The 231,025-nt window shown below is 41.7% G+C and overlaps 1 protein-coding gene across 11 annotated transcripts; it reads left to right on the top strand.

The window, feature by feature from the left end:
• Positions 1-17,374: 17,374 nt before the first annotated feature.
• ABLIM2 (actin binding LIM protein family member 2) lies at positions 17,375-229,346 on the top strand. Of its 11 annotated transcripts, none has more exons than XM_039540941.1 (21): positions 17,375-17,774; positions 77,094-77,237; positions 94,997-95,180; positions 103,364-103,479; positions 116,801-116,927; positions 120,745-120,838; positions 151,661-151,748; positions 158,672-158,730; positions 164,142-164,219; positions 167,913-168,059; positions 175,682-175,802; positions 178,203-178,301; positions 184,386-184,487; positions 185,122-185,175; positions 192,394-192,443; positions 193,260-193,407; positions 199,040-199,098; positions 207,193-207,247; positions 209,542-209,606; positions 209,764-209,844; positions 227,642-229,346. In XM_039540941.1, exons 1-21 carry the CDS (start codon positions 17,759-17,761, stop codon positions 227,753-227,755), a joined length of 2,001 nt encoding a protein of 666 aa, XP_039396875.1. In that variant the 5' UTR covers positions 17,375-17,758; the 3' UTR covers positions 227,756-229,346. The 11 variants fall into 11 exon arrangements, with proteins under 11 accessions (XP_039396875.1, XP_039396878.1, XP_039396877.1 ...); XM_039540944.1 differs by having other exon boundaries at positions 17,376-17,774; positions 209,542-209,549; XM_039540942.1 differs by lacking the exon at positions 17,375-17,774 and adding an exon at positions 68,028-68,177.
• Positions 229,347-231,025: the final 1,679 nt, after the last annotated feature.

Genomic DNA, 231,025 nt, shown 5'->3' with positions numbered 1-231,025 from the left:
TACGGCAATTGGCTTTTGTTGAGAAATCTCTGAGGCAAAATAAGTGATAGGATTGTGTGCATATGCATCATTGCAATCACCTCTGGGGAAGAGCAAAGTAGCTGTTTAACCGTGCATGGGAATGCTACCCAACCATTTTTCACAGAAAGCAGATAGTACTTTAGCCATTTAAAACTGAAGGCAGAGTTTCTGTGTAGGAAGAATGTAATTACCTACATTGAAACTTGGCCATAATACTATGGTTTACGCTCCTGTTCTTATGACTGGAAACTTCAATAACTAGAAATTGTCAATACTTCAGGTTTGCATCCTCTCCAGTAGCACAGTCCACCCAGTACTATGTTGGGGTATTGGTTCACATAGTAACACAGACAGAAGTGTGACACCAACTAAATCGCCAGCACTACTTCCTGCAGCACTTGAGTTTTAGCCATGGCTCAAGTCTATTTTCCATGAGATCTGATGAGATCACAGTTGATGGTATTGCAGCAGATGTACTGCAAGTATCCTTCATTCAGATGTTAATGAGTCCTGGGGGAATAATGAATAGCTATTGTCAGTATTTTCCACCATGCATGAGTGTCATTTTTTCCATGTTGGTCAGAGAGAACATTGCAGCAATCTATTTAGAGCATCTAACTTTAGTGTAGAACTTAAGTCAAGATATGGCGTATCCTGTTCTTGTATCCAAAGATTGTACCAACAACTGCTTTCTAATTTTAGAAAAACACTAGAAGTATAATGAGAGAGAAAATGCTACTATGGATTTAGATTTTTTGGGCTTTTTAATGAAGGTATTGCTAGCATAACACTAGAATTACCTTTCACAACATGAAGATTGCTCATTCTTGCTTTGTGGTCCAATCATACAGAGGAGTCTTAGTCTCCCTTTCTTAAAATACACTTTCAACGCTAAGCTTTGTGTCCATTTGATACTAGTGACCAAAAAAGTATCTTACCTTTGTGTTTCTTAGCTGTGTTCACTGGGAGGTTTTTCCACAATATGTATCATACGCTCTTATTCAGAATTGCCCCTTGTAATCGCAGTACACCATCTGATCCTCTTCTGATGTTGTAAAGCTGCTGGTGGAATTGCCCAGAATTTGGATGATTGTCAAGCCACATATAACATTTTAGATGATGACCGAACCCTGAATTGAGCAACAGACATAGAAACTGACCCTCTGCCCCATTACACCATTGTTTTCAATGAAGTTAAAATGGTCTAAGACTGGTGTAACAGGGTGGAGGATCGAGTCCACAATATTCTGTTTGAGTTGCACAGGGATATGAACTGATGTTCCAAAATACTGTCCAAGCCTTTACTCTCTTAATATTTATGTTCCTGATCCTGTCTCCTTCTGCACTGATGTGCAAGGTGCAGGTTGTGGGGAAAAAATGACTTAATGAGCCTTTAATTCCTTGGCCTGGGTAATCTCTAAGGAGTAGCAGCTATGCTCTGTTGGATAGATGCAGTAAAGTGTTTCTCACATGGCCAGTACAGGTCTCTCAGACGATGAACCGGGCAGTGTCTGCTCCCCTTCTTTGCTTGGACCAAGCCAGCATTTAGGCCCATGTTCTATCCAGACCACCATTGTCTCTGAATGTTTGAGATTTGTAAGATTTCTCCATAACTGGCTGCTGCAATTTAATTGGACGTATTTTCCTGAGTTTAGCTGTGTACTTTCTTCACTTAATGTAAGTAATAGATATGATTACTTCTTTCTTTGATAGCTTAGATCAGCCTGTCTTTTGTGCTTTTTGACATTGCACAATATATTTAGATTGAAAGTATACAAAGAGGAGGCTCTGGGTCTCATGTATTTCTGTACCGGATATGGACTGGTCACAGAGCTTCCTTATGCACACCAGATGTGTTCACCTTAAGACCCATTAATGCTCCACCCCAGCATGGCTATTGTGAACTTAAATAAGGAATGTTACACACTGTGCCACCTAGTGGCTGAGCCATATAATACAGTTTGGTATTTCATTACACTGGGCACCTGACAAAATAGTACAAAGAGACAAAGTGGGTAGGGTAATAGTTTTTATTGGACCAATTTGTGTTGGTGAGAGAGAAAAGCTTTCAAGCTACACAGAGCTCTTCTTCAGATCTGGGAAAGGTACTCAAGTGTCAGAGTTAAATACCCCTGTAGTCATAGTGGCTACACTACCCCTGCATTTTGTCCAATTACTTCACTATAGGGGTGTTAATGGGCCACTTCACCTTGAATGGTCCCTATGTGCTAACTACTATTTGATCTTGTATTTAGCTGTGCTGCTCTGAGATATTACCTCACCCACCTTGTCTCTCGAATATGCTGGGACCGACATAGCTACAACATTACTCATACTATTTTGTAAGCAGTAGAGTCTTGAAACAATAAAGATACAGCAACCGATCCCACCAACTCTTCCACAGAAAATAGAACAAAAATCCCCATACTTCTGTCCCTCCCTCCAAAAATACCCACCCCACCCTCCTCAGCCCTCTCCAAATCCCTGTTTTTAAAAATGTGCTATGCCAAGTACTTGAAGGGTCACCAGACAAAGACTCATGTGGACTGGGGGAGCAGTCATTGCCAAACTCTCTGGCACCTCATGGAGAACGCCCTGCCAGCAGCTCCCTCTCTTATAAACCAAAGAAGCTCAAACCCCTCAATGATTGTATAGACCGTGCCGCTCACTTTGTTATCCAGGGACCCCTTGAGGCCAAATGGCAGAAGGCACAAGAAGTGCCTAGGGTTTTACAGGGATTCCTTGTGTCAGATATCTGCACAATAGTTCTCCGAAGGATGGCATGTGAGTTCTCTGTCGAAATCCAGTAGCCACTGGTCAACATAATCATTATGAAATGTGTGTACAGAGAAGATTTGAGAAGTTATGCATCTATACTAAAAATTATGTTCTTAAAGTCTTGGAGTTAGGGCAGGTCTTGAGCAGGTGACATACTTTGACAATGTTCCTTTCAGGTAGCAGGTAACAGATACCTAACTCCCTGACTGGCCATTTGTGTACTGTGCCTTGAATAGCTATTTGCATGCTGAGTCAGGTGCAGACAGAGAGATTGAAAAAACTACAAAAGCGGAAATCTACCTACCTCCTAGGCCTGGGTGTTCCTGTGAAGCATCACTTATAGCTAAGGTTGCAAATGGTGTCTGTTATGTGCCTGTTCACATAAGCACATAACTTCCCTAAACATTCAACTTTTGGGCCAAAACTTTCCATGCCTCATAAGTGCCTGCAAAAAATGGCAATTTTGAAACTTTGCCTAAACAGAGTTCTTGGTACTATTGCTTCATTGTCTCCTTGTGCTCCTCCACTGATGTGTCTGTATCCACCCATCCATTGTCTCTTATCTTATACTTGGATTGTAGGCTCTTTGGGGAAGGGGCCAACTTTTTATTCTGAATTAGTACAGCACCTAGCACAGCAAGGACTGGTCCGTGACTGGGGCTCCTAGATACTACCACAATACTAATAAATACTAATCAGCATGTGACATAAGCCTGTTCCATGAATATTATTATAATCACATTAACCTCATTTTTTTTCAATTAATAATTTGTATTTGTTTGACAATTGTCCTGGTATTACCTAGAGACCTCATTACAATTGTTTAGTAAATGGGAATCTCTGGCCCAAAGTTGCTTAATCAGATTGAGACCATAGTATGGACTTTGTTTTTGCTCTTGTTTAGCTGTTTCTGCAAGTTTTCTTTGCTGCTGATTCACTTATGTTGAACTAGATGAGAACTGACTGCCTTGTTGCCACAGTATCTCTTTCTCTTTGTCAAAAAAATGCAGCTGCTCTTCGTCATCTTCACAATTACATTCATGAGCGTGTGCAGGTAAATGTTACTGAATGTAACTAATATTTACTGAGACTGAGAAAGAGACGAGCCGTGGATTCACACCAGTCTTCATGCTCCAAGGGGTTTTGCATTATCACATTCATTTGACATTTGTTCCATCTTTGCTGATTACCACAAAGGGTGCCATTGCTCTGTCATATCTCAGAGTTCTGCTGGCAGTTGCTGCTGACCTTGTCTGAAGCCTGTCAAGGCCCTTCTGAATGTTTATCCTTGTTCTTATCACTTCCATGGTAAATTCTCAAATGAATATTATTTGATGTTGAATCTCACTAATATCTGCCTTTAGTGCCTCTTAGACACTTTAACCTGATGTACAGGGATTTAGGCATGTAAATCCCCACACTTAGAGATGAGGGTATAACAGTCTGTCTTTTTGAGTCTGCAGATTTATCTTGATCTGAGCATTAAGGACAGTCCTCTGAGTCAGTTTCAACAATGTAACAAGTGTGAAAGTTCTTTGTAGAGTGTTGGCATTTTGACTTATTAGTACATGATCCATTTCAGTGCGGATACAGATTTCATACCCTAGAGTCACAAGGAGGGTTATTGTGGGAGCCTGTATGGAAAGGATAAAATTGACAAGAAGTGAAAAGCTTGTCCAGATTTGTGTCATGGTTGTTCACTTTCTTGGGTGTGTGAATGAGCTGCCAGTAACTCAAGGGTTAATCTGTCAGGGTTAATCTTTCATGTAAACCATGAAAAGTAAATTGCTGATGGCACAGCAGATGGCTTCAGTCCTCAAAGTCTGCAAAAAAAATGATTTTTGTCTTCATCAATATACGTCCTCAGAGATCAGGCTGCTAATGAAGTAGGGTTATCTCCAGAAGATGTTATGTAGAGTGATATATAACAGGTTGGTAAGTCTGACTTAAGTACTAGACAAACTGCTTGAAACTATAGTAAAGAACAAAATTGTCAGACACATAGATAAACATAATTTGTTGGGGAAGAGTTGCATGATTTCCCTTTACCAAAACCATGTTCTCACCAATCTACTAGAATTCTTTGAGGGGGTCAACAAGCATGTGGGCAAGGGGGGATCCAGTGAATATAGTTTACTTAGATTTTCAGGAAGCCTTTGACAAGGTCCCTCACCAAAGGCTCTTAAGCAAAGTAAGCTGTCATAGGATGAGGGAAGGTCCTCTCATGGATTGGTAACTGGTTAAAAGATAGGAAACAAAGAGTAAGAATTAATGATCAGTTTTCAGAATGGAGAGAGATAAATAGTGGTGTCCCCAGGGAGTTTGTACCAGTCCTATTCAACATACTCATAAATGATCTGGAAAAAGGGGTAAACAGTGAGGTGGCAAAATTTGAAGATGATACAAAGCTACTCAAGATAGTTCAGTCCCAAGCAGACTGCGAAGAGCTACAAAAGGATCCTGGGTGACTGGACAACAAAATGGCAGATGAAATTAAATGTTGATAAATGCACATTGAAAAACATAATCCCAACTATACATATAAAATGATGGGGTCTAAATTAGCTATTACCACTCAAAAAAAGATATCTTGGAGTCATTGTAGATAGTTCTCTGAAAAAATTCACTCAATGTGCAGCAGCAGTCAAAAAAGTGAACAGAATGTTGGGCATCATTAAGAAAGGAATAGATAATAAGACAGAAAATATCTTATTGCCTCAGTATAAGTCCATGGTATGCCCACATCATGAATATTGTGTGCCGATGTGGTCGCCCTATCTCAAAAAATATATATTTGGAATTGGAAAAGATTCAGAAAAGGGCAACAAAAATGATTAGGGGGTATGGAACGGCTGCCATATGAAGAGAGATTAATAAGACTGAGACTTTTCATCTTAGAAAAGGGATAACTAAGGGGGGATATGATAGAGGTCTATAAAATCATGACTGGTGTAGAGAAAGGAAATAAGGAAGTGTTATTTATTCCTTCTCATAACACAAGAACTAGGGGCCACCAAACGAAATTAATAGGCAGTAGGTTTAAAATGAACAAAAGGAAATATGTGAAAAAAATAACTCAACCTGTGGAACTCCCTGCTAGAGGATGTTGTGAAGGCCAAGACTATAACAGGGTTCAAAAAAGAACTAGATAAGTTAATTGAGGATAGGTCCATCAATGGCTATTAGCTAGGATGGGCAGGGATGGTGTCCTTAGCCTCTGTTTGCCAGAAGTTGGGAATGGGTGATGGGATGAATCACTTGATCATTACCTGTTCTATTCCTTCCCTCTGTGGCATCTGGCATTGGCCACTGTTGGAAGACCGGATACTGGGCTAGATGGACCATTGGTCTGACCCAGTATGGCCATTCTTATGTGATACTTTTTCAGTCAAGTGTTTCTCTGATAGACAACCTTTGAGAAAAATGCCCACACTTACTTTCCTTTCTTCTATAATTCTAGATAGGAGAAGAATGGGTTTATAGTTAAAGCACTGAACTGGGACAAAGGAGATCCAGGTTGAATTTCTGGCTCTGCTACAGACTTCCTCTGTAACTTTGAGCAAGCTTCTTAACTTCTCTGTGCATCAATTCTATAAAAGGAATATTTTTCCTCCCCCACTTGTAATCTAAATAGATAAGAAATACAAATTCTCCAGGGAAGAGATTTTGTCTTGTACAATTTAGAAATAGTTGGCCAGATTTTACTGCTGGCTTAACTGCATTGACATCAGTGGAGTTATACTTGTTCAGGCCAATATTGAATTTGACCCATATGTGCAAATAATGAATTCTTGCAAAGCTTCATAGGATATTTAGCTTGTCAATGGAAATGAAAGATCCCAGAAGCCTGCCTTCCCATTATCATACGATGATTTTTTTTCAACTCACTAAAAATGCCTACTTCTCTCATTCAGGAGATACTGTAATATTTAATGCAACATTTAATTTCCCTACATTTAGTGAAAGTTGAATAACTGTAAATTATGGTGGTGGAGGTGTCACGTAATCTTTCATGATGGCTCAGAATATGGTGCTCTTATTGTAAATCTGGTTTAACATCTCTATGGTCAACTAAATTTCCAATGGTATAGACACTGACTTCACGAAACACAGCAGACAACTGAGTCCTTTAAAACATTTCTCTGCAAGTCTGCACTTGATTGGAATAATTCCAGCCTATTACTGCCCTCTAGTTGTAACTGCAAGAAAATAAAAGTATTGCAATAAATGTAGCAGGTCTTATGCTTCAATACTCCATCCTGGGTCTTCCCAGAAGGTCTCAGAAAATATATCTGGGGTGGGGCGAGGGGAAGCTAAAAAAAAATGATGCCGTCTAAAGTTATGTGAAATTGAGCAGTGGTGGTGCAGAATAATTGCCTTGCCCGTTAATTCCCTCAAAGACATCAGTAGGATGAGTAAACATATCTTCCAAAAACATCAGAAAAAACTAGCTGGCCATGAGAGCTACACATCTTCTTTTCTTTCATAGACAATGCCACTTTGTGTAGTAGATTTGATGGGGGTTCTGTCTCGGGGCTTAAGCGGAAGGATTGTGGGGTGGGTGTAAGGCTGCAAGGTCTGGGAAGGGCATCCATAAGTTTGAATAGTTTAGAGAATCATGCAAACTTTTGGACAGATTTGAACTCCAGTTCTGGAGCTCTTTATCATTAGATTTATATGGATAATTTATTTATTTTTTTGCTAGAGTGGAAGCTGGTTTACTCTAGTAGGTAGCTTGTTATTGTGAGGCTGAGACTGCATAATTCTTATTTCCTTTAGTCCTATAAACAGGCCAAGAATAAGGTAAATGTATGTATGTCACTTGTGTATACATCAGATCTAGTACTGTAATGCATTACACATCTATGAACAGTGATAAGAAAGGATCCTGGTGGGGAGCCACTTATATTTTTTAATTTCATTCCTGAAACTGTCTAATCTTGGTGGTCTGGTGTCTGAGAATCAGTAATGGTTGGGATTCATTGTGGAGATCAGGACAGCTTATTTGCTGTTGATGCTCAAGATTGTTCCCTGTATGAAATTCCTTCCCTCCTTCACAACCATGTTTAGGATCTTTTCTCCTATTTTATAATCTTCAATTCTACAATCCCTTATGTCAGTCAATTGATATGATATTGTCCTAGACGTCTACTGAAGAACTCCTTGCAGCCATGATACATAGAATGGATCCAGTTCTGCACTTGGACAGAAGGGGAAAAGGGTGGCTGGTCTAATGGCTAAGACCCTGGTCTGTAGTGTAGGAGCTGTGGGTTCAGCTCTGCCTTTAGACTTTCTTAATCTCTCTCTGTGCCCTTCACTCCCACCCTCACCAATTTTAATGTGGTGTTATAGTGCAGCGAATGAGGTAATACTAGTAATGGTACAATTATGATACTTTTTCTGTTCTACAAGGGTTCTTATACTGCCTTCACCACTGTAGTGCCTGAACACCTTTCAGTAGTTCATTAAGTGAGGTAAGTAAAATTCATTGTCTCCTCTTCTCTGAAGGTGGAGGACTCAGTGTGTAGTGTAATGTTTAGGTTTGGGAACGGCTGTGTTTGGTTTTGGTATTTGATTTTTTTAAATGTGCATGTTGATAGGAGCAGGGCCGGCTCCAGACCCCAGTGTGCCAAGCGTGCGCTTGGGGCGGCGTGCCGCGAGAGGGCGGCAGGCGGCTCCGGTGGACCTCCCGCAGGTGTGCCTGCGAAGGGTCCGCTGGTCCCGCGGCTCTGGTGGATCATCCACAGGTGTGCCTGCGGGAGGTCCACCGGAGCAGCAGGACCAGCGGACCCTCCGCAGGCACGTCTGCAGGAGGTCCACCAGAGCCGCGGGACCGGCGGCCGCCAGAGCGCCCCCCGTGGCGTGCCGCCCTGCTTGGGGCGGCGCAATTCCTAGAGCTGCCCCTGGATAGGAGTATTTGTTAGTGAAGACAGGACAAAGAAGTTCACCACACACTTGAAGAGGAAGGTGGCAAGGTATGTGATGGTCTTTAGTTCCTGCGACAGTTCAGTCCACAGTCTGGGAGCAGCCCCTGAGGAACTCTGTCTCCCACGCAGGTGAGCTTTACCCTTGTGGTAGAAAGTTCCATTGTGCCTGAGGAGCAGAGCTGTTGCCCACAGTATTCACTCTGGAGTTTTAGGAGCTCTTTTAGGTACCCTTGTCCCAGGCCCATTGAGAATGTTGAAGATAAAGGACCAAGATCTTCCAGGTGACTCATTAACCTATGGGAAGTTAGTGTAAGGAGCAGAGGCAGCTTTAATGTGCTCACAGTAGCCCGTGTTGCTGAGGGGGTGCACTACAGCATTCTGTATTGGTTGGGTTGTCCAAAGAACTGATGGCCTCAGGCTCTGGCATACTGTAGTCTAGCCAGTGGCAGATTAGCCACTGGGCCAACAGGACCTGTGCCCAGGGGCCCAGGCCAATGGGGGAAGCCCCAGAAAAATGGATGCCCCTGAGCTTTGACACACTCCCATCACCCAGCGCTCAGACCCTGCTCCCTAGCTGGACTGCCAGGCGGGGCAGGGGAAACCCCTGCAGCTAGGGTGACCGGATAGCAACTGTGAAAAAATAGGATGGGTGGAGGGTAATAAGTGCCTATATAAGAAACAGTCCCAAAAAATGGGGCTGTCCCTATCAAAATGGGACATCTGGTCACCCTACCTGCACCCCAACCCTGCTTCCTGGCAGGAGCGCCGGGCAGGGAGGGGTAAGCCCCTGTGCCCTGACCCCATTTCCCTGGCAGGAGCGCTGGGAGAGGAGAGGCAGAAGGGGTGGGGAAAGCCCCCCACTTGCTCTTGCTGAGTGCCCCCCAAACCCCTAATCCACATCTGAGTCTAGCCAGGAGGCAATGAGAGCATGTATAACTGAGGGCAGGTCATCATCCGCTCAAATGAGGAAGTGTCTACTAGCTTTATGTTGGACAGTGCTATGTGAGAACCTAACATCAGCAAAGAATCTAGGATCTGCTAAATATGGTAACCAGAGTGATGCCAGATACAGTGTAGGCTAAACAAGAGGAAATTAGGACACCTATGCAGGGAAATGTACATTTAAACCTTCTGTTACAATGAAAGTCCAATAGACCATATTACTATCAATTGGCTGAAGAAAAATTATAGCTTCATATAAAGAGCAGTTTTCTAGTGAGTCATGTTTAGGAAAGATTGCAATATATTTACATAACACACACACAAAGGACAGCAATGCAATTATAGTGTGGTATTTTATTATAAAAAGCACAACATTTCAATACCGTAGTAAGTATGATAGTCATGAACATTTATTGACTGTATTAAGCATTTGCTAAAGTTTTGCACTATCTTGTCATTGCCCTGCCTTGTCTACCATTCCGTTTATTCAAATCTCATTTTCCCCATTATATGATGTTTGGTTGTGTTTCACGAACCAGCCATTTGTGGGGTTGCTCATGTTCTTACTGGTATTCCTCACAGGTGAGTCAGTGGTTTTATTTTTCTTTGCATTTCTATTGGTCTTTCTTGCTTGCTATTCTTTCTCGTGTATCATTTATACATAGCTATTGGTTAATACCTGTTGTTATGCTTCATGTCACATCAAGCAACTGCTTTTCAGCTATTAAAGTTTTTGTTTTGACCAGCTTTCTTAAAGCTGACTACTGACAAGATTGAATAATTCCTGATTGTTCCCTTCTAACAAAGATTCCTTTTATCCTCCTTAGTTGTTCCCTTTGATGTTGTTTTCATTCTTTCTGTTTTCAAAGTTTGCTTTGGAATTGTATTATGAGCTATAGGTCAAACATATTTAGATGCCTAAAAGGTAATTACGGCAGCTGGACTATGTCTCAAACTTGCTGCTGCTGCTGTAATATTTATATACCACCCACAGAAAGAATGGTGCTTAACATAAAAGTTTATCACACAGATACAGTCTCCTTAATATTACATTATGTTACTATTTCAGTGTTACTGTAATGTATCCCTAATGAAATAGTAACTCATTATTTATAGACAAATTGATAAATTGCTGGAAATTTGTTGCCATATCCAGAAGCTTGTTATTTGAGCATGTTGTTCTTTTGAGAGCAATCTTCACTTACTTTAGTCTTATAACTTTGTTGATTATATTAACATCCAAATGCTTCAAGAAGGATCAAAGCTCCATAATCCAAGATGTTAGACAGAAGGGCAGGTACTGCCTCTTCCCCAAAGAGCTTACAATTGACGGCATTGTGTCCATTGGGAATTTGCCCTGATTCCAGCAATTGACAGCCATTTCCCAATGTTGCTGCCTGGGATTTGTAATGGTGCAGCTACATTGGTTGCTGCTTATTGATTACTGGAATCAGAGTGAATTACCTCTATAGTCAAGGCCTATAAAGATAAGCAACACAAGACTTGGGGAGAGTAAGACAAATATATTTAACACGTTTTTTTCAGGGAGCTTTCTTCATGCAAATAGATGTGGAAAAAAAACAGATATTTGTGGAAGGTTCAGACAAATGAGTGTCCAATCACTGATGGGAAGGAAGAGCGGGAGCCTGATGGCTTCAGATTTTCAGACCCAATCACAGGGTCTTTATACAAATAAAACTCTCATTCCACTAAGCCACGAGCTTCTTTTACATAAACAGCATTGCAATAGTTCTAAAAAATACCTTTTGAGTTCACACTGCTGCAAGCACACCTTTCATTCTGTCTCAGAGGGCCTATTTGTTTAAGTCAAAAATGTCATTTGGATCTGAATTCTGTACTGGGGTTCTCTTGCTAAATCCATCCCCAATTTCTCTACATCAGTTTATGAGCATGAAGATTTCATTCTAAGATTCATAAAAAGGTTCAAATATTAGGGAAAAGCAGGTAGATACATTCCAGGCCCAATTCAAACTCTCCCCCCGCATATCCCCTTATATATGTTTAATAGTACTTTGCTGGACTAGTGCCTAAAGAACTAAAGCACATGCTTAACTCTAAGCATGTAAATTAAATCAGCGAGACTAATAGGCATATTTGTGAAGTAAAATATCACTCAGTTTGAGTAAGGCTGGTAGAATTAATAACAAATATAAAAATGGAACTTATTAGGTTTAAAGCAAAATAATTTTTAAATCTCATAATATTTACAACTCAGAGAATGTCAGACAAGCTGAAAATAAAGAAGCTTTTAATAGAGCTCTTTCAGTAACAGAAAAATTATATTGTTGCTGATCTGAACATAAAAGGAGTAGTATCTCATTCTAAGCTCTGAATAGTTGTGATAAAAGAATAATTGCCTTTCATGAAGAAATAAGAAAGTGATGATGCAGAAATTAAAAAAATTCAGTAAAGGAATGGAGACAGATGGAGAATGGGTTTCACATCTAAATTACATTTTTGTCACAAAAGGAAATGCTTACAAACTGCTGTATCAATAGTATCTTTATAAAAGATGTACTAGTTGGAAAGGGGAAACAACTGGAGAGAATGTGAGATGGGGATTTCAGGTACAATTTTCTAAAGCACCTAAGTCCCATTTTCAAAAGTCACTTTTGAAAATGGGATGTGAGCTTATAAATCACTTAAGCACTTTTCAAATTTTGACCTTTGATACATATTTGACAATGACCTAAAATGGAAACATTTTTTGAAACAAACATGCTAACTAGTAACAAGTAAAAGACAATACCAATTTTATTTTACCAATGGATTTATTTGTTGGGATTTTGATAGGAAAATCAACAATATTTATTTGTAATATAAAGAAATAATATCCCACTTATTAGTTGCAGCTAACTTTTCTATAGCAAAACAATGGAAGGAAAAACAACCATCCAACATCTTTCTAGTTTACTATAATTTAGAAGTTTTGGTGATGGAAAAGTTCATTAAACAAACAAAAGGGAAACCAATCAAAGTGTCTTGCAATTTGAATTAATGGGGGGAGAGGAAGGGGAAAAAAACTTTCCAGAAGCCTAACGCACAGAGTTATACCAGCTTCTCTGAAGTAGTTATGTTTGATCAATGCAGAAATCTACAACATGTTATAAATATGTGTACATATAGTGATGGTATCAAATTGAATTTTAATATCATAAAATGCAACTGGTTGTATTCTTCATCTTTATAGTCCATAAATTAAAGGCTCTATTTTTAAATATAAATGAAGCCACATAGAATTTCCAGTCTGCCACACAAGAGTGTCACCAAATTTAGGTTGAGCTTCCCCCAGAGTATCTGGGGCCTTGATTAAATGCACCTGTCTCTCACATGGTGTGAGAATGAATAGTTACCAATGCTTGGTACCCACCTATTGGAGAGCAGAGCTGGATAAGTAACCGATTTTCAGTTTTCTGGCAGTTCTGAAAAATTGACTAAAAGAAAATGGGTTTGGTGCAAACACACTGAAAATACTGAAAAAATTTGGTGAATCAAAAAAATCAACATTTCTTTTTGGGTTGAACAAAAATGTTTTGCTTAATTTTGGTCACTTTTCAAAATTAAAGCAAAGGAAAAGTCTACCTTCACAAATCAGGAGGAAGTGGCGGTAAGTCCCTTTTAACCTTTAGTCCAGCAGCTAAAACACTTACCCAAGATGTGTTAGACCTATGTGGGTTCAGTTCTCCCCTCTGCTTGATGAAGAGAAGGAATTTGAACTTGCATCATCCTACATGGTAGGGAAGGGTCCAATGATTAGGGGTCTGGGGCAGACGACTTATGAGGAGAGGCTCAGGGAACTGGTCTTATTTAGTCTGCAGAAGAGAAGAATAAGGGAGGATTTGATAGGGGGCTCCAAAGAGGATGGAGATAGGCAGGGCCATCCTTCGGCATATGCAGCATACGCAGCTGCGTAGGGCACCGTGAAATTTGGGGCACCAAATTGCCTCCAATTTAATGGTGCCCTACGCAGCTGCGTGCTGCATACTCAGCAGCACCAGCCCCGGTGACCAGCCCTATCCCTTGGCACCCCCGCCCGCCCCCCCGCCCCCCACAAGGGGCAGGGCCATCCCTAGGGAGGTGTGGGGCCCTGGACAACTCCCTCTGCCCTGCCTCTTACCCTTCCCTCCTGCTTCGCCCCTGGCATGCCCCCATTCCACCTCTTTCCCCCCCCCCCCAGCGACCCCGCACTCACTGGCAGTGGTGGGAAGCAGAGCAATCTGGCCCCAGCTCACTCTGGTCTGCTTCCCAACGCCAGTGAGTACGGAGAAAGGATCGCCCCCTGCACTCACTGGAAGCGGGAAGTGGAGAGACACGGCCCCCGCCTACTCAGCTTTCCTTGCCCCGGCCCCCAGCCATGTCGCTCAGGTTGGGGAAAGGACTGCCCCCGGCTCTCACACACGGCAAGAAATGGAGTGCCACAACTGGGAGCTGGTGGAGTAGATCAGGCTGGGGCCAGGCTGCTTCACTTCCCGCCACTGCTGGTGAGTGGGGGATCCCTTTCCCCAAACCCCCTCCCCCAAGCGACACGGCTGGGGCTGGGGCTGGGGCTGGGGCAGGGAAAGTGGAGCGGGCTGCTCCCAGCCCCCTGCTAATCCCCTGGGCCACTCTGGGCCCGTGGGGCCCCAAAAGTGGCCCCCACAGCTCCTGCCTCCCAGACCCTGGGGGGGAGGTCTGGGGCCCCACACAGCCCCCCCCCCATAGAGGGGGCTGCATAGGGCACCCAAATGGCTAGGGACAGCCCTGGAGCTAGGCTGTTCTCAGTGGTGACAGGTGACAAAAAAAGGAGCAATGGTCTCAAGTTGCAGTGTGGGAGGTCTAGGTTGGATATTAGGAAAAACTATTTCACTAGGAGGGTGGGTGAAGCACTGGATGGGTTATTAGGGAAGTAGTGGAATCTCCGTCCTTAGAGGTTTTTAAGGTCCAGCTTGACAAAGCCCTGGCTGGGATGATTTAGTTGGTGTTGGTCCTGCTTTGAGCAGGGAGTTTTTAGCTGGATTATTTTTCTAAATAATAGTCAAAGGATCCTGGAGTAATAGGCACTTCATTGAGAGAGAGAGAGTTTTTTGTATGCTCCAGCTTCTTTATGTCTCTCCTGTAATGCAGAGCCGGCCAAAACCAAAGTTAGTACAGCTTTGTGTCACCAGCGTGTAATGCTGAATCTGACCATTTGAATTTTTTTGTTATAAAATCTAAATCAAAATTATTACTTTAGTGTGATGTGGTCTTATATATTCAACACAATTAGTTGCAATGAGCTATTAACATTTCTTATAGTCACAAATATGAAAGATTAGTCAGCAGGGTTCATCTACTTGTGGGAGAGGTTCTGATCTCCTCTACCTAATACGGAAACTCACTGCCTGAAACCCAGCACTTGCTTTGAGTTAAAGAAGCCACACTACTATATTTGAGTTGGGAAATACTGTAAATTTGCTCATTTTCCTTTACTGTGTTTTTATCACAGAGATGTGAAAGTGATCCATTAAAACTGTAAGAACTCTTTATTTTCTTAGCAGCTTTCATGTGCATATTTCAGAGGTGCACATACATTAACTAACTGCATAGAAGGAAAGGGCTATAGAGAGAGACCACAGTATACATCACTGGAATGCAGCAGCAGCTGTTTAAACTCTAGAAAACATTTGAGGGGAAAAAATTGAAGAAGAAGCCATGTCCACCTAAAATAAGAGGGAGGATTGAGAGCCCACTTCTGCAATGTGCTGACGGCCTTCAACTGCCTGAAGAAGACTTTCAGGCTCGAAAGCTTGTCTGTGTGTGGCTCAAAAGCTTGTCTCTCACCTAGAGAAGCTGGTCCAATAAAAGATATTACCTCACCTACCTTGTCTTTTTAATCTCTGGGGACATACACAGCTGCAACTACAGTGCATATAATGAAGCCAGTGGGAGTTAAGGATACTTAGCACCTTGCACATTCAAACACTGGGAGAGGTAGAATCTTTTATCAGTTAGAAATTAGAGTGACCAGTGAGTTAATTTAGATAATGCTTTCCCAGCCAGAACTCAACGTGCCATGGATGTCTGAGGGCTTGCTCCTGTGAAGTGCTGAACACCCTTAACTTCCATTGATTTCGGGGTGAGGTAAGGGCACTTAGAACATCACACAATTTAAGGCCCCTGTTGATCACAAATAAGGGTCAGTACCTGGGTTGTATGAGCTATCCAAAAGACAATGGGATAAATTCTGCTCCCTGTTACACTGTGTCAATGAGGAGTAACTGTAAAAAAAATGGAGTTACTTTGGAATGATATTGGTGTAACAGGGAGCAGAATTTGGCATAGAAGGTTTTGCCTTCCTATTATTTTTTTTCCATGTGATGGTAATATTTTTTCATTGTTTACATTATAAATGAATCACAATGTAACAGTTTTCAGAGGGAGCAGCCGTGTTAGTCTGTATCCGCAAAAAGAACAGGCGTACTTGTGGCACCTTAGAGACTAACAAATTTATTTGAGCATAAGCTTTCGTGGGCTACAGCCCACTTCTTCGGATGCATAGAATGGAACATATATTGAGGAGATGTATATACACATACAGAGAGCATGAAAAGGTGGGACAGTATATTGCATCTTTCATACAATCCATGTTCCAAGAGATTTCTCAGGCTTGCTGTATACTACACCGTTAGAGTAACATAAGCTGCCTTGCATGCAAGTGTCTTCACTGAAATTTGGCTCTCACTGCTGTAAGTGCCTCTCTGTGCCAATTGAAAAACACCACCTCCCCAAGGGTTGATAGAGGGGTGGTTGATGTAATTAGGTTGGCACAATGTCAGTGGGGCTATTGCCTTCCACTGACTTTTCTGCCTTTTAGGAGCTGTCCCACACTAAGAACAAATTTGATACAAATGTTCCTGGTGAGGACGAGCACTGCCAACATCAAGATCCAAGCGTGCACACCCACAAGTGATTTAATAACTGCAGAAGCAGCAAAGAATCCTGTGGCACCTTATAGACTAACAGAAGTTTTGCAGCATGAGCTTTCGTGGGTGAATACCCACTTCTTCGGATGCAAGCAGTCTGCTTGCATCCGAAGAAGTGGGTATTCACCCACGAAAGCTCATGCTGCAAAACATCTGTTAGTCTATAAGGTGCCACAGGATTCTTTGCTGCTTCTACAGAACCAGACTAACACGGCTACCCCTCTGATACTTAATAACTGCAGTGGCTGTTTGGACATAATTTTGTAGTGTAGAGCTGGCTTCAGACATGCTATGCATAAATAAAGAGAACCAGCTTCCTAGCGCTTGGTGACTGCATCGTTTGCTGGGGTATCAGCCGCTGAAGCAGAGAGAGGGGTGCTCCCTGCATCCCTTCCACTCGCTCCCCCTGGAGTTTACAAGGCAGGTATTTTTATTTGCTAGGTGGGGTGCTGGAGCAAAGCCCGGGAGCTCTTAAGCGGTGCTGACCATCGCTGCTGCTGCTTCTCTGAGAGGGTGTGGTCTTGGCAGAGAAGCCCAGTTCCTAGGGTGTGCATCACACAAGTTGGCATCGCACGGGGCATCAGACCGCCAGCTGCCCCACCCGCTCCTTCGCGGGGCTTGTTGGCGCAAAGCATTGCGGGAGATGTAGTCCCTTGCCGCGCCTTAGGCAGCGGCAGTCTGGCAGAGCAGCCTACACTTCCCAGGGTCCCCCCGTCCTGCTCCGCTCCGGCCGCCCCTCTCCCTCTGCGCCAGAGCTGTCAGAGCCGCGGTTGTCACCTGGCCGGGGGGCAGGCGCGAGAGCCGCACGGCGGGGAAGGGCTGCGCGGCGCCGCTCTGCGCCAGACTTGCGCTCTAGCCTTGCGCAGCGCACGGGGCGCTTGCCTGACAGCTGTGGAGCCGGGATGCTGCCGCTCTAGAGAACTTGGGGATGCGCCGCCAGAGAGCGGGGCGGTGAATGAGGCTGCGCTGGGCGGGGAGGCGGCTGTGGGGCACTTTTGATGTGTACCAGGGGCAGGTGGCTCGGCCCGCCCCTGGCGCTCTGCGCACCATCATCCCGGGCCGGAGCGGGGAACTGCGCCAGTGCATGCGGCTCCAGGTGCGGCTGAGAGCAGCTCCCACCGCCAGACCATGAGCACCAGCACAGGTAGGCGTGCGCCGGGGGGCTGGCGTGCTCTGGAGCTCGCTGGGCAGGGTGGATCTTGCTGCAAGCCTTTGGCAGCGTTGTCTCATTTTTATGCAAGATGTAGACGAGCCCCGGGGTTCTGGGACTAGCTTGCAGGAGAAGGGGACATCATGCGGCTAATTCCTTCCCTCCTCCAGCCTAGAGGTTTAACGCCGGGAGGCTGGGGGGGGGACGGGGGCAGGGAATTAATTGCGGTTGCTTCCAGTCGTTTCACTAAGCTACTAAACAAGTGTCTGCATCATTTATGTTTTTTAAAGTGGATATTTCCCTCCCTTTGGGCAGATTCCCTGTGCGGCTCAGTCACGTTACAATGCAGCTTTTCTTCGGGGCGAGTGTGGGGGGGGTGGAAGCTGGCGCTACAAAATATTCCCAACCGAGTCCCCCCTCCAAAAATAAAATGCGAGCATCCGCTTGCAAGCAGCCGGGTGAGGCTGCTGCTTCCAGTGTTGGATGCAAGGCGGGTGGCAGAGCCCAGCCAGCGCGGCTCTTCTTACCCTGCTAGCAGCATAATCCATCCGCAGCCAGCCCTTGTGTGTGGGGGGGGGGCTCGTGAGGGCGGACTGAATCCTAGTGGTCTAGGTGCGAATCGAACTTTTTAAGGTGTGGTTTTGCGTTTTTTTTTGTGGTCATGATTAAAAGAAGGGTCTGCAAACTTTTGGCCAGCAGATACCGCAGTGTTGCAGGGATTGGGGAGCAGCACAGCCCCCTGGATAGGTGGGCAGTGCGCTCTCACACACACGCCCCTTGTCACAGGCCAGTAATCAGAAGGAGACAGCCGTACGTGTGTAAAGCCTGCTTGTTGTGAAGAGGAAAAAATCCGTATCAAAAGAGCGTCCCCGATCCTCCTACATGCAGCTGCTTTTTGCAGCAGAAATATGGGTCAGATCTATTGCTGCAAACTCGCTGCCTACTAGCCCACCCTGCAAGTTGCTACTGGAAAGTAAACACATATTTGCGAAAGGGAAATGTGTGGGTTTAAATTCTCAGCCTTTGCAGATCTGGCCCAGACTATGTGGTAGTGCACAAGATGAAAATGGGAATGGCTTCTTCGGATCCACAGACTTATATAGAAGTCTGGGTAGAATTCTATCTGATTCCATGCAATGAAGAAATAAATTGCAGTGGTTATATTCAGACAAGACACCTGTTTAAAATAATATGTGCAGCTTCAAATACATTCAGATATTTGTGTGGAAGAATTTAATTTGGGAGTCCACTTTAAATTTTATTTTTAAAAGATTAAGCATTCATCTGTTTTGCATGGCACTGAAGTACTGGTTAGTTTGGAACAGAGTTGATTGGAAAATGTTACACAGCTTAGCCAGAAAATGTAGGTTTGCAGGGGAGGAAATACCTTTAAGAGTTGATTGTGTGTTTCATATGCTGCTGCTGGCAGCAGCTCTGCCTTCAGAGCTGGGCTCCCAGGCAGCAGCCCCTGCTCTCCAGTGGCCCAGCTCTGAAGTCAGCACTGCATAAGTAAGGATAGCAGTATTTATAGGAGATATACCAATCTCCTAGAACTGGAAGGGACCTTGAAAGGTCATAAAGTCCAGCCCCCTGCCTTCACTAGCAGGACCAAGTACTGATTTTTGTCCCAGATCCCTAGGTGGCCACCTCAAGGATTGAACTCACAATCCTGGGTTTAGCAGGGCAATGCTCAAACCACTGAGCTATCCCTTGCCCCTACAATAAGTGTGTGATCCCCCACAACTCCTTTTTGGGTCAGGACCCCCACAATTACAACACCATGAAATTTCAGGTTTAAATAGCTGAAATCATGAAATTTACTATTTTTAAAATCCTATGACTGTGAAATTGACCAAAAAGGGCTGTGAATTTGGTAGGGTCCTACACATAGCTACCCTGTGGAACCTGCTTCCCCTCTTGTGCTGCTTGGTGTGATAAGAATTGCTGATACTGGGGTGTAAGGGACAGTCTTGTGTTCCTGCACCACCATTCTAGCCAGGCCAAGTTTGGGCTCTAAAGATTTTTAATTATATCATCCAAAAATGTTACTGCAGTTACTGGGAGATAATTGTTCTGTGCTGATATAAAAATATAGATATATTGGGTATTCAGAATACTGTCTGGAAAACATAGTCACATCACATAACTTGCTATCAAGGTATGGTATTTTTATATTATTAATGTCACAATTAGTTTATTGCACACAACTTCCATTGACTGAAATAGGAGTTCCATCCCCAGATCAATGGCAGGATATGTCCCTGAAGACTGTGCAGATGACTGGTAATGTTCACAGAAAGTCTTATTAAGTCTTCTGTTTTTTTTAGAAAGGTCTCATTCCATTTAAAGACCTCAGACCTGCCATTGGATCTATGGATGGGCACCTGCACCTATTGGACCGTCACCGTGTGTATGGGACTGTAGCATTCCAACCATACTTTACATACTTTTTTTTTTTTGCAGTAAGAAATATATATATTTTTTTTAGGAATTTGTGATATGGTTGTTGATACAAATCTCAGTCTTAAAAACTCTTTCCTGGTTCTAATATTTGCATTCTTTACTTTTTGGAATTCCAGCAAGAAGCACAAAGCTGGTCACAGACCAAGACAGGAAGAAAAACATTAGCTTCTCCCAAATTCACATGTGTAAGGGATCATAACATGTTAATTTCAGTGAAGTGCATGCAAAAAGTGAATCACAGTGTTGGTTACCCAGTGTTTAATAACATTTAAATTACATGGAATGTCACAAATCTACATGGGTGTTTAGGCTTGAAAATATTACACTGAAGAGGAAAATCAAATATGTTTCATAACACAGAGCAGAAAGCAACTGATCTATCTAGTATCATGGTGATCATAAGTTCTGAAATAGCTTACATGGAGGAAAATGGGGCAAAGTTGGTTAAACAGGGGTTAGGGTATAGTTACATAGTTGGCAGTGCGGGACCTGGAACCTGCAAGATGCTGAGTGCTTCCTGTGAGATGCTGCTGGTTGTCAGCTGATGTTGAAATATGAGTAAGTTTAAGATTTTGTTATGGGATTTTTTCATCAAAGTTACAGACAAGTCACGGGCAATAAACAAAAATTCGTGGATGCCCGTGACAGCATGGGGGGACTGACAGTTGAAGCCCTGCTACTGGGGGCATGGCTGACTGCCACTCCAGTGCCACCACTCCAGCTTTGGGGGGGCTGAGCTGTGATGGGGCTGAAGCTATGGAGTCTGTTAAAGTCATGGAAGCCTGACAAAATCATATCTTTAAAAATGAGATATTGATCACCCTCAGCATTCCTACAGGAGATGTAGAATTGAGCCTATTTGAAAAGAAAGTCAGTGTATCAATGGGAGCTCTCTTGAAAACAGTGTAGACTATAATTTCAATATAAAAGTGTAGTTTTACATGTCAGTATTGCTATAGCAAATTATTTTTCTTTTCAATCTCCCTCGTTTTTGGTCCATATAAAAGAGAACATTAGATTGCTTGTTAGATCCAGAAAGAGGTCATCTAGGCTTGGAAGTCTCATTGGACTAATTAAATATGCATGAGCGTGAAGATTAAAATATGCAATCCTCAACCAGTTTTGTAATTAAATAGAAAATTAAAACCACTTTCTTTGGCTGTACGTATAACCATGTTACAGCTTCTCCAAGAAATGAAGCAATGGCATATTTTGCACGATGGTAGTTATTTCTTTTAAGTTGAATAAGATGAAATTTATTTTCCTTTGGTGTTGCTGTTCAAAGTAGCAAGCCATATTCTGTATTCCATAGGTGTTTTTATGTTAGGGATTCTTTCTTACCAACTCATTTGGACAGGAGTTTAGTCCATTGTGGGACAGCTGCTGAGTGGCAACTTGGTCTAAGGGTTGCCAACACTGCAATTGTGAGCTAGCTGAGCTGCTCAAGCTAGCTTTGATCTACATAGTTATGGTCGTGGGTGGGTGGAGCTAGCCTGTACTACCTTGGCTTCACTGTTGTTCTTACTCAAGTTAGCCCTGGTATGTCTACATGTGGTGCAATCACACTGCCCAACTGGAGTATAGACATAGTGTTAGCGTCTTATTAGGCTGCGTCTACAGTTGGAGCTGAGGGTGTGATTCTGAACTGGAGTAGACATACTTGCAGTAGCAAGTGGCAGCAGCACGGCTAGCTATTCTGAGTATGCTCCCCGGGTAGTCTGAGCAGGGATGGCTAGCCTATGCCATTGCTCACTGTTGTCTGTGCTGCTGCAGCTACACTACTGTTTTTAATGTGCTAGCTCTCTTTGAGTATGTCTACTTGAGTTGGGAATCACACCCCCAGCTCCAGCTGCAGACGTAGCCATAGATTTTAATGCCAGAAGGGACTGCTATGATGATCTAGTCCAATCTCCTGTATAACACAGTCAATGAAACCTTACTTAGTAATTTCTGCATCGAGCCCATAACTTCTGTTTGAGGTAGTCATAGAGTTTAAGGCTAGAAGTGGCCACTAGATAATCTAGTCTGACCTTCTGTATATCAAAAGCTTTAAATTTCAGCGAGCTACCCCTTTATTGAGCCCAGTAACTATAGAATATCTTTTGGAAAGATATCTAGTGTTGATTTAAATAAATCAATCCTTTTTTTATTATTTATTTGTGTCATGTTTCTTTTTGCCCAATCATGTGTTTGTGGCACAGTGTTTGTAAAATGATGAACATGCAATGTATTTGGCAATCTGCACGTACCCGCTTCTTATTGAAATGTAGGATTATATTTGATCTTTGCTCTTACTTCTCAAGCCATTTGTGGTCCTCATGCCATATGTTCCCCTGCTGCATAAAAACACACAGAGGACTACAAATTAATTGTAAAGCCTGTGAACGTGGAACTGCAAGGCTACCTTACGTTGTATGCAGGGAACTTGTTGAGGTGCAGGAGAAGTGGAGAAAGAAGAAAAGCCAGGGATCAGTTGGAAATCCTAGCTCCAATGTTGTGAATCCTTGGCAGAAAGGGATCCTTTCTGCCCAATACTCAGACCCCCTAAATCCAGCCTCTACTATATACTCATACCATGCTTAGCTCTGTTGTATACGAGTACCGTAGAGTAGTGGATTAAATGACATGGCTAACATCTGTCACGTTGTCTCATCCTCTCCCCACAGGAGAAATGTGTGCAATGGATTGTCTTATTTTGAGAAGTTTTTAGGGTTGTTTGAGGTTTTTTAGACCACATGTTACTGTGTTAGAGAAGGCAAGGTCAAAGAAATGCATCTTTCACTTGGGTGGAAGGCGATGAGGTTTGTGATGACCCTCAATTCCCGGGGGAGTTCCAGCAGTGGAAATATGGCAGGCTTGTCTGCTCTGCTGCTGTTGATCCTTCTGACAGGAGACACATGGCATGGAGGATGTATTAATGCTGTTGGGTTTTTTTTTTACACGAGTATTAATAATAATCATAATCTGTTTTTATAGAAGGGGAAAAAGCTGCTTAAAACATCTGCCCCTAGCCACTACTCTGCTTCACAAAGGGACAGTGATGAGAGTGGAAACAACTTCCATTGCTATGTTTGTTCCCCTAGCTCATTTCTACAGCTTAAGGTGCTCAGCAAAGGGGAGCATATATGTCTTTATGTTGTTGGACAATGTGCGTGCTCACTGTATGCACCCCTAAACACATCCTTTTGGGTGGATACTACTGAATTTTGTTTGTTCTCTATGTCAAGATGTGTTAGCATTGTGTCAAGGCATTTAACTATTGTTCTTTGAAATACTGGAATAGTTTTGTCACAACCTGTCAGTTGATGTTCATGTTCTGAAATGTAGACAGAATATTTGTTTTGGATAAAGCACATTTATTTGTTGTTACATATTTTAGAAAAGGGAATGAGATGAAAATTCGTATTGAACAAGTGAAGGTTTTTATCGTGATTTTTAGAATCCTTTCCATCTTCTGAAGAGCAAGTGTTTCTTTCACTGGTATTAGAAACCACATTGGTGCATCCATTCTGGAGACTATCATAATTTCATATTTCAAGTCCTTTTATGTATAGAGAAGACTAAAAAATCTAAAATGCAACCATGTTCACTCCAAGGAAACATGAAAACTGCTGAATTAATTGAGAGGCTATGGTTCCTGATGTGTATCATTTTAAAAACACTTTATGGATTTTTTTGGTATGGATTTTTTCACTATTTAGAAGTTGTTAATTTTAGACTCAAGCACAATGGTGGCCATTAAACACTCAATAATTGGTAGCACATGTCTCATGAGAACTATTAAATATCTGAGATATCACTGTGTGATGCGTTTTGGCAAATGCTGCGGTTTCAGTGGTGACCCTCCTGCCCCCCAGGACCTAGTTACTTTTTGTTTGCTGAGATGAAGATGTGGTCAATCTTTATATGTTTTCAGTAGATGAACTAGAGCTGGTCAAGTAGTGAAAATCCTGATTTATGGTTTCAGTTTTGGGGGCTACAGTTTCATTTGATCTCATTATACACCAAAGGAAAAATTCACCCCTATGCAGAGCACCAGCTGAAGGCGTATGCATAATTTAACTCTTCAAAATACAAGGTAAGTAGTTCATGCACCAGGTCCTGGCCCATTGCACCAGGGTGAATTTTATCCTATTTGCATGAATTTGGATATCCATGGCGGTAGTCAAGAATTCCAAACGTTAGCAGGTATTATTTTGTTGTTCTCTTGTATTTTTAAAAGGTTTGGCTATCCAGTTTGAAAGGTGAAATACCATGTGATGTCGATGACAACACAAATAACAGGTATCAAGCAGGTAAAGTGAACAGCTCAGAAAACTCACAGACTGAAAATCATTTGGGGCATACTTCTGAATAATGAAAATAATTAGCAGAAATTGGGATTCATTTACAAACTATTAGCTAATGCCCAATGAGGCTAAATTAGCAATGAATATTATTTGTAATGATTGATTAATTGAAGCAGTTCTAATAGGGTCACAGAGTATTTGGGTCTTTACTTTGACCATTGTCTGAAAGGTTTGAGAGATTAGAGCTTTCTAAACTCCTGCAAGTATTGCACTTGCGCTAAGATGGTCTGGAAGTCATAAAAATGACTTTTAGGTTTAATCTTTATTTTCAGCTTACTTACGCTATTCATTTTGCTCAGTTTACAAGTTGAATAGATTTTTTTTTTCTCCCCCTCCTACTATGATCTGCAAACTCAGTCTGGGAGCTGAAAATGAAATTGAGGTTTTTTTTCCCTGCACCTTACATCATGCTTAGTAATAAGGTTTCTTGCCTGGGAGCTAAGCTGCTAACTTTGATGTTGTGTGAAGTCAGATTCTACACCGGGGTAGGCAACCTATGGCACGCATGCCGAAGGCAGCACACGAGCTGATTTTCAGTGGCACTCACATTGCCCAGGTCCTGGCCACCAGTCCAGGGGGCTCTGCATTTTAATTTAATTTTAAATGAAGCTTCTTAAACATTTTAAAAACCTTATTTACTTTACATACAATAGTTTAGTTATATATTATAGACTTATGGAAAGAGACCTTCTAAAAATGTTAAAATGTATTACTGGCATGCGAAACCTTAAATTAGAGTGAATAAATGAAGACTCGGCACACCACTTCTGAAAGGTTGCCGACCCCTGTTCTACACCGCTCATACTGCCGTGGCTCTGGTTTTGCAATACTAGCAGCTGTAAAAAACTCATTGGTAGAGTAATTAACTATAACTGTGCTTCAAAGGGTCAAATCCTGCAGACTATTTACAGAGCTGTATGAGGCACGTTGTTAGCCATCTTGGATCCTGGTCTCATTCTACCCTAAGGAGATTAGTGCACCCCTGGGGCTGCTAAAAACCCTGTAGACTTGCTGCAGAGGGATAGGGGAGTACCAGTCTGGAGTCCCTTGTGTGATGCTGTTTCCCATTCACTCTCCCTGGTTGTGATTCAGCAACACTTTCCCGTCTTAGGATGCTGGAGATGCACTGCTTCCTTTGCTCCATATGTGGACGTTACGAGCTTAGCCATGGCCTCAGCTCATGGGGAAGGGGCAGAGTTGGTCAGTCACAAAGTTGTTTCACAGTGGCCCCAATGGCAGTTACCTCTCTCCACTTGGGGTACAGGGTAGGGCTCTATAGTCACTGAGCCCATACATGATGTGTGACTCCCGTCCACTCTACACCGAGGGGCAGGTGTAGACACCTTCCTGAACTTAGACATTAATCTCTTGGTGACTTCCACCTTTATATTGTATCCATAATTACTTTCAGACGGGGAGATCCACAAGCTCCTAGGCCAAGATTGTTAAAAATGGGTGTCTAAAATCAGGCTCCCAAATAATTAGCCTGATTTTCAAAGGTGCTGAGCACCCACCATCTCCCACCAAAGTGACTGGGGGCTGCTCATTGTGCAGCACCATTGGAAATCAGGCTAATTATTTAGGTGCCTTTGTATGGATTTGGATGCCTAACTTTACGCACCCATTTCCTTAAAATCTTGGTCCTAGTATCTATAGCTTTTGTGGTATAATAACACAGTAAAATTAGTCTGGAAGACCCTCCTGGGTTTTTTTAGTGGGGCACATGTCTGTAACAACCACCACCACTCTCCCAAAGCCTTTTGTTAGGTTTTTATCTGCAGATGGCATTCAAAATATGCCACGTGAGCCTTCCTAAAGTGATCCCCAAAGAAAAGAAATATTGTGATTAGTGGCCCAGTGCTCCTATTCAAGTGAATATGCCTTTGAAATACAGTTTCAGTACCTTGGAACCCAGTCCTGCTTGTTTTGAAGTCAGTAGAAGTTTTGCCATTGACTTCAACAGGAGCAGAATTGGGCCCTTGTTCTCTTGGCAGAAGTTATATGTTGAATAGTTTTACTTAAGACAGCTGGAGTTTCCTTTTGAAGCAGAATGATTTCCATGTGAGATTTGCTCCATAAACAGGATTATAATAGACAGCATTCCATCCCAAACATGAGACATTTAGTAACAGGCATTAGCATTTTAGTTTCAGTTTGTCATGCTTATTTTCACTCTCTACTAAATAATTTTGCTTTTGTTTTAGCGGGCCAGGGTTCCATGTATAGTCCTGGGGAAATATACAGGTAAAGTACCCTGCACCAAGTTAGCATTATACCCACGAGTAAAACTCAATATGGTTTGGTGTGCTTCCCAATGTGCATGAAAATTAGGTCTACAGAACTATTCTGAAAAGCAATTACGTTGCTGTTCAGTGCCACATTTTATTTTCTTAATGATGGTCTTCAAGTTAAATGACCTAAGACATGACCCTGGGAAGTGAGGAGCTGCTCCAACTCCCACTGACTTCAAAGGCAGTAGGATCAAACCATGACTCCTTTTTACAATGAAATAATTGGCTAGTTATGTGCTTCATGGAAGAAAAAAATAGTACAGGTGATTCGTTCCAATTTCATGTTAATTAGCTGTAAATTTAAGTGAGTGGGAGCAGGTGCAGGATCATGCTCATGCTGCTAATCCAAAGGTATCTTAGATTACACAAACATTTTCCTTGGATATTTACTTGATCCCAGATATATCTGACGTATTTTAAAGTGAAAAATAAATTTCTCAAAGTCTATAAATACATACTATGTAGATTAGTGCAAGTTTCACCTACTGGTCAATGAGTGTTACAGCCCCGCACTGTGCCAATCCACGGAGGATATGGGGCTGGCATCTCCTATGTGACAGGCAGGGATACTTACCCCTTTCCTCTTCCCTAGGTGCCATCCCTAGCAGGAGCTGTAGTAGGCTCAAGTCCGCTGTGGTTTGGACATAGATGGGGCCTGAAACACACTCCCACCTTTGGATTACACAAGTGTTAATTTTGGAAACATAGTGTTCAAATGTTAAAGACTGCTTCAGGGCTGGTAATTTTGGTTTCGTATAAGTCTTTAATACAGACTGAAACAAAACATCATAACAGCACTAAAGATGGATTAAACATTCTAATAAATGTTTCCAAAATTGATACTTCCATTAAAATAGGCAGCTTCTTGATAACACATTGCAGTCTGCCAGGTAAATATAAGTACAGTAGAACTTCAGAGTCATGAACACCTCGGGAATGGAGGTTGTTCGTAACGCTGAACAAAACATTATGGCTGTTCTTTCAAAAGTTGAAACTGAACATTGACTTAATACTGCTTTGAAACTTTATTATGCAGAAGAAGAATGCTGCTTGTAACCATTTTAATTGAAATGAAACAAGCACAGAAACCGTTTCCTTACCTTGTCAAATCTTTTTTTTTAACTTTATCTTTATTTTTAGTAGTTTATATTTTACACAGTGTTTATTTGCTTTTGTCTCTGCTGCTGCCTGAGTACTTATTTCTTGTTCCAAATGAGGTGTGTGACTGCCAGGGCAGTTAACTCTGGTGTTCATAACTCTGAGGTTCTACTGTGATCCACAAAACTAAAGAGTCTTATCTTTCTGATTCCACGTTTACAGCCAATTTTTGGATGTGTATATCAAACCCTTCACAAATTTCAGTTCTGAGACTCAGAACTTTGTTGTGGAAAAACAGTTCCAGTCACTTGATTAAATAATGTTACCCCTTTTGACCTGAGCAGTTAGCCAAAGTTTCAGACTGTGCTAAGGTTAGGGGGAGAAATTGAAGATGGAGTCAGGCATCTTTGATACACTCTTGTTTGTTTACAAGGAATGTACAAAGTCCTGTTTCCCTGAACAGAGGAGCAGTCCAGCAGAAGGAGCTCACAGCTCCAGGCCCCTTTTAGCCAGCACTTAGCTCAAAAGCTCCCTCTCTAAGGATTTCTCACATTGCTTGTTCAGCCTGTGTTTGGTTTTCTGCTCCTTCTCTGTCTGTTTTTGTGCATTTCTCTTGCTGCTTCTCTCACTCTCACATGTGTGTACATCTCAGCTAAGAGCAATACCCAGCCAAGTCCCTCTCCCTCATCATTCAGATTCCGGAACAGCCTCACCTGTGCCTTTATTTTGGATGGTGACATGTGCCTGTGTTTTGGGGTGGAGGCTGTTATTGTTTCACAAAGGACCCATAAGTATTTCTTACTGGTATCTTAAATGAAGGGCAGTGATTATATTTCGCCCTCCCCCCACACCACCATTTCAATGTGGTTTAGTCCAACCTATAACAATAGCATGTACTGCTTCACTTTTGCTAATACATTTCCTTTTCCTTCCCAGAAATATCAGTAAATCAGGAAATAGAAGTAAAAATCTATTGACACAGTATTAAGCTATTGTGAGCCCAATACTGCACTGAATCTGAGAGTTACCCAGCCACAGCAGCTACAATCTCAAGGTCTAAAGTATTAAGGACGTTAATAGCCACTGACAAAAAAAAGAGGTCATTGCAAAAAAAAAGAGGTCCTTGGTGGCGCAGAAGATATATGACAACCCTATTACTCAGCATTTGTTGCAGGGTTAAGGTTTAGCATTCATTCACTGAATCTTCTGGCTTTTTTTAGAGTAATGCCTCACTGTTTTCCAGTAACGTGACAGCATTGATTTGTCAAATGTTAGACACAACTGTCAGGTTGAAATACCAAAGGGTTTGCTCCCTATAACAAATCTGCGACTGCTAATCCTGCGTATTTTAATAATGTCCAAGTCTCATGGCTTTTTGTGAATTCTAAAAGTCACACACATGGAAAAGAGGCATCAAGATAAGCCACAAAATTCTTTCATGCCCTCCACCCACTCCCTCCCCACAGTGTTGTCTCCAGCTCCTCCTCCTCTGTAAATCAGTGTCTGGAGTCTAGACCCAGTCTCTGATTTTGTTGTCCTAATTTCATTCTCCCCTCTACAAGTTTGTCCAGAAAAGACACTCGTTCCTAAAGGCCTGTAAAACCGAGTCATGTCCTTAAGGAATTATGAACAAAATACCCAGGCTTTTGACATCATCTGTCTGTGGTCCATTTAGTCTGTAAAGTTTTAGGGACATGGACATTGCCTTCATCTTTGTCCTTGAATCTGGTGCGCTATAAACAATAATACTGTTATGTTTATCCCCAAACAAAAAAACTCCTATGATAGAACTTTCTCTGTGGAAATCCCTGCTATATTTTGCAAAAGCCCTCTCCTTTGGCATGCACCCCCTCTTGTGTAAGCAGTTGTTTCCCTGTGATGGAGTTTCTGCTCATCACCTTCATGCGTCATACATTTTTCTAAATTGTTGAGATACTTTTGTGAGCAGAGGTGATCAGGGAAGACAGATTTAAGTACAATTTGCTACTCTTCTCCCACTAAAACTCTAAAAAGTATTGTCTGGCCCATAATATGACCAAAAAAATAATGGTGCGAACAAACCAGCAGTAGATGTGAAGAGTTTACTGCTGTAAAAGTCAATGGAGGAATCCTGGCAAATCTATATATTCCACTCAAGGAGTTTAGTTTCTTTTTTGGATCCTATCTATGTTATTTCATTCCAAATAGAAGTCAAGATTATATCTAATGTTACCAGTTAGATAAGGGGGTTATAGATTTGAAATATAAACAGAAGCCCCAGGAAAATGCTTATATTTTTATATGGTATAAAAAGGTACATGTACGAGTGCGCTAACTGCAACAATGCAGCCCCGCCAAGGAATCTCTGTTTAACATATATTAAAGCTCTCCCCATCAGACCTCAGCCAGCAGCTGTTACTGTCAATTGGGGAGTTGTTTAAAGTGGTATGTGACCTAATGATCCAAAAAGATAACAAGGGACTCAGCCACTCTAGAAGCAGTGACTGGGGCATGTTCTCCTAAATGCAAAAAGGCAATGTTTAAAATATATAAATAAGAATTGTTAGTACTAGATGAAGGTGTCATTACCCCACTCCCTGAGCACCACCCACATTTATAACTATGCGGGAAAGTGGGGATCAAGGCCAATAAACTGGTTGTGTAGCCACAGAAGCATTCCTCAGTCCCCATGTCATGGTGACTAAGGATTAGCAGTAAAAGGGCGGTGAAGCCATGGTGCTACATATCTTAAGGGCTTTATTGATCCAACTGAAATCAATGGCCAGATATCGAACCAGTTGCTGTGTATTTTACAACTCTGACATCTGCAATATCTAGCATGGAAAATATTTATGATAGATTCCAGGCCTGACTAAATAATGCTTCCACTTCTGCAGCCTTCAGTGTGCATCTGCAGTGTGAAAGCATGGCAATGCTTTATTGGTGCGAAAATCATCCCTGACCTGCGGGCCTGCACACAGGTTCAGTGCATATATTGTTTGTTAATTAATTTTGACTTGCTCCATTGTGCCCATTCCAGTGGTCTGGACACGCTGGTCGTCTTTGTTACAAACACATAGAAATAACTAGATCCAATCTCTGAAAGATAAAATCTCCATTTTTGTTTTTTTGGTCCCTTGCTCCCATCTCCCTCTTGAATAACCTCAGGTCAGCTTTACAGCTTGATATGAGGATCCTCACTGATTCAGCAATGGAAGAAGTGAATGTCATGCTTAAGAACCTTCTACTGAGAGCACCATGGCCTCATAATTAAATGAGGAGATTGCCAGAGTACCTCACTTGAGCTTTACTGCCATCCTTTCTCACACATTGTTATTCTATCTCAGTTGGAAGCCTCTATAAAGTTCTGGGTTATGAGCCTCTCCCTAATGGTTGACAGTCACGATTCCAGAGGAATATAGCTGTGGATGGAGATTGTGGCTCTGGAGGGAGACCTAGTCTCTGCGAGGAATGGGAGGTAGCTAAGCCCAGTTGAATGAAGGGCATGACATTTCAGATTTGTGCCAGGCTCTGTAGCCACAGGGGAGCCAGCACACAAAGCAGAGTACCCAGGTAATGTGTTCAGAGAGCTGTGTTGCTGAGCAGACATTCTTCTGTATTGTGTATGAGCTGAAGATTTTTCTGGTTATTAGAAGATAGGAGTTGCAACAATTGAGCGTGGAGGTCACAAATGTGTGTGGATTCCTGTGTCTGATACAAATGAGGTGATACAGTCATTTGGCCATTCGTAAACGAAGAGGGTGGTTTTTATAACTCTGGATATTTGGGCTTCCCAATGCATGGGAGAATCCAGAAGTCCTTTCCCCTCCCTAGTGCTCATTCAGCGCTCTCTCTCTCTCCCATGTTTATTTTCCCCATCACTGGAGTTCTCAAGCTTTTCATAGTGTGGCTCACATCTCCACCTATTTGTATTAGTGGAGACTATTTCACCTTCCGTGGGTAATGAAACATCATTCCTCTGGCAACTACAGAAGTTGGTTACACAGAAGAGTGATATTGGTAAAGTATTTAATTTAGGGATAGTTTCTTTTAATTGCAACTGAAAACAAGGAGGAGGAGACAGCAGTATAAGAGCAGCCAGCGATGCATTGCTCTCGGATAGTCTGTGGTTTGGGAGCCATTACTTATCATATCCACTCTCAGTCCATTTTCTCCCACTTAGCTTCCTTTGGTTCCCTCTCAGCCTCAATACCCCATCACAATACCTGCGGTGCACGGAGATGAGCAGAAAAACGGACATCAGTCTTCCCATCTGGGCCACTAGCCAACTGCATGCAGCTACAGCTGAGCTGGCCTTGATTCTGTGGGTTGGGTTGAGAGATCACGGGACACTTCACGGGAGGAGGGGCAGAGGAGCAACCACATTATATGACAGGCCTGGGAGTTGTATATAAGCTCACTCAGTCTGCTGTCCGTTTCATCAGCTCTGTTGCTTGACAGTTCCTTCAGCTGTCAGTCTACTGGGGTGTGCAAAACCCAGACAAAACTACTGTTTTCTGTTTTGTTTTGTTCTTGAGGGGGATGATGGGGACAATCCCTGAAAACAGCTTTCAGGAAATGACGGTTACTCTGTTCATTTATTATAGTGAGCTTGTGGTGTTTGTTCACATTGATGCACAGTGGGGTGTGTGCAAGTTAGTTATTTTTTTGTGGGGAGAGGTAGTAGAATAGGATGAAAACATTCATGGCAAAATATTTTACTGGCTTGGCAAAAAATCTTCTACTGCTGTGTCCCTCCTAATTTACACAGTTAATTTATTTCCATCTACGTTGGGAGTATTGATCAATTTGAAGATAGAAAGCTTGTTCTGATCTTTCTTATACTGGTGTCAGTCAGGAGTAACCCAGCTGAATTCATAAGTTAGACTGGTGCAAAATTGCTGTGATAGACAATGGAAGTCGGTGTCAGTGAAAATCAGGGCCCGTGTTTCTGTTTTAATAAACATATTTCAAATAAGCTGTTTGTAATTCTGTAGGCTTCATTAGGAACTTAATACCCCTCATACTAAATGATAGTTGAATTTTCAGTGAGAACATGTGTAATTTTTAAAATAGATGTCTTGTAGCATTTCTTGTCTCTAAAACACAATTTAAACTCCTTTATGTTAAGAAAGTCTTGAATGTTATTTCCAGAACTGTAGTAGTGAACTCACTGATGAAGCACTTAGCATCTAGTCTTAAATCCTGTGATCCCCATAGGGAATGCCTGTTATAATTCACTTTGGCAGAGCTTCAGAATTAAGCTTTGACAAGCTAAATTTATCTTGCGCATGTCCAGAGACCCTTGGGGAAACAGTCGTGCGAATGATATGGAGGCCAACTTATCCAAGAAATTCAGCTACACGCAAGAAGATTAATTTGACTAATACATGCTTATAGTCCTTCAACCTAATGAAGCTCCTCAAAAATTTGATGCAGAGTGACAGTTGAGTTTGATTTAATAGCTATTATGATATATGTTTACTTTTGAAATAAACATGTCCTGTTTAATGACATTGAAGCTGTTATTTGTGTTTGCCATTGGGCCTGCCTCGTTCAAGGAGGTCTGCCTAATATTACATGTGTGATTCTAAAACAACTTACAGGAACCAACCCTGTAAACCTTTAATATTTGATATAGTACTTTCCATCATGAATAATCCCACTGATGTTCATGGGACTACTCACCCATGATAAGCATGAAGTCCCAGCTACAGCAACAAGCTCTGCATGGGGCAGAGCCCCATTAAAGTCAATGGGGCTCAGTATGGGGCAAAGGTCCACCCATATAGAGCTCATTGCAGGATTGGGGCCTACTGTGATAGTAACTTTTTGCTGGATCAGGCCCAGAATGATTTTATCCCCAACAAAGGAATGAGATTTCAAGCACCTAAATTGCATTGTGGGTGATTATTTAAAATATATAAAAAATAAAATCTCTTAACCAATTTTTGATTGGTACTATACATAAACAAATAGGGCTTAGTGAAACCAGTTAAAGCCAATGCAGATAAATAAATAATAAAATAAATACTAAGATAAATGCAGATAAATCACAGGTAAATATGACCCATTACACCTCAGTATTTCCACCTAGAAATTTGTAAAAATAGAAAATATTTTTGTGAAACGTCATTAAAAAATTTTTGCAATTTCATTCCAAAACATATTTTAGGCTACACGTTTCATTTTTTTCTGTGAAAATTTTGCAAAATGGTAACTTCCAAAAATGCTTTTTGCATTGAAATATGCAGAAATGCAGGTGTTTCAGTGCAAAAATTTAGCTTTAGCTAAAATTTCAAAACGTTATATTTTTTTAAAAAGTTGAACATAGGATCCTTTTAAAGTGAAATGAGCCCATTATCATACAAAAGGTCCTGTTTTCAGTTTTAAAACCTGAACTTTTTGAAGTTTTTCACAAAATTTGACCAGTTTGGCTGAGCATGAATATCTCAGATTTCAAAGTTTATTGTATTTTTAATGTTACCCACAAACTTATCTCTGATATTACTTTGGACAAAATTGTCTTACAGAAATAAGCAAATATTACAATATTGTTCCTGTAAATTTCACTAAAAATAACTCATTGCTCAGCAGCAATGCAGCAAATTATTAAATAGTCTATTCTAAATATTTGCTGCTGTTTGTGTCATTTAATGTAAACTAAGCTAAAATATGCTGGAAAATTAAGTATTTTAAGTATTCATTTGAGATAGTTGTATTTACTCAGCATCAGGAGACTGAAGATAAGGATGGAGTATTTAAAATAAATGCTATGGATGAAAAGCAGGGAAGCAGAAGGCTTCGACTCCCATCTAGAGTAAACTCTATAAGCTAAATTGGAGTAGACTATAATTAAAAGGACTGCTTTAGTGCTCTCAAGTAGTAGAGTAACATACTTAACTGTTTTGAGTATACCACATTTTCCACATCAGAATAAAACAAATATCAGTTTAATGCACTAAGTCATTTGAGTAACTAAGTACTATAACAGTACATTGTATCAGTAGGTGATCGAATCCATGGCGTAATAATAGGTTGAACAGGCCAGGTTCTGGGTCATTAGAGGCTAGATTCATGGAACAGGTGACCTAATGTGCAACAGTTACTCTTCACATCTATTTTTTTTATGTCTTCTGTGTTGAGGTTACTACAGTGACTGGTGCTATATAAATACCTTAGTTAGGTACTGTAGCTCCTCTTTTCAATATCTCAAAAAAGACCATTGTTGTTTGTACAAAACAAAACGTGTCTGTAATTCTCAGCACGGGCACAAGGTGCTTTAATTGTATCTATAGAGAACTGACAGGAATTTTTTAAATAATTATGATTTATTTGTGCAATGCCATCCATGTACTAGTTGCTTTACAAAGAGGTCTGAAGGCATGCACCCTGTCCCAGAGACCAGGACAATGTGCAGTTGAAGAGGGGAATGGGAAACAGTGCCAGTGAGTTGGCAAAGTGTAGGGCAAGTCTTGGTAGTTGCACAGGTCTGACTATGGAAGAACCCCTATGGAAGTAACAGTTTCAAGTTGTCTAGTATGGTCCATGTCTCAAGCACCATTTCCTCAAAAGTCTGGGAGAACAGCGAGGCCTTTCAATGTGCCCTGGTCAAGAAGCTCAGGAAGCCCTGTCTGGCCAAGGGCACAAAAGTATTGCAGAGATGAAGGCCACTTGCTGAGAATGCCTAGCCAGCAGTCCACTTCATATAAACATGTTGACGTGCTGCAACTGATCTCAACTGCGGGGAGACTTGGTTTCTCAGGACTCAAACCATTTAGAGCTATTCATGCTCTTGGAGGACAGGAGTAAGGTAGAAAGGCCTTTTTAGAAGAAGCCTGTTTCAGTGGCAGTGAAAGAAAGGTTGAGTGTGAAGGCTTCACAGAGGAGGGCCAAGAAGGTCATCCATGTATAGGGGGTACACATGGAAAATTATCTGGAGCAAAAGTGCAGGAGAAAGACACAACATCGTAAGCTAGCCTTGAGCCTCAGGAGGAGCAATGGAAAAACATAGGCAACTGAGAGAGAGAGAGAGATCAGAGGGGAATATTGGAGGCAGGCCGTGTAGGGTCTTGACCAGTTGCAGCTATCAGCATCTTTATTCCCTTTTATTTAGAGTAGAAAATACCTAGGAAACTAGCAGAACTAATTCCAGGAGACAGCCCCCTGTAATAAATAACCACTTAAAAGTCTCTCTAAGGTATTCGGTGGGATGTTAGCTCAACACTGCTTCTGCACTAAAGACAATACACATAATAAAAGAGAGATCTGAGTTGCATATGCCCAAAACACTGGATACCAAGGGTAAAATCATGTGCCTATTGAACTCAATGGGAGTTTCACCATTGATTTCAAAGGTGCCAGGATCTCATCCCCAATATTTTAGGGTATTGAGAATATGAACATCCAATAAACATTACCATTCAACCTTAGATACTGGTTACATTACCTGGGACATCATCTTCCAGCTGTATACTGCATAAATCATATTGTCCTACTAGGTTCTATTTAGCGGCTGGAGGAAAGCATCAAAACAGTTTAAAACAAGAGCTGAAACATTTTAAAAGCTACACATGACAGACTGTTCTGGCTCAGTGAACTGCAAGCAATGTTCTGCCCATCATTTGCTCATGATGGGGAGAGACTGAATGTTTTTGCCAATATTTATTAGTTATCAAAACCTAGAAATATTCCAAATTATGCAACGCAGAAATTAGAGTAAAATGGCCAAATTACCAGTGGTTTAAAGAGGCCCAACTCTGTTTAAATCTGCTTATGCTAATAATGAATTTGCCCCTGTGATAGTAGCCCAAATAGGAGCACATTTGGCTTTGTTTTCTAGTCTACTTTCATGGGAGATGGAGAGACTGAATTTAAAATATTGTAGTGGAGAAGCACCAGGATTAGACTAAGTGGGGCTAGGAAGAAGACAGGATGGAATACAGTGCATAGGTCTATATAGCGCATTATGGAGTTCACCAACACTCAGTGCATATACGTAGGTCAATCACTGATTAGGGCACAACATTAGTAGCATATTTTATATCAGAAAAGTTAAAATATTCCAATTAATCACTTTATTGTTGGTACCTGTATTTTTACAGATTTGTACATTTTTCTTAAACATTTGTCACTCTCCTATGTAGTGAGAGGACATGTACCTTTGGAAATGGATAGTCTGCTCAACGAGAGTGTGAAAAAAGCTGTGACTGCAGTGTAAAAATAAAGGGCTAGATCCTCAGCTGGTATAAACCAATTCATGGAAATCAATGGTGCTATGCCACCTAACAATCTGTTCTTTGACAAACTTTGTATCACACCACCCATATGTGACAGCCTGCTAGCACCCTGGTCACTGAGATTACTGCCCCACAGAAAGGCTGCAGGCTCAACTGTGAGCCATTAAACGCTTTCTGTTGGGGGATTATGAACATCTGGGTGGTAGCTGCAGGGCTAAATGATACATTACCAATAGTTGGGAGGAACAGGAGCAGAGTGGGAGAGTTTAGAGGGTGAACTGGGCAGAAGTCTTCTCATGTAGTACACATGGGTCATGTCTGTTTGCAGGAGAAGCGAGGAATACAAGTGCATGTGATGAAAGGGAAACAGCCTGGGGGTGTTTATCACCATCAGGTGACAGAAACAGGTAAGGCTGCACAGCACAGGGGGTAGCTGAAGAAGCAAAGTTGACTGTGTCAAAATTGCCAATTTCAAATCTCCAAAAATCAGACCACCCCCAAAAATCATGAAAAATCCTGAGATTTTAAAAATGTAGGTTTGGGTTTTTTTTAAATTTACCCTCTGGTTTTTGAGCTTTTAAAGTGCAGTGGGGTCACATTTTCAAGCTTTTCTGTGCAATCATGAGAGCTGGAAACATAGCTTTCATTTAAAGAAGTGAAAGTTTCCTGTAATTCAGCTAATGAGAGACCAAGTGGACTTTAAATAAAACACCAAATATTGCAAGACTCACCATATAATTGAGAGAATTGAGAACACAACTGTATTTTACTCAAAAAGCCACAAACTCCTGTTTGTGGAAGAGTCAGACAAGTTTCAAAATTCACCCAGGCTAACAGTGTTAGTCGGATTCCTTGTTGTTTAAATTGCAAGGCATCTACACAGTCGGTAGAGACTGGAAACTGGATATCTATACAGTAATGTACGTGCCTGAGAATCTGACTCATAGGACATGTGGTTGAGTAGGATTGGCATTTACTTATGGCAGAGTGTCAGCATGCAACTTTACTAAGATTAGGCTCTGAATGTTGTTTATGCAGGATATGTATGTATGTTTACATAGGAGCCCTTCTTTCTGTGAAATTTTATAGAATATCAAGCTCATACCAATTTACTTCTGGTACTTTATTTGTGGAATTACAGTAAAATCTCTCTAGAAAAACAGAAATAGTCAAATTGAACTGACACTCTCCCTGCAGCAAGAGATTGAAAAAATTCAGGGGAAAAATGTTTAAGTAGAAATAGGCACATTTGGTATTTTGTCATGAGTGGCAGCACAGCAGGGGCACAAAATAGGTCTTGATCCCTGACAATATTTGCAGCAAAGAAACAAAACCTTAGTTTTATCTACTCAGGCCAACATCTTTAAACACGGTTTCCTAAAATTAGGTGCCTACATGGGGAATCTAAGAGTCTCTCTCTTCAGAAATGATAACCATCCAGCAGCTTCTGAAATTACTGTCACGCTTGCCAACTGCAGAATCCATCTCTTCAGCTTAGCTTTTCCACAATTTCAATCATGTCAGTATCCTCACCCCAGGCACATACTACCACTCGTGCTGCTGAGGCTACACTATATTTTTAGTGCAATAGTTTGATTAGAGCTAACATAGTTATTTCTCCTCAAGCAGGGACTCATACCCCCAGCTCCAAGTGTAGACATAAGGATTTCTAGGTTCAGTACCACATGGTGGCTTTGAAAGTCACAGCTAGATTGCTGGGTGTGGGGAGCAGAACTGCACTTTGGCAGTGGCAGACTTAATTCCATGTGTCATGAACTCAAACAGATTCAAGACTTTTACTTTTTATAACAGATAATTAAAAAATCTAATCTCTTGTACAGCTGGTCCGAAAATAAGGCCAGTGTATTTTTAGGATTCTTTAAATCTTTTGCAAACCAGAGTACACAGCATCTTAGTTTTTGTTTAATATGTCATCATTACAACTAAGCCAATTTTAACATAGTTTCTTTATTTAAAGTTTAAATGTGAAACTCTTATGAATTGAGGATAAAATGATATTTAGTTACCTAATAGATGTCTATATATAACAATTCAGGTAAAATCTCAGTATGACCTGTAGGAAAGTAATTGTCTGTAAAAAGATAATGCAGGAAAGGAGCTAATACATTGTTTCTTAAGATCCACTAATTTCTTCCAGGTTTATCTTTTGAAAATATTTTTATTACAGTATATGCAAATATAATTCAAACTCAGGATACCTTCCAAATAGCGGGAAATAGGATAAGCATAGAATAGTGACAGCTTTAAAACAGATCTGATAGAGCCTAGAATTTTTGTGGTGTATGTAACCTCGCTGATTTAAGTGGGATTGCACTTGTATGAATGAAAGAGGATTTTGGCTCAATTGATCTAATATCAAGTTAAAGTTAATTTCTTTACATCTTTTTGCCTGTTTCTAAATAGGTTTAGTAATTTTTAATGACCAGTTTTTTCCCTTTTCTTTTCCTTGCCACAACTCTTTGGTCCTTTTGAAATATTAGGCTTCTGGTTCTATTCCTTCTGTATGGCTCTAGCAGTGCAAAAGGGATGGAGAGCCACCATAGCAGAGCAGCTGTGGATGAAGTTGATGTAAGGGACATTTGAAGGTAGTGCAGCGATATCATAGTTGAATCTATGCCACACTCTCTGCTCCCACTTCAGGCTATAAGGGACAGGGCCGGCTCTAGCATTTTTGCTGCCCCAAGTGTGGGGGGGAAGCCGTGTTTTCGATCAGCAGCAGCTCTACCGCTGCTGCTTCTACGGCGGCAATTCGGCGGCAGGTCCTTCTCTTGGAGCGGGAGTGATGGCCCTGCCACCGCATGTGCTGCCCCTCTCTTCATTGGCCACCCCAGGCACCTGCTTGCTACACTGGTGCCTGGAGCCGGCCCTGATAAGGGGCATTCTTGGATAGGCCAGAGGTTTGGGGGAGGGAGCCAAACTATATTGCATTCTGGTGATCTTCAGCAGGTGGAGTGGTTCCTAGAGGACAGTTCTACCCAGAACAACTTAGAGCAGCTAGGGTATTGTTGGGAGAGCAGAAAGATGACTTGCAGCCACTTTCCTTCTCCCCCACCAGAAACCTCTATGAAGCAGAGCTCACCTGGACTGATGGAACTGGCCAATAACTATGTAAAACTTTGTTGCTGACAGCATTATAGGCCTAATCCTGCTAGTGTTCCATGAGTAGTCAGACTAATTGTGTGAGTGAGGTGAGCAGGGTTTGACCCTCTGTAGCGGGGTGGTCACCTGCTCCAACCTGGGAGAGCGCTGTGGCAGGGGAAAGGCTGAGCTGATTGGAAAGCAGCCACAGCTGCGGCTGGCTTAATGAGGGCCCAGCTGACCCTATAAGAACACTGTGAGACAGAGGTCCAAGAGGAGTCTCTCTTTCCCTCCCACACCTGGGAGAGAGCAGGGCCTGGCTGCCTGCAGAAAGGGTACTGGGAGTGAAGCAGGGCTGGGGAGAGCCAGAAGAGCAGGGGAGCTCCAGGCTGGCAACTTCCCAGGTTGCAGGGCCTGGTCCTAGGCCCATAGAGGTACTGGGAGGCAGAAGAAGGCAGCAGGTCTGAACCCCCTTGCCTGTGATGAGTAGACTGATACTGCAGTCTGCCCCAGTGAGCAGGGGCTAGCCCGTGACTGGCAGTAGCCCGTGACTGAAGCAAGGTTGGGATAGAGGGTTGGGGTTTCCCTGGGTGGGGAAGACCCTGAGACTGGGGGCATTGTCAGGCAGCAGCACCCCAAAGACAAGGGGCACTGGGTCCCGGGAGGGACCTGGGGGCCAGCGGCAGCGGGACACCAGCCTGCAGAGGGCGCTGCAGAGGCTGGACAAGAGCTAATTCCTAACTATCAGCAGGAGGCGCTGCAGCGGTGAGTCCCGCATGTTTACACCCTCCCTTTGGTAAGAGCTTGCAAGCTTGTGGGACTTACCCCTGCGGTGCCTCCTGCTGGTACCTTTTGGGAATTAGCTGTCCAGCCATAATAGCACCCTCTGCAGACCGGAGTCCTGCTTTTCCTGGCCCCCATGTCCTTCCCGGTGCCCCTTGCATGCCAGGGTGCTGTCCCCTGGCAGTACACCCCTCAGTCCCTGGGTCTCCTCTCCCCAGGGAACCCCACCCACTATCCCCACCTCGCCTCAGTTCATGGCCACTGCCAGCCATCACCTAGCCCCCATTCACTGGGGCAGACTGCAGTGCAAATGCCACTCATCACAGGCAAGGGGGCTTGGACCTGCTGCTCTGCCCACCCCTTTGGGCAGCGCCCTGCAACCCCAGTAGCAATTTGTCCCTCCACTAGGCCACAGCCTGGGGGTTTCCAGGCCAGAGCTCCCCAGCCCTGCTCCAACTCAGGTAGCTTGGTATGCTCCCAGCAGCCAGGTCCCTCCCTTTCAACAGGCTAGAGAGAGTATCTGTGCTCCCAGCCTACTGCCCTCTTATAAGGACTAGCTGAGCCCTGATTGGGGCATGGCCACAGCTGAGACTGCTTCCCCACTCAGTCTGGGAACTACTTACTTGCAGCCACTGCCCTCTCCAGGGCTGTTTTAAGCCTTCTAAGGCCGGAGCGGGTGGCCACCCCACTACAGAGCTCCATGTATGGAGCTGCACAGAAGCAGCTATTTGTATGTCACAAGAAGTTGCATTGGTCCTAGAAACCCAGGAACTATGCTACATATTCTTGAGCACCACCATCTACTGGCATATTACCTATTAACTAAGAATGTACATATGTAGACAACTGTTATTTATAGACCACTGCTTTGACACTATCTTACCATAAGAATTATTACCACAAGTACTTCTAGGTACAAGGAATAGATGGATGACAATACAGAATGACTCTTACAGTGTACCATTATCCTGTTTGGCCCGAGTGACTTCATTATTTGGAGACTTGAGTTATTTCCATTAGGTGAAGAAATCAGTGAGTCATTAATTTATTTGGTGCAACTTGTTTATTTACAAAAAATGTATACAAAGTCCTGTTTCCCTTAACACACCCTTGTTCAGATATTCAAGCCTGTTTCCAGCCATCACTGCACAAATGAAGCTTTCTTTCAGGGCTTAGTTTACTACCAGTACTTCTTTGATTTTTCTCCTGGCTTTTCTGTCTGCTTTCTCTTGTTTTTTGCTTCTCCTAACACAGACACACATGGCTGAAATCTAATCAGTGCCACAGCCCCTGCATTTGTAATCTGTTTTCAGGGAAATCCCTTTTATTCTCCCTGCTGTTAGTTCTTGCACTGGCCTTCCAGGTGGCCAGTGCTTTGTGTGGTGGCATCTGTTCCACCTATCTTCAGAAAGGATCTTAATTGTTTCTCCCATTTAGCCAGAATGGTGGGTTGCTAGCATGCTCATAAACTGCAACAAAGTCAGAGATTGCCTATAGATCAAGACATGCCTACTGACAACAACCATCAACCTCCAGCATACAAAAACACTATGCTGTGATTATTCAGATGTTTAGATGGGTGAAATGCTTTGGAGGTTCAGTTAATATGACATTTATAAAGTAATTTGCTGTACTACACCACTGATTATCGCTAAACAAAAGTGGGTCTTTCCATTTGTTCAGATCAAACACATTCTGCTCCACTTCACTGTTCATTTTAATAACTAAAGAAAGTGTTTGAAATGTAAATGGTCTCAGTTGTTTCATAAATGTTTTCTGTAACCTTATTCTCATTATAAAAGTAAACTCTTTAGGGTCATCTGATTTTATATTTCAATTACAGGCCTGTCACGGGGTGTGGCTTCTCCGCTGCCTTCTTCCCAGCACAGACACCAGTGGTTGTGCCTTCGCCAAACCCTTTAAGTTCCCTCCAACATATCCACAACAAACCCTATGTAACAGTCTATATACAGCACCACCATGGTTTTTGGCCTTCTCCCCAGGACTTGAGTGGAACGGAGGTTTCCTTCCCCGAGGCCTCCGTGTAACAGCTCAACTAGCCCTGGTCCCCCCTCCCTCTCCTCTCCTCTCCTCTCGCTACTTTCTTCCTGCTTCTTTATCAGCCTTGGGCAGATAAGGTAATTGGTTCCTTATTTTATCCAGGAGGCAGCCGGATTGTCTAATTACCCCGTCAGCTTTCTCAAGGGGAACTAATTAATATCTGAGAATCAGAGTGCAGGCTCACTGTTCACCCCCTGCACTTTGTCAGAAGGCCGTAAATGTTGTGTGAAGTAAACATTGAACACTGTCATATCCATCTATCTTAGGTCTTACATGGCCCCATCACCATAGTAGCTGGGCACCCCACAGTCTTTAGTTTATTTATCCTCACCACACTCCTGTGAGCTAGGACAATGCTACTGTTCCCATTTTACAGATGGGGAACTGAGGCATGGAGAGACAATAGGTAGGATTCACAAGGGGAGACTTAGGTGCCGCAATGCTGTTATATTAGGTGCTCTGCTACCTCATGGAATTCACAACCCTGAGTTAGGGGCCTGGGCTCTCTATACAATGTATGGGAAGAGTTAGGTGCCTAAGAATGGGATTCACAGAAGCCAGCACACTGAGCGGAGAGTTGCCTATGCTAGCCAGTAGGAAAAGCCATGGGGAGGAGTGTGCCTAAGCCCCACCCCTCAAAGGGACTTAATCACTTAACTCCAGACTGACGCCATGTCTACACTAAAGATTTATGTCAGCATACAGCCGCTGCAGTTATTACATTGCTTGTCCATGTGCATACTTGGCTTCTTGTGTTGACAGTGCACCTCCTCACCAGGAATGCTTGTACAGATGCAGAGTGTAGTGCACCATGGGTAGCTATCTGTAGCTGCACGGGACTCACCTCTGCGGTGCCTCCTGCTGGTCATCTCTGGGAATTAGCTCTCCAGCCTCTGGAGCAGCCTCTGCAGGCTGTCCTGCTGCCGCTGGGCCCCTGCATCACACCCTGGACTCCAGTGCCCCGTTATCTGGGGTGCTGCCCCCTGGCAGTTCACCCCTCAGTCTCGGGGTCTCCCCTCCCTGGGGAAACCCCACCTCCTATCCCCACCTCGCCTCAGTTGTAGGCTACTGCCAGTCACCAACTCGCCCCTGTGCCCTGGGGCAGACTGCAGTGTCAGCCACTCATCATAGGCAAGGCTGGGTCTGGCCCTGCTGCCTCTCTCTCAAACCCAGTGCCTTTATGGGGCCTTGGACAAGGCCCTGCAGCCTGGAGCTCCCCAGCCCCTCTGGCCTTTCCCCAGCCCTGCCTCACTCTAGGCACTCTGAGCTTCCCAGCAGCCAGGCCCTTCTCTCTCTGAAGGCAGAGAGAGACTAACTGCTCCCCGGTCCACTGCCCTCTTATAAGGGCCAGCTGCGGCTACTTCCCCAAGCAGCCCAGGTTTCCCCTACCCTAGCCCTCGCCAAGGGCTGTTTTAAGCCCTTCAGGGCAGGAGCGGGTGACCACTCCGCTACACTATCCCACTGTGCAACTCACCACTTTCCAGCGTAGGGTCTTTTGGAAAGTTTTTGCAGTGCCTGATGGGGCTGAAATTAGTTGCGCAATGGGGAGTGGGAGCAGGGGTCAACTTCCCAATGTTCTCCATACCATAATTTCATCAGCATCCCATAATTTTCACCCCTTCTTTTCAAAATCCCGCAAATCTGTATGTCCCTCCTTACTGTCCGCCATCTCTGACAGAAGCATGGAGCCTGCTCAACTCTGCACTATTGTCATGTGTGTGGTGCAAGCACAGGGCTCATGGTCCTTCAGTATTTGCAGAGCTACAAGAGAAGCTGCAGGAAACACGACGATTCCTTGAAGGCTAGATTGCTCTGGGACATGGAAAGAAACAATTCAAGGTTGTTGATGGTGTTCACGGAGCAGCTGGAGATGGTGGAATTCTAGTTCTGGGCCCAAGAAACGATCACTGACTGGTGGGATTGCATCGTCATGCAGGTTTGGGATGATGAGCAGTGGCTGCAGAACTTTCGGATGAGCAAGGCCACACTCCTGAATCTGAGTGCTGAACTTGCCCCAGCCCTGCAGCGCAGGGACACCAAAATGAGAGCTGCATTGACAGTTGAGGAGTGAGTAGCGATCTCTCTGTGGAAACTTGCAACACCAGATTGCTACCAGTCAGTCAGGAATCAGTATGGAATTGGGAAACCCACTGCAGGGGCCATTAATCATCTCCTTCTACACAGCGCTGTGACTCTTGGCAATGTGCAGAACACAGTGGATGATTTTGCACCAGTGGGTTACTGAACTGTGGTGGGGGACACACATCCATATTTTGGCCCAGATCACCTTGCCATGAGCACATCAACAGAGAGGGTTATTTTTCTATGGTGATGCCATTGCTGGTGATATCTGGGAATACTTTACTGACATCACTATGGGCTGGTCAGGGAGGGTACATGACATGCGTATCTTTAAGAACAAAGGACTGTTCAGAAAGCTGCAAACAGGGACTTTCTTTCCCAGCCAATGGATTACCATTGGTAATGTTGAAATGCCTCTAGTGATCCTGAGTGACCCAGCCTGCTTCTTGCTCCCATGTGTCATGAAGTCGTACACTGGCCACCTCAACAGCACCAAGGAGCGCTTCAACTACCAGCTCAGCAGGTGCAGAATGACAGTTCAATGTGCCTTTGGTCATTTGAAGGGTCATTGGCATTGTTTACTTACAAGACTGGACCTCAGTGAGAAAAATATCCAAGTGATTATAGCTGCCTGCTGTGTCCTGCATAATATCTGTGGCGCAAAGGGGTAGAAGTTTCCACGAGGGTGGATGTGGACTGGCTGCTGCTGAATTTGACCAGCCAGACACAAGAGCTATTAGAAGAGCTCAACGTGGAGCTATATGGCTAAGGGAGACGTTGAAAGACTATTTTAATAGTGAGCCAGAAGACTCTGTTTGCTGGAGTGTGCTCTACCTGGCCTTGCTCTTTTGCAGTCCAGTATGAATCTTGTAGTGATTGCTGCGTATGTAACATTGTCAGTGCACCTATTAATATTGTCTGTGAATGATATTATGGGTTGTCTGACACAGTGCAGTAACAAGTAATTGATCTCTGTCAGGCCCGCTCGTCACCAGCCAGCATATGTTGTAAACTAATAAAGATGAATTATGTTCCAAAAAATAGAATTTTATTCTGTAACATGAAACAGACAATTAAATAAAACATGTAAAACTTAATTTATTAAGGGAACAGAACTTATGAAGGGGAAAGAACAGACATTTCCATTTCAGGCACACATACACCAACCAGGGCTTTCACAGGTCAGTGTGTGTGAAGCTATGATTGTCTTCATTGTCCCCCAGGGTTGAGTGGTCGGGGTAGTGCAGTGAACCGCTGATGCCACGTGCAATGTTGAGAGGGGTACAGGGAGGTCCTGATACTGAGTTCTTTATGGGCTGTAGAGGGAGGCAAGCACAGGATTGTTGAACCTGTGCGTCCACCAGAGTTTGCAACATCTCTGTTTGCTGTCTGAGAAGTGCAGGCATGTCCTGCTGCACGTCCCTCTCCTTTCCCTGTGCCTTTGTCCTCTTCACTCTATCTGCAAGCATGATCCTCCAGGACCTGTGCTTGTTCTCTGACGCAGTACTGGCTTGCATGATATCCTGGAACATGTCATCCAAAGTCGTCTTCCTTCTTCTCCTTATCTGGCTCAGGCGTTTCTTGGGTGTGAAGGGAGAGACCCTGAAGGCCTCAATGGCAGCAGCTGTGGATGCGACACACAGCGGTACCATTGTCAGTGTATTCATGACAGAAATAGAAACTTAAGATGCTGAACTCACTCCCCTTGCTCCTGAAAAGCGGTGAGCACTACATTCTCACTTCTGTTTGGGGTAGATTGAGCATGGTGCCAGCCACAGCACCAGCCATGGTGAGTATGGTGAGCCATGGAGTATTTCTCCAAGGGTTGGAGAAATGAGGCGGGAATAGATTGGTTGCATGATTCTAGTTTTATAGGGCAATGGAACTGAATTCTGGCACCATTTTCCAAAGGTGGTGGTCATTTTAGCTGATATCTCACTCCTCAAGGTAACAGAGGCAGAGAGAGCACTGCTGCTGCTGCAGTCCCAATGCCTCCCAGGCCTGTATGCTGCTAGCCCAGGGGTGGGCAAACTTTTTGGCCTGAGGGCCACATCTGGGTGGGGAAATTGCATGCAGGGCCATGAATGTAGGGCAGGGGGTTGGGGTGTAGGAGTGGGTGCGGTGTGCAGGAAAGGGCTCAGGGCAAGAGGTTGAGGTGCAGGAGGGGTGTGGGGTGCAGCAGGTGGCTCACGGAAGGGGGTTGGGAGTGCAGGAGAGGTTCAGGGTGCGGGCTCTGGCCTGGTGCCACTTACCTGGAGTGGCTCTGGGGTGGCAGCGGTGTGCACCGGGGCCAGGGCAGGCTCCCTGCATGCCCTGGCCCTGCGCCACTCCTGGAAGTGGCTGGCGCCACGTCCCTGCAGCCACTGGAGGAGGGGGGTGCAGAGGGCTCTGCACGCTGCCCTTGCCTGTGGGTACCTCCCCTGAAGCTCCCACTGGCCGCAGTTCCCTGTTCCCAGCCAATGTGAGCTGCAGGGGGTGGTGCCTACAGGTGAGGGCAGCGCATGGAGCCCTATGCTCCCTCACCCCACCCCCGGGGCTGCAGGGATGTGGTGATGGCTGCTTCCGGGAGCAGCACGGGGCCTGCAGCGCCACGGGGGTGGCAATCCCATGGGTCAGATCCAAAGCCCTGACGGGCCACCTCTGGCAATCTTAGGACATCTGGACCAAACTGGTATGTTAGTAGGTGTTTTAGTTGTAAGTACTGCCATTGTTTTAGTGTTAGAAAAGAGGCAAAACCCTCATCCTTGACTAATTGAGAAATCCATAGGATGCCCCATCTCAGTCAGGCCTTCCAAATTAGTTTTTTTCACAATTTGCAAGTCTGGATTGCCCCAGCTAGGTGCTTTTGCATGAGGCTGAAGAAGAAATTGGTACCTATTAGCTAGAATAGTCCAGACCCCTCACACAGCCACCAGCATAGACACCTTGTTTTTCTCTATTAGACAAAATGAAATCCCAAGGAGACCTATAGTGGGAATTGGATTTATTAATACCCATACATTTTCCACCATGTGGACGTAAGGGTGTTAGCATGCTGGAGCCAGTTTGATAACTGTGATATGATAAAAGTGTAATAGTAATTGTGTAGGTTTGGGAACCCAAAGCCCCTTTGGCTCTGTGTGGTTGGAGTTTAAGTGATCCTCATGGACATTGACCAGGTTCCCACGTCATTTTTTTTAAAATCAGATGGAGGCCGCTTAGAATATAGAAGAGCCTAGGCAGCATATTAATTGTTATTGTACTGTATTAACCTTCCCCACAGAATAAGGGAGAGCAAATGTTTCACTAGTTATTTGAGAGAGTACAGGATCTAATTTGATCTTCACTGGTTTGTTAATGGGTCTTGGAACTTTTATACCCAGGTCCTTAACTGCATCCGTTTGCCTTTGGAAAGTCCGTTTGAAAAAAAGCCCCCTACATGAAAACCAGGAGATTTCCTCTAGTTCTGATTTTTCCAAATTTATTTTGTAACCAGATATTGCTCTGAATTTTTGAATTAGTGATAGGAGGGCTGCTGGTTTCTTGGTTGGACATACAAAAATGGGCATTGTCTGCATATAACATCAATTTATACATCCTGGAACCAAGTTGTTTGCCTCAGCTATCTTGATGAGCCCATATAGCTATTGCCGGAGGCTCAAGATCCAAATTAAAAAGTAATGGTGTCAGTGGCCACCCTTGTCTAGAATAGGCAGACGGTATCTGAAGTCATATTGCTGGTGGTGATGTGAAAGGTTAAGTGAGAATATAGGAATTGGATTCAGGAACTAAATATGGATCCAAATCTAAAGTTTTGCAAAGTATAAAAGATACACCTCCAGCCCAGTCTATCAAAAGCCTTTTCCTTGCTTATTTCTAGAATTAAGAGTCTAAAAAGGCTAACGTGTTATAACCCTGCTACATGATTTTTAAATTTGTCCAAGAATCATTCTTGAATCCTACGCATATGATACACTTACCATAGTTCCATTAAAAATGGTTTAGCTAGATGTTTGACTTATTTGAAAATAATTTACCCTGTTGTATTTTGTGTTTACTGTGCTGTGGTACTACAGCAATAGTAGGCTGTAGTATTTAGGCAAAAGTGTATTAACCGCCATACAGACCCACAAAAGTAGACACTATCCCTACTCCAGAAAGATTACAATCTGAGCCTGCAAACACCTATGCAGGTATTTAACTTTACCCAATCCAATTGATTTCAATGTTACTGAAACACAGATGATATACTGGCACAGATCACGAACTATAGTAAGAGACTTACGTTTTCAGTGTGTAGAATTGAGAAGAGATAGTCTCAAAGGACAAAACATAGTCTGGCTAAGGCACAGTTAAGAGAGGCACATGATAACTATCTACAGATACTTGACATATAGCATGGAGGGAGAGAATTATATAAATTGGTACAGGGACGTAATGCCTGAAGTAATGGGTTCAGGTTATTAAAGGAAAATATACATTAAATTTCAGGGAAAATGTTCTGAGTGCTGTATTGCCAACCCAAGCACTCAAAAATCATGAGTCAGGCTCCTAGAAACAGTAATAATGGTTTAAAACTAATGCTATTATGTTCAAGCTTTTTTTCCTAACCACGGGAACTAGAAGCTTTATTTTTAACAAAGCCTGTGATTTTCATATATTCATGTTACTCCTGCAGCTGGGGCTTGAAGAAAAACATCAATTATCATGAGATCATGACAAAAATCATAAGAGTTGACAATAGTGTGACAGTGAGATCTGTAAGATTGTGGAATGGTCTGACATGGGAAATAATGAAACCCTCAACCCAGATGACTTTTGAAACATAGCACAGAAAATAGAGAACTGTAGGGAACAATTGCACACAGGCTGTCAAATGGACCAAATTATTTGAAAACTTTGTCCAACTTGTGATCATATTTGTATGAAACCCATATTCTCCTATGGTAAAGAATGAAAACCCATTTTTATTGTCACACCTCGATAACTCAGATGCAGCTTTGATGATGTCAGGGCAGGACTCCTGGTAATTAGTTAATGTTTGTACAGTACTTTGAAACAGTAAAGCACTCCATAAGTGTTAAGAATTATTATCTAGTGAACTCAAGCCTCAGGTCCATAAAGTCAAAACTGCCTCCAACCAACAGTGTTTTTTTTCACCCTGATGTAATTGTGACAAGGTGCATTTTACAAAGCCAGCTGCCTTGGGGTTCAGCTTAGTGGATTCAGCTTCAAAACCTGAATTAGGGCCTGCCAGCCTATTTAAGCCAGTGGAATCAGACCCTTAGTCACTGGGATCAGCATTGGAAGACGTGTTAAAAGAGATGGAAAATTAGATTCATAGGAGTCAGTGATCCACAAAAGGGGTTTTGTATTCTTTCTCCTCTTTTACAAGGGGAACTTTTCCTGGGAGTGTTGCTGATGAGTTAATTACATTCCATCATTTTCCACATCTCAGAGGACCTCAAAGGATGTTGTGTTTTCAATAGGAAATTGAATATTCTCTTCTTATAGTAAGTTAGAGCTGTTGACTGAATGTTAGACAATGTGCTTTTCTTAAAGAGCTTTTTAATGATTAGGTCCATGTCCAAGTTTTTAAAAGGCACAGAAAGCAAAATGACCTTTTGGAAGTTCAGATCTCTTCCTACAATAAGACTAATGAGAAAAAAAAAGTCAAGATAGAGTCATTGATAGTGCTTAGCAGTACAGAAAAATTCCCTGGGCTAGAGTGAATGTTGATTTCATTCATTGCAAAGCAGAACCATTGCAGCACTTTTTAATCAGTGAGAGCAAAAGTGTCACTCTAAATAATGGAGAGAAACAGGATGCCAGAGCATGGAATTTAGCATCTGAGTCACCATGTACTTTATGAATGTTTGGATGGGGAGAAGAATTGTCTTTGATTACTTTCTATTTTAGAAATAAATACTGGAAACATGCTGCTGTGGTGTAGCTTGCTATGCTTTTTGTTTATTGTCTCTATCAAAAAGTGTGGCTAATTCTTATTAAAACCAATACCTTTGTGAGAGATTTTTATGAGCAGGACACCTTAGAAATATCTAAAGGCCAGATTGTGTCCTACTGCTCCATGGGTCCATAGTCTGGTTTGGGGGTAGCATATAAGGAGTTCCCCTCCTGCACCCCTGCAAAGCAGTCGGGCACAGTTGCTTCCTTTTGTAGCACATGGCATGCCAAAGTGGGCAGGGAAGAGACAGAGCCATGGCTGCTCAGAGGGAGGAACTCCATCCCTGGAAAGGAGTATAGCATTGGGTGAACTAACTTTGGGGTCATGTGGCTTCACACTTCCCCAGATGTGGGGCTGCGTCCCTAGTGGTCAGATTGAACCACAAAATAGAGAGGAAGCATTTTGCCATATTTTAATTTTGAATTTTATGAAGCACATCTTGTAGGACTGGATTCTTTGCACAGAAGACTGATAACTCCTGACTGTCGGATTGATATTTACTTATCAGTCATTCATGCCAACAGTGAAAAAATAATGAAGAAGGAAGGTTGAAATAGCTGAGGAAGGATGGACTTGAATTGGAAAGTCTTGCTGACAGCCACGAATCCAGAAATAAATGGATTCATTGAGACAAGCTCAGGCAGGGAATTGCATACACTGGCTCCTTGAACTAAGCCCTGGTCTACACTACAGGGATAGGTCAAATTTAGCCGCGTTAGGTCGATTTTATAATGAATGCATCTACACAAGCAACCCCATTCCGTCGACCTAAAGGACTCTTAAAATCGACGTCTGTACTCCTCCCTGGTGAGGGGAGTAGCACTAAAATTGACCTTCCTAGGTCAAATTTGGGGTAGTGCGCAGGGCTGGCTCCAGGCACCAGTGGAGGAAGCACTTGCCTGGGGCGGCATTCTGTCCATTATTAGGGTGGCACAGTCCGAGAGGCTTTTTTTTGTTTCGGCAGTTCGGGCAGCAAAAATGGTAGAGCCGGCCCTGGAAGTACGGAGGCTAATCGACGTTATTGGCCTCTGGGAGCTATCCCAGAGTGCTCCAATGTGATCTCTCTAGATAGCACTTTCAACTCCGATGCACTAGCCAGGTACACAGGAAAAGCCCCGGGAACTTTTGAATTTCATTTCCTGTTTGGTCAGTATAGCGAGCTCAGCAGCACAGGTGACCATGCAGTCCCCCCAGAATCCCAAACATGCTCCAGCATGGAGCGAACGGGAGACGCTGGATCTGATTGCTGTATGGGGAGAAGAATCTGTGCAGGAAGAACTCCAATCAAAAGGAAGAAATGCTAATATATATGCCAAAATCGCACAGGGCATGGTGGAGAGAGGCTACAACAGGGACATACAGCAGTGCCACGTGAAAGTCAAGGAGCTCAGGCAAGCCTACCAAAGGAGGTAGCCTATGACAAAGGAGGCAAACGGTTTCTCCGGGTCAGAGCCCCATACATGCTGCTTCTATGATCAGCTGCATGGCATTCTACTACTACCCGTGGACACCTGCAAGGAGGGGAGTCTCACGCAACACGGAGGAGGATTTTGTGGATGAAGAAGAGGAGGAGGAGAATGCGCAGCAGGCAAGCGGTGAATCCGTTCTCCCCGGCAGCCAAGACCTTTTCATCACCCTGGAGCCAATACCCTCCCAAAGCGGGATTCCCGACCTTGAAGGCGGAGAAGGCACCTCTGGTGAGTGCACATTTGTAACTACAGTACAGGGTTTAAAAGCAATAGTGTTTAATGTTTGATTTGCCCTGAAGACTTGGGATGCATTTGCGGCCAGTACAGCTACTGGAAAAGTCTGTTAACATGTCTGGGGATGGAGCAGGAATCCTCCAGGGACATCTCCACGAAGCTTTCCTGGAGGTACTCTGAAAGCCTTTGCAGAAGGTTTCTGGGGAAGGCTGCCTTATTTCATCCTCCACAGTAAGACACTTTACCATGCCAAGCCAGTAGCAAGTAGTCTGGAATCATTGCAGCACAAAGCATATCAGCGAATGGTCCTCGGTTTTGGTCGCATTCAAGCAACATTCGGTCTATAACTTTCTGTGTTAACCTCAGGAGAGTGATATCATTCATGGTCACCTGGTTGAAATAGGGGAATTTTTGTAAGGGAACAGTAAAAGGACCCCATTCATGTTGGGCTGTTTGCGCTTGGCTAAAAGGGATCATCCCTGAGAATAGCCATGCGGCGGGGGGAGGGGTGAAGGGATCATCCTAAATAGCCATGCAGAGGGGTGGGGGCAATGTCTCCAAGGATAACTATTGGCATTTCAACATCCCCAACAGTAATTTTCTGGTCTGGGAAGTAAGTCCCTTCTTGCAGCTATTCAAACAGCTCAGAGTTCCTAAAGATGGGAACGTCACGCACCTTTCCCGGCCATCCCACGTTGATGTCAGTGAAACATCCCTTGTGATCCACCAGTATTTGCAGCACCATTGAGCAGCACCAATCGATTTCTAAATATTGACTTCTATAAAATTGACCTAATTTCATAGTGTAAACATACCCTAAGAAGGCCCAGTCAAGGTAGGCTCTTAGATGGAGAGCAAGAAAAGGCGGGCTGATTCCAGCTGACTTGGTAGGACAAAAGTCAAGGAATAGTCACTCACATTTCCCAGCCATAAATTATTTTTAGCTTAATACACTGCTACCAAAATATTGAATTGGATCTGTAGGCTTATTGGCAACTGGCACAGAATGAAGGAGTCTGGAACTTCCTTGCCCTTTACACAAAATAGAGATGACCTTCATCTGTCTATATGATCTATGTATATCAGACTATCAAAACATGTATAGAGGATAATAACAACCTGCAGCATAAGAAATTCTGGTTAGCTGAAACCCTCTGGGTGCTATTGTAATATAAATATTGTGGGTGGAAAAAAACATTCTCAAAGACAAAGCACTGCAATGGCTGGCACTTGGGCTTTCTTTACAGGTTAGGTTCACTGTATTTTTTGCCTGTAATGATAGTGCTAATCAGATTCAGTCTCAGTGAAACTAAATGCCATTTAGATTTTTTTAAGAAGGATCCCTAAAATAGAATACCCTTCCTTGTGTTCGGCCTTTATTTTCTTTTAATACTTATTTGGTCTTATAAAACTATCTCAAATACCAGCTCCTCTCTCCACCAACCATATGTTACAGTATTCCCTTCTGGTGAACAAAATGCAAAATATATTATTTCTGAACAGCATTTATCAATTCTCTTCCTGAAATATATCATGCACATAAACATTTTTTCAGTGAATCAGATAAAGTAGGTATAATAGTAATTCATTTCTGTTTTAATTGCACTGAAATAAGTAGAGTTACAATAATATGGAATTTGGTCTAGGATTTTGATCTAATCCTGCAACAGACAGAAATGGAGCACATATTAAAATCACTCATATATGTGAAAAATAGTGTGCATCTTGTTTATGAATCATCCAAATTATTATTAGGCTAAGTCTGCTTATTCCTGGTCTTTCTGCTAAGGGTTAATATGAAGTTCCTTTCTGTCTAGAGTTATTCTGGTCTGACCTGAAATTGAGTCAGCTTTTGAAGAGGATGTCAGATTGCAAAGCGAACAGAGCAAAATTCTTTCCCACCTGTTCAAAGAATTTTCTGTCTGGGCAGTTTGAAAATGTATCTGCTGCAGATAAATGGAGGTTTTAGTTACGAAGATGTGCAAAAAGTAGCACGGGAGTTCCAGGTTCAGGACTGATGCTTATGTGAATATTACACATTACTCTGATGAAAGTACTTTTGAAGGACTGTTGATTACTGAAATTGTTTAGCCTGTATGTGAAAATGAAAACTATGTGCTGATGTGTTCTATAGGGATAAACAGTAGCTTCATTTGTAAGTATATAATAAAATTATAAGAGCGTATTGCTCCCTGCTGTATGCAGTCACAATTTAATTGAAATAAATTAATTTGTACCCACTTATCGCAAGGCTAAGTTTAGCTCCAACATGTTTGCAAGTCCAAGACAAGCAAGCAATTGAAGTGACTAGGTAACTGCAACAAAACAATGGTTAATCCCTTCATTTATGTCAGAATTAAACACAGAAATAAAACCTAGGAAAAGATCAGACCCACATTCTTGATTTTCCCCCCCACCCCAACTTTTTCACTGCAAACAGGGCACACTGCAAATAGGGCACACGCTTTTGGAAGATGAGATTAATGTTTGTAGTGCCTGCTGGTGCAGCATAGATCTGACATTTTTATACAGGTTTAGTGGCAGCTTAGCAAATGTTTAAATAGTGATTGAGGCAATTCATCATGATTTAGCTAGCAGTATAAAAACATTCTGTCTACTTGATTTTATTTCTCTTTTGCTTTTGGAGTTACTATAACACATAGGCATTATTATTGTTTTGTTTCCAGCTGGGAGAGGATGAAGAGCTTAGCCATGGAAATTCCCTCTAAATTATTTTTTTTTCCCCTGGCTCTAAATGTTTGTTCGCTTCCTAGCCAGGGAATGTGTCCGTCCCCCCCGCCCCCGCCTGTTGTTTGACCTCCATTCAGCAAGACAGATGGGAGCAAATACACATAACTAGCATGAAAACAGGGCCAGGATTGAAGATCAGAGGAAAGAGAAATGAGGCACACAGCCCTCTTTCCCCAAGCTGGAATCAGTCCTCCACATGAGCAAAGGATATTTTCATGGAGAGGCTGAGGTGAGGTGAAAGCCATCCAGGCACCATGTCCCCACCACGATTTAAGGCCCCATTAATTTCTGCTCCATGGCGTCTACCGCTCTCTCTGTGCATAGCTTAGTGTACTCACTGTGCCGCTAAAGAGCAGTGTGACCGCCAAGTCAGCTGTGCTGCTAGGAGCTACAGGTCTTAGGACAGATATGCAGATAACCAGTAATCTACAAAATTGGGTCACAGTTCCCAAATCCCTCAAGCTAGTTCCATGCCATGACCACCTCCTTCCACAAGACCACTGAGGGGAGAGTGAGTCAGCATTTCCACACCTTTATCCTGGCACTCCTGTTATGTAACTTTTGTACTTTTGCCATGGAAAGGAGTTATTAGACTCCGCATTTCTATGTGGTTTGCATTGTTAGCATTTGCTATATTAAGACACATTGCAAATGTAAATCTGCAGCTTTGGGGCTTTGTGTGGTTTTCACATAGGTTTTTACAGACAAATTACTGGATGGTATTAGTATCTTTCTAATATTTTGATTATCTCAGGTTCACCTTGACCTCCATGGAGACACCAATTAGTAATTTAAAGAGATCATGCTGTTTACCTCTATTTCTAATCGGTTCCTAAAAAGGGAGAGCTAATAATTCCAGAAACTGGTCTGTTTGGAACTCATGCTTATATGCCTGGAATACAGCTTTATTTAAACAGCTATGAGGACAAATATTTCTAGATTTTGTTTCTTGGTACTTGAGTGTGCCCATAGGCATTATTTCACTTCACATGGAGCTGAGGGAAAATAGTAGCCACAGCAAAATAGGGAACAGTTTAAATTTGGTAGCAAAGTAATAAGAAAATACAACTACTGAGATCAGAAATGGTTTATATTTTAAAAAGTATTAGAGTGTGGAGTTGCTCCCATTACATCAATGAGAGTTTTGCCATTGATTTCAATGGGAGCAGATTTGAGTCGGCCCAATATACATGCTTGGCCATTTCAGCTAGTGTAAATCAATGCTGCTCCATTGCTCCATTTATACAAACTGAGGATCTGGCCTGCTGTTTTTCAGCTGTATCCCTTTATAACGAAAGAAGTTTTGCAAAACAAGCGACGTGCTGTGTCCTGACTTTGCATTTGTCACCAGGTCTCTTAATCCACAATTTCCCTGATTTATTGATTGATTTGTGTGCTCTCTTACATTAGTTTCTAGAAAGAACCATTGAGGGGGACAATGCAATTAGATGCTTCTTGTCTGTGAATCTGGTACTTACTAGCTTCTGATATTCTTGGGGCCTGGGTAGCTCAAAACAGCAGAATTACAGGAATGTCTACGTAAGATTCTAGGATAGAAGAAGGCTCTGAAGCTTATTGAAATCCATCTGATTAGTTAGATGGTACCTTGTTTTTTTTATTGTCTATTTAAGGGCCATCACTTGGCATTGACTTTTTTTTTCAAAGGCAAAACTCCAGTTGACTTTAAAGTGTGTGGACCAATGGAGAGCTAGCATCTAGTTCTTTATAAATAATCACATTTGCCTCTTGAACTGTACCCTTTAGCCATCTATTCTGCACATTAATTTCCCTCCATGCAAAGAAAATTCTTGAAATGGTTTTACTGTTTTTACAGAGCCTGCCACTTTTTCTGCACCCTTCATGATCACATACATGCCAAAGTCACAATGGTTTTTAATGGATGCAGATTCCTAAATTCTTTGCTTACTGTGTAGAACTTTGAACATCCCAGCTGACGGTCCATGTGCTCCGGGGGCAGCTCCAGGCACCAGCATGCCAAGCACGTGCTTGGGGCGGCAAGCTGTGGGGGGCGCTCTGCTGGTCGCTGCGAGGGCGGCAGGCAGGTTGCCTTCGTCGGCATGCCTGTGGAGGGTCCGCTGGTCCTGCAGCTTTGGCGGACCTCCCGCAGGCGTGCCGCCGAATCCGCGGGACCAGGGACCTCCTGCTGGCAAGCCGCTGAGAGCAGCCCGCCTGCAGTGCTTGGGGCGGCAAAATACCTGCCACCCCTGATGTGCTTACTCTGTCTCTTCACTTTCCCTCTTATAAAATGGCAACAAACACTGAGCTCAGAATTCTAGATATTATTGCACCATTTCTTTGAACAGTGCCATTACAATCACTTCTGTTATGCCCTCCATTAATACATTACATCTCACTAGCCTGTTAGGTTTGCTGATTAACTGCCAGATCCTCAGCAGATGGGTTTAGTTTCTCTCCCGCTATTGCTGTCAAATCCTTTCCCTGATTAGTGTCTTGTAGTGCCTGACCTTTTAGGAAATAATCTCGTTTGTTAATTGTTTCCCTTATCCTCATTACTTGGCAGTTTTTCTGCGCTAAATTGCGTTTGTCAGCCCATAAGCCCATTTGACCAGGTCTCCTTTGATCCAATCTCTTTCCTCTTTTGTACTGACTATCCTCAGTTTCATAAGTTCAGCAAATTTCTCCTTGCAGCATGTGCATTTGTGAGGGTTGTTGATCTGCTGTATGTAGCATCATAATAAAAGGCTCTCTAAAGGCTGTAACTTCATCCTATCATTTCTTCCTACCTGAATCACTGTTAAGCTAGGTTGTTCTCTTATCCTATTTAGCCACTCAGCTGAGTAAAAGGACATTAGAGTCTCCTCCTTCACTCAGCCAAGTAAGACCTTCTTGGGTCAAGTGTGGAGGACCGTCCCACCTCTCTGTTTACTTCCCTCTGCAAGTGAGTGGAAGGGAGTTGGGAGTTTGCAGAATCTTGGCTGGATCCACCCTCCTTGCCACTAGAGCAGGGCCCATATGATGGGCAAGGTAAACGGCATCCTTTGGGGGACTGCAGTAGGCTCCTTTTTCCCCAACAGTAACTGGGGATCAGGGAAGGAATTGTGACCTGCTGAATCACAATTACTTCTGGGGTCAGCACAGCCCCTTACTCTGGGCAGAGAGGAAACTCTCAATCGAGTCCAGTTTTTAAGCTCTTCTGCTTCATAAAATCATGATGCAAACTATGGTATACTTACACTGGGCCCCCATATTGCAAAAGCCACAGGTGATGTCAGGTTTCTGTAGATGACTCTGGCATGCAAATTGTAATTAACACTATTTCCATGTGTGTTTCATTGGCATGTACATGATAAGGAATGCTTCTCTGAAAGTGAATTTTCAGAGCTCACCTGTGTGGACAATCACAGATGCATTTTTTTTTTCACTTCAGCGTGAGTGCTCTCTTCTATGCAGACTGGCTTTTGGCAGGGTCTAATTGTTCTGCTATGGTATTTTCAACCTACTCTAGAATGGCTAGTAACCAGACTTGCATATGTAAACTTTCTTGGCCTAGTCTTCAGCGGACATTGTTACTATTATTTGACCTAACATATGACTTGCAAGACTTTTACATTCAGTCCATATGGGTGGGCTTTTAGCCTGTATGCCTGAGGACTAAGCTTACTGGCAAGGTTGAACAACACCTTGCAAGTATGGTAAGATAACCAAATGGGTCTAAGCTCCAGAAGAAATAAGATCCTTGTCTGATGCCCTCAAGAGAGAGAGTATAGTCTTATAGATAAGTCACTGGGAGTCAGGAGACCAGCATTGTATTCCTGGTTCTGCTACTTACCTATTCTGAGACATTAGGCAAGTCACTTACCCTCTCTGTGGCTGTGTTTTCCCTACCACAATTTGTCCATCTTGTAAGCTCCTTCTGTCTCCCGCAGGTGCACATGTCTAGAATAACGGGGCCACAGTTGCTGAATGGGCTGTCTGAATGCTACTGTAACGACGATAACTAAAGAGGAAAGATCTTACATTCCAGTAAATCAAATTGAAGAAGGGAACAATAACCAGCATAAAATGATTAAAGAATTAGAAAACATGCAATAAACTCCAGGAATTCAATCTGTTTAGTTTAACAAAGACAAGGTGAAGGGGTGATTTGGTCACAATCTATAAGTACCTACAAGGGGAACAATATTTTGATAAAACAGGGCTTGTCAGTCTAGCAGACAAAGGTATAACAAGATATAATGAGTGGAAGTTGAAGCTACTCAAATTCAGATTAATGGAGGCAATTAAGGAATGGAATAATTCACTATGGGGTGTGGTGGATTTTCCATCCTTGGCAATTCTTAAATGAAGATTATTTTTTTTTGTCAGGGATGGGGCATGTTCACATGTGTGCACACACACACACGCAGGCAGGCCTATGACACTTCTGTTAATAATTTATTTGTGTCAGATTATCTTTAATGCAAGAAAAGAACAAGGGACGCAAAACTCTAAATAATAGTGAATCTGAAGTAGTGCAGTGAATATGGAGAGAAATAACTTAAGGAGCACAGAGAGAAACACCTAATAAATACAGCTTCAGTGTGTTCTCCAGCTGATTCAGGGTGAAATTCACCCAGAGCTTAGGCTCTGTGAAAGGCACCATCAAGATCTGTGGGAGAAGTAGCTGTGTCTGGTGGGAGGGACTCTGCCACATCTGTGTGCTGTAAAAGGCGTATACACACCAGTTTTGAATAGGCTGGAGACCTAAGAAAGCTCATGAAATCCATGGCTGCACAGACTCAGCTGCCTAAAAAGACACAGCCTCCTGCATAAGATTACATGGGGCTATTTATTGCAGAGACAGTATTATTTAGTTCTGTTTAAAAATACCTGATAGAATTTCTTTTATTTTTTTTACTGTGGGGAAAACAAGCTTACTTGTTTCGCTCTCTCCCAGCTCAAGTGACAAAGGAAGTTTGCTTTAGTGCAAAAAAAAAACCCAAAACCCTAAGCTGGGGCCAAGCATGGAAAACTTCACTTCACAAATGGATATTGCAGAAAGCCCTGAACATGTGAACACAGGGTTACGTTATACAGTATTTTGAAACCTTAATTATTACCCATTTTTGTTGAGATGGGGAATTGCATGTGGTGAAAGATATCATTTGTTCAGGGGTGAAAGTAATAATAAATTCTAACCAGTATGGGGGCTGGCTCTGGCCCCTGGAAGGGGCGGGGCCTTGGGCAGAAGGGGCGGGGCAGGGGGTCAGCCTCCCCCAGTCAGCCCATCCGCGCTGCCTGGCCCCTGCCACCTGGGGCTCTGGCGATGATTTAAAAGAAGCCCGGGGCCCTTTTAAATCGCCGGCCCTGGGGCAGCAGCCCTTTTGTCCCCCCCGCGCTTCCCCCCATTGGTGGCCGGGGGGGGAGGGGCAACGATGTTAAAGTGCTGCGGCAGAGCTTTAACGTCGTTACCCCTTTTGCCTGACCTGTCGGCGGCCCTGCCGGTAGGGTCTCTACCGGTAGAGCCGCCAACGGGGGTGGAGAAGAGGCAGCAACGTTAAAGTGCGGCAGCGCTTTAAGGAGGGTCCTTTGCTGTGGTAGCGCTTTAACATTGGTACCCCTTCTCCTTCCCCACTCCCGTCAGTGGCCCTGCTGGTATGGACAGGGGAGACAAAAGGGGCAGCGCTTTAACATGGGCTGCATATGGGTCAGTACCGGCTTCTTACTGATATGCCGTACCGGCTCACTTTCACCCCAGAATTTATTTCAGAACAGGTTTAAAAAACAACTACATCATTTAAAACCACTGTTGCCATGATAAGGAATTCCCATCAGTCAATTGCATTTCAGTGTCCTAAATTCATTGCTATACTATCTACTGATACTTTTGCAAAAAAGAAAATAAAGGCAATGAACTAAGCAATGTAACCTTGGTTAAGTGGATCCTGCAACGAAGATGGGTAAGGGATACAGTGAGGCCATTACTGCAGTGCCCTGGACTTGACTGCAAATTAGAAAATGAATGGAGTTGATCGTCCTTTTCTGCAGTGTTGATTATATGGCAGGTTTTCATCATACCTGTAAATTGCTATCATTTTGAATGTCAGGATATTGAAAGTGTCTAGTTTGGTTGGTTTGAAAAAGTCTTTTTAATGAGTGAAATCAGTCTAAGTCCATAACCCGGACTGCTTGCTCAAATGCAGGAATGTTGTCACTGTGTCTTGAAGAACTTTCTTGGTTGTATCATTGGCACTGTTTTTTCCTATCAAGCTCAGCTGAGTCAGTGGCACATCCTCCACAGCTATGCTCATGGAGAGTGATAACTTCTCTGGCATTGCTTTACTGAAACAGCAGTGACAGCCCTAAAGCTCTTGAAGTATGATTTGCCTTTGCAGAGCCACACTGTGAGATTGCTGGGGAGGATCCAAGATTATATACATCAAATGCTGTACGTAGAATTGTAAATACAAATTAGTTCATTATTTGACTGCACTATAAGTAGTATAATAGCTAAATATAGGTTATTTACTTATAGTTCAGACTTCTGATAGAGAATGAAACTGACAGCAGGGGAAGATCTGTGATTTTTTTTTCGAAAGCTCATGCACATTTTCTGCCTATTAATTTTTGTTTCTTCTGAGTGTTGCTGTTTAGCAAAGTGCTTTCTGCATTTCTGCCAAACTGAAAGTACCTTAGGGAAAACTGAATGGGCCAAATTCTGGAACCACCTGCAGTGCCAGCCAGAGTGTCTGTCAGTGACTTCAAAGGGACTATTCATATGAGTAATGAGAGGAAGGATATGGCCCAGTGTAGGTAGTACATAAATATTTAACACAATAAAGTCATACTGCCTTAGAATTTTTAAGTCAATGACATCAGTTGCATTTGCTACCTGCTAGTGTGTATAGAAATATAAATTATAGTTTAGAAATTGAATAATTCTAAAACCAAAGAGATGAGGTAAATTATAAATGTCATTCAGCTGTTTCTGGCAGAGAGTTCAGTTACTTACTGTCAGTCAGAAGCAGAAGTGGTCTCAAGCTACAGCATTCTGATCTGGACCTGAATCTGGATTTTGAACACCTCAAAGTTCGGGGTAGGAGGTGGGATTTTTGGTCTGCTGTTCTGGTTTCAGCCCATTGTTAGTCAGAGACTACCTCAAGTTACAGATGACAGGTCAGTCTTGTTTCAGTTTACTGAAGTGTTCACCACTGAGAGATTGTTTTACAGCAAGACTTTTTGTCATTATTATAAAAGGAAGCTTACAAGAAGTGGAAACTTGGACAGATGACTAAGGAGGAGTATAAAAATATTGCTTGAGCATGCAGCGGTGTAATCAGGTGCACTTGGAGTTGCAGCTCGCAAGGGATGTGAAGGTAACAAGAAGGTGGTCAGGGAAAGTGGGGGACCCTTACTGAATGAGGAAGGCAACATACTGACAAATGATGTGGAAAAAGCTGAAGTACTCAATGCTTTTTTTGCCTTGGTCTTCACAGACAAGGTCAGTTCCCAGACTGCTGCACTGGGCAGCATGGTATGGGGAGGAGGTGAGCAGCCCTCAGTGGTGAAAGAATAGGTTAAGGACTATTCAGAAAACTGGACATGCAGAAGTCCATGGGGCCAGATGCAATGCATCCTAGGGTGCTGAGGGTGTTGGCTGATATGATTGCAGAGCCATTAGCTATTATCTTTGAAAACTCATGGTAATTGGTGGAGGTCCCAAATGATTGGAAAAAGGCAAATATAGTGCCCATCTTTATAAAAGGGAAGAAGGAGAATCTGGGGAACTACAGACCGATTAGCCTCACCTCAGTCCCCAGAAAAATCATGGAGCAGGTCCTCAAGGAATCCACTTGGAACACTTGGAGGAGAGGAAGGAGATCAGGAACAGTCATCGTGGATTCACCAAGGGCAGGTCATGCCTGACCAACCTGATTGGCTCTGTGGATATGGGGAAAGCAATGGACATGACATATCTTGACTTTAGCAAAGCTTTTGATACCGTCTCCCAGAGTGTTCTTTCCAGCAAGTTAAAAAAAGTATGGATTGGATTAATGGACTATAAAGTGGATAGAAAGCTGTCTCGATCATCAGGCTCAACGGGTAGTGATCAATGGCTCGATGTCTAGTTGGCAGCCGGTATCAAGCAGCGTGCCCCAGGGGTCAGTCCTGGGGCCAGTTTTGTTCAGCATTTTCATTAATGATCTGGATGATGGGATGGATTGCACCCTCAGCAAGTTGGCGGATGACACGGCTGGGGTAAGAGGTAGATACACTGGAGGGTAAGGATAGGGTCCGCAGTGACCTAGACAAATTGGAGGATTGGGCCACAAGAAATCTGATGAGGTTCAATAAGGACAAGTGCAGAGTCCTGATCTTAAGATGGAAGAATCCCATGCACTGCTACAAGCTGGGGACCGACTGGCTAAGCAGTAGTTCTGCAGAAAAGGACCTGGGGATTACAGTGAACAAGAAGCTGGACATGAGTCAACAGTGTGCCCTTGTTGCCAAGAAGGTCAACAGCATATTGGGCTGCATTAGTAGGACCATTGCCAGCAGCTCGAGGGAAGTGATTATTCCCCTCTATTCGGCACAGGTGAGGCCACATCTGGAGTATTGCGTCCAGTTTTGGTCCCCTCACTACAGAAAGGATGTGAACAAATTGGAGAGAGTCCAACGGAGGGCAGCAAAAATGATTAGGGGTCCGGGGCACGTGACTTATGAGGAGAGGATGTGGGAATTGGTTTTATTTAGTCTGCAGAAGAAATGAGTGAGAAGGGATTTGATATCAGCCTTCAACTACCTGAAGGAGGGTTCCAAGGAGGATGGAGCTAGACTATTTTCAATGGTGGCAGATGACAGAACAAGAAGCAATGGTCAAGTTGCAATGTGGGAGGTCTAGGTTGGATATTAGGAAAAACTATTTCACTAGGAGGGCAGCAAAGCACTGGAATGGGTTACCTAGGGAGGTGATGTAATCTCCATCCTTGGAGGTTTTTAAGGCCCGGCTTGACAAAGCCCTGGCTGGGATGATTTAGTTGGGGTTGTTTCTGCTTTGAGCAGGGGGTTAGACTAGATGACCTCCTGAGACCTCTTCCAACTCTAATCTTCTATAATTATGTTGTTCTATTCCCTGCAGTCAGTACTGGACTAACAAAGCAATATGCTTTACTGTGTTTCTATTAATAACTGATGAAATCATGGATATTTTCTATAACTAATATATCAAAGGGAAACATTTTCTAGGGGCTTCTCCCTTTGTTAGAATTATTCATTTCCATCTAGTACACTGGGATTTCTGTAGTATCTAAGAACTATCAGCTGTTCCTACCAGGACCTCAAGAAATGTCCTTTGTCTTGATCACACATTCCTAGATTAAAAGACCAGAAGGGACCACTGGGATAATCTTGTCTGACCTCCTATATTTGCGGTTTTAGGATTTCCCTGAATTAATTTTTGTTTGAACTAGAGCATGTTTTTAAGAATAACATCCAATCTTGATTTTAAAATTGTCAGTGATGAAGAATCCACCACGACCATTGGTATATTGTTCCCAATGGTTAATCATAATTAAGTAGGTACTGTGTATATTTGAAAGATGGAGGGGAAGTGTGTTTTGTTTTTAGGTTTTTTGTTTTTTTTTAAAAGCCCCTCACCCCAGTTTTAATTATGTTGTCATAACCATTCATTCATTCATTCATTCATTCATTCATTCATTGATATAATAATATCTAGAAACTTACCAAGACAGATTGACTTACATAATAATGGCATATATTTAATGTCAATTAATTGTGGTTAACTCACAAGATTAACTAAAAAAATAAATCACAATTAAAAATTGAATCATGAATAATTGCGCTGTTAAACGATAGAATATCAATTGAACTTTATTAAATATTTTTGATGTTTTTCTACATTTTCAAATATATTGATTTCTAGTACAACACAGAATACCAAGTGTACAGGGCTCACTTTATGTTGTTATTTTTTATTACAAATATTTTCACTGTAAAAATGAAACAAAAGAAATAGTATTTTTCACTTCACCTCATACAAGTACTGTAGTGAAATCTCTATCCTGCAAGTGTAACTTACAAATGTAGATTTTTTTTTTGTTACATAACTGCACTCAAAAACAAGCCAATGTAAAACTTTAGGGCCTACAGTTCCATTCAGTCCTATTTCTTGTTCAGCCAATCGCCAAGACACAAACATTTGTTTACATTTACAGGAGATACTGCTGCTCGCTTCTTATTTACAGTGTCACCTGAAAGTGAGAACAGGCGTTCGCATGGCACTTTTGTAGCCAGCGTTGAACGATATTTACGTGCCAGCTATGCTAAACATTTGTGTGCCCCTTCATGCTTCAGCCACCATTCCAGAGGACACGCTTCCATGCATTATAATAATGTGTTAATTAAATTTGTAACTGAACTCCTTGGGGGAGAATTGTATGTCTCCTGCCTTCTGCCATATATTTCATGTTATAGCAGTCTCAGATGATGACCCAGCACATGTTTGTTTTAAGAACACTTTCACATCAGATTTGACAAAACGCAAAGAAGGTACCCATGTGAGATTTCTAAAAATAGACAAAAAAGAAAATCAGCCTTCTGCTGGTGGCATCTGACTCAGATGATGAAAATGAACATGCGTCGGTCCGCTCTGCCTTGGATCGTTATCAAGCAGAACCCATCATCAGCATGGACCCATGTCTTCTGGAGCGGTGTTTGAAGCATGAAGGGACATATGAATCTTTAGTGCATCTGACATGTAAATATCTTGCAAAGCTGGCTACAACGGTGTCCTTTGAATGCCTGTTCTCACTTTCAGGTGATATTGTAAATAAGAAGCAGGAAGCAGTATCTCCCGTAAATGTAAACAAACTCTTTTGCCTTGGCAATTGGCTGAACAAAAAATAGAACTGAACAGATTTGTAGGCCCCAAAGTTTTACACTGGCTTGTTTTTGAGTGCAGTTATGTAACCAAAAAAATCTACATTTGTAAGTAACACTTTCACGATAAAGAGATAGCACTACAGTACTTGTATGAGGTGAATTGAAAAATACAATTTCTATAGTACTATTTCACACACACTATTATAATTTTCTGGCTGCCAGATGATTTTTTAACACAACCTCCCTCTGGAATTCTAGAAATTATAAAGAAAAAGCAACCTTTATGGCAAGGTGCCGCCATCTTGCTAATATTCGGTAGTTACTGCGCTAGCAGCTCCGTTGATTTCAAAGGAACCACTCATGAAGTAAGGTACTGCTCGTCATGAGTAAGGGTGTCTGATGTGTGGGTAGAGAAAAGGGAATTCTACCAGCTTCCCTAGCCAGCCTTTTATACTAGCTAGCTCCTGAAAGAGCCTGCTGGAGTGGAATGGCATGGAGTACCGCTTGAAGAGCTAGTTGCGTATCCAGCCCTCTGAGTACATTAGGGTGCGTGTTTGAGAGAGGCAGGGATGCTGGCTAACAGAAGAGGTTTCGCAGGTTTCCCATTGGTGCCAACAACCACAGCGCATATTTATCTTTGTGGCCATCAATTTCACAAACACAACCAACCCCAAACTCAAGTTGTTTAGAGGTTTAGTCCAAGTGTTCTGCTCCTCTCTTTCTACTAGGAGCTCATTATCCTTGTTGTTCTTTATCTGCTGTAGAGAGTGATCTTGATGGATACACGCAGGACTATGGTTTGCATGAGTTGGGTGAAACCTTGTTAGTGGTGAGGTTAAAACCTTGCTGAGTTTAATGGGGGTGTATGTACTCTTCAGTTAACTTAACTGTAGGGACAAGTTAGTCACAAGCCCCCACCTGAGACAAAGGGTTATGTGAATGCACTGAGGAGTTTTGGACTGTGTGGACGGAGAGGCTTTGCTTCATATTGTTTTGGATCAGGGTGGGTTGGTGTGTGTAGGTGTGGATAAAAGGTAGACCACAGAGGGCCAGGGAGTCACGCAGACAGCCTGAAGGAGCTGCTGAAAGCATGATGTATGGGCCAGGGGTTCAGGCGGAAAAGTATATTTTTTGGTGCTGTGAGCAAAAGAAGCTGTTTCCTGCTCTTTGATTCCTTCTGTGTTCAGAGACGTGGGACTTTGTACATTCTTTGTAAATAAGCAAAACTGCATCAAAGAAATACCTGACTGTCACCAATTTCTCCTCCTAACTGGAACAACCTACTAGATCCTGAATTTTTGGCTACCTGCTTGGGTCAAAAAGGATAACAACACTGAGGCCGACATATATTTGGGCCTGTTCGTAAGTGATGGATGTCCTGTGAATGTGAGAATTTTGAGGCCTCTGTAGAGTTCTATTTTTACTAGGCAGTAAGTTCTTGGCTATAATCCTGTTTATGTGTGGGAGCTGCAAGAGTCATATGACCCTTGCCACATTTCTCTCAGGAAGGCGCTCCAGTGGCAGAGTGCTGCTGCAGTTTCACTCATCTGTTAAAGTACTCTTCAAATTCACTTGTTCAACAAGTGCTTCAACTGTGCTCCTTGCAGATTGTAGGTACTTGGAGTGGTGATATGTCTGGCAGTATTTCTTGTGTCACCGACTGAATTAATGCTGGAATGCCGGAGGATACAGGTACAGTGTGACGACTCCACATTTGGGGGGATTTACACAAGAAATGACTCTCCTCTCATTTGGAATTTTCTGTGATTAAATCGTTAAGTGTATTGTCATCAGAATGTACTATTGCATGTAAGTGTTGCAGAGTACAGAAGGATGGTTAAATGTGAACTGCTTTATTTTAAGTTGTGCTAAATACTCTTGTTAATTGGAAAAATACTGAGTTACAAATTAGCATGACAGTCACTCTGTTAGAACTGAGTTTCATGTTGGTAGTTGAATGGGTGATATTTAAAACTCCATGGCTTTATTTAATTTATTAGTTGTTTTTAAATCTCATATTAAATCCTACTGACAAAAAGTGTTGTGCTTTATGCAGCTACATTGGGGAGTGTTGTTCAGTTTCCTTATGCAGTGCAAACTCACTAAAAATGTACAAATCCACAATTTATGTTGAAAACTAGCAGAGGGTCATATTAACTGAAATGATGAATGTTAAAGACATTCATTTAATCATAAATGTAATAGGTTTGCTTGCGCTAGCCTCCTTGCAGTGTATTGTGCATCTTGCATGTGAATATACGGACAGATTTGAAACTGTTTGGCATTGAACACTTTGTATTGTATTCTGTATCTTACTGTGTGTGTTTGCAGTAGCCTATTTTGCATTGTGCAAGATAACCTGTGACCCTTTTTCCTGCTATCTCCCATGCAAAGTACTCAGGAATCAGTAGTAGTGTCACATGGTGTTTCAGACTTACAGTTTTAAGAATCGGGTCTCCTGTGCCAGCCAACACTGTAAATCTATGACTTGATTTTGATCCTTAGGCAGTACTGAATGAGACTTCAAAACCTTTTGTTAGTGCCTTGGGAAGAGATACTATAACCAGTTATTAATAATGAATATTTAATATATCTGTATAGGGCAAAGATAAAAGATTGCTAATCTGGACCCTTTTGGATTCATACATTAAATTACTGTATTTTAGTTTTAGAAAAGAATTGGAGACTTCATTGAACATGACGTTTGTTTGGGGTTTTTTTCTATGTAGTTCATTGGACTGCGAAGAAATATGTCAGATAAACTGTGCAAAATGAAGAATAATGCTGCTTACTTCACTGCAATGCAGTGTAGGAACAACTGACAAGAATTCCTTGGAAGAACTGTACCCTGCTCTTCAGAAAGTACACTACTTGAACGTCACTATAAAAGATCTCTTTAGGAAGTCAGTAGTTAGTATACAGTAAAGTGGTCAGATTTCAAACCCCCAGAGAACTGGATGCAATTTTGAGGTCTTTTTGTGGATGGGTCATTGCCAAGTGGACAAACTTCTCTAACCATCTATTTTACTGTCAGATTTAAGATCGAAAATTTTTTCGATCTTAGCATGCTAACATGAGAGGGTTAGCTTGAAAAAGGCTGTGAACATAAACCTTTAGCTGAGTGATAAGATGTTCTGGGGCTTGAGAGGGAGGGATGGGAAAACCTGGAGGAGTCACCACTCCATGATCCCTTAGCTCTTCTCTCTTCCTCCACCCTTCAGGGGAGAGGGAAAGGAAGCACAAAGGCGATGAAGGCTAGAGTAGCATCTATGCAGTGGCTCTGCTCTGCAGCTTCCCGCAGGAGGGTTAGAGGGGCATCCCCAGTACCCAGCAAAGTTACGGAGGATCTCAAGGATTTTTAAAGGAAAAATCTTTCTCAGGTGCTTACCTCACAGTCTCTAATGTATTTATCCTCACAACCCTCTTGTGAGGTAGGGAAGTACTGTGTAGTACTTTGGTTTTGCAGATGTGAAACTAAGGCAGAGAGAGGCTAAGCGCCAGATTTTCAAAGATATTTAGCTGTCTAAAGATGCAGATAGGCACCTAGTGGGATTTTCAAAAGTGCAAGGTGTTTAATTTCTGTTGGTTTTTCTTTTGTTTTTTAAGGCACCTAAATAACTTTTGAAAATCTGGACCTAAGGAACTTGCCCAAAGTCACACAGGAAGTCTGTGGCAGAACTGGCAATTTATCTCAGGTCTCTCACGCCCTAGGTTAGGGCCCTGAGACATTTGTCTTTCTAACATTTAATGAATGAATGGCATTCCCATCTCCAATTTATCTGTTTTGCATTTTGGTGACGACTTCTAGCCCTAATGATGGAACAGTTTGATGTTGATAGTATTGAGCCACTTTCTGTGCATCCAGACGTGTGCAGCGGTATTCATCACTAGAGCTGCTCATTGGTGTTCAAAGCTGGGAGTGCTGCCTGTGTCTGATTTGTTGTTCATATTTTCATATGTACTAGGGAATGGACATTGATTCTTTTAAACCTTTATGCTCGGTTTAGCTATTAATTATTGTTTCTATTTCATGGGTATAAGATGCTCAGCCATGGATGGGATGGCTATGGAGGAATGTATTGCTCTGCTATACACCATCCATGTGGCAATCAGCAGAGTTTCCTTGGTGTGAGAAGTAGCACGTCTCCAGTACCATGAATCTTATTTTTAGGATAATGGGAACTTGTTCTGTAGGGATGGAAAAGTTTATTCACGTAATATCTCACATGAATTTTGGTTTGGTTTAAAATAACTACTTTGAAAAACTGTTCTATGAAGAGTAAACTTCATCAAATGGAAAACATCCATGAAAATCCTCATGTACCCCTCTGCCATTGCATGATAGTCTCCACAGGAAACTATCTATTGCATTCATCAATTTAATTTTATATTTCCCATCCAACGTGGCTCCCATACATTTCCAATCTCCAATTCCCAGTCTAATATCGATATATTTCATGATCAGATATTTTATTTTTTTTCTGATATTTAACATTAATTATCTCTTTTTTTTTTTTTAATTTGTCCCATTTCTAGTAATGCCCACTTTGGTCCTCTAAATAATTCCTCTCCAGACTTACATCCTTCAGACATTTGTAGGTGATTCTCCTTGTCTTCCCTCAGTCATTGCTTAGCCAAATTATCCCATATCCCCTCAGTTGTGGCTCAACCATATTATACATATTGAATTATTTTCCTCACTCAGTATAAATCAATACCTCTACTGCCCTAATAATGTACTCCCTCCAATTCATCTTTATATTTCCAGCATTAAGGTGTGCAAAACTCAGTGCAGTATTCCAGGATCAGTTTTATCAGGGCCATATAGATGGTCATCATATAGACAGTTGTATGTGAGTGAAAATCTTACTTCTTTTCAATGAGTCACTGCTAATTCAATAAACCTTATTTAATACTAGAATTAATTGGAGCAGCACCTCACTCCTGCTGAGTACTCAGTAGGTAACCTGTGATTTCGGTAGCTGTCTGACTTTTGATATTAGAAATATGTTGATACTGGATTGTCACAGGACATCTCCATCGCTACCCAGTGAACCTCACTGTCTAGCCAGTTCAGATGGTTTTCCAGTCACAAACACACACACCGGGCTGTTTATCTTACACCAATGTGTGTATTTATTTCCTTCTTACATAGTAATAATTGTGCAATACACGCTTACGGCAAGGTAGGCTTCCCTACATCCCTCACTTCTGAGCCCAGGTTCTCTCCGAGCTTCCTCCTGAGCTCCTCTTGAGCTCCCCTTGCTTCCTGTTTCCTCCCCTTATATTCTCCCCAGTTACCTTGTTAGCTCAGTGATTGCCACTCAGGTGCTCACAGCCCCCCCGCCAGAAAGTGTATAATTGCGCTCAGCTGGGCCTGCAGCCTTCCCCAGGCTGCAGCACTGTCAGTGATCAGGGTGTCCTGTCATATGGATATTTAGCAAGAATATCAGCAATAAAGTTCCTGGCACCAGATAGTGCCTATGTGGCAATGCTCTGGAAATGTATCCTACACTTACTCATTTCTTTATAATCTGTTGTTTTTCTTGTGGGAATATGCGTACAGGAAATTCTTCCTAGGTCTTTGAGAAGCAAGTAAGGATGCACGAACCATCAGTGACTTTCTAATATGAGTAGTTATAATCTGCTTCCTCATCCAGACCTGTGGAAGTACCAGACCCAGTCACAGCAGAACATCGGCAAGATTTTGGGCTCCATGCATAGTTCATCACCAACACAACAAGGGCTCCCTCTATATTTCCATTCAGCAGAGGCTATTTTAAGTGTAGAGTAAATAAAGGTGAATTTCAAATTTCATTCAATTCAGCAATCTAGGAAAAGTATGTGATCACTCAAACTTTAATGAGAACTTGAATCAGGAGGATGCTACGCTAAATGTCCTAATATACTGTATAATCATTAAACTCCAAAAGGGATGACGGCATATTGCTAACAAAATATGTTGATGGCGCATACTCATACACTTTGAAGCTAAACTTTGACACATACAAACAAAAGTAAAATGATCGGAATTACTATATAAAGAGAGTGGATTTAAAACTTTATTGAAATCCATGTAAGTTAAAAATGTAGTAGAACTTGAATAAAAGAAGAGTTCTCTAGTGTGAAGGAGTTATTTCTCATGTTCTATCATTGTTGTTCCAGATGAAAGAGACGGTGTTTAATTAACTCTATGAAGAAACATAGTTTTTTTTATGACCGCACAGAGGTTATATTCACAGAGAATGTTGGGTGAAACTCTGATCAGTTTTAATGTAGTAAATTAATTAATTCCTTTTGAATTGAGAGGAAAATAAAGCACCCTGTTAGTTTTTGTTGTTTGTTCATTCGTGCTTATTTAACACGGTTATTTTTGAATGTCAAATGCATCCTTGTGAGATTTAAAAAATGGAATGCAAGCAAAAAGTTATAGTTGTTTTACAGTTTGTTGCATACCTGTGCTTTAGCTAAATATAATTCTTCTTTACTTTTCATTTCCACTCATGGCTTGGAAACTATTGTTAAACAAAAAATGCTAAGACATCAAAAAGATCTCAAGAACATGCCAGATAGGTCCCGCCCACCCCTCCCCTTTTTTTTATTTATTTATTTATTTATTTTTTTGAGTCCTACTGTAACAAAAAAGGCTACTGTGTTGATTCCCAGATACATTGCAGGTTAGGTATTACAGGGAGCTATGCAGAGCACTTGGCCCTAATGCACATTTTGGAATCAATGCTAGCATTCAAGGGAAACAACCTGCAGTAAGTCTTGCTGCTCCAGAGGAGGTGGGACTGTGAGAATGGGTGCAGTTGACAATAACCTTTTAATAGTGTTTCTTTTTAACAAACACTACATGAAGTTTCCGTGTAAGCGGCCAGAGTTCAAGCAGCAGTTACAGCCAATTCCAAATGAGGAAACCCTTTAATAAAAATCTATCGTTATTTACTAGGAAAGATGTTCATAATTTTCACGCAGAGGAAACATCTGCATGGTTGACTGCATTAATGTCTTTCTGCTTTGAAAAACTTCTACATACAAAGTTACATGCACAAGTATTTGGAGGATCAGTGTTAGAGTAAATACAGGGAGACAACTTTTAGCCCTGAAACAGTTATTAAGGAAAATTAAGGGGTAATTGGCTGATAGCACTTTTACTAATTTATTTAATTTATTATTTAATTTAATTTAGTTAATTTATTGGTCAATATGAGAGGACATAACACCACTGATAAGTTTATTTTTAAGTTGCATTTGTTTTCTTTTTGTGAGACTGTACGGAAACTTTTTAAAGCTGATCTAGAAACACTCGGGGGGGGGGGGGGAACCAACTTTAGAATGATGTGCTGAATCCCTGGAGTAAGAAGAGGGACATTCAGTATGTAATTTACTCTCCCTTGTTCACTCTATTAGTTCCCTGTATTAATCTGTTGCCAGGTGGAAAAACTACTATGGGTGTGGTGAGTCATAATACAAGCCTGTTACAATTTGTTTTAATAATTCAGCCCATAGGCACTGTTACCTAACATATTAAAATTGTTCAAATAATAAATGTACTGTAGCAAAATTACAAGAACTAGAAAGTTTGAGTTCAACATTTCCTATAATTCTTTGGAATGCTCTTTTGCATAAACAACCTAATAGGTGCAATTTCTATTTTAAATCACAAGATGGCAGCACATTTTTAATTTGCTCAATATTTTGCTAGCCTAAATGAGCTCAGTTCTGCAGCCTTCATATACTTGCATCTCTTGTTGAAGTCAATAGGCATTTGCTTGCAGAAGGACAGCAGGATTACAGCCTTTATTTGTTACCATAATGCATAGATAAAGACCCTTAGAATCCCTTTTTTACTCTAACCTATCAACTATTTTTAACCTGTAACATACAGAGTAAAGAGTCGGCGGGGAGTTGCTTTTGGGGTGTGTTTGTTTTTTATCAAAAGAAGATTTAAGTTGATTTAAAATGACATTTACCTTCAGTGCTGACGATCTTGAAAGTTCAGTGTACTATTTACTAAATGTAATAGAAAAATATATTTGACTGAAAGTCACATAACGTAGAAAAACAAAGTTTATGCATGCATCCCTAGCATATTGCATACGATTTCTTTTATATGTAAACTTACAGCTTGATCATAAAAATCCTTACTCAAGTGAGTACGTACCTTACATGAATACTTGTGTGAGGAAAAGTTTGCAGGCTTTTGCTTTTAGAGATTAGAAATAGAAAACACCTGTTAGATCATCTCTCCTCCAGTGCAGGATCCTTCCTCCAGTATTAAGTATTTGCAATACAAATTACTAGTTAGTTGCATGTTTCATAAAAAATGCCTTGCTCAACATTTTGATATATACTTATGGGAAAGCAGAACAACATCTTACCTCTGTTTTTCACTATTCTAAAAGGGTGACTGTGCCTGGGAGTCTGAAGAAAGTGCCTGGATATGTTTAGCATAGAATCTGATTTGCAAGAGTACATGATAGTTTATATGAGAATAAATATTTTAACCCCACTATTCTGGATCAATTCCAACATCAATGGTTATATCTTGCTTGCCAGAAATCTGCTATAGGTTCAATTGGCTAAGTTCCCTTAACTTTTACTGAGACTTAGGCTCCTAGAGATTTAGGCCCTTGTGAAAATTGTATCCTGGTCTTTATGTTGGCAAATTTTGTGATAGAAGAATTCGTATTTGTTGTATGTGGCTATGATAGGGTGACCAGACAGCAAGTGTGAAAAATCAGGACAGGAGGTGGAGGGTAATAGGAGCCTATATAAGACAAAGTCCCAAATATTGGGACTGTCCCTGTAAAATGGGACATCTGGTCACCCTAGGCTATGATGAGCAAAGCTACTATGTAACTGTCTTACTTTTCTGCCACAGAGTTGTCAATGAAGTTCTGATTGCAGACTCTTTATCACTAGTGATGATGTAAGGGGCAAATCACTTTGTGATTTTCCTCCCCACACCCTCATTTCAATTTGAGTTTGCAAACTATTGGTTAGAAGCAATCATATTTTGACTTCTGAGCTGAGAACATTTGCTCTGGATGTCAATAAGTGAGATCAGAGCTCCACTCACCAAGTCGTATTTATTATAGTTATTCCTTCAGTGGCTTCAAATGTATTTTAATGTAGTAATAAATTAATCACTATCTTAGTGCTTCAGTGCCACGTACCGAAGAAAGTGTCTGCTGACTAAGCACAATTATATGAGTACCAAGGGTTACCAAGCATGTATCGTACCAGAACACTGTAGTCATGTCATAGTGCTTAACATTCTTTAAAGTTCCCCAAACTTTCTGTGTCTCCTGGCTGGAAATTTGCTATTTACAGTACATTGGTGTTTTCCAAACTGGGGGATTAATGTGGGCAAAGGACTAGCTGGGAGCATGGGCCTCTTAGTTCTCCAGGTTCTCAGCCTTAATTTGAAAAAAGTCTGTCATGGGTACAAAGAAACCTTCAAACATAAAGCAAGTGCAACTGATGTAGCGATATCTCTCTGAGTTTGCAGTACCCATGAAAAATAGTTCTGAGCCCATTCATAGCAATGGGTGCTAATGATGGTACTTTATATGGCAACATTTTAAGCTATTTCAATTCTCATCAAAGCATGTAACAAGGCAGGGTAAGGGTCATCTGAAGATCTATGTCAGTGTTTTCCAAAGAGTTGTGTTTAGGAGGACGTGGAGGGAGGCACCAAAAAGACTAGCCATGAGAGGGCACATGGAGGATGTACAGTTAATATGAGTAGGCTTTTAACAATGCATGGTGAGGTTGCAGGAAGAGGAGGAGTGCAGTTGGTTTTATTTTGCTGAGGAGCAGCTCAGCATTCAAAAGTTAGGGAAACTTTACAATATCTTTGTAGTATCTTCAGTGTCTGTCATCACATAATACTATTGCAACAAATAAGTGGGCACATAGTAGTTCATGGTTATGCTTATCTGGAATGTCATGTAACCTGTGGAAACAGAACTTGGATCCTCTGGTTCTAAAAGCACAAGCATTTATCAATTGAGCTAAAGGAAAGTCTTTCGTAATTGCTTATAGTCTGGGGCGGAATCAGGTGCTTGAGATTCTGTGACACATCAGTTTCAGCAAATAATTTGTAACGAGAGCTGTTTTGTTTTTTTTTTAAATTGACAAAATATTTAATTTAAAATTGTAATTAAACAGTGTGATGCAAACTGGAAAAAAAAAGGCAGTTGAATTTTCTCTTTATACGACCCTTGATCCAAATGTTTTTATTCAAGTTGCTTGTGAAATTCATAAGCTGTGTACAATTCTTTTTCATAATTGCGGTGGTAACCTAAATGGAAGTGAAAATCAGCAGTGATGCTTTAAATTTGTGAGCAGACTGTTTACACTGACATATGACTCTAAAGGAAATTCAATTAAAATAAAGTTTAAAAAGACCACTTCAGGAGCTGGCCAGCACCAGCAAGTGAGACCACTTTGGCCCAGGATTCATGTTCATGGCATGTTTTGACTGAAATGTCAATTTTCATTATTTGTTTGTCTAATAAGACCATCGTTTTATGTAATTTGTCCAGCAGAAGTTTTTAATCTACTGTATGTTCTTATACAACTTCTCTTTCTTTACAGTTTCTCAACCACAGGCTGTACATAGCCACCTGGAGAAACCATCGGGTACAGCAATTCTCTGCAATAACTGCGGAAACCCATGCAAAGGGGAAGTTTTGAGAGTTCAGAACAAATATTTTCATATTAAGTGCTTTGTTTGTAAAGGTAAGTGTTTACTATTTATTGCTGTCTGCTGTTATATATTTTTTTTTACAGTAACGCCCTGGAGATTGTGGCCCCATTGTTTTGGAAACAGCACAGATCTATAGTACAAGCCAGTCCTCACATCAAAGAGTTTATGGTCCTAAGACCCTGATCCTGCAGCGAGTTCCAAGTGCAAGGGTTCACCCAGCTGGAGCTTTTTGCAAGATTGGAGCCTAAATAGGGACAAGATGGGAGAGGAACACAGCACGAGGGATGGAAGTCAAGGGTAACAACAAAGGAACACAAGATTCCATAGATTAGCTGTGTCCAGTTTGCAGGATAACTTTGTAGGCTTTAAGGGTCTGTTTTGTTTTAAACATATAAATGAACAAATTGATAATTAATCTTTAATAGGCCATTTGCCTAGCTATTGCTAGTCAGCAGTTTACTGCAACTTTATTTCCAAACACCATCCACAAGACAGATGCTCTATTTTTTAGGCTGTAAATTATAGAGGCCCCAAGTGAGATCTGAAACCCACTGTGGTAGGCAGTGTACAAACTCGTAGTAAAAGACCATCCCCCGGAAGAGCTGGCAGCCTTAGATTGGAATGGGAAATTGAAGCACAGAGAGATGAAGTGAATTGCTAAAGGTCACATACCTGGTTAAAGGCACAACTATGCTTAGAACTCAGGTCTCCTAACTCCTAGACCAGTTCTTTATCCGCTGGGCCATGTGTGCAGTTTGTTTAATTTTTAATTCTGCTCAAAATATAGTTGAGCACATTTCAAGGGCACATCAAATGAGTTTCTCCTTCATATTGTTCCCTCGGTCAAGTACAATTACATCTTTATTAATCCTGCGGAACAAAGCTCACAGCACGTGATATTCAATACCTGGATGAATCTTTAATGAATTAGGTATAGTGACAGTATTAGATACTATAATGTGACTTAATACAGTTTGATGCTATATCATTTTGTGGAAAAATTATACAGGAAGACAAATAAGCAATAATACAGTGTTCTAAATGGAACAAATATTTTAGTTACATCCACAGAGCTAGCGGAATAAAGGTCATAACTTAAAGTATTTAAAGTGGACTAAAATCAGTACATATTTTTCAGATGCAAGACGAAGTGGGTATTCACCCACAAAAACTTATGCTCCAATACTTCTGTTAGTCTATAACAGGGGTCGGCAACCTTTCAGAAGTGGTGTACCGAGTCTTCATTTATTCAGTCTAATTTAAGGTTTCGCGTGCCAGTAATACATTTTAATGTTTTTAAAAGACCTCTTTCTATAAGTCTATAATATATAACTAAACTATTGTTGTATGTAAAGTAAATAAGGTTTTTTAAATGTTTAAGAAGCTTCATTTAACATTAAATTAAAATGCAGAGTCCCCGGACCAATGGCCAGGACCCAGGCAGTGTGAGTGCCACTGAAAATCAGCTCGCGTGCCGCCTTCGGCACACATGCCATAGGTTGCCTACCCCTGGTCTATAAGGTGCCATAGGACTCTTTCTCAACTAACAGACATTGCTGCTGAATTCTAACTCCTTTATAGTTGAAATGAATTGATTAGAGAACAGAAAACAAAATTCAAGAATTTTTCCAAAGACAGCTTTTTAATTTAGATCTATTCCAAGTTAAGCCTGCTAAAGGGGCCTTCTTCCCCAAACATGGGCCCAACCATACTCCCATTGAAATAAGCAGAAGTTCTGCCATTGCTTTCAGTGGAAGTAGGGTCAGTCCTCTGATCTCTTCTTTTATCACTTTCCAGACTGGTTTGTAATTTTATGTCTTTTCAGGAGTCTTCAGTTAGGTGCTTATACTGTGTGTATCCCAAACATCTATTTTATGGAATGGATTTTGAATTCATATACACTAGAACGTGGGTGGTAAAATCATCATGTCAACTCAATACAACCTCCAGAAAAATCTCTCATACTTTGAGGGATGAAGTTGATGTTTTCTCTTTAGCATCCTACAAAAGTATATTGATGACACTGGGGATACCTGCAGAGTTCCAGTCAGTAAAAGAAATTGTGTTTTGGCTAGATCGGGAATTTTTCCTATTTTGTTTTCTTTTTCCTATTTTAAACAATCCGTTAAGTTTTATTCAATAATAGTAATGTGCCGTGGAATGTTCTTCTGACAAATGGAAAATTGTATTCACAAATGAAATTTTATACATTAAAATCTTAGGAAGAGAGGAGGAATGTCTCATATGAGGCCAGATGAAGCACACTATATTTTACCCTGATACATATTTGGAGCCCATGACAGGAAAAAAAAATCCAAAAAAGAAGAAAATAATCTTTTTAATACATTATCCCTAGTGACTAAAAGAAATGAGACCTAAGCCTACTCACATCATCTGTTTCCTCTAGGGAACTTGTCATGAATTCCCTGATTCCGAGCATCTGGGCTGAACCCAAAATGAATAATTGCCAAAACCACCCTAAACTAGCAGTCTTCTTTGTGGACAGACCTTCAGCATAACACCAGTGAAGTCAATGGAGCTATGACAGTTTACTCCAGCTGATAATCACTCCCTTGGTGTTTAGACCCTTCAAATACTTGTAGACATTTATCATATTTTACCTTAGTCATCATTTTGCCAAGCTTATACCTATTTAGGTCTTTTAATCTTTCCTCATAAATCAAATCTCATGTTCATTTTGTTGCTTGTTTGTGAACTCCTTCTAATCCATTGACATCTTTCTGGTGTCCAGTTTTTCAGGACTGTAGACAGTATTTGAATGCAGACTACCACTTCAGTGTGGGATGGAAGGTAAAGGAACCATTGGCTATAGGTAGCACAGGCTAAATAAATAAATAAATAAAATGTACACAGGTTGTTAGGCCAACTTTATTGTGTGGTCCTTTTTTAATAGCATGATAAACTTAGTGGATGAAGGGAACACAAAAGACGTGTTAGGATTTAATAAAGCATCTGATAACATTACTCACAAACTCATACCTTTAAAGCTTTGGACACGAACATGAAGATTATAAACTAGCTAAAAGCCCATGAACAAAGGGTATAACTGAATCTGTACTGAGTGTAGGGGAGGTGTGCAATGAGGTACAGCATGGTCTTATCCAAGTACTTTTTTTTAATGGCAGATGATCTTACACTGGGAGGAGTAACGGTTACTTGTGAGCACATAAGTGATATATAGAACCAATTTATTTGAGAGAGCATTAGTTGTGGGAAGGGGAGTGGAGTGGAATGGAGTATATTCTGCTGCCTGGCTTACTAGCTATCAAAACAATTGAATATATTATCATATTGCTACATGGTTATCCCTATGTGGATTGTGAGTTTCATGAATTATCCAGCTGCCAACAGCTTGCTTATAGATATCTTTTATTTGAAATGACATATATAAATATATAAAAATAATGAAACTGGCACCAAAGGTTAAAATCCCACCCTATCTCTGTCAGGTTCCCCAGATAAAGCTCCACTATGTTCCAAAACAAAGAGAAATGTCAAAAAGAGGGTTGAAAAGCTAATACATCAGTTAATGATTGCTCCGAGTTATAACTGTGAGGAAACAGATCCAGGTTAAAGGTAATGATAACAATGCTATGAATGCTAGGAACTCTCCAATAAAATCAGTGAGGTCCGTAATATGTTCCAGACTGATGTACTGAAGATGCAGAAGCATCGTTTGTAGACCAAGTAAAAAATCTAATTTCTGCAACTCATCCTATCAGTCTGGAACTACAGGACATCAGTCTGGGTGTCCCTTGCATTGGGCCCCGTTCCTAAATCTTTACTCTGTCTTTACTCAGACAGAGCTCCCATTCAAGTCAGTTTTAATAAAAGTGTAATAACAGGATTTAAACTTTGTGCCATTGAAATATAAGGCAATGCTCTTTTCTTTAGGCTCTAAATCCTTTGGTTAACAGCTATGAGAATGCTGTTTTATTTTTTTTCATTAAAGCAGTAGAAAAATATGAAAGAGAACGACAAAACATGATAAAATATTGACTATTAGGGCTATACAATTCAAACTAAATCCATTTTCTAGTTCACTTCTAGGGCATCTGTCACAATAGCTTTTCATACGGTACGTGATGATAGAGAAATTCTGGTCCTCTAGGCCAACCACAGGACAGATTGTGAGTTCTAACACTTAGATTTCACCAGCTAATTGTACCAGGTGCAAACTCCTCAAGCACTTTAACAGCCTTAACACGGAGTCACAGACAGTCCCCTTGGGTACTCCAGTCTGTCTTGCCACCCAAGTGAGTGATGTTGTAGATGGTCCCTTACACCAAGAATCACAGCAATATTCAGCAAAGAGTTCTGTGGCACCTTATAGACTAACAAGCGTATCGGAGCATGAGCTTTCGTGGGTGAATACCCACTTCGTCGGATGCATGCAATATTCAGGTTACTCCTAATCCCAAAGGACCAGTCAATTACCCGAGGTCAGTTGCACTTCAGGTCTCACACCAAAGACAATTCTTGTAGCCAATCCTATGGTAAACTATATGAAGATTTATTAAATAGGAAAAGGAAATTAGAGAGTTATTTACAAAGTTAAAGCAAGCAAACACAGATACGCGAATGAGTTACAGTCTTAGGTTTTCAAAAGTCTATAGGCTTCTATAATCATCAAGTTCTATTTGTCCTTTAGGGCTAACCCAGGCAAAGCTGCTGGGGATCTCTTGTTTATGCCTAGAAACAGCTTGCTGACCCAGCATCTCTAAGCAGCATAGAGATACCTAGTTGCATTTGTTCAACGTTTTTATCCCTCTCCTGCTATGTGATGTGAGGTGCAAACTCATCTGATGGGATGACTTGCATGACTCCTCTTCACAGGGAGCAAAGCAGAACAACAATAAGTTTTTAGTCCTTTTGTTGAGGATTCCTCCATCCAGATGTGGGGAGTTTCCAATTGTAAGAACTACTCATAGCCTTTCCAGTATTGATGGGTCTCCTCCTTCAGAAGGGGCATAACAATTAATTAATATCCCTCTTCAGTATGGCGAGTCACAGAGGCTCACAATACAACCGTTCAAATATTACATTACAACATGGAACACAGATATTACAAGTAAGATTAAAGCATGCAGCATCTCACAAGTATTCAAATGAATCTAAACACTAAATTCTTCCTTATAATTCTAATGCCTGTTTTATCAATATCAACCCACAAGTGAGCCAGACAGATTACAGCTATGTATCTGTTAGTGTCTAGTTGAGATACAGGGACTTTGACATGAGCTGGCACTTGGCCTGCTAGTGTCACGGTGTCATTACATTACCCTGGACAACTAAAGTTTGATCCCATATAGATAATAAAGATAGAGATCATCTTTATTTTGGCTCAAGTTATTCTTGAGGCTCTCAGTGTTTATGGTATGATATCTTTCTAACACGTACAGCATAACACTGAACTGCATGGAGCGTTACTATTTAGGAAATAGTTCAGGAGCATATACAAGCCCAGTGTATCTGAGGTGCACAGATAATTTGGTGGTGACTGGCATAGATTTGACTATAAATTAAAAAATTTTAAAAAACAGAGGGCGTGACTCTTCATGCTTTAAATGATCACCTCTAGCATGCTGTGGCAGGAACAAATTCACACAACTTCCACGAATGCTGCTCTGCAAACCTACAGTGGCCTTGTGTGGAGTCCTGCAGTTTCCCTACAAAATAAATATGGCCCTGCAAAACCCTACTATAAAGTTATACAGATGTGAGTGGAATGTGCTGTGCATGGTTTCTCTGTCCTTAGCCAGGTTACAGTCAAAGACAAGGCAGTGAACTTGCAACCTGAACCTCAGGTGTAGAAAAACAAGGCCTGCTATACAGGATCAGCTTTACCATATATCCACCCATCTTTTCTTTAGGTCTTGCTACTCAATCTTTAATCAAAACCCATTGGACCCTGGATTGCTGTAGTGCTGTATGTGTCTTGGAAACAGTAGCTCTGCTCCTCCATGGTGAAATAGTCCGCTTTTTAGTGTAGGCACCCTGCTAGGTATTTAACCTTGCATATTGGGTTTAATTGATCATAGTGGGTCAGATCCTCAACTTGTGTAAATTGGTGTAGCTCTGTAAGCCAATGTGCCTGTTTCACATTTGCACTAATGCAGGGGTTCTCAAACTGGGGGTCGGGACCCCTCAGGGGGTTGTGAGGTTATTATCTGGGGAGTCGCAAGCTGTCAGCCTCGACCCCAAACCCCACTTTGCCTCCAGCATTTATAATGGTGTTAAATGTATAAAAAAGTGTTTTTAATTTATTAGGGGGGGTCGCACTTAGAGGCTTGCTACTTGAAAGGGGTCACCAGTACAAAAGTTTGAGAACCACTGAACTAATGACTCCTTTATACAACTGTGGCAGTGAAGAGGGGGTCTTGGGGTGGGTATTCATTACAGCTTCACCCATGTTAAAGCCCCTTTTACGTGACTGGAGTGATGGAAAGCACCCTTAGTGTAAATGAGAATTGGAGCCAATAATTTTAACTGCATTGGATTCAGATGAGAAGATGGGCAGAGCTAGGACAGAGAGTATTCACTAGAGAAGGAAAAAATTAGAAGGTATCTGTAACTTGGTAACAGGGAGTGGTTTGTTTATGACATCAAACCCATCTGCTGGGCTATAAATAAGCATGTTTAAAGCTCCCATGTGTAATCCGAGGGATTTGCATTTGAACATAGTGTAAAACCAAAGGGTCTCAGGTTGCAGGAGAGGAGCCATCTACAGAAAACTTGAAAGTAAGATTAGAGCCCAAAACAAAGTTAACAAAGCAGGTGTGGTTCATTACCTTGCATTCAGACAATACCAGCAGTGTGTTCATCACTGGCTAAGTCCTTCAGGGCCCTGTAGGGCCCTGAACATGGTAAATAGATATGCCAGGAATAAGTGAGCAATGGACATGGCACTCTCACAATCTGTCTTGAAGAGTTTAGTGGCCTGACCATTCTGTCACACCAGATTTACAGTGGTGTGACTCTGTTCATTGATTTCATTGGAGTCATGCCAGCGTAAAACTGATGTAATCCAGTGGTCAATCTGATCCTGTGTTGGGCTTTTCAGACCATAGCTTTTTAAAAAATTCTATAATGTGTATCAGGCTGAAAGCTTATTTATTCCTCTGATTTGCCTTGTTTCTTACCTACCTCCACCTCCTCTGGCTTAGGTTTTTTTACTAGTGCACAAGTAATTGTTGATGATGATCAGGTACAGCCTCCAGTATAGAGCCCAGCAAATTCTAGTCATTACTCAAATAATATCACAAAACTTCTGATCTGCCAAGCACTTGGTATGCTTAACTTTTAGCACATAAATAGTCCAATTCAAATCCGATTGAAAGTTAAACACATGCTTCAGAGGTTTGCTGGATTGGGACAATGGACTATGTGTAAAACTTTCATAGGTAAATACATAAGAAAATAAGAATGGCCATATTAGGTCAGACCAATGGTCTATCTAGCCCAGTATCCTGTCTTCTCACAGTGGCCAATGCCAGATGCTTCAGAGGAAGTGAACAAAACAGGGCAATTTATCGAGTGATCTGTCCCCTGTCATCCAGTCCCAGCTTCTAGCTGTCCGAGGTTTAGGAACATCCAGAGCAAGGGGTTATGTCCAGGACCATCTTGGCTGATAGCCATTGATGGACCTATACTCCATGACTTATTTAATACTTTTTTAAATCAGCTATACTTTTAGCCTTTAACATCCCCTGGCAATGAGTTCTGCAGGTTGACTGTGCATTGTCTGAAGAAGTGCTTCCTTGTGTTTGTTTTAAATCTACTGCCTATTAATTTCACTGAGTGACTCCTAGCTCTTGTGTTATATGAAGGGGTAAATGACACTTTTTCTCCACACCATTCATTATTTTATAGTCCTTTATCATATCCCCTCTCAGTAATCTTTTCCAAGCTGAACAGTCCCAGTCTTTTTAGTCTCTCCCCATACAGAAGCTGTTCCATAACCCTAATCACTTTTGTTGCCCTTCTCTGTACTTTTTCCAGTTCTGATGTATCTTTTTTTGAGATGGGGCAACCAGAACCGCAGACAGTATTCAAGGGCATACCGTGGATTTATATAGTGGCATTATGATATTTTCTGTCTTATTATCTATCCCTTACCTAATGCTTCGTAACATTCTGTTAGCGTTTTGACTGCTGGCACTTTGAGCAGATAGTTTTTTGAAAACATCCACAATGATTCCGAGATCTCTTTCTTGAGCGGTAACAGCTAATTTAGACCCCATAATTTTGTATGTATAGTTGGGATTATGTTTTGCATTTATCAGAATTGAATTTCATCTGCCATTTTGTTGCCCAGTCACCCAATTTTGTGAGATCCCTTTGTAACTCTTCCCAGTCAGCTTCGGACTTAACTGTCTTGAGTAACTTTGTACTATCTGCAGAGTTTGCAATCTTGTTGTTTATTTCTTTTTTTCAGATTATTTATGAATTTGTTGAACAGCACCGGTCCCAGTACAGATCCTTGGGGGATCTCACTATTCACTTCTCTCCATTGTGAAAAGTGATGATTTGTTCCTGTCCTATGTTTCCTGTCTTTTAACCATGTTACTGATCCATGAAAGGCCCTTCCCTCTTATCCCAGGTCTCCTTACTTTCCCTGAGAGCCTTTGGTGAGGGACCTTATCAAAAAGCATTCTGAAAGTCCAAGTACACTATATTCACTGGATCACTCTTGTCCACATGTTTGTGACCTCCTCAAAAATACTAACAGATTGGTGAGGCATGAATTCCCTTTACAAAAGCTGTGTTGACTCTTCCCCAACATATCATGTTTATCTATGTGTCTGTTCATTCTATTCCTTACTATAGTTTCAAGCAATTTGCCCAATACTAAAGTTAGGCTTACTGGCTTGTAAATGCCAGGATTGTGTCTGGAGCCTTTTCAAAAAATCACCATCACATTAGCTATCCTCCAGTTATCTGGAATGGAGGCTGATTTAATCGATAGGTTGCATACCACAGTTAGTCGTTCTGCAATTTCATATCTGAATTCCTTGCGAATGGTGAATACCATCAGGCATGGGTGGTAGGCATCAAAGTCAGGGGAAGGCTCAGCCTGCCCAAACTGCCTGAGTGGCCCCGCCCACACTCCACCCCCAGACTCCCTCTTGCTTCTTGCCATGGTTCTTCTTTCCCATGTGGCCGAGCCCTGGGCCAGGGGCACCAGAACAGGGGGAGGGACCAAGGGGACACTTTTTGAAAGTGAAGAGGCCTGACCTGTCCACTTTTTTCCAGGGTGGACCACACTCATTTCCTCTCCTCTTCCCCCTGAGACCCCACCACCCACCCATGTCCGCCAGCCCATGTCGCCACTCCCTGCGTTCCCCGGCCACCTAGGGCAGGAGGAGGGTCTGTGACTCCACGCCAGCTCCCCATAGCTGCCCGTGTGGCTCCCCCTGACCTGGCTCTGGCCGGGGATTGGGGGGAGGGACTCGGAGCCACAGCCCAGCCATGGTAAGAGCCGTGCACGGGCAGCTGTGAGGAGCTGCGGAGTTGTAGGGACATGGGCCGGGGGCTGCTCTGGCCCCCCACGTCACGGGAAAGGGAGGGTCCACCATGGCTCCCCACAGCTGCTGGCCTAGCTCTTTTCATGGCTGGGCGGTGGTTCTGAAGCGCCCCCTCCCCGGCCGGAGCCAGGTCAGGAGAGCTGCACAGGCAGCTGTGAGGAGCCTGGGTCCCTCCATCTGCCCTGGGTGAAGGGCTTGATACACGGGCAGGGGGCTACCTTTGCCTCCCTGGCTCCCCCCCCCAACTTTTGGGAGGGTTCTGGTGCCCTTCCCCTGGGGCTAGTCGGGGCTAGCCTGTAGCCAGGAACGCAGGGCGACTGGAGCCGGTGCTTGTGCCGGCCACTCACCAGGTGCACTGTCTACCCACCCAGCGCGCCGGGGCGCACTGTCTACCCGCCCACTGGGCGCTCTGGGGCTAGAGGAGGGCTCTGGGCTCTGGCGGAGGAAGAGGGGCGGGAAGTGTGGGGCCCCGGGTAGAAGGGGCAGGCCAGCCGGGGCCTAGCCTCTCCAAGCCTGCTTGTCACCCACCACCCATGCCATCAGGTTCTGGTGATTATATTACTGTTTAATTTATCAGTTTGTTACAAAGCCTCTACTATTGGCACCTCAGCCTGGGACACTTCCTCTGACCTGTCACCTAAGAAGAATGGCTCAGATGTGAGAATCTCCCTCCTATCCTCTGCAGTGAAGATCAATGCAAAGAATTAATTTAGCTTCTCTGCAACAGCCTTATCTTCCCTGATTGCTCCTTTAGCATCTCAATTGTCCAATGGCCCCACTGATTATTCAGCCCAAGTGCTTGAGGGCCAGATGTTTAAAGGTAGCTATTTTCCTAAAGATGCAGGTAGGTGGCTAGTGCGGTCTTCAAGAGCATCTAACCTTGTTTTCAAGGGAAGTTAGGTGCAAGCCTATGTAGGAGCTCTTGAAAATCCCAATAGCTACCTAGCTGCATCTTTAGGTGTCTAAATCCCTTTGCAGATCTGGCCTTTAGTCCCTGAGGGTAGTTCTACACTGGAAAAAAATACCCACAGTCATTTCAAAATGGAAAGCCCAAGCTTGTTTTTTGAGCTGGTTGGTTTGTGTAAAAAAAAAAAAAAAAAGGCTTTGATGAGAAATGTTGCTGTGTTTTGACTAGCATTCGGAGTGGTTGACATTTTTTTGAAAATACATATTCATATTTTGACCAGCTCTTATAGGTTTCCTATTTGAGATCATTTTATCTGAAGTTAAAAGATCCTGTGGTACCATGGAAGTTTTACTAGAGTTGGAGCTGAAGTACTGTGTATAACTAGCTCATAAATGACAAGAGACCAGAATTAATGTTTCCATTCATTAGGAGGTAAAGAATCTTCATGTGGCTTATAATATATTCATTAGAGAACCCCCCTGGTCATGAAATTATTTTTAATTTTTCTGCTAAGTTTATCGTGTTCTCTAATTAGTCTCTGCTGTTGTTTGAGGGCATAAAGAACATTCTGCAACTTCTCAGATGTCTTGATCAAATATCCCTCATCATCCCATAGCCATTCTAGCCGTCATTTTGTTGAATGGCATACCCTTCACCTAGAGTCTGCTGGATTGAATTTTAAGAACACCTGCTTCATGAATTTGTGTGATTAATAAAATGCAATGAGGAGGGTGGGAGTTTCAGTATAATTATATGTGGGAAAAGAATATCTGACTGAAGGCAGAATCCAAACATTTTATTCTTTTAAATTTACAAATGGATTAGTTTCATTTTATGAGGTAAAGTTTCTGTTTTGATAGGGCTTTTTTTTGTAATTTCCTTAGTTTCATGTTAGATGTGCATCAAAAGGTGTATAGCAAAACTACAGGTGCTTAATGTAGTCTTCTAAACTTCTACACATTTCATAAAATGAGAAGCATACACATTCCCCCCTAATCTTTCACTCTCTAGCTTTTAGCTTCTGTTACATCTTAGTCCATGAAAGAGGTTTGAACCTTCATTATAGTAAATTAAACATATATAGAACAGCAGGTGGGATTTTCAAAAGAACTCAGAGTTGGGCCAGCTCTTCTCCCATTGGAGTCATTGGTGTAAAACTCACTGACTTTGTGGGAAGTAGTTAGGATAGTGGTGAGTTCTTTTGAATATGACACCCAGTATTGCTAAGTAATGATAACAGTTGGATGGAAATGCACAAATTCAAAGACATTAAAAGCTATTGCCGAACTAAGATAAGCTTTAAATACACAGGGCCAAACTTAGCCCTCAGTTAGATGTGTGCAATCCCACTAAAATTAGGTCTCTTGGTTCAGTTGAATCGTTCAAGTTCTGCTTTTGAGAGTCAGATTTTCCCATCAGCTAAGACCACTTTAGATTCTGTTGAATGCTTGTGAGTTGCTGCATACTTTAATCTTACTTGTCATATCTGTTCCATGTTGTACTGTAACATCTGAGCGGTTGTATTGTGATCCTCTGTGATTGTGTGAATTGCCATACTGAAGAGGGATATTAATTAGTGTGAAGAGCTGCTCTTCTACAGAAATCATTACACCGCTTCCGAAGGAGGAGACCCATCGATGCCAGAGATAGACAATGGAGAATTCTGCTTCTATACAGCTTAACACTCTGCCTACATCAGGTTCCTCCTATCCCTGTATCTTGGGGCAGGGTGTGATTGGGTCTGAGGGGAAGGGGTATGATGGAGTGAAGAAAGAAGGCTATGAGAGAACTGCTCAACAAAAGCCACCACCTTCTCAGTAGATCCACTATTTGCAACTGTTTTCTGTGAATCATTGGCACAATGGACCATCTGTCATGTCAGTGTATAATTAGAGCGAGTCTTTAGTTTGCAGATCTTTTACTATGTTGTAACTGGGCACATGAAACTTCTTTCATGAAAAATTAAAACAAAGCCATTAAATGTTTTCCAAAAAGCCAATCTGTGGAATGATATATGACTGCAATATTTCTTTTTAAAGGCCAAAACTATCATTGGATGACAGAACTGTAAAATTCAGCACCTGGACATACAACACTTCGCTTTTAAATTCTTTTTAGCTCCTTTGTAAATTTGGCTATTTTTGCCATTTTTTTTGTTTCGGTTTTAAAGCAATAACTCAATTCTGAATGGAGGCCAAATTTTGATATTTTTTCCCCAGTGGGTTGTTGCAGCAACCTAGAATAGCCAGCGTGCCTGTGCTCTGACTAGACTCTCTCCCAGCTTCCCTTCCAATAAACCCAATGTGCTGCATGGGAGGGGCTTGTGTAGGGTTATAAGACTGTCCTTGAGCCACTGGGAAATCCCCTTTGTTCTGGGGGAAATCCCCAGTGGAGAGAGTGCCTGGTTTGCAGTGCCCTGCAATGGAGCCTGCCTACAAGGTATACAGGAAACCCTCAAATCAGCCCTCGTTTCACACTAGGGCATCTGAGTCTTAGACTCTTTGTGAATTTCACAAGACCTTCCTCAATCTCTAAAATAAGGTACTGAAGGAAGAGTGTATGGAGCCCAGCCTACTGTAGTTTCTCAATCTGAAAAGCCTGGTTCCAGAAGTGTTGCTTTCAGGGCAGCCTGGTGAATGCTCTGGAAACATCTGATGACCATGTGCAAGAACCAAGTTGAAGCAGCCAAAAAATGACACCAAGATTCAGAACAAAGTCATTTAAAACAATTCAGGTATTAAGAAAATGAACATTTCTATTTGCTGATGGACTCTTAGGGCAGGTCTACACTAAGGGCGGGGGTCGAACTAGGGTACGCAAGTTCAGCTACGTGAATAGCGTGCGCTGAAAAAAAGTCTAGTTTTTTATTTATTATCGATCGGCGCGCGGGGGAGGAGCGGCGGCTCGCGGCGACTCTCGCCCGCCCTTTTGCAGTGGTGGAGTACCGGAGTCGACTGGAGCGCGCGGGGGGTTTAACTACTCGTTAGATAGATTAGACGTAGTTGAATCGAACTCAAAACTCACCTCACGCGGACCGGCAGGTAAGTGTAGACTAGCCCTTAGTAACAGCAATACCATTGTCATGGCTATAAAACTAGTATGTGATGACCACAGCTGGTACACATTTTTCATCAACATTTTGTTTGTTTTTGACAAAAATGTTTTTTCAAATAACTCCAAATTTTCATGAAAAAATGTCTGTTTTCACTGAAACATGTCCTGGGGGTTGACATTTAAAAACAGACCTTAGCTCAAGTTTTGAAAACTATTATTGTACCTGTAAGTAACCAGCATTATAATAGAAATACTCAATGAGAACATAGCTGAAGAGTTGATCAAATCACAGAAAAGGAAGAAATATATAGACCACAAGTGACCAATCAATTTGTTCCAGAGCTAATTGATTCAGAACAAACTGTGCACTATGTAAACTAAAAATGTGCATATTTTAGCAGACACTTTCTCTTTGCTAGGGTATTGCATAGAAACTAGTAAAGCTGACAGGAAATAAATAGTTTTTTCCCATCCCTAAAACAGTAATTATTAGAATGAAGGACTTGAAATTTTATAAATTCTCAGGGAGCAATTATTTTTTCAAAGCTGTTCTGGGTTTCCTTAATATTTTAATGTTTAATAATTTATGCCGTTATGGAGGAAAAATAATTACTTATCTTAATTAAAGACAAGATTTTTATTTTATTGTTAAATATTTGTTCTCTTTAAATAAGCAGAATTTGAGATTATTTTGTATAGATTATATTTTGTTCTTCTAAGGAATTGAAAAGGAGTTTCTTTCCTCACTGCACCTAACTCTTCCCTCTCTGAAGCAGCACTAACTCCTGCTGAGTTTTTTCCATTTCTCATATGGTACAGCTAGAGTGGATGGGTAGATGGAGTGGGGACTCAACCAAGCAACAAAGAGATGGGAAGAGGGTCAGCAAAGCCTTCTGTCCAGATGTTCTGGGGAATTAACTCTTTCCTTCCCCAGAGTTTGGGAGTCACTCACTACTGCCTGCTCCTCCCAGTGCTCTTTGCACTGGAAGGTAGGTCTACATTCAGGGCCGGCTCTAGACCCCAGCGCGTCAAGCGCGCGCTTGGGGCGGCATGCCGCGGGGGGCGCTCTGCCTGTCGCCGGGAGAGCGGCAGGTGGCTCCGGTGGACCTCCTGCAGACGTGCCTGCGGAGGGTCCGCTGGTCCCGCGGCTCCAGTGGACCTCCCGCAGGCATGGCTGCGGATGCTCCACCGGAGCCGCGGGACCAGCGGACCCTCCGCAGGCACGTCTGCAGGAGGTCCACCGGAGCCGCGGGACCAGCGACCGCCAGCACGCCCCCCGCGGCGTGCCGCCGTGCTTGGGGCGGCGGAATTGCTAGAGCCGCCCCTGTCTACATTGCAATTAAAAACCTATGGTTGGCCTGTGCCAGCTGACTCAGGCTCACAGGGCTCCGCAAAATGAGAGGGTTCCAGAGCTCGGGCTGCAGCCCAAGCCAGAATGTCTACACTGCAGTTAAACGGCCCTGCATCCTAAGACCCATTAGCCTGTCAGTGTAGAAATCCCCTAAGAGGACGATTGCCTTAAGACTCCAACGTGTTTCCTGACTGTTTCCCCTCACCTCACACTGGTTGTGGGTTTCTCTTTGAGGCGGAATATTTTAATCCTTAATCCAAAGGCCCACCGCTGCAGTCCCTCTGTGTGTGTGACTTCCATTGACCTCAGTTTAGAGTCCCATGCATCCTACAGTTACAGAATTGGATCCCAGGTCTCTTAAAACAAATAGCACTTTTACAGAGTTGCTGAACTGTGTTTAATTTGTCCCTCTGTGATTATTCACAATGCGTAGAGTTCAGTGTTCGCAGCACAGAGTTGAGAATGAATATGGTATTGTATAACACATCTTGGGTTGTGAATAAGAAACTCTTCAACACAGCTGGGCAAACTTCTCAGAGCCATCAGACAAAAAATAGCAATTTAAAACAAACAAAAAAAACCCTAAGACACAGACAGCTGGGGTAATTGTGCCTTTGTACTGTTAGCCAGCTGTGTTAACAGAGCACCTCTGTTCAAAGTGTAACCTTTCCTTGGTAGTTTTCATGCCTATAATAGCAATTACTTCTGCTGTCTATTTTTTATATTCTAAATGTGTTTAAAATCTATTGATGATCTTATGGACTTTGGTCCAGTCACATAGTGGCAAGTTTGAGTGCGACTGGAATAAAGGAATCTTCTACAAGGAAGATGAAGAAACTAATTACACACTTCACCTTCCTTCCTCATATAGTTATTACTGCAAGTTTAGACACTACTTGATATCTTCTAGCAATTTTAAAATGTAACATTAGTGTCATTAATTTAAAGTCCAGAACAGCAGTTCCTATTCTCACCTTTAAATCCGTATTTGATTTATGCTTCGGTCACGCTACTGTATACATAACAGAAAGCTGATGTCTAGCTAGCCATGCGCTATTGCTCAAAAAATATGTTCAGGAGGCATATATACCTCTGTATGAACTTAATAAAAGTTAGAATGAGGTTTTCATTGTTGATCTTAAGCAAGACAAAGAACAAGGCTAATGTAGATCAATCAACATACTATAAATGGTGACTTAAAAATTAAGCCGCTCTGGATAGCTCTGCTGTTAATATTACATGCACGCAACACAGTGAAGTTTACAAGCAACACCTGCACTTTCCTTGTGTGGGCTGTGGATGACTGGTAGCATTGCCTGGATGACACACTTACCTCTTCCATCCTCCTTACATCTCGAATTTCAACCTAATTTGACCTTGAACATTGTAGGTTACTGCAGGTACTGCTCCCAAAAGCACTTCTTCCAGAAGTGGAGTCGGAGCACTTGACAACAAGGATGTTGCGGTGACTAAGGATAGGTCTGACTGTCCTCCTAGCATAGGAACAAGTTTGAACATCTACCTTTTTTCTCAACCAAATCCAAGCCTCTTTGAAGGTTCAGAGCAGATAATCCTCTCTCCCTGTGATTTCAAGCAGAGAGCTCTTGGCTCTCTCCTTCCCCTCCTCCCCTGTAATCTCAAAACATGATCCTGGCTCCGTCCCTGTTTGTACTGATGAACTGGAGGGAGCTCCTGAGGTTTGCACATGCCCTTTGTTAGCAGGGCCAGCCTTTGGGCTGTGCAAAGGTGAATCTCAGCTTGTTCTGTTTTTTAGAATGCCAGTCTTTAATCCTTTTCCCATGCAGTCATAGCCTTGGAAATCTAAACTGATTGCTAGAGTCGCAAAGAACAAGTGGCTGGGCTCCATTTCTGCCGCAGGCGGTTTGGGGAAGGGTGGTCCCTCCAGCGTACACGCTTTGTATGTAGTGTGTATTCGTTACATTGAGAATGTCTTCCCAAAACGTCCTCGTGCTCACTCTCCCCAATGTCCTTACGCCGTCCTTGTGCACAGGAACATAGGAATTGCCACACCACAGCAGACCAGTCATCTATCAAGGTTGCTATTCTGTCTCCGTCATTTGCCAGCACTGGATGCCTCATAGGAATCCTGTAATGGGCAGTTATGGAATAAACAGGAAAAGTTTCTAATCCCTGTAGATTACGGACTGGTTTTTGCTTTTGAGAATGAGGGTTTAAATCCCTTCCTTTTTAAAATCTTGTTGAATGTAATGGTGGGTGTTGCATGTGGTGGTCAAGGTACATCTAAAAGCATCCCAAAGTAGCCCCTCATCTAGGGATTTATGTCTCTGCACTCAGGCCATGTTTATGCTACAAAATTATATTGACCTAATTTATGTCCGCATACAACCACTTGTGTGTGGGCACACTTGGCTCTTTGTGTCGGCAGTGCGTGTCCTCACCAGGAGTGCTTGCATCAATTGTATTGTCAATGTGGGGCATTGTGGGAAGTCTCCTGAAAGTCAATAACAGTTGACGTAAACAATGCAGGGCCTACCATGACTCAACGCCGTTTGGGGAGATGGTGATGCTAAATCGCATAGAGAGGCATTTATGTCAGCAGGAGCCAAATGTAAGTGAAGACACTTCCACAGTTAGGTCAATACAAGGCAGCTTACGTTGACCTAATCCTGTAGTGTAGACCAGGCCTCAGGCTCTCTGCTGTGATGTTAGTTTTTCTGTATGGAATAAAACAAGCTTATTAATGTAGATCACTGATGAAAACCATAAGGGTAGCAACTTTCTGACTCATGGGTGTCTTCTGTTCAGGAGCCTCAAATATTAAGATGCCTGTGCTTGAAGATCTGCTATATATATTTAAAAATGTGCTGATCATGAATGAAGATTCATCTTATTATTGATACAGCTCCACAATTTCAGTCCTCTAAATCTTTGCCATTTCTCTCCATGTAGCTTGTGGATGTGACCTGGCTCAAGGAGGATTTTTTGTGAGACAGGGAGACTACATCTGTACTTTGGACTATCAAAGACTCTATGGCACACGGTGCGTCAGCTGTGATGAATTCATTGAGGGGGAAGTGGTTTCAGCACTGGGGAAAACCTACCACCCAGCCTGTTTTGTGTGTGCTCTTTGCAGGTATGTTTTCCAAATAAAAATTTTATTTTTATCACTATAAAAAAGTATGTTTCAAAAGAGACAAAAGCCAGGAATCCATGGGGAGGCCCGTAAGCAAAACATCCTCCATAAGCTGTCAAGGAGGTGCCCTTCTTATTTGGTTCTACCATTCTGCCACCATTTACATTTATGGTGTTTTGAACTGAAATAGTTCAGCCTTTCTATGCCATTTACTAGTGCTACTTAATAATTACGTAATTAATTATTGCAGTCAAAATTTTAATAGTGTTCACTAATTCCATGTGCCACAAACAGTGTGTCCAACTTTGAGATATCTTATTCCCCATTGCTGAGGTGCTTTTGTAGTCAGACCTATTTTCCCCAGACACCACTGCTCCCTGGCCTCTCTGGTATCCACTTACTGCCCTAGAATGTCACTCTGCTGCAACACAGTTAACAGACTGTGAAAATCAAGACATTGAAATGTATTTACAAAAGCAGATGAATACTCTCAGAAAACATGGAAATCAAAAATACACAGTGAAGTCCTAATCATGCACACATTTAAACATGGGAGTAACTTTAAAAATGTGGGGATATACCTGTGTGCAGAGAGCAAGCACTGGTCTGTGTACCACCATAATCTCCAAAATAGATGTTCAGTTGAACTCAAGTAGCAAAAAGGTCTACTGCTGGCCCTCGTCGCAGTAGTGAGTTTCACTCATGAGTTCCATTGAGTTCAATGGAACTATTCACATGCATGTATTTGCAGGATTGGGACCTAACCCTGTAAGTGAAGGGTTTTTTTTTTTAGGGGGTTGCTAGAGTAAGACTGATACTGAACTGTAGCTTGATTCCCTTTTGTGCAAATACCTATATGTTAGTGGTTTAAGACTTTAGTGAGAACTTGTAAGAAATACAGTTTTATAATAACAATTCAAAGTAAACGGAAATGCAATATTATTTTTACAACTAATTATGAACATTTACTGATAAGATAAAAACAGAGAAAGCCTTATATTAAAATCAGAACCAAAAGCAATAATATCAACCCAGATATAACTGAGCGGACCGATTAAGGCGAAGTCACTCTTAAAACCCTTGTTCCATTTAATCCTGTCTCTTTAGATTTTTCTCATTTATCCCAAAACATATTCTCGTTGGAGACTGTAAATAAAGAGGACTAAAGGGAAAAAGAAAAAAAACCTCAGAAAAACTTAGAAAGAAAAAAATAGTATCTCCACTCTATTATCAGTAACAAATTATAAGTTCAAAGGGTGGATGGAGGATATCACACATTTGCCCTGAGCCTTCTCTGTCTACACATACATGAATGGCTCCATCTATAAACAATCCTACTAGATACTAAATTTTTGGTGCCTTTCTTCTTGCCACCAGTGTTGTTCAGACCGAGAGTCAATTAAGAGAAGAAAAACTACTTGAGATTATTTTCTCACGAAGTAGGATTGACGCATCAATTAGGATTCCGTTAGGTTTTATAATTGAAACCTAAATTATTTACCAAGCTGTAATTAGCCCTTTATTGCAGTCTGGATGTTTACGGGTCCAGCTGAAACAATGCCCTGAAAGTTCAGAATAAGCTTCTAGGATGGTTAAACTACTTAACTTCTTGCTCCCTAACAAAGCAAACTGAGAAAACCATAAATATAATCTGCCACACAGATTACTATCAAATGCAGACATACAAAAGCTGAATTGCTCTTTAAAACTTCAGATCCCTAAACAACAGTACTTCACCCAAATACATTCTGTCGACCTCCGTTCTTCATCTAGAACACCAAATGGTTGGATTAAAAAGGAGTCAAGGCAAAACATGTATTCGGCCGGGCGAGCCTCCCAACTGCTGCTGTCTCAACAGCACAAGCTTGCTGTAGTCTCTTCCGCGAGGGTGGCATTCCACCTCATATTGCCTCCATCCATTTCAACCCTCCAAGTTAGAAGCAGGAATCAATTAGCCTCCACCAGCAAGGTTCTAGCATCTGCTTATCATGTGGGTCAACAGAAGAACCCTGTCATCCTGTTATATTAGAAATACCAGGCCAGATCCTCAGCTGGTGTAAATCAGCACAGCTCCTTATGGCCCAGTCTTTGCAAACCAGGCATGCTTTATGCTTCCTGTAAGAAAGAGTGTCTTTATCCAAACACCGTGAAACGTTCTTCGTTAATATTTGGTTTTGTACTAAAGCTCAGTGAAAGTAATATTAAGTAGGCAATATGTATGGTATATTCAAGTAAAGATGGGTTTTGCTGTCAAAGAAAATGACTGAAAATAGAATCATTTTTCAGAAATTAAACAAGTTGTTTCAGGGCTAGGATTTTAAAGTCATCTTTACCTTCAGAAAATCAAATCTCTTTTTTAGAAGTCTGATTTTGAGGGCACTCTGTACTCATACAAGATGTGTTCAGCACATTCCAGGATTAGTCATCAAATAAACAGCTTTATAATCTGTGCTCTCTGTAACTGCTATAGTGACACATTATATTGTTTTAATTGTTAATACATTGAATAGCAAATCCAGTGATTTTTGAACCACAGTTCTAATAGTGACACTTGCAACAGTGCTTTCTCAGCTTCAGAAAAGACAAGATTATAATAGCAAGAGGTGGGATGTGGAAGTGTGCTTTCTTTCAAATAGTGAAAGCAGTCAGAAAACCAAAGAAGATATAGTAAATTAGAGCAAGAAAAACAAAAAGCAACAGGCAAAAAAATGTGGTCATATACTTTTTCTGGCCCTGTTGACAATGCTGCTATTGGAATATCTTGTCACTGAATGTCCCAGAACAGGGCCTGGATTATCTGTTGCTCCCCACCTTTGTACTGATAAGCCTTGGCTTCTCTATGAAGTAGGCATGTCAGTAAACCAAGTCTTTCATGAAGTATCCAACTGGGATTAGTATGTCACTCGCATGGAGTACTGGTACTTCAGTGAGTGGAATAAAATGAAGTAACAAATATTGTATATGTGAAACGTGAGAATTAAACCTGAAATAGTGCAGTAGGTAGTACATTGGCATTTTAGGGCTAAGGGGACTTTAGAGGTTGTAGATTTTTTTCCTCCAGGCTCAGGTTTTTTACTTGGTCCTGCCATAATGCAAGGGACCAGGATTGATGACTTCTCAAGATCTCTTCCAGCCCTACATTTCTATGATTCTATGAAATACAGTATAATGGAATTAATGTATTGCATCATTGTTTCCTTCTATCTTGCTCTGACCACGTGGCTCTTAATTACACAAATGCAGGTTCTAAATTGCATATTTGCTCTGACTGCAAAAAGTTACTGCTTATGCTATTGCTCTCCCAGCCCTGTTTATAGCCCGGTCCAATTATTCCCTGCTGATGTTATTGCCTATAACTAGGAATGAATGGAAGAGTAATAGAATAAATTCAAACATTTGCAGAGGAACTGATTCCACTGGTATCTGAGCAGCTTTATTTTTATGGCTGCTGTGATAAATATATCTGGCTTTAATCAGTAGCTCTCAAAGAACTTTACAATCTTTTAAGGTATTTATCCTCTCAACCACCCATGTGAGCTTGGGAAATACTGTTATTCCCATTTCACAGATGGGGAACTGAAGCACAGGGAGGCTAAGTGAATTTTTCAAGATTGCACAGGAAGTCTGTGGTGGAGCAGGGACTTGAACCCAAGTCCTAAGCTAGTGCCCTAAACACTGGCCCATCATTCTTCTCATTAGAAGGGGCTGTGGCCCATAGAAGCTCCTAGGGCATTTCTCCTGAGGGGAGGGGGCAGGGCATCAAGCTGTTAACAGTCCATAGTAAAAGCTATGTTATCTGTGCTGCTAGAGGCTGAGATTTAGTGGAGCCATTCAAAAGATTGCTGTGGAGCAGGGCTGTGAGACAGAGCATTGAGAGCCAATTCTTTTTTATGGGACCAAGAGACCATCGGAGGTTTGACATAAAAACTGAAGCTATCTGGAGCATAAAAAGTGCTCATTGTGCCCAAATCATACTGAATCCTTTCGGAAGCTCCCAGCTGCTGAGCACTTTTACAAATCTTGCCTCTTAATTTGGGTGTCTGCATAGACACTGTTGGATGCACGCTTAGAAAATCTGGCCATTAGTTTTTGTATGGGCATTGCCCATATTTCTGATTGAAATAAAGATTTTTCTGGAGTTCATGAAGAAATGGACTTGTGTATTTGGTGTTTAGTGAAACACCCAGATATTTAATAAGCTTCCCTATAAACTAAGCATGTGGTACATGTTAAGAAATAAATATTATTGTTTGCTGTGCCTCTTGGGGAGAAGCAAACATCTTGACAGTCTCTGTAACTTGCATTAACTGCATATTCCTAGGTACTAAATATGCACAGCCACAAGCAGGGGCAGCTCCAGGCCCCAGCACGCCAAGCGTGTGCTTGGGGCGGCATGCCACGGGGGTCGCTCTGCCGGTCGCCGGGAGGGCGGCGTCTCGCGGCTTCGGTGGACCTCCCGCAGGCGTGCCTGCGGAGGGTCCGCTGGTCCCGCGGCGGGACCAGCGGATCCTCCGCAGGCACGCCTGCGGGAGGTCCACCGAAGCCGCGAGACTGGCAACCGGCAGAGCGCCCCCCGCGGCATGCCGCCGTGCTTGGGGCGGCAAAATGGCTAGAGCCGCCCCTAGCCATAAGTGGCTTGATGCTTAGGGGTCAGCTTCAGTGCCAGACACTAGCAGTGCCCTGCCAATGGGGGAACTATGGCTCCTTTAATTCTGAGGTCAGACTAGGTGATCATGTTGGTCCCTTCTGACTTATAATCCATGAATATCTGAATACCTGGTGCATCCTGTGTCAGGCAGTCTTGTCTGAATTCTCATAGTTCCTTTCAATATGCCTGTCTAGAACTTTAAGTACAGAAGCCTGTAGCAAGCAGTGTTTGCCCCATTCGTCTCCAGTATTCAATTCCCTGGGCCAAATTCTGCCCTGACTTACCTCCTGTGCAACAGCTTTCATGTCTGTGTGGTTGTACAAGGTATAAATCAGCACAGGATTTGACCCCTGGAGTCTTACTTCGTATTAAGCCTCCATCAGAAATGTACAGTGAGCAATGCTTGAGTTTGTGTTGAGGGGGAAAATAGAATAACCTATGAAGTTTGTTTAAAACCAAAATCTACTGGTAAGGAAAGTGACTGTGATAAAATATGCTAATAAAAGACACTGCAACTCATCTCAGAGAGTTGCATGGAACGAATCATTGTCTTAAAAATACTTCTAACCCTTTGCCCCACCATGAAGTCACACTGAATGCTTAAGTGCGAGTAACTAATTAAATCCTCTAGCCAAAGGCATTTGGTAGGTAAGAGTTTGTGTGGAACTGTCAAGAAAAGCATATCTGCATTTGTGCATAACCTACAGTTCTGTCATGTTCCGGACTTCAAGCTAAAGAGCTCAAAACCTGAAACCTTGCTAACTGACCTTTATCTCTTTCTCATGAACTATCATGCTTGCTTGCTTGTGAATCCATGAGCCTAGTTGCTTGTGAAAGAAAATAGATAGTCAGGTATTACAAGGATACTGTCAAAGATGGTAGCTATTAAATCTGGGCTCCAATTCAGCACGGTACATAAGCAAATGCCCAAGTTTAAGCAAGTGAGTTTTGTCCCATTGAAAGCAAGAGCCTTTCTGAATCAGGGCCTTGCTGCCCACCTTTTGCACTCTATATATATTTGCAAACTCCTTTTTATGTCTTCTCTCAACTTTCAAACAATTTTGAAGGGTTGTTTTTTTTTATGGCAAGAAAATGGCCTTTTGTATCTTTGTCAAAGTCCTACCGAACTTCATTGTTTCCTGCTTTTCAACCCCACCCTTGAAGTCCCGTTGCTTGTCTACCATCCTTTGGCTCTGAAGAAATGAATGAAACTTCTTTTGGAGATTGTCCTCACCCCTCTTTAAAGGAAGACTGCTGTCGTTAGTTACTGCACTTTAGAAAGTTTATAAATATTTACTAAATTAGAATGTATATGGAGTGGTTCTTTGTAGGAATTTTTCAAACCAGTTTATTTGTTATAAATGCCTACTACTACCTCCATAACTGTAACTGGTGCTCATGCCATTCAGAGAGACCTGCCATTTTACTGATATTCCCCAGCAGAAAGTTCAATTGGATGATCTAGCTTTGTTTGTGGTATTAAATTATGATCTCCTTAAGTCAATGGCAAAGCTCCCATTGACTCCAAAGGGGCCATGATTTTGCCCAGAAAATGTAGCTGTTCATATGAATGCAAGAATAAGACAGAAGATTTTTAGTGTAATTGTAAAATAGGTTCTGTTATCTGTTTTTGTTTGTAAGGGTCGGGGGTTAATTTGGAGCAGATTACCGAGGGCTGTAATAAATTCTCCTTAACTCAGAGTCTATAAATCAAGCATGGATGTCTTCTTAAACAATATGCTGTACCTCAACTAGAAGTGTTTTTTTTTTTTAAATTGGAGATATACCAATCTCCTAGAACTGGAAGGGACCTTGAAAGGTCATTGAGTCCAGCCCCCTGCCTTCACTAGCAGGACCAGTTTTTGCCCCAGATCCCTAAGTGGTCTCCTAAAGGGTTGAACTCACAACTCTGGGTCTAGCAGGCCAATGCTCAAACCACTGAGCTATCCCTCCCCAACTTCTGCATCAAGTTAGTGAGCTTGATGCAGAAAATGCTGGGCGAAATTCTTTGATCATCGTTTTACAGGAAATTTAATTAGATGATCAACATCCTGACTTGTGGCCTTAATGACTGCTATTTTATTAAAATTATTAAATTATATAGTGGATTTCACATTTACAATGGTAATGCAGCACAGTATTTGAATTAAAGTAAGGTATATCATTTTACAATTAAGATAGCACCTGTTTTGTTATTAGTCATTCCTTTGCATTATATGTAAAACATGGAGATGTGGCTAGTGATTTCTCTTCCTATTAGATGTACTGTTTACAATATTTTCTTATTATTTCATATTGGTATTGCAGCAGGTCTTAGGAACCCCAGCTAAGATCATAGCCCCATTATATTATTCATACTATACAAACACATAATAAGAAATATTCCCTGCTCCCCAGGAAGGTTTTTTTAATACTACTCTGGAAGCAAAAGAATCTGTCTACTGTACTTAGCAAGGAGTGTATATAAAGCCTTTATATGGAGGGGGAAAAAATCTCAAACGAGAGCCTTTATATTATGTTTCATAATTTGGAAAAAAAAATGGGAGTGGTGGTGAATATAATGCAGAATTTTCTTAATTATATTTCAGTGACATACACCTCCCAGATGGAATTCACCACTGGGCAGAAGGTATGCATTATGCCAATGCACCACTTAATACCCACTTACGCCATATTTTAATGTTTCATTTGGGATTTAGTGGTACATAGGCCTTGTACAAGGTGAATTTCATCCTGATAGAAATGTGTTATAAACCCTCTTCATCCTTCCCTGCAGGATAAAGTGATTTGCCCAGCTCTTCCTCCCCAAACAAACCTCTCTAGTTTCTGTGCACAAGCAATATCTAACAAGGATAGCCTTTTAGCTGAGAGGATGTTAATAGGTGGAACCATTTAATTAAATGTAAAGAGAGCTCTAGTTCAATGGAAAAAGCAACTTTATGTAGTTGTCTCCGGTTCGATAATTGTGGTCTGTTTCCTCCAAGGAGTATTTGCAAGCGTTTGATTTCTGAATAAATGGATTAAGTGGAGAACTTTGATATGATCACAGCTGGTCAGGATTATATTTTTCAAAAAAAAAAATTCAAAAAGAAAACTCATAGCTCTCTTGCAACATTTTGACAGCCTGGTATAGTCTCTGCAACAGCAATAACACTTGTATATATTCATTAAAAACAACTGATTCAAGCTCCCTCTCAATTCCAAGACTGATATTGGTGGTTATCAGTCACCATGTTTCCAGGAAACACTGGACTTCCCTTGGCTTTTGAGTACTTTCTCCAGTCTTTGGCAAGTTTTCTCTGAGTAGCTTTAACTTACGCATCAAAGTTGCCAGTTTACTCCTTACCTTTGATATTTTAGCCTCCCAGTGACTGATGATTGGATGCGTGAATGAAAAGGCTAAGTAACACACACACACAGCTCCCTCCCCCGCCACCCACCCCAATGATCAGTTCCTGTATGGAAAGTGATATCTGACTTCAGTAAGGGAAGTGAGGATTTTCTGTTTATCATGTTTTCATTTTTCCTGCTGCAGGCTGCCTTTTCCTCCTGGGGACCGGGTGACTTTCAATGGGAAAGAGTGTGTCTGCCAGAAGTGTTCACTGCCCCCTGCTGGCAGCAATAGCACTTTCTCCATCCAGGCCCTGCGAAGTAAGTAGGTCTTTTAAAAAAATCTATTTGTAGTTTATTGAATAAAGCCGTGTGACTGTGTGTGATTCCCGTAACTTACAGCCTGTAAGGAGTTACAAGTTGGAATCTGCCCTGGAAAGGAGCTATAAAAGCGAAGGGGAAACTGCCATACTGGTGGATACCTAGGGAAAGGGCTTATTGTATCCCCTCCCCAGCATGGCCAGTTGCAGGATATTATGCAGATCTCAGATAACTTGATGTCTGTAAATGCTACAGGCCAGCCAGCAGTCCGGAGGCTTCCATGCTGGTTATTTGTGAACCCTTAATTATATTGCTTTCTTATGCAGTTGGGAATTTTGCCAAATCCTGCCTCAGTAACATTTACCTGATTTGCCCAACTGTGGTTATTTCTGTATTGTTTTAAAGGGCACAGACCACCAAAGCGTATTCTCTTTTAATATTAAATCTTTCCTATTAAATTGCCTTTGTATTTTGATTTTTCTCAATGTTTTTGCCCAGGGCTGACCCTCTGAGTACTATGTATATGGCGTGGATGTGTGATTGCAGTAAAATACTGCTGTTTTCAGATCTTTTCATTTCCATTTCCTTTATGATCATTTATCTTTATGTAAAGCATATTTCCTATGCTGCTGTCAAATTACCCTCAAAACCATAGTTTAATAGGTGACATACGGTAGATGCAGTTGCATAAACTTGCATCGCTTACTACTTTTTTTGGTTTTTTGCTTTTTCATTTACTACAAATACTGTAGCATTTTACTGAGCAGTGATATCAGCTGAACACAATGTGCTGAGCAACTTTTACTCAGGATGCTGTGATTTCCAGCAAACCTCCTTGGCAATATATTCTGGGCCAGACCCTCTGCTTGCAGAAATCAGCACAGGCACCATTAATTTCAATGGAATTTTCTGCTTGTAGAAACTTGGCCAAAGGGATGTCAACCATTACTCTGAGTACTTTTCCAGATCCATATGTGGACAGTGGTGGACTCCCCCTGCTCCAAATAAAATCTACTCAGGCTGTGTGAAGTCAAATTTACCCCCTTTCCTGCTGTTTGGCTTTACTGGTAACTCAAATAATAACAGAACATAAACTTTAGCCAAAGCTTATTCCCCAGGCCTGGCTGTTCCATAAACTGAGTGTTTTACAGTAATTGTTGAGGTTTAGGACTGTGCTGTACCGTTTGACGTCCATGGACTCTAGGAGCACATCCCCAGGGGAAAATTTGGCCTTTAAAAACAAAAGTGTCCTTTCCTTGATTATATCCTCAAATACGTGCAAGTATTAAATATCCAAATACAGGCCTGAGCCAGCTCCCATTAAAGTCAATGGCAGTCTTTCCACTGACTTGACTTTGGGAGTTGGATCAGGCCCTATATGTTCAAATTTTCAGACATTCTCTATCACAGGGAGTTGGTCTTAGACCCCAGTGGATACTGTGAGGGCAGGGATCAGGTGATATCTTGAAGATCACCTAGTCTTCATAAGAGCCAGTAAGTACATTAGTTGTTAGCGAGAGATGCAGGGAATAGTAAGGCTCCTGCAGGGGTCCCTGGATCAGGGGACAGAACCCATTTCATATGTGACTCTCAGGTAGATGGCTTCTGGAGTGACACCTTCAGGGAGCAGGCTAGGATGGAATGTAAGAACTGCAGGGAATAGACAGGATCCTGCAGAAGACCCTGGGTCAGGGGAAAAAACATGATTGAGATGTTGAACTTATGTTAAACTGTTCTATTTAAAGAAATAAAACTGAAGCTCTGAAGGAAAGCAACTGAAATCCTGTGGCTGGAGAATGTTCTTTGAGGCACAAGCTGGTGAGATAGCCTGCTGGTTTCCATTGCCTCTCACAAGTTCTATTACACACTAGTCATTTTGAGAGTAACAAAATTGGAAAGAAACAACCAGGGAAAACAATAGAAGCTTGGAAGTTTTATAATCCCATGTGTTACTTTGTTATCCTCCACTTGATCTTATAGCTCATAATGTAGGGAAATACAATCTAGATAGAGCTACTATAAGGTAGGTGCATAACTGGTTGAAAACCATTCCCGGAGAGTAGTTATCAGTGGTTCACAGACAAGCTGAAAGGGCATATTGAGTGGGGTCCCATAGGGATCAGTTATGAGTTGGGTTCTGTTCAATATCTTCATCAATGATTTAGATAATGGCATAGAGAGTACACTTATAAAGTTTGTGGACAATACCTAGCTGGGAGGTGTTGCAAGTGCTTTGGAGAATAGTATTAAAATTCAAACTGATCTGGATGCTCTGAAGAAAATAAGATGAAATTCAGTAAGAATAAATACAAAGTACTCCACTTAGGAAAAAAACAATCAGTTGCACACATACAAAATGGGAAATGACTGCCTAGGAAGGAGTACTGCGGAAAGGGATCTGGGGGTCACAGTGGATCACAAGCTAAATATGAGTCAACAGTGTAACACTGTTACAAAACAAGAAAACATAATTCTGAGATGTATTAGTATGAGTGTTGTAAGCAAGACATGAGAAGTAATTCTACCGTTCTACTTCACGCTGATTAGGCCTCAAGTGGAGTATTGTGTCCAGTTCTGGGCACCACATTTCAGGAAGGATGTGGACAAATTGGAGAAAGTCCAGAGAAGAGCAACAAAAATGATTAAAGGTCTAGAAAACATGCCCTGTGAGGGAAGATTGAAAAACTGGGTTTGTTTAGTCTGGAGAAAAGACGACTGAGAGGGGACATAACAGTTTTCAAGTACATAAAAGGTTGTTACAACCAGGAGGAGAGAAAAATTGTTCTCCTTAACCTCTGAAGATAGGACAAGAAGCAGTGGGCTTAAGTTGCAGCAAGGACAGTTTAAGTTGAACATTAGGAAAAACTTCCTAACTGTCAGGGTGGTTAAGCATTGGAATAAATTGTGGAATCTGCATCATTGGAAATTTTTAAGAGTAGGTTAGACAAACACCTGTCAGGGGTGGTCTAGATAATACTTACTCCTGCCATGAGTGCAGGGGACTGGAATAGATGACCTCTTGAGGTCCCTTCAGTCCTCTGATTCTATAATTCTATTAAATCAGTGAACCAAAAGTGAAATCACTTTTATAGTTTTCTGAATATCTAAAGTAACTCTGACATGGCCATCTTGTTTGAGTCCAATGGATGCTAACAGGAAGTGTGTGCTAGCCATCTTTGATGTAGGTAACAATGCTTTTTGATTGGAAAATCTGCTGTAATAAAGATGTGTGTATATAGAACTGAAAAGGAAAAACAGCAGCAACTTATTCAAAAGTCTGACCACAAATGTTATAAAGGCAACTACTAGATCAAGTAGTAATAGAGATTGTAAAAAATAACTTGGAAAATCTGACCGAGAAAGAAGGCAGCATGCCATTTGCTTTAGCTACTTCTCCAGCATTTAGTAAATATCAGGATGGAACAGCTTTTTTCCAAAATGGCGGAAATGGACAAACATGTTCAGAAATCTGTTAGCTGAATTTGAAACTGAAAGTCCAAAATGACAAATTGTAGTTATGCTTCATTAGGCAATAGATGGTGCTTAGGAGTCATGGTCTAAAAAACAACTGAAAGAGTGGAGAATCACCTTGAAAAAGACTTAATGTTTTAACATAAGAACGGCCATAATGGGTCAGACCAAAGGTCCCTCTTGCCCAGCATCCTGTTTTCCAATAGTGGCCAATGCCAGGTGCCCCAGAGGGAATGAACAGAACAGGTAATGAAGTGATCCATTCCCTGTTGCCCATTCTCAGCTTCTGGCAAACAGAAGCTAGGGACACCATCTCTGCCAATCCTGGCTAATAGCCACTGATAGACCTATCCCCCATGAATTTATCTAGTTATTTTTTGAGCCCTGTTATAGTCTTGGCCTTCACAGCATCCTCTAGCAAGGAGTTCCACAGGTTGACTGTGTGTTGTGTGAAAAAAAGTACTTCCTTTTGTTTGTTTTAAACCTGCTGACTATTAATTTCATTTGGTGGCCCCTAATTCTTGCGTTATGAGAAGGAGTAAATAACACTTCCTTATTTACTTTCTCCACACCAGTCACGATTTTATAGACCTCCATCATATCCCCCTTAGTGGTTTCTTTTCCAAGCTGAAAAGTCCCAGTCTTATTAATCTCTCCTGATACGGCAGCTGTTCCATACCCTACTCATTTTTGTTGCCCTTTTCTGAACCTTTTCCAATTCCAATATATATTTTTTGAGAGGGGGCGACCACATCTGCACACAATATTCAAGATGTGGGTGTACCATGGATTTATATAGAGGCAATATGATATTTTCTATCTTATATCTACCCTTTTCTTAATGATTCCTAACATTCTGTTCGCTTTTTTGACTGCCATTGTACATTGAGTGGATGTTTTTAGAGAACTCTCCACAATGACTCCAAGATCTCTTTCTTGAGCGGTAACAGCTAATTTAGACCCCATCATTTTATATGTATAGCTGGAATTATGTTTTCCAATGTGCATTACTTTGCATTTATCAACACTGAATTTCATTTGTCATTTTGTTGCCCAGTCACCCAGTTTTGAGAGATCCTTTTGTAGCACTTCGCAGTCTACCTGGGACTTAACTATCTTGAGTAGTTTTGTATCATCTGCAAATTTTGTCACATTACTGTTTACCCAGATCATTTATGAATATGTTGAATAGGACTGGTCCCAGTACAGACCCTTGGGGGACACCACTATTTACCTCTCTCCATTCTGAAAACTGACCATTTATTCCTACCCTTTGTTATCTATCTTTAAATCAGTTGCCAATCCATGAGAGAACCTTCCCTTGTATCCCATGACTGCTTACTTTGCTTAAGAGCCTTTGGTGAGGGACCTTGTCAAAGGCTTTCTGAAAATCTAAATACACTATATCAACTGGATCCCCCTCGTCCACATGCTTATTGACCCCCTCAAATAATTTTAGCAGATTGATGAGGCATGATTTCCCTTTACAAAAAACATGTTGACTCTTCCCCAACAAATTATGTTCGTCTATGTGTCTGACAATTTTGTTCTTAGTTTCAACCAGTTTGCCCAGTACTGAAGTCAGGCTTACTGGCCTGTAATTGCCGGGGTCACCTCTGTAGCCCTTTTTAAAAATTGGTGTTATATTAGCTATCCTCAAGCCATTTGGTACAGAAGCTGATTTAAATGATAGGTTACAGACGACAGTTAGCAGTCCTACAATTTCACAGTTTAGTTCCTTCAGAACTCTTGGGTGAATACCATCTGGTCCTGATGACTTATTACTGTTTAGTTTATCAATTTGTTCCAAAATCTCCTCTAATGACAGCTCAATCTGGGACAGTTCCTCAGATTTGTCACCTAAAAAGAATGGCTCAGGTTTGGGAATCTCCCTCACATCCTCAACTATGCAGATTGGTGCAAAAAATTCATTTAGTTTCTCCGCAATGGCCTTATCATCCCTGAGTGCTTCCTTTAGCATCTCGATCAGCCAGTGGTCCCACGGTTGTTTAGCAGGCTTCCTGCTTCTGATATACTTAAAACATTTTTTGCTATTACTTTTGGAGTCTTTGGCTAACTGTTCTTCAAATTCTTTTTTGGCCTTCCTAATTATATTTTTACACTTCATTTGCCAGAGTTTATGCTTCTTTCTATTTTCCTCATTAGGATTTAACTTCCACTTTTAAAGGATGCCTTTTTGCCTCTCACTGCTTCTTTTACTTTGTTATTTAGCCACGGTGGCTCTTTTTTTGTTCTTTTACTATGTTTTTTAATTTGGGGTATACATTTAAGTTGAGCCTCTATTATGGTGTCTTTTAGAAGTTTCCATGCAGCTTGCAGGGATTTTACTTTTGGCGCTGCACCTTTTAATTTCTGTTTAACTAACCTCCTCATTTTTGTGTCGTTCCCCTTTCTGAAATTAAATGCTATAGTGCTGGGAAACTGTGGTGGTTTCCCTGCCACAGGGATGTTAAATTTAATTATAATATGGTCACTATTACCGAGCAGTCCAGCTATATTCACCTCTTGGACCTGATCCTGTGCTCCACTTAAGACTAAATCAAGAATTGCCTCTCCTCTTGTGGGTTCCAGGACTAGCTCTGCTCCAAGAAACAGTCATTTAAAGTGTCAAGAAACTTTATCTCTGCATCCTTTCCTGAGATGACATGGACCCAGTCAATATGGGGATAGTTGAAATTGAGTTTTTTGTTTTAATAGCCATTTTATTTTGACTAGCACTTCTCTCCATAAAAAGAAACTGGTGCATGAAACATTTGTCTCTAGGCAAGTGAGACAAGGACTGGGGAAAATGCTGACCAATTTTTATTCCGGGTGATCCCATCTAGCACAATCATGTGAGTTTGACTTGGCTGTAAGACCAAAATGCCAATGTGCAGCCTTATTCATCCGCCTATTCATCTCTGAATCCAGTTTAGGAAAGCTCTGTTTTCTTTCAGGAAATCTCTGTGGACTTGCTGAACTCTAATTCTCTGACATTAGATCTATCTGTTCACTTCAGCTCTGGCCTCCTCTCTTTCTCGATTCAATCCCTTCCCACCCTACACTTAATGATTTGGAGGAAAAAATGGGAATCTCTCTCTGCTCCCATCCTGCGCCACTGCATCTTTAATTGTTATATGATTAAACACCTTCCTTTTTCTCTTTAGTTTCTGATGGACTCTCTCTGTAAAACTTTTTCTGACAATGTGTATTAAGGAGAATATATCAAAATATATCAGCAAATTCATTTGTATCCTACACAGACCTATTGGTTGAAAAGAAATGAGTCAGCGAAGGATGTTACCTCAGAGGCAAGTAGACAAGGACTTACATAAACAGGCATAGTTGGCATAGCAACTGCAGTATTTGTTTTTAATTGTCCAAAATTTAATAGGAAAAAGAGCTGTTAAAAGAAATACACCCAAAAATGCTTTTCAGCCAGCCAAAAGCTCGAATAAGATGTAGAGTGAATGACAACCAAATACACTGTGTTGTACTAAGTCTGTAAAAATAAAATTCTACAGATGAGATGAAATTAGATTACCAAGTAAAATCCCTGGCACGTGCAGGTTCCCAAACAGATTACTGCTTTCTATTAGAGAACCTATACTGAGGTGTGTAGTGTCTTGTGGGAGTAGGTCTGGGCACACGCCCAAGTGTGGGGTTAAAAATAATTTATTAGCAGAGCTCCAGCAATCTGCTCCACATTCTAAAGGTTTTTGCCCTAGGCTGATTTCAAGCTGTGCTGGGGTTCAGCATAATGGTCTTAAAGAGACACATTATAACTTTCCTCATGCTTCACAAATCCACCAAAGGCAAATGAACATCACCTGCTATAATTCTGTGCTCATTAAAATGCTGGTACTATTACACTTCTTTAGGCTATCTTGTTTGTAGTCTTTATTAATATCACATTTAAGCAACTAAACACACCTTGTATTTTAAACAGAAATTATGCTAAGAAGGTCAGTTTTTCAAAAATTTATAATGCACTCCTCTGATTTGGAATCACTTTACCAGCAACAATCTTCCTGGATCTTGAGTGGCTTTGTGCATCTTTTTTTCCCTCCTTAAAGGACTTGTTTGTTTTCCTTTCTGGTGTCGCTAAATGACTCTAGATATCTCTAAATGACTCCTGGTTCTGCCTTTTCTTTCTCAAACTGTCTTTAATAACTTCCTCCAATAATAACTGAGCTCACATAGAAGAGAAGGGAGATTACTGGGATACTGACGCTAGTATCACTTTGTTTATAACTAGATCATTGCTTTTTCTCACAATCTCTGCATATTTTAACACCTTTTAAGCTTATCTTCTGAAAATACATTGATATATTCTTGTCCCTTTACTTATTTTCAAATCCTTTCTTTTTAGACTGCAACTGCTTAAAGACTTGAGTATCAGAGGGGTAGCCGTGTTAGTCTGGATCTGTAAAAGCAGCAAAGAATCCTGTGGCACCTTATAGACTAACAGACGTTTTGGAGCATGAGCTTTCATGGGTGAATACCCACTTCGGCGGATGCAAGTATTCACCCACGAAAGCTCATGCTCCAAAACGTCTGTTAGTCTATAAGGTGCCACAGGACTCTTTGCTGCTTTTAAAGACTTGAATCTGTCATCACACCCTAGATTTTATGCATTCTTCTTTCTCATTAATATATTCCAGATAATGCTGCTGATAAACCTCGAGAGCTCCCTGATTTATTTCTCCTTCCAGTTATGCTTTCAAGGCACTGCAGGTTTGACAGGCTATAGTAGGCCATCATTTAATCATGGAGATTTGTGCAGCTTCGGAATCACTGTCAATTGACTTCTTTTATAGCTGTTGTTTAACCAGACTGACCTTCTTGCTCCTTAGCTGGATGTCTCTTTTCTTATGATTATTGATCTAGCTGATCAAAAAATGGGAGTGGTGGGAGAGGGGAACCGGAACTGTGAAAACGTTTGCTACTTTTTCTTCATTGAAATACAAAATTTGCATTACAGTTTTAAATATTTGACACGTTTTGACCTACCCGGATTATTACACAGTAGCACCTATAGACCACAGTCAGGATGATAACCCTCTTCTACTGAATACTATGCAAATACGGACAAAGATACTGTCCCTACACAGAAGAGACATTGTGACTGGCTTTCCCTTTTTAGTGTTTTGGATTTGAATTCTGTCATCAGTGACGGGCACTGTTTCAGGAATAGTTTAACTATTAACTAATAGTTTAACTGTTAATAGAAACACATGCATCTTTTCTCCAACCCACATGATCTCACCCTCCCATAGCACAACCAGCAGTAGCAACCCTTTGAAAATACCTTTAATTGAATTCATGTCTTTTTTTTTTTAAGTTGATGTCCTGGGGCTTGAATCCTGCATTATGTGAACTGTCACATATGAATCTGAGTGCCAACCTCATGGAAATCTTACTAAATCCAGTGGAGCACCTGGAGAGGATAGGACTGGGAGATTTGAACTTCTGTCTCTGAGGCTTTGGAAAGACATTTTCACCTTTCTGCCTAGTGATAATTGCCTATTGCATACAGCACAAGGATGGTGTTATGCATTAACAGGTTAATCTTTGAAAAGCGCTATGTGACAGCCACCATCTTGGCGAACATGCTGGGGATTGAACTAGGGACCTCCTGAACTAAATGAAGGAGCTGCTACAGCTTGAGCTGAAGCTCCATAACTGGGGATTGTAACAACTTGTGTTTGTGAAATGGCCCCGAGAGGGACTTGTAACACACACTTATCAGTGGGTTACACTTCAAAGGTGAGACGTTATATGAGCACTCTGTTATAAGTATTATTGTGATCCCAGAACTAAGCACGAGCATTATGCTTTGGGTATATTGGAGCCCTGATACCACACTCCCAATCGTGAAAGTAGTCCCCTCTGAAAATAAAAACACACCGCTAATGTATCTTCTCTGCATCTTAAAATATTCCACTCTGAGCACCACTGCTTCTTGAATCCATTTAAATCTATAGAGACATTACTGTTTTAATAGTACTGACCTGAATACAACATAACTGGGAACATCTAGTCCTCTTTTATTTTATTGCACTCCTAAGCAATGGAAGCTTTCATTAGCTTGAGACTTTTATGGGACTCTGAAAGTAGTGAATGAGGAGGAGTACCTTGTATTTTGCCTGCTAATTAGAAGTGACGGTGTTTTTCTCGGTTGGTATCATTCTCCTTTTTTACATTAATACCATGAGGTTTGCCCTGGGAAGAGCTGAGAGTGCTCCCCAAGGTCACATGTTTGCCCAGTTCCATTCCTTTGCAAATTGTTTTGCTTTGATAGAGCTCTTCATAGTGATTATCTACTTTTATGGCAAGTTTCATCTGCTCCTAGGGACTTAAAGCTAAGTTTTTCTTATTTACTCAATGTTCAGACTGAGCTGGTAATATCAGAAAATGGGCTGATTCAATATAAATCTCCTTACTACTTCACTTAGGGTTTGTCTACACATACAAGGCTGCAGCGGTGCAGCTATAGCACTTAGGCCTGGTCTACACTACGTGTTTATGCCGAATTTAGCAGCGTTAAACCGAATTAACCCTGCACCCGTCCACACAACGAAGCCCTTTATATCGATATAAAGGGCTCTTAATACCAATATCCATAATCCTCCCCGACGAGGGGAGTAGCGCTGAAATCGGTATTGTCGGACTAGGGTTAGTGTGGCCACAATTTGATGGTATTGGCCTCCGGGCGCTATCCCACAGTGCACCATTGTGACCGCTCTGGACAGCAATCTGAACTCGGATGCACTGGCCAGGTAGACAGGAAAAGCCTCGCAAACTTTTGAATTTCATTTCCTGTTTGTCCTGCGTGGAGCATCAATCAGCACGGGTGACCATGCAGTCCCAAATCCAAAAAGAGCTCCAGCATGGACCGTACGTGGATCTGATTGCTGTATGGGGAGACAAATCTGTTCTATCAGAGCTCCATTCCAAAAGACGAAATGCCAAAGCATTTGAAAAAATCTCCAAGGCTATGATAGACAGAGGCCACAGCAGGGACTCAACACAGTGCTGCATGACAAGCATAGCGGAAAGCCAAAGAATCAAATGGACGCTCATGGAGGGAGGGAGAGGGGACTGAGGACTCAAGCTATCCCACAGTTCCCGCAGTCTCCGAAAAGCATTTGCATTCTTGGCTGAGCTCCCAGTGCCTGAAGGGTCAAAAACATTGTCACGGGTGGTTCAGGGTATATGTCATTGATTTACCTCCTCCCCCCCCCCCTGTGAAAGAAATGGGAAAAAATCATTTCTCGCCTCTTTTCAATGTCACCATATGTCTACTGGATGCTGCTGGCAGACGCGGTGCTGCAGCGCTAAACAGCAGCATCCCCTCCTCTCCTCTCCCTGATGGCAGACGGTGCAATAGGACTGATAACCGTCGTCATCATCCCGTGAGTGCTTCTGGCTGGCCTCAGTGAGGTCGACCGGGGGCACCTGGGCAAAAATGGGAATGATTCCTGGTCATTCTCTTCTTTAAGCTTTGTCTCCTGGAGATTCAGTCCTGGCTGGAATACCATAGCAGCTGGAGGCTGTGCTCCACTCCCCCCCACCCCCTTTAATGTCTAATGGAGATTCAGTCCTGCCTGGAATATCATAGCAGCTGGAGGCTGCACTCCTCTCCCCCCACCCCCACCCTTTAATGACTAATGGAGATTCTGTCCTGCCTGGACTATCATAGCAGCTGGAGGCTGCCTCCCCCTCATTTTATCTCATTAAAAAGTCAGTGTTTCTTATTCATGCATTCTTTTTTACTTCATCACACAAATGGGGGGATAACAGCCACGGTAGCCCAGGAGGGGTGGGGGAGGAGGGAAGCAACGGATGGGGTTGTTACAGGGGCACCCCCTAGAATGGCATGCAGCTCATCATTTCTGCAGGACGTCTGGGGCTCTGACCAGGAGCGGCTGTGCTCTCTGGTTCTTTAGTAGGCTTGCCCGATATTCTAGGCAGGACTGACTCTATTTTTAGACAAAACGTAAAGAAGGGAATGACCTGGGGAGTCATTCCCATTTTTGTCCATGCACCCCTGGCCGACCTAAGCGAGGCCAGCAGGAGCACCCATGACAGCAGCAGACGGTACAATAGGACTGGTAACAGTCATCGCCAATTTCCAAAGCAGCAGATGGTGCAATAGGGCTGGTAACCGTCTCTGCTACCTTGCAAAGGCAAATGAATGCTCTGAGTAGCACTGCAGTACCGCGTCTGTCAGCAGCATCCAGTACACATACAGTGAGAGTGAAAAAAGGCTAAACGGGCTCCATGGTTGCCATGCTATGGCATCTGCCAGGGCAATCCAGGGAAAAAGGACGTGAAATGATTGTCTGCCGTTGCTTTCACGGAGGAAGGATTGAGTGACGACATTTACCCAGAATCACCCGCGACACTGTTTTGGCCCCATCATGCATTGGGATCTCAACCCAGAATTCCAATGGGCGGGGGAGACTGCGGGAACTATGGGATAGCTACCCACAGTGCAACACTCCGGAAATCGATGCTAGCCTCAGTACATGGACGCACACCGCTGAATTAATGTGCTTAGTGTGGCTGCGTGCACTCGACTTCATATAAGCTGTTTCCGAATACCGGTTTCTGTAAAATCAGAATAATCCCGTAGTGTAGACATACCCTTAGTGAAGAAGCTACCTATGTCGATTAGAGCTTCTCCTGTTGCCATAGGTACTCCACCTCCCTGAGAGGCGGTAGCTATGTCAACAGGAGAAACCCTCCCATCAACACTGGTGGTTAGGTCAGTATAACTGCATCGCTGTGGATTTTCCACACTCCCAAGCAACATAGTTATACCAACATAAGTCTGTATTGTAGACCAAGCCTCAGACCAAAAAAAAAAAAAAAAAAGCTCCATATTTTTCTTCCAAATTTGAGTGATGAATTTGCTTAGTGGGAATTCAGTGGGAGAAGCTGGATACTCTGCACTTAAGTAAATCAGATCACTTATTTGGGTGCCTAAATAAGGACTTGGAAGCTTTAAAAACCTACTTTTTAAATCATACCCTGAATCTTTGAGCTGGAATGGAGTGTAGGTGGGATCTGGTCCTACTTGGACATAGCCTAGTTTGCTAATGTTAATAAGTTGTGTGATGCTGCAATTTTTGTATATATGCTTAGAACTTTGTTAATATTGGTAAGTGCATTTTATAAATAAGTAAAAAAATATGTAGCTAGTGATTGACTTTTACATGTGGTACATCCTATGTTACCATCTCTCACGTTTTGATAGTGAGTCTTATGAAACTTGGTGTTTTTTCTTAAAGCTCCAGCTCCTGGAGGCAAGCTATTACATGAAACTTTCAGCTTTCCTATTTTTAAGTAAGTTTCTGACACTCATGGTTGCATAAAAAAGCCTGAAAATATGACCTAAGTGTAACCCAAAGACTCAAAAAAACCAGGACAAATAATAAGAACCTGAAATTTATTATTTTAAAAAATTGGATTTTTTTTGGATAATTTCATGACTTTTGGGGGACCTGACTTACAAGTTTTGAAAAGCTTGGGGTTGGCAATACTGCATATTGTATACATACACTGTAAATGTATTAAAGTACCTGCAAAATCCACCTCATTAGAAAAACTAATGTTTCTTTTAAGTAGTCACCCTGTCAGTGATGATATATCTATCCAACTTGCCACCCAGAATGAAGCACACATAGGTGGGCAGCAGGTAATGAGATTCAAAACTTCCTTGTGCAGTTACTATGATAACACCAATGGATACTTGTCTTGCAGTAACCTGTACTATTGCATGCTCATGATCAGTTATGCATAAAGCATATGATTAATTTTGCAGAGGATTTTTCTTTTACAGATTGCGGGGGCTGTGGTTCAGAAATAAAAAATGGACAGTCGTTGGTAGCCTTGGACAAACATTGGCATTTGGGCTGTTTTAAATGCAAGACATGTGGCAAACTTCTGAATGCAGAGTACATCAGCAAGTAAGTTGGAATGAGAGAAGCTGACCAATCCTTATTGTCTCTAGTTCATTTTCAGCATCAGTTAGCAAAAAGGTGTTTGGTTAGCTTGTTGTGTTGTTCCATGTTCTTAAGACTGTACTTGAATTCTTTGGTAATTATACAAGCATAGATTTTTCTTTCTCCAATTTTCAAATTGTTAGTGAAAGTGAGGAAATAATACTGCTAGCTTGAGCCAGGCATACTGGAGAAAGGGTAAGTGCAATCTTCTACCTAAGACTCTGCCTATGCACCTAAGTGATTTAGGACCACAATATCCATGGGTCTTATGCTGCTATGTTACTTTAGTGCATTTGCAAATCCAGCCCCTCAATCCTTACCTATACCAGTCCTGCGCTTCTAGTCCTGGCCCTCTTTAGAGCAGACTCTGTTATCTGTGTTTGACACAGGGCCGGCTCCAGGGGTTTTGCCACCCCAAGCAGCCAAAGAAAAAAAAAGCCGCGATCGTGATCCCGATTGGCGGCAGTTCAGCGGGAGGTCCTTTGCTTCAAGCGGGAGCGAGGGACCCTCTGCCGAATTGCCGCCGAATACCTAGACGTGCCGCCCCTCTCCAGAGTGGTCACTCCAAGCACCTGCTTGCTAAGCTGGTGCCTGGAGCCGGCCCTGGTTTGACAAATTACACTAGTGCTGGGATGTGAACAAAAATATTGTCTCCTCCCACAGTGTTTCCTACTAGGAAGAATATCCTAAAAATGTTTATCAAGGTGATAAATTTCTGGTCTTTGTGTCACTCCAAATCCTTGTGATCACAGAGGATTTGATGGCTTACACTGAATTTAACAGCTATGCTGAGAGGCAGCTCAGAACCAGTTCAAGATCCACTGAGGCCCTGTTTTGATGGCTTAAGCGGAACATAGTCCCTTTACTGGTCTTCAGAAGAGGGGTTAATTTCTCCCTAAGAGACTGAGGTAGATAGTGAAATGATTTGCCCAAGGTTACCTGGGATGTCTGTGGTAGCCTTGGGCAAGTCACTTACCTATGTGTTTCAATTTCTCCATCTGTTAAAATGGGAGGAAATATTTGCTGCATCACCTGTATTAGAGGATTGCTAAGGTTTATAAAGCACGTTGAGCTCCTTGGAAGGAAGTTAGGTACATGGCCATCCTTTCCTACATGACTAACTTATAGTGCAGAGGTGAATTAGGAGGTTAGAAGAGGGTAACATTTACCTAACTCCATAGTTAAAATGAAGCAAGATTACTGAGGACTAATTCTTTCTAATATTTTCTATTCACAAAATCAAAAATAGTTTTTTGAAAAACGCAGATGAGCAGTAATTTTTGAATGTGTTTGTTTGTTGGATAAACAAGAAAGGCTTTTGGTGAGAGTAATTGCTAAAGGTCTAGTAGTAATATGAAATGATTTTTTTTCCCTGCCGTATGGACATATAAAATATACAGAGGGTAGGGTTGAGCACACTGTAGTCTACCATTCTGACTGATAAATCCCAGAAATATGTTCACCTGGCAGGGTTTGCCTTTATTTAATAGGAGAAAAGCATACATTTTTGAAGGGCCAGACCCAAGTTGACTGGTGATAAAGGATTTTTTGTCACCTTTTATCAAAAATTCCGGTGAGAGTGGGTTGACATATGGAGGGGAAATTGTAAAAGTGTATCCTTTTCTTGTTGAAAATCTTTTCAGATTTGTAATTTTTTGAGCAGCTCTAATTCCAATTTGGGTGTAATAAGTTTGCATATGTCAGAATGCAGCCTGTTGTTTTTAATGTAAGGAGCAGGGTGAAATGTAGTCATGGGTTGAGCTAAAACCCCATTGACATTGATAGGTGTGAGCTCACCCTTCAGTTACCATAACTGTAGGCAGAAGCCCCAGCCTAAGACAAAAGGAGTGTGTGAAACTGCCCAGAAGCTTTTGGCTGAGAATTGTTTTGGATAAAGGGACAAGAAGACTGAAAAAGACAAGAACAGGGAGAGAGAGAGAGAGAGCAAAAACCACACAGCCTACTGTGCCCACAGTGTGAACCTGGAAAAGCTAGAGAGCTTTTGGCTCCATTGCCTAAAGAGGCTTGGGCCTGTAAGTTAAGAAACTGCTCCTTTTGTTCTTTGTTTCTCCTGCATTCGTAGAAGGAGGACTTTTTATATTCCTTGTAAACTAATATGATGGCATCAAAGAAAATACCAGACTCCATCAATTTCTGTTTCCCATGGGAACATCCCCAGCGCCCTGAACATTGACAAGCCGCTCAGGTCTAAAAAGGGCAACATTGCTGCATGTGTGCCTCCCCTAAGTTAATTGATTTTTTTCCCTCCGCTTACCTACGTTCTGGGTATGTCTACACAGCAAAGAAAAATCCATGGCTGGCCTGTGCCAGCCGAGTCAGGCTCACAGGGCTCGGGCTGTGGGGCTGTTTCATTTGATGTGTAGACTTCTGGGCTGCGGCTGGAGCCTGGGTGCCAGCCCAAACCTGGAAGTCTACACAGCAATGAACCAGTCCCAGAACCCATGCCCTGCAAGGCCAAGTTGGCTGGCCCCTGGGGCCATTTGGGGCTTTTTCTTTGCTGTGTAGACATACTCTCTGGGGCTAAAACTCTTCCCTCATCCACGCCGTTCTTCATTTGGTATGGATTTTGCACTATATGTTTGACAGAGAAGAACATCTTAAGCAATTAGTATAAGGCCCATATGCTGTGGAGGAACCTTCAGGGATTTGTCTCCAAACTTGATATGGGGTTGAGAGAGTAGAAAGCATATATAGTAATAAAATAATATCTGCCTACCTCACAGGGGTGTGGTGAGATCTAATGTTGTAAAATGCATTGAAAATGAAAGGAGCTTTGTGTTACCTCATGACATTGTATTGTATAAAATAGCTTCTATATATTTCACACACAAACACTCCCTAACCTGTGAAAATAAGGCTATTAGGTCTTAGTTTAGGTGTAGCACTATGAATGGAAATGATCCAGATATTTGCTTCTTGTATGAGGTTATTTTAAATAGCAGTTGGAACTCTTTACTTTAGATCAGTTAGGAACCAAGTAGATTTCTGATGAGTTATTTGCGGTGTAATATAATCTGTTTTTATTAATTAGGTAACATAAATGGCTAAGGTTTATTTAGCACCAAAGCTGAGATTTAGAGCTCCCATTGCATGTCTCTGTAAATTTGGATTGTTCATCATTTTAAATCCTGCAAACAAAACCATCCAAAATCCTGCTGTTTACTGCATGCCTGGGCATATTTCCAAGACTTTTCTGTCACTTAGATTGAGCTTTGCATAGTCACCTTCTACAGAGAAGACATTGGCATCTTGATGCACTTTGAAAGTTCCTAACTCAAAAGTGTGTCCATGGAATTAAGCATTAGCAAATGAGCAACCATTCTTGTGTAATTCAGGCTCAAAGTGGATTTAGATGACAAATTAAAAAGGATAGAAAAGTAAATGGAAATAGGGACTGAGTTATTTCTCAGAGTGGGAAACACATGGAATAAGTTAATGAGTAAGACCATCAAAGCAAGTACTATATGTGTTTGAGCATAAGAGACATTTGATCTTATTATGGAGAAAGAGGAAACTGCTGAATACAGTGACGAAGAAGGAAAGTGGGACTGAGATCAATTTGGCGGAGTCAGATTTGGATGAGCCAAGTGTAATTTCCTGTTCATCAATTATTCTGTTTTTTACCACATTAATAAATGGGAGGGAAAAGAAGTCTGTAATCAGCCTCTCCTGAAATACCAACAAGGTTTAGCTGGGTAATCTGCTAGGGGAACAATAAGCATCTTTGAAACTATCCAAGTATTGTCTGTCTTTTCTCTAGGGATGGCGTTCCATATTGTGAAATGGACTATCATGCTAAGTTTGGCATAAGATGTGACAACTGTGAGAAGTACATCACTGGAAGAGTGCTGGAGGTAAGAAGATTCTGTCAACCGGACAGACATCTGGTCTCAAAACTCAAGAGACTTCCTTTGTTTAGGTTATTCTTCTGCAAGAGCTGAGTGTTAACATTTTTATTAACTGCTTTTCTCTTCCCATTTCACTCCCAGAACCAACCTGTGTTAAAGCATTCATGTTACTTTTTATGAACCATCAGGAAGTATTTCTATAATTCTGTACACACCTCTTTGCTTGATGCTTTGCTAAAATATATATTTTAAATGGAGTATTCTAAGTTATTGCAAGGTGGCAAGGCAGCAGAGTAAAGGTAATTTAGTGGGCTGTCTGGCATGTAACAATGTAAGTGTGTTGTGAAGTTCTAAATTCCATTATTTCATACACATTTATCTGTTCTGTATTTTTCAGAGTTCACAGTGAAGCTACTGGAAAACTAAAATGAACCTTTCAGTATTTTTGTCTGTGGTCATAAATGAGCCATGTTGTAGTTTCACCAAGCCCGTTTGTTGTTCTGAAATAAGGTTGGGAATATGTTGTGTGTGTGCATATGCTGTACCCAAAAATACCAAACTTAACCAAGATTAAATTCAAAACAAAGTCTTCGGTTCTGGTGGATGGTTATCTGATTGATCTATAAAGGTGTGTTTTTCTTTCTCTTCCTCTGCCATATCTCCAGTTATATGCAGTCTTGTTGTAGCCATTTTGGTCCCAGGTTATTAGAGAGACAAGGTGGGTGAGGTAATATATTTTTATTGGACCAACTTCTGTTGGTGAGAGAGACAATCTTTCAAGCTTACACAGAGCTCTCTCACCAATAGAAGTTAGTCCAATAAAAGATATTACCTCACCCAATTTGTCTCTCTACTATCTCCAGTTAGTCCACTCAGCACTGGAGTCAGGAGGAGTTCTGCACATCACTCAGTAGTGACCCGTTCTAGTGGATTAAGAATGAGTAATGAAAGGTTGTGAAGGAAGTCTCCTCCTTCCACCTGAGGTGCTCATGAGGCCAAGTCTCCAGTATCCAAAATAGGGGCTGATGGCTCCAGCAGGAAATATACAATACTAGAACTTGAGCAGGAAAAAGTGTTCCTGTGCAATATATATACTGCATTGTGGAGCAATATATGTGTTTTTTCCCTCCAGCAAATCTTCCCCATCCTTCTGAACAAAGAAACTGGAATTTACTGCACATGAATTAGCAGTGCTTCTCCTGCATCTTTGTCAATCTGGCACACACATGTCTCAGAGTATACTGACTTGCTAGCCAGCAGAGAAGAATTCCTACTTGTTGCCCATTGGCAGTAGTAATATATATTTTTTCCATAAGAGGATCAGTGTTTGAGCCACATCCACTGTTGTTACCCCTCCTTGATTTAGTTTGTATCTCTCTCCATGGCAGGTTGGGGAGATGGGTGACAGAATAGACCCCTGTTTTCACACCCAGCAAACTATTGTAATAATCTTTGTACAAGGTATGCTATGTAAGGTATCATTTAAAAACTCAGAATTTGCTGGCCAGTATTGTCCTGATAAAATGTGAGGCAACATTGTACACCCCTACCCCGATATAACGCTGTCCTCGGGAGCCAAAAAATCTTACCGTGTTATAGGTGAAACAGCATTATATCAAACTTGCTTTGATCCACCAGAGTGTGCAGCCCTGCCTCCCCGGAGCACTGCTTTACCGCGTTATATCCAAATTTGTGTTATATTGGGTCGCGTTATATCGGGGTAGAGGTGTGTGTGAAATTACAAGATTTCCCTGTAGGATGTTATTAACACACATTCTAAACCCCACAGTCCTACCCAAGCAGAAGTTAGCAAACAGGTCTGTCCTAAACAAAGGAATGTGTGCTTTCCTTAATTTGCACTTAAGCAATAAACAGAGTCATCAAGCAGGAAGGGAAAACAGAGAGAGCTCAGAAAGATGAAAAAAATCCTGCAGGAACATCCTTCCACATAGACTGTTTGTCTCTTGGTTCTCAGCTGGAAATGTTTTTCAAGAGGTGGACTGGAACTTTAAAAAGGAGGGACAAACACCCCAGACACACACACACCTTCTGTCTCTGGCATCACACCTGCGAAGACAAAGAAACTCTGTGAGGGGTGGGTGGTCCTGACCTAAAGGGTTTGGTCAATAATCTTGCTGGAAGCATGTGGTGAGAAATGTTGCTTGACTCTAATGTAGTTTGTTAGGCATTTTATCTTTATTTTTTCCCCACCATTTCTGACTTTTATGCCTCATAACTTGTACTCCGTTAAACTCTCTCTCTCTTTGTAGTTAATAAACTTTTTTTTTACTATTTTATGTAATCCAGTGTCTGGTTAACTCTATGTAAGACAATAAACTGGCATATTATTACCTTAAAGGAATAACAGATTTAATATAGTTGTACTGTCCAGGAGAGGGCAGAGCAGTACAGGACATACACTTCTGGGGAAAGATCTGGAGCTAGGGGTGTGTTGGGGTCACCCTGCAGTATAACCAAGGCTGGTGAGAGCCAGGGTGTAGCTGGCAGGCTGAAGTTACACAGAGATACTGAGGGTGTGACTTGCATGCGGGAAGGCGGTTTTTGAGCTGCCCAGGTGGGAGCTACTTCAGCAAGGCATTGTAAGGCATCCAGGGTTGCAGGGCAGGGATAACACAGTCACAGAGGGTTGTTGGACAAAAGTGGCACCACCTGCTTCTTGAATTCCTGTTGGCTCTGCAATACATTAAGGTCTTTTTAGGGCCTGATTCTCCACTGCCTTGCAGCATCGGTGCAAAGTGAATTTAAATTGCTTCCATTCTCATTTGGTAGCATTTTATACCCAATTTTCACAGAAGTCAATGATGACACAAGGTGCAAGGCAGTTGAGAATCAGGCTCTTAATGTTTTGGTTGATGAGGAAAGGATGAAAAGAGCCTTTGATGTGTAGCAGCAGTAGCACTGGTTTTGGTAAATTGGAAACTGATAGAACATGGGTGCATCTACCTCTTGCAGTTTTCTGCTAAGAGCGGTTACATCAGGATGAGTCCATTCCCTGGCACAACTCACTATTTTATTGCACGTATTGGCCGTAATGAACCTGAGAAAGTGTCACACTTTTAAGATGTTCTAGGAGTTTTGTCACCATCAGTTGCATGTGGCCTTCCCAAAGAAGCTGGAAAAGCCCTTCCTTTTGTTTTTAGTTTCTGATGACTTTTTTTGCGGGGGGGGGGGGAGGAGGGTGTTTGTTTTGTTTTGTTTTTAAAATGCTATAAAGAAAATACTGCAGGGATGATTTGCCTCTCACTGATATCAGTGTAAATCTTGACTAATTCTGCCAAAATCAGTGGAATTACACTGGTGAAAAATACTCTTGAGAAAGGAGATGGGAGGCCTAAATGCTTTAAAAAGTAAGGGAGGAGGATTCTTGCAGTACCTAAAAAGCCCAGGAATCCCAGAGGGGGGAAAAAAAAAGACAGACACAGTGTTTAGCAGGAAGCAAGCAATTGATTTGAACAAGTAAATTAATCTATGGTATCTTTGCAGCAATGATAATAAACAATATCCTTAAGAAATCACATTTTTCCACGAGGATAAGATATTTTAAAAAATCCAGACAAAAGGCAGTAAAAAAATATGAATACAAAAGAAATCTGAATCCATATCCAATGTAAACAGCCTTGTGTTCTGTACTTCAGATGTCTGACTGACCTACTCTAATGGGCTAGAATTAGGACATATATCTCAATTCCAGTTTAGTATCTAGTCCCATGTTTCCCCCCTGCCTATATAGATGATCTGTCATGTGTTTACATAGTTCTTAGACAGATACAAAAATGAAGCAGCCAAGGCTGCTTCTAACATTTGTCATCTTTGAAAACATTAGCAGCGCTTTCTTTCTTTTTTTTTCCCAACACTTCTGTTTTCTTTTTATGACCTTGAATATATTGTGAGGATTCACAAGTGTGATCAGGGACAATTACTGCTAAAGAGGGGAAATGCAGAATAGTTTCTGAAGGGAAGTGCTGGAAGATATCACTTAGGTCATACTAAAACTAGACTGGACAATGCATTGGAAAATGTACGTTGGGGAACAATGCTGCACTGACAAAGGAAAGGACTAGATGACTTAATATGATAGTTTCCATCTCTGATTTCTGTGACAATAAAGTCAGCAGGACAGCTGTTTCCATGCCTAATCTCTGTGGCCAGATTTTATAGTTTAGTCTCCCTCTCCTACAGTTCTTGGTCCATTTTAAGTATTTATTCAGAAGAGAAGGAAGAAAGAGATTAGTAGTGCAAACTGCTCATAACTTACAATAATACAGTTATTTTCTTATGGTGGAAGCCAAATATCATTCATGATTTGTTTACTTAAGTTCTTCCTGCGGCCTATTTTCTGAGGGTCAAGTCCTCGTTCTCTATGTAAAGTCAGAGTGAAATGGATTTAGGACAGGATATCTCTGTGTAGGTAAGGGGAATAGATTCCCCCAGGATGTGGAGTATCAGTGCAGCCTGTCTGTATACTGCCTTCACTTTTATGGAGTATTATACTGGTTGTTGTCACTGATTTCAGAGGTTTGGGCAACTGAATCGGCCTATTTGTTCTGATCTCACCTAGTCTACCTGACCTTGCCCCCGAAACCTCTCTAGTCTGCCTCATCTCACCCCCAAGCTCCCTTAGAATGGTTGCACAAGAATCCACAATAGAACTGTGCATGAAATGTGCAGGGAGATGTGTAGAATCCTCTGGTGTGGTTTGTCATTAGGCTTGCCAGGTGTCCGGTTTTCAGCTGGAAAGTCCAGTCGAAAAGGGAACCTGGCAGGGATCTACTGACCAGACATTGTAAGTCCGGTTACTGAGGGCGGGGGGATGGCGGGGAGAGTCAGCCTGTCACCCAGCCCTGGAAGCGGTACCTGCTGTAGCAGCACACATGCACCAGCTCGGGCCACAGGCCGCCCCTTTGAGAAGCATGGGTTGCAGGGTTGCGGCAGAGGACAGAGTGTGGGGGCCCATGGCGAGCAGGGTAATAGGCTCCCAGTGGGCATGAAACATGCCCCAGGAGGGAAAGAATGTAACCTTCCTCACCAGCCAGCACTTCCCCCGGCCACGCTCTCAGGCAGCGCCGGGGCGGGGAGGGCTCAAGCAGGTTTGGGGGCTGCTGGACAGATAGATCAGAGGGAGGTGGGGGGCTGCTGGGCAGGAGATCCACATCCTAGTTCACCAGCAGGGCTGCCTGGCTGTTCCCGTGTGGCCACAGCGCTCTTCTGACCTACACTGCCAGGCGGGCTGCTGGAGCTGGGGTTTGCAAGTCCCTTGGGGCTGCTCATGCTGGAGTTGAGGTGGGGAGAGCAGCAAGAAACAGGGGAGAGAAGGGAGAGGAGTGAATAGGGGGCAGGGCATTGAGGGAAGAGGCGGAGCAGTGGCGGGGCCTTCAGAGAAGAGGCGGGACTGGGGCAGGGCCTCTGAAGAAGGGGCAGGGCCTAAGGCAGCGTTCTTCATTGCAAGGCCTGCAAGCCAGTGGCAGCTTCCATCAACTCTGAGTGCGGCTCCCTGTCGATCATGATCTCCAGCAATCTCTGGTAGTGTTGCGGGGCTGCCGCTAAGGCAGGCTCCTGGCCCCACGCTGCTCCTGGAAGCGGCCAGCATGACCCCACAGCTACAGGGGGGAAGAGGAGCAGAAATCTCCGCACGCTGCTTCTGCCTGCAAGCACCGCCTCTGCAGCTCCTATTGGCCAAGAATGGGGAACTGTGGCCAATTGGAGTTGTGGGGGTAGTGCCTGCAGAGAGGCACAGCAGAGCTAAGTGCCTCCCCAAGGGTAGCAGGGGTGTGTTGGCCCCTTCCAGGAGTGGCGTGGGGCCAGGGCTGCCTGAAGTACATTCCACCCCCTTCAACAGACAGGTTCTGAATAGCTCTGCATTATTAAGACCCATATTAAGACCAGCATTTCTCTTCCACCACGCAACCTGCAGCCTTCCGGGGCCAGCCCCCCATACCCTCTCCTGTACCCCAAGCCCCTGCCTCAGCTCTGAGCCCCTCCCTCCCAGAGCCAGCCAAAAAAAAAAGAGAAAGTGCTTTGGAAGATGAAAACTAAAAGTTTCAAGAAAAGTGGACTGATGAATTTTTCTTTGTGCTTAATGAAACATGCATGAAGCCTGTTTGTTTAACTTGTCAGCAGACATGTTCTGCTTTTAAGCGCAGCAATTTAGAATGCCATTACACAACAGCGCATGCAAATTTCAGCAAAAATTACCCACCTGCAAGTAACCTAAGAAAAAGTAACATGGGACAGCTTTCTGCTTTACTAAAAGGCCAGCAAAAAATAATACAGAGATCGAGGTATGTTGCAGAATGTTTGACAGGCATCTTTTGAAATCGCATGGATTTTAGCATGACATAAAAAGTCATTTACTCACGCCTTGATCATTAAAGAGTGTTTTCTGGCTTCTGTGGAAATCCTGTGTGCTGATTTCAATAACAAAAATGCAATCCTAAAGCAAATAAAAGGGCTGCAACTGTCTGACACAATCATAATGAGAAGGGTGGAGGAAATTGGAAAAGAAATCCGACAACAGTTAACTGCAGATATTTTGGCAGCACCATGTTTTAGCGGTGGACGAAAGTACAGATATATGTGACATCTCACAATTGTGTGTCTGGGTTCGTTTCCCCAAAGAAGAATTATTCTAGGAAAAACTGCTGTGTTTAATACCTTTGAAAGGTCAAACAAAAGGGGAAAACATTTTGACTGCCCTACTCAATTTTTTTTGCTGAGAATAACTTGGACTGGACAAAGCTAACTTCTGTGTGTACAGGTGGTGCACCAAATATGTGAGGGAAGGAGGATGGATTGATTGGCCTGATGAGGAAATGAAAGGAAATACCCAAATTTGCCATGTTTCATTGCACCAAGAAGCAATTGTGGGTATACTAAAAAATAGTGAAATGCAAAGTGTCATGCAGTTGGTTGTAAAGGTGGTCAATTTTATTGTTTCAAGAGCGCTGAATCACTGGCAGTTTCGAGCATTACTGGAAGAATACGAGACACAATATGGCAGCCTAGTGATGCACAATAAAGTGAGATGGTTATCTCATGGCAGAGTCCTTGAAAGATTTTTGGGTCTCCCTCCTCAGATTTGTTAATTCATTGAAAGCAAGGGGAAGAAGGAGAAAGACTTTGAAAATCCAGAGTGGATAATTAAGCTGGGATTTTTGACTGATATCACTTGCCATTTGAATGCGCTAAATCTCCAGTTGCAAGGGAAATAGAAACTTCCAAGTTACATGTTGCATGTTGTAACTGCTTTTCAAAACAAGATTACAACATTATTCATTCCCGACACGCAGTTTGTTCACGTTCTAAAACTCGGAGCAGTCACCTCAGAAAATCCCAAGCTTCTGAAACACTTCAATTACAATTCATTTGTACAAGTATTGGGAGAATTGAGGGTGGAATTTGAGTCTCGATTCAAAGACGTAATGGAGTACAAGGAGTTTTTTTATTTAATTGAGAACACCCTCCACATATTATTGACATCACTGTCAGTTATCACAGACATTTGTTCTGACCATGCTAAACTGAAAAGTGAAATTGGAGAACTTCAGACACATGACGACATGAAGTCTGAACTTAAGATAGGTGTATGGTCCCCGATACACAATACCCATCTCTGAACCATTGTGTGCAAAAAATGCTGTCATTTTTTGACAGTATGTATACCTGCAAATCCACATTTTCAACAATGACTATTGTGAAAAGAAAACAGAAGAACAAATAGACCAACAAACAGTTGGACTGGGATTGTGATGACAGATTACAAATACTGCATGAACAAAGTCATGGAGGAACAGGCACACTTTCGTTCATCCAGTTTTTAAAGTAAGTTTTGTATTATTCTATTCTTAAAAAGTTTATTCACATAGGTGCCTTTTTAATTCCATATATTTTCCTGGTTATTATTTTATAAAAGGAGTATCGTTTTATTGTACAAGTAGACTTTGTTTTAGATATATGAGCGGCTCTGTAACATCAAGCTGGCTTTCTATCCATCTTATAGTGCATTCATCCAATCCATACTTCCTTAACTTGCTGGCAAGAATACTGTGGGAGACTGTATCAAAAGCTTTGCTAAAGTCAAGATATATCCCATCCACCACTTTCCCCATATCTGCAGAGCCAGTTATCTCATCATAGAAGGCAGTTAGGTTGGTCAGGCATGACTTGCCCTTGGTGAATCCATGTTTGACTGTTCCTGATCACCTTCCTCTCCTCCAAGTGCTTCAAAGTGGATTCCTTGAGTACCTGCTCCATGATTTTACCAGAGACTGAAGTGAGGCTGACTGGTCTGTAGTTCCCCGGGTTATCTATCTTCCTTTTTTTAAATATGGGCACTATATTTGCCTTTTTCCAATCATCTGGGACCTCCCCTGATTGCCACAAATTTTCAAAGATAATGGCCAATGGCTGTGCAATCACATCAGCCAGCTCCCTCAGCACCCTTGGATACATTAGATCTGGACCCATGGACTTGTGCACGTCCAGGTTTTCTAAATAGTCCTTAACCTGTTCTTTCACTACGGATGGCTGGTCACCTCCTCCCCATACTGTGTTGCCCAGTGCAGCAGTCTGGGAGCTGACCTTGTCTGTGAAGACGAAGGAAAAAAAAGCATTGAGTAATTCAGCCTTTTCCACATTATTTGTCAGTATGTTGCCTCCCTCATTCAGTAAGGGTCCCCCACTTTCCCTGACCACCTTCTTGCTAACATACCTGTAGAAACCCTTCTTGTTACCCTTCACATCCCTTGCTAGCTGCAACTCCAATTGTGCCTTGGCCTTCCTGATTACACCCCTGCATGCTCTAGCAATATTTTTATACTCCTCCCTAGTCATCTGTCCAAATTTCCACTTCTTGTAAGCTTCCTTTTCGAGTTTAAGCTCACCGAAGATTTCACTGTTAAGCCAAGCTGGTCGCCTGCTATATTTGTTATTCTTTCTGCACTTTGGGATGGTTTGTTCCTGCGCCCTCAATAAGGCTTCTTTAAAATACAGCCAGCTCTCCTTGCCCCCTCATATTAGTTTCCCAGGGGATCCTGCCCATCAGTTCCCTAACTGGAACCTCCCCATCAGTGTCCAGTACAGTATCAGTGCTGCCCTTGTGGAAATTGCTGTGTGGTTTCTGTATGTATTTGTTCCAAGCTGCTATCTTGAGGTGGAAGCCCAGGGTGGATGGAGGTTGCTTTACAACAGCTGAGTTTGGTTTAAGCAAGGAATGCTAGAACTGTAAAACTGCTTAGAAAAAAATGGTTTGTTTATTTTAGTGTCTGCAGAATGGCTTTGCTCCCAATACAGCAGCAAACGACATCAGGGAAGAACACAGAAAATAAACAAACATTATAATCCCAAGCTGTTAATTTTTAAAACCAGCCGTTTTGCTTCTGTCATGGTGCAGGAGGCTTCTCTATGTTTTGGCACCAAGAAAACCTTGGTTTCTGTTTTTGTGTCCCAAACAGCTATTTGTGAATTTAATACCTCAATTTGCACTAATACAGACAGAAATTAAACATAATTTAAACTTTTTTAACAATATGCCGTGTTCTGGATCAGGGTCTGATCCAAACTCCATGGAAGTCAGTGGGCCTTTCCATTTGCTTAAGTGGCCTTTCTTGTTCCCAGCCAGAATAGGGGCAGATTCTCTATTCTGACCACATTGTGCTTGGTACTGAAATGGAAGGCTGAGGGTCAGCAGTGGCTTTGAGAAGCCTTAAGATTACCCAGAGCCCCAAAGTGCTACTCTAGCAGCAGGGGATCATTTGGATGCAGTGGTGTCCTCCTCACATCTCTGTTTGCCCTACCACAATCTCTGACCAGATACTGGAAGGCGGTGGCATAGGAGCAGCTATGATGGTGCTCTGCCACTGGAAGATTCAGTCACACAAGGAGAGTCCTCTTTTTTTTCTGGTTTTACTGGAAACAAGGCTATTGTGCACTGCAGACCAGAATAAATAAGCTGTATTGTGGGCAATGAATTTGGCTTTATAATGCTCATTCTTAAATGGGTGAGCAGAGTCAAATAAGGTGTGTATCAAAACAACCCACCCACCTATGGGCTATCGCCCCTTCTTTGGGATTGTTGAATCTTTAAGAAGTAGTTGCAAAATACTCCATCCCTCTGAGAGGAATTCAAGTTACTTCTGTGGTGTGTTTAGTGAGAAGAGCCAAACAGCATTTCACACACACATCTACTTTTTTTCATTGCTTCATTCAGACAAACTTCTGTTGATTTCAGGATTTGTCCCCATAATAGGAAGAAGGGGATATCCTACTGAAAGCAAGCCATGCTGGCTTTTTTCATGTCTCTCCTAGCCACTGGACTGTGGAATGATTCTTGCTTTTTCTCTGGACCAGTTAATATTTAATTATTCAATAGAGGCATCCCCACATCAGAATTTCCCCTAACCCAAGGTTTAGGACACTCACCTGAGAGGTGGCAGATTCCTGTTCAGACCCTGTGCTGTGTCAAGCAGAGGGAGGACTTGAACCAGGTCCCCCATATCCTGAGTATCCTAACCAGTAAGCTTAAGGCCTCCTTTCCCCCCTCCAGCTACCCCCTGCACTGTGTATTGTTAAGCGGTCTCTGACCACTCCTACCAGATTGAGCCCAGTATGTGAGGAAGGCGCTCCTCCAGCTATCTTCCCCTGGTTCATAAGAACATAAGAACGGCCATACTGGGTCAGATCAATGGTCTATCTAGCCCAGTATTCTGTCTTCTGACAGTGTCCAATGCCAGATGCTTCAGAGGGAATGAACAGAACATGGCAATTTATCAAGTACTTCATCCCCTGTCATACAGTCTCAGCTTCTGGCAGTCAGAGGTTTAGGGACACCCAACACATGGAATTGCGTCCATGACTATCTTGTCTAGGGCGACCAGACGTCCTGATTTTATCGGGACTGTCCCGATATTTACTTGTTTGTCCTGCGTCGGTTGGGACGCAAATTGTCCCGATATTTTGCCCTCCGATGCACAGGCGGAGGGGGCTCACACCTCCCCCTTCCCCAACTCCACCCCGGCCCCGCCCTGACTCCACCCCTCCCTCCACCATTGGATCCCTCCCCAAATCCCTGCCCTGACCCCCCCCAGCCCCACCCACTCACTGCCCTATTGGATCCCTCCCCAGATCCCCGCCCTGGCCCCGCCTCTTCCCCAAGCACGCCGCATTCCTCCTCCTCACCCCTCCCTCCCAGGCTTGCACTAATCAGCTGTATGGCGGGAGGGGGGAGAAGCAGGACGCGGCAGCCAGCTCAGGGGAGGTGGAGGCAGAGCGAAGGCGAGCTGGTGTGGGGGCATGGAGCTGTCAGTGGGTGCTCAGCCCCCACCAATTTTTCCTATGCTCTGTCAGCTCTTGGTTTTTGCTTTTGTTTGGTTTTTTTGCTTTTTTCCTTTGCCGCCGGCTCGGGTTTTTTGGTTGTTGTTGTGGTTGCTCCGCCACGCCCCTCCCCCCATCCAAATATTTCACGTCTCTCATCTGATCACCCTAATCTTGTCTAATCACCATTGGTGGACCTGTGCTCCATGAACTTATCTAAATCTTTTTCATACCCATTTATACTTTTGGCCTTCACAACATGCCATGGCAGTGAGTTCCACAGGTTGACTGTGCATTATGAAGAAGTAGATCCTTATGGTTTTTTTAAACCCGCTGCCTACTAATTTAATTGGGTGACGCCTGTTTCTTGTGTTCCATGAAGGGGTAAGCAACGCTTCCTTATTCACTTTTCCACACCATTCATGATTTTATAGAGCTCTGTCATATCCCCTCCTTAGTCGTCTCTTTTCTAATCTGCACAGTCCCAGTGTTTTTAATCTTCCTCATATGGAAGTGGTTCCATACCCCTAATCTATCATGGATCGTCCTGGGGTTTAAGCAGGAGCCAGGTGTCCAGACACCTGGAGTGAGGCAGCATTATGCATGCCTCAAGGCAGAATCATAGGCTTGTAAGGAATGTCGTGAGGATAAATATATTAAAGATTGTGAAGTGCTCAGGTACCACAGTAATGGGAGGCCATATAACTACTTTAGATCGATAGTAGGGGTGCACAACACAATGATAGGCTGAGCTAAGTGGTAATAGAGCCTTGTGTGTGTTTCTAGTTATCAAGGACAGGCAAGTCAGAGCCTCCTCCAGTAGTAAACACTATAGGTGGATTTGTTTGCCATTCATCTGAATAAGCAGGTTAAGCAGTTTTGCAGGGATGCACCACACCCCAATCCTTCTCTGATGACAATAAATCCTTCTATCAGCAATGGGTTACTTTTTTTCCACTCTGGATTAGACATCTATAGATTCCACATTATCCACAACTAGACACTTAGGGCTCAAGTATGCCCTGCAGTAGGTGGTGCACATTGTCCTGTCAGTTGCCACTGCAGTGTCCACATGTCTCCCATGATTGTAGATGGCTGCCTAAAATATGCTGTACTATGGCAGGCACTATGTATTGCAGCAAAATGAGTTAATATATATTTAATAGTAAATCTATATTGTTTTTTTTTAACTTCAAAAAAATTCCAGAAATCAAAGCCATAAGGCCTTGTAAAAGAAGAGAAGAAATGCATGAGCTACCAAATGGTGATGAGACAGGAAATGTCTGAAGCTGAAAAAGAGAAGTAAAAATTATAATCAGATGTTTTATAACTAAAGAAAAAATACCCCTGGCTTGGTAGTCCAATGTTTTTGCTTTGCTCTGAGCCCTACGTTGTTTTAGTTTAGTCTAGTTTGTAAATCAAATGCTTTCCCCTTTTAGTATAGTACTGAGACGAGACTAATTCCCTACAGCAGGGTGTGCAAATTTCTGCCTGCAGTGTGGAATAATGGTTTATTCTGAAATGTCTATTATCCTGTTGTTTCACTAACAACAAAACCTAGTGATGTGTAAAATGTACTGGAGCAGGTTATAATACAGATGATAACAGTGAATAATGAAATAATAAAAGCAAAGGTTCTACATGATCAAGGCATTTCCTATCGAATGGCCAGCCTTTGAAAAGCTGGCAAGAAAGGCAAAAGGACTGAAGTGTCAGAATTAATCATCAGTTACAAACTGCTGCCAAAGCCAGTTTTCTCTATCATGAGAGAAGGAAGCAAAACCTGTTGGGAAAACAATATGTCTTAATAAATCAGCATTAGCTTTTGCAAGAGGAAACCAGCTAAGGTAGGAAAGATTAAACAGCACTTGCAAAGAGCATTATGTATGAAGGTTCAGTGCATTTTGCAGTTTGGGAATGATCCTTTGGTTTTGGTGCCTTTGGGGCTGCTGGTTTACAAAGCGATGTTAATCTTCAGTGCATGCCACCTGAATCTGGCTGGTTAAGTGTACATTGGTACGCAGTAGTCTTAATTTGAATATTACGATCACAATTCACAGTGACTTGTTGCTTTTAAACAGGCTTCATCCAAACATAAACACGTAAAATGAAAATGCCTTTAATCGTGGCTTTAGCCTGTTCAGTGCTTTAGCTAATTCTGCTATTTTGGATTTGTTCATTCTGTGTTTCTTTTTCTTTCATATATTTTTAGTAGTCTCTTCCTTCAAGGATCCATCACTATCAATATGCATTATCTTTTTTTCTGTAATGTGACACAAAAAACCATCATAACTGTCAGAAAAACTGCTTAATGTTAAAATGAGCTTTTGCATAACTATTACCCTACACATCAATTACGTGTTTTGTTTAGCAAGCAGTTCGGCTGATAACATTTACTGATATCTTAATCGTGTACATTTTTTAACCAATGTGCTAGATGCTGATGAATATTTTGAATAACATGAAACTATATTTGAAACTTAAAAAAAAATGGAATCACCATGAGAATGGTCATTGCAATTGTTTGCAGTTGCTTGCTTTTCTTCCTGTTAATAGTTTCCCTTCTACGTGTGGTAGAAGTAACTGATTAGAGGTCTATGCACTATTTTGTGTGTGTGTGATTGGTACATGGTTAGAATTGTGGGGACAGGTGAATATCATCTGCTTTGCATCATGCAAAAGTGATGTATTATGACAAATTAAGACAGTTCTGCTACAAAATGAATCATTTCTGGTTTTAGTGGCTGCCTTGTTCCTTTGAACTTTAAATATAAACTGCTTACAGTTTACCAGTTAGGCTGCTTTTCTTAGCTCTGTGTTGCTGTGGTGATGCATCAGTATTGTCAGAGCATTTAGTGCTTCTTTCCACTTAATGACTGTCTCAGCTAGATGAAATTTTAAATTGAGTATTTTTAATCCCTCACCCTTCTGCTTTACAAAATTCCCTTCATTTCTGTTTGCCATCTGGCTGACTGCCCCTAGAGTCAGCAAGGCTGCTTCACTGCAGTGCCTGAAAACGTAGCAATGAATCCATCCAACACTGGAACATTCTCTCTCTAACTCTTCGCAGTAACCATGGCAGTGGTGTAGCATTAAGCTTTGTTTCGCACCTTTAACTGCAGTTAGTGGCACTTGGTTTTGTTGATAAAATATCTCCAGCATGTTGTGACCCTCTGAAGGTTGTGTATCTACTGCAAGTAGGAAAACAGGCTCTGCAGGGGTAAAATATCGTATGTCTTATTCTGATTTTCCTCCTTCCAACCTTCAGTATATTTTTGTTTTATTTAGGTTGTTTTTAAACTAAAATAAGAACTTTGAGCTTATGCTTTGCTCTAGCAGTGCATTAATGCAACTGAAACTGGAAACTGGCCACTGATTGGCAATATTATTATAAAGAAGAAGTATTTGTATTACAGTAGTGCCACAGTTAGCTCCTGTACAGACACATAGTGAGAGACAACCCCTGCCCTGAAGATCTTCAGCCTAGATCAAGGGTTCTCAAACTTCATTGTACTGCAACCCCCTTCTGACAACAAAAACTACTACATGACCCCAGGATGGGGGACTGAAGCCCGAACCCACCCAAGCTCCACTGCCAGGGGGGACAGAGCCGAAGCCCAAGGGCTTCAGCCCCAGACAAGGGGCCTATAACCTGAGCCCCACTGCCCAGGGCTAAAGTCCTCAGGCTTCGGCTTCGGCCCTGGGTGGTGGGGCTCAGGTTATAGGCTCTGGCTTTGGCCCTATGCCCCAGCAAGTCTAAGTGAGCCCTGGCAACTCCATTAAAATGGGGTCTTGACCCACTTCGGGGTCCCGACCCACAGTTTGAGAACCGCTGGTTGACGAGACAAATAAAGAGTGTGAAGGATAACAGAGGCACAGAAAGAATAACGGATAAGTGACTGTGGGCATGTCTAAATTGCAAATGAAAACCAAAATAACCAGCTCTGCATCAGTGAGTCTCAGAGCCTAGGTCAACTGACTTGGGCTCGCGCTATGGAGCCATGGTGTGGGGTGAGGGTCTCAGAGGCTAGCCTCCAGCTCGGGCAGGAAGGTCTACATTGCAGTTTTTAGCCACGTAGCATGAGCCCTGCAAGCTGCTCTCAGTTAACCCGGGCTCTGAGGCTGGCTGACATGGCTCTGGGGGGAGGTTTTTGGTTTGGGTTTTTTTTCTTGTTCTTATTTTTGTTTTGGTGGTGTGGGGTTTTGTTTGTTTGTAGTGTGGATATACCTAGACCTAGCAGCTGGAAATAGTACTTTAGGCCTGCTGACTCCCATTCTAGCCTCCAATCCAGTGGTCCATGCAGCCTCTCCAGTACTGTTCAATATTATTTCCTGCTTCAGTAATTTCACTCTGCCTGCCCAAAATTTATGGGCTAGATCCTCAACTGCACTGGAGCAGAGCTTGGCACAGCTGAGGTGAAGAAAAAAGTGACTCTCTGCCACATTTATGCCTCTTTCCATCCTAGGTGTGGCAAAAGTTAGCGAAGCCAGCAACTCTAACGTGCTGCAGCTCATATTCACCCCCAAGAGGATTTTAAGGAAAGTTGCACAACAGCCCTGGGGCCAAAGCCTCCGCTTCATTGACGTCAGTGGAGCTGAGGCAATTTGCACTAGGAGAGAATCAGGCCCGTGGAATTTAAGGCTGGATTTGGAAGAGGTGAGAGAGATTAGTTAGTAAATGGGAAGCAGAAGTCTAGTCCAGGCATAATGGGTGGCATGAAAAAGATGCAAAGCCAAGAGTAGGAGAAAGAGACAAAAGGTGTTGGTCATTTATTGTGAAATATATGCAACCAAGCAACAGAACCAATAACTATATCCATAGACTATTTTAATAAAATAGGAATATGGGCCAAATTCTGCTGTGATATAAGCGGACAGAGCACAATTGACTTTATCTAAGTTACACCTGCCTCCACCCAGGCTAAATTTGGCCCTGCGAGTCAAAACTTGGCCCTAGAGGTCACAAATTAAGATCTGAATTATATTTATACTATTTCCTTTTAAATTATTCCTTTAACTGTTGTTTTCTGTGCCTGGTACACAGTGAGCTACTTTCTTTAAAAGATAAATCTCCCTATTTGTACATCTGGCTCTGCACTTTATACCTGAAAGCATAAAGAAACTGTGGGAGGCAGTAAGTATGATTCAGATGTATCCACCGTGGGTGGGAAAACTCAGAGCTTGGCAAAGCACATGGGGATGAGCCAGAGCTCACACAAAGTGAAATAATTGTACATGTGAGCTCGCTGAAGTAGTGCTGCAGGTGCCCATGTAGAACATTATAAATGACAGATTCTTGGCTTAGTGTGGGTTGACAGATGACTCCAGTGAAGAAAGGGAAGGGAGGAGTGTCAGATTCAGCACTGTGTTACTCCACTTTGACACTTTGGTGTAACTCCGTTGAAATCAGTTCAGTTGCAGTGGCATAAAATTGGAGTGACACAATGGTGAATTGGGTCACTGAGGCTATAGAACAGTAAGTAAGAATTTCTCCTCCAGATATTTCTCCTTCTCTTCCACAGATTTTTCCTCCGCTGATTTATTGTCTACTGTACAAAATAAATAGTTCATATAATTATAGGACTGTATGGTGGGAAGGGACCTTGAGAAGTCATCAAGTCCAACCCCTTGCATTGATGCAGGACCAAGCAAAATCTAGACCATCTCTGACATGTGTTGGTCCAGCCTCCTTCTTAAAACCTCCAATAATGGGGATTCCACAACCTCCCTTGGAAGCCTATTTCTGAGCTTAACTACTTTTATAGTTAGAAAGTTTTTCCTAATATCTAACCTAAACCTCCCTTGCTGCAGATTAAGCCCATTACTACTTGTCCTTCCTTCAGTGGATGTGGAAAACAGTTAATCACCATCTTTAACGTATTTGAAGATTGTTGTGAGGCTCCTCCCCTCCCCCATTCTTTTCTCAAGACTAAACATGCCCAGTTTCTTTAACCTTTCCTCATAGGTCAGATTTTCTAAACCTTTTCTTATTTTTATTGCTCTCCTCTGGACTCTCTAGTTTGTCCACATCCTTCTTGAAGTGTGGGGAGCCAGAACTGGACACAGTACTCGAGCTGAAATCGAGTAGAGCGGGACTGTTACCTCCCATGGCTTACATACAACACTCCTGTTAATACATTCCAGAATGATATTAGCCTTTTTCGCAGCTGCATCACATTGTTGACTCATTCAGTTTGTGGTACACTATAACCCCCTGATCCTTTTCTGCAGTACTAACATCTAATTAGACAGTTATTCCCCACTTTGTAGTCATGCATCTGATTTTTTATTTAATTTTGTCTTGTTGATTTCAGACCAATTCTCCAATTTGTCAAGGTTGTTTTGAATTCTAATCTTGTTCTCCAAAGTGCTTGCAACCACTCCAAACTTGGTATCAGTCACACGTTCTGAATTTTAAACCTGAACAGCTTTCTGTCTATAAGCATTGTGTAATCAAAAGAAACTGGAGAAGAATAAATTTTCAGATGAAAAGATGAGTTCCATTTTGGTCTGAACTATTAAAAGAAGGAGACAAACCCAAGAAAAAAGAGGAAACCCAGAATCTATTTTAGGTTCCTATACAGCCACCCATCACCATAGTGTTTGAACGCCTTCCACATAAAATAGCAGTTGGAAGTCGCTATTGGACTTTATGGAGTCTCTGGCTCTTCTCAAGATGGAAACTCTGCTTCGGTTAGGATTTTTAATTGGTCGGTTGATTTGTTTTCAGATGTTTTTAGGAAGGGAGGGAGAAAGGAGTGCTAATATTGGAGCACCATTCTTGCTGTAGTGGAAAGGCCTTTTGGAGGACTAAGGTTTTGCAGTGTTTCTCGAAGGTGTTCTGGCTCAGGGTTTGCCTGATCTTCTCTAGATGTTCATTCCATAGCTGGATGCCTTCTAGCTAGAGCGTTTTGTCCCCAGCTTTGATGGGCATTGTTATCTGCATTGTTCCAGAGGAGCCCAGCTGCCTCAATATTTCATACGTCAGAATTCAATTACTGCGGACTAACTCCTGTAATCCTTCCTAAAGCAGACAAAACGTCGATAGAAGTCTTGCATTAGCAAAGACGATAGAATGTGAACCTACCTGAACAGATAAGATTCAGCACTACTGGTACTCTGCTACAGCTACCTACATTTGTGGTATGTCAGCGGAAATGTAAAACATGCAACAATGTAATGGAATCATTGAATCAACCATAATTCTCTTCTCGTTGCTATGAGCTTGTTGCTCTCAGCAGAAAAAGATTTCAGCCCTCATTAGTCATACCTACATTGTTAGTGGTTATAGCTGGTGTTCCCTCTAATTTTTTCCATCCACGTGCTAAATGAATTTTGTTATGTGCACCATATTGAGGTAATGTGCGGATGTGCACCACCAATAGAAACCAATATATTTTTTTAAAAAGTTACCATAGGGATAATTACTCCAGCCAGGACAGTTTAGGCATTTTAGAACTCACTACTCAAAGAATTAAATTTAAGCGTAAGAGAGGAATCAAAATTATGAAATGCAGAGATCGGTCAAAAAACTAAAATAACACACTTTGAAAGAAGTAACAACAACAACAACAATACACGTATGTGTTGGGAGGTGAGTGTGAAAGACAGTATGTGTGTGTGACAGAGACACACTCTGTGTGTGTTTGTGTGTGTGTGTGTGTGACAGAAACACGCATTGCCTCTTTAAGTATGCTGACCTGACTTTAAGTATACCGCCGTTTTAAGTAGATCAGCAAGTTCAGACACAGCAGCAGCTGCCAGCAAGCTCCCTCTGTCCTGAGCCCTGTCCTGTCTCCCCTGCTCTGTGGAGATAGAGTACAGGAGTAGCGGGAGGGGAAAACCCTGACATCAGCACCCCTCTACTTCCCCCTCCACTCTGCACAGCAAGCAGGAGGCTCCCAGGAGCAGCTCCAAGGCAGAGGGCAGGAGCAGCATACGGCAGCGGAGGGGTGGGGGTGTCCCAAACCCAGTTCCGTCTCCTCAGCTGCTCTTGTCTCTCCCTGGGAGAACTTTCTCTCTGTGACTGCTCATCTTTACATCAGCCCCTTCTTTCCAGAAGCACCTCTCCTTGGGAGTAGCTTCCGGGGAGGCTGCATTTCCTGGCATAGTTTAGGAAAACCTTTTGCTGAGAGTAGCCCCCCTGTACACCTGCCTTCTGAAGCTCTCTCTTTAGGAATCTCCTACTTCCAGGAGCACCTCCTGGACTCCCTCCTTGTGTGGGCTCCCTGGAGAGTTCCCGTTCTCCAGGAGCACACCTTCTAGACTCCCTGATCTGATGAGGTCTTCTGATCAGCGCTTCCGGGAGCTCCACTCCTCGGGAGCTCCCTGTCTCCTTGGGAATGCCTTCCCTAACTAAGCTCAGGTAACCTTTTATTAGATCCAGGTGCTCATTGACCAATTAACATTAAGTGGCCACCTGGGACTCTCATTATGCCCAGGTGGGCCTTCAAAAGGCAGCAGCAGGTAGACTTGAGCCCTGTTCCCCTTAAAGGGCCAGTCGCCCTGCGACACAACACCGTGGGCAAAATTCTTCCCCTGATTTAGGGCCTAACCCTGTGAGGTGTGGTGCGTGCTCCACTGCAATAGTTCAGTCGGAGTTATAGCTATGGGGAGGGCATGCCAGTAATTCATATAATGCCATTGTACTAGCTCCAGTATTATCTTCTCTCCCATCCTTTATACATCCTTACACTTTGTCCATCTGCTCCTGCCTATTTAGCAGGCGTTTTCACTTGAGACATCCATAACGATACCCAGGTCTTTCTCCTGAGTGGCGACTGTTAATTTAGAACCCACTGATGAGTAATTCAGATTACTCTTTCCAATATGCATTTTGCATATGTCGACATGGAATTACATCTGCCACTGTGTTTGTTCTATTCTATGCTATTCCTTTCTGGTCTGTATTCTGCACAGTTTGTTGTACCACCTTCATCACTGCCTTCAAGTAGTGCATTAAGTGACGTAATTAACATTTTTCATATGTGATTAATTATTTCTCATGCCTACTCCCCAAGGGAGAAATTGTATGAGTAGGATAGGGATTTTGTTGCTTCGTTTGTTTTTATAAATTATGTGTTTTGCTGTCTGGAGTAGCTCACGAGCATGAGTGCCAGTCTCAGTCAAACTGTCAAGAAGCAGGGCACAAACCCCAAATTGGTTGCCAGTTCTGTACTTAGATTTCACCAAGCAAGTAACAAGTGTGAACTCCTCAAGCACTCTAGCAGCCTAACCATGGATCACAGACAGTCCCCTGGGGAACCCCGATCTCTTGCCACTCAAGCAAACTTGTCTTTGTGATAGATTGTCCCTTACACAAAAATCACAACAATATTCAGGTTACTGCCAGTCCCCAAGGACCAGTTGCATACCACAGGTCAGTTGCACTTAGACCTTACATCAGCAACAATGCTTGTAGCCAATCCTATAATAAACTAACTAAAGATTAATTAACTAAGAAAAAATGAGTCATTTACAAGGTTAAAGCCACTCAACAGACACACAAATGAGTTAGTCTTAGATTCCAAAAGGTAATAGAAACTGCTGTGATATGCAAACTTTCTGTTTCCTTTAGAGCTAGCCCACGCTGAGCAGCTTGGGGAGCCCTTGCTTATGCTAAGAAATATTGCCCTCTCCAAATTCTAAGCAGGAACTGTATCACTGTACCAGGATTTTTATTCCCTTCCCTTAGACTTAAAACTAATGGGACAAGAGTTGGTGCCCACCTCCTCTTCATGGGTGCAGGGATAGGGGCAATCCGCTAAGCCTTTGTCCTTTGATGTCTGAAAATGGCTCATTTGTTTTCAGTGGGCCTCCTTGTGTGCAGCACCAGCACTTTACACTGATTAATGCTGCTCTCCTGTTCAGTGTGTTACACAGTTACAGAGGTTTACAGTGCAAACACTCAGTATAACTTTATACCATGGGATACAGATGTTTGTAAGTGAGGGCAATATATGCAGCATCCTACAAGCATTTAATCAAATCTAAACACATTCTAACCAACTTAATATCAGTTTTAAAAATGCTAACACACAGGTGAGCTAGACTGGTTTCCAGCTATGCACTTGTCAGTGTTCAGTGACCTTGGCGTAATCTGGCACCTGGCCTGCTAGCATCAAAATATGTACGCTGTGCTGTGTGTTTATATTAAAGAAAGCAAGATCAGAAAAGTGCTCCATGTGCTTGGAGCAGAAGGTGATGAGATTTGTGGTCGTTCTTAGTTCCCGTTGAAGTTAATTCCACAGCCTTTCACTAGCCCTGAGGAAGCTCTGCCTGCTGCACATTTGAACTTTTTATATTTACACTGAACAGTTCCTTTGTGCCTGAGGAGTGGAGTTGTTGACCATATTCCTCTTTAGGTGCTCTTTTAGGAATCCTGGGCCCCAACTATTGACTGACTCAAAAATAAGAACCAGGACCTTGACTTTCTGTTCTATAAGAAGCAGCGTAAAGAATGAAGGACAGGTTAGATGGGCTTATGGTAGCCTGTGTTGCTGAGGGGAGACATTGCCATTCTACGTGGCATATTGCCCTCAGACTAGGAGGATTTCCTCTTAATAAATGCTAGTCCCACTTATTCCTGCATGTACAGGTGGCTGGAGTAGGATATTAGAGGGTCAAGCTAAAAAACAATAAGGGATTCACGGGAACAACAAATTGTCACTTACGCGCATTGCATGTGTGTTTGTTGTCACAGTGTTGCCCATTTTATAAAATACAGTCTGGCAAACTAAGCTTCCAAACTGCCATATGGTTAGGAATTTGTTTGCCACATTAGACTCCCTCATATCAGTGCTAGAAACCAAAAATAAAAAATAAAAAAAGGGAAAATGACAAGGCCATCTTTTCAGCTTAAGCTGATAACACACACACTTTATGTCTTAAGGTCACAACATTTCCAGGTTCTGCTGGAACTGGTAGTCCAGCTTTGGTTCAAGATGTGGCATCTGTTGAGCAAAGTCTTTTTGAAGTAGTCCTGCCTCTGCCTCAGGCTGCTCTTGGAGAAACTGGTGGTGCATTTTTGTTATCCCTTTTCTCTAATCAATAGGGCAATAGATTTACACTATAAATCTCAACTCCAGCAAGTACACTTTGATGTGTCATAAAAATACACAGTGATTTTAATCATTATGGGGCAGATTCCTGATTAATGTAACTTGTCATAGCTCCAACTAAATGGAGCTATGACAGCTTACATCAGCTGAGGATCTGGCCCTATATCTCTATAAATGATTGCAAGGATTCTTATATCTGCTGAACATGTTATGATGGGCCAGGTTCTGGGACACTTATTCTGCAGCCACTTTAGTACATTATTCAGTGAGTATTTCCATCTGTTTCGGTGGGGCTACATAGAGAAAAACTTTCTACTCAACATGAGTAAGGGTGAATCTGGTCTGGAAAACAGACACTGTTTTGTGAAAATATCTGTTGAATGCATTTTCCGTTTCTCAACCAGCTTTAATGTAAATGCCTGTTACTGTGGTCTGTGAGCCATGAGTGTTTAGAACGTTCCCTTTCTCTGCAGACTTTCTATATCCTTTCTGCAGAGGTAATACAGACAGATTGGCAGGTTATTAGCTGTACAGTTGCAAAGTCATACTTGAATAAGGGTTGGTTAAAATTGTACATTTAACTCTTCTAACTAAAAGTACCCGTCCTAACATAACACAGTTCAACAATAAAATGTTTAAGTACTTTCTAGAAATCTAACTTCTCTTCATAATGTTTGGTGGAAAATTTAGGAGAATTGGGTGGTAACAATCTGTAACACCTTACTGAAAAATATTAATAGATTTTCTTTTTAAAGGCCAGAAGAGATCATTAAGTCTGACTGCCAAACACAGGTCTTAGAATTTCACCTAGTAATTCCTGTATGAAGACCATAACTTCAGGCTCAGCTGTTGCCTGTCTTTTAGAAAGAGATTCAGTCTTGATTTAAATACTTCAAATAAAGGGACATTTACCATATTCCATTCGAGGGATTTAATGTTGATCAAAATAAAAGCCAAAACCCACCGTCAGTATTTTAAAATAATATTATACAAAAAGCTTTGGTTTCACTTAACCCCACAAACTTCATCAGAAACCCTATAAAGTATAATGGAGTTACACAGGTGTTAAAGAATCAGGCTCTTTGTCATCTTTTGGATCTGATTTTCTACTCTGCTAATAATTATGATGAGAAGAGAGGTCTTTTTGTACAGCTGCTGTTAGAGTTTAGTTATTGTACATATAAGTGGTCTGAAATTATGGACTTAGGTTGTCTTTAAATTTTTTGGAAATCAGTTCTAGTTTAATGGTGCTGCTATTTCAGAACTTATTTAAACAGGTTCTTTGGGGAAGAAAGTCATTGAATTCCTCTAGATATTTTTAGCCAGGGTTTAAATTGTATCAGCTCAACCAAATCAATCAAATTTACTGAGATTTTGCTCTGCATTAGCATTGCCCATATAATACCAACCTCCCAAGGGAAATGGTCCTCCTCTTTTTGCCTTTAAATCCCAACTTTAGGTTTTTCTGATTTAATTTCTGTGTCCATCTATGCTTATACCTATGGACACAAACAAGCAATATTAGACCTAAAGGCCTGATACTAAGTGCCGAGTGCCCTCACTCCATAAGGTTACAGGAGTCACTCAGCATTTTGCAAGATGGAGCACGAAAAAAGAAATAGAAGGTCTCATTAGTAACGATGGCCACCTTAAGAATTTGTGTCCATTTATCCGATCCAGACTAACACGGCTACCCCTCTGATACTGGTCTCATTAGTGCAGCTTCAGAGACCTCCATCGGCCAATTTATTATTGTATATTTGTGTATATACAAAGTTCTATACGTTTTTGTTATAAAAAGTATAACATTAAAAGAAATAAAAATATCTGAACTGAAAAAAAGCTCAACATCTATTATCAGATATTGTGATACCACAAAGATGAAATCAAAAGACAGAATTGACCTTTATATCTGTTCAATAGTTAAGAGATACATGTAATGTCAGTACCCTGCTTATGTTAGTGTTTTCTCCAGGTGATATTGTTCAACAAAAAGGCCTACCACCTGACAGTGCTATTGTCTTCTTTTACACCTGATTCATTCTATGGCTTTAATTGTCATTTTGTTTCAGGAAACATATTTTTAGGGGCTGTTATTGCATCTGAGAGTTATAGTAACTCTCTTCTATAGACACAAGTCCCCCAAACATTTCAGTAGTGAAGTAATTATCAGTGTTGAAGTAATCCTCCGCTGAAAGGATCCAAAGCATTTAGTTAATGGATTGTTTTCTTTCTTAGCACATCTGTATGGCAATAGGTTTTCATGGGTTAAACAAATCCTACATTAGCGAAGTGAAAAACAGAGACTCTTTAAACTTGAGTCAGACCCCAGTATTGCGTAGTGAGAGAGCAACTGTTGGACCAAGATTACGCTTTGTGGTGCAAACCTTTGCTGAACCCTTTGACTTTGTCAGTCATAAGTAATCAGGCAGATCCTCCACATAGTCCCAGTTACATTTCTAACAGCATGCCATTATTAGCATTGATTAATTACTGTTGTCTGGGTGCTGACAGTTTGTTCATCCCTGCACAGAACAAAGACTTGCAGACCAAGTTCTATACGAACTTAGAGTTGTAATACAGTACTGTAGAAACACTTTAACAGCAACAATACTTGACACTAATTGTATTAGTTTTTAACCACACTTTTCCAAGGAAACAGGATATGAAACACTTTACATAGAGCCAAATCGTGCACTCACTCCTAATTCAGACAAAACTCCTTCTGAACTCAGACTTGACTCCAGTAGTGTTTTGCCTGAGTGAGGTCTGCAGTACTTGATGCATAATGTTACATGTTGTCCATGGCAACACCTTTTTTTATGCTAGTAGTTCATTTGGTGAAAGGGGGTAAAATCTGGCCCTGCTTAAATCAATGGGAGTTTTGATATTGATTTCACTGAGGCCAAGATTTTATACAAATAAGACCATAAGAATGGCCATACTGGGTTAGACCAATGGGACGTCTAGCCTGGTATCCTGTCGTCCAACAGTGGCCAGTGCAGATGCTTCCGAGGGAATGAACAGAAGAGGGAAATTGAGTGATCCATCCCCTGTTGTCCAGTACCAGCTTCTGTCAGTTATAGAATCATAGACTTTAAGGTCAGAAGGGACCATTATGATCATCTAGTCCAGGGGTAGGCAACCTATGGCACGGATGTCGAAGGCAGCACGCGAGCTGATTTTCAGCTGCCCTCACACTGCCCAGGTCCTGGCCCACCAGTCCGGGGGGCTCTGCATTTTAATTTAATTTTAAATGAAGCTTCTTAAACATTTTAAAAACCTTATTTACTTTACATACAACAATAGTTTAGTTACATATTTTAGACTTGTAGAAAGAGACCTCCTAAAAACTTTAAAATGTATTACTGGCAGGTGAATCCTTAAATTAGAGTGAATAAATGAAGATTCGGCACACCACTTCTGAAAGGTTGCCGACCGCTGATCTAGTCTGGCCTCCTGCACAACGCAGGCTACAAAATCTCACCCACCCACTCCAGTATCAAACCTGTGTCTGAGCCATTGAAGTCCTCAAATCATGGTTTAAAGACTTGAAGGTGCAGAGAATCTTCCAGCAAGTGACCCGTGCCCCACACTGCAGAGGAAGGCAAAAAAAAACCAGGGCCTCTGCCAATCTGCCCTGGAGGAAAATTCCTTCCCGATCCCAAATATGGCGATCAGTTAAACCCTGAGCACCAGCCAGATACCCAGGAAATAATTCTCTGTAGTAACTTGGATCTCACCCCATCTACATCCCATCACAAGCCATTGGGCATATTTACCGCTAATAGTCAAAGACCAATCTCATTATACCATCCCCTCCATAAGCTTATCAAGCTTAGTCTTGAAGCCAGATGTGTCTTTTGCCCCCACTTCTCCCCTTGGAAGGCTGTTCCAGAACTTCATTCCTCTGATGATTAGAAACCTTTGTCTAATTTCAAGTCTAAACTTCCTGGTGGCCAGTTTATATCCATTTGTTCTTGTGTCCACATTGGTACTGAGCTTAAAGAATTCCTCTCCCGCTCTGGTATTTATTCCTCTGATATATTTGTAGAGAGCAAACATATCTCCCCTCAACCATCTTTTGGTTAGGCTAAACAAACCAAGTTCTTTGAGTCTCCTTTCATAAGACAGGTTTTCCATTCCTCGGATCATTCTAATAGCCCTTCTCTGTACCTGTTCCAGTTTGAATTAATCCTTTTAAAAAACATGGGAGACCAGAACTGCACACAGTATTCCGGATGAGGTCTCACCAGTGCCTTGTATAATGGTACTAACACCTCCTTATCTCTACTGGAAATACCTTGCCTGATGCATTCCAAGACCACATTAGCTTTTCTCACAGCCATATCACATTGGTGGCTCATAGTCATCCTGTGATCAACCAATATTCCGAGGTCCTTCTTTTCCTCTGTTAGTTCCAACTGATGAGTCCCCAGCTTATAACAATAATTCTTGTCAGAGGTTTAGGGACACTCAGAGCATGAGGTTGCATCCCTGACCAACTCGACTAATAGCCATTGATGGCACAGAGTTCCACAGGTTGATTGTGCATTGTATGAAGAAGTACTGTCTTTTTTGTTTGTTTTAACCCTGCTGACTATTAATTTCACTGGGTGACTCCTGGTTCTTGTGTTACATGAAGAGTGATAACATTTCTCTATTCATTTCTTCCATGCTACTCATGATTTTATAGACCTCTATCGCAGGGGTCTCAAACACACGGCCCGCCAAGCTCCCTGCACCCCAGTTACTTCCTGTCACCGCCAAACTCCCCTCACTCCCCCCCCCCCGAGTTATTTTATATGGCAGCTAAGCTTCCCGCGCGCTGCTCCCCAATGTTTGGGAACGGGTCTCTTCCCCCGGCCCCGCCTGCCACCCGCATGCGCCTCCCCCAAGTGTTCCCTGGCTTCATTTGCTGCCCCCTCATCGCCTGGGAGCCTGCAACTCATGCTGACTCTGCTCGGCTGTGCTGGCTTTTGGCATCACCTGCTGCCACAGGGTCCTAGTGCCCCCCTGCACTAGGGCCAGGGCAGGCTGCCTTTCCCCTGCTCTAGTCCTGAGCCTCTCCAATGCCCCGAGCCTTTCCAATGCCCCAAACCCCTCATCCCTAGCCCCACAGCCCTCACCCCCGCACCCCCTCCTATCCCCAAACTCCATCCCAGATTCTGCACCCCAGACCCCCTCCCCCACCCAAACTCACTCCCAGAGCCTCAGGCACATGGGGGGCGGAGTTTGGGGGAGGCCAGATTGTGGGCACCACCAAAATTTCTACAAACCTGCCACCCCTGGAGTGGAGTGGTGGTGCAGCCCAGTTCAGTGGGGGGGCTTTACTGAGTGTATATATTTTATTAAAACCGCTTGGAAATGACTTCATCGAAAAAAGAACACTCATGGAAGAAAAAAGAGTTTCTCAAGACAAATGGGAGAATTTATATTTTTTCACAGAGGTAAAAGATAAAATTCAGTGCCTTATTTGTCAGCAAATGATTGCTGTTCCCAAGGAGTATACCGTGCGTCAGCACTACGACACAATGCACCGTGAAAAATATGATGCATTCACTGGAAAAATCTGAGAGGAAAAAGTTCAGCAATTTAAAGCAGCATTTGCCAAGCAACGAAATTTCTTCTTGGGGATTAACAAGTCTAGCAAAGATTCAGCAAGAGCAAGTTTTGTGATAAGCGAAATGATAGCTAAATCATCACGACCTTTTACAGAAGGCTTATTCGTAAAAGAATGTCTTATGAAGGCCAGCGAAATTTTGTGTCCTGATAGGAAGAAAGTTTTTGAAGGCATAAGCTTGTCTGCCAGTACAGTTGCCAGCAGGATAACTGATTTAGCTGATAATGTGCAAAAACAATTGATTCAAATGGCAAAAGACTTGGAAGCATTTTCAATTGCTCTTGATGAGAGTACAGATGTATCAGATACCGCACAGTGTGCAGTGTTCATTAGAGGTGTGGACTGCAATTTGAATATAACTGAAGAATTGCTAGACTTAATGCCACTGAAGGGTACCACAACGGGACGTGATATATTTCAAGGACTGGAAGAGTGCATTGAAAAAGCTGTGCTGCTATGGAACAAACTCGTATCTTTGGCTACGGATGGTGCACCATCAGTGTGCTCTGAAAACGTTGGTGTGGTTGGATTATTGAAGACCAAACTGAACAGCCTCAATATGCCAGGAATTAGCTTCACCAGTATACATTGTATTTTGCACCAAGAAGCCCTGTGTATTAAAAGTCTACAAATGAAGGAAGTTATGGATGTAGTTTTTAAAACTGTTAATTTTATACGTGCACAAGGGCTGAATCACAGACAGTTCACTTCTTTTCTAGCAAGTATGGACAGCGAATATGGGGAACTTCTGTATCACACTCAAGTTAGATGGCGGAGTCGTGGAAATGTTTTGAAGCGTTTTTTTGCACTTAGGAGATTGATTCCTTCATGAAAATGAAAAACAAGGAGGTTCCACAGCTTTCTGATTCCACTTTTATCTGCAATCTTGCTTTTCTAACAGATGTAACTGATCACCTGAATGCACTGAACTTGAAACTTCAAGGTAGAAAACAGGTGATAACACAGATGTATGACAGTGTTAAGTCATTCAAAGTCAAGCTTACTTTGTGGGGGAAACAGCTGACTACTGGCAATTTGGTTCATTTCTCGATTCTGAATTCCTTAGGAAAAGTTGAACCCAAATCTTTGAAAGAATATGAAGAGATCATTTCTACTTACACAAATAGTTTGATGTGCAGTTTAAAGATTTCAAGGCACTTGAACCACATTTTCAACTTTTTTCCACACCATTTGCTGTTGAAATTGACTATGTTGCAGAGGAAATGCAGATGGAGTTAGTGGAGCTTCAGTGTGACACGATTTTGAAGCAGAAGTATAGAGATGTTGGAATTCCAGAATTCTACAGGTTTCTTTCACAAAAAAAGATTTCCTATGTTATTCTCTGCTTCCGCAAAGATAATAGCAATGTTTGGAAGTACATATTTGTATGAATAGTTTTTCTCTTCCATGAAGATTAACAAATCTATGTTAAGATCAAGGCTCACTGATGAACATTTGAAAGCAACACTGAGATTGGTTTCGTCTCAGGATATCAAACCTAATATTGATGCTCTGGTTGATGCAAAACGCTGCCAGCTAAGTGTCCAAAAATGAAATGACTGTCAAAATTAGCTCTGACTTTTCACATTACAGTTAAAGAAGTTAATAAAAAAGTTAATAAATTGACTTTTAATAGCATACTATATTTTAATACTATACTACTATATTACTCTTTTTTTTTCTGCCTACCTCCAGGTGCTTCCCACTGCCAAACAGCTGTTGGTGGTGCTTAGCACTTTCCAGGAGGGAGGGGGGGAGGAGCGGGGAGCTGTGTGCTCAGGGGAGGAGGTGGAGAAGAGATGGGGCAGGGGCGGGGCCTCATGGAAGTGGCGGAGTGGGGGCGGGGCCAGGGGCGGCGAGGGGGCTGTGTCAGTGATGCGGCCCTCAGGCCAATGCACTAATTCTCATGTGGTCCTCGTGATCATTTGAGTTTGAGACCCCTACTCTATCGTATACCCCTTTGGTCATTTCTTTTCTAAACTGAATAATCATGGTCTTTTTAATATCCCCTCATATGTAAGCTGTTCCATATCCCGAATCATTTTGTTGCTGTTCTCTGTACCTTTTCCAGTTCTAAGATATCTTTTTTTGAGATGAGGTGACCAGAACTGCACATAGTATTCAAGATGTGGATGGACCATGGATTTATATAGTGGAATTATGATAATTTCTCTCTTATTATCTATCACTTTCCTAATGGTTTGTTACATTCTGTTAGCTTTTTTGTGAAGAGGTTAACTGAGCAGATGGGGGACTGTGGGAGGGGGTTGGGGTGCGGGGTACAGGAAGGGTTCAGGGTGTGGGCTCTGGCCCGGCACAACTTACCTGGAGCAGCTCCGGGGTGGCAGCAGTATAAAGCGGGGCTAAGACAGGCTCCCTGCCTGCCCTGGCCCCACACCGCACTGCCCCCAGAAGCAGCTGGCACCATGTCCCTGCGGCTCCTGTGGGAGGGAGGGCAGAGGGCTCCACGCACTGCCCACCTCTGCAGGTATCTACCCTGAAGCTCCCATTGGCCGCAGCTGCCTGTTCCCAGCCAATGGGAGCTGCAGGGGGAGGTGCCTGGAGGTGAGGGCAGTGCACGGAGCTTCTGCCCTCCCCTTCCCCAGGGGCCGCAGGGACGTGGTGCCGGTTGCTTCCAGCAGCGGCGCAGGGCCCGTCGTACCATTGGGGTGGCAATCTACAGTTTGAAAGAAAATAACATAAAAAAATATTTTCTTCAAAAACTTAATATGACATCTGAAGGTGTAATCACTGAATAAGCTGCAGTGCTGTCTAGAGTTAGCATTATCCATAATTACCTTTTTTTTTCCCCAACAGGCCGGAGAAAAACATTATCACCCAGCTTGTGCACGATGTGTCAGATGCAATCAGATGTTTGCAGAAGGAGAAGAAATGTATCTACAAAGTAAACAAACAAAAGTTATTATTAGTATTGATCCTTAATGTATTTATTAAAACAATACCTACATTTATAAGACAGCTGCCTCTAGCATAAGCATCTGGGCACAGCCTCTCTTTCTTGGCAACACAGAAAGAGAAACTAAATGGGCAGAGGGAACTAGCAAGTTGACGTACTAACCTAAGATTAATGGTTTTCACCCAGCTCTGTTCTATAACCTGCAAGTATCAGTACACTTAAATAATTCTGTGTGTTCATTCTTTAAACAGAGAAAATTAGACACTACCTACATAAGATTTGCTGTTACGTTATTTAAAATCTCAAACGCCACTATTCTATTGTCACATTGATTTAGAGCAAATTATAGTAGTTCACTGAGTGCCAATGTGATCCATAGCTTTACTCACTACAGAAGCCAGGGAATGTTGTGATTCCTTGGTTAATGGCAAGCCAGTTTGCTCAGCAGTAGGAGGAATCTGTGAAATCCAATAACAAATCAATGCTAAAACCAGTCTTGGAGATGATCCCAAGCCACAAATTTTGAATTTAGATTTCAAACACTCAGAAGTTCAGTTGTGTCTGGATTCAAGGGTTCAGTTTCATCCATTATAAAGATATTACAAGATGGATGTTTGCTAATTTTTGTTCTGAGTTCTGATTCAAACACTCCCAAAATTCAGAGTTTTGCTTTTGGACCGATCTTATTTTCTGCAGTTACTGATATATTCAGTATAGTTATTTGTACACTGCTTACCTCTAAATTCTGAACATACTGATGTTATGTTTGACTTTTCAGATTTTTCTTTGTTTTTGACTCTTAAGTTTTTGTGCTAATTTTCTCTTTCTCTCTCCCTTTCTCTTTGTTGCATATACGTTTATCTTATTTAAATTGTAATTTTCACCTCCATAGATACCCAGCCCTCCCTCTGAAAACGCCCTTCATGAAACAGCACTGAACAGTTTTACCAGCTCCATTTCATTAACCTGGAATACCACAAAAATACATTCTCAACAATATTTCAATGATCTTCATGCCTAGAAACTCTGTGAAAGTCACATTATTGTAACAGCATTGCTGCCTGTTAGTATTTGGAACATAAATATAAATCAACCCTGATATCTTGTTCCCAAATTATTAATTTAGTGTAGCCCAATTCAGGTGAAATATTCCAGACTAAATATGGTGCATAGGGACACAAGATTGTCCTGTCTTGGAAACATCATTGACTTGGACTCTGCACATTTTTTTATACAATTATTGTGCTATTGTTTATAAAACAGAGGATTCTTCATAAGTAACACAACAGCACTTCGTATTATCCTTATTTGAGATACTGAATTTGGCCTGTAGTCTATTTCCTTAAGGAAGCTCACTCATACTGACATTTAATTGAAACGTTTGCACCCTTTTGATGATGTATAGGTGATTTGTTGTTTTTGTATATATCAAGCAAATTGCTCTGGTTCAAATGGTCCATTCTCCTGTTCTCTGCAGACGAAGCTTTTCCATTTTTCTTTTTGATAATGTTATATGTTATATTGCTAGTTTAGTTATTGCTCAGAGAAAAGCGCACACACTTATTTAGCTAAAAGAAAAAGACCATAACAGTCTAGCATCTTGTGTTAACTTCATGGACATTGTTTTTAAATTTAAATTCTCAAGGTAGAACTATGCTCTTCTTTGAAGTTTGATTGCTAATGTGTTCCAAAGTAAGACTACTTTGTGTTGTTTTTTTTCTAATGTTTACTGTACCATAGCCCTCTGGTTTTAATGTATTATATTTCTAGGCTTGCTTCATTCTATGTTTGTTTCTTGTTCTCTTTGCCTTATACCTGTGATACTCAAACTGCGGCTTGCGAGCCGCAAGTGGCTGTTTAATGTGTCTCCTGCAGCTCTTTGCAACACATGATATTAAAACACTGTGTGATTTAATTAATTAATTTAAAACCTATAACCCAAACCACATTTCAAAACCCCTTTCTGTAAACCACCCTTCCATTAACTAGGAGACAATGCAGGCAGAAGCCCAGCAGCAGAGTGGGGGCTATCCAGTTTATTGCGCTGAGTGTTGCATGTATGATTACCTGCCCTGTGGGCGGGTGGCGTATGTGTGCAGTCGGTGCAAGGAGCTCCTGGCCCTCAGAGACCATGTACGGACTTTGGAGGCCAGGGTGGCGGAACTGGAGGAGCTGAGACAGAGAGGTATGTTGATGAGGCTTTCCGGGACACTGTAGAATTGTCCCACCTCTGCCCAGGCAGCCCCTGTGCTGTTGAGGAGGAAGAAAGGCCCAGGGAAGCAGAGCAGTCAATGGGAGCAGAGGGAAACCTTCCCATAGTTGGGACCCTCCTTCCAGATGGTGCTGGGGTTGCCTCTCGCACTGAGGTTACCTCTCCGGGGGAGGGAACTCCAGTTTCTAGGAAAAGACAGGTGTTAGTAATGGGAGATTCGATTATTAGGAACATAGTTGGGTTTGTGATGACCGGGAGAACCGTATGGTGACTTGCCTGCCTGGTGCGAAGGTTGCGGATCTCTCGAGGCATCTAGACAGACTTATGTGTAGTGCTGGGGAGGAGCCGGTGGTCGTGGTACATGTAGGTACCAATGACATAGGGAAGGGTAGGAGAGATGTCCTGGAAGCCAAATTTAGGCTGCTAGGGAAGAGACTGAAATCCAGGACCTCTATGGTGGCATTCTCAGAAATGCTCCCAGTTCCACGCGCAGGGCCAGGTAGGCAGGCAGAGCTTCAGAGTCTCAACACGTGGATGAGATGATGGTGTAGAGAGGAGGGGTTCGCGTTCATTAGGAACTGGGGAAACTTCTGGGATGTGGGGAGCCTATACAGGAGAGATGGGCTCCACCTAAACCAAAGTGGAACCAGACTGCTGGCACTAAACATTGAAAAGGTTGTAGAGCAGTTTTTAAACTAGGAGATGGGGGAAAGCCGACTGCTGCAGAGGAGCGTGTGGATCGGACACAGACTTCTCTTAGGGGAGAGTCTGATGATAGAGAATCTCCAGGTTATAGTCAGGAGCAGAGGACTGGAGAGTATAATGTAAGGGCTGGGTCAGATGATAAACAGTCACATAAAAAAGAATCTGGCACATCAGAAAAGGGCAGACAAATAAACAGGGGCAGGTTTTTAAAGTGCTTGTACACAAATGCTAGAAGTCTAAATAATAAGATGGGTGAACTAGAGTGCCTTGTGATAAAGGAGGATATTGATATAATAGGCATCACAGAAACCTGGTGGAATGAGAGCAATCAATGGGACACAATCATTCCGGGGTACAAAATATATCAGAAGGACAGAACAGGTCGTGCGGGGGGAGGAGTGGCACTATATGTGAAAGAAAATGTGGATTCAAATGAAGTAAAAATCTTAAGCGAATCCACATGTTCCATAGAATCTCTATGGATAGAAATTCCATGCTCTAATAAAAATGTAACATTAGGGATCTATTATCGACCACCTGACCAGGACAGTAATAGTGATGATGAAATGCTAAGGGAAATTAGAGAGGCTATCAAAATTAAGAACCCAATAATAGTGGGGGATTTCAATTATCCCCATATTGACTGGGAACATTTCACTTCAGGACGAAATGCAGAGATAAAATTTCTCGATACTTTAAATGACTGCTTCATGGAGCAGCTGGTACGGGAACCCACAAGGGGAGAGGCAACTCTAGATTTAATCCTGAGTGGAGCGCAGGAGTTGGTCCAAGAGGTAACTATAGCAGGACCTCTTGGAAATAGTGACCATAATACAATAGCATTCAACATCCCTGTGGTGGGAAGAACACCTCAACAGCCCAACACTGTGGCATTTAATTTCAAAAGGGGGAACTATACAAAAATGAGGGGGTTAGTTAGACAAAAGTTAAAAGGTACAGTGACTAAAGTGAAATCCCTGCAAGTTGCGTGGGCCCTTTTTAAAGACACCATAATAGAGGCCCAACTTCAATGTATACCCCAAATTAAGAAACACAGTAAAAGAACTAAAAAAGAGCCACCGTGGTTTAACAACCATGTAAAAGAAGCAGTGAGAGATAAAAAGACTTCCTTTAAAAAGTGGAAGTCAAATCCTAGTGAGGCAAATAGAAAGGAGCACAAACACTGCCAACTTAAGTGCAAGAGTGTAATAAGAAAAGCCAAAGAGGAGTTTGAAGAACGGCTAGCCAAAAACTCCAAAGGTAATAACAAAATGTTTTTTAAGTACATCAGAAGCAGGAAGCCTGCTAAACAACCAGTGGGGCCCCTTGACGATCAAAATACAAAAGGAGCGCTTAAAGACGATAAAGTCATTTGCGGAGAAACTAAATGGATTCTTTGCTTCAGTCTTCACGGCTGAGGATGTTAGGGAGATTCCCAAACCTGAGCTGGCTTTTGTAGGTGACAAATCTGAGGAACTGTCACAGATTGAAGTGTCACTAGAGGAGGTTTTGGAATTAATTGATAAACTCAACATTAACAAGTCACTGGGACCAGATGGCATTCACCCAAGAGTTCTGAAAGAACTCAAATGTGAAGTTGCAGAACTATTAACTAAGGTTTGTAACCTGTCCTTTAAATCGGCTTCGGTACCCAATGATTGGAAGTTAGCTAATGTAACGCCAATATTTAAAAAGGGATCTAGAGGTGATCCCGGTAATTACAGACCGGTAAGTCTAACATCGGTACCGGGCAAATTAGTTGAAACAATAGTTAAAAATAAAATTGTCAGACACATAGAAAAACATAAATTATTGAGCAGTAGTCAACATGGTTTCTGTAAAGGGAAATCGTGTCTTACTAATCTATTAGAGTTCTTTGAAGGGGTCAACAAACATGCGGACAAGGGGATCCGTGGACATAGTGTACTTGATTTCCAGAAAGCCTTTGACAAGGTCCCTCACCAAAGGCTCTTACGTAAATTAAGTTGTCATGGGATAAAGGGGAAGGTCCTTTCATGGATTGAGAACTGGTTAAAAGACAGGGAACAAAGGGTAGGAATTAATGGTGAATTCTCAGAATGGAGAGGGGTAACTAGTGGTGTTCCCCAAGGGGTCAGTCCTAGGACCAATCCTATTCAATTTATTCATAAATGATCTGGAGAAAGGGGTAAACAGTGAGGTGGCAAAGTTTGCAGATGATACTAAACTGCTCAAGATAGTTAAGACCAAAGCAGATTGTGAAGAACTTCAAAAAGATCTCACAAAACTAAGTGATTGGGCAACAAAATGGCAAATGAAATTTAATGTGGATAAATGTAAAGTAATGCACATTGGAAAAAATAACCCCAACTATACATACAATATGATGGGGGCTAATTTAGCTACAACGAGTCAGGAAAAAGATCTTGGAGTCATTGTGGATAGTTCTCTGAAGATGTCCACGGAGTGTGCAGAGGCGGTCAAAAAAGCAAACAGGATGTTAGGAATAATTAAAAAGGGGATAGAGAACAAGATGGAGAATATAGTATTGCCCTTATATAAATCCATGGTACGCCCACATCTCGAATACTGTGTACAGACGTGGTCTCCTCACCTCAAAAAAGATATTCTAGCACTAGAAAAGGTTCAGAAAAGGGCAACTAAAATTATTAGGGGTTTGGAGAGGGTCCCATACGAGGAAAGATTAAAGAGGCTAGGACTTTTCAGCTTGGAAAAGAGGAGACTAAGGGGGGATATGATAGAGGTATATAAAATCATGAGTGATGTTGAGAAAGTGGATAAGGAGAAGTTATTTACTTATTCCCATAATACGAGAACTAGGGGTCACCAAATGAAATTAATAGGCAGCAGGTTTAAAACAAATAAAAGGAAGTTCTTCTTCACGCAGCGCACAGTCAACTTGTGGAACTCCTTACCTGAGGAGGTTGTGAAGGCTAGGACTATAACAATGTTTAAAAGGGAACTGGATAAATTCATGGTGGCTAAGTCCATAAATGGCTATTAGCCAGGATGGGTAAGAATGGTGTCCCTAGCCTCTGTTTGTCAGAGGATGGAGATGGATGGCAGGAGGAAGATCACTTGATCATTGCCTGTTAGGTTCACTCCCTCTGGGGCACCTGGCATTGGCCACTGTCGGTAGACAGATACTGGGCTAGATGGACCTTTGGTCTGACCCGGTACAGCCGTTCTTATGTTCGTATGTTCTTATAAACAATCAAGATGTTTTATTATTTTATTAATCAATCCACGTTATCAGCTTGCACAAAATTAACTTGTTTGCTGTGAGAATATGTGTGTATATATATGTGTGTGTATATATATATACAAACTAAATATGTCCCGTCATACTGTTTAAATATTAATAGTACTATAGTAAATGAAATAATGAATTCACACTAGTGTGGCACTTTTGGGTAATGTTGATTGATAAGTTGGCCTCTGAACCACTGAGGTCTGAGTATCACTGCCTTATGCAATCTCCCTGAATTAATTTAATGTGGTAGTATTTAACTTATGTCCCACTTATAAGTAGGGAATGCAAGATGAATGTTAATTTAATGAGCAATTAAGATAGCAGGCCGGATTATCAGATAATGTAAATCAGCATAAATCTATAGAACCTTGGCATTTTACACCAGCTAAGAATCTAGACCAAAGTATGTACATGATTCCAAAGATAATGAGGGACATAGAGTTTTTTGTTTGTTTTGATGGGTTGGGGGTTGTTATAGCTTAACGAGTTTTCAAAGAATTAAAAAAACAGCTAAGTCTATTTAAAGATTTCTGAGTATCCCAAAGTTGTCATATTTTGACTTAGAAACCATGGGTGAAATCCTAGCCCTGTTGAAGTTAATGGCAAAACTCTCACTGACTTCAGTGAGGCCAGGATTTTACCCCGGTTTCTATGATTACTGGAGATCAGTGTTCTGCCCTTCACGCTGAAAGCTGCATTTTACAGGACAGAATTCACCAGAGTGCTGGCTTTTATTTTCAGGTACTTCCATTTGGCATCCAGCCTGTAGACAGGCAGCCAAGACTGAAGAAAAAAGCAAGGTAAATGAAGCATCTTTTAATCCTGCTTTAATTTATTACGTTGTCTTACTATTCTACTGGCCACTGAGATAGTTAACCACAGTAACTTTAACTGACAATACAGTTGGGGCAGTAGTAATTTGGAGTCTGTATTTTAGCTAGTCAGTGATTAAACCTATCCTTTAAGGAAATTCTTGGCCTGAAGTATATGAATAAACTCTCTGTCATTAGATTAGGATGTAATGAAAGATTAGTGCATCGGCTAGACGGTATATATAAAACATCACTGGAATCCGCTATATTTTCCTTTCCTAAAAATCTCTTTGTAGCACCATTTTTTTTTTGCTGTTTTTAGAGCTGCCATACTTACTCAACCTAATTTAACCTCCGATATTAAATAAATACTAACTAAGATGATTTGTGTGGTAGAAAGGGGATGATTTCTCTGTGTGTGTGTGTGTGTGTGTGTGTGTAGTGGAAAGAAGGAGGAGTTCTGGGAATCTTAATAATTACAAGGACGGTTGATGGATGAGCTGACTCTGGAAAATGAAAAATTAATCAATAATTAGGGGTATGGTCTGTCTCAACTAGTGGGACTGAGACACTACCGTCTTGCTTAATGGAGTGAGGCCAAATGTGGGGTCTTTTGGATTGTTTTCTCTAGATGCATCAAGTGGTGGTCTTGTTTGAAAGAACTTTGATTTGGCATGAGAAAAGTTATACGCCAAATGCATGGGACAGGACAGGACAGAATTCAGGGCAGCAACTATAAAAGGAGATGCTTACATGTCTGGTGTGTTAGCAATTACATCTCTGATTGAAGTACAGCTTTGAAAAACATTATTTTCGGCTTCATCCTAAAAGGTCACGGTCCCATGTATTTAGGAGGGATAAATGATTGCTCTGATCCATCATTTTTGGAGAGCTCTGAACTCAAATGAGTGTTTAAAATGTAAAGTAGCCAATTAACCTTTTGCCTCATAAATTTCAGTCAATAGCAAGTGGTATTTCAGGATAGAAAACAAAAGAAAAAATATTTCCAAATGACCTTTTTTGACAACCGAGTATTTTAGTTGGTATAAGTGCTATTGATTCAGCATAACAGTATAGCCTACATTTTCAGACTTGCACAGCATTTTACTCTCGATTAATTAATAGAAGTTGCTGGGCTAAAACTCCATGCAACATTTTGAAAATGTAGAGATGGATAAATTTAGGAACAGGATTATATGATGGGGGCACCTGTGATAGCAGGGAACTGGACTCGCTTACACAGGATGTCATTCCAGTCACATGTTCCTATGTAGTTAACTATTTTTTCCTCTTTAAAAGAAGGACAGTAGACATTGTTGTGCTGGCCTGGTGCTAGCTGGGCTTCCCCCTAAGGCACAGAAAACACCCTCTTGGGACATTGTTTAAAGACTGACACATTAGCCAGACATCTCTCAAGTGCTATGCAAGTGCCCCTAATCTTGAGCAGAGTGAAAGAGGCTTTCTATGCGTAAACCTTATAAAAGTCAGGGGGAGTTTTGCTTCAGTAAGAAATACAGAACCTGACCAAAAAGCTGTTCAGCACTAATTATCTCTCATTTACTTTTTATTTTAATTTACCAGCGCCTTTTTATGTAAGAGAAACAAAAGAGAAGGATGGAATTTTATAAAGGGTAGTGGTGGATCGTTAGCACAGCTTGTGAAGGTGACTGTGTGGAATGTGGCAATTGATTGACATTCTGGTAAATGAAGGAGAGCATCAGGGTGATAGTTTTAAAAGAATGGTTATTTTCTATGTACTGAGCATGACAAATGTATGCAAAGAAGGCAGAAGAGTAGTATCAGAGCAGTAGCCGTGTTAGTCTGTATCCATAAAAACAATGAGGAGTCTGGTGGCACCTTAAAGACTGACAGATTTATTTGGGCATAAGCTTTCATGGGTAAAAAAACACTTCTTCAGATGCATCTGAAGAAAGAGTGGGTGGACGCATGCTTCAGGGCTTTAGAGATGAAGGAGTGGAAGGGAAAAGGTTGGAGAGAAACAGGTGGAGCTGAGGGATACTTTTGTCATCTAAGAGATATAAGAACAAGCTTTCAACCAGACGGGAAGGAGCCAGAAGAAAAAGAAAAATTGCAAATAAGGAAGAGGAAGGATAAGAGTCATCACTGGAGGGGCAGGGTTGAAGGCTGGTGGGTAGGCGAGTGGGCAGAATGCTGGAAGAAGGGACCAAAAAAGTCAAGCGTAGAGAGGAGCGGAAAGTAAAAGGTTATAATAGCATCGACTGAGAGGAGTGAGTTTTGGGGGAGAGAAGTGGAGGCTAAAAGTGACAAATCAGAGCTTGATAGAGAAGAGGTTGCAAGAGAAGTAATGGACAATGCAGAGAGCAAGGGGAGCCGGTGTGAGCAGATATTGATCAGAGAGAGGGAAAATGGAGATGGGAGAGCACAGTATCAGATAAAGAGCAGGTGACAGGAGTGACTGAAGCAGCAAGTAGAATTAACAGCACTGGAAGGAAATCTACCGGGATCGTTCCTCAAAATGAGGAGCCAGAGGTTGCCTGCAAAAGAAGGTGCCTAGATGAGTTTTATTACATATATTCAGCCTAATTTGTTGTGCTCTTAATTTAGTCACTAAAACAAGCAGATTTGCCTATGTACACACAGACTGGGGCTTCATTCAAAGCTCACTGAAGTCAATCAGAGTCTGTCCAGTTGACCTCAGAGGAATTTGGATCAGGCACCTGTTGCATGCTTAACTGAACTTTAAACTCTGCAGTACTGGAGCTTAAGCAAAAACCTAAGGGCAGTTGTGGTAAGAGGAGGCCGTTGAGAAACGTTCAAATACAGAACTGTACTGCCACTATTATAGGGTTGTCAAGGTTCCTTCCCCACTCTGAACTCTAGGGCACAGATGTGGGGACCTGCATGAGAACCTCTAAGCTTAACTACCAGCTTAGATCTGGTTTTGCTGCCACCACCCAAATTATTTATGAGTCATTTGGGAAATTCTGTCTACCTCCCCCCAAGAATATTTCCCTCCCAAGTACTATAACCCTTCGCTGGGTAGCCTTGAGAGACTTCTCCACCAAGTTCCTGGTGAACACCGATCAAAACCCTTGGATCTTAAAACAAGGAGAAATTAACCATTCCCCCTCCTTTCTCCCCACCAATTCCTGGTGAGTCCAGATCCAACCCCCCTTGGATCTTAAAACATGGAAAAATCAATCAGGTTCTTAAAAAGAAGGCTTTTAATTAAAGAAAGAAAGGTAAAAATCATATCTGTAAAATCAGGATGGAAAATAACTTTACAGGGTAATCAGATTCAAAGAGCCCAGAGGAACCCCCTCTAGCCTTAGGTTCAAAGTTACAGCAAACAGAGGTAAACACTTTAGCAAAAGGAACATTTACAAGTTGAGGAAACAAAGATAAAACTAACACACCTTGCCTAGCTGTTACTTGCAAGTTTGACATATGAGAGACTTGTTCAGAAAGATTTGGAGAGCATGGATTGATGTCTGGTCCCTCTGAGTCCCAAGAGCGAACAACCCCAAAACAAAGAGCACAAACAAAAGCCTTCCCCCCACCAAGATTTGAAAGTATCTTGTCCCCTTTTGGGTCCTTTGGGTCAGGTGTCAGCCAGGTTACCTGAGCTTCTTAACCCTTTACAGGTAAAAGGATTTTGGTGTCTCTGGCCATGAGGGATTTTATAGTATTGTACACAGGAGTGCTGTTACCCTTCCCTTTATAGTTATGACAAGGGTCTTCTGTGTCTCCAAACATCATCTAATAATACTCTGCTTACATACCTGATTTTAGAGTCTTTTTAGCCATGCAATGGAAATGCCCAGTGACGCACACCCTTGTGCTGATGTCCTGGTGAGACAGGGTTTTCAATGTAAATTTAAAAAATAAACAGGGGAATGAAACTTCTCTAAAGCATCTCAATGATCAGCCAGATATTCCAAAATAGATCAAGTATTTCTTTTTTATATAATGGTTTGTTTAGTGACCCATTGCTTAGACTGAATAGTGCCTCACTCGACAAGTTGTCCCAAAGTAATGGGACTACTTGTGGAATGAGGCACTACTTAGTGTGAGGAAGGATCTCACAATCTGGCTCTTAAGATGTATAAACAAACCATAGAAGCAGCAAAAATGCATTAACAATGACAATAGGAATGTATCACTGTTTTTGTAGAGACACATTATATAGAGCCATCAAGTTTTTTCTGTTTGGTAAGGTAGTGTCATGTTAGAGGTCAAAGATTTATTGTAAAATTCTTAATCAAATTCTAAATTATTTAGTCACGGCCTTTTTTAAGACAACTATACTGGGTGTCTCCTACAGACAACTGTGAAATTAGACCCATTCTGTGGTTGTACCTAGAAGGTAGAAGCTACTGTCAGTAATGAACGGGATAGCGAGGACAATAACTAGATCTGACAGCTTAACACTACTAATAATCCACTTGCAATCAAGCACATGTTTCTCCATACAAGCAGAAAATATTTTATGAGGAGCTAATGTACATGCCTGAAGGATAATGTAGGGAATAATTGTTGTTTTCATTATTTCATCATTTAAACATGTGGATCTCACAAGTTGGTTTCGATTTGAATAACAACTGTCAAGAACATTCATTTCTTGTTGTTCTTGTGTCTCACGGCCCTTTTTTTGTTTATAATTGATGTTACTTTTCATAATAAAGGAAACTACCAAAAACATTGCAGTGAAGTTCTGTCATGACTTAGATGACATTCTAAATGCAATAACTAGTTTAAAAAAAAAACAGGTAATACACGCCATACTAAGATTGACATGAATATTAATCTGTTGTACTCAAAATAAGAGAGCAAAAGAAACAGGGGCCCAGATCCTTGAAGGTGGTTAGGCACTCAACCCCCATTAATTTCAACAGAAGTTAGAAATCTAAATATTCTAGAGCATCTGGGCCAGAGTCTTTTTTGCAATCTGTCTGCTTTATTTGCAGTGCTCTAGGTGCTGTTTGCTGGCTGCCGATTAATTACCCAGCACCATGAGACATTGTAAAAAACAAATATAAAAATTTGACAACATACACATGGGGACTCAAATTCTGCCCTCATACACCCACGTGATCCCAGCCTCAAAGCTGCTGTATCTGCACCAGCATTAGCAGCCCTCCAGGACCATTCTGGTAGCCCAGGATCACACCACTGGAGTTCATTCTGGTGGGGGGAAGGTAAATGGTATAATGCGATAACTTACTGACCAGCACAAAAATTAATTATTTGGATGATTGACTAGTCCTCTTTGATGTATATGTTAGTTTTAGCTAGAGTAGAACATAGCATTCTCTTTTTAAGTGGCAAAACTGTGCTTAAATGAAAGACTGTTTACACTCTTTCTTTCTTAGGAAACCACAGATAGATTTCCTTTTGCTTTTTGTTTTCTGTCTTAGGAAACTAGAACTTCCTCCGAGAGTGTTATTTCCATTCCTGCTTCAAGTACATCAGGTTCCCCAAGCCGTGTGATCTATGTAAGTATCCCCTTCTACATGCTACGAGGCAGAAAGAAAGGTGTACCACTTTTTACTGTTAACTGTTGTTTAACATATTCTGTTATTGCACAGAAAGTTGAAATAATCAAAACCTCTTTATTTGTTGATTCTTGTAAATAGAATTGACATTCTCCCATTAAATTGTTTGAAGACCATAGTTAAAAATAACAGGATATTGGCAGTTTTATTCTTTTCCTTTGCTGTATATTTTTAGGTCTTAGATTACCACTTAGATTTAGATTGTTCCAAACATGCAAAGTATCTACAAAGGAAAGAAAAGTTCAAGTAAATTGCAGTCTCAAAGCAGATTACAAATTTAGAGTTTAATATTACTGATTTAGCAATCTAATTTTGACATGGTGAGGTTTTTACAAATGTAGATCCTGATTCTGCAATTAATTGCAAGCAAGCGCACCTCTGCCATGCACATGTTGCATTTGCAGGATCACACTCTCTCTATCCTGAAAGAAATTAGGAGCCACTTCTGCTGTCAGTGAAGTCAGTGAGAGATTTGCCTCTGAGTTCAATGGGAACAGATTTGGGACCCCATACTAATAATGCAGTTGGAAGGGTCTCAGGTGTGAACATGTCATCCTAAAGATATAAAGAACCAGAGGTTTGAACTGAGAGAGTAGCCATAATGAGTATATAAAATTATTTAAATTAATTATTAAGTATACTTCATGGGCTGCTAATAGTCAAGGACAAACCTCCATTTTCATTCTCTGTCTAAACTATGTTTTTCAGTGTCTCATTAAGTCAGTATCTGTGACATACCTACTTAGGGGGAGCTGGTACTTCAAAAGAAGTAAGCTTGCTATGTCAGTCTGAGAAAAAGATTCCCATGGGGAATGCCGCATCTTTCATTCTCACATGTATTAATTGTCAGTAAGCTCTGAGATTGTTTAACTCCCATTTAGATATCTGAGAAGAGAAAGGGAGGAGAATTCAAACCAGTTGTTATTGAATTTGAATGTTATCTTGGGGTGTTCCCTGCCCACTTCTTACAGTGGCGTGTAGAGTATATACACTGCATTTCTCCCTAGCACAGGTATAAAATAGCTGCGCAGATGGTGAGGCACTGATTAGGCGAGTAGAGATAGATTCATAGACTCTAGGACTGAAAGGGACCTCGAGAGGTCGAGTCCAGTCCCCTGCCCCCATGGCAGGACCAAATACTGTCTAGACCATCCCTGATAGACATTTATCTAACCTACTCTTAAATATCTCCAGAGATGGAGATTCCACAACCTCCCTAGGCAGTTTATTCCAGTGTTTAACCACCCTGACAGGAACTTTTTCCTAATGTCCAACCTAAACCTCCCTTGCTGCAGTTTAAGCCCATTGCTTCTTGTTCTATCCTTAGAGGCTAAGATGAACAAGTTTTCTCCCACCTCCTTATGACACCCTTTTAGATACCTGAAAACTGCTATTATGTCCCCTCTCAGTCTTCTCTTTTTCAAACTAAACAAACCCAGTTCTTTCAGCCGTCCTTCACAGGTCATGTTCTCTAGACCTTTAATCATTCTTGTTGCTCTTCTCTGGATCCTCTCCAATTTCTCCACATCTTTCTTGAAATGTGGTGCCCAGAACTGGACCCAATACTCCAGCTGAGGCCTGACCAGTGCAGAGTAGAGCGGAAGAATGACTTCTCGTGTCTTGCTCACAACACACCTGTTAATGCATCCCAGAATGCATCCGCATCACACTACATGGCTCTTTACACACCCAAGCAGTGTCTCCCGCATTTACACTGCTGTTTTTAGCTGTGTAATGTCCCGCTGCTGGAGCCTTCCATTGTCATGTGTAGTTTCACACTGCAGTATGAACGCATCCTGCCTCTCCCTGCAGCATATAGCTACATGTACCCTACATGCTGCTGCCAGTAGTGTGCAATATAGACATACCTTAAATGAATAATCTTTACCACTCTCATACTCCATTCCAGCAAAGGATTTATCATGGCATGCATATATACTGCTTTACATGGAAAACTCAACTCAGCCTGAATGACAGAGCTGTGACCAGTACCTCTGTAATGTGTCAGAGCAGAAGGATGGAGTGAAAGAAAGAGTACCGAGAGAAGTTCGGGGGGTTAGGAGCTGTGAACTGATAGTTCTCACACTTCTGAATGTTCACATTAGAACAGGGACATATTATGGCTTTTGAGGTACAGTCCTTAAGGAGGCGTACATAGGCCATACAGCAGTGGGAATCACCAGATGTGTTCTAACTAAGACTGAATGCCCCTGGACTCCCTGTGCTACCTGTTAAAAGGAGGTAACAAGCACCATCCCTTCCCTAAACACACATACTTCCCTGTTTACTGACACTAAACTAGACTTCACGGGTTTCTTGCACTCTCAGAGGGCTCAATCAAGTGCCCACTGAAGTTAATGGGGATCTTTCCATTAACTTCACTGGTCACAGGATTATGTGTTTACCCCAGACTCTGGGGATATATACTCACCAAATAGAAGACCTGGAGTGAGGTGGGGAGGTTGAGAAGCAGCTAACAGCTTGAAGGGTTAGATTATCTGAGACAAAATATATTCTGTGTGAGTCAAAGCAGTGGGAAGAAATGTATTGTCTCTTGCAATTGTTTTAAGTGATTTTTAGAAGGATGGTTGTTTTCCATTTTATCTGTGGTTTTTTCCTTTCGTGCATATTGTTCCTGGGATTTTGTTTTATACAGTGTTTCTGGGATTTTATAAGGTGTTTTGTATGTTGGTTCAAGTACAGAAATAAATTCTCCTTTTGTTCTGTGTTCTCCAGGGTGATGTTGCATACAGATAGGATGTACACAAAAAGAGAGAAATTGCTTACTTACATTTATCCACCTCAAAATCATGCTCCATCCAAACTGAGGCATAAGAGGGGTCAGGGCAACCCACTCCGAGTTGTGTAGATACAGCTATGGAGTGTTGTGAAAGTCACAGGTTTTGTAAAGACTTATAGCCAGATTCTCAGCCCTCATGTAAACTGGCTTGGCTTCATTGGATTCCATGGAGCTACACCAGTATTTACAGACAAAGGATCTTAGTTTGGTGCCTTACAAAGATAAATCTTGATCTTGCAAAGAGCTCCATGGAGGTGGAGCCTAACTTCAGTTGCAGGGTAGGGACCGTACACGGTAATGCAATTTTACTACAGATTAGTTATGCAGGAACTGTAGGATAGAATAAGCAGCTCTTCTGAGTGGGAGAAATTACTGACTAGCAGCATTTCAGCATCTGGACAGGGGATAGTTATGTTGGAAATAAGTATATGATTATTCATTGCCATCTGTAATGGAAAAAGAAAACAAACACTGCAATCCAAAATCACCTTAGAAGAAATGGACTTTTGCCTGGCCAAGGATAGCAAGATTAGCCCTGCTGCCTCTTTGCATAGCTAATAGTCAGCAGGATGTAAATGGAAAAAACCTAGGATTATCCAACATTACAACTATACATTAAACTTGAATGGCAGAGACATCATCAACATATATAAAGAAAACAACCATGTGCATTTAAGATCTTGTGGTAAGCAATGAAGAGATATTTAAATTCGGAGTCATAAAAAAGTTAAATATTTATTGGTTCTTCTACCTATATGGGTCTGTCCTTTTCTGATTGTATCCTGATCATATTCCTTCTTATCTTTTCTGCTTTTCTTTCTTCCTTTTCTTAGGCAAAGCTTGGAGATGAAATTCTTGACTACAGGGATTTGGCTGCTCTTCCTAAAAATAAAGCCATCTATAACATTGCCCGCCCAGATATGATCTCCTATACTCCATATATCAGTTACTCTTCAGATGACAGGCATAGTTATGGGGAGGTACTGAATCCTGTGGCTTTTTTTTTTAATTTGTGAATCTAAAAATTAATTTGCATCATTAAACACATCGCTGTGTCTAAGCTATTAGACACACTTGGAATTTTTGTAATTACTTTGTAAAATTGGATTAATGGGAGTTATTTTATGTATTCACAGTCACTTGAATTGTCCATAAAACAAGTGGGATTTTCATTTCATTCTTTAGTTCATGGGAAATAAAGGATAGCTTTTTGTGATCAAATATTTTTTTAAAACAGATAAGATTTGATGAAAGTATGTTTTTTTGCCAAAGAAATTATACTTGCATGTGGTAGGAAACAGGAACCGTTGCTAATTATAACACAAAGATCAGAAGCCAAATCAAATACCCTTCATGTTTTTGTTCTATGCAGCATGTTATTTTGGTAACACAACAAAGGTCTCATTTTTCTGTGCACAAATTCCTTTCAACCACCCCGTAATAAAGTTCATCTTCATGTCATGCATACACATTGCCCTTTTCATGTGCAGAGCTAATGTTATAACATTTTTGCTAATGTAATTTAATACTAATGCTGTTTTACGTGAAACATATTTTTACATAACTCCTGTCATAAAAGGTAGTATTTCTTCTTCACTTATGTCTGCCTTTCATTTCGTTTTCTTATTTCTTTTATAGTTTTAGATTTTTTTAAATTAAAATCTCTACAAAAAATTAATTGCTGTGAACGCTAGCTTAACTTGGATATCAATAGATGGGTACAAATAAATGCTTGAAATAATAGCAATGGAATAATGAAGGCCCAAATCCGCAAGCATTTATGTATGTACTTTATGCACATGACTTTTAGTTCTGTTCAGAAGGGCACAAGTAAAGATACTGCAGGGAACAATCTTGCATGGACAGGGAGCTATAAACACCATAACTGGCTTTGTTTCTACATAAGATTTCTTCAGGATTTACAAAATGCTGACCTCTCCCCAAATTTTAGACAAGCTCATTTAGCCCTTTTCAGTTTCACATCAATTCCAAACAAAAATATGACATGAAGGATAATTTCTATGCTCCTATTAATAATCCACCTGGAAAATGGGCTAACAGCTCTGGAACCATCGCTTCCTTGCTGCTGTTCCCAATGGTCCCACATGCTGGAGGTCTTGCTAGTGGGAATGATGTTGCTACATTGGCAGTTTGGCTTTCTAGCATTTGCCCAGGTATTTTAAGGGTGCCTGTTAATATTGGTGACAAATGGGTATTTTGTTGCCAACCCACAACTAAGATATAACCTTGAATAATCCTTTGATGGTTCAGCAAATTGAATCACAACATATTCAACATGAAAGGATTTGCTCTAATGGAAAACTGGGATGCTTTATTTATGCATCGGGCTTAGATTAATTCATCCAGCATTTTAACCTAATTCTCTCCTCAGGATCCAAATATTTCCAGCATCACATGCCCAGACTCTGCCACCCTTGCTCCCAATGGATAGCACCTTATTCCATGAATTGGCCGGCTGAAATCATCTAGACTCTCTGGCAGTAAGGGTATCCGACTCTTCTCATTAAAGAGAGCACTGGAAGGTGTAGTTGGGAGGCATGGTATAGTACAGGGGTGGACAAACTGTGGCTCGCGAGCCGCATGCAGCTCTTTTACAGTTAAAGCGCAGTTTGCAGAGCCCCCACTTCCACCCCCATTCTCTGCCTACCAGACTGGAGGGAGGGGGGAGAGCTTGGGGCTTCTGCCCTGTGGCAGGGTGTTGGGTCTAGCGGCTTCTTCCCAGAGGGGAGGGGTTTTCAGGGTGTCACCCCCATGGGGCATGTCAGCCAGGACTCAGGGCTTCAGCAGGAATGGGGCAGAAGCTCCAAGCCCCAGCAGGTGCCTCCCGAGCGGCTGAAGACCTGGCAGGCGCACCCTGGCTCTCGAACTTCTGAAGATTGTCATATGCGGCTCGAAGGGTCAGTAAGCTTGGCCACCCCTGGAATAGTAATCTGGGAATAGAGTGAGTGTTATGGCAGAAAGCATAATAAAGCAGTAGGCAGAATAGTGTGATTTTAATAATAAGCATGATGATATGCATAAAATCTGTAAATCCCTTTAGGCATTGAATAATATTAAGGGTAATATCCTGGCTCCCCTGAAGCCTGTGGCAAAACCCACATTGTCTTCAGTAGGGTCAAGATTTCACCTTCAGTTTGGTCTGGGTTAATGAAAAAACACAGGGCTCCTTAAATTTCTTCCCATAGGAAGCAGTTCCTGCTAGGGGACTTGGGGAGCTACTTCATGTGTGGAGCCCTAATCTGTTCAATCACACCTTCATTCACCATTAATCATTTGACAAGCTATCACTTAATGGTAGTCCTGCTTTTTCCCAATACAACAGTGCCATTCCATAGCTTTCATTGCCTTATAAAACTGATACCACTTGTTCTTTCCAGGGTTAGGATGTGAGTTATATGTCCTTGTCCCTGCAAACATCCATGTGTGCCCCTTTACCTGATGGACATTATGCATCCTTAGCTATTGAAAAGGGTTTTTAAACAGACTCCTTTTAGTTTCAAGACCAAATAAAATATTTTTAAATGGATAAGAGGAGACTAAGGGGGGATATGATAGAGGTATATAAAATCAGAGTGGTGTGGAGAAAGTGAATAAGGAAAAGTTATTTACTTGTTCCCATAATATAAGAACTAGGGGCCACCAAATGAAATTAATGGGCAGCAGGTTTTAAACAAATAAAAGGAAGTTCTTCTTCACACAGCGCACAGTCAACCTGTGGAACTCCTTGCCTGAGGAGGTTGTGAAGTCTAGGACTATAACAGGGTTTAGAAGAGAACTAGATAAATTAATGGAGATTAAGTCCATTAATGGCTATTAGCTAGGATGGGTAAGGAATGGTGTCCCTAGTCTCTGTTTGTCAGAGGGTGGAGATGGAGGGCAGGAGAGAGATCACTTGATCATTACCTGTTAGGTTCACTCCCTCTGGGGCACCTGGCATTGGCCACTGTCGGTAGACAGGATACTGGGCTGGATGGACCTTTGGTCTGACCCAGTATTGTCATTCTTATGTTCTTATAGAAACATTTCTGTGAGTGCTACAATTATTTTTAGACTGGTGTTAGCCAAACCATTTAGTCATAAATGCCATTATAAACTGAGCTGTCAGTCAGAGCCTTCTGTTTCAGAGATGATATGTAGAGAAGACAAAAGAGCATATAAAACGTTTCTAAAAGTTCCCAATGCTAAAATGCTTCATTATCAATATTTCCTTGTAGTGTTTTACTCAGTTTCATTTGGGTATTATTAAGTTACCTTAAACTAAACCAGCTATGCCAGTATCAGCATAGTTTAGTGCTAAGCATAAGTGCCATGTATGCTTAATTGCCTGTGACTTAAGTAAGCTATTTTAAAAAACAGGGCCTAATTATACTCTGTAATACCAATTTCTTTATTGGCTTCAATAAAATTACTCTGGATTTACAATGGTGTAGCAGAGAGCAGAATTTCTCTCTCAGCTGTGAGAGGAAAATAAGGGAACAGCAAAAATTAGTTCCAAGTAAAGATGCTCTTTAATTAAGGATTAGGGGGAAAAATGTACTGATATCTTGGAATACTTTAAAGCAAAGATGGGCTGAGCTTCAAAGTTCCAATCCAAACAGGGGCGGCTCTACCTTTTTGGCCGCCCCAAGCAGTCATGTGCGGGAGGGGCCCAGAGCCGCGGGAGCAGCGGACCTCCCGCGGGCATGACTGCAGAGGGACCGCTGGTCCCGCGTGGCTCGGCTGGACCTCCCGCGGCTGCAGACGGTTCGCGGGTCCGGCGGCTCCGCTTGAGCTGCCGCAGTCATGCCTGCGGGAGGTCCAGCCGAGCTGCGGGACGAGCGCCCCCTCCCCAGTCGTGCCTGCGGCAGGTCCAGTCCTCCCGGGGCTCCGGTGGACCTCCCGCAGGCATGACTGCGGCAGGTCCGCCGGCCCAGCCTGCCGCCCCCTAGATTTTGCCGCCCTAGGCACCAGCTTGTTTTGCTGGTGCCTAGAGCCGCCCCTGAATCCAAATGTCAGCTGTGTTTAGACACAGGGTTTGGCATAGGCTTATCTCTGTTTTAAAGTGGTTGCTTTAAACAAAGGTTTTTTCTATTAAAGGTGCAGTCCTTAGTGTAGGATTCAATAGAGTGCAACCTGCCCGTAGGATTCTCTTTTGAAATGAAATAATTTTACGTCTGTGTAAGGAAGATGTTTCCATTTTACTCCTTCTCATTTTTATTTAAAAAATCTAATTTAGTATTTTTGATCTAATTGGTGGATGTCCTGTTTTAACTGTATGTGTCATATGTGTTACACATGGATGTTGATACGTTTAACATAGCATTTCTCACAAATAGCATCATGCATGAATTTTGTATGACTAATTTGTTACTTTGTGTTGCCGTTTGCAGTCACCTCAGTTGCTCTCTCCAGCACTTACTGAGGTAATCCCCAGTGCCTTTGTTCTAGTCTGGTCTGTTTCCTGATGCATTAAACTTGTTTATAAAGATAATCATCAAAGCCTGAAATGTTGGTGGTTTGCCCCCTGTGTCTGCAGAGCCATGATGTCTTTATAAAGAGATTTCTTTAATATTGCTACTTATATCAAACAACTGCTGTGCTTCTATATTGTCATCTGAATGCATGTTTCATTGATTGTCATCTGCATTTCTACTTCAGAAATAGTTACTTCGTGAAATAAAATTTAGATGATCATAACTTTTTCAGATGTTACCAAATAAATTACATTCTGAATTGTAATCTGCTTTTACATTTACAACTAGCATTTTTATTTGACCTGGACTAAGGCCTTAACATGCCTCTTTCTGTCCACTTTTCCCCCACACATAGTTAAACCAGCTGTATATACATGTAATTAAATTACCTGTATGAATATATTCACACATCTGGGGCCAGATACACAGCTGATCTGTATAGTTCCATTGACTTTAATGGAACTATACCAATACCCAGGACCATCATTGTTGAAGATGCCAGTTCAAGAAATACCACTTTGGAAGCAACACAAGGACTTCACACCCAAGAAATACCACTTTCAGGAGCAGTACTATCTAGTTTATGTAGATGGAAAAATAAATATGGCAGGCCTGACTCATTACTCCACTACACCAGTTTTATGTCCTAATAACTTAACTGAACTGAGTGGAATTATGCTGTTGTAAAATTTTTGTAACAAATTGCACATTTGGGCCCAATAATTAATTGATAGTTTCCCTTAAATATAAAAAATTGCAAACTGTCACTAGAACTGTTGGTTCAGAGAGAAAAGCAGAGTTATCAATTAGAAATGTAATGTATCTGATATTTTTCTTTTAAAAGAAATATATCACTCATTATTGTATTCCACGAATTTAGCTTGCTGTTTCCTACAGAGACAAAAGCATGCAGAAACATGCATGAGATAGTCAAAGTGGAAATATCAGTGTTTCAGAAATATTATAACTTCACTTACTACCCTCTGTTATCCTGCATAATAGTAAACTCCAAAGGTTACATTGGTACTGTTCTTAGAGCTGCTGTGATTCACACAGTCACATGAATTCTTTAAGGATGTTCAGATGTGCCCACAGTTTGCCCTTACTCTGCAGAGTATATTTTCTGTGCTAAGGACGCTACTTGTTACTTACAAAGTATATTCATCCTGCCTTGAAATGAGCGGTGCCACAGGACTTTCCTCAGGATTAATAAACTGCACTGTCCTGTCCACTTTTTATTTAGCTCATTAAGTGACAGTGTTTTGGTCTATAAAGAACTGTATTTATTTAGGTTCTACTTCATAAAGAATGCCTTCCAAAGACATTATGCTGTTTTGCCTGGAATACGTTATGCAGAAGTAAGAATGTAGATGATATGTAGCTAGTCAGGAAAGGACATGCAGAAGTATTTCATCATGAACATGGGATTTAAGTGAGCATGGCGTAGTTGGTGGCAATCAAAAGAGAAGGCTAGGAAATGCCTACAATGTTCTACCTGTTTAGGCAGGCATAAATTATTCTCCCTTTTTTTGGACAATTTTGAATTCTTATATAGGCATTTTTTAAAAATTGCAGATAGTCCTTCTCTTAAGGGCTTGTTTCTATCTTCAAATACATGGTTGTCCATTGCCATGTACCGTCATAAAAATAATTTGCTCTGCACGACCATGTTTTTGATGGCACAGTGGGCCCCTAAATCTCCATGTCATCCTCTTTCAGGGCCAAATCTTCAAATGCTTATTCAGACCCTGATCGTTCTTTACTTTCCCATCCCGTAGATACACCTGGAGGGAATCCATTGTGCACAGACCACCTTTCATCCGTGTGGAAGGGAGCAAAGGTGTCCCTCTGGCCCTGCAACCTCTCTTTTGAACCCTACAAAGGGTATCCTGTGAGTCTGAGGTCAGGGGGAGAGAGAATAGGTAATGCGTTGGCTAGGGGGAAGGAATTGATGGCTGAACTGGGGCCAACGATGCATGTTGTCCCCTTTCTGGACCCTGGAATTATAATAGGACTTTGGACACCTCAGGGGACAGCTGTGGCCAGGAGTCATCCTGGCTGTGTGGGTGTGATGGAGCTGCACTGCCATAAACTTAGGGTGCTGGGGCAGGGTGGAAGCAGAGGAGCACTCTCTCCCCCTCCAACCCCTACGATGGAATATTGGGGGAATAATTCTGCAAGGGTATCTCTCAGGACCCCCTTCCACAGGTTTTTCTGCTGGAGAGATTGATCTGAGACTGTTTTCTTTTTAATTCAACCTTACCCAGGCACATTCTGATTTTCCTAACTAAGGACTGAGAAAACTGAATCCCAAAGTGATACTAGTTATCCAAAAGTGGTTTCTACATAATGGGGGCTTTTGCTTCCTAAGAAAACATACTTTTTCAGTCACCAACTTGCTACAAAATGAATTAAAATCTTAGCAGTGATTATGGGAGAAGTGGCCTAAGTCTGCAAAAGGGAAAAACCCTGTGAGGTATATTTGCAAGAATTAAAGTATTTAGGATATAGGTTTAAATGGAAAGTGGTAATGCAAGAACATTAAATCTAATGATACATATTCATGCATAAATTGATCACCTGAGTATTATATAATGTGTTTTGCTTATAGTACAGAATGTGTTACACAGCAGGCATGGTAGATCTGCACAGCATAATTAAACAGATGAGGCCTGAATCTATACTGTCTGGCACCTTGTCTGACTATTTACACATGTACAAAATGAATGTAAAATGCTGTCATCTTACATTCATTTTGCTCATGTTTAAACAAATACAAGGTGCAAACAAATTGGGAATCCTGCACATAGTGCTAAAACAGGACATTGCTGCTATTGTACATTCTTTTCAAACGGTATTTTCATGTTAGACTCATTTCTTACATGCTGCCTCCCATGTTTATATGACTATTCTCTGACATTATGTCTGGCAATTCTGGAACTGCTCTACTCTTAACAGATTTGAGATGTGTCTGCCCTCATTTCATTATGATTGCATGGAGCATGAAGACAGAATTGGGCCTTTTGCATATAGGGCAGAAAAACAACAATGGATATGGATAACTTCTGAATATCTTGTAATTCACTCTGTCTTTCCTATTGACTTAGATTTCCTCCCTTTCCTCTCAGGGCGACCAAGATGATAGATCTTTCAAACAGTATAGGACATCAAGTCCTAGTTCTACTGGATCTCTGGGTTATGGTCGCTACACGCCAACATCCCATTCTCCTCAGCATTACAGCAGACCAGGTAATTGACAAGCAGGCTCATTTAATCTCTCTTTCCCCTTCTCCCCCTTTGGCCTATTTCGTAAGTGTAGAAGATACCAACGGGAAGGTTTATAGTGTGGAAAGCAATTCCAGCCTCCCTTTTCGAGTGTATTACAACATGCTGGTTAATGTGAACATAGCTGCCCAGGGGAGCAAACAAACAAGTACTTTTGATTATGCACATGCAGTGATTTTTTTTTTCATAAAACTTAATAGGCATTAGGAAATTATGTGTTAAATTGGTGGTAGCTGAAAACAGAAAATGTAATGGATTAAAGTCTTATTCCTGCCCCTAGCCTTTCTGTTCATGGGAATCTAAACAGCAAAGCCACAATTGTTCCACCACGCAGTGCGGAGAGCGGACATGCAGCCAAGAGACTTTGAACTGCAGAGTAATGTTTCACGGTGGTTCTCTTTGCTGCTTTGTGGGGGCTAAGGACCAGACTGGAGGAGTGGCCAGTCTAGTCTGCTGGTCAAAACTCTCCTATAGTAGGGGCTGCAGCAGCCCCTGTTACAGCCAGGGGTCATAGTAGCAGCAGTGATACACCTCTGGGCCCCTTCTGATTTATGTCAGGATACCCTGCATTTATAGTTGGGCTTTTGCAGGATTTAGCCCTTAAAAAATAGGCCATAAAGTGCCTCAATAAAGAGTTACATAATTTCCCGGGTCACTCTATGAGCTTAACAGAAATATTGATGAATGATTGTGGCTTAAAGAGTGTTTTACTTCAAGATCAGAAACTCGTGAAAATCAGGGGATTCTTCATCAATAAGCTTTCATTCAAATGGAAATCTTAATGCAAATGAAAGTTTTATGGGTTACAGAAATCATTGACAGAAAATTGTGTCTCATAGTTCATACAGTCTTTGATGGGGGTGGAAAAAAAGTAAAGTATCGCAGATCTACTGTGGAATGACTTGGTCTCTGCTGAGACTCTAGCAGCTCCATCAGGATTCTGCTTGGTTGCACGTTATGGGAATAGGGTGGGGAGGGGAAGGAAAACATAAACAATTCCCAACCCAAAGTGGGTATAAGCCTGTACAACTTTCAAGGGGGAGCTGCAATAATTTTTAACCTGTATTTGTTGTTTTGACAGTATTAGGCCTCAGAGCAAAGTGTTGCAACAACAAAGGGCTTCAGTGGGGCTCCTCAGATGCTTAAAGTTAGGCATGTGCTTAAGTATTTCCCTGCATTGTGGGCTTGATCCTGTATCGTTTAAGCTAACAGCAAAATAGCAACTTCAGTGGGAGCTGGACCTTGCCCTAACGAAGTTCCAAGCAAAGAAAGAGGTGTTGGATCTCCCCATTTCATTCCACTGTGACCCTTTATGAACATGTCATTCCTGTTGCAGCTTTTGAAAACACTGATTTTCCTCAGTGTGCTTTATAGTGAGGTTATGCTCTTCTGGAATATTCTCTGCTGTTCCACCTATTAAATTCATAGGTTCCAAGGCCAGACAGGATCATTCTGATCATCAGGGCCAGATTTCCAATCAGGCACAGAAGGCACGTGCCTAGGGGTGCCTAACAGTTAAACGTGGGTTAAAAGTGAATACCTACAGCTGTCCTACAGGAAGCCAGGCTCCTGGCATGGGTTGGTAGCCGCTCAGTGTGTGGGGCTGGGGCAGAGTGAGCATCCAAGTCAGCCTGTCTGGGGGGCGCTGTGAGCCTCTGCCGGGTGGGGCGGCTGCTGAAGTAGCTGGGAGTGTCCCAGCCCCTTCCTAGTCTCAGCCATCCCACTGCCTCCGCCCCATGCCGTGGAGGGAGAGGGAAGGCCGTGGCAGGTGCCCCATTCAGTTGCACAGGGAGAGCTGCCACGCTGGGCTGTAGGAGGGACAGAAGACACTCAGGGACCACTCACTGTGGGGAGAGGAACAGTCCCCTCCCTGCACCTCGCTTGGAGCGGGTTGGTGGCGCTCGGGCTGGGAGCGCCATGCGTCGTGGAGGGTCTCGTGCCTTCCCAGGGAGGCTGTGTTTATATATATATTTTTTTCATTTAATTTTTTACAGAAAACACAAACGTCAACTGTAGGCAGGGGGGCCCTGAAGATGCTGTGCCTAGTGGTGCGTAAGGTGTAAATCTGGCCCTGCTGATTATCTAGTCTGATCTCCTGTGTAACCCAGGACATAGTTATCAGCATTTTGTGTGTTGTTCTCTTTCCATTCATGGAAAGTCTCTGTCCCTTACCAAAGTGCATACTATGACCTGCATTGTTTTAGAAACAAGAAGACAGACTGGAGCTAAAATATACTTTCCAAGTTTGTATGTCATCAAGAGAAAACTGCTCCTGTGAGAAGGGTGTCGTTGCTAGGAATATTTTGTGGCTTTCAGTAAGTGAACAAAATAGTTTATTTTCACTTACTCTTTGTTGCCCCCTAGCTGGTACTCAGACTCTTGGTACCAGTAGCTGCATCTCCCTGCCCCAACACCCAAGCCCTACATCTACATTCAGACATCATTACATCCCTTTCTTCAAAGGTAAGGCCCAGGAATGCCGACTGTGCTGTGATAACCTCTCCAAGTGTGTTTTGACTTTCTTTGTGCAAGCATGGCTTCCCACAGGATAGTCTGTCTTAACTTTGTGTGAGTGCTTTCTTCACATACCATGTAAGTCTCTGGGACCTGCTGTGTTTTTTTCAGTGAACGTTCAATGTTTTTTCCAAAGGGGAAAAAAATCTGAAGATGGGGGGCGGGAGGGAATAATTGTAAATTTTGTTTATTATTGTTTACAGAAATATTTAACCTTGTTTCCATGTTTTAATGAAGCTAACTGGATATTGGAATAAGGGACATTAACACCCTAGAGGATCAAATACATCTTTCTTCCAATATATTTAGAGAGCTAGTCCATTTTTAACACTGTTAACATCTATTGGGCCAGATCCACAGCTGGTTAAATCAGCATAGCTCCATTGATCAGCTGTGAATCTGGACCATTTACTTCAAAGCACAGAAACTTTATTGTTATTTATTTGGATAAATTGATGCTCATTCCTGTCAAAATATGTCACAAAGGGCACATTAATTGTTAATGTTCTGCATGCTGGAGACAGGCCACTGTGATGGGGGAATCTCTGGAACCTTTGAGGCAGAGTGTACTTTTGCTTGGCATGTTGTTTAAACGTTAGAAAGGAAGACGGGGTGTTGAATGATCACAACAACATCCTTCCACTAGGATTAATGTGGGGAGGAAGGGGAAGCAAACAGGCACGAATCACAAGCATTTTCAGTTACTTTTGTATCCTCTCTCTTTGTGTCCTATTTGAGTTGATGAAGCCAAGCTTTGTCATCAGAGCAGTTATAAGAAAGGAGGTGACTCCCTGCACGTGCATTGTACATTGCTGTAAATAAGAGCAGAATCAGGCCCATACCCTGCAAATGTGAACCCCAAAAGAGAATTCTGGAGAAAAAGAATAAATTTAAACAAAGTGATGCCATTTTTAATAGACAGTCTACCTACAAAGATTCTGTCCCCCCACTTCTAGGAGGGCTGAAGCACACTCTTGTATCACATGAGTCTCTGCTTGGATACAGTTTTATGTGTACTGTAAAGCTGGACAGTTTTATCAGAGTTGATGCATTTAGCTAGAAAACCTGTCTGTGTAGTGCACTGCATGATTACACAGTGTGGAATGTTCTCATTTGAAAGTCAATTGACAGTTGCTTAGCAGCACTTCTCTTTGATCACACTTAAACCAGTATATTTTCATGGCTACCTGTCGTTGCCATGTGCAGCAGCAATTATTTATTGCTGTCGTTTGGAAAACAATCCATCAAGTGGCAGCCTGTTGTTACAAAATAACAATTACTAAAACAACCAAAATAATAATATTTTGCACTTCTGTAGCACCTGTTATCAAGGAGCTTAGAGCCCTTTGCAAACATTTATTAACTAAGACTCACAACTCTCCTATGAGGTGTAGGTAAGTATTTTTATACAATTTACATATGGGTTAAATATGTATTACATAGTTTCCCCTAGTTGTACATTGAATTAGTGTCACAGCAAATAATAAAAAAGGAGATCTGAGATCCCCAAGTGCCTAAATACTAGGATGCCCTCCTTCTTTATCTTGATAAATGTTTGACTTTACCTTCTCTGTTTTTAAAAATGTAGGAAAAGCTATGGAGAGATCATAGTGAGAAGAGCAAAAGTCATAGGAATATAGATAAACTATTGTCAAGTGCCATGGGCTCAAAATAAGATTTTTTATTTTTTTTTGGCCATTTCAGTTCAAAATAATTAGAGCTGTGCTTGGCTGAGCGAGAGAAACCTCACCACAACAGTAGGCCTTTCTCTTAACTACAGTGGGCTTTGTCATAGGCCCCCACAGACAATTCACCGGGTTGGCCCTTTTTTTGGCCATAAGAACGTTGTCACTGAGTGTCTGCTCTCTCTCTTTACCACCCACAGTTTATCTTGGCAGGTGTAATACGTTTGACCCTCCTACTATCACATTTACTCACACACAAAAGTCCTCAAATCATCTGGTTGTGCCTAGGTTGGGTGTTTTTTGTTTGTTTGTTTTTAATCATAAAAGTGACTTCTCTGACTTCTGTGACAGCCTTGGTAAGAATGCAGCTTTACTTACCCCACAGTTAGTGCCCATCACAATTCAGAAATGTAAGGATTTTCCAAAGCGCTCAGGATTGGTCTGACTATGCTCCCGTTGATGCAGTGGAGTCAGTGAGAGTTAGGCCAATGCTGAGAACTTTGGAAAATCCCACCTTTACAATGCAGTGGAGTGTGCCTTGCCTTTCTTAATTTAAGAACTACATTTTCCAGGACATGTCCTTTTTATTCCACGTTAGTACTCACTGGCTTTGAAAGCTTGGAAAGAATCATTGCTGTTTTTAAGACTTCAAATAAAAACCAAGTCCATGTGCTTAACATGACCCGATTTCAGAAATAATTTCTGGAATTGCCGTTTTGGGGCCAGTGGTGACTGTGCGTGTTGAAGAGTTCCAGGGCAGGAAGGATTTTCAGGTATACTACCCTTACAATAGCCTTTTAGATGCTTCGTGAATCTGCAAAATTCTTGCCAGACCCCCCATCCTCCAAGACAAAAATATAGTTCTGCAGTGTCAATGGCTAGATTGGAAATGTAAGGGATTGACAATAAGCAGCATGCTGCTGAGAATGAGGAGGTACAAAAAGACATGATATTCTTCCTGACCAGCCATGGAATAGCATGAGAGGGGCTGATGTTTTGAGGTCTGGTCATTACACTGCAAACGTACAAGGTTAAAAGGACAGCCTGTCTCGTTAAGAGCCAAGAGACATGAGTATGTTTCTGTGGTTGGTACTTAAGTTCAAAGTAAACCTTTCAGGATTCTTTCCAAATAAAATAAAATGAAATCCAGGAAAGAGTTCATGATTCTATTTTTTTTACCCTGCTAATGGCAGAGAACCAAACCAAAACTTTATAAAACTGCTCTCTCCAGTAGTTATATATTCTATGGGATCAGACATGGAGTCTTTACTCAGTTTTTACCCAGGGAAATCTCAGGCAAGGGACAATTACAGAGGATCTTAGGGAGTGTTGTAAGCTAGATAATGGGACCTTTTACTTTGGCCTTCAGTTTGATTTATTGCTAAATATTCATAATTTGGCATGTAAAATGCAAAATCCAGCTACACGCTTTCGAATCAGTGGCAAATTTTTGACATAATTTTAATCATTTAAAAGGTGGCTCAGCTTGTATGGTATAATGGACCCCAAGAATAGCTTGCCTCCTTCTTTTCTTTTAATAGAAATCTAGGCCCTGATCTTACAAACTACTCCACACAGGTGGATCCCACACAGAGCAGTTGGCAGAATTGCAGCCTTCAGTTCCATGTGTTTGCATTCCCTGCTTCTGTCCTCTCTCCCCAAGTTCTCTCCTCCTGTTCCATTCTTCCTTCTGCTCCCTTGAACATAACAGGAAAATAACGCCTGCTCCAGAGGATTTCTGTCTGTATTGATATGATTCCCAGCACAATGGGGCCCCAGTCCTGTCTGATGAGGCTTTTATCCACGTGGACTATTTTAAGTGCCCGAAGTATGTGATGTATTAAGGGCCATGCCTTCCAGTACCCCAATTATAAATGTTTAGTGATACAGGACTTTTGAGCATGCGAAGGGCAGGCATCTTTTGAAAACACCATAACTTTAAAATGCCCTTTCTGATTTTTTTAGCAACCTCTCCAGGCAAACTCTACCCTGGGATGTGACATTTCAGAGGGGTGGTAATAACTGGGATGCAATGGGGTGCATAAACCTTAACCAGGAAGCGGTTATTTCCCATGCCATGCTCCCTGTTATTTAGAGTGAGGCTGGGATTTCTCCCATGCACCCATTGCAAGGGGGTAAAGGAGTATAAGACACTCCCTTGCGATCTGCATTGTGTGGTACAGTGTAAAGGGTAGAGATGTTTGTACAGGGCTGCATAGGTGGGTTAATAGGGACAGGGAGTGGGGCAAGTGCAGCAGCTGAGCTGGCACAGAGGAGGAAGTAATCTGTGCCCAGTAAATGGCTGGCACACCGGGCTTTCTCCCTGGAGCAAGATGGGAACCAGAAGCCAAACGGCGATTCTGTCAGTCACAGTTTAGCTTCTGGTTTGCTCCTAGGGCAGTACGTTGACACTGTATGCCTCTTGGGGAGGTGGTTTTCTCAGGGCTTGCAGTAACTCCACAATCAAGCCCTCAGTTCTTGGTAGTACTTGGAGAATATCAACTAATGTTGTTCCAATTTCAGTCTCTGGACTACGTAGAATACTTTTTCAAAAGTTGTTACCAACTTATCAAGTCATTGCCAGGGGCGGCTCTAGCCATTTCGCCGCCCCAAGCACGGCGGCACGCCGCGGGGGGCGCTCTGCCGGTCGCCGGTCCCGCGGCTCCGGTGGACCTCCCGCAGGCATGCCTGCGGATGCTCCACCGGAGCTGCAGGACCAGCGGACCCTCCGCAAGGACGCCTGCAGGAGGTCCACCGGCGACTGGCAGAGTGCTCCCCACGGCAAGCTGCCCCAAGCACGCGCTTGGCGTGCTGAGGCCTGGAGCAGCCCCTGGTCATTGCTAAATGATGGCAGTGACTCCTAATTATTTTGTAGTTTTAATGATCTTCATTTAATTCTGCACTGTACAAGGAAGTAACAGTCCCACAATAAAATGGATTAATTAGCAGGAATATTCATGAGATGCACAGCACTCTCCTCTGTTCCCATGGGGCCTTCTCCTGCTCCTATTAAGGTCAATAGCAATATTCACATCAACGGCGGGCCCATGGTTAAAATGATGGACTACATGACATTCTCTGGGACTGTATTTAATGTCTCTCCAGTACTCCTCAACAGAGGCTGCTCGGCTTTGTGAAGTGTTAGCAAACCCCTGCTTCCTCCCCAGTTTACCAGATTTTTCACCTTTGCTATGGGCTTTCTACTAACCCAAAGCTACCCATTAACCCCTCTCTCCCACATGGCAGTGCTCAGTGATGCATCTAAAGCTGTATTCTGGGCTGCTGGCCTTTCTTCAAAAGATCTGCTATACCTTCATCATTAATTTCCATTTTTTCTGCGCTCCAAATGGTTACTGCAAATTGTCAGCAGTTCTATGTTTTGTAAAAATATCATGTTTAGCTACCAGTTGCTTAACAATGCTACACATGAACTGGATTTTACAAGTCCCAAAAAAGTAGAGCTTTACTTTTTTGTTTGCCAAGCAGCATTATAATGCCATAGAGTGTGCTCTGAGGAATAATTGACAGGAAATAAATGGAGTATTTGAAGAGTATTTAACAAAATAAGGGTATAAATGGGTACAGATCAATAGAATATTCTGTATCTTTAAATTCTGCCAAGTTGGCTATGGCATTATAGATCCATGACTTGATAATCCAACCCTGTCTGCATATGACTAAAATCCCGTGGAGAGTTATCGGGGTGGGAAGTTAGAATAAACATAGTACAAGATCTCAACAACAGTCTATTTTGTAATTTATATATCCAATAAGACATGACTCAGCCATAGCAGCTGATTTTTGGTGCAGTCCTGCTTTGAACTAATTTAACATTACAGAATGATTTCACTGGTGGTTTTAGGGCAGGCTATAATTTAATGCCATAACTTTAAACTTTGCTAAAATTCCCTAATATATGTGCTCAGTTAAGGCTATGAAGGAGCCGTTTGGCAAAAAAAAAGGACCTACAGATTCCTGGAGAGTCTTTTATTTTATTTTTTTAACAGCATCACATTTTGAAAAGAGAATTTTAGATTTCAAAGCAGAGCTACAAGGCTGATGCTTATATCTGATGTTATCCATCAAGTATGCGTTATTGCTGATATAGCAAACTCCAGTTCCTAGATCAGTTTAGTGTTTGAACCATTGTATGGTATTGCCTTTGCTAAAAGAGTCACATCAGAAACCAGACATGGTGCCAATAAGCAAGCTGAGGTTTTACACAGAACTATTTATTTAAAAATGTTGGATTAACAAGTCATTTTGAGTAAGCTTTTTATGCTTGAAATACTCTACTTTGCTTTCCATTTTTTTCTTTTATCTGCTTTCTTTGCTCTTCCCTTTGGAGGCAGTGAAAGTGGTCGGAGCACTCCAAGCTTATCCATGTATTCAGACAGCAAATCTTCGCCTTCTGCCTATCAGCAGGCTCCTAGACATTTCCATGTTCCAGGTAGGCATTCACTGCTTAGCTTTTAATCTTCAATTGTGGCATGTGTTCATTTTCTCCTAAATTGTCAATTAATTTTGCATTGCTTTGTGAACTGTAGAACAACAATTACAAAAAACCTTATTTCTTCTGAAGAGTGAAAATATGTTAGCTGTTAAACATGATCTCAGAAGTGAATGAGTTACATTCTTCATATTTTTCTGTGTATAAACAAGTTTACACTAGGAGAAGCCCAAAGAGACAACTTTATTTTATGTTAAACATAGAAGATATCGTTATCTTTAAATGTTACTGCTGGTTGCACAGGTCTGTTGAATTTACGGATATGATGTTAAGCTGATTTTTTTAAGTACCCATCTACTAAATGGACTGATGGGTAAGGAGCCATATTAATATATCCCTTTTGGATTGATGGAAAATTTTGGGCAGCTATGCAGCTCAGAATGTTTTAAGTGTGTACTAATGATGAGAAATGTTGCATTGTATTGTAATAGCAGTTACTACACATTAAAATGAATGAATGGTCTCTGCTCAAGTGATTTTTTTTATTTTATTTTTTTTAGAATAAACAGAAGAAGCATGGTCTAAACTGTTTGCTTACTCTTTTGTTCTTTCCTTTTTCTTTCCTCTTTCTCAGACACTGAAGTAAAAGATAACATCTATAGGAAACCCCCTATCTACAGACAGCATGGTACAGTCTGCTTTTCTCTGCTGCAGTATTTTCTATGCATGCCCTTGTTAAGGAAGTGCATATTTACCACTGAACTAGTTGTGCTATCGTATTCTCATTTAATTATGCCAGAATCCCTATTATCTAAAAACAAAAAGGAAAAGAATTAAGTAACACAGAAAATTGATAACTCTTTGCATAACATGAAGTCTGAAGACTCAGTAAGTGGCTGGAATAGTGAAGTTGTGCTGTGCATTATTAATTTAAAGCTAATACTGATCTTAAAGCAATTTGCTTATTATCAGAATGATACAATAGTATGTTAAATAGTACATTACTATCCTGCTTTCAGGTGATCCTGGGGAATATCTAAATTTTAAGGTAATTTTTGCTTCTGCATTACAGCAAAAAATAAGCTTTTAGGTTCATTGATATATGGTGCATATTGAATAGCCATCTTTCATCGGCAAGATTTTTTTACTGTATCATAATATGAGAACAATTCTTTAATGAGGTTATATCCATTGAGGACAAATTCCTTTTTAACGGCTATGACCTGACCAAAGATGGCTTCTGATCTGCACCATGCAATTGGGTCTGCCCATTCAGTTCCCATTGTAAGATTGGCACCTAAGTCCCTAAACAACAGAACTATGGCACACAGTAATCTGACACAACACATGACTTTGAAAAAGAACTGTATAAATCATGCATGCTTCAAATGAAGTAGTAAAATAGAAAATTTCATAATGGAACCAGACAGCATCATGGAAAAACTGCTAAAAATAGCTGACAGTGTTTGATTTGTATAGAAGTCGTAAATGTTTTGAAGTTAAATCCAGCTATCAGCTTCTGCAAATTCAGGACCCAGCTTAAAGTGACAGTATTTTACAGTTTACAAGTGCTACAGCTAGTTAAGTACCACCAAAATGATTTATTCAGGCTGGGAAGAATGCAGAGTTTTTATTCTTCTGCTAGTCTTTTATTTTTCATATAATGTGTACAGCTGTGTATGTTGATTACTAGAGTCAGTGCCTGCAATGCATTTACCTGACCTCTAACAATTTTCTTGGCTAAATCCACTATATGGAGCTACCAACCTCTGATTGCCCTAATTTCTCCATATTGGAGAAGTCTAACCTCAAGATTGCATCATGGAAGCAGTTAATATGTGGGTTTTTTCCCTGGAGTTTCCCAGGTTCCATCAAGAATCCCCTGTCAGTCACTTGCCCAACTGCCTCAGCAGCTCCTGGGTTCTTTTCCCCTCCCATGCTGATTAAGCAGCCCCTGAAGAATTCTAAAGGAAGAAATGTTGGGAGCCTTTAATGAATAAGGCATACCGCGTTTCAAGGTTGCATCACAAAAGGGCATTTGGAAAATTGATATCCCATAAGAGAGGCTGATTATACTTTTCTCACCTGTGACTGACAGGTAAAGGGTCACTTCTGAGATATTTCTATATTCACAGACAAAGGCAAACCTCCCCCTCTCCCAAAAAAACCTCACCCTACCAAAACAAAGCACTCCACAGCTCATACACTTCTCCCCTTGAAGAAAGAATGAGAGGAGCAAACTGCAGGTGATAGATGTGTAGTCATATCACTTAATACTCTACAGCAAGATGCTCAAGTCCTGAGAGAGGCCTGCCATTATGCCAGAGAGGACAGGATCATTCCTCTTCCTCTTCGCTATGAGCTATGTCTCCTCTGTAACTACTAGTGCTGCTGGCCCCTTGCATTGCCCAGAGCCTGGAACCAAGCTGTGGCTACCCTCTGCCTGACTGCACAAAGTGGGTTGGGAGGGGGCAGGATGAAAGGGTTCATACATCTTCTCTCTTTTGTTGCACTTGCTCTGGAGTAGCCATAATTTGGCTTTAAACTGGTAAGCAGAAAGAGGAGCAAAGGCTTAAATGGAGGTGAAGATTTAGGAAATACAGCAGAAACATCACAGGCTCAAATTAGCAGAGGACTGCACATTCAGAAAAGAAGAGGATCCGGGCTTGAAAACCTTTCTCTGGTGATAATTAGGGTTTGTGATTTTATTTGAGTGGGTTTTTTTTAACTTATGCTGTCAAAAGTAAGGTATTCTATTGTACCCATCATTGACTTTTTGCAAATTACACAGGTTTCTTTTCATGGAGAGCATTGGCTCTTCCAGTTGGATAGTGTTCTGCATCAGACCTGACTGATTTATGGAAGCTGAGAAAGAAAGAAAGAAGGACTTCTGTCTGGATACTGTTGATTCATAGATTACAAAATCAGAAGAGTGTGATCATCTAGTCAACCTCCCGTAAAACACAGGCCATACAACTTCCCCAAAATAATTTCCTTTGAACTAGAGCCTATATTTTTTTAAAATGTCAGTCGTGATTTACAAACTGCCCGTGATGAAGAATTTACCACATCCTTTAGTAAATGGCTCCAACTGTTAAATATTTATCAGTAAGAGTAATTATGTCTTACATCAAGTCTGAATTTGTCTAGCTTCAACTTCCACCCACTGGATCTTGTTATACCTTTCCCTGCTAGACTGAAAAAGCCTATGATCAAATATTTTCCCCCGTGGAGGTACTTATAGACTTTGATCAAGTCACCCCTGAGCTGAACAAATTGAGCTTCTTGAGTCTATCACTGTCAGGTATATTTCTAACCAATTAGTGGTTTTCATGGCTCTTATTTGTGCCCTCTCCAAATTTTTCAACATCCTTCTTGAATTGTAGATACCAGAACTTCACAGCATATTCCAGCAGCAGTCACACCAGCACCAGATAGAGAGGTTAAAAACCCTCAGTTCTCTTGATTCCCCCTTTTATGCATCCAAGGATTGTGTTAGCCCTTCAGGCCACAGCATGACATTGGGAATTCATATTCAGCTGATTATCCACCATGATCCCCAAATCTTTTTCAAGAGTCACTGCTTCCCAGGAACAGATTCCCCCATCCTGTAAGTTCTTAGTTTTTACATTCTTTGGTTTTAGATGTATACATTTAATTTAGCCATATTAAAATGCATACTGTTTGCTTGTGCCCAGCTTATTAAGCGATCCAGATCGCTCTAAATAAGTGTCCTCTTTTCTTCATTATTTACTACTTCTCCAGTCTTAGTGTTGACTGAAAACTTTAGCAGTGATGAGTTTGTTTTCTTGCAGGTCATTAATAAAAATGGAAGTGTAGGGCCAAGAACCATCCTGCAGGACCCAACTAGAAATAAACCTGCTGGATGATTTCCCATGTACAGTTACATTTAGATGCCTATCAGTTAGCCAGTTTTTAATCGATTTAATGTGTGCCATGTTCATTTTATATCATTCTAGTTTTTTAATCAAAATGTCATGTGGCACAAAGTCAAATGCCTTACAGAAGTTTAAGTATATTGCATCAACCCTATTACCGTTATCAGTCAAACTGAGATTGAGTACAGTGAGTCAGCGTGCACACATTCTCCATAACTGAAGTGTCTGATGCTAGGCAATTGCATAAACAGGTTTAGATCATTGACATTTAAATAACCTCTTAGACTGTTCTGATTAAGCTTCAGAACAAAGCAAGGTCCAGTCGTGCTTTAATATGCTTTATCATTTGGACTTTGATAGATGTTTTCAGCTCACAGTATCTGCATTGCACATACCAGGGTCAGCTCAGTGTCAATGAGATGGAATCCATTTATTTGAGCGCTTGGCTTTAGGATAAATAGCAAACATTAAAGTCTATCCAAAGCCTTTAATTTCTCCTCCTCTGCAGAGCTACAAATCATTAGTAATAAATAGTGAAACAAAGCAAAAAGCTACCGACAAGGCAAAAACGCCTGAATCATTAGAGTGAGTTTTGGGAAAATCACTAGCAAAACACAAAGCCAAATCCTCAGCTGGTGTATATCGGTATAGCTTCATTGACTTCAGTAGGACATTGATTTACACCAGCTGAGGATCTGGCCCTAGCATCCTGTTCCATGAGCATGTCATCCTTAATTATTTTATAGCTGCCTCTGGTTTGCCAAAATGACTCTGAAAAGGGGAGTTTTTCTTCATGGCCTTAGGTTTTCTGTGTCAGCCTCCAGGCTGACATACACAACCAAGGGCCAGATTCCTCTGTCAGCTTTATACTGGTGTAACTATACTGACTTCAGCGAAGTTATTCCTGATATACATTGGTGTGAGAGGTCCTATTTGTTAATATGCAGGTCAGTCAGACATCTCTGTGGTACCCTGAGGAGATGTATTTTGATCTTTGTTTTATATATAAACAAGGTTCTGAAAGGGAGTGTAGAAAATGGAGGCTGGCTGGGTTTCTACAGGAGTGCACCTACTAATTTATTCTAAATGAAAACAAAAACTGAGAGTGATGAAGTATCCATTTCTATGGAGAGACTAATGGAAGCAACCTTTTGTTCCAGAGGAGCTCCCAGCAGAAGTTGTGTAAATCTTTTTGCTAAAGAACAAACACATTAGCAACTGATGATTCAGCTTCTTAAGCTGAAGGGGCATTGAAGTAAGACATTCGGGAGTTGGAGCCAGAGAACATTCTCTTGTTGAAGAAACCAAGTTTGAACAAACAAGCACAAAAATGTTCTCTAAAACAAAAAGTGCAAGAAACTCTTCCAAAACATTTGACTTCGAAAGGTCTCAATTACAGCAGTGCCCAGCAGATTTCTTGTAGCTAAGAGCCTCTGTGTTCCTGTTATAAATGCTTAGATTCAGAATAAAAATGAGCTGGAAAAATGTCACGTGTGTGATTTCAGGCTGTGAATTTGGATGGGAAAGCTGGGGAGGGTGGTATTGCTTTTTTTCTTCTTTAGTATCTTCATATTTTCAAAACATTGGATTCAATATTAAACCTTTTAAAAAGAGTTTGACCTTCGTCAATTTTAGCACTGATCCAAACAGAGAGCTCAAATGGTTGAACTGGGGCTCCTGGTGTCCATATTTAGATGTCCATATAAAAAGGACCTGATTTTCAGAGGGGCTGAGTAGCCCAATTTTCACAGAAGCCAATGCTCAGCACCTCTACAAGTCAGGTCACTTTGATGTAGGTGCCTTAATGTAGTTTTAGGTGCCTAAGATTCAAGGAATGCTGCATGGGCTGACCCTGGCATTCATGCTTTGCCCCATTGACTTTGACTGGACTCCCAGCAAGTGCTGGGGTCTGCCCACTGGAGTTCCAAGCAGCATCAGACCCTATGTTTGAATATTTTGACCATTGTTTTCAAGGGTCAGGTTAAAATGTGTGGATCATTTGCTTAGAAATATACTGTAAGATTAAGTTCCTCCTGTTCTCTTTTAGCATTTCACATAGCATTAATCTTGACAAAAAACTTATTAAAGCACCTCCAGAAAGGGGATGATGTAATGGAATGCTAAACTGTATTATACCCTTCAGCCACTAGGCTGCGCTCTGTGAAATACACCTTATGTACGCTAACATCAGCGGTACCATGCAGTACATTAAAAGGTCTTATAGTGAAGCGTATCTGGTGTGTATCTCTGAGAAGAAACCTCTGTGGCCAGTCCATACCACGAACTGGCCAGCTAGTAGCAGCCCTGCATCCTATTGTGCACAAGGTGTATATGACAAGAGCTGTCTTTCAAAGTTTTTTTCCACTTGCCCTCTGCTGCATGCATGGGACAATATAATGTTCACCATTTCCAGCTTTTTGGGGTAGGAGTTTCACTCCACTACATACAGATACAAACATAGATCTAAATTTTGGCTTTATGTTGGGGGTTAGGGGATGCAAAAGTGTAGCACCTGAGTGCTTATGGCAGATTCAGTCTGCCCAAGAAGGGCAGAAGCCATATGAAATATCTGCAGACATGCTGGGTGAGGAGCCGGAGGCTAGGGAGGGAAGAGTTGTTGCCACCCCACTGTGACCATTATGACACCTTTAAAAAGGTGCATCCATCAATGTTTTAAACGTTGAATCTCCTAGGCCCAAACTTTGGCAAGTTGTTCTATGCAATTTGGCGTGTGTATGTCTGCAAAATCTGTGGGTTGTGAAATCATTTTTTGGGTGCAGATCAGTATCATTTACAGCCATATCTGTATCTGTCTGGAAATAAAGGACATGAAATGGCCAGAAAAGCAAGGGGAGAAGAAAATGTGGGGACGGACATTCTAATGGCAAGATTTTTTGGTAACTCAATACAAAATACTGCATAGTGGAAAGTTTAGTGTCAGCAAAAAAAATTTCAACAGAATTCTTTAGTAAATTGAGACATTCAGAAAATACAGGCTGCACTTTGCCAACACCACTGGAGAAAAAGACAACCAATCACAACCCTTATGCAGACTCTGGTCTTGCTAATGCTGGATTGAAAGTTTTTTATCTGCCTTGTGTCAGAGTAACACATAGCCCAGGAGGAGCCTGGGGAAGGAATTGTGACTCAGAATGTGACTCTGCTCCTGACAGTGAAATGATTTACTGCAGTCCTTTATAGGGGGACAGCTTATTCCCTACTCCTAACCCTCCCACAGTGATTTAGCTTTGCTGGCTGACATTTTAAGGTGGTGGATCCATTTTCTGTACCCTCCCTGCCTACCTGCTGGGGGAGAGGAATGAGGACTAGGTGTAAAACCTGCTAGATCCAAGCTACCCTGTGGAGAGCATTAACATGGCAACACAGGAAAGGAGTGGCTTGCTCCCTTGGACAGCTGTGTTAGGCCGAGTCACAATCTGTTTCTAAGGCTATGTCTACACGACAGCTTTTGTTGGCATAATTTATGTCACTCGAGGGTGAATAAATCACACCCCTGAGCGACATAAGTTACACCGACATAAGTGCTGGTGTGGAAGTGCTATGTCGGCAGACATGGGGGCTGGACTAGTTAATCAGCTGGGAGAGCTCTCTCTCGTCAGCTTAGAGAGTCTACATTAGAGAGCTCACAGCAGCTGCACCACTGTCAACTCTCTAGTGTAGCCATGAGATAAAATATATATTTTTTTCCCTCCCGTCAAGCCCCAGAAAGTAGCATCTTCCCTAAAATATGGTACTTTAAAATGTTTGTAAGAGTAGATTTTATGCATATACTGTGTATTTACAGCATTGAATCATTTTAATAATTTCATAATGGCTTAAATGAATCAATGATATCGTACCAGTACTCTTCCAACTTCTTATATCCCTTCATTTGTATGTATCATTTTATTATTTTCAGAAACCTGCAATACGATTACAGTCAAAATGGAAAAAAAAAATGACATGGTGCTGTTTTAACTCTTACAATGAATTTTATATTCTAACAGTAAGAAGATCAGAGGGGGAGGATGGAAGTTTTGATCAGGACAATAGGAAGGTAATGTCCAGAATGCAGGAAAAACATGCAGGTTGTTAGCGTTTCTCAGTGGTACCATTTTAAAATCTTTTTTATTTTTTAGATATTTTATTTTATTTTTATTGATCATTATTCTAGTTACTTAATAACAGCAAATGTGTGTTTGGTCCTTCACAGAAGATATAGAAAGATATTGCACCTCCCCCAAAGTGCTTACAATCTAAATTTGACAAATGATGGAACAAGTAGGGGAGGCAAAAAGTAGGAAGAATTGAACTAATGCAATAAGTTCCTGCATTTAGTCAATCTAGGCACATTCATTGGTGGTTCAGTGGAGGTGTTTTTATTCAATGTATTTATTTTAAAGTGAGAAAAAGTAATGAAGTAACATTGATTCACTTGTGGGCATTTAATAGTTGAATTTTTAAAAATGCACATGTTCTGAAATGAGGACAGAGTAACAGCAGTAATTAATAGGAAACCCATTCTAAACCAGGTGGATCATGTTATAGACTAACAGATGTTTTGCAGCATAGCTCATGCTGCAAAACATCTGTTAGTCTATAAGGTGCCACAGGATTCTTTTGCTGCTTCTACAGAACCAGACTAACACGGCCCTCTCCTCTAAAACCAGGTGTGGGATGTGTTTAAGTATCTGATACTACTCTAACAACAGACAGTCTCATGATGCATTGCACAGGATCTGTCTTCTACTTTTATGACTAAGGGAATGATTGGTACAAAATTACTATAAATAAAAATTGATCAGAGAATTCCCATGTCAGTGAATTTGCAAGAATAAATGCAAAGGTTAAGGTTTGGTTTTGTTCTGTTCAGCTAAAGACCAGTTGGCTGATTCTGAAGGGGGAGATGGACACCAGAACTAATTCTCCAGATTTGGATACTCAGTCACTATCACAAGGTCCTGGAACTGACAGAGAACAGCTCCGGCAAATGCAAGAGAATGCAACCACCATATATTCAAGTAAGTATTTACTTTACACAGTTAATTGTAGATGTGGGATTGTGGCTTGACTGAGAGAGAGAGCCATGCCATAGGCTTCTCTGCACATTTTCATTCTTTGCCTTTGGCCTCCACCCAAACATTCCATATTCGTAAATTGGAATAGCCAGCGGATCATTGTTTTGAAATGCTGCTCTCACTAGCTATCAGTACTGAAAGTGTTCTCCAAGTTCTCTTCATTTAACTTGACAGGAAGTGGGGGAGTACAGGGACATAGTCATCAAGAATAAAGGAACCTAAATTTTGCGTTTAGTACACGAATCACAAAAATGATAGATAACTTTAGAGGAAAATACCTTGGAACGGCAGTTGTCCTAAGAGAGGGCCCCTCCACTACACTGAGATGGAGATGCAGGTCAACTGGGGTAAATAATTTGGGGAAGCAGTTTTTCAAAAGCTTTCATCCCACTGCAAAGCACATCTGGCAGCAAAGGTAATGTGCCAGTCATTGGTAATATGATAGCTGGCTCCATCATCTTCGTATTAAGGAAATTATGGCTCAGCTATACAAGAGAGGGGAAAAAACTGATGCAGCAGAATCTGTTACTAGAGTGAACCAAGTGAAAAGAAACAAGTAGTTTGGGATCCTACTGAACCAAAGCAAGGTGATTTCCCTTCTCAAATACCATCAGACATTTCCCACACAGGGAATGTTTCATAAAAGCCCTTTGCATGTGAAGCTGTCTCTGAATGCCACAAAGTCCTCACATCCAGAAGCAACTGGAAGAAATGAGCGTAGACTATGCAAATAAATAGCGTAGGCACATGCACCATGAGAAGGCTGACTGATGGGTTGATATGCTGCTTATCTATACATGTTTTGAGATAACAGGCCTTATCTGAACAGGCCTTCCCCTCCAACCCTTGCATATAGTTTGAAGCAAAAACCTCACCCATAAAAATGTCTGTAACACACAGTAAACTTTTTTTTAATATACAAGCAACATACTGTGTCACAGGTTTCTCCATGGGACTATCATTCTGCGTCCACTCACTCATTTATCTTTTATTTTCTAATAGCACACACACAGCTCAGAACCACAGAAGTCAGAGATAGAAAAGACCCTGTGGGTTATGTGGTCATCTCCCTGCTGATGCAAGTTGTTCCTTGTGTTACATTTTCAGATGTTTTGCCTAGTGTTGTTTTCAGTGTACCCAATGAGGGTTTCCACCACTTATCTTAGAAGACCATTTAACAGCTAAATAGTTCTGGCTTTGAAGGTTTTTTTTCCTGATATTCACTCTCTTTTATTCCCTTCCTTTATTTTATCCAGTTACTCCTAGTTCTATCCCCCATGCTGTCCTAAATAATTCCTTTCCTTCCTTCCTTGTTTACACCTTTCAAGTATTTGTAGGCTACCGAGTGCCCCACTGATCATTGCTTAGCTATTGTCCCTCCCATATGTGGATGGGGAGTGAAGAGAACCTTAGCCCCACCCCTAAACCCAATGAGTTGGTCAGTGCAGTTTAGTCAGCACAGTGAGGAAAATAATGTATGTCAGGTGTAGGTCTGGCACAGATTACTTCCCCCACAGAGCAAGAGGGGGCTGCAAGTGGCTCGCTGAAGCACATTCTGGTTCCAGGTCTGCTTCTGGGGCAGAGCAACAATGTCCTGCCCATTACAGAAGTCTTGTGGCAAAGCCACAATTGAACTCGGTAATAACTAGACACCATAGTAACGATTGCTCCACCCTAGTGCATTTTTTTTCTGTCTGATATTAATATTATAGGCTAGGTGTCAAAGTGACTTAGGCCTTGTATGCCCACTGAGCTCTCTTAGTGGGAGAGATTTTATTCATGGATACCATTTCAGGCATTACCGTGTCAAGCTGAAGAAAAAGCTAGAGGGCATTAAAATGCTGAACTCCCCTTCCCCTCCAACCCTTGCATATAGTTTGGAAAGTGCTGAATATCCAAATACCTATACCTTATCAACTCTATTTGGTTTTGTGTGTGTGTGTGTACACCTGTATCTGGAGAGAAGTATATATTTACTGCTAGTAATGGTTATCTCTGTTCTGTACAAAACATTTCTCTCATTCAAAGCTCATGGGCACTTTGGGCACCAATGGTGTATCAGACCACTTCATGTATTGGTGTGATCTGTTGTATTCAAGACTCAATCATTGTCCTAAGTTTTGTTTATCTTTTCTTGCTTACATAATGTCTGCATAAATATCTTGCTGCTATGTAACTGGGACATACATATGTATATTATGGTAGGTAGGTTTAGTACATAGTAGTACAGAATAACATAGTAGTAACTGAATAGGATTCCTCAGTGAATTTGAACTTTTTTTTTTTGAAGGTTGATTGCTACAAATAGCTCTTCTAAGAAAATCTGTATTGATTTACAAAAACACAGTGTCCATAAATGGTTCGACATAGATTTCTGGTGCATTATACTGCCACTCATTCAACTTGAGAAGTTAAAGGCAATTCAACAGTTACTATTTCCTGAACCACAGACATTCTTGATTTTGGGGTCTGAAATGGTGCAAAAGAAGCTCTACAAATGTTCGTTTAACTCACTGGTATTGTACCACTTCCCAGATGATCCTTTGATGCTTAGCTTGTTACTATTATTACTTATTCCTTGTATTGTGATAGCACTTAGAGGCCCCAAAACAGAATCACATAGTTAGAGCTAATTTAAGGCAAGATGAAACATACAATTGGAGGTGATAAAAGAAGAACAAGAGTAACCGTGTCAGGAACACATGGTTATGTACACTCGCTGGGCACAGAGTTAGTCAAATGGCAATACTACTATGATGTTTCTTTAGTTTTCAGTGTTTTAATAGTTCCCTTTCTTCAGTGACAGGCTGGTTACCATGTAGCAGGAAGTACACATTGTGCATATATAAAGCTTTTTTGCCTTGTGGATATATTATTGGACCAGGACTTGGGATACCTGGGTTCTAATCCTGGATCTGCTTCTGGCTTTGAGATCTGTGCTTGAAAAAAAGCTATATAAGAGCTAGATGCTATTATTATTTTCTTGCAGTGTAATGCAGTTGTGCCTTATATTTTCCTCTCAAAAACAGCTGTTTAATATTTTGGCTGTGAAATATACATTCACTTTTTAACTTGTCATCTATAAGTATAAGTTGTTTCTGTTTTTGTTACTATAATCCTTAATTTTAAAGACCAAAGGCCAGATTTTCAAAAGTATTGAAGTGCCTAAAGATGCAGATACGCACTTCTGAAAATCCCATTAAGTGCCTATTTGCATTTTTAGACACCTAAATGCCTTTGTAAATCTGGCCCCAGTTAGCCTATGGTGAAATGCAGTCTCATCACATTTCAGATTAGCATGAATGGCATGCAAGGAGCCATATCAATTTACAATATAGCTGATGAGTCTATAGTATCTGCATTGGTAAGGACAGATTGTCACACATCAGTCAAGTACGCAAAAACTCTACAAGATACTGCAGAAGCATTTAGCATCTGATGTTTGCAGTTGTTACTAGTATGTTGGCTAGTTCAGTCTAGATTGTTTCATTCAAAGAAAAGCAACCAGGAATAAGGTAGTATATAATATACCTGAGAACTTCCTATGGAATGAAATGTTGTCCCCTGTAGAAGTCAATGGAAGTTTTCCCATTGACTTTAATTAGGCCAGGATTTCACCCCTGGAAGTTTTCCAAATGGCCACAAGATGTCGCCTGTACTTCACTTCTCTGATTTTCACACACAAAATTCACCATGTTCATCCTGAAATGAATGCTTGTCCTCATTAAGTTTAGGATGTAAAACTCCCAAACTGTTAGATATTAAAGGAAGTTTGTTAATTCTAAACTGTTTCCTTTGCACCAAAGCATTTCCCTTTGGTGCTATAATATTCCACCATTAACTAGGAGCATGGTGGGAAATTCTCACTGGGTATTTCACAAACCAGAAGAGGCCACCATTAGAAGCAGGAAACTGCATGAGACAAACCTTTGATCCCTTCTGACACTGCAATTCCTATGTTCCTAAATAATTTGAATATAGGACTTTACACCTTTTCATTATTCCTATTTTAACCTATCCCTTTACATATGCAGTAAAGTCACAATATTTTGGGATAACACTAAGCCATGTCAGCCATCTACTCAGTGTCACTGCTCTGCAGGGCAGAGAGGTCACAGGAATTGGTCTCCCCAGTAGTGTTCTTCACTAATCTGTTTGATAGGCCAGGACAGGGACTGTAACTTTATCGTTTGTATGTTCAGTGCCTAATGCAATGTGGTCTGGATTCCTGATTGGAGCTCTAGATGCTACTGCAATACAAAATAGTAGCTAATAATAAATAATACACTTAGTTCTTTAAGTAGGAACATAGAGTTTGCCGTATTGGGTCAGATAACTGATCCATAGAATTCAATATCCTGTCACTAACAATGGCCAGTACCACTTTCTTCAGAGGAAGGTGCAAGAATCCTCCATAATGGACAATTATAGTGTAATTTCTTCCTGATCCCATGAATCAGTAGCTAGTTTATACCCTATTTTTTTAAATGAACCCTATCTACTGTACTTGTGGATTTTAACATTACTCATATAAATGCCTTTATCTTTCTGGCATCCTGCCAAGCTTCTGGCCACAGTGAGATCTTGTGGCAATGAGTTCCACAGATGGTGCATGCACCTTTTTCCTTTTATCATTTTAAAATATTTAGCTTTTCAGTTCCATCGACCATCTCCTCAGTCTCAGGTAATAAGGAAGTATAAATAGGAGTGCCCAGTTTACTTTCTCTTACACCATTCATTGTTTTCTCTACCTTTAGTGTGTCCCCTCTTATTCATCTCCTTTCTAAACATACAGGATTAGATCCTCTGCTTGTGTAAATTGGCAAAGAACTAGTGAAGGGAGCTGTACAGATTTATACCTTCAAAAGGTCTGGCTAATAGACTGATTATTTACGAAGGAGGTTTGAAAATGGCAGTAGAAAGAGATCCGGGCATCTCTAGTGATGCCAGAGTATCTGAACAATACCCAAAGATCATTTTACCCACCGCTGAAATGCAGCCACCTCAGGGAGAAATGAAATAACTATTTAACAGCACCTAACACTACACACCAGTTTAAGACTGGAAACAGAAAATACCTTTTCCCGTTGAAACTGCAGAGCAAATTTAGTGGGGGCAAAAAGCTGTTCTTAAACTGGAATTTCACCATATTCTTACAAAAGGTGCCAGGAATGCAAGTTGGCAGAACCTCTGAAATAATGGCACGTTTGTTACCATTCTGGGGTAGTAGCTCAGCAATGAGTCAGAGAGGTTACCTCTGACTTTGTCCTCAGTACCACTCTCTACCGCACCAAATTGTTCCTCAGAGGTCTTCCCCGTCCCCATCTGCGAAGCATGCAATCTTCTGAGATCTGGGATGATCCCAACCTGACGTGATATGAATTATAGATACGGATATATTTCTCTTTTTAAAAACCTCCCGCAAGACTGAGATGAACCATACACATCTGTACTGTATCTCAGAGGCTGGGCGATAGCTCTTGCAATTGGTTTCTTGTATTCTGTGCTTGTTTTTATTAATTAAATTGTAAAGGTTTTTGCAAAAATCTCTCAATACATATTGTGTCTTTTACAGGATTCCCATATGCCAAATCTGCTTCTCTTCCTGGCTACGGAAAGAACGGATTGCACCAGGTAGGTATTAGTATAGAATGCGTTACACCTGCTAATATTGTACCATAAATACACAGCTTAGTAACCAGGTAGATAATCACAAATAACATAGAGCTCTTTAAAGACTTTTGGCTATCAGCTCTGCCTAACACATTCATATGCCAAGGGAGTTCAGCCATGTCTGCCTTCAGCAAGCAGTCAGCCAGATTGAGGCTTCTCTTTAATTGTGTGTTGCATGAGCATTAAGAGTCTTATTTTTCTCCCAAAACAAACACAGATCCAAAAATGTAGTCTGCACATATTAACAGAACTCAGTAAGTGTTAAATTAATCGTTGAGAAAGACGGGCATCTATTTAAAGCAAGCTAGCTCTCCTATGTTAGGGTACGTCCATACTACCCGCCCAGGTCGGCAGGTAGCGATCGACTTCTCGGAGTTCGATATATCTCGTCTCATCTAGACGCGATATATCGAACTCCGAACGCGCTCCCGTCGACTCCGGAACTCCACCACCGCGAATGGCGGTGGCGGAGTTGACGGGGGAGCCGCGGACTTCGATCCTGCGCCGTGAGGACGGGTAAGTACTTCGAACGAAGGTACTTCGAGTTCAGCTACGCTATTCGCGTAGCTGAACTTGCGTACCTTAGTTCAACCCCCCCCCCCCCCCCCAGTGTAGACCAGGCCTTAGAGAAAAGGGGAAGCAATCCACAGGTGGGTTGCATTTCCTGACATGGGTAATCTGATTTTTTTCCAGTGTTCATATATGTAGGTTTCCTAGATTTTCTTTTTTCTTTTATCAGAAAAAGGGAGGGAGTAGGGGGAGGAGGAGAGAGAGAAGCACAGGTATCTAATATCAGAGGGGTAGCCGTGTTAGTCTGGATCTGTAAAAGCAGCAAAGAATCCTGTGGCACCTTATAGACTAACAGACGTTTTAGAGCATGAGCTTTCGTGGGTGAATACCCACTTCGGATGCATCCGAAGTGGGTATTCACCCACGAAAGCTCATGCTCTAAAATGTCTGTTAGTCTATAAGGTGCCACAGGATTCTTTGCTGCTTTTACAGGTATCTAATGATAGTTATTGTAGGCTCTTTGAGGCAGTGACTGTCTTGTTTTGTGTTTGTACTGCACCTATCACAATGAGGTCCTTGTCCATCATGGGGCTCCTAGGCACTTAAGTAGGACCTCAGAGTTACAGCCACCAGGATTACAAACTGAGCAGTCAACCACACACCTCCCCCCTCTCCGCGCCCTCTCGAATACAGTACGGTAATGTGTTAAACATAAAGTACTAAAAAAATTAAGGGAAAGCAGCATTTTTTCTTCCACATAGTAAAGTTTCAAAGCTGTATTAAGTCAATATTCAGTTGTAGGCTTTTGAAAGAACAAGCACAATGTTTTGTTCAGAGTTAAGAATATTTCAGATTTACGAACAACCTCCATTCCTGAGTTGTTTGCAACTCTGAGGTTCTCCTGTACAGTTGATGATGAGGCTGATGATAGTCATTGCACTACTGTCTCCAAAAGGAAGTTTGAAAACAACTACACTATGTGATCTAGGCTGTATTTTACTGAAGACAAGAGAATGACCTCCAATTAATCACGGGGAGCAGCAAGAGTGCAAGTGCCATAGCCTGGCTGAAATGTTGAATATATTTGTATGCATTTTTTTGAAATGTACGTCCTGTTAATATAAAACAACTAGCAGTCTTGGTGTTGAGCCCAGTGTCTGACACTCTGAATTCAACCCCAAAGAGAACAGTGGAGTTATGCCATGTGCAAGGTCACACCGGCGTGAGTAGAGCCATGTGCTCTTCAAAATGGCATCCCCAGAGGCAGCCCTCGACTAGCTGCCAGCAACTGGCGCCCTAGGCGAACCGTGCTATCGTCGCCCCCCACCCCCAACACCAAGGGCAGATCTAGGCTGAGGTTTTTGGTAAGCTGGGAAACATTTTGCCCCTTTTTTCCTTTTAATGTTTTTAAGCGTTTTTTGTTTGTTTGTTTGTTTTTAAACAGAGGCTTAATTATTCGGTTTGTCCGTCTATCCAACCAATGTTTCTGAGGTCAGATAAAATAGAGAGATGAAATTTTCAGAATAGATTTGTACACAACAGCTAGATGATATTTCAGTCCAATCTCAAATAAAAATGCATTAAAAATATTAATTATCATTTTTATTATTACAAATCCAAAATCATCCATTATGCTATCCTGCTGTAACTGCCATTACCACCACATCCAATACAAAAAGAAATAAGAAAACTCTTCAATGAACTTTAACCTGTATTTACAGAAAACACTTGAATAAAAAACACTCTGTGCTCTTAAAACATGACTTTTCTTGCTTTAAGTTTTAAAAATTCAGTCACTAGTTCGTTTAGATCCAATTTTCCAGCTATTTCATGCTTTACTGACATTGTGGCAAGTCCAGATATGTTTTTATCAATTTTAACTTTGAGAAGCTACATTCCACACTAGCTACAGAAACTGGCAAAGTTAAAAGAATGCGTAGAGCTATAAAAATGTTTGGAAAACTGTGAGTTTATTTTCACAAACAAACTTCTGTACTTCTTCAGGAGTGGAATGTTTCTTAAGTCGTCTTGAAAAACCCTGAAGCTCACTACACAAATCTGTAGCATCAATGTCTTTTGAATTTTCATAAGTCAATGCTGACTTTCTGCTCTATATGAATTTCCGGCTATGCGACCTTGATGTATATTTGAATTATATGTCACTAGCATTGCAGCTCTCGCCGTTGGCAGATGTGTTTCATTGTGGCTGAGTTATTGCTTATCAAAATTGCGGAGTGGGTCATCTTGACCCTATGTCGTAAATTTTTTAAAAAATTTGACATATTAATAAATTCTCAGAAATGTAAAGAAATGAATTATAATTCATATTCCCTCCATACGAACATGGGAATTGAAATAATGACATCTTCATTATTTTATTTGTGTTTTTTTTATCTTTTTCCGGGTTTTTTATTTATTTATTTATTTAAATTTGATTTTTTTTTTCCCCCCCCCCCCCTCAAATTTGGTGCCCCATTTAACTTGCACCCTAGGCGACTGCCTAGTTCGCCTATATGAACGGGCCGCCCCTGGGCATCACCATACAATACTGGACAAAACCATATCTGGTTTTGTCTCAGTACCAGCTGAGGAACAAACCACACAAAAATAGGACACTCTGATTTAAAATCGGACAAATGGCCTAAATATAAGAACATTAGAATGGCCATATTGGGTGAGACCTATGGTCCATCTAGCCCAGGAGTAGGCAACCTATGGCACGTGTGCCGAAGGTGGCATGCGAGCTGATTTTCAGCGGCACTCACACTGCCCAAGTTCTGGCCACTAGTCTAGGGGGCTCTGCATTTTAATTTAATTTTAAATGAAGCTTCTTAAACATTTTAAAAACTTTATTTACTTTACATACAACAATAGTTTAGTTATATATTACAGACTTATAGAAAGAGATCTTCTAAAAACATTAAAATGTATTACTGGCATGCGAAACCTTAAATTAGAGTGAATAAATGAAGACTCGGCACACCGCTTCTGAAAGGTTGCCGACCCCTGATCTAGCCCAAAGGTCCTCAGACTATGGGGCGTGCCCCCTGGGTGAACACAGAGGAATGTTCAGGAGTACAGCTGAGCCTTCACTCCTGGGTCCGCCCACAGCTGTGGTCCCAGCCTCGGTCCCCTTCCCCATAACTGTGTCCTCCCCTTGAGCTGCAGCCCTGCCCCCGGGATGAGGGGGCAAGACCCTGAAAAGTTTGGGTCTAGCCCTGATATCCTGTCTTCTGACAGTGGCCAGTGTCAGCTGCTTCCGGGGGAATGAACAGAATGGCAATTTTGAGAGATCCATCCCCTGTCGTCCAGTCCCAGCTTCTGACAGCCAGAGGTTTAGGGAAACCTGTAGCATGGAGTTGCATCTCTGTCCATCTTGGCTAATAGACATTGACAGACCTTTCCTCCAGGAACTTATCTAATTCTTTTTTGAACCCAGTGGTACTTTTGACTTTCATAACATCCCCTGGCAATGAGTTCCACAGGTTGACTTTGTGTTGCATGAAGAAGTACTTCCTTTTGTTTGGTTTAAACGTGGTGCTGATTAATTTCTTTGGGTGACCCCTAGTTCTTGTGGTATGTGAAAGGGTAAATAACACTTCCCTATTCACTTACTCCATACCATTCTTGGTTTTATAGACCTCTATTAATTCCTCCCCTTAGTCATCTCTTTCCTAAGATCAGCAGTCACAGGCTTTTTAATCTCTCCCCATATGGAGGCTGTTCCATACCCCTAATCATTTTGTTGTCCTTCTCTGTACTTTTCCCAATTCAAATATATCTTTTCTGAGATGGGGCGACCAGAACCGTATGCTGTATTCAAGGTGTGAGCATACCATGATTTTATAAAGTGGCATTATGATATTTTCTGTTTCATTTGTTATCATTCCTAATGGTTCCTAACATTCTGTTAGCTTTTGACTTCCACTGCACACTGAGTGGACGTTTCAAAGAACAATCCATAATGACACCAAGATCTTTCTTGAGTGGTAACAGCTAATTTAGACTCAATAATTTTATATGCATAGTTAGGATCACTTTTTCCAATGTGCATTATTTTGCACTTCTCAGCATTGAATTTCAACTGCCATTTCGTTGCCCGGTCACCCAGTTTCATGAGATCCTTTTGTAACTCTTTGCAGTCAGCTTTGGAATTAACTGTCTGGAGTAATTTTGTATCATTTGCAAATTTTGCCATCTCACTGTTTGCCTCCTTTTAAAAATCATTTATGAATACGTTGAACAGCACATGTCCTGTACTGATCCTTGGTGGACCCCACTATTTACCTCTCTCCATTGTGAAAACCATTTATTCTTACCTTTTGTTTCCTATCTTTTAACCAGTTACTGGTCCATGAGAGAACCTTCCCTCTTATTCCATGCCTGCTTACTTTGCTTAATAGCCTTTGGTAAGGGACCTTGTCAAATGCTTCCTGAAATTCCAGGTACATTATATCCACTGGTTTCAGAGTAGCAGCGTGTTAGTCTGTATCTGCAAAAAGAACAGGAGTACTTATCCTTGTCCACATGCTTGTTGACTCCCTCTAAGAATCCTAATAGGTTGGTGAGGCATGATTTCTCTTTACAAAAACCGTGTTCACTGTTTCCCAAAATGTCATGTTTATCTATGTATCTGGTAGTTCTGTTCTTTCCTATAACTTCATCCAGTCTGCCTACTACTAAAGTTACGTTTACTGGCCTGTAATTGCCAGGATCGCCTCTGGAGCCTTTTTTAAAATCAGCATTATATTAGCTACCCTCCAGTCATCTGGTATAAAGGCTGATTTAAGCAATAGGTGCCATACCATGGTTAGCATAGGGAAGGGACCCCAAAATGTCATCAAGTCCAGCCCCCTGCCTTCACTAGCAGGACCAAGTACTGATTTTGCCCCAGATCCCTAAGTGGCCCCCTTAAGGGCTGAACTCACCACCCTGGGTTTAACAGGCCAATGCTCAAACCGCTAAGCTATAAGTTCCATGAGAACGCTTAGGTGAATACCATCTGGTCCTGGTGACTTATTACTGTTTAATTTATCAATGTGTTCCAAAACCACCTCTATTGACACCTCAATCTGGGACAGTTCCTCAGATCTGTCACTGAAAAAGGATGGCACATCCTGTACAGAAAAGGCCGATACAAATAATTAATTTAGCTTCTCTGCAACAATTTTGTCTTGAGTTCTCCTTTAACACTTTGATTGTCCTGTGGCCCCACTGATTGTCTGGCAGGCTTCCTGCTTCTGAGGTGCTTTAGAAAATATTTTGCTGTTAGTTTTAGTGTCTTTAGTTAGTTGCTCCTCAAATTTTGTCTTGGCCTCCCTAATTATACTTTTACATTTGACTTGCCAGAGTTTTTGCTCCTTTTCCTCAGTAGGATTTGACTTCCAATGTCTGCCTATACAGTATACGTTAGTTAGGGAAACAGTGGTTGATATCTGACTGATTTGTTGGTAAGAATTATTCTAATCTGAGGCAACAGGGAGATTAGGAAATGCCTTTGAATTAGTAAAACTGGGGAGTTCTTACAGCTACTTAGACTGTAAGCTTCGTGGGGCAAGTGCTCTCTTTTTGTTCTGTGTTTGTACAGCACCTAACACAATAGGGTCCTGGTTTGTGACTGGGGCTTATAAGCACTACAGTAATACAAATAATTAATAATAATAGTTAAGGCATCTGGATAAAAATCAGCAACCAAGGGAGATTGGTAGTTTATTATTTTTGATGCTGTGATAGAAATTATTTCTTGTAATCTTAATAAATTAGGTTCGCAGGCGCATAATATGTTGTGAATAGTTACTAAGGGCTGTTGTATCCATCCCTTTCATGAGTTCACAGGCAGGAGAGGGAGTATGGAGCTGCTCAAGGCAAAATTGTAGCCCCTGCATGCTGAGTGGTGCATAGATTAATCCGTAAGTGCTCTGGCAGGCATACACACCCACCAAAATGGGGAGGAACAAAGACAGTTATGTAGCATTGTGCAACAAGTATGTTTGCAGTAGAACAGTTTACTATTCAGAATTAAACTGTGCAACAGACATTTGTGACCAGCAGGTGGCAATATTTCTCCCGTCTATGCAATGCAAAAGTTGAAACGGGCATGTAAACTTCATGAGTTGAAAAGGTCGTGCACGGTCAAGTCCTTTAGGCCAAAACTGTGGCATTCTTTTCAGCATAGCTGTTCTCTGTTTGGAATGCAGGCTCGTACCAACTTTTATGGTTTGTTATTTTTAATCAGTTCTCGCAATGCTGAATAATAAAATAAAACAAAAAAAGGGGCCTTGCAGGATCTGTAAACATGGCTGTGCATGTGACTCATCCCTGATCAGACAAGAATGAACCTCAGGACTTAAAACAAAAACACTGTTTTTCCAGTATCCTGTAATGTCAGTCAACTCATCAGTAGCATTCGTCAATCAGAAGGAAGACAGAGAATGCCGTATCACATGCACACAACTCTTACTGCCTTTATTGGCAACTGAAGCTGAGGGCAAAATTTGGGCTGTGAATTTCCAAAGAGCCTAGGGATTTTTGACGCTCTCAACTTCCACTCAATTTCAATGGGATTTGGGTGCCTAACGCTATTAGTCTATTGCAAAACCTCTAGCCTTCGCCCATAGTGGCAGGTCTTCAAAACCCTGGTTCAGCACACCTGTTGGGAGGGAGGGTATAGGTGACTTTCTGCTACTTTTCCATCTCTTTGATCCTGGGGGGATGCTGGGGATTGGAGCTCAAGTTAGAGCAGCCTCAGTTAGCTGTGGAGTGAAGCACAGGGGATATATGAGGGATCGAGAATCTGGCCTTAGGTGTCTGTCTATCTAATCATCTGTTTGATACTGCCACTGATCACCGTAGAATCTCAGCACTTTCAACATAAAATAAATAGCAATAGTGAAGTCCCTCATTAATTTCAAGGAGTCTCTAGCACGTCTGCCTTTTAATGGATTAAATTCTCTTTGGGGGAGGGATTTTGGTTTCAGTATTTTTGGTAGAGGTATAGAGCAAGAACAGGAGTGTCAGTGTTAGTCTCATTATATCATAGAATCTCAGGGTTGGAAGGGACCTCAGGATGTCATCTAGTCCAACCCCCTGCTCAAAGCAGGACCAATCCCGACAGATTTTTACCCCAGTTCCCTAAATGGCCCCCTCAAGGATTGAACTCACAACTCATTCTTATGGTGAAAAGAATTTTTCAAAGAGGAAGGTTTTGCAGCATTTCCTAAGGCTGCTCAGGCTCTGGATTTGTGTTATCTCCTCTGGAGGTTGTTTGAAAAACATACATCCATAGTTGAAAACCATTGATTTGAGAATGTCTTTGTTTCTGTTTGCACAACTGCCTCTCTGCATTTGTACACTGAGTTATTTTGCACCTGCTTCAGTTGCCTGCTTGGAAAAGTTAGACTGTGTTATAATAAAAGTGTATACTTCCTTAAAAGGATTTGTGCTTTGATTATGCAGGGAGGCTTTCTTATTTTCATCTACAGTGTTTTACCTACTATTTTGTTTGTTTTAGTTTCTTGCTACATTCTTTGTTTCTTGCTCTTCCAGACTGCAAGTATGGGCCACTATGAAACAGACCAAGATGCCGGTTGGGGGATGAGAGGTACTTGGAGAGATGATTCTCAGTCACTCCTGTCTTTCATGTGTTTTGCCCCTTGTATGGGGTTTGTTAACATGCTGTTACTACTGTTACCCTATGAGATCCTCTCATGGCTCTGTTAACGATGGCTAGATGGTAGCACAGCTCAACAGTTTGTCTATCACAGAGAATCAGCCGCTGTTGTTCTTTATTTTTTACCTTATTGAGAAGGTGAAGTATAGAGTACTGCCATCATAAATTGAATCAGACCCAGTACCCCCATGCCCCAGCACTGGGCAGTGGCCTCCGTTGTGCTCTTTTGTTAGCCAGCGATATTCTTATTCCAAAGGCAGAGAGGAAATTCAGTCTAAAATCATAGAATCATAGGACTGGAAGGGACCTCGAGAGGTCATCTAATCCAGTCCCCTGCATTCATGGCAGGACTAAGTAATATCTAGACCAGAGGTGGGCAAACTTTTTGACCCGAGGGCCACATCTGGGTATGGAAATTGTATGACGGGCCATGAATGCTCACAAAATGTGTGTGTGGGGGGTTGGGGTGCAGGAGGAGGTGAGGGCTTCGGCTGGGAATGCGGGTTCTGGGGTGGGGCTGGGGATCGGGTTGAGGGTGCTCTGGGCTGGGACTGACGGGTTTGGAGTGCGGGAGGGAGATCAGGGCTGGGGAAGGGCATTGGGGTGCGGGGGGGTTGGGGCACAGGCTCTGGGCAGCGTTTACCTCAATCAGCTCCCGGAAGCAGCAGCATGTCCTCCCTCTAGCTCCTATGCAGAGGTGTGGCCAGGTGGCTCTGCACGCTGCCCCGTCCATAGGCACTGCCCCTGCAGCTCCCATTGGCTGTGGTTGCTGGCCAATGGGAGCTGCGGGGGCAATGTGTGGAGCCCCCTGGCTGCCCCTATGCATAGGAGGCAGAGCGGGGACATACTGCTGCTTCCAGGAGCCAGCTGAATCTCAAGGGCCGGATTAAAATATCTGTAGGGCCGGATGCAGCCCCTAGGCCATAGTTTGTCCACACTTGATCTAGACCATTCCTGACAGATATTTCTCTAGCCTGCTCTTAAAAATCTCCAGTGATGGAGATTCCACAAGCTCCCTAGGCAATTTATTCCAGTGCTTAACCACCCTGACAGTTAGGAAGTTTTTCCTGATGTCCAACCTAGATCTCCGTTGCTGCAATTTTAGGCAATTGTTTCTTGTTCTATCCTCAGAGGTTAAGAAGAACAATTTTCCTCCCTCTTCCTTGTAACAACCTTTTTGTCTAATCACCGATCACAAAGTGTGATCACTATATTACAATGGAACCTAAACCTTAGCAGGATCTCAACAAGCAGTATCTGTCTGCATTAACTTGCCTTATTATGAGTCAACCTGATTGTGATCATGGTGAGCTAGACCTGGGGTGGGCTTTTCCAAAGAGCTCAAGTGGGAACTTCTGCTCTTAAGTCACTTAAGCTCTTTTGAAAATCCCACCCTTAGGCTTTGCTCTAGGGCTTTGTGTTGATCCTTAATTTATTCTCAGTATCTGAGTAGATAAGGGAGCACAGCTTTAAAGAAAAGCTTCATTGCTGATTTTAAATATTTTAGGCAATAGCGGTTCCACAAAAGCCTCCCCACGATCCTGGTTGCCCTTCCAAGCATCAAAGTACTATGGGGATTAGAGGCCGTGTGATGGTATATCCAGCAACATTGACCTAGACTAGTCTCATGCTAGGTTAGGACCAGTAACCCTAGAAAGAACAGAAAAGAAACCCTCGTTATTCTCACCACAGTCATTCTTTCCACTTCAATTGGTCCAAACATCGGGTGTTGTCACTTTGGAACGTTCTGTTAACATGATGATATTCATACGTTCCAAGATTGTAATGTGCCTAGTGATCTGTATGTTTTAATGATTTTCAGTAAAGAGCAGGAAGGGAGGAGCTTTCAGACAAGAGACTGAGTTAACTCACACACCAGCCACTTGAGAAGAAAGATTTCCAATTTCCCCCCCATAGGTTGCTTTTGCTAAGGACACCCATTGTTTAACCCCATGGCACCAGGAAGCAGACGCCTCTCTCATCAGTCTTTGATGCAGATTACCAGCATCATTGTTTCAGCAATGGATAATGTTAGGGGTATCCAGACCACCAGGGTCAGAAGGTTACCTGTAGATAACTATAAATGCAATTATCCAGCAGCTAGTCAAGCAATGGAGAGAAATGCAGTAATGTGAAACATTCATCTCTGCTAACTGTGCACTAGTACAATCATGAAAGATCCTTATGTATTCTAAACTATCAAACCATTTCCCATTTTCTTACAGAATACAAGGTAAGAAGTGCCATGCCAACACTGGGAGAATGCTCAGATTCACCTCTTCCTAGCAAGGTTAAATGTGTTCCTTTTTTCTTATTGTGTCCATGTGAAATATGTATGTCAAATATGGATACAAGTATGTACCATTTAAATTTGTAAGTTACACACATTGCCATACAGCAGAAGCACATTTCGCTAGAGTTCATGCCTTTGTTACTTTTTGCAACAGATCTATCCTTATGAAACGCTTATTGTAACAAACCGAATTCGGGTGAAACTGCCTAAGGATGTGGACAGGACCAGACTGGAGGTAGGAAACATTTGCTTTTGAAATCCTTGTTCTGTTCATTCGTTATCTGACTTACAGTTACTTCTACTGTTGCTCATTGGTGTAAATGAACTTGGGAGAAGTCATATTCTCAACAGGTGTAAATTGGCATAGCTTTTTTTACCTCTTTGGAGCTAGACCAGTTTACACCAGCTGGTCTGTAGAGGTTTGTCCATTAACCAGATGTTGGTGTTTTGTAGCAATCATTTATTTGGGCAGCAGTGCTTATCAGTCTACATAGTTCACTGAGAGCCCTATCCTGTGAAGTGCTGAGCAAAATATGTTGTCCTTTTAACATCCATTGAATTCAATGGAATTTGAAGGAACTCAGCCCGTTGCAGGATTGGACCTTGGGAGATATCATTCATTTTCAAGTTACTGATCTCTTAAATAAATGAATTAGTTACTATAACATGAGTGAATATTGTGAGTGCAAGGCTACTGCTTCAAATGATATGGTCCTTTTCCAGGGGTGGTCTGTGCCTCTCATCCTTTTTGAAAAAAGAGTAAATGATTTAGTACTTTGATCATTTGTACAAATTGAGTACAAATAGTCTGATAAAATTGACAGAATGGGTCATGAATGGAGAAGAAGAAAAGTTTACAAACTTTCAGGGCATTTATACACCATGACAAAATTGAAAATCTTGAGAGTGAAAAAATTTGCTCCAAAATATAAAATATTTAGAATTCCAGGAGTGCTTCCCATAAATAAAAGGCCTGAATCTGCAATCTTTTTATATACAGAACAATTTCTGAAGCCAGTAAAAGTTCTAAATATGGAAGTCTTGTGGGGTGAACCCAAGTCTTGGTATTGTCAGTCTAATTAGACATGTTAATCAACATGGCGACTTCATTTCACAGGCTGTAACTGTTACTGGTTTAAGGGGGCTGTTTTATAGAACTGTGTGCATGCAAATCTCACCTGCAAAATAAAAACAAAAAAAGTGCTTGAAAATCATAACATGAATGTATATTTTAACTGCATTATGTCAGAGAATAAGGCAAACAAAATTGCTATTACATATGGGAAGTGTTGGCTAGGCTCTGAATCAGCCATTGGGGTTAGATTATTAAATCTCATTTTTAAGTATCACATCCAATTTTCATTAAATGTAAGTTAAAGCTGCAAATTGCCACCCAGGCAAAAATGGAGGCTGATTAAGTTTGAATCTATGAAATTACTCTGGCAGCTTCTCAGTTATGACTGTTCTGTTGTTAATTAAGGACAGTGCTTTATTTCTAATGCATGCTAATTAGGGACATGCTGTATGTGCATGCTGTTGAGCTCAGCACTGCTAGGGACTGAGATTCTGATCAAAATGACACTGTATGGACCAACTGCCATCCCCTCATGAGGGAATTTGGTATATTCTAATTCACCCGATAGATCATATAATCACTCAACTAGCCCCGAATGGATTATTTTTCAAGTTCCTGGAGAGCCACTGGCTGCCTGGTGGTAGTGCAGGAGATCCAATGTTGCTGGACAATTTCTTGGCTTTGATTTTATTACTTCCTAGACTAGCAAGAGCTGGGAGCATTGAAGAGCAGCATGTTGTGTTACTTGAGTGTCTTTCTAGTCAATTTAGAGTGTGATATTGACAGGCTGGAAATAGAGTCCCATCTAGCCTCCCCTAACCAGAAAGATGTTGGTCATGATAGATGCCGGAGATGTGAAAGGGGCAGCCAATAGTTGAGCAACAGATAGGGAAATGGAAGATTTCTCCCTCCTCCTTAAGATAAAGACAATAGGAATAATTTGCATCTAATTTATCTGTATCCCAAAGCACTGCACAAGCTAAGTATATCTATAGACAATACCAGAGAAATGCAGCCATCCCTGGGTGGTGAGGGTGGCAGCCAACAGCCAAACAGCACCCTTCACAAACATGTGGGGAGAAGACTTTTTGACCATAATACTATTGCAACCCACAACTCACAAAAAGTTCCAGGGGATCTTGAATATCCACATTGAACAGCCAGGCCCTTGGCTTTTAAAAGAACCCCACACAGTAAAGTGCATGTTACTAAATTACCTATCCTGAACATATCAAAAGTCTGAGTTTATCTTGCTAGAATTTGAACCTGTATTTCCATGGAGTCTAGGGATCTGATCCTGCTATCACTCACTCTGGTGTAAATCAGAAATATCTCCTTCAAAGTTGATTACATCACACGGGTGTCAGAATCAGGACATGAGTGAACCCCAAACCATGAAACCTCCCCTTTGGCTCTGTGATCCATAATATCAACAAACCAATCTTAACATTAATGAATGTGTTGAACAATTAATTTCTACGGGCCCGTTCCTGAAGTCCACTATCATCCAAAATTCACTGCATCAATGGAAGTTTTGTCTGGGTAAGGACTGAATAATGAATTCAGGATTTGATGTAAATGATTAACTAATTATTGTAGATTAATTTTAGGATTAAGAGGTCGTTCAATAATTGTGAAATAAAAATTCAGTGATTACCAGTCTTAGTCCTTGAAGAAGGTTTTACATGTAAACGGGTAACTGCAAGGTCAAAAATATAATATTTGGCAATAAAAGGAGAGAAAAAGCATTAATCTTTAAGCAGAAAAGAAAGGAAAACTGTGAACTAGTTGTAAGTTCCTGTATAAAGACTAAACAATGGTAAAAATTTTAAAAGATCTGTATGGTATTTATTGGAATTGGTGTTTGTTCTTCAAACGCTTCAATGCGCTTCTTGTTTGATTATCCAGCAGGCGATATTGATTTGATTGTAAGAAACATAATGTCTTAGATGTGTGCTGTTTTATGCCCAGGGTATAGCAAAGCACCAGAGGCAGAATAAAAGGCAAGAAGAGTCCAAGAAAAGGAAAAACACATCTGGACACATCCTATACATTAAAGCATTCTTTTATCTTTTTTTCACATGAAAGAATAGAGTCTTTGTTTAAACTCATCAGCCTGGTCTGAATAGCAGGCACTGCACTAAATTGCTTTTTTTAGACAATGTATAGTTTGCTTTGGATGGATAGTGTATGTTCTGGCTGCCATTATCAATAACTCATACATTGTCCTCAGCTGGGGCTGCTGTTTGTTTAACATTAAAGTTGCTCAGCCTGCTTCACACCAGGTGCAGGCCTGTGCCTAAAGTCTTGAGAAGCCCAACCACTTCAAAGATCTCATAGTGATTTCCAAAAGAACAATAAACAAGACCTGCTTTAAACCTGCAGTAGGAAAGCGATAAGGGGACCAGACAACTGATCCTCTCAATTGCTGTACTATGTTAAAACGGGTATCTGAGAAAAGGAGCTCTTTGTGCCGCATCTTGGATTTATTAGGGATTGGTAGTTTTTTAAACAATTAAATTAGCAGCATTTTAATAGGATGATAGTGACTGGCAAAACAGGTGATGGATCTGCACATTCAAACCATGTGCAAAGCTGAGTGACAGGAGCAGACTGAAGGCTGCTGTGTTGTTGGTTTTTTGTTTGGTTGGTTGTTTCTTTTTTGGAGGGGTTGTATTGGAAAACTGTTGGGATTAAACAGCTTTGCACAGAAAGTCAGTTCATCATTATTTCTTCTCATAGAAAAGGAGGAACCCTGTAACTTAGTTATGAAGAAGGGAAATGTGGTGGGTAAGCTCAGTAGGTTTTGAGGATGGAGGGAGACCAGAACCCAGGAAGCCCCTGACCCATACCTTCACAGGAGCAGAGAAGGATTCCAATCAAACACCATAGGAACGGTAAGAGGGGGCACCCTGCAGCATCATAGGGGTGATGGCTAGAACCCCAGAAGCAGAAAATACAGGAGAGTCCAGGCTAGAGTGCAACACTGGAGCAACACAGGTATTTGCTGCAGTGTATTGCCACCAAATAGGCAGGATGGCTCTGAAAACCCTCCTCTTGTCTGTTATCACTCCCCTCCCCCATAGTTAAGCTCTCTGTTGTAAGGGCTGCTGTGGGTGATAGCAGTGGTAAGGGTAGATAATCCATCTATTCAGCTGTCTATCTCAGATTTTATCTTTTAAAACAACCTACATTTTCTAGCATCCCAGCTTTACTGCAGTAAAATCACTAGGCCTGATTTTTATCTCACTTGCACTGCTGTAAATCAGCAGTAGCTCCCATGAGTCAGTGGATTTGAACCAAAGCAAAACTGGCATAGGTGAGAGGAGACTCAGGCCCATTGTGTTTTCTGCTAAAGGTTGGAGAAGCAAATGACCTCTCCTTGTCCAGTGTGATTAAGATCTGTAAACTCACTACTTTTGATCCCTTTGACAGTCCTCAACGCTGCTGAAGCTGGGGATTGTGAACAAGCAGGGTTTGTTTAGCAGTTTTGACCTAAATTAACTTTAAATGAATTCTTTTTCAGGGAAGAGGAATTTACTGTTAGTTTTCAGTTATCTCTGGTAGATGCCATAGAAATCAGGAGATGTTGTTCATCTCTCTCAATTTTGAGGGGAAATCCATTGTATTGGATATTTCCCAAATGACCAATAGAATCTAGTGACAAAAGTTAGTTCTTTAGAGTCCAGTTAAGAGAAGTTGCAATAAAGGGCATGTTAGGAAGGATAACTGCTTTGGGGTGGAGCTTTCAGAAGGTTTCAGGCTATGCCTTATATGCTCCCATTGTGAGTGATTTTGCGAATCCCACCTTTCTTGTTTAGGAAATCTGTTATAAGATTTAGAATCCTATGTATTTAAATGTGTGCTTCTTAATGTATGGATTAGATAGGTGCAACTGGGAATAAATGTAAATAAATGCATTAAAATAACATAAATTCTTTCTTCTGAGGCCTGGTCTACACTGGAGGGGGGATCGATCTAAGATACGCAACTTCAGCTACAAGAATAGCGTAGCTAAAGTCGACATATCTTAGATCGACTTAGATTGACTTACTTCGCGTCCTCGCGGCACGGGATCGACGGCCGCCGCTCCCCCCTCGACTCCGCTTCCACTCTTGCCCTGGTGGAGTTCCAGAGTCGACGGGGAGCACGTTCGGGGATCGACGTATCACGTCTAGACGAGACGCGATACATCGATCCCCGATAGATCAATCACTACCCGCCGATACGGCGGGTAGTGTAGACATACCCTGAGACGCATACATCTGAGAGGCATAATTAAGGCCTTTATTTTTCTTTGTTTGTTCTAAACTAGCACTGAGGCTGATGTAGCTCAGTTCCTGATGCTTGCAGAGAAGACATTATTAATCCCAGCACTGAACTAATACACTGACCTTTTAGAATTGCTTAAAACAAAAGACCTGCTGATGCACAGATATATCTGAGTCCTTGAATTCAAATTAATGGGCCAGAGCCTCAACTGCTCTAAACTGACTTCAGTGAGATATGTGAATTGCCAACAGCTGAGGATCTGGCCCAATAATCTTTTGAGCTATTTCTTACCATATTGACCTTTATTCTAATTTAAGATGAATGAAGCAGCATTCTCAGGAGTGATTCTGAAACAAAATGTGGAGAGAGATTGGAATGAGCTTCAATAGTATTTCAGTAAAATGAAGTAGTAAGACAGCATTGGTTTGTAATGGTATAATTTTGTTCAGAGCTAATTTTTAATACACAGTGCTTAATACAGTAAAAATAATCCAGGTCTCTATATTTGCCTCTTTCAGCCACCAGTATTTGAAGTTTGTTGGTATTCATGCTCAGTTATGACACATGGATTTAGATTATAAAAAGGCTGACTTCATAGAATAAAGACAGTCAAAGTAGACATATGTAATTCCAGGTATTGAACAGCTTTTTAGACTTGTCTTCCTACAACTCGATCAAAACATATTGATTGCCACACGTGCATATTCTTGCAGGGAAAAAAACCATACCTCTCAAGTGGCCAAACAAAACAATGCACATGGTACATACTTGTGTAATCCTTAAGGGTCAGACTTTGGAACCCTTGCTTTGAGTAGCCCTTACTCATGTGAATAGTCCCCATTGACTTCAGTGGAGACTGCTCACAGGAGAGTTACTAAAGCTGCATCTAAACAAGTAAATTCCAGCAATTTAGGTAAATTGTTTTAGAAGCCAATTTACTTAAATAGGTGCAACCTCCTTGTTTAGATGCGCATGTTTTTGTTTCCATGCCCCATAACAGTTTAGCTTAAATTGATTCCTTACTGGATTAATGAAATTGCAACCACTTTTTTTTGTAGACAGTCTCAGTCTAAAGATTGTAGAATAAAAGTCATAAAATGTTGCCAGTGCTGTTGTTCTGAAAGAAAGGTAGTTTGTTCTGCAGTGTTAGTAAGATTGGTAAGAAGAATAAGTTTATTACTACAAAGCTGTAGACATGCATGTTCCAGAGGAGACATGCCCGTTTTTGGAAAGCTTACAAGCTCAAGTTTCTAAAGACTAAAAGATTCTGTATTGACTATATAAAATTAGCACATTCATTAACTGTTACATTCCCAAAGGTTTTCCTATCCAGTCTTTTTTATTGATGGAAGCCATTCCTCAGCTTGGAATGAAACAGTTTTAAAAGATTATATTATTTAATTATTTTTTTGGCATCTTTAAATATTATAGCATTATTTTTTAAAAAGTCAACCTGAACCTTGATAGCAAGGAATAGATTTTCTCACTCTGTATTTCTCTAGAATAAAATATTCCAGGTCACCTCTGTGACTTATGAGCCTAAGGGCTAGATTTTTTTTAATGTATTTAGGTACTTAAAGATGCAGATGTAACACCCATTGAAATAAAATGGAAATCAATGAGTGTTAGGCACTTAATCTAGTTTAGGTGCTTTTGGAAATCCCACTAGGTGCCTATCTGCACCTTTATGCTTCTTAAAGTTCCAGTATAAATCTGGCTGGTGAGCTCCAAAGTCAGTTTGTTGCTTTTGGAAAATACCCCAGGTATTTATTTTTTCTTCAAGTGATGGTCCCTATGAGTACATGGGTTCGCATGCGTGCCGTGCATCCAAATCCAGAAGTTCTTCAAAGCAGTGTCTGTTGGCCCGCATATGCGCAGTAGCTCTCCTCAGTCTCCCAATCAATGGTACAAAAAGTGGTGTGGCTCAACACCTCTCAGTTCCTTCTCACGACTGCATGGCCTGAGTTGGAATCATCTCCTCCTTCACTTCGTTGCATAACCTATACAGAAAACATGTGCAATTAGTTATTTTCTTAGATTAGTAGTTAACAGTTAAAGAGTAGTTTATACTATAGCATAGAGGGTTTTTTCTCCGCAGTTGGGGAAACCTCCACCCCCAGCTCAGAGTCCTGGAATTGAAGAATTGCATCTTCTGCCCGCAATACCTCTCCATATGTGACAAGAATCAGTGCTGCCTTACTGTCTGGGTGTGGCACATATCTCTGCAAAGCGCAGTGTCTGTTGCTCCTTCACACCCAGAACTTGAGAAGCCCAAGAGCTTCACCTATGGAAGCACCTGATGGAGAAGGCTATGAGACCCCTCTCTGATCCGGGCCAGGGAGAACCCCCTCCCCTCCCCTCCACCGCTGTACATGGGCCTCAACTGCTTAGCAGTGCCCCTCCAAGCACCTGCCTTGGAGAGGAGCCATCACAACTAAGCCCAAGGACTCTTTTTCCAGGACTCCCCATGAGAGCAGAGGGTACTCTCATGGGCACAAGTCCCCGGTAAGGACCATGCTTCCTCCCTGAGCTAGTCCAGGACAGGTGAGACATCGCAAGTGGAACCTAAGGAACTGCCTCAGATGAAGAGCCCCAGTTCTGAGGGCAAGACACGTAAAAAGAAAGATCTGTTGGTCACCTCAGTGCCAAAGCATAAGGATAGACACTCGCTGGTTCTGACTACGAGTGCCAGATCCATTGTCAGTGCTGCCTCATCCATCTAAATACTGTCCAGTCACTGCAGATGCACCGGATCCATCAGACTTATGTGAACCCCTCAGACAGCAGGGCATATAGAGGCTTATATAACACCTCCTTTACCCACAGCCTCCATTTCTTTCCGGCCTGGCCCTCCCCAAGGATGTCCTTACTCTGGAAGAGGAGCCTACATCACTGTTCCAGGAGCTGTCTCACCTCCAACCATCCAGCAGGAATGCCCCAGTACCTAAGGCACTGCCGCTACCAGTGCAGTAGTTCTCAGATTCAGAAGAATCAGAGGAGAAGGCTGCACTGGTATCTCCGCAGAGACCGTTGAGCCCTGATAGACAGTCAAGAGGTTACTCTCACCATTCTGCCAGGTACGCTGCTGGTACCAATTTCCTTGGGGTCCCCCACAACCAATCAATCCTTATTTCTGGCCTTACTGGGATCTGTGGGATCCTTACGGTTAGCGTCTGGGGCCCCTCAGGAGTTGTACTGCTCCCTCTAGTCACCAGTTCTATCAGTATACAAGGAGGAAGAGGTGGAACCGGATCCTTAGGTACCAGCAGTTCCAGTGGGTGCCTCTTCATCTTCCTTGGATGAAGTGGTCACTCCTCCTTCACCTTCTTTGCCAAATGACAATCTCCAGTACCAGGAGCTGTTATGAAGAGTGGCCAGTGACCTACAGATCCCATTAGAGGAGATCTAGAACCCTTAACATGGGCTCCTGGACACCTTGAAGCCACAGGGACTGAGTAAAGTTGCTCTACCCATCGATGAGGCCATTACTAGAACTAGCTAGAGCGGTATGGCACACTCTAGTATCCTGTTCCCCTACACTGGAAAGGAACAAGTGATGATATGTTGTTCCTGCGAAAAGGGATGAATTCTTATTCTTTCATCCTGCCCCCAACTTGCTAGTGATGCAGGTGGCTCCTAAAAGGGCTAAATCATGCTATCAAAGGGCAACCCTGGCAAATAAAGGCTCTAAGAGACTTGACCTCCTGAAAAGGAAGGTCATCTCCTCCACCAGCTTGCAATTTCGTGTTGCTAACTACCAAGCGTTGTTAGCAAAATATGATTTTAATACCTATTTCAGGCTTGTGGACTTCACAGACAAGCTTTCCACAGAGGACAGGGTGCAATTTCAGTCCTTTTAGCTGAGGGAAAGCTAGTGGCAAAGGTGGCACTCCAGGCTTCAGTGGATGCTGCAGACATGGCTTCCAGAAGTTTGACCGCTGAGCTAGTCATGAGGGACTCCTGGGTGCAATCATCAAGGTTTCCTAGAGAAGCCCAAAACACTATCCGGGACCTCGCTTTGTTGAATCAAAACTCTTTTAATGAGCAATCAGACGAGTCCCTGCACTCACTAAAAGACAAGATTGGCTCTGGGTTCCCTGGTGATTTATACTCTGGCCCCAGGAGGAAACACCAGAGGCAACCTTATAAACCCAGGCCATCCCCACCTCATGCACCTTATTAGCAGTGCATAACCAAGCCACTGCACAAACGTCAGAAGATTCAGAGGTCTCGCTTCTCAGCCCCCTCTATTTTCTCAGCCTGTACTCATGCTCAACCATCAGCCAAGAGCCACTTTTGACATATGGTCAAGACCTGTGTACCACCACTGATGCCAGCTACTTCTTCACTCACAACTGGAACAAGATCACTACAGACAGCTGGGTTCTAGAGATTATCCACCAGGGATACTCCATTCCCTTCTCACAAACCCCCTTTCCAGTCCCCTTCAGGGATTACTCTCACGAGGGAATTCTTTAGCGGGAAACAGAATCCCTCTTACTTTGAGGGGCAATAGAGTGCATCCTGCCTCATTACCATGGAAGAGGATTCTACACCCTGTATTTCCTAATTCCCCAAAAAGGCAGCAGGGGTACACCCCTCCTGGGCTTTCGTCAACTCAGCATCTTTATTCTAAAACTGAAGTTCCGGATGATTATGCTGGCATCTATAATCCCCTCCCTTCCAGAAGGGATGTGGTTCACAGCTATTGACACGAAGGACACATATTTCCATGTGGACATCCTGCATGTTATAATAGGCCAGGAATACTTCCAGTTTTGAGTCCTCCCCTTTGAGCTGGCTACAGCACTCATAGTAATTACACAGCTTTTCTCTGTGATAGCAGCCCAGTTGACATGCCAGGACTATACAGTACTCCCATACCTGGATGATTGGCTCCTGGTAGGCCAATCTCATCAGGAGGTCAGGTCATTGACAAGGGTTCCAATACAACTTTTAACAGCCCTAGGCATTTGCATAAATGAAGAAAAGTCTGTGTTGTGACCCACAACTTTTTGGGTGAAAGTTTGACTCAATTTCTGCAGGAGCGTTCCTCCCCTCAGAAAGGTTTCATGCACTGAGCACCCTGATTGCACATATCACTCGCAGACCGTGAGCCACAGTGCACAAGTGCCTCTCGCTGTTAGGCCACTCAACCAAGCAAGGACCATATCAACTCCAGAGTTCACTTACGGTACCTGCAAGTACAAGCAAGGACAATATCAACTCCAGGGTAGTTGTTCCTCCCAGAGTTGTTTCCTCTCTAACTTGGTGGTCAAAACAGGAAGAGGTCATGGTGAGAATTCCCTCCAGCCCTCCCAGCCCCAGGGGCACCACTGTGATGGACACCTCCCATCTGGGGCGGGGTGCTCACTTGGACAATCACACTGCTCAGGGTACCTGTACCCCATGGAGGCCCGGCTACATATACATTTACTGGAACTGAGGGTGGTCCTTCTGCTTATATGCTTGCTACATATTCAGATAATGTCAGATCTTATCACCACTGTATAAACAAACAGGGAAGAGCGAGATCTCCTCCCCTCTGCCAGGAGGCAGTCAGACTTTGGAACAGGTGCATCAGGAACTGCAACATAATACAAGTGGTGTACCATCCCAGTATTCACAGCTCCTTGGCAGGCAAAATAAGCAAAAGCTTCTCAATAGACTACGCGTGGGAGATTCATGACACAGTCCTGAACAAGATATTATCTGTATTCTGCTACCTGCCCTCCGTCCCCTCTGCTTTGGATCCTGTTAGATTGTGGTAAGAAGAGAAACTGGAGAGGCATCGACCCACATTGCCTCTTATGCCCTTATGCCCTTAGCACGAGGCGAACTACTGCAAACGTGTGGGCCAACGGACACTGCTTTGAAGAACAGCCAGACTCGGGTGCTTGCATACCCACATGTGTAGTACAGAAAGGGACCATGCATCTCGAAGAACCTCCAGTTACAGTAAGTAACTTCCACTTACATGATATCATATGTTGTTTACCTCTTCCTGTTCTATCACAATTATGTTAAATGTTTTCACTGTATGCACTTCTAGATTTCATTTCTGCAGTTAGTTTTATCACAGATTTCACATGTGGCCATGATTTGAGAGTCTCACAAGCAAACATGCTTAGAGTATCTCATTTTAAATTAATCTTTTCAGTTTTATCATTTAAATTTATCAGTATGTAGGTATTCCTTTGTTTTTCTTTATGATATTCAAAAGAAAAGCCAAAGTGTTAATGAAGACACGTTATTCAGTCATTCCTATGGAATGCAGTTGAAAAGTGTAACTCATTTCACTCATGTCTGTGCCTGTTAATTGTTGGTTTCAGAAGGATATACTAAAAAAATAATTGTTAATAAAAAAACCCCAGGAATGCAACTGAGTGAATGCCTTGCACAAGGCTTTGCCTGCCATCCTACTCTGGCAAGCAGAAATCAACTGTTTATATATGGGTGTGACCTTGTTTGAACAGAGTCCACATATTGATTCAAACATGTATATTCCTCCTAAAAGTGTTTACTTGGATCTGTTTTAAGGATAAAGTTTTCTGCCCTAGCTTTTACTTAACACTCATGCTGTGTTCTAGCCACTTTTCAAGAAAATGTTGGAATGCTGCATGTGTTGAGATCAGAGGAATGGTTTATCGTTTCAGGCTGGAGTTTTCAAAGGAGCCTAAGGAAGTTAGGGACCCAACCCTCATTGAAATTCACAAGTGGCATGAAGAGGACACAACTCATTGACTTTAATGGAATAGTACCCTTTTAGACTTGCAGAAAATGTGTTTAGTGTTTGCTTATCCTTAATTTATGCCTGGGCTGCTATCAGTGTTGGGTATTTCTTCATATCAGAAAGGTTCAGAGTCCTTATTAAGGAAGCTTTTGTCAGATGAAAATTATTCATTTGGAATGACGTGAAGCATGAAAAACGTGTGAGAATTGCACAGCGGGTAGGTAGAAGATGCTCAGATGGACACTATGAAGCCCAGATGCAGGACAAACTAGAAGACATGTTTTAGGAACAAGATCAAAAGCCCAGTTAATTAAATGGAGACTTTTTGGATCAGGCCTATAGAGCTCAAGTCCAAGTTTGCTGATATCGAGCCTCTGAGCATCAGCTGTCAGTTTGGAATCACACGTAAGCAGTAACATGCATACTAACAAAATAATAAACGCCTTTGGATTCCACAACTTAACATTATCTGCCTTTTTTTAAGGTAAAGCAGTGGTTATAAACCTTGAGTTGTTAAAACAGTCTTCTTTGCATGCACAATACACGCTTTCCATACATTATCATAACGTTTTTAATTACAGATCCCATGCAGGGACCAAGTTTGTAATTCCCAATAGGAACAAGTTCATGTTGTTGAATAATAGTGTGGTGACACAAGTTATCCTCAGAGTTACGGGATGCTATATCACTGGATAGGAGAATAGTTCCACTGAGTGAAATAATTCCTATTTTTTAAATTCCATATTAGAAATCTTCTTTAGCTTCTTGGGTAATTGCATAATTAGGGGAAACTAGTATAGGTTTAGTGGGGCTGCAAATGGTTTTCCTAGAGCTTTGTGATACATCACAAGGGGTTACGAGACGTCCCACAGTAACATCACTGAGTAAAATGGAGCTCCTCTGTAATCTCATAATGTCTTGAGGTATAAGGCAAGGCACATCCAAAGAGCCAGAAGTCCTGTGCAGGACTGGAAGGGCAGGAAAGAGGTCATATGAACCTTCTTCCCATTGCACATCTTGCACCAGGGCACTCAGGAACTGCTCCCTCTGAGCCTTTCAGAGGACACAGATTGCCTGAAGGGGGCAAGAATAAGGCAGGGCCATGGTTCCATCTACCTTTCCCCATCTGCCACAGCAGCAGCTTGAAGATCTGGCCAGGCATGCTGAAGGGGAGTAAATTGTGTGAGTGAAGCGTTCTCACTCCCCGGGGGTTGTGGGATGCTACCACTCCACTCCACCTCCTTACTGCTTAAGGCTGTAGCTAAATGCCAGTGTCTAGCTCGGTGACAGCTGTGGTCACCAGTTATATCCGTAGTCAATGGAGTTATTGTATATTGTGATATCTTTCAACATTCATTAGAAGGCAGCTTGTGCCACCACTTAAGCATTTTTTCAAATCACATAATTACTTAATAGACTGAAATATTTATCAAGTGTGCAGCCTAATTACCCCATAGATGAGAATAACCCCGAATACTCCCCTGGGAGCCTAGCACATGCCTAATTACAGTTTTATAATTAGTCATGTGGTAGGCTTGGAAGAAGCATCCAGGAAGCCTGCTGAGCCACAAGCAGCAAAGCAGAGAGGGGGGGAAGGTTAGACAACTCTTGTAGCAGCAAGGTAGGTAGTCAATAAGGCAGTAGGGTGAAGCACAAAAGGGCCAGATGGTGTCCAAGTAATGATGATCGAACATGATAAGGTTAGGGTCAGGGTTAAATCATGGGGGGGGATTTATTTTTAACCCAAATTCCTTTTATTAGTGAGATATTTAGAATGGTGAAAGTTTTATCATCTTTACACTCAGAAATGAATGATCACCTACCAGGACAGAGTAGCATCTTACTCACATTGGAGAGCTGAAATGAAGCAGGCTACTTGTGTGACTGTCTGCTGTCCCATGTTCATGAGGGGCTGACAGTCTGTCCCAGATTTTTGTGACAATTTTCTATATTGGGAGCTGGATGCTAGCACAGAGCCAGATTCTGCAACTCTTATTCCCAGATTCTGTTGCTCAGAGGTTTGGGAATGTCAATAGCAGTCCTGGCAGAGAAGGATTAATGGGCAGAGTGCAGGTGATATAATCACTGTGGTCCCCACTGAAATGAAACAAAGCAACTATTTAACAGCATACTATATAAATATATATAATATTTTAGAACAAGCATGTCCGACTGGAAGCACAGTATGAATTCAGGTTGGCATAATATAAAGCCTAGTTCTGATTTGCTCAGGACACGGGAGTTAACAGAAATAGAATATTTTTGATGACAAGAAGTGAACAGGACCTTGGTTTTTCTCTTCTTAAATTCATCCTCTCCAGCCATGCAGTACTTTGCATTACATTGGATCGTTGATCCACTATTGACTGACAAGGCTGTATAACACCTACCGAATTTCTAGCACCTTTTCCCTTGAGATCTCCCAGCTAATTACTGACACAGCATAAGCCTGCTTAGCTTGAGCAAGCTGACATGACCGCAGCTTGAGGCAATATGGCTGTAGGTTAATTGCAGCCTTCCCTTACCATAACTTATTCACATTAATGTGATGTTGCTAACCATTAGTTTTGAAGATCTCTGGATTTCATTACAAGCACAATTCTTCTCAAAGAAAACAAAGTTAACTGAACTGAATAAACATTATAAATCTATTTAAACTGCTTTGTGTTTTTTTTTAAACAGGCCACAGAAAAACAGAGACAAGCCTCATTAATTTGCAGAGAAAAGCATCATTTAAAACATTATGTATGACTGTTTGACTGTGCAATTAATTACCCTTCTTCTGGCAGGCAATGTAATGAGCCTGTATCTGAAATACTCGCTTTAATGAGCCTGTATCTTGGAAAATGAGGATTTCACATTGTAATGCTTGCCTTCTTCCTTGCTTTAAAGAGATTTAGCACAACTTTTAATTCATGATACAGTTTCCAAAAGTGGATGGAGTTTACTGTAATTCTTGATAATAAGCTCTTGTGTTCTGATTGTGTGTGTGTATGTGTGTGTGTGTGTGTGTGTTAATGGGAGTTACTAAATTATGATAGGAATATTTTGATGACCCCCTTTTTTTTTACAGTACCATAAATTACTATACTCTAGAATAGTGTTACTATAGAGAGTAGGTGAGGTTAAGAGCAATGGCAGCTCCAAGCAATCAGTTGTTTACACTGCTGTAATCCCACTGAAATCAGTAGAGTTATAGTGGGAGAATGCCAGTGTGGAGAATCAGGCCCTTAGTCGCACAGGCCTATGCTGTTAGAAAAACGTGCACTTATGTGGTAAGGGCGCATGCTCTGACTCAGAAGGTGGGGAAGGAAGGTCAGGAAGTGATGCAGAGGAATCTGTACAACCATCTCTGCCCTCCATGGATTCCCTGAGATCTGCACAATTTCCCCCTAGATCTCAGGGAATCTGCATATTTTAGTGGGCTTTGCCTCCTTGCCTTTCAAGAGAAGGCAACCCACCCCAAGAACAATCTGAAGGAAGCCACACAAGTTGAATTTAGTTTTCTAATCCTTATGCAGGTTTTTACCATGTTGATGTCAGCGTGGCCCTTAGATTATCACTTTGGGAAAGAGAGTTGGTCTCCCTCTGTATTCTGTACAGCACCAAACATGCTGCAAGTGCACAAAAATGTCATTTTTCACTCCCTGTGCCATGCTGCAGGAGACAGTACCAGTGACATCAGATGTAATATCAGTGATCACGCAACCCTGGGGTTTAGATTAATAAAAGATTGTGAGCGTATATGTGGAATAAAAATGATACCGTTAAGTAATATTTTATGATACAATTGAAAATGACTAAAATACTGCAGTTCTGACAAAACCAGCCTGCGTTTCTTTACTGGTGGCTGAGTTGCACAAAACAGGGTTGGAATTTTTAACTTGCTTTTCACTGAGCCATTCCTTCACGGACTTCAAAGTCAGATCATAGCCTTACGAAATACACACATACAAGTTTACATTCTCACTCCCCCTCATACATAAATTTTCAGTTCCCTTTCTTTGGTTTGGCTATTGAGGCCAGAGAATTTCATTTAAGATAATTAATGTTCACACAGCTGATGAGAGAGAAAATTCACTCCTAGATTTCTCTGGGACTTGTTCTCCCCAACTTCATTAGTGAAGAGCATTAAGTTCTCAGCTATAGGTAAAGTCCAACAAAATTAAAATCATATGTACTGAGAAAAATATGAATAATTGCCATAACCTCTCTCAGCGGGTCTTTTCCCTTGGTATTTAGACCCTTCAAACACTTGTAGACATTTATCATACGCCCCTTAGTCATCATTTGGCCAAGCTGATACATTGTTAGGTCTTTTAATCTTTCCTCATAAATCAAATTCTTCAGCCCCATGATCAGTTTTGTTACTTTTATCTGAAGTCTCTCCAGTTTGATGACATCTGTTTGGGAGCAAGTTTTTCCAGAGCTACAGACAGTGTTATAATCACCGCTGCTGCTGCTAGGGAGGAGCCTGGGGTAGGAGCCGGTGTTCATGAAGGGAGGGGCCTGACATTGCTGTGGTGCGGGGACTTGGTGATCCTGAATTGTAGGGGATGGTGCTCCAGTGGGGGAGGAGGGAATAATGCTGGGCTGAGGGGCATGGGTATCCAAAAGGGGGGCTACAGCGGAGTCATGCTGACCAGGATTGTCTCATTGTTTCCTTGTATTCCCCATCTGTCTCCTTCTGTTGTCTCTTGTCTTATACTTAGATTGGAAGCTCTTTGGGGACCATCTTCTTGTTCTGTGTTTGTACAGCGCATAGCACAATGGGGTCATGGTCTGTGACTGAAGCTCCTAGGTGCTATAGTGATTATTACTACTGATAATAGCAATAACAGGTAAGGGAGAGGGGATGTTCCCTTGCTCCCTTTTTCCCAGCCACACAATGCAGAGTAGCAGGGGTTGAGGAGCACCGGTCCAGGGGGCTGTGAAGTTAATCAGGCCAACATTTCCAGAAAGTGGCCTTTGATTTTGTAAACCTTTGTTTTGGGGAGCACTTGAGGCAGTGAGCGGCTGATTTTCAATGTGCTGCACGCGCTCAGCTTGCAGTAATTTCAGTAGGAGTCGTGGGCGCTCTGCATTGGTGAAAATTGGGTCTCAATTGGGTACTCAAAATTGTCACACTTGGTAATTGTGGACTATATCAGTTTTAGATGGTATAATCTCTGCCTTGCAGATGAGGTGAGCCTTAATTAATATTTGTAAAACCCTTTGACAGAATTGAGTCCAAAATACTGTACACCTTTATTCTTTGCAGACTTTTCTGTAAATATAATAACTAGGTATTAAGCATAACTTTATCACAGAGGTCCCTTATGTTAGTCCTATTGGCAGTATTAGTTTCGTAATTTTCTCTTTTTTGCTCTGTATCTGTTTATGCTGCGTAAACTGGAAACATCAAATAAATGCACAGCTCGTGTCACTTCAGATCAGCCTTATCCAACATCTCATTGTGATATGACTCTCACCCCACGTAGAAATACATTTTGCATGTAAGAGCTTAGCAGCATGGTCTCTCGTTTGTTACAAGTCTACTATTAGTGAACTATGATGGTGTCTATTGGACTTATTATAGATCAAGGGGGGAAAATCCAGATCTGAAATTAAATTGATAACAATCTCTTTCAATTCCCAGATTGGCTTAAATAGGTCTCAGTATGTTCTATAATCTAGTTATATGTAGAAATAACTATATCTCCTTCCCAAAGACCCTAGCTTCTACTCCGTGGGAACTTTATTGGAAAAGTTTTCTTTTTGTACTAGTAAGCCACTGCTGTCAATTTCATTTCCCAAGAGATCTTAGCTTATTTGATTTTGATGCAGTCTTTTACAGACTGAGTTTGGGAATTCAAATGAAAATCCCAGTGCATTGTTTCATAGTGCAGGAAAGGGAGAAATACTCCTTCTTTTTGAAAGCACTTACCGTATCTTTGTATTTTCTTTTCCAAGAGGCACTTGTCCCCTGAAGAGTTCCAGGAAGTCTTCAAAATGAACATAGAAGAATTTGATCGTCTGGCACTTTGGAAGCGGAATGACCTAAAGAAAAAGGCCCTGCTTTTCTAACCTCGCTCAGACAGAAAAAAAAAATAATGTGCTTAATCAAAACAAAAATTGTCTTGCCAGAACTATCATATGCAGTTACTGTTGAACCATTGTCCAGCTTCATTGTGTTAGTGTATGTGGGAGGGAAGCAAAGGAAAAGATTAAATGGCAGTGCACTAGTATAGAGGTAATTTGTTGACATTGCATGACTGGCTGGTTCTGTCCTGGTCCTAGCCAGTTTACAACATACAAAAATCTAGCTTTAAATTAATTGTTGCTTGTGGTTATTGCTTGTTGCAAAAGAAGATTTTAAGAGGGAAGAGAAAGAAATGTAGCTGTGACAAAAGAAATCCACCTAACATTTTGTTTCAATAAGTTCTACAATAATGATGAAACTTTTAGAAATCACATGACTAATGAACATAAAGTTCTCCTACGGGGGGGGATAATAGGCTATTTTTTAAAAAAATGCAGGAAAGGCCAAAGAAAAGCATTTCAGCAAGTTGCAACTGTTTTTGTGTGGTACTTTTTAGGAATGAAAGCAAAACTATCAAAGCACCTTAAATATAGTTCTTACACTTTAGATGGAAGCTACTCTCTAAAAGATCACATACATCTAAATAGTAACTAGTTATCTTCAATTACAACACAAAGAGATTTTATTTTATTACAAAATATATTGTGACAAATCACAGTTATAATGACTAAAGCATATAAAGAGACCTACTAAGAAAAGTTTATGTCCCATTCATCAGGAAAACTAAAGCCTTATACAAAACTGGTTCAAGGGTGTAAAGTGCCAGTTACTTGTGTTTTCCTAATCTTTTGGGGATTTTTTACATTTCGTGCTGATACAAATACCGTGAAATCTTAAATCTCTCTCTCTATATCTACATATAAAATAATATTGTTTTGTAAATATATGTTAAAGCATAAAGGCATACTTATTTCCTCTACTCTTTGGCTTTACTTTTTAAGCCTGAAGAGCTATGGTGGCAATTTGATCGCTGTGGAATAGTAGCGTTCAGCATAAAATGTAACAAAAAAATAACAACAAAAAAAGCTTGATGTGCTCTATCAATAATTATCAAATGGTAACCAAATATATATATTATAAAAACCCTTTTTCATTAATATTTGCATGTTTCTGTACAAATCAAATAAAAAACCTCTATTATTGGTGAAGCACCTTGAAACTTTATCTTAAATAACAAGTAAAGTTAACAAAATCTACGTGTTTGATATGAACATTAGATATTAAGACCTCTTCCAGCTGAAAGACAGTATTAAATTTAATAATTTCATATGGTCAAAAATACAGTTGCTGTTGAAGAATGTTTTTAAAATGAGTTGCTAGTTTTATGTGATACTAAAAGAGCATTTAAAGAAAAGTACATTTTTCAGCCATATGTTTAACAGTCTTGAGTGTTTGTACCCATCTTCTACATCACTCTGTCTTTTTGCGTTTCCTTAAAGTAACTTTAATATATGCACTGCTTCACACTAGTTCAACTGGTCCAGTGATGGGGAAATTGTAGCGTTGAACATGCCTTCTTTCAATTAACATTCAAAATTCATGCTGTTGGAAATAAATATTTTCTCATGACCTAAATGTTTTGTGTGATAATACGTATGTCTACAAAAATCATTAAAAAGTAAGACTTAGCTTGATACATGTGCTAATCATTTTAATGTATATAATTTCAAATTGTAATGTTGCTATAGGTCTGTTCATCCCTTGATACTGATCTGTAACTCTCATTAAACTTACAGGGAGTTATGTTCACACATTGAAGAGAGAAGATTCCCCATCATATTTAACACAGAACTGAATTCTTCAGTAGTTTTTCCCACTGAAGTCAGTTGAAGCTATAGACTTAATTCACTCCTGTTCAGAATGCCCACCCAGCCCCTTTGCACGAATCCTCAAAATAAGGGTTAAGTGGCACTTGTGTAGTGCCTGGGCCCCTGCAGACCATCTATACTGGTGTGAATTTCACCTATAGTGATACTGTAAGTCTTTAAATATACTGCCTTCACAGGCATTTTTTTACACTTTCATTACACAGCTATCCTGCACATGTATGTTAGTAAAGATGTTTTGCGTACCATATTGGTTAATCACTCAGTTTCTAAGGAGCCTCTGACTCGTTCACAATAAGGCCATTTTACACTGACCGAACTGTTAAACCAGACTTATTGTGATGAAGCTATGTCTACTTTGCAATCAGAGGTATGATTTGCAGGTTATGTAAACATACCCATGCTTTAATCTAGCTAGCTCATTAAAACAGCAGTAGAGATGTGTTGGTACAGGCTGTACAAGCTGATCCAGTCCCCCTGGATATGTACTTGCATTGCTAGCCTGCACTGTAGTCCATGCCTATGATGGTATCATGGGTCTCAAACCTGGGTCCGTGGCCCTCAGGTAGTTCTTAGAACACAGCCACCATCTGGCAGCAACCTGGTACCACCAGCTGGTAGCATGGGCTGGTGGACCCTAGTTTGCCATAGGCATCACCCAACTTGGAGGAAACATCTGGCCTCTCTGATTGGCTCAGACTTACTGTTAAGCCAGATGGAGGCACAGCAAAGTTATCTGAGCAACCAGGTGAATTTCTTGCTGGCTTCTACATTGGACCCTGCCTTGAGCAGGTCCTCAAGGAATCAATTCTGAAGCACTTAGAGGAGAGGAAAGTGATCAGGAACAGTCAGCATGGATTCACCAAGGGCAAGTCATTCCTAACTAACCTAATTGCCTTCTATGATGAGATAACTGGCTCTGTGGATATGTGGAAAGTGGTGGACGTGTTATTCCTTGACTTTAGCAAAGTTTTTGATATGGTCTCCCACAATATTCTTGCCGGCAAGTTAAAGTAGTATGGGCAGGATGAATGGACTATAAGGTGGATAGAAAGCTGGCTAGTTCGTCGGGCTCAACAGGTAGTGATCAATGGCTCCATGTCTAGTTGGCAGCCAGTATCAGCACTCTTTGTCCCCAGGATACTGTACATCTTGTTGTCTCACCTCCCATCTTGGCATGGGCAAGACAGGGAGAATGAGCACCTCTGTCCTTCCCTATTATTGATTTGTATTCAGTAGCACCTAGCAGCCCCAGACAGGAACCGGGTCCCTATTGTGTTAGGTGCTGTACAAACACAAGCCCTGCCCCAAAGAACTTATAATTTAAGTCCTGGGCAAAGGTGTGTAAAGTTTAGGTGTACATATGCAAATTAATGTTCTTTTTAAAACAATAGGAACATTCAAACTGAACTAGTAATCAGTGCCTAT

The sequence above is a fragment of the Mauremys reevesii genome, linkage group 5 (genome assembly GCF_016161935.1).
Source record: "Mauremys reevesii isolate NIE-2019 linkage group 5, ASM1616193v1, whole genome shotgun sequence".
Classification (NCBI taxonomy): Eukaryota; Metazoa; Chordata; order Testudines; family Geoemydidae; genus Mauremys; species Mauremys reevesii.
The sequence above is the reverse complement of the archived record's forward strand: the minus strand, read 5'-3'. Positions and strand labels throughout refer to the sequence as shown.

Coding starts and splice junctions, on each gene's coding strand:
- ABLIM2 (XM_039540941.1), top strand. Junction 158,731..164,141: donor AGACTGAAGAAAAAAGCAAG/GTAAATGAAGCA, acceptor TTTCTGTCTTAG/GAAACTAGAACTTCCTCCGA. Junction 209,607..209,763: donor ATTCACCTCTTCCTAGCAAG/GTTAAATGTGTT, acceptor TTTTTGCAACAG/ATCTATCCTTATGAAACGCT.